The sequence below is a fragment of the Heterodontus francisci genome, chromosome 28, assembly GCF_036365525.1.
Source record: "Heterodontus francisci isolate sHetFra1 chromosome 28, sHetFra1.hap1, whole genome shotgun sequence".
In the NCBI taxonomy this organism is placed as follows: Eukaryota; Metazoa; Chordata; class Chondrichthyes; order Heterodontiformes; family Heterodontidae; genus Heterodontus; species Heterodontus francisci.
This window is the reverse complement of record NC_090398.1, coordinates 24,741,223-25,004,966: the sequence shown is the minus strand read 5'-3', so window position 1 is coordinate 25,004,966 and position 263,744 is coordinate 24,741,223. Positions and strand designations below refer to the sequence as shown.

Below are 263,744 nucleotides of genomic sequence, written 5' to 3'. Positions count from 1 at the left end.
AGGAAGAATGTGCAGGGTTACAGGGAGATGACACGGGGGTAGTATTAGGTGAATTGTTCATTCAGAGAGCTGGTGGAGACATGATGGGCCGAATGGCCTCCTTCAGCGCTGTAATGATTCTATGGTTCAGAAGACCCCACAGAAAAAGGGTGTTTCCGATTTCATTGTTCACCACAAAGCCTGCTTTTTATCGGACTGTAAAAAGACACAGATAGCAAGGAATAAAGATCACGATTCTTAGAATCAAACACCAGAATAAAACGCACAGCCAACCAATCATTGTAATTTATTTAACAATAGATGAATGATTATAAAATTCAGCAGACAGTCTTCAGTTTATTGATCAGCCTTGATCAGGATGTTCACACCCATGTGTATTATACTCCAAGTCTCACTGGAACTGAATCAGCAAATGTGTGTCATAAATAAGTGAAACAACTGTAACATTGAATAATTCCCTATTATTGGTGTGACTGTAAATTTATACTTTAATTTCATTTTTAAAAATTCTGACAGATGATTCAATTCATTGAGTTTCAAGGAATTTGAAAATTAATTTCTTACTTAAAATTATATTTCTCCTGACTCCCCCATGTCTAATTCCCTTTCCTCTGTCTCTGTGTTACTCCTTCCAGGTTTGTCTACCTATTATGGTCCTAACTTCTGAAGTTTTCATTCCTCCCTCACCTCTTACAGTCCTAATTCTCCCATAAAACCATAGAACCAGAGAAAAGTTAAGACACAGAGAAAGGCCATTCAGCCCATCGTGTCTGCACTGGCTGAAAAGAAACCTAGTTTCCCAAATCTAATCCCACCTTCCAGCACCTGCTCCGTAGTCTTGCTGGTTGCAGCACTTCAGGTGCAGGTCCAGGTACCTTTTAAATTAGTTGGGAGTTTCTGCCTCCACCACTGATCAGGGCAGTGAATACCCACCACCCTCTGGGTGAAAAGGTTTATCCTCAAGTCACCTCTAATCCTTCTACCAATCATCTTAAATCTGTGCCCCCTGGTAATTGACCTCTCCACTAAGAGAAGCAGGTCCTTCGTGATAACTCTGTCTAGGCCCCTCATAATTTTGTACACTTCAATTAAGTCATCCCTCAGCCTCCTCTGTTCTGAGGAAAACAACCCTACCCTATCCAATCTTTCCTGTTAGCTGCAACTTTCAAGCCCTGGCAACATTCTTGTAAATATCCTCTGTATTCTCTCTTGAACAATTATGTCCTTTCTGTAATGTAGTGACCAGAACTGTACACAATACTCCAACTGTGGCCTTACCAATGTTTTATACAGTTCCAGCATTACATCCCTGCTTTTGTATTCTATACCTCGGCCAATAAAGGAAAGCATTTCATATGCCTTCTTCACCAATCTATCTCCCTGTCCTTCCACCTTCAGGGGCCTGCAGACATGCACTCCAAGGTCTCTCACTTCTTCTACCCCTCACGATATCCTCCTGTTGATTGTGTATTTTCTTGCTTTGTTTGTCTTCCCCAAATGCATTACCCCACACTTCTCCAGATTGAATTCCATTTGCCACCTTTCCGCCCACTCAACCAAACCATTGATATAATTCTGGAGTCTACGGCTATCCTCTTCACTATCAACTACACGACCAATTTTTGTGTCACCTGTGAATTTCCCAATCATGCCTCCCACATATAAGTCCAAATCATTAATATATACCAGAAACAGCAAGGGGCCAACACTGAGCCTTGTGGAACGCCACTGGAAACTGCCTTCCATTCCAAAAACATCCATCGACCATTACCCTTTGTGTCCTGTCACTGAGCCAATTTCGGAAACGATTCTCAGTGTCACATTGTAATGGTTGACCTGGATAAAGTTCCACACGCCTGTTCACTGCCTTTGTGCCAAGTTCCACTGGCTCCCAGTCCACCAGTAAATTGGTTTGAAGATTTTTGCCTGCTTATTACAAACCCTTCTTGCCTGATTCCCTCCCTCTTTCATTAATCCCTTCCAGCCATACATCACTGTACATACTCTCCGTTCTTCCGGATGTTCCCGTGGAACAAAATTATTCCTCATTCACCACAATCTCTGCTCCAAACTCAGCAAATATTAGTCAAGAAACTATAGCCGGGACATCTGGAGCTCTTAGGAACATCGGGACAACAGTAGAGTCATAGAATCATCGATTTATCCAGCACAGAAACAGGCCCTTCGGCCCATCATAACCGTGCAACCATCAAGCCTATCTATTCTAATTCCATTTTCCAGCACTTGGCCCATAGCGTTATATGCCATGACATTTCAAGTGCTCATCTAAATACTTCTTAAATGTTGTGAGGGTTCCTGCCTCTACCACCTCTTCAGGCAATGCGTTCCACATTCCAACCACCCTCTGGGTGAATTTTCTTCCCTCAAATCCCCTCTAAACCTCCTGCCCCTTACCTTAAATCTACATTCCCTGGTTGTTGACCTCTCCGGTAAGGGAAAAAGTTTCTTCCTATTTACCCTATCAATGCCCCTCATAATTTCGTATACCTCCATAAGGTCCCCCCTCAGCCTTCTATGCTCTAAGGAAAATAACCCTAGTCTATCCAGTCTCTCTTCATATCTGAAATGCTCCAGCCCAGGCAACATCCTGGTGAATCTCCTCTGTACACTCTCCAGTGCAATCACATCCTTAATATAATGTGGTGACCAGAACTGTACACAGTACTCCAGCTGTGGCCTAACTTGCGTTTTATACAGCTCCATCATAACCTCCCTGCTCTTATATTCTATGCCTTGGCTAATAATGACAAGTATCCCATAAGCCTTCCTAACCACCTTATTTACCTGTGCTGCTGCCTTCAGTGATCTATGGACACGTACACCAAGGTCCTTCTGACCTCTGTACTTCCTAGGGTTCTACCATCCATTGTATATTCCCTTGCCTTGTTAGTCCTCCCAAAATGCATCACCTCACATTTATCAGGATTAAATTCCATTTGCCACTGCTCTGTCCATCTTACCAGCCCATCTATATCATCCTGTATTCTAAAGCTTTCCTCCTCACTATTTACGACACCACCAATTTTCATATCATCTGCAAACTTACTGATCATACCTCCTATATTCATGTCTAAATCATTAATGTACACTACAAACAGCAAGGGTCCCAGCACTTCTTCTTTCTTCTTTTCTTTCTTTCTTTCTTTTGGGCCTCCTTATCTCGAGAGACAATGGATACGCGCCTGGAGGTGGTCAGTGGTTTGTGAAGCAGCGCCTGGAGTGGCTATAAAGGCCAATTCTGGAGTGACAGGCTCTTCCACAGGTGCTGCAGAGAAATTTGTTTGTCGGGGCTGTCTGCAAACTTACTGATCATACCTCCTATATTCATGTCTAAATCATTAATGTACAGTACAAACAGCAAGGGTCCCAGCACTGATCCCTACGATACACCACTGGTCACAGGTTTCCAACTGCAAAAACAACCCTCAACCATCACCCTCTGCCTCCTGCCACTAAGCCAATTTTGGATCCAATTTTCCAAATTGCCCTGGATCCCATGGGCTCTTACCTTCTTAACCAATCTCCCATGTGGGACCTTATCAAAAGCCTTATTGAAGTCCATATAGACATCAACTGCTTTACCCTCATCTAAACACCTAGTCACCTCCTTGAAAAATTCATTCCAGTTAGTTAGACATGATCTCCCCCTGGCAAAGCCATGCTGACTATCCCTGATTAATCCCTGCCTCTCCAAGTGGAGATTAATCCTGTCTCTCAGAATTTTTTCCAATAGTGTCCCTACCACGGATGTTAGACTCACTCGCCTGTAATTACCTGGTGTATCCCTGCTACCCTTCTTGAATAATGGTACCACATTTGCAGTCCTCCAGTCCTCTGGCACGTCTCCTGTGGCCAGAGAGGATTTGAAAATTTGTATCCGAAACCCCTGCAATCTCCTCTCTTTCCACACATAGCAGCCTTGGATACATTTCATCTGGGCCTGGGGATTTATCCAATTTTAAGCCCGCTAAAACCTCTAATACTCCTCCCTTCCGATGCTAATTTGTTCAGGTATATCACAATCCCCCTCACTGATCTCTACACCTACAGTAGGTCATTCAGGCCCTAGAGCCCTTTCTGCCATTCAACGTGATCATGGCTGATCACTCTATATAACTGCCTTTGCCCAATAACCACAGAATTGTTACAGCACAGCAGGAGACCATTCAACCAATAATGTTTGCACTGGCTCTCCGAGTGAACAATTCATTTAGTGCCATTCCCCCACCTTCTCCCCATAACCCTGTATATTCCTCCTTTTCAGATAACTATATAATTCCCTATTGAATGTCTTGATTGAACCTGCCTCCACCGCACTCTCTGGCAGTGCATTTCAGATCATAACCACTCGCTGCATGAAAAAATTTTCCCTCGTGTCACCATTGTTTATTTTTGCCACCTACCTGATGTCTGTGCCCTCTCATTCTTGATTCTTTCAGGAGTGGGAACAGTTTTTCCCCATCTACTCTGTCCAGAAGACTCATAATTCTGAATATTTCTATCAAATCTCCTTTCGGCCTTCTGTTCTCCAAAGAAAACAGTCCCACCTTCCCAATCTCTCTTTGTAGGAAGAAAGTAAAGCTGGTAGCAGGAGGCAGAAAAGTAGCAAGTGACATTAGAAGGCAGGAAAAACAAAGGTAAGCATCAACTTGGCTTAAAATGCAGAATAATGTCAAGAAGCACACAGCATTTGCAACAAGGTAGAGAATTTAAAGGCGCAAATAGAGGTATAATTGCCATAACGGAAACGTGGCTACAGGGTGACCAAGACTGGGAACTGAATATTCAGGGATATTCAACATGTAAGAAGAAAAGGCAAAAAGAACACGGAGGTGGTATTGCACTGAAAATAAGGGATGGATTCAGTACATTAGTAAGGGAGGATCTCAGATCAGAAGAACAAAATGTGGAATCTGTTTGGGTGGAGCTAAGAAACAGCAAGAGGCAACAGACATTGATAGGAGTTGATTATAGGCCACCAAACAGTAGTGGTAGTGTGGGGCATGATATTAATCAGGAGATTAAATAAGCATGTGGCATAGTAATATAGTAATCATGGGTGACTTCAATCTGCATATGAAACATAATGAGCACTACTGCTGTGGAGGAAGAGTTTCTGGAGTGTATTAAGGATAGTTTGCTAGAGCAGTATGTTGAGGAACCAACAAGAGGACAGGCTATTTTAGATCTGGTTTTATGTAATGAGACAAGGATAATTGATCTTGTTATAAAAGAAACTTTAGGGATGAAGACCATAATATGATCGAATTTTACATTATGTTTGAAAGTTATGTAGTTTAATACGAAGCCAGGGTGTTAAATTTGAACAGAGGAAATTATGAAAGTACGAGGGCAAATTGACTGAGGTGGATTGGAAAAATACATTAAAAGGTATGACAGTACATGGGCAATGGATAGTCTTTAAAGAAATATTGCATAATTTAATGCAACTATGAATTCCTTCAAGGTATAAAAACACAAAAATAAATGCAGTCAGTGGTGGATACGGAAGTAAGTTAAGGATTGAATAAGATTAAAAGAAAAGGCCGCACCTGAAGTACTGTGTGCATGTTTGGTCCCCTTACCTGAGGAAGGATATTACTGCCATAGAGGGAGTGCAACGAAGGTTCACCAGACTTGTTCCCAGGATGGCGGACTGTCCTATGAAGAAAGATTGGGGAAACTGGGCCTGTATTCTCTAGAGGTTCGAAGAATGAAAGGTAATCTCATTGAAACCTACAAAATACTTAAAGGGATAGACAGGGTAGATGCAGCTCAGATATTTCCCCAAGTTAGGGAGTCTTGAACCAGGGGACATATTTTAAAATAAGGGGGAAGCCACTTAGGACAGAGATGAGGAGAAATTTCTTTACTCAGAGGGTTGTGAATCTTTGGAATTCTCTACCCCAGAGAGATGTAAATGCTCCGTCGTTGAGAATGTTTAAAGCAGAGATTGACAGATTCCTAAATAACAAAGGGATAGGAGGATAGTGTGGGAAAAGGGATTGAGGTGGAAGAGCAGTCATGATCGTACTGAAAGGCGGGGCAGGCTTGATGGGCTAAATGGCCTACTGCTACTCCTATGTTCCCATGTAAATGAAGTTCTTCATCCCTGAAAACATTCTTGTGAATCTTTTCTGCACTTTCTCCAATGTATTCACATCTTTCCTTATATATTGCGCCCAGAACCTGATGCAATAAACCATCTGAGGCCAAACTAGTGGATTATGACAAGTTCGATATAACCTCTTTGCTCTTCTACTCCATGCCCCTATTAATAGAGGCCAGCATTCTGTATGTTTTAACTGCTCTCAACCTGTCCTACCACCTTTAATGACATATGCATATATACAACCAGGTCCCTCTCTTTCTGCACCCCCTTTAGAGTCCTTCCCTTTACTTTATATTGTCTTACCATTTTCTTCCTACCAAAATTAATCACTTCACTTTTCTCCATGTTGAACTTCATCTGCCATGTGTGTGGCCATTCCACCAGCTTTTCCATGCCGTTTTGAAGTTCTACACTATCCTCACATTTCACAATGCTTCCAAGTTTTGTTTCAGCTGCAATTTTGAAATTGTGCCTGTTCACCAAGATCCAAGTCATTAATATATCAGGAATAGCAAGGGTCCCAACATTGACCCCTGGGGAGCTGGACGACAAACCTTCATCCAGACAAAAAACATTCATTAACCACAACTCTTTGTTTCCTGTCCCTCAGCCAATTTCCTCTCCATGTTGCTACTGTCCCTTTTATTCCATGAGCTACAAGTTTGCTCACAAGTCTGCTGTTTGGCACGATATCAAACGCCCTTTGAAAGTCCATGTGTACCACATCAACAGCATTGCCCTCAACAACCCTCTCCGTTACATCCTCAAAATACCCCTGCAGGTTCGTTAAATATGAATCTCCCTGAAGAAATCCATGCTGCCTTTCCTTAATTAACTCACAGTTGTCGATATGATAACAGATTTTGTGCTGAATTACGTATAAAAAGGTTTTCCCACCATCGATGTTAAAATAACAGGTCTGTAGTTGCTGGGCTTATCTTTACACTTTTTTTGAACAAGGGTGTAACATTTGCAATTCTCGAGTCCTCTGGCACCAAGCCTGAGTCAAAGGAAGACTGGAAAATTATGGCCAGGGCCTCTACGATTTCCAACCACATTTTCCTCAGTATTCTTGGATGCATCTCAACTGGTCCTGGTGCCTTATTGAGTTTATGTACAGGCAACCTATCTAATAGTTTCTCTTTATCAATGTAAAAAACCTCGACTGCCTGACATACCTCTTCTTTCAACATTGGCTTGGTTGCATTTTCTTCCTTGGTAAAGAGAGATGCAAAGAGTTCACTTAAAATCTCAGCTATGCCCTCAACCTCTATGTTTAAATCCCTTTTCTGATCTCAATGAGTCCATCCTCCCCGGGTTACACACCGTCTGATCACACTGGGTCCATCCTCCCCGGGTTACACACCGTCTGATCACACTGGGTCCATCCTCCCGGGTTACACACTGTCTGATCACACTGGGTCCATCCTCCCCGGGTTACACACTGTCTGATCACACTGGGTCCATCCTCCCCGGGTTACACACTGTCTGATCTCACTGGGTCCATCCTCCCAGGTTACACACTGTCTGATCACACTGGGTCCATCCTCCCGGGTTACACACTGTCTGATCACACTGGGTCCATCCTCCCCGGGTTACACACTGTCTGATCACACTGGGTCCATCCTCCCCGGGTTACACACTGTCTGATCTCACTTGGTCCATCCTCCCTGGGTTACACACTGTCTGATCTCACTGGGTCCATCCTCCCCGGGTTACACACCGTCTGACCTCACTGGGTCCATCCTCCCTGGGTTACACACTGTCTGATCTCACTGGGTCCATCCTCCCCGGGTTAGTCACCGTCTGATCTCACTGGGTCCATCCTCCGCGGGTTACACACTGTCTGATCTCACTGGGTCCATCCTCCCCGGGTTAGTCACTGTCTGATCTCACTGGGTCCATCCTCCCTGGGTTACACACTGTCTGATCTCACTGGGTCCATCCTCCCCGGGTTACACACTGTCTGATTTCACTGGGTCCATCCTCCCCGGGATACACACTGTCTGATCACACTGGGTCCATCCTCCCCGGATTACACACTGTCTGATCTCACTGTGTTCATCCTCCCTGGGTTACTCACTGTCTGATCTCACTGGGTCCATCCTCCCCGGGTTACTCACCGTCTGATCTCACTGGGTCCATCCTCCTCGGGTTACACACTGTCTGATCTCACTGGGTCCATCCTCCCGGGTTACACACTGTCTGATCTCACTTGGTCCATCCTCCCTGGGTTACACACTGTCTGATCTCACTGGGTCCATCCTCCCTGGGTTACACACTGTCTGATCTTACTGGGTCCATCCTCCCGGGTTACACACTGTCTGATCTCACTGGGTCCATCCTCCCTGGTTTACACACTGTCTGATCTTACTGGGTCCATCCTCCCGGGTTACACACCGTCTGACCTCACTGGGTCCATCCTCCCTGGGTTACACACTGTCTGATCTCACTGGGTCCATCCTCCCCGGGTTAGTCACCGTCTGATCTCACTGGGTCCATCCTCCGCGGGTTACACACTGTCTGATCTCACTGGGTCCATCCTCCCCGGGTTAGTCACTGTCTGATCTCACTGGGTCCATCCTCCCTGGGTTACACACTGTCTGATCTCACTGGGTCCATCCTCCCTGGGTTACACACTGTCTGATCTCACTGGGTCCATCCTCCCCGGGTTACACACTGTCTGATTTCACTGGGTCCATCCTCCCCGGGATACACACTGTCTGATCACACTGGGTCCATCCTCCCCGGATTACACACTGTCTGATCTCACTGTGTTCATCCTCTCTGGGTTACTCACTGTCTGATCTCACTGGGTCCATCCTCCCCGGGTTACTCACCGTCTGATCTCACTGGGTCCATCCTCCTCGGGTTAGTCACCGTCTGATCTCACTGGGTCCATCCTCCCCGGGTTACACACTGTCTGTTCTTACTGGGTCCATCCTCCCCAGGTTACACACTATCTGATCTCACTGGGTCCATCCTCCCTGGGTTACACACTATCTGATCTCACTGGGTCCATCCTCCCCGGGTTACACACTGTCTGATCTCACTGGGTGCATCCTCCTCGGGTTAGTCACCGTCTGATCTCACTGGGTCCATCCTCCCTGGGTTACACACTGTCTGTTCTTACTGGGTCCATCCTCCCCAGGTTACACACTATCTGATCTCACTGGGTCCATCCTCCCTGGGTTACACACTATCTGATCTCACTGGGTCCATCCTCCCCGGGTTACACACTGTCTGATCTCACTGGGTGCATCCTCACCGGGTTACACACTATCTGATCTTACTGGGTCCATCCTCCCCAGGTTACACACTATCTGATCTCACTGGGTCCATCCTCCCCGGGTTACACACTGTCTGATCTCACTGGGTGCATCCTCACCGGGTTACACACTGTCTGATCACACTGGGTCCATCCTCCCCGGGTTACTCACTGTCTGATCTCACTGGGTCCATCCTCCCTGGGTTACACACTGTCTGATCTCACTGGGTCCATTCTCCCAGGGTTACACACTGTCTGATCTCACTGGGTCCATCCTCCCCGGGTTACTCACCGTCTGATCTCACTGGGTCCATCCTCCTCGGGTTAGTCACTGTCTGATCTCACTGGGTCCATCCTCCCTGGGTTACACACTGTCTGATCTCACTGGGTCCATTCTCCCAGGGTTACTCACTGTCTGATCTCACTGGATCCATCCTTCCCGGGTTACACTCTGTATGATCTCACTGGGACCATTCTCCCAGGGTTACACACTGTCTGATCTCACTGGGTCCATCCTCCCCGGGTTGCACACTGCCTGATCACACTGGGTCCATCCTCCCTGGGTTACACACTGCCTGATCACACTGGGTCCATCCTCCCTGGGTTACACACTGCCTGATCACACTGGGTCCATCCTCCCCGGGTTACTCACTGTCTGATCACACTGGGTCCATCCTCCCCAGGTTACACACTCTCTGATCTCACCGGGTCCATCCTCCCCGGGTTACTCACTGTCTGATCTCACTGGGTCCATCCACTCCGGGTTACACACTGTCTGATCTCACTGGGTCCATACTCCCTGGGTTACACACTGTCTGATCTCACTGGGTCCATACTCCCTGGGTTACACACTGTCTGATCTCACTGGGTCCATCCTCCCCGGGTTAGTCACTGTCTGATCTCACTGGGACCATCCTCCCCGGGTTAGTCACTGTCTGATCTCACTGGGTCCATACTCCCCGGGTTACACACTGTCTGATCTCACTGGATCCATCCTCCCTGGTTTACACACTGTCTGATCTCACTGGGTCCATCCTCCCTGGGTTACACACTGTGTGATCTCACTGGGTCCATCCTCCCCGGGTTATTCACTGTCTGATAACACTGGGTCCATCCTCCCTGGTTTACACACTGTCTGATCTCACTGGATCCAGCCTCCCCCCATTACGTCAATGACCTTTCCTCATTTCTATTGCATCCGTCTCTCTCAACACCAAATTCACTTTGTTCATTGTACTTTGTTCATTTCGAACTGTTACTCTAATCTCGTCCCTTTCATTTGCTTTTGAACTATTATTGAAAATTAATTATTGTGTGACTACCTTTTCCACCTGAATCTTTCCCTCCATTTACTAGTTTAAAGTCCTTGTTACTGCCTTGGTTACAGGTGAGGTTTCAGCTGGAGTATTCTGTACAATTCTGGGCACCACATTTCAGGAAGTCCTTGGAGGGGGCACAGAGGAGATTTACCAGGATGATACCAGGGATGAGGGATTGAAGTTACATGGTGAGATTGGAGAAGCTGGAATTGTTCTCTTTAGAGCAGGGAAGCAGACTGAATAGAGATATTAAACATTGAGAGATTGTGTTTGAGTGAGTCTGGAGAATCTGTTTCCTCTGGCAAGTGTCAGCAACCAGAGATCACAGTTTTAAAATAATTGGTAAATTAGATTAGATTAGAGATACAGCACTGAAACAGGCCCTTCGGCCCACCGAGTCTGTGCCGAACATCAACCACCCATTTATACTAATCCTATATTCCTACCAAACATCCCCACCTGTCCCTATGTTTCCCTACCACCTACCTATACTAGTGACAATTTATTATTCCCAATTTACCTGTCAACCTGCAAGTCTTTTGGCTTGTGGGAGGAAACCGGAGCACCCGGAGAAAACCCACGCAGACACAGGGAGAACTTGCAAACTCCACACAGGCAGTACCCGGAATCGAACCCGGGTCCCTGGAGCTGTGAGGCTGTGAGGCTGCAGTGCTAACCACTGCGCCACTGTGAAGAGAGGGAATGGAACAAAAAGGGTTGTTAAAATCTCGAATGTATGGCATGAAATATTGGTGGAAGCAGATTCCAAAGGAATTTTTTAATGTCTGTGTCAGTGGATGTGGGGTTGGGAGAGTGGGTGTGGTTGCAGCGGCTGGGCCAGTGGGTGTGGGGCTGGGTCAGTGGGTGCGAGTCAGTGGGACGGGGAAAGAACAACATGTGAACTGTGCAGGCTCGATGTGAAGGCAAGGCCTAGTGTGCAGATGCTCACTGCAAAGAAAAGATTAACTTCAGGAAGTTAGATGAACACATGAGGGAAAGGAATTAGAAGGTTATGCTGATCGGGTTTGATGAAAAGGGGTGGGAGGAAGATCGTGTGCAGCATAAACAAGGAGCAGTTGGATCGAATGATCTGTTTCTGTGCTGTTTGTTCTGTGTGAAAAGAGAAGTGACAATGACAGATTTTCTGCAGCAGCTTTGTGCAGAGATTATTGGAAACTTTGCTGTAATTCTGTAGTTTCCAACAAGCAAACTTCTCCATTGGAACCGAGATTCTAGTCTCCCTGCCAGAGCACGTGGAATATTCTGTAAAGTGACCTGAGTTTAACTGTTTCTATAACATTAAACCATTAATGAGACTTGTGTTGTTTCAGAGGAGTGGGTTTGATCAGAGACTCGCCCAGTTTCAGCCATTGGTGAACAGTTAGACATGTGCATCTCCAGACTCACTTTCCTCCCATCATTTTGTCACCTCCCGAATCTCTGTCCATCTCTCTCACAACTCCATGTTTAAATTAGATTAGATTAGATTAGAGATACAGCACTGAAACAGGCCATTCGGCCCACCGAGTCTGTGCCGAACATCAACCACCCATTTATACTAATCCTACATTAATCCCATATTCCTACCAAACATCCCCACCTGTCCTTATATTTACCTACCACCTACCTTTACTAGTGACAATTTATAATGGCCAATTTACCTATCAACCTGCAAGTCTTTTGGCTTGTGGGAGGAAACCGGAGCACCCGGAGAAAACCCACGCAGACACAGGGAGAACTTGCAAACTCCACACAGGCAGTACCCGGAATCGAACCCGGGTCCCTGGAGCTGTGAGGCTGCGGTGCTAACCACTGCGCCACTGTGCCGCCCTGTCCCAATCTCTCCAATCAGGTTTCCACTCCCGCCACAGCTCTGTACTGACAGTAATCACGGACACAAATAACACCTTCTCTGACTGTGACTGTGTTAAATTATCCCTCTTCATTCTTCTCGACCTCTGCAGTCAGTGACTCCATTGATCACAACATCCTCCTTTAACACCTCTCCTCCATTGTCCAGCTCAGAGGGACTGTCTTCACTTGGGTTGACTTTTACCCATCCAATGACAGCCATTGGCTTCTCCTCTCAATCCTGCACTGTGACCTCTGGAGACTCCCATGGATCGATCTTCACCCCCTCCTACTTCCCATCTACATGCAGACATTATCCGAGGACAAGTGATCAGTTTTCACATATACACTGAAAACACTCTGCTCCACCTCTCCACCACCTCTCTCAACACCTCCAATGCCTTTGCTTTCTCGTGCTGCTTGTCCAACATCCAGTCTCAAATGTATTACAAATTTCTCCAATGAGACATTGGGAAGACTGAAGACAATGTGGAGAATTCTGTTTGTAATACAGCAGTAAAATCTATCACTTATACATTTATGGCATTTCCTGAGATTATAAAATCCCTAATGATATTTCACAGATCAATGCTGTGTATCACCTCACTGTTTATAGTTTCATAATTTATAACATTCCACATTAATGTTAATATTAGTAGAACAGTGGTAAATGTCCTCACCTCCAACAGTGTTCATTAGTCAGCTGCTGACACCCTGTGAGATATGGTAAATATATTCAAACAGAAACACCAACCAGCACACATCTACATGAATACACGGACAATGTCACTGCTCAGAGACCGGAGGAATCACACCCATCTATATATTGTGTTTGTAAGTAGATATTCGTCAGATACAGGAGAAATGCCGCGAACAACAGACGCCCCTCTACATTGCTTTCATTGATCTCACCAAAGCCTTTGACCTCATCAGCAGACATGGTCTTTTCAGACTACTAGAAAAGATTGGATGCCCACCAAAGCTACTAAGTATCATCACCTCATTCCATGACAATATGAAAGGCACAATTCAACATGGTGGCTCCTCATCAGACCCCTTTCCTATCCTGAGTGGCGTGAAACAGGGCGGCTGTGTTCTCGCACCCACACTTTTTGGAATTTTCTTCTCCCTACTGCTTTCACATGCGTTCAAGTCCTTGGAAGAAGGAATTTTCCGCCACACAAGATCAGGGGGCAGGTTGTTCAACCTTGCCCTTCGAAGAGCGAAGTCCAAAGTACGGAAAGTCCTCATCAGGGAACTCCTCTTTGCTGACGATGCTGCTTTAACATCTCACACTGAAGAGTGCCTGCAGAATCTCATCGACAGGTTTGCGGCTGCCTGCAATGAATTTGGCCGAACCATCAGCCTCAAGAAAACGAACATCATGGGGCAGGACATCAGAAATGCTTCATCCATCAATATTGGCGACTACGCTCTGGAAGTGGTTCAAGAGTTCACCTACCTAGGCTCAACTATCACCAGTAACCTGTCTCTAGTTGCAGAAATCATCAAGCGCATGGGAAAGGCTTCCACTGCTATGTCCAGACTGGCCAAGAGAGTGTGGGAAAATGGCGCACTGACACGGAACACAAAAGTCCGAGTGTATCAAGCCTGTGTCCTCAGTACCTTGCTCTCTGGCAGCGAGGCCTGGACAACGTATGTCAGCCAAGAGCGACGTCTCAATTCGTTCCATCTTCGCTGCCTCCGGAGAATACTTGGCATCAGGTGGCAGGACCGTATCTCCAACACAGAAGTCCTCGAGGCGGCCAACATCCCCAGCTTATACACACTACTGAGTCAGCGGCGCTTGAGATGGCTTGGCCATGTGAGCCGCATGGAAGATGGCAGGATCCCCAAAGACACATTGTACAGCGAGCTCGCCACTGGTATCAGACCCATCGGCTGTCCATGTCTCCGCTTTAAAGACGTCCACAAACGCGACATGAAATCCTGTGACATTGATCACAAGTCGTGGGAGTCAGTTGCCAGTGTTCGCCAGAGCTGGCGGACAGCCATAAAGGCGGGGCTAAAGTGTGGCGAGTCGAAGAGACTTAGCAATTGGCAGGAAAAAAGACAGAGGTGCAAGGGAAGAGCCAACTGTGTAACAGCCCCGACAATCAAATTTTTCTGCAGCACCTGTGGAAGAGCCTGTCACTCTAGAATTGGCCTTTATAGCCACTCCAGGTGCTGCTCCACACACCACTGACTACATCCAGGCGCTTACCCATAGTCTCTCGAGGTAAGGAGGCCAAAGAAGAAGTAGATATTATATTCATAAAACACCATAATTTAATATTGAAACTCAATAAATCAAAATATTAAACACAAATCTATGAATAAAATACTACAATATCACCAGACTGTATAAAACCGAGTGAAGGATCATTTCATTAATTAAATATCAGTTGCACCATATTTCCCTGTAGAATATTCACTAACTCAGACTGTGTACCACACCTTAGAATGGGTTTACATTTTATCATTTATTTATAAAATTTAGAAGGTTAAGGGGTGATTTGATTGAGGCTTTTAGGATTTTGAAAGGAATTGATGGAGTAAATAGAGAAACATTTTCAGCTAGAGGGAGCGTGTAGGACAAGGGAACATAACCTGAAAATCAGAGTCAGGCCATTCAGGAGTGAAGTTCAGAAACACTTTTTCACTCACAGGCTGGTGGAATGTGGAACTCCCTCCCAGTAAAAACAGGATATCCGAGCTCAATGAATCATTTTAGATTAAGATCATAGATTTTTGTGAAGCAAGTGTATTCAGAGATGTGGAGCTAAGACGGGTGGATGGAATGAGGATACTGGCCAGCCGTGATCTCTCTGACTGACAGAACAGGCTCGAGGGGCTGAATGGCCTACTCCTGTTCCTGTGTTCCAGTGAGGCTGGTTTTGCCCCACATTGTGTGAGTAAATATTACCAATGGGTGTTCCAGTGCAGAGTCTCAGATGACGAGACCCCATCTGGAACTGGGTGGTACAGATCAAAATTATGAGGGGCCAAGCTGGGGTAGATAGGAAGAAACTTCCCGAAACCTTTTCTCTTAGCGGAGGTGTCAATAACCAAGGGGCATAGATTTAAGGTAAGGGGCAGGAGGTTTAAAAGAGATTTGAGGAAAAATATTTTCACCCAGAGGGTGGTTGGAATCTGGAACACCCTGCCTGAAGAGGTGAGAGAGGCAGGAACCCTCACAACATTTAAGTATTTAGATGAGCACTTGAAACATCATAATATACAAAGCTACGGGCCAAGTGCTGGAAAATGGGTTTCGATTAGATAGGCTTGATGGCTGGCACGGACACGGTGGGCTGAAGTGCCTGTTTCTGTGCTGTGTAACTCTATGAATCTATGACTCTATCAGCAGCACTCACTGGGCTGCTGTCCCTGTCACACCTGATGTGGAGAGTTTATTGTAACCCTCGGGAAATGCTCAATCCCACAACTAACAGCTGTTGCACTGATGGGGGCAGGCGGGGAGGGAACTGATATCATGTTTAACAAGGCAATGTTCTCCTTCCCATTTTAATATTTTTGTTTGATCCTCCTATTAATCTTACATTTATTACAAGCATCAGAATCTGGGAACGCCTTCACCAAACAGGGAGAAGATCCAGCATCTTCAACACGAATGAGAATGGGCACAGGTAGGTTCACAAAATACTTCAGATATAATGTCTGTCCTGACAAAGGTCCAGATCTCATAGAAGAATCTGCAGCTCACACAGGAAGATGGACCAGGGCATGGGCTGAGTAGAAAGAGGGAAGTGAGTGACCATCTAGAGGGCACTGCAATCACAGGTGGAGAAATTCCCTGAATACTGGTATTGGGGTCTGTAAGGTGGATAGAGACAGTGACTCAGTGGAAGGTCTCCCTGAGAAACAGTGTGACACCAGGAAGCAGGAGGCCACCCCGAGTGGGGTGGGGGTGAGAGACAGGTGGGGCACAGGAATAGGAGAATGATAGTGGTGGGAGACTCTATAGTCAGGGGAATAGACAGACTCTTCTACCGCCCTGAGCAGGTCCTGAATGGTAAGTTACGACCCTGGTGCCAGAAGGAAGAACATCTTGGAGCAGTAGGATCATCGCTGGGAAAGATAGGAGAGCAGAGAATATCCAGGGTTAGAACCAGTAACACAGATAGAAATAGGGTTATAGAGGGAATATTAAAATTTTGACTCTAGGCTGGTAAACAGGGCTTCAGGGTGGTGATTCTGGATTGTTTTGCACTGGCTGTTTATGGAGGTAAATATAAGACAGGTCAAGGTGCAGTTGTAGGGCTGGAGCAGGACGGAAGGGTTCACATTCTTGGGTCACGAGAGTGGGTTCAGGGAGAAGGGAAGGAATGGTGACAATCTGAACTGATCAACTTCAATTACATTACAGTAAAGCTGAATGGAGCAATGGGAAGGATATCAGCTGATGTGACAGGAGAGTGGGAAATATCCGGATCTGAGACTAGAGAGTGGAAAATGGGAAGGATATCAGCTGATGTGACAGGAGAGTGGGAAATATCCGGATCTGAGACTCGAGACTGGAAAATGGGAAGGGTATCGGCTGATGTGACAGGAGAGTGGGAAATATCCGGATCTGAGACTAGAGAGTGGAAAATGGGAAGGATATCGGCTGATGTGACAGGAGAGTGGGAAATATCCGGATCTGAGACCAGAGAGTGGAATTAATAAAACTTGAAGAAAGAACAGAAGATTTATGAAATAGTGAAAAGTTCTTAGCAGGAATGAAAGGAAAGATGTTTTGGAGTGGTGAAGATAAAGTCACGGGGTGGAAGAAAAAAACAGAAAAATCATTATAACAGACAACTGGAGCTGCTATTGAGGGTTGTGTCTGTGAATATGCAAATCATTCCAAACACATTCTGCTAGTCAGAAGGGTGAGAGTTGTGATCTGGTATCTACAAGACAGAGCCTGTGTTTTCACAGCATTCGGAGGGAAATGTTCTTGGTTATAATGCAGTCGATGTAATTTATCTGGATTTTCAAAAGGCTTTCGATAAGGTGCTTCAGAAAAATGAATGAATCAGGTCAGAGAATGTGCAGTCAGGGAACAAGTAGCAGAATGAATTTCTAACTGACTTCAAGACAGAAAGCAGAGAGTGGGAGTAAAAGGTAGTTAGACAAAGAGGCAGAAGATGGGAAGTGGTGCTCCACGGGGATCAGTGCTGTGACCACTGCTGTTCCCAACTTACCTTCACAATTTGGACTTTGGAATCAAAAACACAATTTCTAAATTTGCTGATGAAACCAAATAGTGGCGGATGGTCAATACTGAGGAGGACAATAACAAATTACAGAAGGACATTAATAAACTTACAGAATGGGCAAATCATTGGCAAACAAAGTTAATCACGGATAAATGTGAGGTAGTACATTTTGAGAGGAAGAATAGGGAGGTCACTTATTACTTGGAAGGTGCGAGTCTAGCTGAGGTAGAGGAACAAAGGGATCTTGGAGTTCAAACACACCAACCACTAAAAGTTGCACCACAGGTTAGCAAGGCCATTAAAAAAGGAGAGTAAACACTAGGCTTTAGATCTAGAGAGATAGAATTGAGAAGTAGGCAAGTTATGTTGAACCTATATCGAACCTTGTTTAGATGACACTTAAAATACTACGTGCAGTTCTGGTCGCCATATTATTAAAAGGATATAAAGGCACTGGAGAGGATGCAGAAGCAATTTATAAGGATGATATCAGAAATGCTTAGGTATCAGGAAAGGATTGACAGCCTGGCAGGGGAGAGACCATGATCAGTGGCCTTTGATCCTGTTCCAGGAAAACTTTGAGCAAAAACACTGGAGCTTCAGGCCATTAGGGTGGTGGTGAAGGATAATAAAGAGGATGTGTCTGTCGACCATACCTTCTTTATTAAGAAAATCCTGACTGAATGATGTGGATTCCAAGCTGTGGACATCTTCTGTCTACAGGACTTCCTCAGCAGTGGATATTTCAATGTGACATTCAAGAACATGACGGGATGCATCACGTTCCTGAAGGTCTTCAAGGAGAGAGGAAACCAGGCACCGCTGTCGATCCTCACGGCGGAGTCACTCTTCACGTGCCGTCGCAACACAACCAGGTGGTGGTGATCCACCTCTACAACCCCCCATGTTCCTGTCATGCATGTGCTCACTTTTCCTCACCAGGTACATCAAGGCGGCCGGCTGCAGTACTGAGGTCAAGGACCCATTTAGGATTTGGACCAGCAAACGACAGGTCAAGGTGACCTTGAAGGTCGATGCCAACAGAGATATCATCCATCCTACCTCCAGCTTCGCTATCGAGAGAAGTCGAGGCTCCTTGGTCGACGCAGGGCAGCCCAGTGTTCGTCAGACCTGTGGCAAATCTGGTCATGTGGCGGCCAACTGCATCACTGTCGTCTGCAAGAACTGCAAGCAGGAAGGCCATCACACAAAGGACTGTAAGTAGAGTAAGAGCTGCAACCTGTGTGGTGGGGCAGGCCACCTCTCCAAAACCTGCCCCAGTTACGCACAGGCGACAAGACCACAGGAAAGGCTGGACGAAGGAACGGTGAACATGACTCGTGCTGCAAAGGAGCCCAGCAACCCTACCGCAGCGAGGGAAATCCATCTGAGAAGGAGAGGAAAGGGGACCCTTGCTTTTCCTGATATATATTAATGACCTAGACCTTGGTGTACAGGGCACAATTTCAAAGTTTGCAGATGATACGAAATTTGGAAGCATTGTGAAATGTGAGAATGATAGTGTAGAACTTCAAAAGGAAATAGACAAGTTGGTGGAATGGGCAGATAGGTGGCAGATGCAGAGAAATGTAAGGTGATTCATTTTGGTAAGAAGAACATGGAGAGACAATACAAAATTAAAGGAATAATTCTAAAGTGAGTGTTGGAGCAGAGGGACTGAGGTGTATATGTGCATAAGTCATTGAAGATGGCAGGACAGGTTGCAAGAGCGGTTAATAAAGCATACAGTATCCTGGGCTTTATTAATAGGAGCATTCAGCACAAGTGCAAGGAGGTTACGTTGAACTTGTATAAGACACTAGTTCAGCCTCAGCTGGAGTACTGCGTTCAATTCTGGGTGCTGCACTTGGGGAAAGACGTGCGGGCATTGGAGAGAATACAGAAGAGATTCACAAGAATGTTCCAGGGATGAGGAATTTCATGAAGATAGATTGGAGAAGTTAGGACTGTTTTCCTTGGAGAAGAGAAGGCTGTGAGGTGATTTGATCGAGGTATTCAAAATCATGAGGGGTCTGGACAGAGTAGGTAGAGAGAAACTGTTCCCACTTGTGAAAGAATCAAGAATGAGAGGACATCGATTTCAAATATTTGGTAAGAGAAGCAAAAGTGACATGAGGAAAAATGTTTTCATGCAGCGAGTGGTCAAGGTCTGGAATATGCTGCCTGAGAACATGGTGGAGGCAGGTTCAACTGAAGCATTCAAAAGGGAATAGACAGTGATTTTTTTTTAATTCTTTCATGGGATGTGGGCGTCGCAGGCTAGGTCAGCATTTATTGCCCTTGAAATGAGTGGCTTGCTAGGCCATTTCGAGGGCATGTAAGAGTCAACCACATTGCTGTGGATCTGGAGTCACATGCAGGCCCGACCAGGTAAGGACAACAGATTTCCTTCCCTAAAGGGCATTAGTGAACCAGATGGGTTTTTACAACAATCGACAATGGTTTCAGAGCCATCATTAGACGAGCTTTAAATTCCAGATTTTTAATTAATTGAATTCAAATTCCACCTTCTGCTGTGGTGGGATTTGAACCCATTTCCCCAAAGCAATATCTGGGGCTCTGGGTTGCTAGTTCAATGACAATACCAGTACGCCACCGCCTCCCTATATGCAAAGGAAGAATGTGCAGGGTTATGGGGAGAAGGCGGGGGGATGAATCTGAGGGAGTTGCTCTTTCAGAGGGCTGGTGCGGACATGAGGGGCCGAATGGCCTCCTTCTGCACTGTAACGATTGTGATTCTGGGAGGCAGCTGCAACCAGTGACCCAGCACCTACCCTGTGCCTGGAAACTCTTCCTCAACAGACAGAATCCATGGAGGTGGAGGCAGCAGAGGGAGAAACGGATGACTGGCAAGTGGTCAAAAAGAAAACCATAAAGAAGCCCCAAAAAAAGGAACAGGTCACCACCCAAACCAGTGGCACGAGGAGGCTGCCGTCTGAGACGGACTACGGCAGCTGCTCCCCATCGGATGAGGAAGGTCCGGAAAGATGGCACATGCAAACGAAGTGGCAGAATGCAAAGGCGCTGGAAGAGAAAGCCCCACCAGCTCCGTGGCACTGGAAGCAGCAATGGGCCCAGTGTGCCCCAACCTCAAAGCGCTGAACTCAGTGAGATGCCCAGCGCACCCCAGTTCCGGGAGACCGAGAGCAGCGAAGCGTCCAGTGCACTACAGCTCCAGGAAGCCGGGAGCAGTAATGTTCTCAAGGAGGAACAGAGGGGAAAGGCACCAGCAGCAGAGGACAGTCCAAACCTCGCTGCCTGCCAGAGCAACCACCCCCCCCCCCCCGCCCCCCGATGTCACCCCAGCAGAACAAACCCCCCGTGAGTGACCAGAAGGGTTTTCTGAGCCCAATGCATCTGCAACGGCTTCTGCACACCATGGCTATGCAGGAACATACCCAAGGACTGGGACTAGTAAGGATACTTGGTAAGGTAAACAACATCCCGTTTTAAATGGGTATAAAGATTGTTTCCATTAACGTGCGCAGCGTTAAATCCACTACGCAATGTGTTTTGACCTTGGGTTACCTTGCCAAGATCAAAGCCAACCTACTGTTTCTGCAGAAGTATGGAATTCCACACCTCGGCACCTACAGGCAATGGTCACGATGGTGATCCCACGGGCCATCGATCCGGTCAGAGGGAAATGATTACCATTTCTCTATCCTGGGTATTCAGCTGCGGGGAGGCACTTCACCATCTCCGAAGTTAAGGAGGTGGTGGGTGGTCACCTCCTCGTAGCAGACGTAATATACAACAATGCTCCACTCCGGTTAATTAACGTGTACGCCCCGGTTCAATGCAGCGAGTGGCTGACCGTCCTCCAGCAGCTCCCACTGCTGCTTGCGACATCCTGGCCGGTCATTCTAGGTGGTGACTTCAACTGCATCATTAACGCAGCTGGACGATCCGGCAGTGACGATAGCAAACTGGACACTACAGAAGCAACGGTTTACCGGTTGTGTTGTGTTCAGCTCTGTGGGACTAGATCGGCCCAGACCTGCTGGAAGTGTACAAGAGTATGCTTCTGGCCAGCAGCATGTTAGAATCCATGAGGAAAGGCATCATCACCCTCATCTATAAGCGGAAGGGGGAGAGAGCAGAAATCAGAAATTGGCAGCCCATCTTACTGCTTAATGTCGACTCAAGATTCTGTCCAAAGTCGTCGTCAGTCGGGTCAGGAGTTGGTGATTCACCCTGACCAGACCTGTACTGTACCCGGCAGGAAGATCTCTGATAGCCTCAGGGATATGATCGCCTATGTACAGGACAGTGGGGTGGACAGCTGCCTCATCAGCTTAGACCAGGAGAAGGCTTTTGACAAGATATCACACACATACATGATGGACGTGCTCTCCAAAATGGGGTTTGGGGAGGGAATCCGCAATTGGATCAAACTGCTCTCCACAAATATAAGTAGCACAGTCTCAATCAATGGGTGGGAATCAGAAAGTTTCCTGATCCAATCTGGATTCAGATAGGGCTGTCCTCTCTCCCCTGTCTTGTTTGTTTGCTGTATCAAACCTTCTGCTGAGTCCATTAGGAAGGATGATCTGCGACCAGTTTGAACTGGCCTCGGGAGACAAGGTAAATCACGGCAAGAGCGAAGCCGTGTTCTTTGGGATCTAGGCTGACCGATCCTTTGTCTGCGTCACCATCAGGTCAGACTACCTGAAGATGCTGGGGATATGGTTCGGTGGGGCTGGGGCGTGCACCAAAACCTGGGAGGAGCGAGTAGCCAGGGTAAACCATAAATTGAGCATATGGGAGCAGCGTTGTCTCACCATTGTGGGTAAGAACCCTGTCATCAGGTGCGAGGCGCTCACGTTGTTGCTGTATGTGGCCCAGGTCTGGCTCATACCCAACTCCTGCGTCGTGGCGGTCACCCGAGCCATCTGCCACTTTATCTGGCAATCCAAACTGGACCATGTCTGGAGGGACACGATATTCAAACGTCTGGATAAAGGGGAAAAAAATCTACCCAATGTCGCCCTCATCCTGATGGCCACCTTTGTGTGCGGCTGCATCAAGCTGTCTGTGGAGCCCCAGTACGTAAACACCAAGTGTCACTACGTGCTAAGGTTCTATCTGCCCCCGGTGTTGCGAAGGATGGATCTGGCCACATTGCCGCAGAACGTTCCATCCAGTTGGACCATGCCGTTCCACCTATCCTTCGTGGGAAAGTTTGTGCAGAAAAGCACCTTTGACCACCAATTCATCAGGCAGTGGTCTGCATGGAATGTCCTCAAGGCCCTATGGGAAAAGGAGATGGTGGATCCTGTCGGATGGTTCCTCGAGCAGACTGCCAAAGTCATTTGGCAGAACGCCTCATCACCAGAACTTTCAAACAAGCACCAAGACATAGCCTGTGGTGGGGAAGAGTCTGTTGCGAACCTCCTTTTGGAATGTGCCTTTGCAAAGCAGGTGTGGAAAGAGATGCAGTGGTTTTTGTCGAGGTTCATCCCGAGCAGCTCTGTAACACAGGAGTCTGTGCTCTACGGGCTGTTCCCGGGGACGCAAACCGAGGTAAACATCAACTGCTGCTGGAGGACCATCAATTCAGTCTGCCTGAAACCTGCTGGTCTTCCAGTGCAAAGAGATGTCCACGAACAAGTGTTGCAGACCAAGGTCCAGGACTAAGTGCTGAGGGATGCACTAAAGCTTGGGGCAGCCGCCACAAAGGCTCAGTGGGGAAAGACCACTGAGTAAGGTCCTCCCGCCATAGTGAACTGAGGGGATGGAACCATGGAAAACCCCTCGGGCTGTATACACCAAAATGTTTTTTACTATGTAATACATTGCATTTAAAATGGAATGGCAAGGATTGCGAGGCATTTCATGTTTTACAATATCGAAGAAATCTGATCTCTGAAATTACCTGAAATGTGAAATTTGAACTTTTTTAAAATGTATTTTATCAAATTTTTATGAATAAAGTATATTTTAGGAAAAAAATGATAAACAGGTCAACCTCCATCATCCCTTTTCCCATTGGCTCTTCCCCCAGCTCTGCATCCCTTTTCCCATTGGCTCTACCCCAGCTCCGCAGCCCTTTTCCCATTGACTCTACCCCGGCTCCATCATTCCTTTTCCCATTGGCTCTCCCCCGGCTCCATCATCCCTTTTCCCATTGGCTCTCCCCCGGCTCCATCATCCCTTTTGCCATTGAATCTATCCCCCCCGTGCCCCACCCCCCAACTTCTTGTCAGTTATTCTCTGTGACCTTGTCCGATCAGCACCGTCCCTTTTGTTACCTCTTGCCCAACCCCCGCTTTATTTGCTTAAAAGCTATTACATTTCTAACCTTTGCTAATTCTGATGAAACGTCACAGGCCTGAAATTTTAACTTTGCTTCTCTCTCCATAGATGCTGCCAGACCTGCTGAGTATTTCCAACAGTTTTTTGTATTATTCTCAGTGGTCAGTGGCGCTCACTTGTCTCTGAGTGACGGTGAGGGACAGTTGCAGCTCCAACAGTGTAAAGTATTAATATCGTGAAAAATAGCATCAACATAGAGTGATATAGTATTAATATAGAGTGTTAACACAGGGTTTGGTCTGGTTTGATTAATCCGCAGTTCGTAGAGAAGATGGAGAATTTCCGGCTCCACTGATGGGATCAGACAGTGTGTAACCCGGGGAGGATGGACCCAGTGTGATCAGACTGTGTGTAACCTGGGGAGGATGGACCCAGTGTGATCAGTGTGTAACCTGGGGAGGATGGACCCAGTGTGATCAGACTGTGTGTAACCTGGGGAGGATGGACCCAGTGAGATCAGTGTGTAACCCGGGGAGGATGGACCCAGGGAGATCAGACAGTGTGTAACCTGGGGAGGATGGACCCAGGGAGATCAGACAGTGTGTAAACCGGGGAGGATGGACCCAGTGAGATCAGACAGTGTGTAACCCGGGGAGGATGGACCCAGTGTGATCAGACAGTGTGTAACGCGGGGAGGATGGACCCAGTGTGATCAGACTGTGTGTAACCTGGGGAGGATGGACCCAGTGTGATCAGTGTGTAACCTGGGGAGGATGGACCCAGTGAGATCAGACAGTGTGTAACCCGGGGAGGATGGACCCAGTGAGATCAGACAGTGTGTAACCCGGGAAGGATGGACCCAGTGAGATCAGACAGTGTGTAACCCGGGGAGGATGGACCCAGTGAGATCAGACAGTGTGTAACTCGGGGAGGATGGACCCAGTCAGATCAGACTGTGTAACTCGGGGTGGATGGACCCAGTCAGATCAGACTGTGTAACTCGGGGTGGATGGACCCAGTGAGATCAGACTGTGTAACTCGGGGTGGATGGACCCAGTGAAATCAGACAGTGAATAACCCGGGGAGGATGGACCCAGTGAGATCAGACAGTGTGTAACCCGGGGAGGATGGACCCAGTGTGATCAGACTGTGTGTAAGCCAACGAGGGTTGTTTAAAATGCAGAGTGATACAGCACATTTCTGCCCCCAAACTCTGACGATTTGCTGAAAGTTCACGAGACGGTGATTGGAATTGAACAAATTGACTTTCTCCTTCAGACCCTCAATATTGATCTCATTCTGTTTTGTTATAATTCGATCTCCTGGTAAATGATGAAGTGATGAGCAAGTTCTGCAGCTGACAGTAAACAGGGATTGTAGACCGAGGAACAACAGCAGGTGAACCAGCACAGGATTGTGAGAGCACCAACCAGAGAGAACCCTTCCCATTCAAAGAGCTGTCATAGATCAACTGGGGAGAAAGGTAAGGGAAAGTCCCATTTACTGTGAGAAACACTGGTCCTGTAGACAGTACACAAAGATTACATAGGGTGAGACAGGAAATGGTGAGAATGAGACTGGGAGAATCTGTCTAATACTCCGAAAACATCAGTTCAAACATTGCCATGGAAGCCGGTGGAATTTAAATTAAATAATTAATAAACCTGGAATAAAAAGGCGGTATTATTATTAACAAAGCTGCACATTACAGAGCAGATTCCCTCCTGCAGACTAATCACCTGAAACTCAGCTCCACCTATCCGCTCCTCCCGCTGGTCACGGGTGTGCAGATTGACAACCTCCTCCACCAATAGGACAGGCCGGCGACAATCCCAGCTCCGCCCCATTCCGGCAGCATGGCCGCTCACGGCTCGGCCGTTAAACGGACGCTGCGCGAGTCGGGCAGCGATGGTCAACGTCCTCCCCCCACTGCGCATGACCGGTTTTTGATTGATGCGCGCGAGGCGGAACAATCGGAGTGGGCCGGGCTGTGTGTATTGCGCCTGCGCCGGACTCTCCAATGATCGGCGGGATTTGCTGCTGAGACTCAGTTGAAGAGCGAGTTTAAGAGGAACGGTCACCGGCCTGAGATAACAAGGTAAGAGAGTAAATAGTGAGAATGAGACTGGGAGAGTCTGATCACCCAGTACAATTATCCAGCATGAAGACCTGCAATGGAAGGGCAAGTGGCAGCAATTTCTCTCTCATGACAGGATGGGGAACAAGAGGGCGCAGATTTAAAATAATTGACCAAAGAAGCAGAAGCGACTTTGAGGAAAATCATCTTCAGAGAGCGAGTGGTTCAGGTCTGGAATGTAATATCTGAGAGTTTAGTGGAGGCAGGTTCAATGGAGACATTCAAAAGGGAATTGGACTCTGATCTGAAAAGGAAGAATGTGCAGGATTTGCGGGCGGGAGATTGGCACCAGGTGAATTGCTCATTCGGAGAGCTGGTACAGACAGGACGGGCCGAATGGCCTCCTTCTGCTCTGTAACAATTCTGTGATTGTGATTCTGTGAAAAGACACAGTCACAAGTGAATCTTCTGTGTATTTTAGATTAAAGGGATTTGATCTCTGAGGTAGTCTGCCCGGCAGGTGTACACTAACTCCCAGCCCCCAATACCAATGGGGAAAGAACTGACCTTTGTGGTCCCCATAATGTTATACTGTGTGTTAATGTAGTACTAGACAGTGTTACTGAATTCAGATATATTTCATATCCAACTATCAGAATAAATGATTTTACAATGCTGAACTGGATGCTGCATTGTACTTCAGTTATTTCCCCTCAGCAAATCTATTTCTGGATTTCAAATTTGCAGTTAACTGACTGTCATTCAGATATACGCAAGATATGGAAAGCTTATTTTTAATAAAATGTGTAAAGATTAACAAAATAATCACTTGGAATTATTTTCAGAATAAAGTTTCTCGGTCACCTAGTTCAGCTTGGCTGAGGGTTTTAAAAAATTAAACTGAGAACAGTGTTTGCCCGGATACATTCTCTATTCATTTCCGTGCTCGTTCAACACAATCACCTGATTATTGTGGGGACCTACTTTTAGCAGAACTTAAAAACGCACCATGTTTCAGCCCTTTAAACACTTCCTGGAGTTTCACAAAATGTTCATCCCAATTTGGTATCATTTCATATGTAAAACGAAGCTGATTATATTTTGCAATCAAATTAGTATTTTAGCAGTAATTTAAATGGTCACTGATGTTAGGACCAGGTGAGAAAGGTGTTTAGAGGTCTTTTACTGTCTTCACCTGGTCTTATTGTAACAGGGATTACTTTTCAACACACTTTGTTTTGTGCTTCCCCCTTTGGTGAATCCTTGTTCACAGCTTTCCAATTATAATCTTCTTTGGCCTCCTTGTCTCGAGAGACAATGGGTAAGCGCCTGGAGGTGGTCAGTGGTTTGTGGAGCAGCGCCTGGAGTGGCTATAAAGGCCACTTCTAGAGTGACAGACTCTTCCACAGGTGCTGCAGATAAAATTGGTTGTTGGGGCTGTTGCACAGTTGGCTCTCCCCTTACGCTTCTGTCTTTTTTTTTTCCTGCCAACTGCTAAGTCTCTTCGACTCGCCACGCTTTAGCCCTAAGTTTATGGCTGCCTGCCAGCTCTGGTGATCACTGGCAACTGACTCCCACGACCTGTGATCAATGTCATAGGACTTCATGTCGCGTTTGCAGACATCTTTAAAGCGGAGACATGGACGGCCGGTGGGTCTGATACCAGTGACGAGCTTGCTGTACAATGTGTCCTTGGGGATCCTGCCATCTTCGATGTGACTCACATGGCCAAGCCATCTCAGGCGCCACTGGCTTAGTAGGGTGTATATGCTGGGGATGTTGGCCGCCTCGAGACTTCTGTGTTGGAGATACGGTCCTGCCACCTGATGCCAAGGATTCTCCGGAGGCAGCGAAGATGGAATGAATTGAGACGTCGCTCTTGGCTGACGTACGTTGTCCAAGCCTCACTGCCGTAGAGCAAGGTACTGAGGACACAGGCTTGATACACCTGGACCTTTGTGTTCTGTGTCAGTGCGCCATTTTCCTACACTCTCTTGGCCAGTCTGGACATAGCAGAGGAAGTCTTTCCCATGCTCTTGTTGAATTCTGCATCGAGAGACAGATTACTGGTGATAGTTGAGCCTAGGTAGATGAACTGTTGAACCATTTCCAGAGTGTGGTCACCGATATTTATGGATGGGGCATTTCTTACGTCCTGTCCCATGTTCGTTTTCTTGAGGCTGATGGTTAGGCCAAATTCATTGCAGGCAGCTGCAAATCTGTCGATGAGTCTCTTCAGACACTCTTCAAGGTGAGATGTTCATGCAGCTTCATCAGCAAAGAGGAGTTCCCTGATGAGGACTTTCCGTACTTTGGTCTTCACCTTTAGACGGGCAAGGTTGAACAACCTGCCCCCTGATCTTGTGTGGAGGAAAATTCCTTCTTAAGACTTGAATGCATGTGAGAGCAGCAGGGAGAAGAAGATCCCAAACAGTGTGGGTGCGAGAACACAGCCCTGTTTCATGCCACTCAGGATTGGAAAGGGGGTCTGATGAGGCGCTGCTATGCTGAATTGTGCCTTTCATATTGTCATGGAATGAGGTGATACTTAGTAGCTTTGGTGGGCATCCAATCTTTTCAAGAAGTCTGAAGAGACCACATCTGCTGACAAGGTCAAAGGCTTTGGTGAGATCAATGAAAGCAACGTAGAGGGGCATCTGTTGTTCACGGCATTTGTCCTGTAGCTGGCGAAGGGAGAACAGCATGTCAATGGTGGATCTCTTTGCTCGAAAGCCACACTGTGCCTCAGGATAGACATGCTCAGCCAGCTTCTGGAGCCTGTTTAAGGCGACACGAGCGAAGACTTTCCCCACTATGCTGAGCAGGGAGATTCCATGGTAGTTGTTACAGTCACCGCGGTCGCCCTTGTTCTTATAGAGGGTGATGATATTGGCATCGCGCATGTCCTGTGGTACTGCTCCCTCGTCCCAGCACAGGCAAAGCAGTTCGTGCAGTGCTGAAAGTATGGCAGGCTTAGCACTCTTGATTTCTCACAGGGTAGCAGGTTTAACTGCAATCATAGTATGCAGCTGAAAATTCATCAGTTACATTGTTATTTCAGTCATTTCAGTCCATATTTACAGTACACACGGTACCTTACTGTTGTAATAAAGTCATATAGTATCTATTCATCCCACTGGGGCAAAATTTCACTTGCTCAACATTCTCACTAAACACTGAAGTATTCCAGAAAGCGAGGCTCACAAATTCAACACAAGTTTCCTTTTTTTGAATCTTGGGCTTCATAAATAGAAGTATTGAGTACAAAAGCAGGGAAGTTATGTAGAACCTTTATAAAGCTCTGGTTAGGCCACAATTGGAGTATTATGCCCAGTTTTGGTCACCACAGATTAGGAAGGATGTGAGGGTCCCAGAGAGGGTGCAGTAAAGATTTAACAGAACAGTTCCAGGGATGGGGGATTTTAGCGACAAGGTTAGATTGGAAAATCTGGGGTTGTTCTCCTTACATATGAAGCAGGAGCAGGAGTAGGCCACTCAGCCCCTCGAGTCTGCTCTGCCATTCAGTAGGATCATGGATGATCCCCTGCCTATCCTCAATAACCTTTCGCCCCCTGCGTATCAAGAATATATCTACCTCTGCCTTAAAAACATTCAAAGACTCTGCTTCCACTGCCTTTTGAGGAAGGAAGTTCCAAAGACTCTCAACCCTGAGAGAAAAAAAATTCTCATCTCTGTCTTAAATGGGCGACCCCTTATTTTTAAACCGTGACCTGGAGTTCTAGATTCTCCCACAAAAGGAAACATCCTTTCCACATTCACCTTGTCAGGACCCATCAGATTCTTTTATGTTTCAATCAAGTTGCCTCTTACTCTCCAAAACTTCCAGCGATTACAAATCTAGCCTGTCCAACCTTTCCTCATAGGGCAACCCATCCATTCCAGGTATTAGGTGAGGCAAATCTTTTTACCGAGTTACAGATTTGTTACAGTGCAGAAGGAGGCCATTCAGCCCATCGTGTCTGTACCAGCCCTCTGAATGAGCAATTCACCTCATGCCATCCCCCCGCAAATCTTTCCTTTCAAGTATTCCCTTTTGAAAGTTATGATTAAATCTGTTTCACTGTCATTTCAGATCCAGATCACAGCAAATGACTGTGTAAGACTTGTATAAGACACTGCTTCAGCCTCAGCTGGAGTATTGTGTCCAATTCTAGGCACCACATTTGAGGGAAGACGCGAGGGCTTTGGAGAAAGTACAGAAAAATTAACAAGAACTTCAATTATGAAGATAGACTGGGAAGTTAGGACTGTTTTCCTCAAAGAGAAGGCTGAGAGGTGATTTGATAGAGGTATTCAAAATCATGAGGGATCGAGACTGTGTCGATAGAGAAAAACTGTTCTCATTTGTGAAAGGATCTAGAATGAAAGGGCACAGATTTAAAGTGTTTAGTAAGAGAAGCAAAAGTGACATGAGGAAAAACTTTCTCACACAGCGAGTGGTTAAGGTCTGGAATGCGCTGCTTGAGAATGTGGTTACAGCAGGTTCAATTGAAGCATTCAAAAAGGAAATTAGAGAGTTGTATGAAAAGGAAGAATGGGCTATGTTATGGGGAGAAGGCAGGGGAATGGAATTGAGGGAGTTTCTCTTTCAGGAAGCCAGTGAAGACATGATGGGCCGCATGGCCTCAGTCTGCACTGTAACAATTCTGTGACTCGGTAAAAAGATTTGCCTCACCTTCTCCCTGATTCTGTTGCTAATTATCTTAAATCTGTGTTTTCTGGTTATTGCCCCTCCCGCCAGTGGAAACAGTTTCTCCCGATCTACTCGATCAAAACCCTTCATGTTTGTAAGACTAAAAAAATGGAACATTTTATCAAGAGAACTTGACCTTAAGCTCATTGGGCTAGTGCTTGTAAAATCCAGTCCTACAGCAGTTCTTAAAGGGCTGTAGCATTTTACAAAGGGGAAGTTTTCATTGTACATAATGACACAGTGGAGACATGTGGGCAGCACTATGTCCTTTGATAAAGAGTTGGAATTCATGCAGGAAATGCACTAAAGGAGGGTGGTTCTACTTGAGATTGAGTGTCACCCTTCAGTAAAAGCACAGTCGGCAGCTGCATGAAGGGAGGTTGTCAATTGAGCCAAAGTAGTTCCCCAGGTGTCTGGAACATGGCTGCAAATGAGGACGAGGTAGGTTGGTGTCAAGAGAAGGTGAAAGTAAATATCCTTCACCAGGGCCGGATGGATTGCATCCCAGGTTGTTAAAGGAAGACAGGTAGGAAATAGCTGATGCACTGAGGATCATCTTCAAATCCTCACTGGATACGGGTGAGGTGCCAGACGACTGGAGGTCTGTGAACGTTACACCATTGTTTAAAAAGGGTGCGAAGGGGAGGCCAGATAATTATAGGCCACTCAGTCTGACCTCGGTGGTGGGTAAATTATTAGAATCAATTCGGAAGGACAGGATAAACTGCCACTTAGATCAGGGATAGTCAGCATGGATTTGTTAAGGGAAGGTCATGTCTCACTAACTTAATTGAATTCTTTGAGGAAGTAACAAGGAGGTTTATATGGATTTTAGTACGACATTTGATAAGGTCCTGCATGGCAGACTGGTCAGTAAAATGAAAGCCCATGGGATACAGGGGAATGTGGCAGGTTGGCTCCAAAATTGGCTCAGTGACAGGAAGCAAAGTGTAGTAGTCGACGGATGCTTTTGTGAATGGTAAGCTTTTGCCAGTGGTGTTCCACAGGGCTCAGTGTTGGTCGCTTGCTGTTTGTGGTATATATTCATGATTTGGACTTAAATGTGGGAGGCATGATTGGGAAATTTGCCAATGACACAAAAATTGGTCGTGTAGTTGATAGTGAAGAGGATAGCTGTAGACTCCAGAATGATATCAATGGTTTGGTTCAATGGGTGGAAAAGTGACAAATGGAATTCAATCCGGAGAAGCGTGAGGTAATGCACGTGGGGAGGGCAAATAAAGCGAGGGAATACACAATAAACGGGAGGATATTGAGAGGGGTACAAGAAGTGAGAGACCCTGGCGTGCATGTCCACAGGTCCCTGAAGGTGGCAGGACAGGTAGATCGAGTGGTGAAGAAGGCATATCGAATGCTTTCCTTTATTGGGCAAGGTATACAATTCAACAGCAGGAAAGTAATGCTGGAACTGCACAAAATGCTGTTTCAGCCACAGTTGGAGTATTGCATACAGTTCTGGTCATTACATTACAGGAAGGGCATAATTGCTGTGGAGAGAGAACAGATGAGATTTACTAGAATGTTGCCATGGCTTGAAAGTTACAGCTATGAGGAAAGATTGGATAGGCTCGGGTTGTTTTCCTTAGAACAGAGAAGGCTGAGGGGTGACTTAATTGAGGTGTACAAAATTATGAGGGGCCTAGATAGAGTAGACAGGAAGGACCTGTTTCCACTAGCGCAGAGGTCAATTACCAGGGGGCACAGATTTAAGTGATTGGTGGAAGGATTAGAGGGACATGAGGAAAACTGTTTTCACCCAGAGGGTGGTGGGTGTCTGGAATTCACTGCCAGGAATGGTGGTGGAGGCAGAAACTCTCAATTCTTTTAAAACATACCTGGACATGTACCTGAAGTGCTGTAACCTGCGGGGCTATGGACCAGTTGCTGAAAGGTGAAATTAAATTGGGAGGACAGTTTTTGGCCGACAGGGACATGACGGGTTTAATGGCCTCCTTCTGTGCTGTAATTTTTCTGTGGTTCTATGATCACATACATTCCTGGTCTGGTCCACCAATCACTGCACAAACCTCAGCTGGGAACCAAACACCTGAAGGATTTTGGATTTTTCGATGCCAGTTTTAAGGATTAATTACCTGCTGAAGGATCTGAGTTTGTTTCAGGTATTAATTTAACAAAGGAACTGTTAAATGGACTGATCAACAGCATGACGGTAAGGGTGACTACATTCGAAATGTCTTATTCAGCAGACTGTCTAGAAAGTTCAAGATAAGACAGTTGCAAGGTTTTGAAAATCTGTGAGAAGCTGTTGTAAGCATCAGATGTTGTGGTAACAATCTGTTTGAAACTATGAGAAAGAGGGAGAGTGTGTGGAAAAGTATAAACTGTATTTTTCCAGCAAGATAATAAAACCAGGATTTTAGCAAGTTCGAGTAGACAGTCCATGAGGAGATCACAAAAACAATCCAACAGAAAACCACACGGGATGTCGATGGAGCATTAGGATTGAATCTGCCGCCAAGACCAAAAGTGTGACCTCACTCCGTGACAGTAGATGGTGGGACCTGACCCGTGCCGGTGGGTGGCAGGACCTGACCCGTGCCGGTGGGTGGCAGGACCTGACCCGTGCCGGTGGGTGGCAGGACCTGACCCTGGGTCGGTTGCTGACAGGATCTGACCCTGTGCCGGTTGCTGACGGGACCTGACCCCGTGCCGGTGGGTGGTGGGACCTGACCCCGTGCCGGTGGGTGGTGGGACCTGACCCCGTGCCGGTGGGTGGTGGGACCTGCCCCCGTGCCAGCGGGCGATCTGGACCCCGAGGCAGCATTTTAACAGCAGCAGCCAATTCAAATTCTGCCTAAGCCAGGCAGGCAAACCTCAGCGATCGGGAGGAGAGGAAAATTCCTTTTCCATCGTTGATGCTGTAGCCACGAGGGTGACCATTGTGAGCAGCCATAAAAGAGGATTTACCTGGCACACTCCCCATATCAGTGAGGGTGTGAGTTGCCTCTTCATTGGGCACTTAAATGCCTCAATTGGCTGCCCGGTGGGTGACAGTGCCACTGAGGTTCCCACTGATGGTAAAATGCCCTGGAGAAAAGAAGGTTGAGAGGGGATCTGATGGAGATGTACAAGATTACGACAGGTTTAGATAAGGGAGACAAAGAAAATTTGTTCCCATTAGCTGATGGTTCAAGGATTGGATAAAGTTTAAGTTTTTGAGCAAAACATACATGAGGAGTAACTTTTGTTTTACAGTGAGAAACATAGAAACATAGAAAATAGGAGGAGTCCGCCATTCGGCCATTCAGCCCTGCTCCACCATTCAGAAAAGATCATGGCTGATCGTCTAATTCAGTACTCTGTTCCCACTTTCTCCCCGTATTCCTTGATCCCTTTGGCACTAATATATCTATCTCCTTCTTGAATATATTTAATGACTTGACCTCCACTGCCTTCTGGGGTAGAGAATTCCACAGGTTCACCACCCTTTGCGTGAAGATATTTCTCCTCATCTCAGTTCTAAATGTCATACCCCGTATCCTGAGACTGTGACCCCTGGTTCTGGACTCCCCAGTCATCGGGAACATCCTCCCTGCATCTAGCCTGTCTAGTCCTGTTAGAATTTTATAGGTTTCTATGAGATCCCCTCTCATTCTTCTGAACTCTAGTGAATATAAGCCTAGTCGGCCCAATCTCTCCTCATACGTCAATCCTACCATCCCAGGAATCAGCCTAGTAAATCTTCTTTGCACTGCCTCCATGGCAAGAACATCCATCCTCAAATAAGGAGGTCAAAATTGCACACAATACTCCAGATGTGGTCTCACCAAGGTCCTGTATAACTGCAGTAAGACATCCTTGCTCATGTACTCAAATCCTCTTGCAATGAAAGCCAACATACCATTCGCCTTCCTAACTACTTGCTTTCAGCAACTGGTTTACAAGCACACCCAATTCTTGTTGCACCTCCCCCTTCCCGAATCTATCATCATTCAAATAATCTGCCTTTCTGTTTTTACAACCAAAGTGGATAACCTCACATTTATCCACCTTATACTGCATCTGCCTTGCATTTGCCCGCTCGCCCAACTGTCCAAATTACATTGGAGCCTCTTTGGATCGTCCTCACAGCTCACATTCACACCACCTCCCCTCCCCCCCCCCACCCCCCAGCATTGTGTCGTCTGCGAACTTGGAAATGTTACATTTAGTTTCCTCAAACAAGTCATTAATATATATTGTGAATAGCTGGGGCCCAAGCACTGATCCCTGCGGTACCCCACGAGTCACTGCCTGCAACCCGGAATAATTAGAACATGAGAACATCACAGCGCAGTACAGGCCCTTCGGCCCTCGATGTTGCGCTGACCTGTGAAACCATCTGACCTACACTATTCCATTTTCATCCATATGTCTATCCAATGACAACTTAAATGCCCTTAAAGTTGGCGAGTCCCGTTTAATCCTACTCTCTGTTTCCTGTCTGTCAACCAATTCTCAATCCATGCCAGTATATTATCCCCAATCCCATGTGCTTTAATTTCGCACACTAACCTCTTATGTGGGACCTTATCAAAAGCCTTCTGAAAATCCAAATACACCACATCCACTGTTTCTGCCTCATCTATTCTACCAGTTACATCCTGTGGGCCATCAGCAGCAGCAGAATCGTACTCAACCACAATCTGTAACCTCATGGCCTGGCATATCCCCCACTCTACCATTACCATCAAGCCAGGAGACCAACCCTGGTTCAATGAAGAGTGCAGGAGGGCATGCCAGGAGCAGCACCAGGCATACCTCAAAATGAGGTGTCAACCTGGTGAAGCTACAACCCAGGACTACTTGCATGCCAAACTGCGTAAGCAGCATGCGATAGACAGAGCTAAGCGATCCCAAAACCAACGGATCAGATCAGATCTAAGCTCTGCAGTCCTGCCACATCCAGCCGTGAATGGTGGTGGACAATTAAACAACTAACTGGAGGAGGTGGCTCCACAAATATCCCCATCCTCAATGATGGGGGAGCCCAGCACATCAGTGCGAAAGATAAGGCTGAAGCATTTGCAACAATCTTCAGCCAGAAGTGCCGAGTTGATGATCCATCTCGGCCTCCTGAAGTCCCCAGCATCACAGATGCCAGACTTCAGCCAATTCGATTCACTCCATGTGATATCAAGAAACGACTGAAGGCACTGGATACTGCAAAAGCTACGGGCCCTGACAATATTCCGGCAATAGTACTGAAGACCTGTGCTCCAGAACTTGCTGCGCCCCTAGCCTAGCTGTTCCAGTACAGCTACAACACTGGCATCTACCCTGCAATGTGGAAAATTGTCCAGGTATGTCTGGTACACAAAAAGCAGGACAAATCCAACCCAGCCAATTACCACCCCATCAGCCTACTCTCAATCATCAGTAAAGTGATGGAAGGTGTCATCAACAGTGCCATCAAGCGGCACTTGCTTAGCAACAACCTTATCAGTGACCCTCAGTTTGGGTTCCGCCAGGGCCACTCAGCTCCTGACCTCATTACAGCCTTGGTTCAAACATGGACGAAAGAGCTGAACTCGAAGTGAGGTGAGAGTGACTGCCCTTGACATCAAGGCAGCATTTGACCGAGTATGGCATCAAGGACCCCTCACAAAACTGAGGTCAATGGGAATCAGGGGGAAAACCCTCTGCTGGCTGGAGTCATACCGAGCACAAAGGAAGATGGTTGTGGTTGTTGGAGGTCAATCATCTGAGCTCCAGGACATCATTGCAGGAGTTCCTCAGGGTAGTGTCCTGGGCCCAACCATCTTCAGCTGCTTCATCAATGACCTTCCTTCAATCATAAGGTCAGAAGTGGGGATGTTCGCTGATGATTGCACAATGTTCAGCACCATTCGTGACTCCTCAGATACTAAAGCAATCCGTGGAGAAATGCTGCAAGACCTGGACAATATCCAGGCTTGGGCTGATAAGAGGCAAGTAACATTCGCACCACACAAGTGCCAGGCAATGACCATCTTCAACAAGAGAGAATCTAAACATCTCCCCTTGACATTCAACGGCATTACCATCGCTGAATCGCCCACTATCAACATCCTAGGGGCTACCATTGACCAGAAACTGAACTGGAGTAGCTATATAAATACCGTGGCTACAAGAGCAGGTCAGAGGCAATGAATCCTGAGGCGAGTAACTCAACTCCTGACTCCCCAAAGCCTGTCCACCATCGACAAGGCACAAGTCAGGAGTGTGATGGAATACTCTCCACTTGCCTGGATGGGTGCAGCTCCAACAACACTCAAGAAGCTCGACTCCACCCAGGACAAAGCAGCCCGCTTGATTGGCACCCCATCTACAATCATTTACTCCCTCCACCACCGATGCACAGTGGCAGCAGTGTGTACCATCTACAAGATGCACTGCAGCAATGCACCAAGGCTCCTCAGACAGCACCTTCCAAACCCACGACCTCTACCAACTAGAAGGACAAGGGCAGCACATACATGGGAACACCACCACCTGCAAGTTCCCCTCCAAGTCACACACCATCCAGACTTGGAACTATATCGCCGTTCCTTCACTGTCGCTGGGTCAAAATCCTGGAACTCCCTTCCTAACAGCACTGTGGGTGTACCTACCCCCCCCCACCCCATGGACTGCAGCGGTTCAAGAAGGCAGCTCACCACCACCTTCTCAAGGGCAATTAGGGATGGGCAATAAATGCTGGCCTGGCCAGTGACACCCCCATCCCATGAATGAATTAAAAAAAAAAAAATCCTCAAAAAACTCCAGTAAATTTGTTAAGCATGATTTCCCTTTTGTCAACCAATGCTGACTTTGTCCAATCCCGTTTATGCTTTCCAGGTGTTCTGCTATCACATCTTTTATTATAGACTCTAGCATTTTTCCCACTACTGATGTAAGGCTAACTGGTCTGTAATTCCCTGTTTTTTCTCTCCTTTTTTAAATAGTAGGGTTACATTTGCCACCTTCCAATCTGGAGGAACTGCTCCAGAGTCTATAGAATGTTGGAAAATGGCCACCAATGCACCCACTATTTCCAGGGCCATTAATGAGTAGTAATGATTTGGAAGTCACTGCCTATGGGGGTGGTGGAAGTGGAGATGATCAATGATTTCAAAAGGGAATTGGATCGGCACTTCAGGGAAAAAAAACTTGCAGGGCTATGGGGATGGTGCAGGGGACTGAGTGAACTACAATTCAGAGAGCTGGCATGGACTCAATAGGTCAGATGGCCTCCTTCTGTGGAATAAAGACTCTATAATGAAGATGTGGAACCTGCTACCACAGTAGGTGTTTGTGGTGAATAGTTTATATACATTGAAGGAGAGTCTGGATAATCAGATGAGAGAGAAGACAACAGAGAGTTATGCTGATAGAATTAGATGAGGAAAGACGGGAGGAGACTCGAGTGCAGCATAAATGCCTGCATGGACTGGTTGGGCCGAATGGCCTGTTTCTGTGCTGTATATCCTATGTAATACAGTACTGTCTGTGTGAAGTCTTTAACTGTCCCTCAGTCTGGTCTCATTACCTGATGATCAGAATTACCCTCCTGGAGATTAGTGACCAGCCTCATCATGTTCGGGGAAAATGGTCTCATTTCTGTCACTTCTTAAATCCTGGATTTTATGGGAATGGGGTGATTTCCCCGGAATTAAATGATAAAATGGTGATTTCCTGTACTTTTTACTCTGTACAGTATATCAATCTGTATAATACCTGGGGTGAGTTATATTGTGAAATGGTGCTAACTGCTGCTGTAAAATCCATTCCCCAGGATTTTATATAACAAGGAGAATTGATTCTGTCCCATTGCAAGTTTTAAATGTGCCTGTGCTCCTATTTTACAGCGGAGGAAAGTCTCTCACTTTATTCCCCATTAAGCTGGCGCTGCATTTATTTCAAGTGTAACTGGTCCGACAGTTTTGGGGAATTTTTGGGAGCACCCTTCCCGATTACGGCCTCATGCACGGGGGATGGATTATTGGACATTCCCGGGTTCAGGCCCCAGGTTTTTCCCAGAAGCTGCTGCTGTGAGGTCCCACCACTGGCCGGTGTGTGTCTGTACTTCGGGGTTAATATCCCATAACATGTTTGATTGGAGCCTTTTTATCAGCAAGTTGAACCTCCCAAATGTCACTCTTTACTTAATGTTCAGGACTGTGAATAATTCTAAACATTTACAGTTAAAATAATTCCTGTTTCCCCAATACTCCCAGTCCAGGAAACGTCTCCCTCGACATACACATCCTGCATGGGATTGAATTAAATGTCTAATATTAATTATTTAAACTGGGGTTTCTGTCCTGTTTCTAGTTAAAATGGTGGATGTGGAAAATATTTGACATTAATTTTCTGTTCTGCTGGTTTATATTTTATATTTACATTCTGCTGTCCAACCTTATTAATGATTTATTGTAATTAAATTATCAGACCCTTTCAGTGACCTGTATTTACTGATTCCATACAGATTGTAAAATCCCTGAAGGTTCACAAGGATCCATTTTAGATTTTCCAGTCCTGATGGTAAAACTAAACAATCCTCTTATTATTTGTCATTGTTGTGTTGAATCTGTTTCTCTCTGGTTTCACTGAACTGCAGCCGAAGGTTAACAGCTAAAACTGTGCAAGGCTTGAACGGAAAAGTTGCCAGCTTTACACAAGGAGAAGGAGCTGTGAAGCAGCTGAAGTCATTATTTTCCAGCCTGCTCGGCAGTGGGTGATAAAACATTCGATGAGACTGTGGGATGCTGTGAGGCAAGGTTACAGATAAGAAGGAAGGCCAGCAGATGTATTTTGATTTTAAAACTAAGCAGACAGACGACTCCAGGTCCTGAGTGTACGTGACAAAGAACATTCACGATGCTGGGAGAAACTGGATAAGAAGGGGAGGCTCGGAGCCCCGAAAGGAGAAGACCTGCAGGACCAACACGGAAAGGGAACCCTGAGTCCACTTCAGTGAAGAGAACCCATCAGAGGGAGACTGATCACCTTGCCTCGCAACTGGTTGTATTGAAGTCCAAGCTGTGAGTCTTGTGATTTATTCTAACAAATAACAAGTAGTTTAACAAGTGAAATAATGAGTAGCTAAGTGATTTAAGTATCAATACAAGTGTTTATATGAAGTATCTCATGCAGGTGTCTTTTGTCCGCCACGTCAGTTGAGTTTGAGGGTCAACAGAACGGTTTCTTTCACTTCATTACGGAGCAACAGCACAATCTGTGACTGTTCAACACTTCAACAGTTAGAGACAAATAAACAGTTACCTCAACTCCTGGAATTTGTGCAGTACGGGTTCCAGTTGCTGGAGTTCTTCACACTGAATGTTGCAGTCATATAGATCGAGGTTTTTTATGGTATCACAGAGACCAATAACGTGAGACAGGACCGCACAGTCAATTGGGGTCAGTCGCAATTCACTAAATGTAAGTGTGTCCACAGATCTCACTGTTTCCCGAATCAGTTCTTTATTCTGAGACTCAAACAGGTAGTGCAATGTGTTCAGGAGCTTTCTTTTACCAGTTTCACTCCCTGTGTTTCGAATCTCTCCCTGAACCTTCTCCTTCACCCAGTCAATCACTCGGCAGGTTGTTTGATGAGGAAATAGACCCAGAAACTCCTCCAGGGGTCGAGCTGCCTGTGGGGAGGAGAGACCAGCAACAAAATGCAGAAATATCTCAAATCTCCCATCCTTCTTCCTGTGAGCGTCATTGAGGAGATTCTGGATGTCCCTGGGATCTGCAGTCAGGAATTGTGTAAGTGCAGCTACAAACTCTTGGATGGTGAGGTGCGGGAATGTGTAAACCACACTCTGGACAGAATCATCTCTCTCCAAAAGTTCCATCAGGAATCCAGACAGAAACTGGGAAGGTTGCAGATTGGACTCGATCAAATCTCCATCTCTAAACACAATCTTCTTCTCGGAGACTCCTGTGAAGGCCATCTCACCGATCTTCAGTAACACATCACGGGGGTTTTCAATCTCTCGGCCATGGTTTTTCAGAATGTTGTAAATATAGTAGGAATATAGCTGGGTGATGGTCTTGGGAACTTGCTGCTGTTTTCTGTCTCTTTGTGTAAAGAAGGGACCCAGTGACAGACAGAGGATCCAGCAGTAGGAAGGGTTGTAGCACATGGTGTACAGGATCTCATTCTCCTCCACGTGTTTGAAAACAGCTGCTGCCACCGTCTGATCTTCGAAAAACTTGTTGAAATATTCCTTCCGATCATCACCAACAAATCCCAGGATTTCAGCCCAGACACTGATCTCAGCCTTTTCCAATAAATGTAATGCAGTGGGGCGACTGGTCACTAACACTGAACATCCTGGGAGCAGCTTGTGCTGTATTAAACTGTACACAATGTCAGACACTTCACACCAGCATTCGGGATCTGTGCACATGTACTGAGGTTCTGTATTTCTCCGATTGTCAGTAAAATCGATCGTGTCCTTGAATTCATCCAAACCATCAAATATAAACAGCAATCCCTCTGGATTCTTCCAGAGCTCTCCCAGAACATTCCCAAAGTAAGGATACTGATCCAGTATCAGATTCCTCAGGTTTATTCTACAGGTAATAGTATTCAAATCCCAGAATTTAAAACTGAAAACAAATTGAAGGTTTGGGTATATTTTCCCAGTGGCCCAGTCATAAACAATCTTTTGTACCATTGTTGTTTTTCCAATCCCCGGGATTCCACTCAATGCTGCTGAACTCCCAGATTTGGATTTTCTCTGGGAAAAACTACTCTGGAATAATTGATCAGCTTGAATTTTTTCCATTTCTTTCCAGAGATGTTTCTCTCTCCACTCTTCATGGTCTCGGCCTCTTGCCAGCAGTTCATGTCCTACAAGTGTCCAACCTCGAACAGTAGAAATGACCGTTAGCTCAGCGTATCGATCAACCAGCTGGAAAATCTTAACCTTCTCCTTTATTAGGATAGTGTTCACTCTCGGTGTTTCAGTTTGTACCCGGAGTGTTTCCTTGTGTTTCTGTTGAATATCTTCAATTAGAACAGACAGAAGGTGGTTTTCAATGTTAGTTGTACTAACACAACAATTTCTCAAAAAGTAAATAGTCTGTAAAGTTAAGGTATTGTAGGGCTGCTCTGCCGAGTGGAATGTACAGCTTGTGGCATGTGGGAAGTCATGGACGCACCACGTGTCCTGGACAAACATCTGCAAGAAGTGTCACCAGCTCCAGAAGCTTGAGCTCCAGGTTTCAGAACTCAAACAGCAGCTGGAGTCACTGTTGTGCATCCGCGAGGCAGGGGACTATGTGGATAGCACGTTTAGTGAGGTGGTGACACCGCAGGTTAGAGCAATGCAGGCAGGTAGGGAATGGAGTCCCCTCGTATGATCTCACTCGTTAATTGGTTTTCCATTTTGGATACTGGTGAGGGTAATGGTTCCTCAGAGGTGTGCAGTCAGAGCCAAATTTGTGGCACCACAGGTAGCTCAGCTGCACAGGAGGGGAGAAAGAGGAGTGGAGAGCAGTCATAGAGGATTCGTTAGTTAGGGGAACAGATAGTCATTTCTGCAGCACTAAACTTGACTCCAGGATGGTGTGTTGCCTTCCTGGTGCCAGGGTCAAGGATGTCACAGAGCGGCTGCAGGACATTCTTCGGGGGGAGGATGAACAGCTAGAGGTCTTTGTCCACATTGGTACCAACGACATCGGTAAGAAGGGGATGAGGTCCTGAAAGCAGATTTCGGGAGCTAGGAAGGAGATTAAAAAGCAGGACCTGAAAAGCAGTAACCTCAGGATTACTCCCAGTCCCATGTGCAAGTGAGCATAGGAGCAGGCGAATTGAGTGATTTAACATGTGGCTGTAAAACAGGTGTAGGAGGGAGGGCGTCTGATTTCTGAGACATTGGGGCAGGTGGGACCTGTACAAGATGGACAGGTTACATCTTAGGACTGGGATGAATATCCTAGCAGGCAGATTTGCTAATGCTGTTGGGGAGGGTGTAAACTAAATTGTCGGGGGAATGGGAACCTGAGACAGAGCTCAGATTGGAGGGAAGCAATGCTGGTAACTTGTCTGGGGTGTCGGAACCAGGAGCAAGTATTAGAGAGGAATACCAAGGTGCACAAAATACTGAGCGGGGGGAGGGGGAGGGGGATAGATAGCACAAGAGTAGGGAATAGTATGTTATTCGGTGCGGTCAGAGTAAAGGAGAAAGTAATAAAGTTTGAATCACGGATAAGTAAATGTATGTGAATGCACAGAATGTGGTTAATGAGACTGGTGAGGTACAGGTGCAGATTGCCATGTGGAAATATGATGTTGGGGCTATAACAGAGACCTGGCTCAAAGAAGGGCAGGACTGGATGTTAAATATTCCTCGATACAAGTTGTTCAGGAAAGAGTGGAAAGGGGAAAATGGTGGCGATGTGCCAGTATTGATTAAGAAGGGCATTGCAATGCTGGAGAAAAAGGATGTCCCAGAGGGGTCAAGGACAGATCAATTTGGGTAGAGCTAAGGAACAAAAAGGGTGCAGTTACATCGCTCAGTGTTGCCTTGAAACCACCAGCTAGTGGGAAGGACGTGGAGCAACAAATTTGCAAGGAAATTACAGAAAGGTGCAAAAATTATAGGGTAATTATAATGGGAGACTTCAATTATCCAAACATAGACTGGGATAATAGTGTAAAGGGCAGTGAGGGACAAGAGTTCCCAGAGTGCGTTGTAGAAAGTTTTCTACAACAGTATGTTGCTAGTCCAAAGAGAAAGGAGGCACTGTTAAACCTGCTTCTTGGGAATGAGGTGTGCCAAGTGGATCAAGTATCAGTAGGAGAGCATTTAGGGGATAGTTAGCTATGAGGAGAGGTTGGATAAACTCGGATTGTTTTCACTGGAATGACGGAGGTGGAGGGGCGACATGATAGAGGTTTACAAAGTTATAAGTGGCATGGACAGAGTGGATAGTCAGAAGCTTTTTCCCAGGGTGGAAGAGTCAGTTACTAAGGGACATAGGTTTAAGGTGAGAGGGGCAAAGTTTAGAGGGGATGTGCGAGGCAAGTTCATTACACAGAGGTTGGTGAGTGTCTGGAACTTGTTGCCGGGGGAGGTGGTGGAAGCAGGTGCCATAGAGACGTTTAAGAGGCATCTTGACAAATACATGAATAGGATGGGAATAGAGGGATATGGACCCCGGAAGTGCAGAAGGTTTTAGTTTAGGCAGGCATCAAGATCGGCGCAGGCTTGGAGGGCCGAATGGCCAGTTCCTGTGCTGTACTGTTCTTTGTTCTTTGTTCATAAAGTGCTGCAATGCGATGTATTCATGTGCACGATATTTAAAATGCAATTCCACCCCGCCAACCTCCCATTGAATTCTGCTTTCATTTCCTGAGATGGGTTGTATTGTGGCATCTTTCCATAAAAATGTTGTTGAACTAATGCCTGATCTTAAATGTGTGAGCTTTCCAAACTAGAAAGTCTAACTTTGATCAAATGCGCTTTATTGTTTTATAATTCTAACCGGAGCAGCAAAGAAGGTGACACAAAGTTTAAAAAAAAAAGCACAAGTAAAGACCACATCACAGATAACAGGAGCAGGAGAGAAGACAACTCCAAAGTTGAAAAGTGCAAGAGCTAAGTCAACAGTGATAAAATGAACAGGAAAGGTGACAGCATCATGGACACAAAGAGCATTAAAGAAGCTAACACATCAGAGAAAAAGAGCAGAAGAAAATCAAACAGCAACAAAGATCACACTGAGGTGTTGCTGGATGACGAAGAGCCAATGTAAGTCTGTAAGCTCAGGGACGTTGGGTGAACAGAATTTGGTGCGAAGTATGATAGGGCAGCAGATCTTTGGATGACCAAAAGGTTATAGAGAGTAGAATGTGGGAGACTGGCCAGGTGTGCATTAAAATAGCCACGTCTCGCAGTAACAAAGGCATGGATGAAAGTTTCAGCATCAGATGAGCTGATCTGTGTCTCTTACTCCGTCTCTGTTTCTCTCTCTGTTTCCCTCACTCTCCCTGTCCCACTCTGCACATCTCTGTTTTCACATCCATATCTCTGTTACTCTGCTCTCACACTATCTCTCACTCTTTCTCCACTTTTTTTGTTCTCCCCATTCTCTGGATACTTCTATTTCCCATATCTCTGTTTTTCTCTATCCCTCTCTTTCTGTGTTGATCTCACTTACTGCTTCGCTCTTTTTCACCCTCTCCTACTCTGACTCTCTAATTCCATGCTTTCTTCCTCTCTATCGCTCTCTCTCTCTGTCTCTCGCTCTGACCGTCTTTCTACCTATTTCTTTCTTTCTCTCTCACTGTCTGCCTCTCTGTCTCTGAATCTGCAATGCTCTCTTTCCCTCTCTCTGTCTGATTCTCTCTATCTCTGTATCTCTGCCCCTTTCTCCCTCCCTGTCTCTCTATTTCTGTATCCCTATCTCTCATAATATCATAGAAAGTTTACGGCACAGCAAGAGGCCACTTGGCCCATCGTGTCTATTCCAGCCGAAAAACGATGCACCTATTCTAATCCAACCTTCCAGAATTTGGTCCGTAGCCCTGCAGATTATGGCACTTGTAGTGTGCATTCAGACTCCTTTAGAATGAGTGGAGGGTTTCTGCCCCAACTATCCATTCAGGCAGTGAGTTCCAGACCCCACATGAAAAAGAAATCGTCAACTCCCCTCTAATTATTCTAGAAATCTCTTTAAATCTATGCCCATGGTCGCTGAGCTCTCTGCCAAGGTAAATAGGCCCTTCATCTCCATTCTATCCAGGTCCCCTCTGTTCCGTGGAGAACAACCTCAGCCTATCTAAACTTTCTTCATTGATGCATTTATCGAGTGCTGGCCGCATCCTCGTGTACCCCCTCGAGGGCAATTACGACCTTTAAGTAATGAGGTGACCAGAACTGCACACAGTACTCAAATTGTGGCATAACCTATGAGTTATACAGTTCCAGCTCAACCTCGCTGCTCTTATATTCTACACCTAGGCTAATAAAGGAAGGATTCCATGTACCGTCTTAACCACCTTATCAACCTGTCCTGCTACCTTCAGGGATCTGTGGACATTCACTCCAAGGTCCCTCACTTTCTCTACACTTCTCAGTATTTTCCCATTAATCGTGCATTCCTTTACCTTGTTTGACCATCCTAAATGCATCAATTCACACTTTTCGGGTAAAATTCTGTTTGGCACTTTTTTGGCCATCTGACCAATCCATCAATATCTTTCTGCAGCCTGCAGCTATCCTCCTCGCTAACTACAGCACGACCAATCTTTGTGTTGTCTACAAACTTTTTGATCAATCCCCCTACATTTACGTCCAAATCTTTAATATACACCACAAAAATACCGGGGACCCAGTACTGAGCCCTGCGGAATGCCACTGGAAACAGCCCTCCAGTCGCAAAACACCTGTCATCAATTACACTTTGTTTCCTGCCACTGAGCCACTTTTGTATCCACCTTGCTGCATTTCCCTGGATCTTATGGGATTTTATGTTTTGACCAATCTGCCATGTGGGACCTTGTCAAAAGTCTTGCTATAATCCATGTGGACTGCATCAACTGCAATACCCTCGTCTATCTTCCTTGTTACTTCTTCAAAAACCTCGATCAAGTTGATCAGACAAGATCTTCCCTTAAGAAATCCTTTCTGATTTTCCTTCAGTAACCTATGCCTTTATAAGTGACAATTTATCCTGTCTCTTAGAATATATTCCAATAAGTTTCACGCTACAGCGGTTAGACTGACTGGCCTGTAATTATCCATAATTCCCTTTTTAAACAGAGGTATAACGTTAGCAGATCTCCCATCCTGCAGCACAACACCTATATCCAGTGAGGACTGGGAAATGAGGGTCATACCTAACGGTATTTTACTCTCTTGCTTCTTTAACAGCCCGGGATGCATTTCATCCAGCCCTGGTGATTTATCAACTTTCGAAGATGCTAATCCCATTAATACATCCTTTCCCCTATGTTTGTCACATCCAATGCTTCACACCACTCTTCCTTAACTACAATATCTGCATTGCCCACCTCTTTTGTGAAGATAATTACAGAGTATTCATTCAGATCAATGCCAACACCTTTCGCCCCTGCAAATAGGTTACCTTTCTGTTCTTTTATGGGCCCTACTCTCTCCCTAGTTATCCTCTTACTTTTAATATATTGCTAAAAATCTTTGGGTTCACCTTGATTTTGCTTGCCAATTATGCTTTATGCCCTCTCTTTATTTTCCTAATTTCCTTTTTGATTTTACCGCTCCACTTTCGATACTCCTCTCGGCTTTCTGTGGTATTGAGTGTCGGACATAAGCTTCCCTTTTTGCCTTATTTTGCTCTGCAAACTCCTTGACATCGATGGGGCTCTCGATTTGGCCGGCTCACTCTCTTTCTTGGTGGGAACATGTTTACTTTGAATCTCCCCTTTGAATGCCACCCACTGTTCTGACACTGATTTACCTTCAGTAGCTGTTGCAAGTCCACTTTGTTAAATTAATCCTCAGTTTAGTAAAATTGGCCTTGCCCCAATTGAGAACTCTAACTCCTGTTCCATCTCTGTCCTTTTCTATAATTATGTTAAAACTAAATGAGTAGTGATATCAACCACAAAAACGCTCCTCCACTGCCACCCTTTCCACCTTTTCATCCTCATTTCCAAAAACTAAGTCGAAAACTGCGCCAATTTTGTGAGAGGCAGAGAAGGCAAAACAAAAGAAAAAAAGATCCAGGACAGAAGATAAAAGAAATTATAAAAAAGAGCAGGCGAGTAGACAACATGAACGACAAAAGGACTATGAGACAAAAGAACAGCAAGTGTAACAGGGAGCATGACAGAAGACAACATACATTCAAAGGACAAACGAGAGAAACGAACACCAAAGATAAAAGCAGCAGGAACAGAAGACAACAACAAAATCAACGGAGCAAGAGAGAAGTCAGCACCATAGTTAGGAGGAGGCAAGAATGCAACACAAGAAGTAAAGAAGCATGAGTGCAATAGAAGAACACAGGGAAAGGAGTAGGCTCTTTAAACCATGTTCTGCCCTTCAGTCTGATCATGGCTGATATACAATCTAACCCCATAATCTAACTCTTGCCTTTAACCATCTCTCTTAATAACTTTGATCAATCACAATCCATCAGTATGAGTAGTAAAATTGTTTTTCCTTTCTGGCATCAGTTGCTGTTGTGGGAGAGGGTTCCAAAATCTACTAACCCTTGCTCATAGAATGTTTTCCTAATTTGAATGCTGAAAGGCATAACTCTATTTGTTAGCCAATGCCGATTATTCCCAGTCACACCAACCAGAGGAAATACTTCCTCCAAATCCACCTTATTGGTTCCCCTCAATATTTTATAAATATCGTTTAAAATCATGTTTTAACCTTCTAAATACAAGGGAATACAACCCTAGTTTGGTGATTATATGCTAATAATTTAAGCCTTCAAGTCCAGGTATCATTCAAGTAAATCTATGCTGCACTCCCTCCAATGCCAATATATCGTTCTTAAGCTTTGGTGCTCAGATCAGCTCACAGTACTCCAAGTGTGGTCTAACGAGCAATTTGTATAGCTGAAGTATGACTTCTACCAGTTCTATGTCGTCCTTTAGATATAAAGGCCAGCATTACCTAAGCTTCTTTGATTATTTTCTGCACCTGTTGAGGATATGTTAATGATCTATGTACCTGAACCCACACGTCTCCTTGTACTGGCACTGTTTATGAGTTTTCATCATTTAGAAAGAACCCTGTTCTATCATTTTTAGGACAAAACGGATAACCTACAGGCGACGGGGTTGCACATTGGCACAGTGGTGAGTACCGCAGCCTCACAGCTCCAGCGTCACGTGTTTGGGGCTCTGGTTTTCTCCAACAGCCGAAAACTTGCAAGTTGATAGGTAAATTGGCCATTGTAAATTGCTCCTAGTGCAGGTAGGTGGCAGGAGAATTGTGGGGATGTGGTAGGGGGTATGGGATTAATGGAATATAGGATTAGTATAAATGGGTGGTTGATGGTCAGCACGGACTCGGTGGGCCGAAGGGCCTGTTTCAGGGCTCTATGACTCTACTTTGAAATCCATTTGCCACCGTTTTTCATATTCACCTTAATCTATCAATATCTCTTGGAAATGTAATGCTTGCATCAGCAGTGCTTATAATGCTGGAGCTGGGCCAGAAGGGCGGCATTCACCGAATAAGCGTTGGAATGTGTTAATAAGTTTATAAGAATCACTGCAGTTGTGAGAGGCCCGTTGAATGATGGGATGCCTGATCACTCTTTGGATTGTACAACTCAGTACCTAATTACCTCCACATCTGTGTAAACACGCTGCTTCACTAATCGAAGAAATAAGGGTGAGATGGGAGACGACACAGCATGCCATAAACTACGGGAGCTAGCAGCTTCAAGGTTTAGGAAGAGATAGCAGGAAAATGCTTGTGGGGCAATACAATCCAAGTTATTTATCAAGCTGCAGACCTGGAATGTGGCGGGGTGGTGTGAACAATGAGTAATGGAAATTGTATTCTCTAAAGGTGTCCTACAGATTCTGTTTCACTGAGAATATCTTTGGGTGAACCATAGACTTCTCCCTTGTATCTGCTGGTGAAATAAACTCTGTATTTGCTTTAATCCCATGGACTCGAGAGTGGTAATATTTTCTCTACAACAGTGCTATTAGCAAATGTGGATATGAGGTTTTCTTTTCCATTATCAAAATCGTTATGTCATACGATAAATAATTGAGGCCCTAATAAAGATCCTTGAGGGACGTCATATTGTGGCATTAGAGTACCTACACATTATCCCCACTCTCTGTCCGCTTGTCAATTTCCTAACCAGGTCAATAATTTGTATTCAGTTTCATGCGTTTCACCATTAGCTAACAGTCTTTTATGCGAGACTATATCAAATACCTTCTGGGAGTTCATTTGAATAACGTAGCATATCATTCCCCTGCCCATGACTTTAGACACCTCTGCAAAACATTCAATCAGGTTCAAGAAGAATGACCGACAATACAAATCCATGCTGGTTAGCTGAAAAGTGTCAAGGTATTCATTCACACTATCCTCAATTACAGACTATACCACTTTCCCCCAAACAACAGATATTTTAACTGGTCTATCATTCTCGAACAGAGGGAGCTCTGTTACCCTTCGTAAAGAATGGGAAGCAATGCACAACTTTGCAATCTAATGGAACTGTTCCTTGATTAATATGACTTTGGAAAATTATAATCAAACATTTCTGTGTTCTCAGCAACATCCTGCACTGCCCGAGAATGGAAACCATTTGATCCTCGGGATTTGACACATTTTAATGCCAGTATTTTTTTCTGTACTGTTGTTTTTGGCGAGACTCTGTGCTTAATTCAGATTTAGCTTCCTTGCTATTTCTGGCATGCTAACTTCTTTCTCTTCCCTAAATACAGACGTAAGTAAGAATTCAGCATGTCTGCCATTTCCATATTTTCATTTACAGTATCACCATTATCAGTTTTCACAGGGCAACACAGCTCCCAAGCACCCTCCTTTTACCGACATAATGGCACATTTCTGTTTGGCAAGATTGATACACCTAGCAATTTTCTTTTCAGACTCGCTTTTTGTAAATCTTGCTTTCTTTTTCCACCATTTGGTTTTCTTCGCATCTTTACAATTCTGCACCATCTGTTCTTCTTGTTTTGCATTTTTTGTCCTTTTTTCTTTTAATACTATGTCGTCTCTTAAATCTTCAGTTGTCCATGACTGTCTATTTAGCAATTTTAGCTCTTGCCCGTTGGGGGGTATAAACATGTTCTTGTATGATTTTTTAAACATGTCCCACTGATTATCTAGTTTGCCCAGTTTATGTGAACACTCTCTGTCTCAAGCCATTAAAGCCAAGGAAGAGAGAAGACAGAACAAGTATCAAATGGATAAGGAGAGAAGAGAACACCAACTATGAAATATGCAGGAGAGAAGGATAAAAAGGCATCAGGCGAGAAAACACCATCAAACAGAAAAGGGAGGGGCAGAGAATACATCAGCAAGTATCAAAGGGAGCAGGAGAGAAGACAACAATAAGGATATATTGAGTAGGACTGAGGGCAACACCAAGGACAAAAGGAGCAATGGAGAGGACAACACCACTCATCAAAGGAAGAAAGAGAAGAGACGACACCAAGGATAACAAGGGCAGTAAAGACAAATACACCAAGTAGAAAAGAAAGGTGAAGGAAGACAATACCAAGGATACCACAAGCAGCGGATAATACAGCTTAAAGGTTGAAAGCCATCAGAGGAGAAGACACCATATATAAAAGGTGCAGGAGGGATAACAACACCAAGGGGCAAACGAACAAGGGAAAAAAAACATCAAATGAAATAGAATATGAGAGAAGACAACACCAGGGGTTAAAACAGCAGGAATGCTGATACGTAAGGGATCTTAAAGAAGCAGGAGATAAAACAGAAGCAAGACTAAACGTGAGCTGCACACAAGGGATAAACAGGAGCAAGAGAAAAAACTGCAGGGCAAAACATTTCCAGATCAAGTTACGACATTTAGCAGGGAGACAGTGTGAAGATTGAATGATTGTATCCTGTGCTATATAAACATTGCGTTCTGAAAATACCTTACCAGGTACTCCAATTGCTGCAAGAACCGGGTAAAATATGACCTTTATCAGAGTCGGTTCTAAAGCAAACACTATCTGTATGAAGAGAATTTCTTCAGATGGTTGAGATGATCAATACAACTGCAATATTGCAAAGGCAAATAAAACGGTGGTTTACGTAGGCTGTAATGATCTCTGGTGACCCTATTAATTTGCATGCCTAGTTTTATTAGTTGCAGGCTGTTGAACAAACACGCTCTACATTTTCATCACCAAACCCACTAGGTAATTACAGAAATAGCAGATGGGGACACCTTTGGGAGCAAGATCTGCAAGTGCTCAGCGTGACATATTCTGACTGTAATCCAGATATACAATGCGGGACATTTCGAAAGCAAGCCCATCGTTGTGCCTTTTGTATTTGAAATTTGGATTGAGTTCTTCCATTTTCTCTTCTTCTAAAGTTCTAACTCTCCCAATTCCCCTTTTGCAGTCTCTCTTAATCCCTTGCTCTGTCCCTTTCAGTCTGAAAATTCCTATCATCGGTCCTCTTCATCTACATCTCTAACATTCTCCACATCTCCCATTTACTTTCTACTTAATTCTTCTCTCATTGTCCTTCCCATTGTCCCTGAGTGGTTCTGTCCTCTTTATGAATACCTAGTCGGGGCATTTCTTCCACTTTCTGTCTCTAGTATCTCATTTTTTCCCCTTTGGTTCTGTTTGCTTCATTCCTTCTTTCGTCACTTGTCTTCTTTTGACTCCTGTTTTGCATAGTCCTGATCATGAGCAATTTCTCGTTGTTGCTTTTTCTCTCAGTGCCTTAGACACATTATTTCTAATGCCCTCTCTAGCTGTCTCTGCTGTTTCCCGTACCAATGGTCCATCAGCTCTTTCATATGTCCACCTTCACCATTTTGTGAAAACTCAGACGATATAGCTTTGCGTGCGCAATCCTGTTTGAAAGGTCGATAATCCGAGGGCACAGATTTAAGACTATTGGCATACGATCCAGAGGCAATATGAAGAAAGTTATTTTTTATGCAAGAAATAGTTAGGATTTGGGATTCAGTGTATCATAGAGTGGTGGATACAAATTCAGGTGCAGCCTTCAAAAGAGAATGGGCTAATTACTTTAAAGACCAAAATGCATGGATATGGCAAAAGAGCGGGTGAAATTAACTGCAATGCCTTTTTGAAAGAGCCAGAAAACACTCGATGGGCTGAATGGCCTCCTTCTTTGCTGTATGAATGTATTGTTATTTGGGTAGGATAGATAGATAGATAGATAGATGACAGACATTACGAATTGCATGATAACTATCAGATGCAACAGAGATGGGTCTCATGGATTCAAAGGAGCAGTCTACCCACTGTATATGGCACGAAATTACAATCACACAGTTATTCGAAACTCTGAATTTCTGCAGGTGAGTTTTCAGCTCCTGTCTGCAAGGATTTAGCCACTGTTCTTCTCCAACAGCAGTTCCCTCTCAATCCGAACTCCACGTGTGCGGACTTCATCACAAGGTATACGTCTCCAGAAGCACCTCAGATTTATTTAAGTTGCCTTGCTGGCGTGGATTTACCAGCCTTTGCTTTATCTGAGTTCTTCAGTGACAACCTGTGCACTGTGACCGGGTTTGGTTAGCTGGGTCTTTTAGTTAATAGAAACAACTTTTGGATTCAGCCATCATTTTCTTATGCTTGCCTGCGCTCTAGTCCTTCCTGTTCTGCCTGATCTGGGTAAGACTCTGCTTCTGTTTATCTGGTTGCAACCAGTGTTCATTTACTTGGAAAGTGGGAGTTTATTTTTCAGTTCTGTTTCAGTTTTTAGGTTCCATCCCTGCTGCATTCTTAGCTATCCTTTTGATTAGGCTCTACCTTAAAAAAGAACAGCTTTGCAATCACGGAACCCAGCACACATCCCTTTTGGGAAAAAAAGATCTTTACCATGATAAGGCTTTATTTGCAATACTTCAGAAATACAGCAAGTTTTCTACATCATAAACATTTCACTGGGGAGGTTCCTACATACAGTCAGCATTTTCATATTCTACAATCACATTTTTCGAATTTACAAAATCATAAGAGCTTAACCAATAAGAAAACCAAGTGAATGTGACAATAAGGATTATCAGAATTCAAACATCATCGAATAGATTTAACATAACTCAGAACCTTCCTTCAGTCTTGCACCCTTCTTTTGCACTCTGCACAGAGCATCAGCAATTACATTGCTTTTTCATGTAACATGGAACATGTTTGACGTAAATCGCTTTAACATTAACCACTAATGAAATAACCTGAACCTCTTTGTTGAGAACCTTTCTAGAAACACAAGTCAGTTGAGGTCGACATAAAAATATTGAAGAGCCAGTACAGGACATAAAAAAACACTCTTCCTCAATGGTCGAATACTTTCTTTGATGCTTATTAATCTTCCTTGAGAAGTAAATGAAGAGCCGTTTCATACCAGCATTATCATCACAGAGCAGCATCTCTCCTACCCCTATATCACCATCCCTTGACTGTCGCTGGGTCAAAATCCTGGAACTCCCTTCCTAACAGCATTGTTAGTGTACCTACCTGACATGGACTGCAGCGGTTCAAGAAGGCAGCTCACCGCCACCTTCTCAACGGCAATTAGTGTTGGAAAATAATGCTGGCCTGGCCAGCGACTCCCATATCCCATGAATGAATAAGAATAATTTTTAAAATGCGATATCCAGAGAACCTCACTTCGCTTGTTACTAGGGCTGTCGATTGTTCAGGTATTTTGACTATGGGGCCAGTTCAATCTCTGTAAATTGCAATTCTGGGCCTGGAAATGTTCCATGCTCCCTGTAATGGGTGGTGTACTGGAATGTTCAACCATCAGCGTACTCTGAGCTACCGGGTATGCAGAGTAACATAAAAAACTGGGTTATTGAGCCTTTGAAGCTTTAGAATATCTTGGGACTTACAAATGGTCTGCATACCTGTGGATATGCAGAGGGGCTGAACACTAGAGGCTATTGGGCGTATGGAAGGTCAGTATACCTTTAAAGAACACTGATGCTAATGGATCGATAGAGCGTCATAGTACTCGTGGTTATTGGACCCGCACAGGCTGCGAAGACTGCATTTAGCAAATTGTCATAGTATCCTGAGCTGCTGGGTTTAGAGACGTTGACGTGTATAGACGTCTCCCTCGGTCACAACATGTATTTAAAATGTCCCACTGACCGATATACTGTTTTTCTCCCAGAGTAAACACTCCAACCCGGTTTCTTTGATCAAGAACAAAATTATTAGTTTATTATAAATGAATTCTTACCCAAAAACGAAGTGAAACATGCACACACATGAAAATATTAAAGCCCTTATTTCTCCTAGCCCTTACAGACAAACAGACACACCGGTTAACTGGAAAAAGAATATAAAGCATTATTGTTGATAGCTGTTACAGAGAAATAGAAGGACTTAAAAAAACACAGGCTGAAAAGAGGTATGGAAAGATGTCCTTTGTTTTGTTTAGGCGACCCAATTGCGTCTAGATGGCTGTCAATGGGATCTTCCTGGAACCGTTCTTCCCAGGTGATGTTGATGATCAGTTTAGGTTGGCTTTCCAAGAGATGCAGCTACAGAAGGCTCTAATAGGTTTTACAGCAGGAATGCAGCAACAAGATTTTCGTCCCCACACATTCGATGCAGGGTTTCTTCAAATGCAAGGGGATATTGGAAACACACTTGATGCAGGATTGCTTCTCAAGGGGAAGAGGTGAGCTGTCTTCTCCTGGCAGGTAAAGAAGCAACTGTATTTTCTAACTGTTCAAATTAAAATAAAGCTTTTTTCCAGAAAGCAAGCCTCCTGACAACCAGAAGCTTGGCTTCTCAATGTTTTGTAAACAGCTGTCCAAGTCCAGAGCGACTCCTTCTGTTTTACTTTATTTGAAAACAGGTGCCTTCCAGTTACTGGTTACCACTCAAACTCAGTCCAAACCTTCTGATGAAATCCTTTAAAAAGGTAACGCCCAAAGTCCCAGCATCTACGGAACACTTTTCAGTTTTACAACACAAATTCTTAAAATTTAACAAATGTAAATGAGAAAAAAACGTTTTAACACCTGTAATATTCAGAATCCCTGCAGAAGTGAAATTAGTGGACACATTCATTTCAGTCTCCATTGAAATCATCGTCCTTTTTAATATTATGTTAAATAATTCTTAACTGGGATGATTTTATAATATATTGGAAGTCTTATATATGTCCCATCTACATTGTAATTGTTGATCTCCACATTTTGAACTTAGTTATGCCCTTTGAATAATGCCGGTGAAGCAGAGCTTCAAGTTTAATTAACCAGCTCCTTCAGAGAAATCCCATGGCACCAGTGAAGCCAACATCTCTACAAGCCAAATTATCAATAACTTTGTTACTGTGTACCAAAGTAATAGCAAATCACAAGATTATTGAAATAATAAACATTGAAAGCATACCTTTATGATTGGAACTGAATTAGATCGGGGAACTCCTGGGAATATTTCCGTATTAGAATAATGTAATCATAGAATGGTTACAGAATTGAAGGAGGGAGCGCGACCCGTTCAGTCCATGCCAGTTGTCTGTAACAGCAACGCAGATACCACCACCAGCCCGCTCCACCACCCCCACCCCCCCCCCACCCTGCTGCGATAAATTATCCCCATAGCCCTCTGTTCAGGTACATATCCAATTCCCTTTTGAAAACCACAATTGAATATGTCTCCACCACACTCTAAGCAAGTGAATTCCAGAGCCTGGCCATTCCCTGCACAAAAAAGGTTTTACCTCATGTTGCTGTTGGTTAAGTTGCTGATGGCCTTAAATCGCCTCAATCATGGGAATAGTTTCTCTCTACTCCAAGACACCCCATGGTTGTGAACACTTCTATTAAATCATCTCAAGCTTCTTTTCTTCTTTAATCACTTGTTCTAAAATAGAGGGAATTCACTTCCTTCCGAAAGTGAGGTGTCAAGTTTTGGGTATAATGCTCCCAATTAGGTCGAAAGGAATTTTATGAAGGTTTATCATAACTTCCTTGTTTTGTGTTCTATACCTCAATTCATAATTGTTCATGCAAGTAATTTTAACCACCTTCTCAAACTGCTTTCCCAACTTTAACGATTTGTACACCTCTGCCAACAGGTGTCATTGATTCTGCACCCACTTTATAATTGTTACCTTTATTTTACATTTCCTGACCTCGATCATCATTCCAAAATGTACCAATTCACACTTCTGTGCATATTTTTCATTTGTCACATGTCCATCAATTCCACCAGCCTTTCTATGTCCTCCTGAAGCCGATCATCATCCTTACCACTGTTCATAACACTTCTGAGCTGTGTGTCATCCACAAATTCTGAAATTGTGCCCTTCATTTTGAGGTCATTACTGTGTATCAAAAAAGGCAGTTACCTCAGTACTGACACCTGGAAAACAACAGTACATGCACACCTACCGTCCGAAAATGAAACCTTCACTATTATTCTATTTCTAGTCACTCAGCAAATTTCATATCTAAGCTGCCACTTTCCATTTTATTCCATGGACTTCGAATTTGCTGCCATGTCTATTATGCAACACTTTATCAAACGACTTTTGGAAGTCAATATACGCCAGATCAGCAGCAGTGCCCCTCACCAACCCATGTTGTTACCACATCAAACAAAAAACTCAATCAAGTTAGTTAAATTAGATTTTTGTATCACGTACCTATGCTGGCTTTCATCAATTAATTGTCCAAATAACGTTAATTTAGTCCTGATTAACGTTTCAAAAAGCATTCACACCACCACGTTTAACTTGAGTGACCTGAAGTTCCCGTGTTTATCCTTACACTTATTTTTGATCAATAGTGTATCAGTTGCGATTACCCTGTGCTCTCGACCAACCTCAATATCAACGGAGGATTACAAAATTATGGCCATTAACTCTCCCAGTTTCCATCCTTACTTCCCATAGCATCCTCGAATGCATCTCATACTGTCCTGGTGATTTATCATCTTCATCTTCAGCCAGGTTTTCAAACACATCCTGTTTATTAATTTTCACCCATCCACATCTCGACTACTGAATATTTTACTGTGACATTCGCAGAATCTACCTTGGTAAAGGCAGAAAAAGATTGCAGGAGGTCATGTCAGGAGCAACACCAGGCAGACCTAAAGATGATATGCCATCCTGTTGAAGTTCCAACACAGGAGGATTGCATGCTAAACAGCAGAAGCAGCATGCAATAGGCAGGGCTGACAATCCCACAACCAACGGATCAGATCTTAGTTCTGCATTCCTGCCACATCCAGCTGTCAATGTTGGTGGACAATTAAACAACTGATAGCATGAGGCGGCTCCACAAATATCGCAATCCTCAAAGACAGAGGGGGAGCTCAGCCCAACAGTGTAAAAGACAAAGCTGAAGTATTTACATAAATCTCCAACCAGACAGGGCGATGGATGATGCATCTCCGCCTCCTCCTGAGTCCCCAGCATCACAGATGCCTGTCTTCAGCCAATCCTATTCACTCCACGTGATATCAAGAAACGGCTGAAGGCATTGGATACTGCAAGGTCTATAGGCCCTGACAACATCCCGACAATAATAATGAATACTTGTGCTCCAGGACTACCCACACCAAAAATCAAGCTCTTCCAGTGCAGCGACAACACTGGCATCGACCTGGCAGTGTGCAAAATTTCGCAGGCATTTCCTGTGCAAAAAAAGTTCTAACCAGGCCAAATACTGCCCAAATGGTCTACTCCCAATCATCAGCAAAGGAATGGAAGGTGTCGTTGACAGTGCTATCAGGGGGCACTTGCTCAGCAATAACCTGCTCATGCTCAGTTTGTATTCCGTCAATACTACTCTGTTCCCGACGTCTTTACAGCCTTGGTCCAAACACGGTCAAAAGAGCTGAACTCCAGAGGTGAGATGAGAGTGATTGTGCTTGACATCAAGGCAGCACTTGACTGAGTATGGTATCAAAGAACGCTAGCAAAACTGGAGTCAGTGGGAATCGGGCGGACGGGGTGGGGGTTGCTGTCCGCTGGTTTGAGTCATGCCTGGCACAAAGGAAGATGGTTGTGGTTGCTTGAGGTGAATTATCTCAATCCCAGGAAATCACTGCAGCAGTGGCTCAGGGTGGTGTCCTCGGTCCAACCTTCTTCATCTGCTTCATCAATGATCTTCCCTTCATCAGAAGATCGGAAGTGGGGATGTTCGCTGATGATTGCGCAATGTTCAGTACCATTCGCAACTCCGAAGATACTAAATCAGCCCGTGTTGATATGCAGAAAGACCTGGACAATATCCAGGCTTCGGCTGATAAGTGGCAAGCCGCACTGGCGCCACACAGATGCCAGTCAATAACCCATCTGAAATAAACGAGCGTCTAACCATCTCCCCTTAATATTCAATTGCATTTCCATCGCTGAAACTCCACTATCAGCATCCTGGGGTCACTATTGACAAGAAACTGAACTGGACCATCCACATAAATTCTGTGCCTGCAAGAGCAGACCAGAGGCTGGGAATCTTGCGGTGACTAACTCACCTAATGTCTGCCCAATGCCTGCCACAAGGCACAAGTCAGAACTTTGATGGAATGCTCTCCTCATGCCTGGATGGGTGCATCTCCAACAACACTAAAGAAATGCAACATAACCCCGGACAAAGTACCCGCTTGATTGGCAACCCATTCATCTCCTTCAAAATGTACTCCCTCCATCACTGACGCACAGTGGCAGCAGTGTGTATTATCTACAAGATGCACTGCAGAAACTCATGGAGGTTCCTTTGCCAGCGCCATCCAAACCCGTGACCTCTAAAACCGAGAAGGACAAGGGCAGCAGATGGATGGGAACATCATCACCTGTAAGTTCCCCTCCAAGCCACACACTGTCCTGACTTGGAACTATATCGCCATTCCTTCTTTGTCACTGGGTCAAAATCATGGAACTGCCTTCCTCACAGCACTGTTGGGATACCTACACCCCCAAGAATGCAGCAGTTCAAGAGGCAGCTCACCACCACCTTCTCCAAGGCAAGTTCGATGGGAAAAAAATGCGGACCTAGCCAACAGCGCCCACAACCCCGAACAAATAAAACAAATAAAAAGATATACTCATTTAGTACCTCAAAAGTGGCCTCTACCACCAAGCGTAAATCCATCTTTTATATCCCTAATCGACTCCACCTCTCCTCTTAGCATCTTTTTGCTACTTATGTGGTTGCAGAAAACTTTTGGATTCCCTTTTCTACTCGCAGCCAATCTGTGCTCATGCTCTCTCCTCGCCTCTCTGATATCTTTATTCAATTCTCCTCTGACCTTTGTACATTCAGCCTGGTTCCCACTTGTATTATCAACCTGACGTGTCACTCACATTTTTTCTCTGCTTCACCACGATTTCTATCTCCTGTGTCATACAGGGAACTCTGGCGTTGTTTGCCCTACCGTCCACCTCGTGGGAATGTACCTCCACTTTCCCAAACCATCTCCTCTTCAAATGTTTGTCATTGTTCTGTGACAATATTGTTTGCCAGTTTTTGATTCTGATTAACCTTGTGCAGTTCCATTCTCACCCCATTGAAATTGGCTCTCCTCCAATTAAGAACTTATACTCCAGATTTCTCCTTGTCCTTTTCCATGGCTAACCTAAACCTTTTGCTACGATAAAAGCTGCTTCTTTAATGTTGCTCTATTGACACTTGATTCTCTTGACCCACCTCATTCCACACAATCAGATCAGGCACTGACACCTTCCTCACTGAGCCGGAAGCATACTGATCAAGAAAATGTCCCTTGGCACATTTCAAAAACAGCTTTGTCCTTTACACTATTACTATCTCTGTCTGTGTTAGGATAATTAAATGCCTATATTATCATGAGTCTATAGTTTTTACACATCTATGTCATTTCCCTGAAAATGTGACTTCCTCATTAGTTCGTGGTCTATACAATACATGTGTCGTGCAATGGATCCTCTATTGTTTTTAAATCTAGCAAAATAGTTTCTGTCTTTGACCGTTTCAAAGCATCCTCTCTCTCCAGCACTGCAATATTCTCCTTAATCATTACAACCCGCCATCCTTCATTCGGTCCTTCCATATCTTTCCTGAACAGCTTGTATGTAGGAATTATTAGTACACATTCATGCCATATTTTGCGCCATTACACTACCATCACCACACCATCTTATTTGCATGTGGCTGTTTGTGTCTGCAGCTCAACAACCTTATTTACCATATTCCATGTGTTTACGTACATGCACTGTAAATCTAAATTAGACATAATTGCAAAACATCTTTGTCTGACCCCACTAACAGCTTATTATTTCTTAGTCCTCGCTTCAGGACTTCAAATTCTTGGTAAGGTTTTAGCCTCTGAGTCACAAGGTGCAGGCTTCGAACACTGATCACTGAGCTTCAGCTCTGACTCCTGTCATAATATCCAGTGGGATACTCCTCATGGAGATAACAGAATCATTACCAGCACATGCTGCTGTAAGCAAAGGCAGCAGTGTTTATGATCTGAAATTGTGGAACTCTATGTTGTTTGCCTAAATTTGCAAAATTCTTAATGGAAAGATAAGGTGGTGTTCCTTGAGATTAGCTGGATCATGATTGGCTTCAGTTATCAAGGAGAGAAAAGCCAGAGTGGGATTAGAATGGAGAGTTAAACTAGCAAGTGACTAGAAGCTCCGGTTCATGCTTGCAGACTGGAGAGAGGTGCTCAGAAAAAAAATTATCACTCATTCTGCAGTTGATTTCCCTCATGTAGCAGAAGCTGTATTGTGAACAGTGAATATAGCACAATACATCGAAAGAAGTACGTGTAACTCACTATTTCATCTGAACGGCGTGTTTGAGACAGCACAGTGGGAATTGAAACTCCTGCACTCGTTTACCTATGTGCTTATTAATAGTCATTTTGTAGTACTGAAGCTGAGAATTGCTGAAAATCGAGACATGTTGTCAAAGCTTTTCGTCTTGCACTCATCAGGACAATACCTGAGAATAACAAATGCAAGGGAAATCAATAACTTATACTGCATGAGAAGTGAGTGTTGATTGCTTGGCAAATGAACTCTGAGTGGTAGAGGCGTTGCCATGGAGAATGCAACAGTTTACAGTGACTGACAGTTGACTGCCAAGCTTTGTTTAAAATTTAAACCAGGCAGCTTGACTCTGATTGGTCAAGGCATTGCTCCGAGGAATGAACCAACGAATGGCTGTCCCTTATTTTGTTCAGCTGAAACAGGCGCAATGTGTGTACATGTTCTTTCTGTCTGGAAAGAAGAGGGCCCTGTATATTAATATCTGTAGCTTCCAGTACACACAAATGCGCCATTCTGCGAGCCCTACTGACTATCATAAATTGTTTGTCAGCAGAATTCCTAGCCCACTACGGCTTATTTAGCAAATGTTGACCAACTGTGGAATCGCACTTAATGTTGGAAACTGCATTTTATGTTTTGCAAGCATGGGCTGGTTGGGTACAGCTTGCAGCTTTCCCCTCGTGAACAGTAGAAGGGACATATTGTTTGATACAATGTACCAGTCTTTGGAGCGTAAGGCCCACATACCTAGCATCACACTGGCATTGAAATTCATATATGTCATGACTCATTTGTGTGATAGGCAGGATGTATTTTTAGCTTGACTGAAGCATCTTGTTAGTGGCGGACACCTCACATGTTGCTGCTGCATTGTAGAAGTGTGAAACAGCTAACTTTACCTGTCACTCAAATTTGTGAGATACAATACCCTTCCAAGGTAATTTGAGGTAGAATGGGCACTTTTCAGGGACGAAAATGGGGGTCTGAAGACGAAAAGCTTCAACAACATGTCTCTATATGCTTATTCATCGCACTCGGGATCGGCACAGTGGCGCAGTGGTTGACACCTCAGCCTCACAGCTCCAGCGACCTGGGTTCAATTTTGGGTATTGCCTGTATGGGGTTTGCAGGTTCTCTCTGTGACTGTGTGGGTTTCTGCTGGGTTCTCTGGTTTCCTCCCACAGCCAACGACTTGCAGGTTGATAGGTAAATTGGCCATTGTAAATTGCCCCTAATGGAGGTTGGTGGTAGGAGAATGGTGGGGATGTGGTAGGGAATATGGGATTAATGTCGGATTAGTATAAATGGGTGGTTGATGGTCAGCACAGACTCAGTGGACCAAAGGCCCTGTTTCAGTACTGCATCTCTCTCTGACTCTGGGGTAACGCCCCGACAACTTGTTCAAACATTACTCTTACTTTTACGTAAAACAAATCATGGTCGGTAATCCTTCATTCTGTAATTATAGTCAAATGACTAGATGCAGTTCGTGACTTCAAAATGTGACGTCTGTTTGCAGAGAATTGATTGTTTTGCAACCTGAAAAAAAAATAAACAAGTTACCAAAATTGAGTGAACTGTTCCATTTACTGCGAATAGCGACATTGTTAAATTCATTCAATGTAAATATGTTTAAGAATCTTGAAATGTGAAAGAAACAAATCTTCCACAACTAAAGACTTTTCCTATAACACATCTATGAAAACTAAGATAGGAAAATATGTTACTCTTAATTAATATATTTTAACAAAGAAACTCACCTAATTTCCTTCAGATTCGTACTAGTCTGGTAGAGCTGGAGAAATGTGGGAACGGATTTGTCAGTCAGTCTGTTGGACTGTTCACTGCGCTGATTATCGTTACTCAGGTCCAGCTCCATCAGTGAACCATTTTTACTGATGGCGGAGACCAATTTTGCTGCACAATCATCTGTGAGAGCATTTGACTTTAACCTAGAGTGATTAAAAAAACAGATTTTATAAAACATCAATGCACGTGCTTAAATATACACCAATTGCAAATAACTATACTGGAATTCCAAAATCGTGGGGCAAAAACTGCTCAAGAAAATTGCATGTTCTCTGTTTCTAAATTATTTTCGTCCTAATACAAATTGACAAATGAGATTGGTCAATCATCATTACCAGGGTAATGAGAATTCTTGATGATAAAGAACTCTGGTTGTTCCGTCGATATTTAAACAGAAATTACTCACTCAAGTGTCTGTACTTTGCAATCATTTTTCTCCAGAACTTTAAAGAGGCATTTCACTCCTGAATCTTGAAGATTATTCTCGTTGAGTCTAAACTCAAATAAGAAAGTCAATAATAAATATAGAATAATGAAACAGACATGAAATATTCATAATTAAATCTATTTTACATGGAATACATTGCCCTTCCAAAACGCCAATATCAGACCCAGAATCCAAATGCCTATTTGATTTGCACTAAGGGTTTTCATTATAGCGCCTGTGTTATAATCAGTTACCATCACCCAGTACATTTGTTTAACTCGAAATTTACTCCATTGCTTGGGGTAAAGATTTACCCACACATTATCAAACGAATACGTGTAAAATGGGCTTAAACCAGAAAATGATGGAAATGCTCAGCAGGTCAGACAGTAACGATGCTGAGGAATCAAAATTTACCTTCCAGCTGCTGATCCTAAACTTCTGATCCGTTGTCATGTTAACTTTCCTGCCCATTCCCATTCTGAACTCTCTGTACTTTTATTCCACAATATTGGAAGGAAACTCACGGGAAACTTAAGAAACTTATTAGATTAGGCATTTTTCCGCCTTCCAGACACAACATGGAATTCAACAATTACAGATCATAACCACTATTCCTATTTTTTCAGACAGCATGTGATGGTAGTGACTCTGTTGCTCGTATTTACAACTCCTGTTGAATATCTTCTATTTCGTTACGTTCTATTAAGGCACTCCCCCAGCTTTTTGACTAGTCTATTGATCCCTTTCTGTCATTCCCTCACTCCTGCCTACTCAATAACCTTAACCCTAACCCTTTGATAGCACCTTACAAACCCAGGACCTCTACAACCTAGAAGGACAAGGGCAGAAGATGCATGGGAATACCCCCACCTGCAAGTTCTCCTGCAAGACACACATCGCCTTGACTTGGAACGATATTGCCGTTCCTCCACTGTCGCAAGGTCAAAATCCGGGAACACCCTTCCTGCAGCACTGTTGGTATAACTACATCACTTATTTCTAACCTTTGCCATTTCAGACGAAATGCCAATAACCTGAATTGTTTGCTCTGTTTCTCTCGACAAAGTCGTTACATGACCTACTGAGTAAGTGCAGAATTTTCGGTTTACATTTCATATTTCCTGTGCAGTATTTTCCTTTTGTCCATGTAAAATAGTGGCTGGCAGCAGGAATTCTGTAAACTTGTGGTCTGCCATGAACAGGAATACAATGGATGCTTTCCGCAGCAGATGCTCGTCATCAAAAGAAAACAAAGGGTAAAACCAAAGACCTTACCTCTGACATTATTATTTTAAAGAAATTTAGCTATATGATACACAAAGGTTCACAAATATAAGTGAATGATAAGCAAAACATGCCACATTTTTCTGCGCAGTCTATTGGCGAATCTAATTAAGTTATTGTAATGGATCCCTGGATTGTGCATAAAGACTGATGGAGTTTCACTCAGCCTCACTTTCCTTCCCTTCCGGCCTCTGATGATGCGTTAATCCAGTGGCATCACTGGAAATAATTACATATAGGTGGAAGAATCGCAGCTGTGAACCCATTTAACTAGCTTTTTGGCACAATTGAGATTAACAACAGCATTATTGATTTGGAAAATGCAATCCTATCGAGGAATGAGAAATGAGAGTACATATATACCTCACTTGTAATATAATCAAACGGCACAATAAAACAAATTTTTTTCCTGTTTTAAACAACTAAGTATTTGCTTACCAACAATAGGCAGTGACAGAACAGTCTGTTAACACAGATTTAAGGTATTTGCTTAAAATATAGATGTAGGATGATGAGTTGTTTTAACTCAGTGAGTTTTTATAATATCGAATGCACTGCGTGAAAGACTGGCGAAATCACATTCAATAGTAACTTTCAAAAGGAAACATGATAAATATTTGAAGAGTTGAAGATTGCATGGCTATGGCGAAGAGCAGGGGAATGTGTCTAATTGGATACTATCGAAGAGACATCACAGGCACCACAGGCAATCGAGAGCACCACATTGTGAAAGGTGTGCGTTGGATTCGGAAGTTAGATGGCCAACTTCATATCTGATTGAGTAAAATGAACACCACTGCACTCTCAAGTATTACCAGAACAGCCAATCTGACTACGTCTCTCATCATTCCATTTAGAACAACGGAGAACTGAATGAAAGAATGTGTTCAATAATTGATCGAATTCAGTTAATTTTCTTTGCTTATCATTCATAACATACCACGTTTAAATAAAACAAATATTGTTTATAATTATATTTATCGATTTGTTTAAATACCTGAGTTTTTTACATTTGTGCAGTATGGACTGCAGTTGATGGATGCCTGCATCTTGTACACCACAAGTACTGAGATCCATCTCTTCAATTATTTCAAGGTTCATTAATACAGGAGACAGAACCGCACAGTCATAAGGTTTCAGAGGACACTTTGTAAACTTAATTTTCTTTATCGGTGCTAATGCGGCTTCCATCAGATTTCTGTCTTCAAATTCAGCAAAGGAATGACACATATTTAAGAATTTCCGTTGGCTTTGCCCGTCATCCAAGTTCTGAGCGCACGTTTTGACATTCCGTGTGAGCCACTCCGACACAGGCTGTGTTACTTCAGCAGGAAATTTACCCAATTTCGACTCAAGCTGATCAGTTGACTTTCGTGAGGAAAGACCAACAAGAAAACGTGAAAATGAATTGAATCTGTCATCACCGCATCTGTATCCTTCATCAAGCAGTTGTTTTAGTTCATTTGGTTTTGTGCTTAGACTTTTCATAAGTGCAGCAACAAAGTCCTGCATCATGGTGTCACGGAATTTGTAGGCAACACTGCCTAGATCATTGTCTCGAATCTTCACTATAAACGCAGTGATAAAATTGGAATGTTCGAGTTCGAGCTCATTGAATTTGTCTGCTTCAAAAACAGCTGATTTTTTCCCAATTCCATGGTAGGCCAACTCGCCCAGTTTCAGCAGGTTATTGAGAGTGTTTTCTGCATCATAGCCACATCTATTTAAAAGATTTTCAAAGTAAACAGTGTACAAACGTGTGCTGGTTATGGGTTGCCTTTCTCGCTCTTCTGCTGTCTTATGCGACTCCGCTAAGGAGCAGCAGACTAAGCAATACAGAGGGTTATAGTACAGGGTGTCCAGTGTGTCGTTCCACTTAATTGTTTCGATTGTCTCTCTTTCCAGGTTTGGATCTCTCAAGTAACGTTGGAAATATTGCTTGACTTTCTCAGGGCTGAAACCCAGAATTTTGAACCTTCGATGTATGTTTGCATTTCCCAGAGATTCCAGTTTCCACGGCCGGCTCGTGATCAGCACTGAACAGCCTTTCAGCAACTGCCCTTGTATGAGGCAGCGGACAATGTCTGAAACCAAGCAGCAACACTCGGGATCGGGACATTGATTTTGAGGTGCGTTGTTTCTCTCAACATCTGTGAAATCCACGGTTTGCTCAAATTCATCCAAATCATCAAATATAAACAATATTTTTCTGGGTTCTTTCCACAGCTTCTCCAGATGATTTCGCAAATAGGGGTATGAATTCAGGATCAACCTTGATAGGGTTGTTCGGACTTTTATTAAAGTTAATTGGCTAAACTTGAAATGAAAGACAAATTTAAATTGACGGTATATTTTCCCTGTGGCCCAGTCACGGATTATCTTCTGTATTATGGTGCTTTTCCCGATCCCTGCATCACCAAATACTATAGTTGTCCGAGTTCTGTCTATTGTAGCGTCTTTGCTTCCCAACAATTGATCGAGCTGAACGTTTTCGGGTACATTCCCGATATTTGGCCCCTGTTTCTCTTCAAGCTTTCTCCCTTGCGCCTTCAGTTCAGTTTCAACCATTTGCGGCTCTCCAAGAGAAGGAACAATCATTACTTCAGTGTAATGCTCATCAAGTAAACATGTCTTGGACATTTGATTTTCTCCAGTAACTTCCAATATTGTCGTTTGTTCTTGAAGAAATGTTTTGTGCTGGCGCTCTATGCCTGAAATATGAAAACGTTAAGAATTTTGTTAGTACAGTAATTGTAATTGAGGAGAAAAAATAAGTAATCTAGTAAAACAGTGAAAGAAAGTTAATGTCATGGAAACAAGAAACCATGTTAAGTGGAGCAAAATAAGAATGTAAGTACATGAGAAATAGGAACTGCAGTAGGCGATTTGGCTCTTTGAACATTCTCAGCCATTCAACAAGTTCATGGCTCATTTTCTCCACCTTGCTGCACTCTCCCAATTTCCTTCAAACACAACATTCTAGCGATTTTTGTCTTGAATATGATCAACGATTGGGATTCTTCAGCTCCCTGGAGTGGACAATTTCTACGACTCATCAAGCATTAAAGTAAACATTCCTCCTGATCTCAGCCCTAAATGTCCAACCCCTTGTTCTGAGATTGTCACTCCTTTTTGTAGATTCCCCAGCCAGAAGAATATTTTTCCTGCATTTATCCTGCCAAGCCACTTACGGATTGCATATGTGTCGATTCGTTCGCCTCTCATTGTTCGAGAATCCAAAAATATAGGTCCAGTCTACTCAATCTCTCCTCATGGGAGAATTTACTCATCCAAGGAACCACTCTTCTGAACCTTCTGCACACCCCCATGATGCCAAAATTTCACATGGTACTACAAGAATTACCTCACCAATGCCTGGTATAATTGTAGTAAGACAGCTTTACTCTTATACACAGTTCCCTTTTCACAAAAGCGAAAAAAAAGATGCATTTCCTAAATGCATGTTCTACCTGTATGTTATCTTTTTGTGATTGAAGCTTAATGGCACCCATGTGTTTCTGAATGCAAACATCTGCCAATATGTCACCATTCAAACAAAAAGGTGTTTTAAAAAAAATATTTTTTCTGACCAAAGTGGATAAATTAACACTTTGGCACGTTGTATCTCACATGACATCCATTTGCCCATTCACCTAGCCTGCTCTAAGGGACGACAGTATTAGTGTGATCGAAGCTTATAGTTGGAATTTGCGAGGCTATCAAATCTAGGATCACCGGTGGTTTAAATGAAATACATAAAGTTATGATATTTGCAGATGCACAGGAAAATGACTGAATCAATACAGCATGCATTGTGAAGACTCAAATTTGTTTTTCCAGCTAAATTAAACTGTTAACAACTGCAAGCTTCTTTCATTATAGATGGACAGATTGACTGGCGAAAAACAATTTATGCTATGGAATGTTTAGCAAGAAACAAAAATCAGAAAAGTAGCACAATCGTCTGGACCCAATAACCAGGCATGCTTCAGAGATTTCTTTCGTGCTGATGAGAAGTGAGAATTTTGGAGAAGTTTCATGTGCATGAAGCATGGAGTCATGGAGTCTGGAAAAGCGAAGGTGACATGACTTACCTTCCGATGGTTGAGCGGAGAGCATTTCAGGCGCTTCCGGGTCTGAAAAAAAGTAAACAGTGACATCACTGGAACGCTGCAGGTGATTGGTTGATGAGTAACAGCTCTAAGTGCCTGGAAATTGTTCATAAATCAGGGGAATCCAAGTTAAGGGGAATCAAATAAAATGTAAGAACATGATATGTACGAGCTGCAGTATGCGATTGGCCCTTTGAACATTCTCAGCCATTCAGCAAGTTCATGGCTGATGCTCTCCACCTTGCTGCACTCTCCCTGTCTCCGTTAATTTCCTTCGAACACAAAATTCTGGCGACTTTTGTCTTGAATATGATGAACGATTGGGATTCCTCAGTTCTCTGGACAATTTCAACGACTCATCAACCATTAAATTCAATATTCCCCCTGATCTCAGTCCAAAACGTACCACCCCTTTTTCAGCGATTGTCACTCCGTTTTGCAGATTTCCCAGCCAGAAGAAATATTTTTCCTGCATTTATCCTGTCAAGCCCCTTACGAATTGTACGTGTTTCGTTCGCCTCTCATTGTTCTAGAATCCAAGAATATAGATCCAGTCTACTCAATCTCTCCTCATGGGAGAATTTACTCATCCAAGGAACCACTCTTCTGAACCTTCTGTGCACACCCATGATGCCAAAATTGCACATGGTACAACAAGAATTACCTGACCAATGCCTGGCATAATTGTAGTAAGACAGCTTTCCTCTTATATACAGTTCCCTTTGTCACAAAAACTAAAAAAACTATGTGTTTACTAATTGCTTGTTTTTCCTGAATGTTTTCTTTTTCATGATTGAAGTACAATGGCACCCATGTGTTTCTGAATACAAACATCTGCCAATCTAAAACCATTCAAAAAAATTATGTTTTCCCTCCAAAGTGGATAAATTAACACTTTGGGAATTTGTATCTCACATGAGGTGCATTTGCCCATTCACCTAACCTGCTCTAAGGGATGATGGTATTTGTGTAATCGAAGCTTATGGTTGTAATTTTCGAGGCTATCAAACCTAGGATCATCGGTGGTTTAAATGAAATACAGAAAGTTATAATATATGCAGATGCACAGGAAAATGACTGAATCAAACCAGCATGCATTGTGAAGACTCAAAGTTTTTTTTCAGCTAAATTAATCTGTTAACAACTGCAAACTGCTTTCATTATAGTTGGACAGATAGACTGGCGAAAACAAAATGTTACGAAATGTTTATCAAAGATCAAAAATCAGAAAAGTAGCACAATTGTCTGGAAACCAATAACCAGGCATGAATCAAAGATTTGTTTTGCGCTGATGAGAAGTGAGAATTTTGGAGAAGCTTCATGTGCATGAAGCATGGAGTCACTGTGTCTGGAAAAGCGAAGGTAACATGACTTACGTTCCAGGAGCGGAGCGGAGAGCGGATCAGGCGATTCAGCATCTGAAAAAAAGTAAACAGTGACATCACTGGAACGCTGCAGGTGATTGGTTGGTGAGTAACAGCTGTAAGTTCCCGGAAATAGCTTAAAAATCAGGGGAAACCAAGTTAAGAGGAATCAAATAAAATGTAACATGATAAATAGGAGCTGCAGTAGGCGATTTGACCCTTTGAACATTCTCAGCCATCCAACAAGTTCATGACAGATCCTCCCACCTTGCTGCACTCTCCGTGTCTCCATTAATTTCCTTCGATCCCAACATTCTAGCGACTTTTGTTTGAATATGATCCAACGATTGGATTTCCTCAGTTCTCTGGAGTGGACAATTTCAACGACTCATCACCATTAAAGTAAATATTCCTCCTGATCTCAGTCCAAAACGTACGACCCCTTGTTCTGGATTGTCACTCCTTTTTGTAGATTTCCCAGTCAGAAGATTTTTTCCCCCTGTATTTATCCTGTCAAGCCCCTTACGGATTGTATTATGTATCAATTCGTTCGCCACTCATTGTTCTAGAATCCAAGAATATAGGCCCAGTCTACTCAATTTCTCCTCATGGAAGAATTTACTCATCCTTTTGAGGGTGGCACAGTGGCGCAGTGGTTAGCACCACAGCCTCACAGCTCCAGCGACCCGGGTTCAATTCTGGGTACTGCCTGTGTGGAGTTTGCAAGTTCTCCCTGTGTCTGCGTGGGTTTCCTCCGGGTGCTCCAGTTTCCTCCCACATGCCAAAGACTTGCAGGTTGATAGGTAAATTGGTCATTAGCAATTGCCCCTAGTATAGGTAGATGGCAGGGAAATATAGGGACAGGTGGGGATGTGGTAGGAATATGGAATTAGTGTAGGATTAGTATAAATGGGTGGTTGATGGTCGGCACAGACTCGGTGGGCCGAAGGGCCTGTTTCAGTGCTGTATCTCTAAAACTAAAACTAAAAACTAAAACAAGGACCCACTCTTTTGAAATTTCTGTGCACTCCCATGATGCCACAATTGCACATGGTACCACAAGAATTACCTCACCAATGCCTGATATAATTGTAGTAAGACAGCTTTACTCTGATATACAGTTCCCTTGGTCACAAAAGCTAAAAAAATCGATGTATTTACTAATTGCCTGTTCTTCCTGAAAGTTATCTTTTTGTGGTTGAAGTACAATGGTGCTTCTGAATGCCAACACTAATTCCATATTCCTACCATATTCATGGCTGCGGTTGCAAGGTGACCAAGGATGGGAACTGAACATCCAAGTTTATTCAATATTTAGGAAGGACAAGCAAAAAGGGAATGGAGATGGAATAGCGTTGTTAGTAAAAGAGGAAATCAATACAATGGTGTGGAAGGATATTAGAAACACGAAGGGGCAGAACACGTTGGTGGGGGTTCTATATAGACCATCAAACAGCAGTGGTGATGTAGAGGATGGCATTAAATAGCACAGTAGAGGCGCATGCAATAAGGGGTCAACTGCAATTATGGGTGAGTTTAATCTACGTGTAGATTGGGCAAACCAAATTCGCAATAACACTGTAGAGGAGGAATTCCTGGAGTGCGTTCGTGATGGTTTTGGGACCAAAATGTTGAGGAACCAACTAGACAACTGGTCATCCTAGACTGTACATTGTGTAATGAGAAAAGATTAGTTTACAATCTTGTTGTGCGAGGTCCCTTGGGGATGAGCGACCATAACATGATAGAATTATTCAGTAAGATGAAGAGTGCGAGAGTTGATTCCGAGACAAGGGCCCTGAATCTAATTAAAGGAAACTATGAAGATATGAGGTTCGAGTTGGCTGTGATAGATTGGTGAACGCTACTTAAAGGATTGACAGTGGATAGGCAATGGCTAGCATTTCAAGAGCGCATGGATGAATTACAACAATTGTTCATTCCTGTCTGATGCAAAAAATAAACAGGAAGGGTGGCTCAATCGTGGCTTACAAAAGAAATTAGGGATAGTATTAGATGCAAGGAAGAGAAATATAAAATGGCCAGAGTAAGCAGCAAACCTGAGGATTGGGAGTAGTTTAGAATTCAGCAAAGGAGGACAAAGGGATTGATTAAAAGGGGAAAATAGAGTATGACAGTAAGCTTGCAGAGAATATAAAAACTGACTGTAAAAGCTTCTATAGCTATGTGAAGAAAAAAAAAGATAAGTGAAGAAAATGTGGGTCCCTTACAGTGAGAAATGGGGGAATTTATAATGGGGAAGAAAGAAATGGCAGACCAATTAAACATATATTTTGATTCTATCTTCACAAAGGAGGACACAAATTACCTCCCAGAAATGTTGGGGAACATAGGGTCCAGAGTGAAGGAGGAACTGCATGAAATCAATATTAGTGGGGAAATGATGTTCGGGAAGTTGATGTGGTCGAAGGCCGATAAATCCCCAGGTCCTGATAATCTACATCCTAGAGTACTTAAGAAAGTGGCTGTAGAAATAGTAATGCATTTCTGGCCTTTTTTTCAAAATTCTACGGACTCTGGGACAGTTCCAAAGGATTGGAGGGTAGCCAATATAACCCCACTATTTAAAGAAAAGGAGGTAGAGAGAAAACAGGGGATTATGGACCAGTTAGCCTGACATCAGTAGTGGATAAAATGCTAGAGTCCATTAGAAAAGATGTAATAGCAATGCACTTGGAAAACAATGACAGGACTGGACAAAGTCAACATTGGATTTACGAAAGGGAAATCATGCTTGACAAATCTACAGTAATTTTTTTGAAGATGTGACCAGTCGAATAGACAAGGGAGAACCACTGGATGTGGTGTATATGGACTTTCAGAAGGCTTTCGATAAGGTCCCACATTAGAGATTAGCGTGCAAAATTAAAGCACATGGGATTGGGAGTAAGGTACTGAGATGGATAGCGAACTGGTTGGCAGACAGGAAACAAAGAGGAGGAATAAATGGGTCGTTTTCTGAGTGGCAGGCAGCGACTAGTGGGGTACCGCAGGAATCAGTGCTAGGACCCCAGCTATTCACAATATATATTAATGATATAGAGGAGGGAATTAAATGTAATATAGCCAAGTTTGCAGACGATACAAAGCCGGGTGGGAGTTAGAGCTGCGAGGAGGATGCAGAGAAGCTCCAGTGTGATTTGGACAGGTTGAATGAGTGGGCAAAAACATGGCAGATGCAGTATAATGTGGGTAAATGTGAGGTTATCCACTTCGGTGGCAAAAACAGAAAGGCAGATTGTTATCTGAATAACGGTAGATTGGGAAAAGGGGAGGTGCAGGAGACCCGGGTGCCCTTGTTCACTAGTCGCTGAAAGTAAGCATGCAGGTGCAGAAGGCAGTTTAGAAGTCAAATGGCATGTTCGCCTTCATAGCGAGAGGATTCGAGTTCAGGAGCAAGCATGTCTTGCTGCAATTATACAAGGCCTTGGTGAAACCACATCTGGAGTATTGTGTGCATTTTTGGTCTCCCTATCTGAGGAAGGTTGTTCTTGCTATGGAGGAATTGCAGCGAAGGTTCAGCAGACTGATTCCTGACATATGAAGAGAGATTGGGTCAATTAGGCTTGTATTCGCTAGAGAGTGGAAGAATGAGAGTGGATCTCATAGAAACCTATAAAATTCTAACAGGACTGGAGAGACTAGATGCAGGAATGATGTTTCCAATGGCGGAGGAGTCCAGGAACAGGGGTCACAATCTCAGGGTAAGGGGTAAGCCATTTAGGATTGAGATGAGGAGAGATTTCTTCACCCAGAGAGTGGTGAACCTGTGGAATTGTCTGCCACGGAAAGCAGTTGAGGTTACATCAGTAAGTATATTCATGAAAGAGTTAGGTGTAGTTCTTAGGGCTAAAGGGATATGGGGGGAAAGTGGGAACAGGTTACAGATTTTGGGTGATCAGCCATGATCGTACTGAATGGCGGAGTAGGGTCGAAGGGCCGAATGACCTACTCCTGCTCCTACTTTTCTATGTTTCTTAACATGTTTGGAAAAAAAATACTAATTCAGGTGGACTAAATGGTCGAACGAGTTTTGAAAAGCTGCGAGAGAGCTGCGCAAACTGACGTTGATCAATTATGTCAGAGTATGCCTGCATTTGAAATGCAGAGTAACTAGGAATTCTCCAAGCAACAGTTCGCAAACGTCAGCAATTTAAGGGACTTGGATTGATTAATTGTCCTGTGATTTAATTTGTGTATGCGTGTGACCAGGGAAGGAAGCGACTGTTAGATTAACTAAGAAACGTCTTGAAAGCATCTGTGGCAATCAGAGTGGTGATGAAATTATTGAAGGAAATTGAAACATATCCTCATCGTCAAGGCAGTCTCTAATATTGCAGTATGAACAAAGAGTTATATACCTCATTCGACAATTTTAGCTTAGGGTCGATTTGTTCGGTCATCTTGTCAGAGTGGCCTGTCCACCTTCGAAAGAAAGGTATTATCTCGTTGCAATGAGTGATTCGGTGTTTAATTCGGGTAGCTTGGTCAGCTACTGAAGAGAACAACTAACAGAGAGATAGCAGCAGTGATCGTGTATGTCTGATTCCTTGGAACTTATTGGTGAATAAAGGTGTATTGTGTTGATAATTAGAATTCATACCTAACCAAGAAAAGTCGTTAGTGTTCAACCTGAATATTAAGTTTTGTCTCCTTATTTCTCGGAATTCTAGTGATCAAACCGTACAGTAACCATCGAGATAAAATGCTATGGTTTACACTGTCTATTCCCTTCTGGAGCCTTTCCCGTCCTCCTCACCAGTAACTTGCCCACCTGAAGTTTTTATGGTCAGCAAACTTGGATATCTTAAACATAATCCTCTCGTCTAAGTCATTAATATAGATTATACACAGTTGACGCTCTTGCACTGATTCTTGTGGTGCTCTAGTTCCTGCCTGCCAGTCCAAAGATGTCTCATTTATTCCGACTACCTGTTTATTGTCCACGAACCAATCCTCAATCCATACTATTACCTCCAAGCTCCTTGGTTCCTGCATATTTCTGGAATAGTTTGTGTATCTTCTAGTGTAAGAACAAATACAAAGTATTTGTTAATGCTTCTTCTATTTCCTTATTCCCACAATAATTTCACTTGTCTCTGCCTCCAATAGTCGCACGTTTACTTCCACGCATCTATTCCTATTTGCGCACCTATAAAACGTCTACAATCTTTTTTTATAAATGTTTTTTGCTCGTTTATTCTCATACTACCTTTGCGTTTTCCTCATCAATTTCTTAATGTTCCGCTGCTGAATTTTAAAATCCTCGCAATCCTCGGGCTTACTATTCTTTTGTTGGCACTATTATAACCTGAAGCCTGGCTCCGATATAAAATTAAAACCCGACCCGAGCCCGACTGGACAGCAGCCAATCCGAACCCGATCTGGGCCCGAGCCCTTTAATTTCTTTTCATGACCGAACCGACCCGGAATATATCATTGAAACAGAAAAAAAGGTTGTAAATTAAAAAGAAAACAATACCATCAGCTAATAGGAACGGCAATTAGTAGTGCAATTGGGGAATCCACATCAGTAGTACTGTGTCAGAGAGTTCCCAAACTCTGCCAGGGTGCCTAAATGTTCTTACACTGGAAGATACAAAAACTATTCCAGATATATGCAGGAACCAAGGAGCTTGGAGGTAATAGTAGTCAAAATAAGTCAACAAGTGTGAGGATGAGCCATCCCCCTTACTCTTACATTCGCAGACAGTTCAGGAACACAGACATGGTGCTTTCAGAGAGCATAACCAACTTTTGTCTGTTTTAGATCCTCTGCTACTTACTTCTTTGTCTACAATATTGAGGAAGGAGGTACTTGTAGCATTTGTTGCAGTCAGGTCTCTATACAATTTGAGTTGACATAGAGGGAAATTTCCAGCTGACAAACGTATGGAAATTATGCTGGAAGACTCGCTAGCCCATCAAGACTGTCCCACACCAAGATAGCTTTACCATCATGGCTAAACACTTCTTCCCTCTCACTAAATCACATCTAAATCTACTAGGAGTAGCAAAAAATGTAAAAACCCTGGGCCAATGTGGGGAAAAAACTCAGTACATTTCCTCTTCAATGCCCTGCTGCCCTGGCAGTGGAAAACCTGTCCAGGAGATTACATGGACCACCTGTTACCGATAAAGAAACTTACCTTCTATATGACGTAATCTTTCTCACACTCAGGAAGTTATCGAGCTCCCTCTTGAAGCCGCTGAGAAAGTCAACACCCACCATACCAGCTGACCATATATTCCGGAGGCGCTACAGTCTCTGGGTACAGAACCACCTACCATTCCGTCTGTCTGTCTATCTATCTATCTATTAAGTTTATAGATGGTTTTCTCTGCTACTGTGAAACAATCAGTTGGAAAGTAATGGGGAAAAGGCTTGCTTTTGAAAATCAATCAACATTGCTTCTCCAGCCATTATAGCTTGTTGGAAATTATCTACGTTGGATGGCAAAATATTGCATTAATAATGCTACACTGTTTGATGTCTTGAAATGGTGTTGGCATGAATCGAAGTTTCTAGAGATAACCAACTCTCTATTCACTCCCATGGAACAGAACACCACCCTTTTGGGACCAGAGGAATACTTAATTCAAGGAACGAAAGCTATTCGGTTGACTAATATGGACTGTAATGGCAGTTCTATATGCCCAGGTGTTTTAATTCCTTACTGTGGAAGATTAACAATTTATACTTGGATGGCCCGTGGTGAGTATTCAACCACACCCCCGACCCCATATATACGAAAAACAGTGTGCACAATGCCATATTGGTTCTATGCATTTTAATTTTTAATGTTTGCATTTGAAAAACTGAAATCTCAAAACTAAGATAATTTGAGTATAAGTTAGACTTCACTAATTCAGTCATGGGAAGTAAGTACGTTGGATCCTGTGTTGTGGCTTAACATAATTGCTGGTAGATTTTGTCTACAAGATCCATTGATGTGGTCAATGGCACTCGTTTTCAATCATAATAAGGCAGCTTTCCAGATGTACATCACACAACAGCTACAACATGACTTTCTACATAAATAATCCCATCATGGAATTCAGTGGTAGACTTTTTTTTGTTCTCTTTCCATAACCGAGTGGATCTAATTCTTGAAAATATTTGTTTTTTTAAAAATTCTGACAATTCATCAACATGCTTAGAACTAGGATGGTCTGGGCAGGGCACTACAGCTATTTTTTCAAGTCTGTACTTCTTTCTTTTGGGCCTCCTTATCTCGAGAGACAATGGATACGCGCCTGGAGGTGGTCAGTGGTTTGTGAAGCAGCGCCTGGAGTGGCTATAAAGGGCAATTCTAGAGCGACAGGCTCTTCCACAGGTGCTGCAGAGAAATTTGTTTGTCGGGGCTGTTGCACAGTTGGCTCTCCCCTTGCGCCTCTGTCTTTTTTCCTGCCAACTACTAAGTCTCTTCGACTCGCCACATTTTAGCCCTGTCTTTATGGCTGCCCGCCAGCTCTGGTGAACGCTGGCAACTGACTCCCACGACTTGTGATCAATGTCACAGGATTTCATGTCGCGTTTGCAGACGTCTTTAAAGCGGCGACATGGACGGCCGGTGGGTCTGATACCAGTGGCGAGCTCACTGTACAATGTGTCTTTGGGGATCCTGGCATCTTCCATGCGGCTCACATGGCCAAGCCATCTCAAGCGCCGCTGACTCAGTAGTGTGTACAAGCTGGGGATGTTGGCCGCCTCGAGGACTTCTGTGTTGGAGATACGGTCCTGCCACCTGATGCCAAGTATTCTCCGGAGGCAGCGAAGATGAAATGAATTGAGATGTCGCTCTTGGCTGACATACGTTGTCCAGGCCTCGCTGCCAGAGAGCAAGGTACTGAGGACACAGGCCTGATACACTCGGACTTTTGTGTTCCGTGTCAGTGCGCCATTTTCCCACACTCTCTTGGCCAGTCTGGACATAGCAGTGGAAGCCTTACCCATGCGCTTGTTGATTTCTGCATCTAGAGACAGGTTACTGGTGATAGTTGAGCCTAGGTAGGTGAACTCTTGAACCACTTCCAGAGCATGGTCGCCAATATTGATGGAGGAAGCATTTCTGACGTCCTGCCCCATGATGTTCATTTTCTTGAGGCTGATGGTTAGGCCAAATTCATTGCAGGCAGCCGCAAACCTGTCGATGAGACTCTGCAGGCACTCTTCAGTGTGAGATGTTAAAGCAGCATCGTCAGCAAAGAGGAGTTCCCTGATGAGGACTTTCCGCACTTTGGACTTCGCTCTAAGACGGGCAAGGTTGAACAACCTGCCCCCTGATCTTGTGTGGAGGAAAATTCCTTCTTCAGAGGACTTGAACGCATGTGAAAGCAGCAGGGAGAAGAAAATCCCAAAAAGTGTGGGTGCGAGAACACAGCCCTGTTTCACGCCATTCAGGATAGGAAAGGGCTCTGTTGAGGAGCCACCACGTTGAATTGTGCCTTTCATATTGTCATGGAATGAGGTGATGATACTTAGTAGCTTTGGTGGGCATCCGATCTTTTCTAGTAGTCTGAAGAGACCACGTCTTTTTGCAGCGGCGACAGGGAGAGCGAGGTGGCAGCTGGGTAAGTGAGTTTACAACTTATATAAACTTACCTTGTTGTTTTGGCGGTTTCTTTTTGCAGCTGCGAGAGGGAGAGCGAGGTGGCAGCTGGGTAAGTGAGTCCTATATATTTGGGCAGCGGCTGAACCCGAGACACTACACCTGTAGTGTCTCCCACCCGCCCTCCTCCTCGAACCAAAAAAAAAGGACTCGGTGGTGTGCAGATAAGGTAAGGCTTTTTCTATTTTTTTTTCCTGTGATTGGTGAAAACTTTTCGTTCCTTTTTCGTTTATCTAAGTTAAGACTAACTTAAGCTTAAGATTGAAAATGGCAGGAGATCTCAGACCCGTGACATGCTCCTCTTGCTCAATGTGGGAGCTCAGGGACACGGCTGATGTCCCTGACTCCTTCACGTGCTGGAAGTGTGTCCAGCTGCAGCTCTTGTTAGACCGCATGACGGCTCTGGAGCTGCGGATGGACTCACTTTGGAGCATCCGCGATGCTGAGGAGGTCGTGGATAGCACGTTTAGCGAATTGGTCACACCGCAGATAAAGATTGCTGAGGGTGAAAGGGAATGGGTGACCAAAAGGCAGAGAAAGAGCAGGAAGGCAGCGCAGGTGTCCCCTGCGGTCATCTCCCTCCAAAACAGGTATACCGTTTTGGATACTGTTGAGGGAGATGGCTCACCAGGGGAAGGCAGCAGTAGCCAGGTTCATGGCACCGTGGCTGGCTCTGCTGTTCGGAAGGGCGGGAAAAAGAGTGGAAGGGCTATAGTTATCGGGGATTCGATTGTAAGGGGAGTAGATAGGCGGTTCTGTGGTCGAAAACGAGACTCCCGAATGGTATGTTGCCTCCCAGGTGCACGGATCAGGGATGTCTCAGATCGGCTGCAGGACATTCTGAAAGGGGAGGGTGAACAGACAGTTGTCGTTGTGCACATAGGTACCAATGATATAGGTAAAAAAACGGGATGAGGTCCTACAACAGAATTTAGGGAGTTAGGAGCCAAGTTAAAAAGTAGGACCTCAGAGGTAATAATCTCAGGATTGCTACCAGTGCCACGTGATAGTCAGAGTAGAAATGAAAGAATAGTCAGGATAAATGCGTGGCTTGAGAGATGGTGCAGGAGGAAGGGGTTCAGATTTTTGGGACATTGGGACCGGTTCTGGGGGAGGTGGGACTATTACAAATTGGACGGCCTACACCTGGGCCGCACTGGAACCAATGTCCTTGGGGGTGCTTTTGCTAACGCTGTTGGGGAGGGTTTAAACTAATGTGGCAGGGGGATGGGAACCAAATGAGGAGGTCAGTGGACAGTAAGGAGGTAGTAACTAAAGCCTGTAAGGAACTAGATAATGAAGTCAGCGTGACTAAGGAAAAGAGTAGACAGGGAGCAGATGATGAACGCAAAGGAACTGGTGGTCTGAGGTGCATTTGTTTTAATGCAAGAAGTGTAGTAGGTAAGGCAGATGAACTTAGGGCCTGGATTAGTACCTGGGAGTATGATGTTATTGCTAGTACTGAGACTTGGTTGAGGGAAGGGCATGATTGGCAACTAAATATTCCAGGATATTGATGCTTCCGGCGGGATAGAGAGGGAGGTAAAAGGGGTGGAGGAGTTGCAGTACTGGTCAAAGAGGATATCACAGCTGTGCTGAAGGAAGGCACTATGGAGGATTCGAGCAGTGAGGCAATATGGGCAGAACTCAGAAATAGGAAGGGTGCGGTAACAATGTTGGGGCTGTACTACAGGCCTCCCAACAGCGAGCGTGAGATAGAGGTACAAATATGTAAACAGATTATGGAAAGATGTAGGAGCAACAGGGTGGTGGTGATAGGAGATTTTAATTTTCCCAACATTGACTGGGATTCACTTAGTGTTAGAGGTCCAGATGGAGCAGAATTTGTAAGGAGCATCCAGGAGGGTTTTCTAGAGCAGTATGTAAATAGTCCAACTCGGGAAGGGGCCATACTGGACCTGGTGTTGGAGAATGAGCCCGGCCAGGTGGTTGAAGTTTCAGTCGGGGACTACTTTGGGAATAGGGATCACAATTCCATAAGTTTTAGAATACTCATGGACAAAGACGAGAGTGGTCCCGAAGGAAGAGTGCTAAATTGGGGGAAGGCCAACTATACCAAAATTCGGCAGGAGTTGGGGAATGTAGATTGGGAGCAGCTGTTTGAAGGTAAATCCACATTTGATATGTGGGAGGCTTTTAAAGAGAGGTTGATTAGCGTGCAGGAGAGACATGTTCCTGTGAAAATGAGGGATAGAAATGGCAAGATTAGGGAACCATGGATGACAGGTGAAATTGTGAGACTAGCTAAGAGGAAAAAGGAAGCACACATAAGGTCTAGGAGGCTGAAGAAAGACGAAGCTTTGAAAGAATATCGGGAATGTAGGACCAATCTGAAATGAGGAATTAAGAGGGCTAAAAGGGGTCATGAAATATCTTTAGCAAACAGGGTTAAGGAAAATCCCAAAGCCTTTTATTCATATATAAGGAGCAAGAGGGTAACTAGAAAAAGCATTGGTCCACTCAAGGACAAAGGAGGAAAGTTATGCGTGGAGTCAGAGAAAATGGGTGAGATTCTAAACGAGTACTTTGCATCGGTATTCACCGAGGAGAGGGACATGACGGATGTTGAGGTTAGGAACAGATGTTTGATTACTCTAGGTCAAGTCGGCATAAGGAGGGAGGAAGTGTTGGGTATTCTAAAAGGCATTAAGGTGGACAAGCCCCCAGGTCCGGATGGGATCTATCCCAGGTTACTGTGGGAAGCGAGAGAGGAAATAGCTGGGGCCTTAACAGATATCTTTGCAGCATCCTTAAACACGGGTGAGGTCCCGGAGGACTGGAGAATTGCTAATGTTGTCCCCTTGTTTAAGAAGGGTAGCAGGGAAAATCCAGGTAATTATCGACCAGTGAGCCTGACGTCAGTGGTAGGGAAGCTGCTGGAGAAGATACTGAGGGATAGGATCTATTCCCATTTGGAAGAAAATGGGCTTATCAGTGATAGGCAACATGGTTTTGTGCAGGGAAGGTCATGTCTTACCAACTTAATAGAATTCTTTGAGGAAGTGACAAAGTTGATTGATGAGGGAAGGGCTGTAGATGTCATATACATGGACTTCAGTAAGGCATTTGATAAGGTTCCCCATGGTAGGCTGATGGAGAAAGTGAAGTCGCATGGGGTCCAGGGTGTACTTGCTAGATGGATAAAGAATTGGCTGGGCAACAGGAGACAGAGAGTAGCAGTGGAAGGGAGTTTCTCAAAATGGAGACGTGTGACCAGTGGTGTTCCACAGGGATCCGTGCTGGGACCACTGTTGTTTGTGATATACATAAATGATTTGGAGGAAAGTATAGGTGGTCTGATTAGCAAGTTTGCAGACGACACTAAGATTGGTGGAGTAGCAGATAGTGAAGGGGACTGACAGAGAATACAGCAGAATATAAATAGATTGGAGAGTTGGGCAGAGAAATGGCAGATGGAGTTCAATCAGGGCAAATGCGAGGTGATGCATTTTGGAAGATCCAATTCAAGATTGAATTATACAGTAAATGGAAAAGTCCTGGGGAAAATTGATGTACAGAGAGACTTGGGTGTTCAGGTCCATTGTTCCCTGAAGGTGGCAACGCAGGTCAATAGAGTGGTCAAGAAGGCATACGGCATGCTTTCCTTCATCGGACGGGGTATTGAGTACAAGGGTTGGCAGGTCATGTTACAGTTGTATAAGACTTTGGTTCGGCCACATTTGGAATACTGCGTGCAGTTCTGGTCGCCACATTACCAAAAGGATGTAGATGCTTTGGAGAGGGTGCAGAGGAGGTTCACCAGGATGTTGCCTGGTATGGTGGGCGCTAGCTATGAAGAGAGGTTGAGCAGATTAGGATTATTTTCATTAGAAAGACGGAGGTTGAGGGGGGACCTGATTGAGGTGTACAAAATCATGAGAGGTATAGACAGGGTGGATAGCAAGAAGCGTTTTCCCAGAGTGGGGGATTCAATTACGAGGGGTCACGAGTTCAAAGTGAGAGGGGAAAAGTTTAGGGGGGATATGCGTGGAAAGTTCTTTACGCAGAGGGTGGTGGGTGCCTGGAATAATTTGCCAGCGGAGGTGGTAGACGCGGGCACGATAGCGTCTTTTAAGATGTATCTAGACAGATACATGAATGGGCAGGAAGCAAAGAGATACAGACCCTAATAAAATAGGCGACATGTTTAGATAGAGGATCTGGATCGGCGCAGGCTTGGAGGGCCTAAGGGCCTGTTCCTGTGCTGTAATTTTCTTTGTTCTTTCTTTGAGGTCAAAGGCTTTGGTGAGATCAATGAAAGCAATGTAGAGGGGCATCTGTTGTTCACGGCATTTCTCCTGTATCTGACGAAGGGAGAACAGCATGTCAACGGTCGATCTCTCTGCACGAAAGCCACACTGTGCCTCAGGGTAGACGCGCTCGGCCAGCTTCTGGAGCCTGTTCAGAGCGACTCGAGCAAAGACTTTCCCCACTATGCTGAGCAGGGAGATTCCACGGTAGTTATTGCAGTCACCGCGGTCACCTTTGTTTTTATAGAGGGTGATGATATAGGCGTTGCGCATGTCCTGTGGTACTGCTCCCTCGTCCCAGCACAGGCATAGCAGTTCATGTAGTGCTGAGAGTATAGCAGGCTTGGCACTCTTGATTATTTCAGGGGTAATGCTGTCCTTCCCAGGTGCTTTTCCGCTGGCTAGAGAATCAATGGCATCACTGAGTTCCTATTTGGTTGGCTGTATGTCCAGCTCATCCATGACTGGTAGAGGCTGGGCTGCATTGAGGGCAGTCTCAGCGACAGCATTCTCCCTGGAGTACAGTTCCAGGTAGTGCTCAACCCAGCATATTTTTTCAAGTCTGTACTTGCAATGTTAAAATAACCAAGTTCATAAGTTATATTTTAAGTATGTGTTATGGATAAAATTAGACATTAGTATTCCTTTGGAGGCTAATTTTAACTGACATGACTGTTACTCAAATTATTCAACAAATTTCAAACCAATTTGGTAGCCACTATAACTGAAATATGAATGGACCTTACAATCTACTTATGGGTTTCTTTTGGGCAGAGAAGGCAGCCTCTAATTTGTGTTATTGAATTTTATACTCTAAAGTCATTTTAAATACAATTATTGTTCGCCACGATTGGACAACTTGTTCCGTGGGGATTTTGGGTACTAAATGAATACATGTTTGTGGAAATTTTTGTAAATATTGCTTTAGTGCTTCCATTACTTATCTATCGTCATAACTGTTAATTCTGTTTCCCAATCGATCTGAGCCAATTCGCCCCCTACCCGTCTTCACGCCCCATTCATACGTGGTTTATTTTGTTTAGATTTAAGACTCCAGTTTCAGACTTAACTAAATCGCTTTCACATCCAGTATAAAATTCTTTGGCCAGTCTTCCCTTTTATTACATCGTTATGAATTAACCCTTTCTTATTGCACAATACTATATCATAAATATATCCTGTTCCCCAGTTGTTTCCTCGACGTGCTGATGTATAAATCTATGTTGTATACATTCCATGAACCCGTCCTCCGCACTACTGCTGCAAACTTGATTTGTCCAGTCTATATGAAGATCTAAGTCCCCCATTATTGCTATATTATCCGTATTATGTGCCCCTCTAATTTTCCGATTTATAATCTGTCACACACAGCAAACTCTTGTCAGCTGGTGATAAACAAATCCCAGTAGTACTTTATGCCCCTTTCTGTTTCTTAGCTCCACATAGACTGAGACTACCCCTGATTTTGTGAATTAAGGTTCTTTCTCTCTGCTGTCTTTATCCCATCCTTTATTCTCAGAGCTACTTTCCTCATTTTTTTCTGTTTTGCCCACCCTTCTAAAAGTTAGGAGCCCTGGAATATTTAGTTTCCAACCTTGGTCACTTCGGACCCACATCTGCGTAATGGTTATTCAATAAACATACCAATTGCTATTTTTACTATTATAGCCTTTAAAAGTCGCTGGCAATGAGTCAACTTTACACTTTGGTACCCCAGCACCGTACGAAATACACATGAGACTAATGTATCATACAATCATGATGTACATAAGTGAAATCAAGAAGCAGTATTAATGCTTTTGGACCGTTTGCGCTGGAACCACAAGCTTCAGATGTCGATTACTCAATTAAAATGGGCATGCATAACGCGAAATTTGCCAATATAAATAATTGCAACGCTAATCGTGCCTTTGAAAGAATTACTAGATTTCTACCTATAACTGTACATAAGAAGTTAGAATCAGAATATAGGTGCTGCCACTATTTTTTTGCATCGAAAAATGCCGGTAATTTGCGCCTTGAAGTCATCTATCCACGCTTCTAAGCACTTTATTAAAGAACAAAGGAGGACAGAATCAGTGAGCTTAACTTAATGAAAAATCTGAGGTCAAGACAGGGTGACAGGTTTTAAAAGGATTTTTAAATGGGAAGAAGCATTTATCATGACAAAGGAATTAATAATGAACGATGCAAGGGCAAGAACGTTGTTATGGATTTGTTCCTTGTAATAGGGCGGCACAGTGGCGCAGTGGTTAGCACCGCAGCCTCACAGTTCCAGCGACCCGGGTTCAATTCTGGGTACTGCCTGTGTGGAGTTTGCAAGTTCTCCCTGTGTCTGCGTGGGTTTCCTCCGGGTGCTCCGGTTTCCTCCCACATGCCAAAGACTTGCAGGTTGATAGGTTAATTGGCCATTATAAATTGCCCCTAGTATAGGTAGGTGGTAGGGAAATATAGGGACAGGTGGGGATGTGGTAGGAATATGGGATTAGTGTAGGATTAGTATAAAATGGGTGGTTGATGGTCGGCACAGACTCGGTGGGCCGAAGGGCCTGTTTCAGTGCTGTATCTCTAAACTAAACTAAATAATGGAGCAATTTTGTTTCGGTAATATTGAGGGACAGAAGCAGAGTTCGCAAACTCTGTCCCAAGAAAAATAGAATGAGTCCATGGACAGGTGCTTAGAAAAGGATAGAGCTCCTTAATTTTAAATTCACTTGGAATCAATGCGGCTCAATGTTTGAGAAATAAGAAAAAAACACAATTGTTATAAATAGAAAATTCCAGCTACACATTCTTGAAACAATTGGATTTATGAAGGAATGGAACATCAGAAGCTGTTGATCCAAGGGGGAATTTTATAAAGTATGTTTTTCAACAACAAGACGTTCTTTTCACAAGAATGAACAAAAAGAGGTAGGATTCGGGTCACACAACAGACGATATTCTACTCCATGATAGATCCATGAGGTAGTGACAGATAGAGATTTTTGATAAATGTAGTTACCAGGATGAAAATGAAATAACGTCATTGTTCTGGCAGTGCAGCAGGTTAAGGCATGTACTTCTGACGGGTAAATAAAAACAAAATACGGCAGATACTGGAAATCTGAAATAAAGACAGAAGATTTTGGAAATACTCAGCAAGTCAACTCTGCTTCTCTCTCCACAGATGCTGCTTGACCTGCTGAGCATTTCCAGCATTTTGTGTTTTTGCTTCCAACGGGTGCCAGGATTGCTGAAGGGGGAAATTCTGTTACAGTTCTTTTAAAAGAGATATCGTGAATTTTGGAATTGTTCGAATGTGAGCAGGAACATGAGCTCTTAATTTGATCTTATGATTGGAGCGACGTGGGAACTAATCAGGGACATCCATTTGGAACAGGTCGCACGAGTTTTGTCAGCGAACAGAAATAATACTTCTGATGTTGCATCAACTTGATCTGAGCTAAATTTGATTTCGAAGCCGATATGCAACATGGAGGATAACATCCTGGGAATTAATTTCTCAAGATACAATAGTTACAATATATCATTGAAGCTTTGTTTTCGATGGATTCCGGATAAGTTAAATCCATCTCTATAATACAGAATGTTGGAAAGTAGCTATGCTGCATTAAGGCATCAAAATCGCGAAACCCTCTGACACTGCTTTGTTGCAATTACACTCCAAGTGGAACCATGAAGAAAGGTCACTAAGCCAAGCAATGATACTCTATTTGGGTTCCAAGAAATGTTCAATTTCTACAGTTGTGCTACAAATATGCTATCCACAATTAATTACAGTATTCCAATACAAATACTTAAAACATGTAAACAAATGTGGTGTCTCAATAAGTTTTCTGTAATATTTCTGGTTAATAGTATTTTTCACTCCTCCCCATTCTGCCACATGACTGTACTATAGATTCTGAAATATCAAGTATTCCATACCCGGCACAATGTGGCTGACTCATAAATGCCCTCTGAAATGGCAAGACACTCAGTGCAAGGGCAGTTAAGAATGGGCAATAAATGCTACCCTCACCAGCGAAGTCCATATCCCACCAAAAAAACGAAAAGAAAGTGCATGCATAAAGGTGAATTTCAAGCTGACACTTCAGGAATGAAAGGGCCAGAGGAGTTTAGGAAGATATTACCACCACCCCCCCCCCCCCACCACTCCCACACCCACCCCTCAAAAAAATCAACTCTTTCTTCACTATTTCTACCTCATGCATACTTATTTTGCGGTTAAAAAAAAAGTTTGTTGCGCTTCCCACAGAAGAGTGGAGGTTACCTGTTCTGGGAACATATTTTTTCTTCATCCAACAGTAAGTTGCCGTACTTCCAACTCCGAATCCCCCCAGAAATGCAACGCATACTGCACACGCGAGGACGATTGCGTCTTGTGTGTCCTTTGCTGCATTATCTGCAGACGCTGTTAATCAGAGAAAATGTTTTGATCAGTGATCATGCAAGTATTAATTACCACGTTAAAATAAGCTAAATGAATTTTAAACGAGCACTGATACATAATCTTCAGTTTATATTATTTGTATCTCATTTTAAGCCTATATTTTGATACCCTCTGTTGTCTTCATCGTTTTCTTTCATAAACTGATTGTAAACCTTTTGCGTTCAGTTAGCCTGAATAACGCATTCATAAAGCGATGGCATGAAATTTATCTGAGGACAATATGAGCTGTGAGTGTGCTTACTGTAGAGAAAAATTTGTGCTATTAGCTATACAAGTGTCCATATCACGCACCACTGAACAATCAGTGATATGTTCGAGTCAATACTTATTCGTACATTGTTGGATAGCTGTGTTACAAAGTTTTGCCACACTAAGATTTTTCTAGTGGAAAGTACACTGGTACAGCATTTCGTTTCTTTCACCAGTCGGTGCAGCGTAACTCCAGAAGCTGTATATTTCCCCATGTATAGTTCTACAGCAGTTGCTCCGAAGCATTTTCATTTACTTCTGATTTCACAAACGAGACCCACTAATCCTAAAGAAAATTTTCTGTATCTAATTACTGGTTGAAATATAATGACCTTTTAAACCAATACCTGAAATTACCCGAAGTGGCACTGATGTCGCCAATTCTAATGAAGTAACCTCAGTGTCGTATTGCATTTACTATCTTTTAAGCGTGTAGTTCGCAATCACCTGGGCCGTTAGATATTTTACGTTTACTTTACATGTGATGTATGATTAAGTGGGGCATGCTTTAAAATACTTGATTTTAACCCGCACTTTAATGATCTGATTAAAGGGCTATTTGAGAATTCAAAGCCCAATTACTCAGAAATCAATATTCGTGTTACAAATAAACCGACTGAAAATGAATCACAACCAATAATGCAAATCCTATCAACACTGGAATCAAGTTAACCATAATGTAATAGGATTTGAATGTGACAGGCAATGAGATAGTTTGACATGGATTCGCTGGAGCATGAAGAATATTTTTAAAAGCTGTTGATATGATCTCCACAATAAAGATCAGTATTCCGCATATCAAACAATTTTCCAAACTCTATCCCATCTGGTAATTCTTGGCATTTCTCATTGTTTTAACGTGCATGTAATACTTTTGCATTTCAGAACTTAGCCCGAATAACGGATTCATAGAGTGTGGGCATGAAGTTTATCTTGGATAATGTGATATCTGATTGTGCTGACTGTACTAAAAGCAATATACAGAAAGCAAATCCATCGCAATTAGTGGCAGCATGGGGACATTAACATTGGAGAGGTTATTGAACTCCTTGTTCACTTTCTGGCAGGTTTCTTTTCCAGGTCTCAGACATTCAGCAATAAATCACACTGTCCATCATTCCATTTCTCTTTTGGAACAGATGCTGAACCGGGCAACGCAATTCTCATTCAGAATTCGTTCTCCATGTCTCCACCATCGAACTCTACTTCCACCAGGCTACTGCTCACATCATTTTATGTCCATTCCGGTATTCCATGTTTCCTTTCCTGCTGCACTCTCCCAATTTCCTTTGAATACAATATTCTAGCGATTTTTGTCTTGAATATGATCAACGATTGGGATTCTTCAGCTCCCTGGAGTGGACAATTTCAACGACTCATCAAGCATTAAATTAAACATTCCTCCTGATCTCAGCCCTAAATGTCCAATCCCTTGTTCTGAGATTGTCACTCCATTTTGCAGATTCCCCAGCCAGAAGAATTTTTTTTCTGCATTTATCCTGCCAAGCCACTTACGGATTGTATATGTGTAATTCGCTCGCCTCTCATTGTTCTAGAATCCAAAAATATAGGTCCAGTCTACTCAATCTCTCCTCATGGGAGAATTTACTCATCAAAGGAAACAGTCTTCTGAACCTTCTGTACACCCCCATGATGCCAAAATTTCACATGGTACTACAAGAATTACCTCACCAATGCCTGGTATAATTGTAGTAAGACAGCTTTACTCTTATACACAGTTCCCTTTTCACAAAAGCGAAAAAAAAGATGCATTTCCTAAATGCATGTTCTACCTGTATGTTATCTTTTTGTGATTGAAGCTTAATGGCACCCATGTGTTTCTGAATGCAAACATCTGCCAATCTGTCACCATTCAAACAAAAAGGTGTTTTTTTAAAAAATATTTTTTCTGACCTAAGTGGATAAATTAACACTTTGGCACGTTGTATCTCACATGACATACATTTGCCCATTCACCTAGCCTGCTCTAAGGGACGACAGTATGAGTGTGATCGAAGCTTATAGTTGGAATTTGCGAGGCTATCAAATCTAGGATCACCGGTGGTTTAAATGAAATACATAAAGTTATGATATTTGCAGATGCACAGGAAAATGACTGAATCAAACCAGCATGCATTGTGAAGACTCAAATTTGTTTTTCCAGCTAAATTAATCTGTTAACAACTGCAAGCTTCTTTCATTATAGATAGACAGATTGACTGGCGAAAAACAATTTATGCTATGGAATGTTTAGCAAGAAACAAAAATCAGAAAAGTAGCACAATCGTCTGGACCCAATAACCAGGCATGCTTCAGAGATTTGTTTCGTGCTGATGAGAAGTGAGAATTTTGGTGAAGTTTCATGTGCATGAAGCATGGAGTCATGGAGTCTGGAAAAGCGAAGGTAACATGACTTACCTTCCGATGGTGGAGCGGAGAGCGGTTCAGGCGCTTCCGAGTCTGAAAAAAAGTAAACAGTGATATCACTGGAACGCTGCAGGTGATTGGTTGGTGAGTAACAGCTGTAAGTTGCCGGAAATAGCTTAAAAATCAGGGGAAACCAAGTTAAGAGGAATCAAATAAAATGTAACATGATAAATAGGAGCTGCAGTAGGCGATTTGACCCTTTGAACATTCTCAGCCATTCAACAAGTTCATGACAGATCCTCCCACCTTGCTGCACTCTCCCTGTCTCCATTAATTTCCTTCGATCACAACATTCTAGCGACTTTTGTCTTGAATACGTTTTTGTCCACGAACCAATCCTCAATCCATTCTATCTCCGATCTCCTTGATTCCTGCATATATCTGGAATAGTTTTTGTATCTTATAGTGTAAAGACAAATACAAAGTATTTGTTAATGCCTTTTCTATTTCCCTATACCCCACTATAATTTCACTTGCTTCTGCCTCCAATCGTCGGACATTTACTTCCACAGATCTATTCCTATTTGATCAACTATAAAAACGTTTACAATCTTTTGTTAATATATATGTTTCTCGCTCGTTTACTCTCATATTCTCTTTGCGTTTTCCTTATAAATGTCTTGATGTTCCGTTGCTGAATTGCAAAAATCTGCGCAATCCTCAGGCTTGCTATTCATTTTTTGGCACCATTATAACCTCGTTCTTTGACATAATCATTTTAACTGTTATTAGCCACGATTGGACCACTTTTTCCGTGGGGATTTTGGGTGATAAATAATACATATTTGTCGAAAATTATATATTAATTGCTTTAATGCTACCATTACTTATTATCGTCATAATTGTTAATGCTGTTTCCCAGTCTATCTGAGCTAATTCGCCCCCTGCCCATCTCCACGCCGCATTCATACGTTGTTTGTTTTGTTTAGATATAAGACCCTAATTTCAGACTTAACTAAATTGCTTGCGCACTCAGTAGAAAATTCTTTGGCCAGTCTTCCCTTTTATTACCTTGTTATGAATCAAACCTTTCTTCTTGCACAATACTATATCATAAATATCCTGTTCCCTAGTTGGTTCCTCGAAGTACTGATGTAGAAATCTATGTTGTATACATTCCATGAACTCATCCTGCGCACGCCTGCTGCAAACTTGATTTGTCCAGTCGATATTAAGATCCAAGTCCCCCATTATTGCTATATTACCCTTATTACATGCCCCGCTAATTTTCCAAATTATAATCTGCCATACACAGCAAACTCTGCAACTGGACGATAAACAAATCCCAGTAATATTTTCTGCCCCTTTCTGTTTCTTTGCTCCACAGAGACTAAGACTGCCACTTGATTTTCTGAGCTATGATTCTTTCACTTTGCTGTCTTTACCCCATCTTTTATTCTCAGAGCTGCTCTCCTCCTTTATTCCGTTTTGCCTATCCTTTCTAAAAGTTAAGACTCCTGGAATATTTAGTTTGCAACCTTGGTCACTTCAGAGCCACATCTCCATTATGGTTATTCAATAAAATGTATTAATTTCTATTTGTACTATTAGAGCCTTTAAAAGTTGATAGCAACGAGTCAACCTTCCACTCTGGTCCCCAGGCACGGTAAGAAATATACAGTTGACGCATGGATCATACATTCATGATGTACACAACTGAAATTAAGAAGCTGTTTTAATGCTTTTCGACCGTTTGCGCTGGAACCACGAGCTTCCAGTGGTAAATTACACAATTGAAATGGGCATTCATAGCGCGAAATTTATCAAAATAAATAATTGCAATGCCCATCGTAACTTTGAAAGAATTACCAGATTTCTATCGATAACTGTACACAAGAAGTTACAATCATAATATAGGTCACTGTCACTACTTTTTGCATCGAGGAATACCGGTCATGTTCCCCATGGAGTCTCCTTTCTACCTTTCTCAGCGCTTTATAAACAAAGAAATCAGGGCAGCATCAGCGCGTTTAACTTAATGGAAAATCTGAGGCAGAGACAGGGTGACAGGTTTTAAGAGGATTTGTAAATGGAAGGAAGCATTTATCATGACAAAGGAATTAATATTGAATGGTCCAAAGAGCAAGAACGTTGTTACGGATTTGAGGAATAAAAATAAACGAAACCACACGTAATTGTTATAAATAGAAAATTCCAGATACACATTTTTGAAACAACTGGATTTGTGAATGAATGGAGTCGGGGTGGCAGAACCTGAGAGAACCAGAATCTAAGAGGGAATTTCATAAAGCATGTTTATCAACAACAAGACATTCTTTTATTGAGCATGAACAGAGAGAGGTAGGATTGTGGTCAGACAATGGAAGATATTCTACTCCATGTTATACCCATGAGGTAGCGACATATAAAGATTTTTGATAAATGAATTTACCAGGATGAAAATGAAATAACTTCAATGTATTGGCACTGCAGCAGGTTAAGGCATGTACCTCCGATGGGTAAATAAAAGCAAAATATAGCAGATGCTGAAAATCGGCAATAAAAAGTGAATATTATGGAAATATTCAGCAGGTCAAGTAGCATCTGCGGAGAGAGAAGCAGAATTAACGTTTCCTACCTGCTCGACGCTGTTTAACCTGCTGAGTATTTTCAGCATTTTCTGTTTTGCTTCTGACGGGTGCCGGGTCTGCTGAAAAGGAAAATTCTGTTATTGTTCTCGATAAAGGAGATATTGTGAACTTTGGGATTGTTCTAACGTGAGCAAGAAGATGAGCTCTTGATTTGATCATATGATTGGAGCTACGTGGGAACTAGTCGGGAAGATCCATTTGGAGCAGGTTGTCAGCCAACAGAAATTATAGCGAGGCGATCAAATCTAGCTTAGAAATAGCTTAAAATCAGTGGAAAGTTCTTTTTAATAATCTATGGTATGAGTGGTAAGGTTAGTACAACGAAAGTGTATTTTTTAAAATTAGTGCGATTTATTCAGGACTTTTGATTGCACTGGGTAGTGCTTGGCCCACACCCGTGATATGCTCCTTCTGCGCTGTGTGGGAAATCAGGGACTCTTCCAGTGTCCTTGACGACCATGTGTGCAGGACGAGTATCCAATTACAACTACTGGCTACCTACATTACGATACTGGAGCTGCGGGTGGATTCACTGTGGAGCACCCACGATGCTGAGGACGTCGTGGATAGCACGTTTCGCGAGCTGGTCACTCCGCATGTAATGACTGCACAGGCAGAAGAGGGATGGACTTGCATCAGGCAAACTAGTAGGCGCAGGCAGGTAGTGCAGGAGTCCCCTGTGGCCACACCCTCTCAAACTTTGAATACTGTTGGGGAGTGTAAGGCCTCCCAGGGGAAAGCAGCAACAGCCAAGTTCGTATCACCACAGATGGGTCTGCTTCACAGCAGAGGAGTGGGGTGGGGGTGGGGGGTGGGGTGGGTGTGGAGGGGTGGGGAATTCGGGAAGAGCCATAGTGATAGGAGATTCAATTGTAAGTGGAACAGACAGGCGTTTCTGTGGCCGCAAACGAGACTCCAGGATGGTATGTTGCCTCCCTGGTGCAAGTATCAAGGATGTCTCTGAGCAGATGCAGGATATTCCTAAGGGGGAGGGAGAACATCCAGTGGTCGTGGTACATGTCGGTACCAATGACATCAGTAGAAAAAGGGCTGAGGTCCTGCAAGACGAATTTAAGGAGTTAGGAGCTAAATTTAAAAGCAGGACCTCAAAGGTGGTAATCTCAGGATTACTTCCTGTGCCACGTGTTAGTGAGTATAGGAACAGGAGAATAAACCAGATGAATGTGACTGGAGAAATGGTACAGGAGGAAGGGATTTACTTTCCTGGGATATCGGGACCAGTTCTGAGGAAGGTGGAACCTGTACAAGCGGGACAAATTACACCCAGGCAATACTGGGACTGATGTTCTCGCAGGGGTGTTTGCTCGTGCCGTTGGGGAGGATTTAAACTAGAATGGCTGGGGGATGAGAACCTGAGTGGGGAGATTAGGCAGGAGGAAACAAGGATAGAAACGAAAGACAGGAAACAAAAAGGCAAAGGTGGAAGGCATAGAAATCAGGGGCAAGAAATAAATAGGGCAATAGTGTGAAATAATGATAAGGTGATTAAGAATGTTTAAAATACAAGCCTAAAGACATTGTGTCTCAAAGCACAGAGTATTCACAATCAGGTAAGCAAATTAAATGTGCAAATAGATGTAAATGGATACGATATTGTTGCAATTATGGAGACATGGCTGCGGTTGCAATGTGACCAAGGATGCCAACTGAACATTCAAGTGTAGTCAATATTTAGGAAGGACAGGCCAAAAGGGAATGGAGGTGAAGTAGCATTGTTAGCAAAAGAGGAAATAAATACAGTAGTGAGGAAGGATAATAGCTCAGAGAATCCTGATGTGGTATCTGTATGGGTGGAGCTAAGAAACACGAAGATGCAGAACACGTTGGTGTGGGTTGTAAATAGACCCCCAAACAGCAGTGGTGATGTAGAGGATAGCATTAAACAGGAACTTAAGAGGCGTACATAATAAGGGTACAACTGTAATTATGGGTGACTTTGATCTACATATAGATTGGGCAGACCAAATTAGCAATAATACTGTAGAGGAGGAATTCCTTGAGTACGCTCGTGATGGTTTTTTGGACCAATCCATTGAGGAACCAACTAGGAACTGGCCATCCTGGACTGAGTATTGTGTAATGCGAAAGGATTAGTTAACAATCTTGTTATGCGGGGTCACTTGGGGAAGAGCGACCATAACGTGATAGAATTCTTCATTATGATGAAGAGTGCAAGAGTTGATTCCGAGACTAGGTCCTGAATCTAAATAAAGGAAACTATGAAGGTATGAGGCACGAGTTGGCTATAATGGATTGGGGAACTTTACTTAAAGGGTTGACTTGGCTAGCATTTAAAGAGTGCATGGATGAATTACAACAATTGTTCATCCTGTCTAACATAAAAAAATGAACAGGACGCTGGCTCAACCGTGGCTTACAAAAGAAATTAGGGATAGTATTAGATCCAAGGAAGAGAAATGTAAAATGGCCAGAACAAGCAGCAAACCTGAGGATTGGGAGCCGTCTATAATTCAACAAAAAAACTGACTGTAAAAGCTTCTTTTGATATGTGAAGAGAAAAAAGATTCGTGAAGACAGATGTGGGTCCCTTACAGTCAGAAACGGGGGAATTTATAATGGGGAGCAAAGAAATGGCAGACCAATTAAATAAATACTTTGGTTCTGTCTTCACAAAGGAGCACACAAATTCCCTCCTAGAAATGTTGGGAAACACAGGGTCGAGTGAGAAGGAGGAACTGCATGTAATCAGTTATAGTAGGAAAATGGTGTTAGGGAAATTATTTGGATCGAAGGCTGATAAATCCCAAGGGCTTGATAATCTACATCCTAGAGTACTTAAGAAAGTGGCCCTAGAAATAGTAGATACATTGCTGGCCATTTTTCAGAAATCTATGGATTCTGGAACAGTTCCAACGGATTGGAGGATAGCTAATGTAACCCCACTATTTAAAAAAAAAGTAGAGAGACAACAGGGATTATAGACCGCTTAGCCTGACATCAGTCGTGGGGAAAATGTTAAGAGTCCATTATCAAAGATGTAATAGCAGAGCACCCTGGAAAACAATGACAGGATTGGACAAAGTCAACATGGATTTACGAAAGGGAAATGATGCTTGACAAATATGCTGTAATTTTTTGAAGATGTAACTTGTAGAATAGATAAGGGAGAACCAGTGGATGTGGTGTATTTGGACTTTCGGAAGGCTTTCGATAAAGTCCCACATAAGAAATTAGCGTGTAAATTTATAGCACATGGGATTGGGGGTTAGGATAGAAAACTGGTTGGCAGACAGGAAACAAAGATTAGGAATAAACGGGTCTTATTCCAAGTGGCAGACAGTGAGTAGTGTGGTACAGCAGGGATTAGTGCAAGGACCCCAGCTGTTCACAATATATATCAATGATGTCGATGAGGGAATTAAATGTAATATATCGAGGTTTGCAGACAACACAAAGCTGGGTGGGAGTATGAGCTGTGAGGAGGATGCAGAGAAGTTCCAGTGTGATTTGGACAGGTTGAGTGAGTGGGAAAATACATGGAAGATGCAGTATAATGTAGGTAAATGTGAGGTTATCCACTTTGTGGCAAAAACAGGAAGGCAGATTATTAGCCGAACTGCGATAGATTGGGAAAGGGGGAGGTGCAGTGAGACCTGGGTGTCCTTGTGCACACAGTCACTGAAAGTATGCATGCAGGTGCAGAAGGCAGTTATGAGGGCAAATGGCATGTTGGCCTTTATAGCGCGAGGATTCGAGTACAGGAGCAAGGATGTCTTGCTGAAATTATACAAGGCCTTGGTGAGACAACATCTGGAGTATTGTGTGCAGTTTTGGCCTCCTTATCTGAGGAAGGATGTTCTTTCTATGGAGAAAGTGTAGCAAAGGTTGACCAGACTAATTCCTGGGATGGCAGCACTGACGTATGAAGAGCGATTAGGTCGATTTGGCTTGTATTCGCTAGAGTTTAGAAGAGTGAGTTTGGATCTCATAGAAACCTACAAAAGTCTAACAGGACTGGACAGATTGGATGCAGGAAGGATATTCTCGATGGCGGGGGAGTCCAGGACCAGGGGTCACAGTCTAAGGATATGGGGTAAGCCATTTAGGACTAAGATGAGGAGAGATTTCTTCACCCAGAGAGAGGCGAACCAGTGGAAGTCTCTACCACGGAAAGCAGCTGAGGCCATCTCGTTAATTACATTGAAGAAAGAGTTCGATATATTTCCGAGGGCTAAAGGGATCTAGGGATATGGGGAGGAAGCAGGAACAGGTTACTGATTTTGTATGATAAGCCGTGATCGTATTAAATGGTGGAGCAGGCTCGCCGGGCCGAATAGCCAACTCCTGCTCCTATTTTTCTATGTTTCTTTGTTTCTTAACATGTTTGGGAAAAAAATGTTAATTCAACTGGACTAAGTGGTCGAACGAGTTTTGAAAATCTGCGCGAGAGTTACGCAAAGTGACATTTATCAATGGTATCAGGGTATGCCTTCATTTGAAATGCAAAGTAACTAGGAATTCTGCAAGCAACAGCTTGCAAAAGTCAGCAATTTAAGGGACTTAGATTGTTTATTTTTCCTGTGGTTTAATTTGTGTATGCGTGTGATCAGGGAAGGAAGCCACTGCTACATTAATTAAGAAGCGTCTTGAAGACATCTGTAACAACCAGAATGGCGATGAAATTACTGAAGGAAATTGAAACATATCCTCATCTTCAATGCAGCCTCTAATATTGTGGTATGAACTAAGAGTTAGACGCCTCATTGGGCAATTTTAGCTTCGTGTGGACTTTGATCGGACATCTTGTGAATGAGCGTCCTTCCCACCTTAGAAAGAAAGATATTATCTCGTTGCAATGAGTGATTCGGTGTTTAATTCGGGTAGCTTGGTCAGCTACTGAAGAGTACAGCTAACAGAGAGATAGCAGCAGTGATCGTGTATGTCTGATTCCTTGGAACATATTGGTGAATAAAGGTGTATTGTGTTGTTAATTAGAATTCATACCTCACCAAGTAAAGTTGTTGGTGTTCAACGTGAACATTGAGTTTTGTCTCTTTATTTCTCGTAATTCTCGTGTTCAAACCGTAGAATAACCATCGAGATAAAATGTTATGTTTTACACTGTCTATTTCCCTCTGCAGACTTTTCGCGTCCTCCTCACCAATAACTTGCCCACCTGGAGGTTTTATCGTCAACAAACTTGGATACCTTAAGCACAGTCCTCTCATTTGAGTCATTAATATGGATTATAAATAGCTGACGTCCTTGCGGTGCTCCAGTTACTGCCTGTCAATGCAACGATGTCTCCTTTATTCCTTCTATCTGTTTTTGTCCTCAATCCATTCTAATATATTACCTCCGATCTCCTTCATTCCCGCATATATCTGAAATAGTTTTTGTATCTTCCAGTGTAAAGACAAATACAAAGTATTTGTTAATGCCTCCTCTATTTCCCTATTCCATACTATAATTTCACTTGCTTCTGCCTCCAATAGTCGTACATTTACTTCCACACATCTATTCCTATTTGTGCAACTATAAAAAAATTTACAATCTTTTTTTAATATATATGTTTCTCGCTCGTTTACTCTCATATTCTCTTTGCGTTTTCCTTATAAATGTCTTGATGTTCCGTTGCTGAATTGTAAAAATCCGCGCAATCCTCAGGCTTGCTATTCTTTTTTTGGCACCATTATAACCTCGTTCTTTGACATAATCATTTTAACTGTTATTAGCCACGATTGGACCACTTTTTCCGTGGGGATTTAGGGTGCTAAATAATCCATATTTGTCGAAAATTATATATTAATTGCTTTGATGTTACCATTAATATTATCGTCATAATTGTTAATGCTGTTTCCCAGTCTATCTGAGCTAATTCGCCCCTGCCCGTCTCCACGCCCCATTCATACGTTGTTTGTTTTGTTTAGATTTAAGACCCTAATTTCAGACTGAACTAAACTGCTGCGCACTCAGTAGAAAATTCTTTGGCCAGCCTTCCCTTTTATTACCTTGTTATGAATCAAACCTTTCTTCTTGCACAATACTATATCATAAATATCCTGTTCCCTAGTTGGTTCCTCGAAGTACTGATGTAGAAATCTATGTTGTATACATTCCATGAACTCATCTTGCGCACGCCTGCTGCAAACCTGATTTGTCCAGTCGATATTAAGATCCAAGTCCCCCATTATTGCTGTATTAACCTTATTACATGCCCCGCTAATTTTCCAAATTATAATCTGCCATACACAGCAAACTCTGCAAGTGGACGATAAACAAATCCCAGTAATATTTTCTGCCCATTTCTGTTTCTTCGCTCCACAGAGACTGACAGTACCCCTTGATTTTCTGAGCTATGATTCTTTCTCTCTGCTGTCTTTATCCCATCCTTTATTCTCAGAGCTACTCTCCTCCTTTATTCCGTTTTGCCTATCCTTTCTAAAATTTAAGACTCCTGGAATATTTAGTTTGCAACCTTGGTCACTTCGGAGCCACCTCTCTGTAATGGTTATTCAATAAAAAGTATTAATTTCTATTTGTACTATTAGAGCCTTTAAAAGTTGTTAGCAACGAGTCAGCCTTACACTTTGGTACCCAGGCACGGTAAGAAATATACAGTAGACGCATGGATCATACATTCATGACGTGCACAACTGAAATTAAGAATCTGTGTTAATGCTTTTCGACCATTTGCGCTGGAACCACGAGCTTCCAGTGGTAAATTACACAATTAAAATGGGCATTCATAGCGCGAAATTTATCAATATAAATGATTGCAATGCCCATCGCAACTTTGAAAGAATTACCAGATTTCTATCGATAACTGTACATAAGAAGTTAGAATCACAATATAGGTCACTGCCACTATTTTTTACATCAACGAATACCGGTAATGTTCCCCATGAAGTCTCCTTTCTAACTTTCTCAGTGCTTTATGAACGAAGAAATAAGGGCAGAATCAGTGCGTTTAACTTCATGGAAAATCTGAGGCCGAGATAGGGTGACAGGTTTTAAGAGGAATTTTAAATGGAAGGATACATTTATCATGACAAAGGAATTAATAATGAACGGTCCAAATGGCAAGAACGTTGTTATGGATTTGTTCCTTTTAGTAGTGGAGCAATTTCGTTTCAGTAATATTGAGGGACAGAAGCAGAGTTCACAAACTATGTCTAATGAAAATGGAATGAGACCATGGATGAGGGCTTAAAAGAGTATCGAGCTCCTTAATTTTAAATGCATTGGGAATCAATGAGGCATTGCGTCTTTGAGGAATAAAAATGTAAAAAAATACACACGTAATTGTTATAAATAGAAAATTCCAGATACACATTTTTGAAACAATTGGATTTGTGAAGGAATGGAGTCGGGGTGGCAGAACCTGAGAAGGTGTTAATCGAAGAGGGAATTTTATAAAGTATGTTTATTAACAACAAGACATTCTCATATCGAGCATGAACAAAGGGAGGTAAGATTGCGGTCACACAACAGAAGATATTCTACTCCATGTTATACCCATGAGGTAGCGACAGATAAAGATTTTTTGATAAATGCATTTACCAGTTTGAAAATGAAATAACTTCAATGTATTGACAGTGCAGCAGGTGAAGGCATGTACCTCCAATGGGTAAATGTATCTGTTTTATTTATTTAGAGATACAGCACAGAAACAGGCCCTTCGGCCCACCGAGTCTGTGCCGACCATCAACCACCTATTTATGCTAATCCTACACTAATCCCATATTCCTACCACAGCCCCACCTGTCCCTATATTTCCCTACCACCTACCTATACTAGGAGCAATTTATAATGGCCAATTTACCTATCAACCTGCAAGTCTTTTGGTGGTGGGAGGAAACCGGAGTACCCCACGAAAACCCACGCAGACACAGGGAGAACTTGCAAACTCCACACAGGCAGTACCCAGAACTGAACGCGGGTCGCTGGAGCTGTGAGGCTGCGGTGCTAACCACTGCGCCTCTGTGCTGCCCGTAAATAAAAGCAAAATATGACAGATGCTGGAAATCTGCAATAAAAAGTGAATATTCTGGAAATATTCAGCAGGTCAAGTAGCATCTGTAGAGAGAGAAGCAGCGTTAACATTTCCGACCTACTTGACGCTGCTTAACCTGCTGAGTATTTTTTAGCATTTTCTGCTTTTGCTTCTGACGGGTGCCGGGACTGCTGAAAGGGAAAATTCGGTTATTGTTTTCGTTAAAGGAGATATTGTGAATTTTGGGATTGTTCTAACGTGAGCAAGAAGATGAGCTCTTGATTTGATCACATGATTGGAGCTACGTGGGAACTAGTCGGGTAGATCCATTTGGAGCAGGCTGTCAGCGAACAGAAATTATACTTCAGACGCTGCATCAAATTGATCTCAGGTAAATTTGCTTTCCAAGCCGATATGCAACATTTAGTATAACATCCTGGGCATCAATTGTTCCTTTTTATCCTTTATTCAATTGAATTGAGAGCGTTGATTAACACAAGGGATGATGATATTATTGCTATCACTGAGACATGGCTGAGAGAAGCGCGGGACTGGCAGCTTAATATCCCAGGGTATAGAATCTTCAGGCGTGATAGGGGAGGGGTAAAAGAGGAGGTGACATTGCACTGTTGATTAAGGAGTCAATTACTGCGGTAAGGAGGGATGGTATCTTAGCAGGCTCTTCTAATGAGGCCATATGCTTAGAACTTAAAAACAAAAAGGGGGCAATCACTTGGTGTACCTCCAAACAGTCAGGGAGAGATAGAGGAGCAGATATGTAGGAAAATCGAAGAGAGGTGCAAAAGTAACAGGGTTATAATAGTAGGGGATTTCAACTTCTCCTCCATTAGAGGGGATAGTATTAGTGCAAAAAAGCTTAAAGGGTGCAGCATTCTTCAAATGCATTCAGGCGTGCTTTTTGAGCCAGCACGCAGGGAGTCCGACAAGAGGAGGAGCAGCACTGGACTTAATCGTAGGGAATGAAGCCGGACAAGTGGTCGAAGTGGTAGTGGGGGAGCATTTCGGGGATAGTGACCACAACTCTGTAAGATTTAAGGTAGTTATGGAAAAGACATAGAGGGACCGGAAATAAAGGTACCGAATTGGGGGAAGGCAGCTTTCAATATGATAAAACAGGATCTGGCCAAACTGGACTGGGAGCAGCTGCTTATAGGAAAGTCCATATCAGACCAGTGGGAGTCATTCAGAAAAGAAATAGTGAGGGTTCAGGTCCAACTTGTTCCAGTAAAGGTGTAGGGTAGGACCAACAAGTCAAGGGAACCCTGGATGTCAAAGGAGATAGAGGATTGGACAAGGAAAAAAATAGGCTTCGAGCAGATTCAGAGCGCTGAAAACAGCGGAGGCCCTAGAGGAGTATAGAAAGTGCAGGGGAGTACTTTTAAAAAAAAGTAATTAGGAGAGCGAAGAGGGGACATGAAAAATCACTGGCAGACAAGATAAATGAAAATCCCAAGGTGTTTTATAAGCAAGTTAAGGAGAAGAGGTTAACCAGGGAAAACGTGGGGCCCAATGGGGATCGAAGAGGCAATCTGTGTGTGGAGCCGGAGGATATAGGTGAGGTTTTGAATTATTATTTTTCATCTCTGTTCATTATGGAGAGGGTCGATGTTGGTGTAGGGATCAGGGAGGGGGATTGTGAGATAACTGATCAAATTAGCATTGAAAAGGAGGAAGTATTATCTGTATTAGCGGGCTTAAAGGTGGGTAAATCCACAGGCCCAGATGAGATGTATCCCAGACTGCAGTGTGAGGCAAGGGAGGAGATAGCAGGGGCTCTGAAACAAATTTTCAAATCCCCTCAGCCCACAGGAGAAGTACCAGAGGACTGGAGGACAGCGTATGTGGCACCATTATTCAAGAAGGGCAGCAGGGATGAAGCAGGTAATTATAGGCCTGTGAGTCCAACATCAGTGGTAAGGGAATTTTGAGTCACAGAGTGATACAGCACTGAAACAGGCCCTTCGGCCCACAGACTCGGTGGGCTGAAGGGCCTGTTTCAGTGCTGTATCACTCTGTGAATCAAAATTTCCATTTATACTAACCCTACATTAACCCCATATTCCCTACCACATCCTTACCATTCTCCTACCACCTATCTACACTAGGGGCAATTTACAATGGCCAATTTACCTATCAACCTGTCTTTGGCTGTGGGAGGAAACCAGAGCACCCGGCAGAAACCCACGCAGTCACAGGAAGAACTTGCAAACTCCGCACAGGCAGTCCCCAGAACAGAACGAGGGTTGCTGGAGCTGTAAGGCTGCGGTGCCGCCCAAATTGCCGGAAACAATTCTGAGAGATAAGATTAATCTCCACTTGGAGAGGCAACGATTAGTCAAGGATAGTCAGCATGGTTTTGTCGGGAGACAACTCGTCTAACAAATTTGATTGAGTATTTCGAGGGGGTGACCAGATGAATAGATGAGGGTAAAGCAGTTGATGATGTTTACATGGACTTCAGTAAGGCTTTTGATAAGGTCGCGCATGGGAGCTTTGTTAAGAAGTTAAGAGCCCATGGGATCCAGGGTAATTTGGCAAATTGGATCCAAAATTGGCTTAGTGGCAGGAGGCAGAGGGTGATGGTCGAAGGTTGTTTTTGCTATGGAGGACTGTGACCTGTGGGGTACCACAAGGATCGGTGCTGGGACCCTTGCTGTTTGTAGTGTAGATTGATGATTTAGACGTGAATAAAGTAGGTATGATCATTAAGTTCTCAGACAACACAAAAATTGATGTTGTCGTAAATAGAGAGGAGGAAAGCCTTAAATTGCAAAACAATGTAGATGGGCTGGTAAGGTGGGCGGAGCAGTGGCAGATGGAATTTAATCCTGAGAAATGTGAGGTGATGCACTTTGGTAGGACTAACAAGGCAAGGGACTATACAATGGATGCAGGACCCTAGGAAGTGCAAAGGGTCAGGGGGACCTTGGTGCACTTGTCCATAGATCACTGAAGGCAGCAGCACAGCTAGATAAGGTGGCTAGGAAGGCACATGGGATACTTGCATTTATTAGCTAAGTCATAGAATATAAGAGCAGGGAGCTTATGATTGAGCTGTATAAAGCACTGGTTAGGCTACAGCTGGAGTACTGTGTGCAGTTCTGGTCACCACACAAGAGGAAGGATGTCATTGCACTGGAGAGAGTGCAGAGGAGTTTCACCAGGATGTTGCCTGGGCTGGAGCATTTTAGTTATGAAGGGAGACTGGATAGGCTGGGGTTGTTTTCCTTGAAGTGGAGAAGGCTGTGGGGGGACCTGATTGAGGTATGCAAAATTATGAGGGGCATCGATAGGATAGATTGGAAGGAACTTTTTCCCTTAGCAGAGGGGTCAAAAACCAGGGGGCACAGATTTAAGGTCAAGAGCAGAAGGTTTGGAAGGGAGTTGAGGAAAATAACTTCATTCAGAGGGTGGCTGGAATCTGGAACGCACTGCCTGAAGAGCCGGCAGAAGCAGGAACCCTCACAACATTTAAGAAATATTTAGATGAGCACCTGAAGCGCCATAGCATGCAAGGCTACGGCCAAGCATTGGAAAATGAGATTCGTTTGTATGGGTGCTTGATGGTCAGAACAGGCGCATTAGGCCAAAGGGCCTGCTTCTGTGCTGTAAATATCTCTGACTCTATGATTCGATAATTCTGGGATACAAAAGTTCCAAAATTTGCAATTGAAAGCCATGTTATCAATGGATTCTGGAGAGGTTAAATCAGAATGTTGGGATAGTAGTTATGCTGCATTAAGGAATTGAACTCGCCAATCCCTCTGACACTGCTTTGTTGCACTTACTGTCCAGGTGGGACCATGAAGAAAGATGACTAAGCCAAACAATAATACTTAGTTTAGTTTAGAGATACAGCACTGAAACAGGCCCTTCGGCCCAGCGAGTCTGTGCCGACCATCAACCACCCATTTATACTAATCCTACACTAATCCCATATCCCTACCACATCCCCACGTGTTCTTATATTTCCCTACCACCTACCTATACTCGGGGCAATTTATAATGGCCAATTTACCTACCAACCTGCAAGTCTTTTGGCTTATGAGAGGAAACCGGAGCACCCGGAGAAAACCCACGCAGACACAGGGAAAACTTGCAAACTCCACACAGGCAGTACCCAGAATTGAACACAGGTCGCTGGAGCTGTGAGGCTGTGGTGCTAACCACTGCGCCACTGTGCCGCCCTAAACACTCTATCAGGTTCCAAGAAATGGTCAATTCATGCAGTTGTGCGACAAATATGTTATCCACCATTAACTATACAATTGCAATAATATTACTTAAAACGTGTAAACAAATTTGTCATCTGAATAACTTTTCTGAAATATTTCTGACTCATCGTGTTTTTTGTACTCCTTCCCATTCTGCTACTTGTACTGTACTATGAATTGTGAAATATCAAGTACTCCTGAGCCAGAGCAATGTGCATGACTCATAAATAGAGTCATAGAGTCGTACTGCATGGAAACAGGCCATTCGGCCCACCGCATCCATGCCGACCATAGTGCCTATCTATATTAATCCCACCTGCCTGCATTAATTCCATATCCCTCCATGCCTTGCTCATTAAAGTACCTGTCCAGATGCCTCTTAAATGTTGCTGCTGTTCCTGCCTCCACCACCTCCTCTGGCAGCTCATTCCAGATACTTACATTTCTTTGTGTGAAAAATTTACCCCTTTGATCCCCTTTCAACCTCCTCCCTCTCACCTTAAATCTATGCCCTCTATTTTTACTCACCCCTACCATGGGAAATAGACTCTAACCTATCTATGCCTCTCAAAATTTTATATACCTCTATCATGTCCCCTCTCAACCTCCTTCACTCCAGGGAAAGCAGACACAGCCTATCCAATCTCTCTTTATAACTCAAGCCCTCCAAACCAGGCAACATCCTTGTGAATCTTTTCTGCACACTCTCCCGCTTAATCACATCTTTCCTGTAGTGGAGTGACCAGAACTGCACAGAGTACTCCAAATGCCGCCTAACCAACGTTATGTACAACTGTAACATGACATACCAAATCTTGTACTCAATACCTCTTCCGATGAAGGCAAGCATGCCATATGCCTTCTTCACCACCCTATCTACCTGTGTTGCCACTTTCAGGGAACAATGTACTTGCACCCCAAGGTGCCTCTGCTCCACAACACCTCCCAGGGCCCTGCCATTCACTGTATATGTGCTGCGCTGGTTGAACTTTCCAAAATGCATGACTTCGCACTTGCTTGCGTTAAATTCCATTTGCCAATCCCTTGCTCACTTTCCCAGTTTATCAATATCCTGTTGCAAACTGAGACATCCTTCCTCACTGTCCACTATACCACCAATTTTGGTTTCAACTGCAAACTTACTAATCATACCCCTTACTTTCACATCCAAGTCATTAATATATATGAAAAACAACAGTGGGCCCAGCACCGATCCCTGCAGCACACCACTGGTCACCGGCCTCCAATCTGATAAACAACGCTCCACGACCACCCTCTGCCTCCTGTCATCAAGCCAACTTTGTATTCAATTGGCTAGCTCACCCTGGATCCCATGTGTTCGTACCTTCCAGACCAGCCTACCATGTGGGACCTTGTCAAAGGTCTTGCCAAAGTCCATTTAGACAACGTCCACCGCCCTGCCCTCGTCAATCCTCTTGGTCACCTCCTCAAAAAACTCAATCAAATTCGTGAGACATGATCTCCCACGCACAAGGCTACGCTGACTATTGCGAATCAGACCTTGCTTTTCCGAATGCATGTAAATCCTGTCTCTCAGAATCCCTTCCAATAACTTTCCCTCCACTGATGTAAGGCTCACCGACCTGTAGTTCCTTGGCTTATCCCTGCTGCCCTTCTTTAATAAAGGCACAACATTAGCTATTCTCCAGTCTTACGGTACCTCACCCGTGGCTAACGATGATACAAAATCTCTGCCAGGGCCCCAGCAATCTCCTCCCTTGCTTCCCATAGCATCCTCGGATACACCTGTTCAGGCCCTGGGGATTTATCCACCTGAATGCGCTTCACAACCTCCAACACCTCCTCCTTTGTAATGTTGATATGCTCCAGGATATTGCTGTTCCCTCCCTTGAACTCATGAGCTTCCATGACATTCTCCACGGTAAGTACAGACGAGAAGTATTCATTTAAGACCTAGCCCATTTCCTGTGGCTCCACACATAGATTACCACACTGATCCTCATGGGGACCGACTCTCTCCTGAGCTACCTTTTTACTCTTAATATACTTATGGAATACTTTAGGATTCTCCTTTCTCTTATCTGATGGGAAAATCTCATGGCCACTTTTCGCCCTCCTGATTTCCTTCTTAAGTGTACTCCTACATCCCCATACTCCTCGTGGGATTCGCTCGATCCAAGCTGCCTATACCTGACATATGCCTCCTTCTTTGTCCTGACCTGGCCCTCAATATACCTCGTCCGCCAAGGTTTCCATAAACTTGCCAATCTTGCCCTTCCATCTAACAGGAACATGCTGGCCCTGAACTCTTCCTATCTCACTTTTAAAAGCCTCCCATTTTCCAGGCATCCCTTTACCTTTAAACAGCCTCTTCCATTCAACTTTTGAGAGTTCCTGTCTGATGCCATCGAAATTAGCCTTCCCCCAATTTAGGGCTTCAACTTGAAGACCAGTCCTTCCTTTTCCATAACCATCTTGAAGCTAATTGAGTTATGGTCGCTGGTTCCAAAGTGCTCCCCCACTGAGACATCAGCCACCTGCCCATCCTCATTTACTAAGAGGAGGTCGAGTGTAGCCCCTTCTCCAGTTGGGCCATCCACATACTGCTTCAGAAAACTATCCTGGACACTCTTAACAAATTCTACCCCATCTGATCCCTTAGCACTAAGGCAGTCCCAGTCAATATTAGGGAATGACCTACTATTCCAACCCTATAATTCCTACACCTATCTGTGATTTCCCTACATATATAATCCTCCAATTCCCTCTGACTATTGGGGGGCCTATAGTATAATCCCATCAAAGTGATCACCCCTTTCTTATTTCTAAGTTCTACCCATATGGCCTCGCTGGACTTTCCCCCCTGGGATATCCTCTCTAAGTGCTGCCGTGATGTTCTTTTAATCAATAGTCCAACTCCCCTTCGTCTCTTACCTCCACCTCTGTCACGCCAGAAGGATTGGTACTCTGGAACATTGAGCTGCCAGTCCTGCCCATCTCTCAACCACGTTTCCATAATAGCTGTAATATCACAATCCCATGTACTGATCCATGCTCTGAGTTCATCTGCCTTACCTGTATGGCTTCTTGCATTAAAGTAAATGCAGTTTCGCCTACCAGACCTTCCACGCTCCCTGTCCTGTCCCTGCCCGGCCTGCCCGCTGGACTTGCTTGCTTTAACCTCTACATTTGCCTCAACTATCTCATCGGAGAGACTACTACTTTGTGTCCCCCCCCCCCACCCCCCCCCCCTCCCGCCAGACTAGTTTAAACCCTCCCAAGTGCTAGAAGAATGGACGTTACCTGTTGTCTTCTGACTAAAGAAATTCGTCATATTCCAATTAGTAATACAACCAGAAATGCCACGACTTGGAGGGCGATTTTGTCTTGGATGTCTTTTGCTGCAGTATCAGCAGGTGCTGTTAATTAGAAAACATATTTTGATCAGTGGTCATTCAAGTAATAATTACTATGTTAAAACAAGCTAAATGAATTTTAAACGAGCACAGATATAATACTTCAGTTTATATTATTTGTATCTCATTTTAAGTCTACATTTTGATCCCCTCTGTTGTCATCATCATTTTCATTCATAAGGTGATTGTGAACTTTTGCATTTAGCTGGTCTGAATACCGGATTAATAAGGCCGTGGCATGAAGTTTATCTTCGGAGAATGCGAGATGTGAGTGTGCTGACTGCAGTGCAAAATTTGTGGTATCAACAATACAAGTGTCCATACCACGCGCTATTGAAACATCTGTGGTATGTTCGAGCCAATACTTATTCGCACATTGCTATTTAGCCATATTTCAAAAATTTGCCTCACTAAGGTTTTCCTATTGAAAAGTGAATCAACACATATTCATTCAGACAGCTTTTCATTTCTTTCACCAGCCGACACAGCATAGCTCCAGAAGCTGTGTATTTTCCCATTTATATTTCTACAGCAGAAGGGATGAGCCCCGAGGCATATTCACTTCCTTCTGAATATGAATATGGGCATAAGGTTTATATTGGATAATGCGGGCTTAGATTGTGCTGCCCGTACTAGAAACTGGACACGGGAAGTAAATCCTTGCAATTAGTGGCTGCATGGGGACATTAGCAGGGAGCAGTCCCATTGCGATGGACTGAACCTGAAAAGGGTTGGGAGGAGATTCCAAATGGAGCGATTAATGTGCAGATCAAAAAGGACTACAAACTCATACCTGAATGGATGTTTAGGATTCAGTTGGACATAGTAGTAAATATATATATCTTAATCAGCTTCACACCTGTGAAATTCCAAGGAGCAAGGGAACTATGTCAGCGATTACACCCGCTATTGTCTGCAAAAAAAGTAAGAGAACCTAAAAAGGTGCAATGAATTGTGTAGCCGCAGGGGACTGCAATAAATATAAACAACAAAAAAGATCGAGAGAAAATGGCAAGAGGTGTAAGAAGGGAATGTCAAAAGAAACTTGTGAGGGATGCCAACATTAAGACGAAAAGAGCAGTTCGGGTTAAGTGGACTATTACGAAGCAGATGCAGGTTATATTTGCATCTTCCTTTGTATTAGCTAATTTCTGTGGATAGCTCACATTCATGTGTGATGAGCTGTTTATGAATTCAATGTCGACGGGGTGAACAAGTTTTAGTTATAGCAGACGTGATTCTGTGCAAGAGAAAGTGTATGTCATATAACTTTATCCTCCATCTTCTTGAAGTGCACCATTCTTTTCAAATTGTTGTAAAAGCAAAATACTGCGGATGCTGGAAAGCTGAAACAAAAACAAGAAATGCTGGATTCACTCAGCAGGTCTGGCAGCATCTGTGGAAAGAGAAGCAGAGTTAACGTTTCGGGTCAGTGACCCTTCTTCGGAACTGACAAATATTAGAAAAGTCACAGATTATAAACAAGTGAGGTGGGGGTTGGGCAAGAGATAACAAAGGAGAAGGTGCAGATTGGACCAGGCCACATAGCTGACCAAAAGGTCACGGAGCAAAGGCAAACAATATGTTAATGGTGTTTTGAAAGACAAAGCATTAGTACAGATTAAGTGTGAATATACTGAATATAGAACATCAGCAAGTGCAAACATCAGGTTTGGGGTTTCAGTGCATAAAGTTCCTGCTATAAGTGTAGATATATTTGGGGCAGAGTGGCAGAGCGGCAAGAGCGTATAAAGAATGAATTCTGAAGAGTTATTCGAGTTGGAGCAGCAGAACATCGGGAGAGGATAAGCAGTGTGAAGCCGACAGACTTCTGGGTGAAGCCACAGAGCAGCCAGAGAGGATAAAGACTGCAAACGTGGGCATGACAGCAGCAAAGCGGGAGTCCAGGGGGAATGCAAGCACCAGGGATTATTTTTATAAAGTTACATCAGCATAAGAGGATCTGCTGATTTTTGATCAGCAGTCGTGCTTTTAAAAGTACATTTTGAGTTTATTTCTGTCAAAGATTTTCAGTCTAATAAGTCGTGGCAGGCAGGGCACGTTAGACCTTTGCAATGCACATCAGGGGCCATATGGGAGCACGAGGTTGCTCACGTGTGCAGGAAATGCTGTCAGGTGGAGCAGATCGAGCTCCGGTTTGTCACAGCAGTAAAACCACCAGGATGAAAGGTACGTAGATAACCCGTTTCTAAGGTTGTCATCTCCCAGTTTAGGCTTGAGCTGATAGAGCTTGAATGTGTCCGCAACTGACAGACAAGGAGGACCAGACAAAAAGTGCAGCAGACTCCTGAGTACATCTCGTGCTCTAACCATGGTGAGGGTGATGGCTCCACTTGGGAGCGCAGCTGGAGCCACGGGTGACTCAAAAGATAAAGCTGAGTGGGGAGGGGTAGTTTTCAAAAGCAATAGCGATAGGGAATTATATGTTAGGAAATACATGGATGTTTCTGCTGTTACGCGCAGATTTTAACATGATATGGTGCTTCACTGTTGCCAGAGTCCAAAATGTCACTGAGCAGCTGCTCAACATTTTGAGTGAAGAAGGTGAACAGCCAGAGGACGTGATCCATAAGGGTACCGATCACAAAGGAGGAATGAAGAATGAGGTTCTGCAGGAAGAGTTTAGGAAGCTATAAAATGGATGATGAAGCTGGACGTCAAAGGTTGTAATCTCTGGATTATTCCAGGTGACATGTACTTGTGGGTATAGAAGTAAGAGAACAGTGTGCCAGATGGAGGGAATTATTTTTCTCGGACTTTGGGAATAGTTCTGGGGGAGGAGGGACCTACATAAACTGTAAGCATCTTAACTGGGTAAGTAGAAATATCCTTGAGGGGATGCCTGCCACTGGTGTTGCAAAGTGCTGAAACATATTTGGGAGGGATATCAGAGCCATAATCTACCAGAATGCAGAATCAAGGCACATAAAGAATTGGAAGTAACAGAATCCACTCAAGTATGGCTTAGTAAGATATTACGTACGGTCAGACTAAGAAGAAATACAATAATTTATAATTCAGGTTTACAATGCAGGCACGTAAACAAAAAACATGACAAAAAGAGTTGATAAACTGCAGAGAGCCACCTGAAAATATGACGTCGAAGTGGTAATTGAGATCTGGCTCTAAAAAGGGCAGGACTGTGCACTAAATGTTCCTTGGTATCAGGTTTTCAGGAAAGATAGGGAAAGAAAACAAGATGAAGGACTTGTAGTATTGACTGAGCAGAAACTAACAGCGCAGAAGAGAGAAATAGAGAGAGAGAAGGAGAGGGAGCGAGAGAGAGAGAGGAGTCAACGACAGAATGCATTTGGTTCGAGTTACGAAACAGTAGAGGTACGATGACACTGCAGGATTTATTCCAGATGCTACTAACTAGTGGGAAAGGTGTGAAGCAGAATATTTTCAGGGAAATTACAGAGAGGTGGAAGAACTGTGTAGCAGTGGAAATGTATTTTTTATATTATATAATATATGTTGGGTAGTAATAGTGTAACCAGTAAAGAGGGCAGACCATTTCTGAAGAGTGTAGAGGGCAATGTCCCTGATCAGCATATTTCTGGTCTAATGGGGAAGGAGCCGTTGATGAATCTGTTTCTGAGGAATGAGATGGATCAAGTGGATCATGTGTCAGTCGGGAAACATTTGAGGAGCAATGATTATAGTATAATAAGATTTAAGTTTGGTTGGCTGAAGGTGAATGAGCAACCTGGAATAGAAGCAATTCGATGGAAAAGGGCCATTTTCAGAGGATTCAGAGCAGATTTGCGGGCTGCCTTTCAAGAGATGGTTAAGGTACAGTTGAGTTACATTCCCGTCTGGGGAAAATGTAGTGCAACTTTAGCCAGTCTCCTGGATAGTGAAAGAGATAGACAGTAAGATGAAGCAGAAAGAAAGGGGCTTTGAACAGATGTCTGGTTGTTACTAATACCAAGGAGCAGGATGTTCAGAGGCGAACTAAAGAAGAAATACACAGTGGCAGAGATAGAATATGAGAAGAGATTGGAAGCTAACGTAAGGGGAATCCATAAGGCGTCTCTCGGCGTATAACTAGAAAATAAATTGGAAATGGGGCCGATTATGAGCCAAAAAGGAGACCCACGTGTGCAAGCAGAAGGCATGGATGAGTTACGAAATGTGTACATTAAACCTGTCTTTACCAAGAACAATGATGCTGCCAAAATCATAGTGAAAGAGGCGGGAGTTGATTCAAGATGGGATAAATACTGATAAAGCGGAGGTTTTAGAATGGTTGGCTGTAATTAAAGTTGATACATCACTAGAGCCAGATATATTTGCATTCAGGATGCTGAATGAAACAAGGGGAGGGGGGGGGGGGGGTGAATGCGGATGTACTGACCATAACCTTCCAAACATCCTTCGATACTGACATTGTTCCAGAGGACTGGAGAACTGAAAATGCCGCACACTTGTTGAAAAAAAGGTTCAAGCATAAACCCAGCAACTATTAACCTAATCCAGGACGTGAGAAAACATTTCGAAACGATAATCCAAGCCAAAATTTACAGTCACTGTCGTGGATTGTTTAAAATACGTCAGCACGGTTTTGTTAAAGGCAAAATTTATTTAACCAACTTCTTGAGCTTTTGCTGATGCAACGGATGGGGATAAACTGAAGGCAGTGATGTGGTATATACTGATTTCCAAAATGCGTTTTTTAAATAGTCCCACAACAGGCTTGTCAGCAAAGTTGAAGGCGGTGGTATCAGATGGAATCGGCAGCATGGAAACAAACTTGGCTCTGTGACAGCAAACAAAGAACAGTGGAGATCTGTTGATTTTCGGATTGAAGCAAGGTATGCATCAGTGTTCCCATGGACCACTAAGACCACTGCATCTTCCGATCTATATGACCGACTTAGATTTGTATGTACAGGGAAATATGTCGAACTTTACAAATGATAGTAAATTTGGAAGTGTAGTGAATTGTGAAAAGGATGGGGATAGAGTTCCAGAGGACATAGGCAAGCTATTGGTATGGGCAAGCATATGGCAGATGACATTTAATGCAGAGAAGTGTGAAGTGATACAGTTTGGTAGGAAAAACGAAGAGAGGCAATATAAAATAACTGATACAATTGTAAGCGGGGTGCAGGAACAGAGGTACCTGTGGACATACGTGTCCAAATTGTTGATGATGGCAGGGCAGTTCAGGAAGAAGATTAAAAAGGCCTACAGAATCTTGAACTTTATAAATAGGGATACAGAGTGCAAAAGGAAGTATCAAAGGGAAGTTATGATGAACCTTTATAAAGCAATGGTTTGTCCTCAACTGCAGCATTGTGTCCAATTCAAGGCACTGCAATTTAGGAATGATGTGAATGTTTTGGAGAAGATGCAGAAACTATTTACAAGAATGGTTCCATCGATGAGGAACCTCAGTTATGTGGACAGATTGTTGAAGCTGGATCATTATATTTGGAGAAGAAAAGTTGAGAGGAGATTTGATAGATGGGTTCAACTTCTTGAGGGGTGTAGGCAATGTAGATAGAGAGAAATTATTCAGATTGGCTAAAAAGTCAAGAATCAGAAGACAGAATTAAAATTATTGACAAATGAACCAAAGGCAAGATGAGGAAAACACGCATTTTTTTACACAGCGAGAAATTACAATCTGGAAAACACTTCCTGAAAAGGCCGTGGAGGTAGATTCAAATTGCCTTTCAACAGGGAATTGACTAAGCACCTAAATGGGGGTGGGGTATAGGGAGAATGCAGTGCTGGGAGAAGCACTGGTGAGTGGGAACAGCTGACTTGCTCTAGCAGAGTGCTGGCAATCATTTGACGGGACGAATGGCCTACTTCTGTGGTGTATCTATTTTATGATTCTATGATTTTATGTATGTTGCTTCACACTGTATTGTGATTCTACCTGTTGTGTTTGGCTTTCATAGATCACGAGGATCAGTGCAACGGTGAATCACAAGTTTACCTCTTTTTTATTGGGATCCACGGTAATTCAGGATCCAGCCAGTAGTGTATAGGGTTTCCATACGCACCAAGTTGCTGTAAGCAGTGTATGGAGTTTCACAGTATGCCAGGATACTGCAGCTGTGTACGGGTTTCAATGCAGCAGGATCCTGCAAGGTGTGCATTGTAATTTGCATTGCATTGGGATCACGACAGATGTACATGGAGATCCAGCCCGTTGGGTTTCTTGGGTTGACAGCCTATCACGTTCCTGCCAGATATGTGTGAGGATTCATTGTGTGTCAGTATGTTGTCAGGTGTGCCTGAGTTTTCTCAATTTGTCAGGTCACTGCCTGGTACCTAATGGGGTTCACATGTTATCAGTTTTCTGCCTGGTGTCATAGAGTCATAGAGTTATACAGCACAGAAACAGGCCTACGGCCCATCTTCTCCGTGCCGACCAACAAGCACTAATCTATTCTAATCCCACTTCCAGAACTTGGCCTGTAGCCTTCTATGCGATGGCTTTTCTAGTGCTCATATAAATATGTCTTAAATGTTGTGATGGTTCCTGCCTCTACCACCCCTTCAGGCAGTGTGTTCCAGATTCCAACCATCCTCTGGGTGAATTTTTTTTCCTGAAACCCCCTCTAAACCGCTTGCCCATTACGTCAAATCTATGCCCCCTGGTTATTGACATCTCCGTTAAGGGAAATGTTTCTTCCTATCCATCCTAATTATGCCCTGAATAATTTTGTATGCCTCAATCATGTCCCCCCTTAGCCTTCTCTGTTCTAAGGAAAACAACCCTAGCCTATCCAGTCTCTTTTCATAGATGGAATGCTCAAGCCCAGGCAATATCCCGGTGAATCTCCCCTGCACCCTCTCCAGTGCAATCACATCCTTCCGAAATGTGGTGCTCAGAACTGTACACAGTACTCCAGCTGTGTCCTCAGTAGCGTTTTATGCAGCACCATCATAACCTCCCTGTTCTTATATTCTATGCCTCGGCTAATAAAGGCAAGTATCCCATATGTTTTCCTAACCACCTTATCTGGCTGTGCTGCTGCCTTCAGTGATCTATGGACAAGTACACCAAGGTCCCTTTGACCTTTTGTACTTCCTAGGGTCCTACATCCATTGTATATTCCCTTGCCTTTTAGTCCTCCCAAAATGTATCACCTCACACTTCTCCATTTGCCACTACTCTGCCCATCTTACCAGCACATCTATATCGTCCTGTAATCTAAGGCTTTCCTCCTCACTATTTACAACACCACCAATTCTTGTGTCATCTGAGAACTTACTGATCCTACATCCTATATTCACATCCAAATCATTAATGTACAGTATAAACAGCAAGGGTCCCAGCACGGATCCCTGTGGTACACCACAGGTCACAGGCTTCCAATCGCAAAAACAACCCTCGGCCATCACTCTCTGCCTCCTGCCATGGAGCAAATTTTGGATCCAATTTGCCAAATTGCCCTGTATCCCATGGGCTCTTATATCCTTAACCAATCTCCCCTGGGTGACCTTATCAAAAGCATTACTGAAGTCCATGTAGTCGCCATCAACTGGTTTACCGTCATCTGCACACCTAGTCACCTCCTCGAAAAATTCAATCATGTTTGTAAGGCATGATCTCCCGCTGACAAAGCCATGCTGACTTTCCCTGATTAATTCCTGACTCTCCAAGTGGAGATTAATCCTGTCGCTCAGCATTTTTTCCAACAATTTCCCAACCATTGATGTTACACTTATTGACCTGTAATTACCTGGTTTATCCCTGCTACCTTTCTTGAACACTGGTGTGCATGTGGTATCACATTGCATCAGGGTTCTTGCAGGTTTGTATGGGGTTTAACATTCCATCAGGATCCTTTCAGGTGGTTTCCCAGTGTATCGGGAACCTGCCAGATGTGTTTGGGATTCAGTATAGCAGGTGTGAAAATGTTTCACAGTTATCACAATTGTGTTAGGTCTGTGTGAAATTTTGCAGTGCATTAACATGTGTGTAAAGCCTATCAAAGTATATCAATATTCTAGCTGCTGTGTATGGGATGGAACAACATATCGGCCTCCAATGTATATATATACATATGGTTATTGTTTATTTGAAAAAACGGATTTTCTTGGGATATGCAATAAAGATATAAAATGAAATAAAAGCAAAATACTGCGGAGTTTGGAAATCTGATATAAAAACAGAAAGTGCTGGAAATACACAACAGGTCTGGCAGCATCTGTGGAGAGAGAGGCAGAGGTAACGTTTCAGGTCGGTAACCTTTCATCAGAACTGGAAAAGGTTAGAAATGGTAAAGGGTTTAAGCATGTATAGCAGGGGTGGGGGAGAAAGGAGAACCAAATGGAAGGTGTGTGTTGGGACAGATGGCCGGAGAGATGAACTGACAAGGTGGTCATGGGGCAAAGGCAAAGACAGTGTGATAATGATGTGATGAAAGGCAAGGCATTAGTGCAGAGAGAGTGTTAATGACAGAATAATGAGCAGCCCTAGCCAAAAGCAGAAACAGGAAAAGAAAAATAGGAAGGTATATGGTAAAAAAGATGGAACAAAATAAAATTAAACTAAACAGGGCCTGTCATGCTCTGAAATTAATGAACTCAATGTTCAGTCAGGTAGGCTATAGCGTGCATAATTGGAAAATGAGATGCTGTTTCTCGAGCTTGCCTTGATGTTAACTGGATCACTGCAGCAGACCGAGGACAGGGAGGTGGGCATGAGAGCAGGGCTGTGTGTTGAACTGGCAAACGACCAGAAGCTCGGTGTCATGTTTTCAGACTGAACAGAGGGGTTCCGCAAAGCAGTCACCCGATCTGCGTTGGTCTCCCCAATGTGGAGCAAACCGCATTGTGAGCTGTGAATACAGTATATTAAATTGAAAGACGTTCAAATAAATCATTGCTTGGATAGTGAGGAGAGAAGAGGTAGAAGGATGGATATTACACCTCCTGCGATTGCGTGGGAAGGGGATGAGGTATTGGGAGTAATGGAGGAGTGGACCAGGGTGTCGTGGAGGGAACATTCCCTTCGGAATGCCGACAGCGGAGGGGAGGTGAAGATACTTTACCTGCTGCATAAATTTTTAAACAAAATAGGGAGGAGAAATTAATACAAGGTTCAATTGCAACATGGGAACTCGGGATTCATATAAAGCATGAATCAGTCTATTAATTAATATTAATATCCCCTTTAAACATCCTCCCTCTCACCTTGGCGGTGAGGTAAGAGTATTGGATCACCTAAGAAACAATATCAATTGTAAGTGGAAATTTGTCAGGCAATAAAATGAACATTTTACAAAGAATAAAACTTATTTCAGCTTGTCTTATAAATTAATGCTGATGTATTGGCATGGAATGGTATGATAAAACCATCTGATGTAATTAGGAAGTTGCCAAATATGAGAACATTGCCATGCAGGGTATACGTGTAGTCGAGAATGAAATGGATGAGGCAGAATCTAGAATTGTTTGACGTGCATAGAAAATGACAAAATGAGATGTTAAAATAGGATTGTGGAGTTAATTATATAAAACGAATCGAGGAAGCATAGGTGATTGAACGCTGAAGCGGAATGGTGGACCATTTATCCATGACAGATAATAAAGTTCGAGATAACAAACATATTTCATATACACTTCACAGAAAAGATTGTTAACATACAGTGATGTTCTTGTAGCAAATAGTTCTTATTGAGGATGACAGACTGATTACTTTTTGTTATGGTTTAGATAAATGAAGGAGATACTTTCTCCAACTTAACAGCAAATGGTTTTACAGTATTTGTACCTTTTTGTTCATCGGTATGCAGAAAGGGGTCAGTCGTTTTTTCCAAAAGGTCTTCTTGTGCGCCCAGTCATAATATAGCTCCAGTTATAAGCATTAAGAGGCCTTTGCATTGCCTTCAATCATTGTGGTATCAACAATCGCTGCAAATTAGAAAAAAAACACGATAAATGTTCCTCTTATTCAAATATGATTAGCGAAAGTCTGAAACAACCCTGAATGCTACTGATGGATTATCTTCAGTATTTCTGCTTGTCTTTCTTTGCCAGATGGTCTTAATCATCGTCATTTTAGACTTTTCCACCTAAATAACAGATTCATAACTAGTCGCCTCAAATGTTCTTCAGAGACAAATGAAATCTGTGGTTGAACTGACTGTGCACTTCGGTTATACCATTAGTTCAGCATGTGGCTGTGTGGAATTACAATACTTATCTCCAATATACAAATTGAAACATGATAACAACACGACGTGTGAGGCATTCAAAAGCAGAGTCGGCTTTAGGTTCATGGAATAAGATTGGAATATGTGATGGCCAGGGAACGATCTTTGTTTCGAAAACTCTGGATTATGAAGCGATCAAATCTTTTTGAATAATATACCATTCACGCACAGCCTCGATTACTCAACAGCTTCTGCTTTTGGGGCTCACTAACATTCTTTTCTTTCTGGCATCGTAAAAGGAATCACTATAACCGAGGGAACAACAACACTTTCTGATTACTGGGCATTGGAAAAAATAACGTGAGAGAATCATTCAAAAACTGACACAGCCACGATGTACAGGAAGATCGTCCGTTATCTGGTAAGATTTTAAGATTCTATCCATCTATTTATCGACAGTCTATGTGTTTTTTTTACATGGCAATCCAATTTCTGACCGTTCTAGCAATGCATTTTTGGAACTATAAGATAAACACGATAGAAAAGGAAACATTACAGTCAACCGTGCTGCTCTTCATTTCTTTTCTCACTTTCCAGCAATACTTCTTCGTGTGCTGATGGGTGTCAGGTTAAATATAATTGTATCATTCAATGGATAAATCATGGTATCTCATAGAGTCATAACGTATACAGCACAGAAACAGGCTCTTTGGTCCATTGTATCCGTGCCAGCCGTCAAGCACCTATCTACTCTAATCCCATTTTCTAGTACTTGGCCCGTAGCCTTGTATGCTATGGCGTTTCAATTGCTTGTCTAAATACTACTTAAATGTTGTGAGAGTTCCTGCCTCTAGCACCTCTTCAGGCAGTGTGTTCCAGATTCCAACAACCCTCTGGATGATTTTCTCCCCCCGAAAACCTCGTGCCCCTTACCTTAAATCTAAACCCCTGATTATTGACACCTTCACTGAGAGAAAAAGTTTCTTCCTATCGACCCAATCTATCCCCTCATAACTTGGTACACCTCAATCAGGTCCCCCTCAGCCTTCTCTGCTCTAAGGAAAACAATCCTACCTGTCCAATCACTCTTCATAGCTGAAATGCTCCAGCCCAGGCAAAATCCTGGTGAATCTCCTCTACACCTTCTCCAGTGCAATCAGATCCTTCCTATAGTGTGGCCACCAGAACTGTAAACAGTATTCCAGCTGTATCTGCTCCGGTTTACTTGTGCTTGGCACTAAATCATTGTGTAACGGTCATCAATTGTGCAAAACTGGCAATATTGAATAATCTGCCCAACATACACCAGGCAAGATTGAAGTCATTGGAAGGGAAAAGTGGGCGGGTCTGTATTGGGCAGCTGAATTTCATTTACTCCTGTGTGAGTGATTCTTTGCTGATGATTACATTAGGTTTGGGCGTTCTGCAATTTTTAAAATTACACTGGTTTCCGATTGGTATTAATTGATGTGGCTGTCAACTGCAGCTAAATTCTCTGGTATCTTGTAATACTAGTGGGGCATCGAAATAAAAATGGATTAGGTTGGAACAGGAACATTTTGCCAATTACCGGACACTTTTGTCAACGACAAAGGAGAAATACTTCGATCTGTTATCTTTCTAAACTGAAGCAAACCATGTAATTGCCGTATATATATGGTATTCGAAGTACTTTCACATGAATTAAAGCACACAATATACATACACACAATGTAGAAGTACAAATTGTGCATCTACACAATGTAGAAACATATGAGGTACATACGAAAACGTAAAAGAACACGATGCACGTGCATAACGCATAAAGGTATAATTTTAAGAGTGCAAAACGTGCAAACACGCAATGAATCGGTGCAGATACATATATTGTCACAAGAGTTTTTTTTAATGAAAGCTAACAATTCTGTGTACTTTTAAAAACTGACAAAAAGGGTTTTTCTCTGTGAACATGGAATGCAGAACCTTGGTGTTTGAATTGAGTGAAGTGTGCAGACTGCAAAATTTCCAAGCAACTCACCAGGGAAATGACAAGAACGATTTATGACTGTCACAAGACTTGATTGTAGGTTTTAGTTCCACTTTGCACTGTGAACTGAAAAGCATTGCAGTGAGCTGGCTGGGACCTGTGTTTGTACACCAGAGAAAAAAGGGGTAGTCTTTGAAAAAGAACATTTGCCTCTCTTGGGAAAAAGTATTTATACATTTGAGATGTGGCTGTGGTCTATTTGGAGACCGAAAAAGACCCATGCAGAGCAAAAAACCCGAGGAAAAGAGGAGTTCCTACACCCTGTCGAGGAACATTGCTTTTCAGAGCGGAAGCCCTGCAATTTTAAAGGTAGTAGATACCGATTGCCTCCAGTCTCTGAAAAACCCCTGCCTCAAGAATGATTTCCTGTTGCCTCTTGCGTTTTGGGAGATCCTGAAAATCAAGAAAGCTTCTATTGCTAGACTGCTGCTTCAAAGTCCAAGTAGAGTTGTTGCTGCACCCTTTGCTGAAATATCTGTTTGACGCCTGCTGCAGACGAATTGCCTTCAACGCCTACCCATCACAGACTGTTCATCAACTAGGCGAACTGGACTGTTCCCCTGGAGAGTCTTCAAATGGCATCCGACAATTTGACTCTGGAACATCTCACCAACTCAGAAATATCCTATCACACCGTGAAATCGCAATTATTTTATTATTCCTAAGGAGCAGTTGAACGCCAAAAAGCCTTTCCACCGGTTAACCATTTTTGATACTATCTGTGTGCACGTGAGGGTTAGGAAGAATAAGGTGCAAAAAATTTTTTTTCATGGGTAGATTTATATCACTATTGTTTAAGATTTAGTTGATTAATAAATAGTTTATTTTGTTGTTGTGTAAACAAACCTGGCTTGCTGTGATTTATTCTGGTGGATACAAAATGTGTTTAAATTGTTTATTGTTCCAGGAGGTGCGAAACAATATTAGAAATGCTATGAACTGTGCAGTAGAGGGACTGAATTAACAGTGCATTACAACCGCCTGGGTCGTAACAATATGAACACATTTAGACAAAGAGTAAAACAAAATGAAGCAAATCATACTTTTGCTTAATTTCAGCCATGTTTATTGACCCTCTGAGATGCAGAATTTCCGCAGATATCTCATAATGGTAGATATTATTGTCACTTCTGGCAAATAACAACGAATAAATGGAATTAAATATAATATAAAGCACCAAAGCAGTCCATTCAATCCAACATGACTATGCCAGTGTCTATGCACCGGACGACCTTCCTTCCAATATTCTTCATCTAGATAGAGACACAAAGAGACGGAGAGACACAGACAGGCAGACACAGAGAGGCGGAGTGAGAGAGACAGACGCGGGGTGGTGGCGGGGAGAGTGAGAGAGGGAGAAACAGAGAGACAGACAGACACAGGAAATGGGAGAGGGTGATCACGATCACTCTTGACAGTTGTACATCTACCTGGAATACTCTGCATCACCACATCAAGTGTGCAGGCAGACATTGACTCCTTTTGCAAGCAAAAACAATGGCAGGCATCTCACTAAATCAGTGTTCAACATAGTAAATTAATAAATTAGTCTTCAAATGTAAAGTTTGTTCAACAAAATGCACATCTTTTGTTGTTTGAACTAAGAGCAAAATACATTTATAATGCCTTTATCATTCCAAACTTTGCTCACCACCCCCATAAGTAGGACAACATTTGTAATGTAGTCCCTCACGCAGAAAGGCTGCCCACCCCTGATCTATGAGCAGACTTTTTCTGTTCCTTCCTTCCTCACGCATTTCTCGAGCATCCTCTTGAAAGCATCCATACTATTTACCGCAATTTTCCTGTGGTAGTGAGTTCGAGTTCCAGTTGTAACCACGTTCCAGGTTTAAAAATGTTTTACCCTCAATTCTTTGTCAACTATTTTCATAAAAATCTCGCATTTATGGGTTTTTCCTCCTACGTCTACCTTATCAAACATCTTCGTAATTTTACCTATTCATCGTGTCATCGCTTTGTCTTATTTCATTCAGAGAAAAGAGCCCCAGCCTGTCAAGACTTCCCTGATAAGCAAGATCTCAGCTGTAGATTCATCTTTGTAATTTTTTTATTGCCACATCGCCAATGTTTCGATACACTTTTTGTATAATATGCAGATTAGAATTGTGCATACCACTGTGTGGTGCAATCAGGTTCCATAAAAGACGACGTTAATAATGGGTTTGTCCAGAAATGCTTAACTGAACACTTCTCTGCAAAACACATGCCACTGAAACCAGCTGTAGGTCTTACGTACTAACAAAACACCGTGGGTTGTAGTTTGTGCTCCTGCTGACAATGTGTTTATCATAAAGGGCACGTTAACTCCACATGCTCCATCGTCCAATATAACAGCATTGGAAGTAAAATCCATGCTGTCCATGCAAAGTGCAATTTAACAGATTAGAATGGAAACAAGAGAAGCTGTTTTATTCTAGTTATTCAGCGCATCTGACGCATCGATAACAGTTTTAGGTGATGGGCGATGCAGGTCAAACAGAGAAATGTTGTATGCCAATTGAGAAGTTGGAAATCATTTCACAGATGAAGAAACCTTCATTTTTTAAATTAAATATAGGCTTGTGACAAAGTTCCTGAAGTGCCATTCGCCAAGTTGCTTTTGAAAATATCGAATTAGATTATCGAATCTTACATCACACAAGGAGGCCATTCAGGACGTTGTGCCTGTGTACTATAATTGTATATTACTGCAAACAGCAATAAAAATAGCAATCAATATAGTAAAGAAATCCAAAGGCTTAAAAGGATAAATTCTACAGTACACATAACAATGGGGGAGTGAGAATGGATGCATAGATTTGCAAAAAAAAGAAACGGGTAAATAAAGATAAATAATTATCATGGGCCATTTCAACTAGCACCAGATATATTCGCAAGAAAAGGTAGTACAAGGGGAAAAGGCAATTGATTGATACGGTGTGCAGAGGACGCCTTCCTAGCCATTATGTTTGAAATATAACAAAAGAGGAATCACTGATATATCTATAACTAGAAGGTAACAGGTAAAAGTGAACTGCTTGGAGACATTGAAATACTCCAAAGCCAAAGGAGGGAGACGACTCTCTGGGCTGTTTGCTGCAGATCTGAGTCACACCTAGCAGAAGAGCAGAATCGGATTTGTATGACAGAATGTGTACAGTGTAAGCTGAAGCTGCATGACATAGAAACCGAGGTTTCAAAGGAACTGATCCTATCCACAAGTGCAATGTAGTTATTACCTGTGCCTATTAGGATAAGGACTGTCAAAGTGAAGTCAGACTGCTGATCATGGCATCTTAGAACAGGGTCGATCCAAAGGGGAAGGGGCAGGGGGTGGGAGGAACCGAATTGTGATATGGTAGCCATTGGCGATTCAATAATTCGGGGGTTGCGCGGGGGTGGGGGAGGGGTTCGGGGGTAGGATGGGTGTCGTGGTGGCTGTTAGTATCCTCATTACTAGATCGAAAATCTTGTGTTCTCTATATGGAGCCAGGCTGAGGAACATCTCAAACGCAAACTAGAAATGATGGAAATACACAGCAGGTCTGGCACTGTCTGTGGATAGAGAAGCAGAGTTAACGTTGCAGGTAAGTGACCCTTCTGCAGAACTGGCATATATCAGAAATATAAAAGGTTTTAAGCAAGTAAAGCGGGTGTGGGGCAAGATTGAACAAAAAAGGTGTTGATAGGACAAGGTCACAGAGAGTAACTGACCAGAAGGTCATGATGACGGAGATGTCAACGAAGCCTCGGCAAGCTGCTGCGCTGCATCTACTATACAGTACACACTACTGCTACTGCATGTCGGTGGTGAAGGGAGTGCTGATGAATCTGGCTGCTTTGTCCTGTAAGGTGTCGAGTTTCTTGGGTGTTGTTGGAGCTGCACTCCGTTTAGCTTAAAATCTGCCATAGGGAAAAAGTTTGATGCTATTACCAAAAATGTTATAGCAGGGCACTTAGAAAGATTTGCGGTAATTAGGCAGAGTCAACTTGAATTTGTGAAAGGGAAATCATGTTTAACCAATTTACTGGAGTTCTTTGAAGAAGTAACATGTTGTGGATAAAGGGGAAATCGGTGAAGGTACTGTACTTTGATTTCCAGAAGGCATTTGATAAGGTGCTACGTCAAAGGTTATTACAGCAAATAAAATCCAATGGTGTAGAGGGGGTGGGGGGGGGGGGGGTGGTGTTATATATTGGCCTGGATAGAAGATTGACTAGCTAACAGGAAACAGAGAGGAGGCAAAAACTGGTGATTTTCTGGTTGGAAAGATGTAATGAGTGGTGTGCCACAGGGATCAGTGCTGCGGCCTCAACTTTTTGCAATTTATATAAATGACTTGGATGAAGGGACCGAAGGTATGGTTACCAAATTTGCTGATGACACGAATATATGTAGGAAAATAAGTTGTGAAGTAGACATCAGGAGGCTACAAAGGGATAGAGATTGGTTGCGTGAGTGGCTAAAGGTCTGACAGATGGAGTATAATGTGGAAAAATGTGCAATATGCCCATTTTGGCAGGAAGAATAAAAAAGAAGCATATTATCTAGATGGTGAGAGATTGCAGAGCTGTGAGATGCAGTGGAATCTGGGTGTCCTAGCGCATGAATCGCAAGCAAGAACCTGGTTTAAAGTGTGTCTATTTCAACGCCAGGAGCATCCGGAATAAGGTGGGTGAGCTTGCAGCATGGGTTGGTACCTGGGATCTCGATGTAGTGGCCATTTCGGAGACATGGGTAGAGCAGGGGCAGGAATGGATGTTGCAGATTCCGGGATTTAGATGTTTCAGTAAGAACAGAGAAGATGGTAAAAGCGGGGGCGGGGGGGGGTGTGGCATTGTTAATCAAGGAGAGTATTACAGCGACAGAAAGGACGTTTGAGGACTCGTCTACTGAGGTAGTATGGGCTGAGGTTAGAAACAGGAGAGGTGAGGTTACCCTGTTGGGAGTCTTTTATAGACCTCCGAATAGTTCCAGAGATGTAGAGGAAAGGATAGCGAAGATGATTCTCGACAGGGGTGAGAGTAACAGGGTAGTTGTTTTGGGGGACTTTAACTTTCCAAATATCGACTGGAAATACTATAGTTCGAGTACTTTAGATGGGTCAGTTTTTGTCCAGTGTGTGCAGGAGGGTTTTCTGACACAGTATGTAGACAGGCCAACCAGGGGCGATGCCACATTGGATTTGGTACTGGGAAATGAACCCGGCCAGGTGTTAGATTTAGATGTAGGTGAGCACTTTGGTGATAGTGATCACAATTCGGTTAGGTTTACCTTAGCGATGGGCAGGGACAGGTATATACCGCAGGGCAAGAATTATAACTGGGGGAAAGGAAATTATGATGCGATTAGGCAAGATTTAGGATGCGTAGGATGGGGAAGGAAACTGCAGGGGATGGGAACAATCGAAATGTGGAGCTTATTCAAGGGGCAGCTACTGCGTGTCCCAGATAAGTATGTACCTGTGAGGCAGGGAGGAAGTTGTCGTGTGAGGGAGCCGTGGTTTACTAAAGAAGTTGAAGCGCTTGTCAAGAGGAAGAAGAAGGCTTATGTTAGGATGAGACGTGAAGGCTCAGTTAGGGCGCTTGAGAGCTACAAGCTAGCCAGGAAGGATCTAAAGGGAGAGCTCAGAAGAGCAAGGAGAGGACACGAGAAGTCATTGGTGGATCGGATCAGGGAAAACCCTAAGGCTTTCTATAGGTATATCAGGAATAAAAGAATGACTAGAGTTAGATTAGGGCCAATCAAGGATAGTAGTGGGAAGTTGTGTGTGGAATCAGAGGAGATAGGGGAAGTGTTAAATGAATATTTTGCGTCAGTATTTACAGTAGAGAAAGAAAATGTTGTTGAGAATACTGAGATTCAGGCTACGAGGCTAGATGGGATTGAGGTTCACAAGGAGGAGGTGTTAGCAATTTTGGAAAGTGTGAAAATAGATAAGTCCCCTGGGCCAGATGGGATTTATCCTAGGATTCTCTGGGAAGCTAGGGAGGAGATTGCAGAGCCTTTGTCCTTGATCTTTATGTCGTCATTGTCGACAGGAATAGTGCCGGAAGACTGGAGGATTGCAAATGTTGTCCCCTTGTTCAAGAAGGGGAGTAGAGACAGCCCTGGTAATTATAGACCTGTGAGCCTTACTTCGGTTGTGGGTAAAATGTTGGAAAAGGTTATAAGAGACAGGATTTATAATCATCTTGAAAAGAATAAGTACATTAGAGATAGTCAGCACGGTTTTGTGACGGGTAGGTCGTGCCTCACAAACCTTATTGAGTTTTTCGAGAAGGTGACCAAACAGGTGGATGAGGGTAAAGCAGTGGATGTGGTGTATATGGATTTCAGTAAGGCGTTTGATAAGGTTCCCCACGGTAGGCTATTGCAGAAAATACGGAAGTATGGGGTTGAAGGTGATTTAGAGCTTTGGATCAGAAATTGGCGAGCTGAAAGAAGACAGAGGGTGGTGGTTGATGGCAAATGTTCATCCTGGAGTTTAGTTACTAGTGGTGTACCGCAAGGATCTGTTTTGGGGCCACTGCTGTTTGTCATTTTTATAAATGACCTGGAAGAGGGTGTAGAAGGGTGGGTTAGTAAATTTGCAGATGACACTAAGGTCGGTGGAGTTGTGGATAGTGCCGAAGGATGTTGTAGGGTACAGAGAGACATAGATAGGCTGCAGAGCTGGGCTGAGAGATGGCAAATGGAGTTTAATGCGGAAAAGTGTGAGGTGATTCACTTTGGAAGGAGTAACAGGAATGCAGAGTGCTGGGCTAATGGGAAGATTCTTGGTAGTGTAGATGAGCAGAGAGATCTTGGTGTCCAGGTACATAAATCCCTGAAGGTTGCGAACCAGGTTAATAGGGCTGTTAAGAAGGCATATGGTGCGTTAGCTTTTATTAGTAGGGGGGTCGAGTTTCGGAGCCACGAGGTCATGCTGCAGCTGTACAAAACTCTGGTGAGACCGCACCTGGAGTATTGCGTGCAGTTCTGGTCACCGCATTATAGGAAGGATGTGGAAGCTATGGAAAGGGTGCAGAGGAGATTTAATAGGATGTTGCCTGGTATGGAGGGAAGGTCTTACGAGGAAAGGCTGAGGGACTTGAGGTTGTTTTCGTTGGAGAGAAGGAGGAGGAGAGGTGACTTAATAGAGACATATAAGATAATCAGAGGGTTAGATAGGGTGGATAGTGAGCGTCTTTTTCCTCAGATGGTGATGGCAAACACGAGGGGACATAGCTTCAAGTTGAGGGGTGATAGATATAGGACAGATGTGAGAGGTAGTTTCTTTACTCAGAGAGTAGTAAGGGCGTGGAACGCCCTGCCTGCAGCAGCAGTAGATTCGCCAACTTTAAGGGCATTTAAGTGGACATTGGATAGACACATGGATGAAAATGGAATAGTGTAGGTCAGCTGGTTTCACAGGTCGGCGCAACATCGAGGGCCGAAGGGCCTGTACTGCGCTGTAATGTTCTAATTCTAATTCTAAAAGGTTAGTATGCAGGTACAGAATGTAACGAGGAAAGCTAATAGAATGTTATCATTTCTTGCTGGGGGAATTGAATACAAAAGTAGGGAGGTTATGCTTCGGTTATACAAGGCATTGTTGAGACCACATCTGGAGTACTGTGTATAGTATTGGGCTCCTTATTTAGCGAAGGATGTAAATGCATTGGAAGCATTTAACAGAAGGTTTACTGGACTAATACCTGGAACTGGCAGGTTGTCTTATGAGAAAAGTGTGAACAGGCTAGGTTGGAGTTTGGATGAGTAAACGGCGACTTGATTTAACTATATAAGATTCTGAGGGGTCTTAACAGGGTGGATGTAGGAAGGCCGTTTCCTCTTGTGGAAGAATCTAGAACTAAGGGTCATGTTTAAAAATAAGTGATCACCCATTTCAGACAGAGATGAGGAGGGGGTTGTAAAATTTTGGAACTCTCTTCCTCAAAAGACGGTGGAAGCACTGTATTTGAATATTTTTAAGACAGAGGTAGATAGATTCTTAATAAGCAAGGGAGTGAAAGGTTATCAGTGGGAGAGGGAATGTGGAGTTGAGGTTACAGTCAGATCAGCCATGATCTTGTTGAATGGTAGGTTCAAGGGGCCGAGTGACCTACTCCTGCTCTTATTTGCTATGTTCTTATGTTTATCCCGGTGGGGGATGCAGCAATGGTAATGCCATTAAATGTCAAGGGAGATGGTAAGTTTCTCTCTTCCTGGAGATGCTCTTTGCCTGGCACTTGTGTGGCACGAATGTTACTTGCCACGAGAGCATGGCTACCCGACCGAACCCGACTGCACCCGACATGTGTTGGATTCGGGTTGGGTCGGGTTGCTCTTCCGGGTCCAGCATTTGGGCTCGGGTCGGGTTGGGCCAGCTCGCACACGCTCAAACAGACTTGCATTATAATTGTGTTAGTGAAACACTGGAAACCGCAGATCTTTTGAAGTGTGCTTCCTACAGTGCTTGGTATTTCAACTTACTGTGTACTAATCAATAAACGGTTCTTGCATACATTGTAGCAGAACTAAGCCCCAGGCTCATAATTATCCGGTTAGCCCTTTCTTGCCCATCCCTGATTCTAGGGGTGTTGAAGATCTTTGTCGTTTTAATCTGAATGAAATATTTAGAATGTAATCAGTTGCTGCACTGTTATGTAATTAGATGTTTTTAATGAGTTCTATTTCTCATTGTGTTTTGTTTTATCTCTTGGTTTTCCTTCACGCTATGTATTCTTGGCGACAAAAGCGGTTGAACAGCTTCAATCTGCATTAATTGGAACGTGACCATTTTCATTAATTGCAGTTTTCAAATGAATTCACTGCTTCCCATTCGGGGTTGGTAAGACTTCTCTGCCTGCCTCAAAACATATTGTATTGAATAAAGAAAGTAAAGGATGCTTGTGAGGTAAATTAAGAGATTTAAAAGGGAAAGACAACGAATTATGCTCTAAACTTTGAATATATTTATTTAATTAATTGTCAGACCTGATAAATCGCTGTTTTATTAGTTTAATATGGTCTCAGTGTTTATGGATAATTAATGAAATTAAGAAGCATTTTTCCTTTACAAAGCTGGCCATTAGTAAGTAACAACAGTTATATAATTTTTAATACCTTTTAATTTCTTAATTCATATGACACCGCTCAATACAAAGCAGTCATAAATCAGTTTCTTTTTTTGTAAAATCTGACCTACCGGATTAAAATATTAAATCAAGGAGAGACATTTCAAAGATTACTGGACTAGTAATCCAGAGTTAAAACAAGAAATGCTGGAACCACTCAGCAGGTCTGGCAGCATCTGTGGAAAGAGAAGCAGAGTTACGTTTCGGGTCAGTGACCCTTCTTCTATTTCCACAGATGCTGCCAGACCTGCTGAGTGGTTCCAGCATTTCTTGTTTTTATTTCAGATTTCCAGCATCTGCAGTATTTTGATTTTATTATAGTAATCCAGAGGCCTGGACTCACGATCCAGTGACAACCAGGACGTCAAGGTGGGAAACACTAAGCACTAGTCTGCAATGAGCTGTTCCATCTAAGGTAGAGCACAACCTCTTTAATATAGGAATGTATATTTTATAGCAATTAATCACTCAGGACCTTCCTGGTCTCTGCATCTCACCTGCTCACTGGATAAACTTGCAGCAGGTATTTCACCCTGTAAAGCAGGAGACTAGGTAATGTATAATATTTTCTGACCCATTGGGCAATGCTGTGTTATTTTGAGCAATACAGATATTGGTACTATGTGAGACACCCTACCTGGTGACAATTCCATGGGTTTCTGTTTTACTGGTGACCAAACAATCACTAACTTCTATGGTAACAATCTTTGGCTCACTACATCCGGTATGTGGCTCCAATCTTAAAGTACTTTTTAAACAACCTTTCAGGCACAGTTACATTGTTTTTTTTTGCTTATCTGCATAGGCTTAGAAACTGAAAAGTGGAAGCAATGTTAACTGAACATTCTGGTGGTCGGGTCGGGCGTGGGAAAGAATTAAAGGACTTGGGCCGGGTTGGGTTTCATTTGCAGACCCGATCAGGCCTTTAATTGCCACTTACCAGCCCAAGCCTGAATGTTGTGCATGTCTTTCTGCCGTGGAGAGAGATGTGGCTGCTTACAGAACATCTGCGCAGGTTCAACCATGATCGTCCACAGTTGAACTCGAGGGTTACATTTCTGAGCCTGTAACTCTGTTTCTCCGTCCATAGATGCTACAAGACCTGCTGAATCTTTTCAACATTTTCTGATCATTATTTTGTTCAAGTAATCACTAGCAGAGCGGCCAGACTCAAACACAGTCTGGCTTCCTTGAACACCCTGGATTTCCTGCACACGCTCACTGTTCCTCCCTGCTGATAATCCAGGCATTTAAAGTGACATAAACAAAAGCAGAAAATATTGGAAATTCTCAGCAGGACAGACAGCATCTGTGGAGAGAACAGCAGAATTAACGTTTCAGGTCGATGACCTTTCCTCAGGATCCAATTTGCAGGAAGTATTACTAAACGAAATCTCACAACGTCTTGGTAAAAAATGTAGGTGTTAAGGCCGGTCCAAAGAGAGAAGAGAGGTGGACAGAAGAAAAGATTTAGGGAGGGAATTCCAGCGTTTAGGACCTAGGCAGCTGAAAACACTGCCCCAGTGGTGAAAATCTGATATGCAACATAATTTGAGGAGTGCAGGCATCTCAGAGGATTGTAGTGCTGGAGGAGATTACAGAGATAGAGAGGGGTGAGACCACGGAGGGATTTGAATGAACAAGATGATTTTTAAATCGCAGCTTTGCTGGACAGGGAGCCACTGTCGGTCAGAGAGCACAGGGTTGATTGGTGAACGGGACATGCTGTGCATTAAAATACAGACAGCACAGTTTTGGATGAGCAGAAGACTATGGAGGACGAAGCTGGGATTCTGGCCAAGAGACCACTGAAATACTTGAGTTGAGACATAACAACAATAAGGATGAATGTTTCAGCACCAGATGAGCTAAAGCAGGAGCAGAGGTAGCTGATGTTAAGGAGGTGAAAATAAGCTGTCATGGTGATGTAGAACATGTGTGGTCAGAAACTCAATTCAGTGTCAAAATGGACACCGAGGATGGAAACAGTTCGACTCTGCCTCAGACAGTTGCCACGGAGAGGGATGTTGCCAGTGGCTGGAGAACAGAATTTGAATCAGTGGCCGAAGACAGCGTTTTAGGTCTCCCCAATATTTATTTAATTCAAGTAAATGTATGCTCAAATACTGGATGTCGGACGAGCCACATGAAAAATTTGTGGCGGAAGTGAGAAGAGAAGCCTTTGACGGTGAGTGAAGATGATTCTCTGGCTTCTATTGTTTTGAGAGCACTGGAACCAGGAGAGGATCATCCCACCCAGTTAGACAACAGAGGAGAGGCGTTGTATGTGTTGAAGGGTATTCCCAAGCGCAGAGGCACCTGCAGTAAATATCATACTGTTTAAATGTTATTTGAGTAACTGGGAACATATAATCTCAGTGAACAATGAAGAGGCATCATGGGGCTTAGTAGCTTGACCACATTCAACACAGGAGCTGAGTAACCTAAATTCAAACAAAGACTTATTTAATGAAAAGCAGATGTCCTTGTAGAATGCTGACAAAGATACCAGCCTGTAACAAGGTTAAGATAAGGTGGTGTGCATACATGAGAACCAAGGATGGGGGATTAGAAAGGAATGGAAAGCATAATGAGTAATCCCCTATCTGTCCGTGGAGTGGTCATGCAGCCCCTTCCACGCCTGGTCACCGCTTCCATTGGTCTTTAATAATCAATGTATATAATCTGTAATCATTATGATTGGACCATGTCCAGCCAGGATGGGCTGAGTAACTGTTTAAAAATGTATAAGTATCAATGATTTTTCTTTGTTCGGTGGAGAGGCATCTGGACAGCCCAGTGACCTGCTACCCACCAGCGTAACTTAAGTAAACTGTTTGGCATTGGAGCAGACCTGAGTGTCGAGTGATTCTTCTAGATACATTCCCGCTAACATATGTGTAGTCAACCTTGTCAAAATCTGCAGACTGGTTGTGAAGGAACGTTGAACAGTCACAGTCATATAGGATATAATTTGTAACTTTGATAAGGGCCTGCATCAGTGCTGTGGTTTGGGCAGAAACCTGATTGGTGGTTGCTCAAACATGGCTGTCCTGGAAAGATGGGCATTCATTGTGGATGCGACAACACATTCATGAGCTTGACAGGAAGAGAGTTTGGAGATAGGATGGTGGTTTGCAACGACAGATGGATCGAGGGTGTTTCTGTTGAGGAGAGGGTAATGACAACAAAAGTGGAGGAGGACAGTTCTTGAAGAGAGGAAGCCATTAACAATATCAAGTAACATGGGGACGATGAAGGGAAGGAGGTGGTAATTTAAATATAATGGTGGAATTATTTAGATAATTCCAGAAATAGCTGCAGCTCGTGGACTCATCTGAATCCCAGATGGAAAATATGAAGGGAAAACTGCATAAAAACTGATGTGTCCGTTTCTCGACAATGATTTTTCTCAGCATATTGCTGGTCTGGTCACTATCCTGATTCTAGCACAAGAGTCGCCGGTTAAGTCAGTCTTGTGGGTTCTGCAGGCAATGAACACACCCTGGGTAAAGATCAGTTGCACAATCCAGTCATAAACACAACCTTCAGCCTGATCAGTTCAATCCTCCCCCACCCTATTCTCTGGCACAGGGCTGAATCTGAATCACACACCGTCTCATTCAGAATGGATTGTCCTGATCCTTTAACCAAGGTCAAGAAAAGTAATTGTGGCAACAATGACGAAACTTCCCCCAAATTGTTCAGAAGAGCCCACACTGAAACCAGGTTCTATAGCCAGAATCAAATCTTTATCCTGAATTCAGTTTCATTGTTCACCATTAATTGTCTGTTATCAAACTATAAACGGGCAGAGAGAGCAAGGGACGAAGATTGTGGTTAGTTTATTGGGATCACACTTCTTAGAGAAGGGCAAAGTGAACCATCTGATTTAACACTGTTTTTATTTAGAATTACCTTTCCTTTAGATCATGAGCTGTTTCTTGGAGCCGATTTTAATTCACCATAAATGCAAGTCTTTAGAATTCCAGCTGTATTAATCTCAGCATCAGGCTTTTTACAATGTTCCCCTGATCTGGATTGTCACGGAGTACTCCAATCCCCTTCTCCATGTTTACAGTTAGTTTATAGTGAAGAGACCAATGATCATAAAATCAGAGAGACAATCTCCAGTTCATAAGTAATAGTCTCGGCTTTGATCAGGATGTTCACATCCACGATTATCAGGTTCCATGTTTCACGAACTGGAAATTAATCTGCAAATGTATGTAGTAAACAAGCAAAACCTTTGTATCATTGGCTGGCTAACTTTTATTGGTGGTATTGCAAATTTACCTTTCATTTCATTGAAATAAAGATTTGGCAGCAGATTCAATTAACGATGAGACTGATAAACTTTAGATTTCTAATTTACATTTATCATTGCTGAAAATAGAGATATGTTGTGGAAGCTTTTCGTCTTGTGCTCATCAGGACAATCTGAAAGAATACCACTGTCAGGGGAAGCAACAACGTTTTACTGTATGAGAAGAGAGTGCTGATTGTTTGGCAAGTGAACTCTGATTGGTTGAGGCATTGCCATGGAGAAAGCACCAGTTTATGGTGACTGGCAGTTAACTAACAAGCTTTGATTGAATTTTAAGACAGGCAGCTTGACTCTGATTGTCAAGGCTTTGCCCTGATGGATGAACGAGCAAATGGCTGTCGCTAATTTTGTTTAGCTGAAACAGGCACAATGTCTGCACATGTTCTTTCTGCCTGCAAGGAACAGGGCCCTGTGTATTAAAATAAAAGCAAAATACTGCAGATGCTGGGAATCTGAAATAAAAAACAAGAAATGCTGAAAATACTCAGCAGGTCTGTCAGCATCTGTGGAAAGAGAAGCAGAGTTAACGTTTCAGATCAGTGACCCTGCATCAGAATTAGAAAGTAGGTATTAGAAATGTAAAAGGTTTTAAGCAAGTAAAGCGGGGGTGGGGCAAAAAATAACAAAGAAGAAGGTGTTGATAGGACAGGGTCACAGAGAATAACTGACCAGAAGGTCATGGAACAAAGTCGAACGGTATGTTAATGGTCCCGAATGACAAAGCATTAGTACAGAGAGGGAGTGAATTAACTGCAAAGCACAATGCACTCCATTCACAAACATTAAAAAACAAAACAAAACAAAACAATGGATAGGCACAGTAGAAACAAACTAAAAACACTGATAAACCTAAAATTAAATGACCAAATCAAAAAGGAAAAAGAAAAAATAGAAAAAAAGGGGAAAAAAAACTAAACATAAAAAGGGGGACTCGGCATGCTCTGAAATTATTGAACTCAATGTTCAGTCCAGCAGGCTGTAGCATGCCTAATCGGTAAATCAGGTTCTGTTCCTCGAACTTGCGTTGATGTTCGCTGGAACAGTGCAGCAAACACAGGACAGAGATGTGAGCATGAGAGCGGGGGTGGGGGGCGGTGGGGGTTGAAATGGCCAGCAACTGGAAGCTTACAGACTGAGTGGAGGTGGTCCACAGAGGAGACCACATTGTGAGCAGCGAATACAGTATACTAAATTGAAAGAAGTACAAGTAAATCGCTGCTTCACCTGAAAGGAGTGTTTGGAGCCTTGGACAATGAGGATTAGCCCTGTATATTAATATTTGTAGCTTCCAGTATGCGCAAATGCGCTGCACTGCAAGCCCGACCAATGATCTAAAATAGGTTTTCAGCGTAATTCTTAGCACACTGAGAATTATTTACCACTTGACTTTAAAAAAGAGGGGTTATCTGCCAAGTGAGTAATCCTCTTTGGACTACTTGAGCGATTACCAGCCTCATAGAGTCACTGTCCGCTAATTCAGTTCACTGCACTTGGTATTAAGATGACGGAATGGTGGGACAAAGTGAATACACTGGGTTGTGACTGCATTCCACCAGTATCAGCTGAAGAGCTGAGCACCATAACAAGCTGTCCAAGCCACCTAACTCCAAAGCATCTGACACTGGCGTATTGGATAATATAAAAAATTGACCAGCTGTAACTTATCCCAAAGTCAAAACATATCACCCTATCAGCCACCTCACAATGATCAGCAAAGTGGTAGATGAACTCATCAATAGTGCCTTCAAATGTCAGCATTGCCCCAACAATAACCTGTTTATGGGTGCTCAATTCTATTGCACCTGAAATCCTGACTTATTCACAAATGCAAGAGTTAAATTCCACAGAAGTGGTGATCGCAACTCCCCTTAACAAGGCAGCATTTGACTCACTTTGATACCGAAGATCTGGTGCACTGGCATCAGTACTCAAGGAAGAGGGAGCTATTCCGTTGGGATGGGCTTCACTTGAACCCGGCTGGAACCAGTGTCCTGGCTAATTGCATAACTAGGGATGTAGACAGGGCTTTACACTAATGGGGGGGGGGGGGGGGGGATGTTTGGGTAAAGGAACATTTAGAAATCCAAACAGAGAGGTCAAGGCATCAGAGCAGGATGTGGGTAACTCCCAACAGAATGGGACAGGAAGGGGCAGAGAGTTTAATAAAAATTATATATTGGCAAATAAGGTAATTGCAGGGAATAGAAGTGAAACAATGCAGTTAACAGATTATATGGAACTCCATGGAGATTTTGAGATACTACGAAACATATTGGAGGGGGACTACTCTCTGGAACGTTTGCTGCCGATCTTGGTCTCACTTGGTCACACAGAGGAGCAGAATCAGGTTGGTGCGACTGAATGTGTACAGATTAAGCTGAACTTGGATGAGATAGAAAACGAAGTTGCACAGAAACTGATCCTATCCAACAAGTGCAATGCAGCTAGTACCTGTATCGAGTAGGATAAGGACTGTCAAAGAGCAGCGAGACTGCTGACCATGGCACCTTGGAGCAGGGGGCCTAACAAAAAGGGCTGGAGGAGGCGCAGGAGGGGAAGCCAAATTGTGATTATGGTAGTTGATGGTGGGCGGAGGGTGGGGGCGTTCAATAATCCGGGGGAGCGGGACGGGCTGGTAGCATCCTTTTAATCTAGATGGAGAGTCGGATGTATTGTGTTGGCTATCTGGTGCCAGACTAAGCAACATTTCAAATCGGCTTGAAAGGTTTTTGGAGAGAGAATAGGGGAACCTAGTCCCTGTAATCCGTGTTGTGAAAAACATAAGCATTCAGCGAGTATCAGGAGCTAGGAGCTAACATTAAAAGAAAAAAAGAACGTTTGCAATACCTGGATTAATACCCATGCGACTTGCAAATTGGCAAGTAGATTAGGGAGGTGAACACGTGGCTGAAAGAGGGGTTCCATTTCAGGTGAGACGAGCATAAGTCTTGGCACAGGAAGGAATTGTAACTTCGGACGGACATTGCCTGGACAGGAGGGAGGGGAGCTGACAGTTCTCAATATTTGCTCCAGACTCCATCAAGGCTCATGACATCAGATCGAATATCGACAAGGAAACTACCTGATTATCAACTACTGTCCTCCTTCAGCTGAGGAATACATGCTCTCGAAGGTTGAGCACCGCTCGGAAGAAGGATGGAGGGTAGCAGAAACACAGTGTGTGCTCTGGAAGCTCATCACTGAGAGTCTCTTGGAAGCACCACTACTCATTGAGTTGGTCGAGTCCTGGAGTCAGTCTGTCAGCCCTGTCAGTCTGGGAATGTGGCAGGCGGTGAGAGAGCCAACTCGAGAGAAAACCTATTTGACCTGATCCTCATGAATCTAGCTAACAGAGGCATCTGTTCACGAGCGTATTTTTGGGAATGTTAACCGCACAGTCCTTGTGGAGACGTTGAAGACCGTCTTCACGCAGACGACACTTTCCATCATGCTGTGTGACATTACTACCATGATAAATGATAGTTATATTCAAAAGAGGTCTCACAGATCAGAACTGGGGATCGATGAGAAGCTGTGGGCCATCAGAAACTGCTGAATTATATTCCACTGAAAGGTGCAACCTCATTGCCCGGTATAACACTCACTTTGCCATTAGAATCGATCCAATGAACCATCCATGATTCAATGAGGTATCTAAATGAGTATGCCACGAGCAGTACCAGGCGTTACTGAGTTGCCAACCTGCGAATTGGCAAGACAGGACTTCATGCATGCTAAACAGTGGAAATAGCATGCTTTGGATGAAGCTAAGTGAACCGACAACCAACGCTCTGTACTCCTGCCACATCCAGTCATGAATGATGTACGACTTTTTGAACAACTAATGCTAGGAGGAGGCTCAATGGACATCCGAATCCTCAATAATTGCGGATACAAGTTTGTGAGGGAAAACGTCAAGTTCGAAGCGTTTGCAAAACCTTCAGCCAGAAATGCCAAGTGGATGATATTGGTCTCCTGCTGAGCTCCCCACAATCACCGTCTTCAGTCAAGTCGGTTATTCCCACGTGCTATCAAGCGTCAGCTTTGTCAACTGGATAAAACAAAATCTACTGGCCCCGACAACCTTACGGTTGTAATGTAGGAGACAAGCTACAGAAATAGTCCCACACTTAGTCAAGGTTTACAACAACACAGATATCTAAACGGCAAACTGGAAAATGCTCAGTTACATCCTATCCACAAAACACATGACAAGTCCAATACAGCCACTTACACACAGCCTCCTCCCCCCGCCTCACCCCCATTAGCCTTATCTCGATCGTCAGAAAAGTTATCGAAGATATCTTCAAAAATATATCAAATCGCATTTATACATATACGTAATATATTTGTATTATACTTTATCAGTGATAGAAGAGACATTGAAATTTTCACTGAAATGTTTGAGAGAAAGAAATCCCGAAAACTAAAATAGAGGAAAGGGTTGTCAGCACAGAATTAAAAAGAGACAGTCATGCTTGAACAATATTACTGAATTTTTCGAAGAAGTAGCAGATCACGTAAATATGGAAAATGTGGCGGATGTAAAATACATGCAATTTCAATAAGCCTTCAATTCAGTACGATATTGTCAAATCAAGACGAATGCTATGGGATGCACAGCTTCGGGATAAGCAGCAGGTTGGATAGCAAACCAGTTGCAAAATAGTCAACAGAATATTGGGTGGAACGGTTATTGCTCAGTCTGGCGAAATGTAGGATGTCTTATGCCACATGTAGAGCTGGAAGTACTGTTGGTTCAATATTCATATAAATGGTTTAAACTTGCGAATTATGTAAATTTGCTGTTGAGTCCAAATTGTGGGGATAGTTGTTACTGTGGAAGAAATAATGGCATGCACCTGTTGGGGTTTAAATAGCAAATTCTTCGTGTCGTAAAAATCGCTGTGAGAGTGTACTTTATTACTACTTTATTATTATTACTCGGAAATGCATTACTTTGATTGTATTGATTCCTTTCCCCTTTTTACGTTTGAATTTATATTTTACGTATTCTCTGCTGTGTTGAAGATTGACTGTTTCTGACTTTGTCACGTGACATTGCATTTTGCTAAATTTCAGTAAATAAAGTATTTGGAAAATTTTTATTTTAACAACATTTGGACAAAGATGGATGTTCGGTGTGTTTCTTTTCCCTGTTGTATATAATTGCCTGTGTGGTGGGGTTTTCACTGGATTAGTAATCCAGAACACAGCCTAATGCTCTCGGGACATGCTTTGAATCCCGGCATGGCAGATGGTGAAATTTAAATTCAGTTAATAAATATGGAACTAAAAGCTAGTCTAATGATGACCACGAAACTAATGCCAAATGTTGTAAAAACCCATCTGGTTCAATAATTTCCTTTCGAGAAGGAAATCTGCCGTCCTTACCGGGTCTGGCTGACAGGGCACTCCAGACCCACAGCAATGTGGTTGACTCTTAAATACCCTCTAGAATGGCCTAGTAAGATATTCAGTTCAAGGGCAATTGGAGATGGGCAATACATGGCCATTGAAACCAACTTCCCACAGCGAATGATGAAAGTATTCAGCATCCTAGAGCCAATCTATTTTAAAAAAGTAAGAAATACATTGTGAAAACCTGCACAGACATCTAGTGCTATTGAATGAAAATTTAACATTATGAAGCACTGAGCACGCTGTGACGTATTGTTTACTCCCTGTTCGAGTTTCATGACATCTTCTAACTATGCAACCACTGCCTACGTACCCACAACTCTGTCATTCATATATATCGAAATGTTCAGTGGTACTAATATTGAGCCATTCTGAATATCGCTATGTACTTACATCCAGTCTGAAAGGAACCGTTCACCACCACTCTGTTTTCTGTCCCTTAGCCAATGTTGAATGCAAGCTGCCAGTGTCCTATGAATCCGATAGGATTGCATTTATCTAACAATTTTATGAGCTCCTACATTATCAAATAGTTTTTGGAGGTGCAACATACACAACAGCGACCGTACTGCCATCATCAACCCTTACAGTTACTTCATCCAGGAGCTCAGTCAGTTAAGTAAAGAATGATGTTCCCTTAACAAATTGGTTCCGACCATCATTTATTGGTCTTTACTTTCCCAAGAGTCAATTATTTTTCCTGATTTCCTCTCTGCAAATGTTTCTGTTACAGTGACTTTACACCAACTAGCCTTACTTTCCTCAGGTTTTCTCTCTACCCTTCTTTGAACAGGATGCAACATCTGCAATTATCCAGACCTATCGAACAACTCCCATATCGAAGGAGGATGGGAGGAGAATAGCAGTAGCACTGTTAGTTTCTACACTTACTGCCCTCAGAAAGCTAGTTACATCCCATCTTATTCAGTTTGTGTACTGCCAACTTTCTCAGCTTCATCGCTTTATCTTTTATGCTCTCATTCAATATCACTTATACCTCTTTCTGCACTACCACATGGATAGCATCATCTACTCTGATGAAGAATACTGCAAAGTATTCATTTATTAGTTAAACCATACGTGGTGCCAAGTACATAGATGTCAAATAGGGCTAAATAAACATTCTACTGGTGACCATGAATTTCAAGCATACAACCTAGAAAATCCTTCATAACCCGTCACTCTCAAGCCAGTAATAAACCGTGTACAACTGGAAATGTACTGGAGCCACAGGTAATCTTTAGAAATGTACACCTGCTCAATATCAAAGAGCTACTGGCAAGCTAAAGATCAAACATGCATTTCGGACTAATTCACAATTATCATAATCTAAATGTGCCTTTGAGGCGATGCAGCAGGCAATTGCAGGTTTGCATTCAAGCGCTGATTATACACAATTTTCCGGAGATGTAGCTTTCACTCATCCACTTCCACTGAGGTGGTGGATTGTGCTGGCTGGGAGGGAAGCCAACTTGAAAGGATGTCTGCACGGCCTAGAAAGCGTGCATTCAGGTTCTCGGATGCGGCATTGGAAGTCCCAATGGAGGAGTACAGATGAGAAGGCGTGTCCACTACTCGCAGGGGAGAAAGAGGCCACAAAGATAACTAATGCATTGCATGTGGGAGGAGATCTCCCGGGAGGTGACCACCAGAAGTTCTTCCCCGGTTCGTAGTTCCAAAGAAACAAAGAAACTTCAGGCCACAAGACGAGGTCATTCCACCCATCTTGTCCGTGCCGTCTAGAAAGAGTTCACCAGTCAAATCACAATTTCCAGCTTTTGTTCCGTGCATACCGAAATTGTTTTTGTTTTGATGCAATGAGTGTTGCCATGTCAACTCCCGTTTCAATCAGTGAGTTGCAGGCCCCACTAACCTTTGGGTGAACAAACCCTTCAAAGCTCCCCTCAGTTTTTTCTACATTTTTTTTTACACCTGTGCCCACTTATTCACCGCTACGCTAAAAGGCATAATTCACTTAACCTCATTCGATCTCGGTCCTTTATAAATTTATACACCACAATTATTCTCCCAATCAGTCTCCTCTGTTCCAAACAAAGAAAGCACAACTTATCCAATCTTTCTTTATCGCTACATTTCCCCATTGCTGGCAACATCCTCGTAAATCTCCACTGCATCATATCTGGTATGAACACAAAATATTTGATTACTACACATGAGTTGTTAAATTAAGATGCAATCATGCAATCATACTTTTCAATAAATGTATCGTCATCGCCATCAGCACAAATTCAATACGCTAATCCACCATCTACTATACAGTGACATTCACACACTGCACATAAGTTGGGTGTCTAGCTAAGCATTGAGGTATATAACTCCCCAGGGCCTGATGGGATCTACCCCAGAATACTGAGGGAGGCAAGGGAAGAAATTGCTGGGGTCTTGACAGAAATCTTTGCATCCTCATTGGCTACAGGTGAGGCCCCAGAGGACTGGAGAATTGCCAATGTTGTTCCTTTGTTTAAGAAGGGTAGCAATGATAATCCAGGAAATTATAGGCTCATCATTACGTCAGTGGTAGGGAAATTATTAGAGAGGATTCTTCGGGGCAGGATTTACTCCCATTTGGAAACAAACAAACTTATTAGCGAGAGGCAGCATGGTTTTGTGAAGGGGAGGTCGTGTCTCTCTAATTTGGTTGAGTTTTTTGAGGAAGTGACAAAGATGATTGATGAAGGAAGGGCAGTGGATGATATCTATATGGACTTCACTAAAGTCTTTGACAAGGTCCCTCATGGCAGACTGGTACAAAAGGTGAAGTCACACGTGATCAGAGGTGAGCTGGCAAAATGGATACAGAACTGGCTCAGTCATAGAAGACAGAGGGTAGCAGTGGAAGGATACTTTTCTGAACGGAGGGATGTGACTAGTGGTGTTCCGCAGGGATCAGTGCTGGGACCTTTGCTCTTTGTAGTATATATAAATGATTTGGAGGAAAATGTAGCTGGTCTGATCTGTAAGTTTGCGGATGACACAAAAGTTGGTGGAGTTGCGGATAGTGATGAGGATTGTCAGAGGATACAGCAGGATATCGATCGGTTGGAGACTTGGGTGGAGAAATGGCAGATGGAGTTTAATCTGGACAAATGTGAGGTAATGTATTTTGGAAGGTCTAATGCAGGTGGAAAGGATACAGTAAATGGCAGAACCCTTAGGAGTATTGACAGGCAGGGAGATCTGGGCGTACAGGTCCACAGGTCATTGAAAGTGGCAATGCAGGTGGATAAGGTAGTCAGGAAGGCATACGGCATGCTTGCCTTCATCGGTCGGGGCACAGAATATAAAAATTGGCAAGTCATGCTGCAGCTGTACAGAACTTTAGTTAGGCCACACTTAGAATATTGCGTGCAATTCTGGTCGCCACACTACCAGAAGGACGTGGAGGCTTTGGAGAGGGTACAGAACAGGTTTACTAGGATGTTGCCTGGTCTGGAGGGCATTAGCTATGAGGAGAGGTTGGATAAACTCGGATTGTTTTCACTGGAACGACGGAGGTGGAGGGGCGACATGATAGAGGTTACAAAGTTATGAGCGGCATGGACAAAGTGGATAGTCAGAGGCTTTTTCCCAGAGTGGAAGAGTCAGTTACTAGGGGACATAGGTTTAAGGTGAGAGGGGCAAAATTTAGTGGGGATGTGCGAGGCAAGTTCTTTACACAGAGGGTGGTGAGTGCCTTGAACTTGCTGCCGGGGGAGGTGATGGAAGCAGGTACAATAGCGACGTTTAAAAGACATCTTGACAAATACATGAATAGGATGGGAATAGAGGGATACGGTGCCCGGAAGTGCAGAAGGTTTTAGTTTAGGCAGGCATCAAGATCGGCGCAGGCTTGGAGAGCCGAATGGCCTGTTCCTGTGCTGTACTGTTCTTTGTTCTTTGTTCCATAACAGCCCCGACTTTCACAATTTCTATTCACACCTCAGACACGTCTCGCTGCTCTTCATGCATGTGAGGCATCACACATGAAATGAAACTTGGCAATCCACTCATTCACAATCAACATTCTTTCCCTTAAAAAATAACATAATGAACAGCAGCAGGACATGACCAGGGTAAGACAACCATGCCTGCATGATATCACTCTCATTGAGGAAGCATTTCGTGGCATGATCAGGAGGTGGCAGCAGAGGTAGAGCAATGGGCATATCACCTATATGTAGGTGTTCACTCCAGTTACTGATTGAAGCTATCTATTTCTGATCTTTGATATCCTTAAGCTATACTTACTCCCAGGCTCCACATGGTCTCATCGCACACATCATCTTACAGTGGCCACAGACACGGGGTCCCAACCCCGCGTTATCCATGCAGGCTCCAGAGCAGAAAAACTATCCCACTCATCAGAGCAAGTGCCAAATGAGAAAAGAAAAAGAAAACATCTCTACACGTCACCACGCTCCATGGGGGAAGAGGATGCGAATGAGGAGGAGCAGAAGGGAGGGCGGGGGGGGTAAGATGTGGAGAACGAGGCAGAATGCATTGTGTGAATGCCGGAAACTGTCTGAGGCAACAGCCCAGAGAAAGGCAGCATCTTTAACGGACATGCCATGTTAGAGGAGAGATCCTTATAGTGGGATGCATCGGGCGTTGATGTGCATCAGCCATACAAAACAGATAGGACAACATAAGTGCCACCATTCCAGGGGGCAAGGGTACATGTTTGTTCCACTGTAGATGATTCAGATGAGATTTTCACAGGGCCAAGTTTTATAAAAAGGCTGCTGTGTGCAGCAAAACAAAACGAGGTGAAATGGAGATCCAGCAGGAAACCATATGTCATGTACATGGGTGGATAGACAAGTCGGCCTCCACTTTGGGCCATCGCTTGATGCAAAGCTTGTAACACCTGCTCTCCAGTGTTGTGCTGCTAATCAGTGCCAGCCACTGACCTGTGAAGCTTAACATCATGCAGCTTCTGATGCCTAAAGGGGCAGCTGCCAATTCATGCATTGCAGCATCTATGGAATGACACAGATCCATACAATTTTTGCAACTTCCATGGATGAGTGACGCAATTTCATGCAGCGTCCAGTTTATATCTAGGCTGTATGTTGAAAGGGACTTGCAGTGTTTCCAAAAGCCATAGAGCTGTCCTTCACCAGACTATTAGGCACATGAAGAAAGCACCAGTGATAAAGGCACAGGAAACATGGTGCAAGAACATATTGGTTTTCCCAGCCTATCAAAATATACGTTCCCTTCCCTGCTCCTGCACCATTGCCAGTCAGTCAGGTAGCCCAGGCTGCTGAAGCCCTTTGCCAAGTGTATCACAGCCCATAACTTCACGAAGGTTTCCCAGGAAGAAATATGATCTATCTCCTTCAAATTCTCAGCAGCCTGCTACTGGCACTGTGTTCGTACTTCGTAGAAACACCTGGTTTCACAAGAACATATATAGATAGCCATTAAGGTAAGTATGGGGGTGAACAGCATAATAATATTGTGGATATTGTGTTATGTTTACATGGTTATGTATGTACAGAACTATGATGGTGATTGGTTCATGGTGGAGTCGGTTGACTTTTTTTAAATTGTGATCGTCATTCTTCATGGAAAAGAGTTAAAACGGATTGAGAGCAGATGATGGAGTGCCTGTTAAATCCCAGTACTTGGAAAGTGTGGCACGTGACCACAGTACTCTGTCATCTGCTCGTGGAGCCCGCATCCAAAAAGCACTTTTCAATAAGGTGGTGATGAGTGTTCCTTCCAGAGGAAGCCAAGAACCCAGAAGATTCTGCTGCTCCTTCTGGACCACCTCCTCTTCCTCTTGTACTTCAGCAGTCCTCTCTTCTGGCTCCTCATCTGGATCCTCTACCACAATTGTTGTTTGTAATTCATGCACTCCAATGATTTCCAGAATATCAACATGAGTTTGGGTACTTCGACAGAGCACTCTAGGGCACTTGCTGTCTTGCTAAGCCATCTGAACGTCTTCCTCAGGACTCCAGTGACCTACTTAATGATATTCCTTGTGGGTAATTGCTCTTATTCTATGAATACTTAGCTGATGTCTAGGGGTTTCTCAGGACAGTCATGAGCCCTGGAAATAGATGGTATACATACACATTGTGTTGGAGCTCAAAGAGCTTTGAGAGTCATCATAAACGCAATGTGGCAGCTCCCTGGATAGCAGACTTTCAACTGTCTGGGGCCCTTACAGTGGTTCCAGAAAAGCTCCATATTTAGATCTGGAATCCCTCTCTTAAACAAACCCTAGTTTAAACGAGCGGCTCGCGTGGCAACATGTGTGAAGTCATTTGCTTCCTGGGACATTGCAAATCGTGTAATCCTATTGGGTCCTGGAGCACTCAGTGTCTGGTCTTCTTGGGCATTTGGAAATAGCATGTAATCATTCCTCAGTCTTTGTAGAGTCACAGAGACCTCTGTTACCAACGAGACTGGAGAAGTGCACTGTATTTCTCTAGTTCCATTTCTCCATGGGTCACAACATATATTTAAGTGTTTGCCCAGTCATCGCTCAGACTAATTATGTAGTCCGTTTTTTATTTCAGAATAAAATCCACTGATCAGGATTCTTGAAGAAACAACAAAATAATTAATTTATTATAAAACTAGGATGCAAAGCATTCACATACAGATTAAAATATGAATGATCCCTTCTAGATAAGCCCACCACACACAAACACTTACACATACACACCGATTAAAGAAACATTGAAGAAGTTTTCTCTGCAGAGATCTCTTCACGAGGAAAAAAGACAAAAATACTTTTACCAAATACTTGTTAGGTGTGAAAAAGAAGAGGAAAAGATATGTTATGATATCGTTTTCCCTTTATTCTGGCATCCCAAATATGCATACACGGCAGTACTGGGATCTCTTTGGAACAGTTCTCTTCATGTGATTTCGGGGAATAGTCTAGCAGGCTGTCCAGGAGAAATGTGGCATCAGGGATTTCAGCTATCACACTGTATTCTCAGCGTTCCACAGAGAGATGGAAATGGAAGAGCTGGTAGCTTCTCTCTTGGCAGGCTGGCTTGCAAATGAATCAAAACAATATTCAAAATGAAACAATTCGTGACATGTTATTTCTCTGTGAACAACTCCCTATAGACAGAAGGCTCCTGCTGGTCGCTTAGCTGAAGATTTGTGACTTCCGTAAGTTTGATTTGAAACAAAGTCCTTCCCGTGACCCTTCAAAAACAAGGCAAGAAGCTCCTCAAGTATTCCCACGGAATTTTACCAACAAGTCCTCAAAATATTAAACCATGGAAGCACTTTCTTAACACCTTCCTTCCGCAGAGGTGCAGGGAGAATTGTTAAAAGTTATAAACTTGACAGATTCCTGCGATGCCCACCTTTGTAACGCTGCACCTATTCAAAGTACTCGTCTTGTGTCATCTGAATGTGTCATTAGTGTTCTCTGAAAACCTTAGGTGGAGAGGGATTACCGCTGACCGGCCTACCGCCCTTCTGGCCCTTCTCCTGCAGTAGCCATGCAGTTCTACCTTGCGTTATCTCCTCCTCCAATTCCTCATGTTGCCACCCCTAGAAATGCTCACCATTTCTACTGTTCACTGTGGCATGGATAACGAAGTGGAGCACAGAATTTACTCATTATCTGTGAAGACCTGAGAGAATTTCAGAGAAAATGTTGATAGTGTTGATCCAATCTTGACAAAGTGTTGTTTAATGTTTTATGATGAGTCTCAAAAATCCTCTCACTACGCAAAGTAGTCGGTCGATCTCACATTTTATTTGAATGCTGAGCATTGCCTTAAGTAGAGCTCGCAATCCTCAACCACGGTTTCTTTACAGTGTAGATATAGTTGGTGTTCGTCGCAAAATGATGCCATACCCACGTCAATGGCGTGAAGTTTCTTTAATGAGCATTAGCAGGAAATTTCATTGTGAGGCAGGTCCTTAATGATCTTCCAGGTACTGCTCCTAGCGGTGCTTCAACTTGTTTATCAAAATACTACCAAGTGCTAAACGCAGACGGAACCAGCATTATAGCTTAAGTCCCAGGTTGACCAACACGAAGACCACGCAGAAGTATGAAATGATAGACAGATGGACCAGAGCTCACATTCGTAATCAAGTGCACCCAGACCAGTGTGGCGCTGAACAATCAGACGATAATAGGACGATGAGACAGCATTAACATTCCTATTCGCAATAAGTGTGATAACAGTACTTGGGTTCCAATGAGAAAGCACTGTGCGTGGAAGTGTCTTAAGCCAAAAGTTGAAAGTGAATGGTCATATTTGGAATCATCGTGATTTCGTCACCGCTATTGAATTAGTTTCCCACAAAGTCAGGACACTGCATTTGGCATTAAGAAGCCACTGAATGCGTAGAACAATGTGAATATCACAGGTCTTGCCTACATTCCACCATTAACTGCATAAGAGCTGAACTTCAGAACTTGCTGCTGCCACCTGTTTCCAACCTGTTCCCTCTGATATCCGTACCTTGTGGACATTAGGGAAACTTTTATCATCTATATCGTACCCACAAATTCAAGAGCTGGCTGGATGTAGCCAATTACAACCCATTGGCCATGTCACAAGATCAGAAAAGTGATAAGCAATCGAATAAGAAATCGTCATCAATAACTTCATCACCGAAGCTCAATTCGGGTGGTGCATGAAATACACCGACTCAGACTTGCTTATAGATGCCAGTGTTTAATGCCAGAGATGAGATGACTGTCACCTCCCATCAAAACAAGGCAACGTTTGACTTAGTTTGACAATATGGATCCTAGCATGCTAAATTCAATGTGAATGTCACGGTCATCAGAAGTATAATGATAAATATACAGAAACATACTGAAAATGTATGAAAAATGAACAATCTTAAAAGACTGGAACGTTGGCTCTCAACAAAATAGAGGAGAAATCACATGACTCATACCACCTCCTGCATTGTAATCCACATTCATTGTCTGATAAGACAGAAAGCCTAATAAACACGGTCTGCATGGAAATAATACAAACAATCACATATGGATGTGAGCTTTCATCAAACAATCTAAGACAATGGCCATACACAGATCTTACGTCTCCAACTAACCTTCGTTACATTGCAGTGGAAACAGCTCTCATATCCTCAAAATGTGCTGTAATTTTCTTTGTTCTTTGTCACATGGGCGAAAATAATACTTGTATGTTCACCTTAAAAAAATCATTTTAAGGAACAAAGGGAGTCTTTCCACTACAGAACTTCAGACATCAATATCATTCTGGTCACTCCTCAGTTGCACGACAAACATCTAAGGGTATCTTGAATTATAGCAAGGCTGATAGAGAGAGAAGGAGAGAGATCAGTTCCAGCCACCATAGCTGAAGCCTGCTGAGGCTGAGCAGGGACAAGATACTTGCTGAATACAAACAATTATTTTACCTGTGAGAATTGAACAAAGATATCAGCACCGCCTTCAACGCGATGTTGACTGCTAGAAGGCTGCAAAATCCCAACACTTACAAGCAAACCAACAACAGGGCCTTCAAATTAAAAATTCAACTTCAACTGCGTGTGCGGCGTTGCGAACATTTCGGAGAATGAGCAATGCTTAATAAATAGTCAATCTCTGCTTTAAACCAGCCAGGCCATCTGCCCATAAGAAGAGGTAAGTTCCCTGTGTGAATAAATTGGATTTAGTAATATAGGTATATATGAAATGAAGTAAGCCATTTAGCACGTCAAGGTCGTTCTTTCATTCAGTGAGATCATTGCCGATTCTCTTTCTAATTCAATGCAGCCACCTTTGTCCCATATCCCTAAATAGCTGTGTTAACAACAGTCTCTCAATCTCACTTCTAAAAGTAACAATTGATCTGGTATTAATTGCCATTTCTGGAAGAGAGTTCCAAACTTCTATCAGACTTTGCATGTGGAGGTGTTTCCGAATTTTAAACTTAGAAGCTTTTTCTAAGGCTATTTTAGCCTACAGTAGACTATAATTCCATCTTGGCAGTAGTTAGTCACTGCTTGGGTTTCTTAAAAATTCTAGACCTCCAGCTGTTTATTCATAGCAGTGTCATTAACCAGAAACATAATTAACTACGAGTTCCAGCAGTAAAAAAGTGAGAAGTTTATAAATGGAAATCTTATTCTGTTAAATGCCAGTGACTCCCGTGTTAATTTATTTCAAAAACAATCGTTTCGCACCTGCTCCAATATGAATAATACGACACTTCAAAACCATTGAACTGCTTCACAAATAAACGACAAAATGTTCAGTCGGCAACATTAAATAACAGTAATTGCGCTCATTACATTCTGTGTCCTTACCTTGTGCCACAGGTGGTTCTGGGAGTAACTTAGCTTTGTGGGTCCTTCAGTTCAATGGACAAAGTTAAGTTACACATCACAGTCATACACAACCCTTCGATCTGATCAGTCCGAACCCTCCACGCCCTATTCTCTTGTGCAAGTATTGGTGTGAATCACGTATGGTCTCATTCGAATTGAAATCATATGATGGGGTTACAGATTGTTGAAGCAAAGACATTGATTTTATATGTGGAATAAATGAGGAAAATTTCCCCAGCTAGCGGTTTTCTATCTGAAAACCTTTCAGAGATCGTGGGCATTGTAGCCGTTATCAGTTTTGTGTCCTCAATTTGATTTTGTTTACCATAAAAACACTGTGCTCGGACTGCAAACGGGCAGAGACAACAAAGGACTATTATCGCTGTCATTTTCCAGCAATAAAACACCAAATGAAAAGGCACAATGCGCTGTGAGTTGAAACGTTCTGCTTGGGAAAATCTTCCTTTTCGATCATGGCTTTCTTCTTTGTCCAAAATCCACCTCTGAATAAACGAAGTACAGGTAATGTGCACATAAGAATTGGAAAGACAGAAAATTAGAATAAATGATGCTTCAGAAACAGGCGGGGTCAGACAAATGGAAATGCAAGGAAGGTGAAGTTGGAAAATTCTTGCAGCGTGGTAAATAAGGCGATTAAGCTGCAGGCGCTCATGCCCAGGATTGGATTTTACCTGTACTCTGGGATAGTCTGGGAGGTGCGGTTACCGTAAAATGACGAGATAAGTGATGTTGTCTTCCTGTCGGCACGCCATTTTACCAACAGCAGGGAAGGTGGAGGACAGCCTTCCTGGCCACTAAGCAATTGAGTAAACCAAGTGGCAAATGAAGGACAACGTCCTGCTGCTGCTGACATTTTGCCAGCAGCGTGTGGGTCCTCTGCTGCATGGGAATGATGGCAGCGCACAGCGGGGAGATGGTGGTTTCCCTCCTATTCTTTGCACCATGGAGGGCCTGCTGGGGGCAATTGCCACCCCCGCAGCAATGGCACCACCTTCCCTCAGCAGCCCCCTCCTCCCACTCTCGCCGATGCCTGACTGACTGGATCCCGCACCCCAAGAACGCACTTGCCTAGATTGGAGTGGGACGTCCTGCCAGGGCGTCCTCTCCAGCCAAGTGCACTTCCAGCAGTGGCAACAGTTGAACGTGGATCTGCTGAGACTGCTGAGCTGCCGACCCTCTGATTGGCTGGCAAGTCTTGGTAGCCGGCAGGAGATCTTTAAAGGATCCTCCAGTGTGTTTCTGAGTGTGATTAGCCTCTGGCAGATCTGACTGATGTACCCAAACCTCAGGCTGCTGATCTCGCAGCTGGCACCTTGCGGATGACTCCAGAGGCTCAACATCACCTTTCCATGTCCTCTGAATGTTGGTGTCTGATGCTGTCCCAGACTCTGTCAGCTGCTATGGCGCAAGTGTGCTGTGATCAATAGTTTTGACCATATATGCACATTCCCACCAAGAGTAGAGCAGTTGCGCTGGTGGAGGGGGCAGGGGAATGGTGTGACAGTGCACCCTTTAATGTCACCGCCTCCTGCCCAGAGTTGGACTGCTATCCCCTGGTCTTGGCTGGTGGCTGCTCCTAACTTGAACCTGCATGGGAATTAAAAGGAAATAGCAGGTTACAACAATGCCAATATCCCTTGAGACCGCTCCTGCTGTGGTGCACGGTGCCATTTGTAGTGGACAAAGGAGCATCATTTGTCGCCTATTTCAGAGATGATATCCAGGCCCCACTATGTTCTGGGTGCAAAAAATAAACCTCTGCATCTCCCCTCGAACTGCTGTCCAAATGTATTTTTTTTTTTAACCAGTGTCCCTCTATGGACCTCTCTGTTAAGGGGAATAGTTTTTTGCTCCCCACTCTACCTCGGTCCCTTATAATTTTATAAACCTCAATTAAGTGTCTTCATCAGTTTCCTCTATTCCAAGCAAAGCAAGCACAGCGTATCCAATCTTTCCACATAGTTAAAGTTCTCCATTGCTGGCAGCATCCTCATAAATCTCCATTGTATCTTTTCCACACAGAACACAAGATATTTAATTGCTTGACACAAGCCATCACGCAAACTTATTTTCAATAATTGTCACCACCAGCATCACAAATTCAACACGTTTCATCCGCCATCTACTGTATACTGACATTCGCACAACACACATAATTGAATCATTGACCATTTCTTTTCACACCACAGACACGATTCGCAGCTCTTCAACCATGTGAGGCATCACACATAAAACGAAACGGTCAATCCACAACTCACAATTGCCGTTCTTTCTCTTCAGAAAAGAATGTAACAAATAGCAGCAGGACATGAATGTGGTAAGGCAACGATGCCTGCATGACATACTGTCATTGAGGAGGCAGTCTTGGACACGATCAGGAGGCGACGACAGAGGCAGAGCAGTGGGCATATCGTCTGGACGTATGTGAGCACTCCAGCTTTCTTTTTGAAGCAAACTACGCCAAATGCTTGATCCCCTAAATCTACTGTTACTACCAAACTCCACATGGTCTCACGACACACATCATTCTGCAGTGGTTGAAGGCACTGGGGCCCAAACTCGCATTATTCTTGCAGGATCCGGGGCATAATATCTATCTCAATTCTCAGAGAAAGTACCGGATGAGAAATAGAAATCTCTCCCTGTCACAACGCTCGTTGTGCAAAGTGGATGAAATTGGAGCAGGCGAGTAGGAAGAGGAAGTGGAGATCGAGGGTGATTGCATTGTGTGACTGGCGGCAACTGCCTTCAGTACCAGCCTAGAGAAAAGCACAATGTGTAACTTAAGGACCGCGCGAGATAGTGGGGGATTCGGCGATGGTAATGCCGTTGAATTTCATGGGGAGATGGTTAGATTATTTCTTGTTGGAGATGTTCATTGCCTGACACTTGCATCACGTGAACGTTACTTGCTACTTCTCAGTCCAAGTCTGGATATTGTCCAGGTCTTGTTGCATTTCTACACGGACTGCTTCAGTATCACAGGAGTCGTGAAGGGTGCTGAACATTGTGCAATCATCAGTGAACATCCCCGCTTCTGATCTTATGATTGTAGGAAGCAGCTGAAGGTGGTTCGGCCAAGGGCACTATCCTGAAGAATTCCCGAAGAGATGTCCTGAAGCTGAGATGAATCACCTCCAACAACCACACGATCTTCCTTTGCACTAGGTACGATTCCAATCAGAGGAGAATTTTCTCCCTGATTCCCATTGACTCCAGTTTTGCTCAGGCTCCTTGAGTCAAATGCTGCCTTGATGTCAGGGGCAGTCACTCTCACCTCACCACTTGAATTCAGCTCTCTTGTTCATATTTAAACCAAAGCTGTAATGAGGTCAGGATCAAACCCGACAGTTTCTAGTAACATATAAATTACGTGCTATTGGAAACCGCCGCAGACAATGCAGTCTTGGCTGCCCTGCAATGTCTGAGCCTTCCTTTCACGAGCACACAGATCTCTGTGATGCCCACCGTGGTAAAGCAACAGCTTATCAATAATTAGGATTTGGCCATATTAATGGTATGATTAGTGATATATGAAGACCCTAAGTTGAGCTGGGCTCCTGCTGAGATACCTGCTTGTCCTCCTGGCCTTTCACGTGCAGTAGCTGGTGCGGTTCCACCTACTTTAGTTCCTTCTCCATTTCTTCATGCTGTAACCCGTAGAATGGTGCTCATGACCATCAAACTTTATTTTTTTCCTGATGGCATGTGTCAGATAGAGAATAACATCATTCATGCATTGTCCGTGAAGTTCTAAGGGAATTCCGAGGAAGTTGTGGAGAATGTTGGTGAAGCCTTGACAAAGGGTCCCAGAATGTTTTCTGATGTGTCTAGAAATCCTCCAAATGTGCAGCTTAGTCACTCAATCTCACATTTTACATTGAATGTTGAACATTGCTTTAAGTAGAGCTCACAATCCTCAGTTACGATTTGTTTTTTAGTGTATAGGTGAATGATGCTAGTTCTTTTTTTTCTTTTTCTTTTGGGCCTCCTTATCTCGAGAGACAATGGATACGCGCCTGGAGGTGGTCAGTGGTTTGTGAAGCAGCGCCTGGAGTGGCTATAAAGGCCAATTCTGGAGTGACAGGCTCTTCCACAGGTGCTGCAGAGAAATTTGTTTGTTGGGGCTGTTGCACAGTTGGCTCTCCCCTTGCGCCTCTGTCTTTTTTCCTGCCAACTACTAAGTCTCTTCGACTCGCCACAATTTAGCCCTGTCTTTATGGCTGCCCGCCAGCTCTGGCGAATGCTGGCAACTGACTCCCACGACTTGTGATCAATGTCACACGATTTCATGTCGCGTTTGCAGACGTCTTTATAACGGAGACATGGACGGCCGGTGGGTCTGATACCAGTGGCGAGCTCGCTGTACAATGTGTCTTTGGGGATCCTGCCATCTTCCATGCGGCTCACATGGCCAAGCCATCTCAAGCGCCGCTGACTCAGTAGTGTGTATAAGCTGGGGATGTTGGCCGCTTCAAGGACTTCTGTGTTGGAGATATAGTCCTGCCACCTGATGCCAAGTATTCTCCGAAGGCAGCGAAGATGGAATGAATTGAGACGTCGCTCTTGGCTGGCATACGTTGTCCAGGCCTCGCTGCCGTAGAGCAAGGTACTGAGGACACAGGCCTGATACACTCGGACTTTTGTGTTCCGTGTCAGTGCGCCATTTTCCCACACTCTCTTGGCCAGTCTGAACATAGCAGTGGAAGCCTTACCCATGCGCTTGTTGATTTCTGCATCTAGAGACAGGTTACTGGTGATAGTTGAGCCTAGGTAGGTGAACTCTTGAACCACTTCCAGAGCGTGGTCGCCAATATTGATGGATGGAGCATTTCTGACATCCTGCCCCATGATGTTCGTTTTCTTGAGGCTGATGGTTAGGCCAAATTCATTGCAGGCAGACGCAAACCTGTCGATGAGACTCTGCAGGCATTCTTCAGTGTGAGATGTTAAAGCAGCATCGTCAGCAAAGAGGAGTTCTCTGATGAGGACTTTCCGTACTTTGGACTTCGCTCTTAGACGGGCAAGGTTGAACAACCTGCCCCCTGATCTTGTGTGGAGGAAAATTCCTTCTTCTAAGTTCTAAGGGAATTCCGAGGAAGTTGTGGAGAATGTTGGTGAAGCCTTGACAAAGGGTCCCAGAATGTTTTCTGATGTGTCTAGAAATCCTCCAAATGTGCAGCTTAGTCACTCAATCTCACATTTTACATTGAATGTTGAACATTGCTTTAAGTAGAGCTCACAATCCTCAGTTACGATTTGTTTTTTAGTGTATAGGTGAATGATGCTAGTAGAGGTCGCTAAGTGAAGCCATGCCCACAAAAATGGCGTGCAGTTTATTTAATGAGCACAAGCATTGTCAGTCAGCTCCATAATGATCTTCCAGGTTTCCGCTCTTATGCGTGCTTCAACTTCTTTATTAAAATACTGCCTTGTGCTAAGTACAGACTGAACGGGCACGCAGAAGTATGAAATGATAGAACGAGTGAAACTGATTACTGAACAGATGGATAGGAGCTCACCTTCGTAACTAAGTGCATCCAGATCAGTGTGGCGTTGTGATATCAAACAGTAACAGGAGGATGAGACTGAATTATAATTCCTATTAACAAATAAATGTGGCTACAGTACTTGGGTTCAAGAGAGAAGTGCGTAGAAGTGTTTAAAACCAAAAGAACAAAATGAATAATCTTATTAGGACTCAGTGAGATTTGGTCACCCTCATAGAATAAGTGTCCCACAAATTCAGTCCACTTAATCTGACATTAAGTAGCCACTGAATGCATCGAACAAAGTGAAGACTCTTGGTCTTGGCTACATGCCACTATGAACTGCATAGGATCTGATATTCAGAACTTGCTGCCACCACCCGTATTCAAGCTGTTACCTCTGATATTTGTGTATTATGGACATTCGAGAAACGTTTATCATCTGTGTCCTACCAACAAATTCAACAACAGGCTATAGCTAACCAATTACCACCCATCAGCACGTCACAATATCAGAAAAGTAATTCGTAGGCTAATAGAAAAAATAACATTTAATCATCAATAATTTGCTTACCGACGCTCAATTCGGATAATGCTTGAAATCCTCCGATACAGACTTATTTATAGATGAAGATGCTGAATGCCTGATAAGAGGTAATCGTGACTCCCTGGAAAACAAGGCAACAGTTGACTTAATTTGGTACTAAGGGATCCTAGCATGCTAAACTCAATGCAAATATCATGCTCCTGAGAAATGCAGTGATGAAATGTTATAAAAATTAGAACAATTTTAAAAGATTGGTACATTGGTGTCAACAAAATGGAGGACAAGGCACATAACTCATACCACTTCCTGCATTGTAATCCACCGCTATTGGCTACTAAAATAGAAAACGCAATCAATCTCGTCTACGTGCAAATAAGACGAATAGTCACACATGGGTGTGAGCTTTACTCAAACAAACTAAGATGAAAGCCTTACCGAAACCTTTGGTCTCCAAATAATCTGCATTACAATGCAATACGAACAACCCTTATATCCTCAAAATGGGGCCATCAAAAGGCCAATATGCAGCCCAGTAAGAACTGAAACCTCCAGTCACATGGACCAAAGTAACACTCGCAAGTTCACCTTAAAAATTAATCATTGTGAGGAACAAAGGGTGGAGCCGGCCGGGCCAGCACAGAACCTCGAATATCAAGTTCAAATTTTTCTCTCCTTAGCCACACAGTAAACTTCGAAAGCAATTTTGAATTCTAGCAAGGCAGAGATAGAGAGAGGGGTTGGGGTTGGCGGGGGGGAGAGAGAGAGATAAGGAGAGAGATAGAGAGATTAGCTACAGCCAACACAGGTCAACCCTGCTGAGACGAGTTGGAAGCCAGCTACAGCAGAGACAAAAGAGTTCCTTCGTAAAAACGACTCTCCATCCTATGCGAATTGAATTAAGACGTCAGCAGCATCTTCACTCCGAAGTCGACTGCCAGAAGTCAGCAATAGCCCAGGAATTACAAGACAACTAGTAACCAGGGTGGCAACTTTTAAATTAACATTCTGACAGGACAGCGCAAGTTTCCCCTGAAACAACAGACTTTCACACAATGAACTCTTGCCATTTACCTTCTATTTCTCTTCTCTTGAGAGTGTATGTGAGAGTGAATGCATGTGTGAATGCTGTTGCAATCATGTGCAAAAGTGAGTATTGTTTAATAAGAGGTAATCTTCTCTTTTAAACCTGCCAGAAAACTTGTCATTGCCTGCTTATTTGGCAAGTAAAATGCCGTGGCAGAGACACCAGTAATGCAAAAACACTGCCTGTGCTCAGTTGGAATGCGAACAGTGAAAACCAGCCACATCACAACCCACTCGGCCATATCAGAGAACAAAAGGAAAAACCTCCTCTGCCTGAAAACTTTGGATTTAGCGAGATAAGAACATAACAAAAAAAAATAGATCATTCAGTGAAATCATGGCTGATTCTCCACCTAATTTCATATATGGTCCATCCTCCCCAGGTTACACACTGTCTGATCACACTGGGTCCATCCTCCCCGGGTTACACACCGTCTGATCACACTGTGTCCATCCTCCCTGGGTTCCACACTGTCTGATAACACTGGGTCCATCCTCCCCAGGTTACACACTGTCTGATCTCACTGGGTCCATCCTCCCCGGGTTACACACTGTCTGATCACACTGTGTCCATCCTCCCCGGGTTACACACTGTCTGATCTCACTGGGTCCATCCTCCCCGGGTTATACACTGTCTGATCACACTGGGTCCATCCTCCCCGGGTTACACACTGTCTGATCTCACTGGGTCCATCCTCCCCAGGTTACACACTGTCTGATAACACTGGGTCCATCCTCCCCGGGTTACACACTGTATGACAACACTGGGTCCATCCTCCCCGGGTTACACACTGTCTGATCTCACTGGGTCCATCCTCCCCGGGTTACACACTGTCTGATAACACTGGGTCCATCCTCCCTGGGTTACACACTGTCTGATAACACTGGGTCCATCCTCCCCGGGTTACACACTGTCTGATAACACTGGGTCCATCCTCCCTGGGTTACACACTGTCTGATAACACTGTGTCCATCCTCCCCGGGTTACACACTGTCTGATCTCACTGGGTCCATCCTCCCCGGGTTACACACTGTCTGATAACACTGGGTCCATCCTCCCCGGGTTACACACTGTCTGATAACACTGGGTCCATCCTCCCCGGGTTACACACTGTCTGATAACACTGGGTCCATCCTCCCCGGGTTACACACTGTCTGATCTCACTGTGTCCATCCTCCCCGGGTTACACACGGTCTGATCACACTGTGTCCATCCTCCCCGGATTACACACTGTCTGATAACACTGGGTCCATCCTCCCCGGGTTACACACTGTCTGATCACACTGTGTCCATCCTCCCCGGATTACACACTGTCTGATCACACTGTGTCCATCCTCCCCGGGTTACACACTGTCTGATCTCACTGGGTCCATCCTCCCCGGGTTACACACTGTCTGATCACACTGTGTCCATCCTCCCCGGATTACACACTGTCTGATCACACTGTGTCCATCCTCCCCGGGTTACACACTGTCTGATAACACTGGGTCCATCCTCCCCGGTTTACACACTGTCTGATCTCACTGTGTCCATCCTCCCCGGGTTACACACTGTCTGATCTCACTGGGTCCATCCTCCCCGGGTTACACACTGTCTGATCACACTGTGTCCATCCTCCCCGGATTACACACTGTCTGATAACACTGGGTCCATCCTCCCCGGGTTACACACTGTCTGATCACACTGTGTCCATCCTCCCCGGATTACACACTGTCTGATCACACTGTGTCCATCCTCCCCGGGTTACACACTGTCTGATCTCACTGGGTCCATCCTCCCCGGGTTACACACTGTCTGATCACACTGTGTCCATCCTCCCCGGGTTACACACTGTCTGATAACACTGGGTCCATCCTCCCCGGATTACACACTGTCTGATAACACTGGGTCCATCCTCCCCGGATTACACACTGTCTGATAACACTGGGTCCATCCTCCCCGGATTACACACTGTCTGATAACACTGTGTCCATCCTCCCCGGATTACACACTGTCTGATCACACTGTGTCCATCCTCCCCGGGTTACACACTGTCTGATAACACTGGGTCCATCCTCCCCGGGTTACACACTGTCTGATAACACTGGGTCCATCCTCCCCGGATTACACACTGTCTGATCACACTGGGTCCATCCTCCCCGGGTTACACACTGTCTGATAACACTGGGTCCATCCTCCCCGGGTTACACACTGTCTGATCACACTGGGTCCATCCTCCCCGGGTTACACACTGTCTGATAACACTGGGTCCATCCTCCCCGGGTTACACACTGTCTGATCACACTGGGTCCATCCTCCCCGGGTTACACACTGTCTGATAACACTGGGTCCATCCTCCCCGGGTTACACACTGTCTGATCACACTGGGTCCATCCTCCCTGGATTACACACTGTCTGATAACACTGGGTCCATCCTCCCCGGGTTACACACTGTCTGATCACACTGGGTCCATCCTCCCCGGGTTACACACTGTCTGATCACACTGGGTCCATCCTCCCTGGATTACACACTGTCTGATAACACTGTGTCCATCCTCCCCGGGTTACACACTGTCTGATCACACTGGGTCCATCCTCCCCGGGTTACACACTGTCTGATCACACTGGGTCCATCCTCCCCGGGTTACACACTGTCTGATAACACTGGGTCCATCCTCCCCGGGTTACACACTGTCTGATAACACTGGGTCCATCCTCCCCGGGTTACACACTGTCTGATCACACTGGGTCCATCCTCCCCGGGTTACACACTGTCTGATAACACTGGGTCCATCCTCCCCGGATTACACACTGTCTGATAACACTGGGTCCATCCTCCCCGGGTTACACACTGTCTGATCACACTGGGTCCATCCTCCCCGGGTTACACACTGTCTGATCACACTGGGTCCATCCTCCCTGGATTACACACTGTCTGATCACACTGGGTCCATCCTCCCTGGATTACACACTGTCTGATAACACTGGGTCCATCCTCCCCTTTTCCGCCTTTTCATCGGAGGATCCTAAAATTCTCCATTTTGTCTACGAATTGCAGATTAACCCAACCAGGTCAAGTTCTGTACAAACACTCGACATTAATGTTAAAACTCTTTATGAATAGTATATCATTCTTTCTGCCTGATATTTTACTCGATATTAATACTATTCCTTGCCGCAGCTGTAACTCACCGTCACTCAAACTCCAGTCCGCGCTTCACAACACTGGAATTCCCCGGAACGGGACTCGCTGTAACCGCGCATGCGCGGCAGTGGAGCCGTTCAACGACTGACAAAATAAAATAAACACAAACAGTTCAATAATTTCAGAGCATGATGGGGCTCCTCATTTTACTTTTATTTTTAGTTATTTTTTTCTTTTTTGTTTGTTTATTTTATTTCATCTTGGTTTGTTCACTTTGTTTACCCACTGTTTTATTTTGATGTTTGTACTTGTTGTCACTGAGACCGCCCTCAATGCAGCCCAGCCTCTACCAGTCATGGATCAGCTGGACATACAGACAACAAAATCAGAACTCAGTGATGCCATTGATTCTCGAGCCAGCGGAAAAGCCCCTGGGAAGGTTGGCATTACCCCTGAAATAATCAAGAATGCCAAGCCTGCTACACTCTCAACACCACATGAACTGCTTTGCCTGTGCTGGGACGAGGGAGCAGTACCACAGGACATGCGCGATGCCAATATCATCACCCTCTATAAAAACAAGGTGACCGCGGTGACTGCAACAACTACCGTGGAATCTCCCTACTCAGCATAGTGGGGAAAGTCTTTACTTGAGTCGCTTTAAACAGGCTCCAGAAGTTGGCCGAGCGCATCTACCCTGAGGCACAGTGTGGCTTTCGAGCAGAGAGATCGACCATTGACATGCTGTTCTCCCTTCGTCAGATACAGGAGAAATGCCGCGAACAACAGATGCCCCTCTACATTGCTTTCATTGATCTCACCAAAGCCTTTGACCTAGTCAGCAGACGTGGTCTCTTCAGACTACTAGAAAAGATTGGATGTTCACCAAAGCTACTAAGTATCATCACCTCATTCCATGACAATATGAAAGGCACAATTCAACATAGCAGCACCTCATCAGACCCCTTTCCTATGCTGAGTGGCGTGAAACAGGGATGTGTTCTCGCACCCACACTGTTTGGGATTTTTTTCTCCCTGCTGCTCTCACATGCGTTCAAATCCTCAGAAGAAGGAATTTTCCTCCACACAAGATCAGGGGGCAGGTTGTTCAACCCTGCCCATCTAAGAGTGAAGTCCAAAGTACGGAAAGTCCTCATCAGGGAACTCCTCTTTGCTGACGATGCTGCTTTAACATCTCACACTGAAGAGTGTCTGCAGAGTTTCATCGACAGGTTTGCGGATGCCTGCAACGAATTTGGCCTAACCATCGGCCTCAAGAAAACAAACATCATGGGGCAGGACGTCAGAAATGCTCCATCCATCAATATTGGCGACCACACTCTGGAAGTGGTTCAAGAGTTCACCTCCCTAGGCTCAACTATCACCAGTAACCTGTCTCTAGATGCAGAAATCAACAAGCGCATGGGAAAGGCTTCCACTGCTATGTCCAGACTGGCCAAGAGAGTGTGGGAAAATGGCACACTGACACGGAACACAAAAGTCTGAGTGTATCAAGCCTGTGTCCTCAGTACCTTACTCTATGGCACGAGGCCTGGACAACTTATGTCAGCCAAGAGCGACGTCTCAATTCATTCCATCTTCACTGCCTCTGGAGAATACTTGGCATCGGGTGGCAGGACCGTATCTCCAACACAGAAGTCCTCGAGACGGCCAACATCCCCAGCTTATACACATTCCTGAGTCAGCGGCGCTTGAGATGGCTTGGCCATGTGAGCCACATGGAAGATGGCAGGATTTCCAAAGACACATTGTACAGCGAGCTCGCCACTGGTATCAGACCCACCGGCCGTCCATGTCTCCGCTTTAAAGACGTCTGCAAACGCGACATGAAGTCCTGTGACATTGGTCACAAGTCATGGGAGTCAGTTGCCAGCGTTCGCCAGAGCTGGCGGGCAGCCATAAAGGCGGGGCTAAAGTGTGGCGAGTCGAAGAGACTTAGCAGTTGGCAGGAAAAAAGACAGAAGCGCAAGGGGAGAGCCAATTGTGTAACAGCCCTGTCAAACAAATTTTTCTGCAGCACCTCTGGAAGAGCCTGTCACTTTAGAATTGGCCTTTCTAGCCACTCCAGGCGCTGCTCCACAAACCACTGACCACCTCCAGGCGCTTACCCATTGTCTCTCGAGATAAGGAGTCCAAAGAAGACTTGCGGCTGTTCAATTTTCAGTCCATTAACACCCTATCTGTACTAATGCTTTGTCTTTCAACACATCATCAACATATTGTTTGCCTTTGCTCCATGACCTTCTGGTCAGTTAATCTGTGACCTTGTCCTATCCACACCTTCTCCTTTGTTATCTCTTGCCCCACACCCACTTTACTTGCTTATAACCTTTTACATTTCCAATATTTGCCAGTTCTGAAGAAGGGTCATTAACCTGAAACGTTAACTCTGCTTCTCTCTCCAGATCTGCTGCCAGACCTGCTAAGTATTTCCAGCATTTCTTGTTTTTATTTCAGATATTCCAGCATCTGCAGTATTTTGCTTTCAGTGAAATATTCAGCAGGTTTGGCAGTAACTGTGCAGATAGAAAGAAAAATAATGTTTCAGTTCAATGAAGGTTCATCATTTCTGTTTGATCCGTCTGCATCAATTGTTTCCACATTCTCATTGATGGAGGGGGAAATTCGCCATTTACAGGAACAGCAGATTAATTAACCGGACTGGCCCTGTACTGTCAGCCGATATTAATATTATATCACTTTATATTTCTATCACTTGATATTTATATTGTACAGTGTTGGAGCCGGAACTGTTCATCAGCGTCACTCCGATCAGCCCCTGCTGCCCATCACTAGGAAACCCCAGAGTCACGGCACCGAAATGGGAAAAGGGACAATGGATCTGGGGGAGAGTCAATGGAAAAAGGGTCGATGAAGCCAAGGGGAGAGTCAATGGGAAAAGTGAGGATGGAGCCGGGGGAGAGTCAACGAGAAAAGGGACGATGGAGCCGGGGGAGAGTCAATAAGAAAAGGGACGATGGAACCGGGGGAGAGTCAATGGGAAAAGGGAGGACGGAGCAGGGGGAGAGTCAACAAGAAAAGGGACGATGGAGCCGGGGGAGAGTCAATGGGAAAAAGGACGATGGAGCCGGAGGAGAGTCAATGGGAAAAGGGAGGATGGAGCCGGGGGAGAGTCAATGGGAAAAGGGAGGATGGAAATAGGGGAGAGTCAGTGGGAAAAGGGAGGATGAGCTGGAGGAGAGTCAATGGGAAAATGGAGGATGGAGCCGGGGGAGAGTCAATGGGAAAAGGGACGATGGAGCCGGGGGAGAGTCAGTGGGAAAAGGGAGGATGGAATCGGGGGAGAATCAATGGGAAAAGGGACGATGGAGCCGGGGGAGAGTCAACGGGAAAAGGGAGGATGGAGCCGGGGCAGAGTCAGTGGGAAAAGGGACAAAGGAGCCGGGGGAGAGTCAACGGGAAAAGGGAGGATGGAGCCGGGGGAGAGTCAACGGGAAAAGGGATGATAGAGCAGGGTGAGAGTCAATGGGAAAAGGGACGATGGAAACGGGGGAGAGTCAGTGGGAAAAGCGACGATGTAGCCGGGGGAGAATCAATGGGAAAAGGGAGGATGGAGCCAGGGGGAGAGTTAATGGGAAACGGGAGGATAGAGCAGGGGGAGAGTCAATGGGAAAATGGATGATGGAGCCAGGGGGAGAGTCAATGGGAAAAGGGGGGATGGAGTCGGGGGAGAGTCAATGGGAAAAGGGAGGATGGAAACGGGGGAGAGTCAGTGGGAAAAGGGAGAATGGAGCCGGGGGGAGAGTCAATGGGAAAAGGGACGAGGGAGTCGGGGGAGAGTCAATGGGAAAAGGGAGGATGGAGCCGGGGGAGAATCCCTGTCAATGGGAACATGGAGAGTCAACACCAGGAGCTGCCGGACAAAAACAAACAAAATAAATTTAAAATAGACCCGAGGCAGAGATTCTGCCCTGATCGGGGCTGAATCTGGAGGCTGTAAAGAGCTGAACTGAAAGATGAGCCATTGTTCCTGGACCTTAGGCTGAGTTTCATTGAAACAGGGCTGGAGGCCAAGGCCAGAGCGAACAGAGTGGGAATGGAGACCAGAATTAAAATGACAGGGATCTGGGAGTCAGTGTCAGGGGTTAGTTATCTGTATGGAGGAAGGTGAGCACTCAAACATGTTTAGTCTCCTCAATGTAGAGGAGATGGCATCATAATCAGTAAATACAGTTACTAAACTGAAAAGAGTAAAAGTAAATTACTATTTCATCTGGAAGAGGTGTTTGGGGCCCTGGAAGATGATAAAGGAGGATGTAATAGGGCAGGGATCGCACCTCCTGTTTACATTTCATTCACCCATTCCTTCTCAAAGACCTTATAATATAACAGTAATAACAATATAATCTAATTTAATTTAGTTCCTGGACCTGACCATCTTGGAGCCATGTCTCAGTCAGGGCTACAATATAATATCCTCCAAGCTGACTCTGCACCGAATCCAATTTATCCTTTACACTCTGTGTGTTTGTATTAAGAACGCTTATTTTGGACTTTGGTCACAACCCCTAACCTGTGCTTCTGCTCTAATATTTTAATCACTTTTATTCCTTTCTGCCCATTAAATTTCTTTACATTTTTTAGTTTTCCCTTTACCTATAGTGCATAAAACAAAGTTTAGAGTTATAGATAGAGAGATACAGCACTGAAACAGGCCCTTCGGCCCACCAAGTCTGTGCCGACCATCAACCACCCATTTATACTAATCCTACATTAATCTCATATTCCCTACCACATCCCCACAAGTCTCGTACCACCTACACTAGCGGCAATTTACAATGGCCAACTTACCTATCAAGCTGCAAGTCTTTGGCTGTGGGAGGAAACTGGAGAACCCGTCGGAAACCCGCATGGTCACAGGGAGAATTTGCAAACTCCACACAGGCAGTACCCAGAATTGAACCCAGGTCGCTGGGGCAGTGAGGCTGCGGTGCTAACCAATGAGCCACTGTGCCATCCCAAAACAGTTTCTAACTGCTACTCTAATCTCTTTCCTTTCATTTGCTTTTGAACTATTATTTATAATTAATTATTGTATTACTATTTTTTCCACCTGATCCCTTCCCTCCATTTACTCGTTTAAAGTCCTTGTTACTGCCTTGGTTACTGGTGAGGTTTCAGCTGGAGTATTCTGTACAATTCTGGGCACCACATTTCAGGAAGTCCTTGCAGGGGGTACAGAGGAGATTTACCAGGATGATACCAGGGATGAGGGATTTCAGTTACATGGTGAGATTGGAGAAGCTGAATTGTTCGTTTTAGAGCAGGGAAGGATAAGAGCAGACTGAATATAGATATTAAAAATAGAGAGATTGTGTTTGAGCGAGTCTGGAGAATCTGTTTCCTCTGTCAAGTGTCAGCAACCAGAAATCATAGTTTTAAAATAAATGGCAAATGAAGAGAGGGAATGGAACAAAAAGGGCTGTTAAAATATGGAATGCATGACATGAAATATTGGTGGAAGAAAATTCCAAAGGAATTTTTAAATGGTTGGGTCAGCGGGTGTGGGTGCGGGGCTGGGTCGGGGGTTGCGGGTCTGGAGCTGGTCAGTGGTTGTGGGGCTGGGTCAGTGTGTGTGGGGCAGGGTCAGTGGGTGCGGGGCAGGGTCAGTGGGTGCGGGTGTGGGGCTGGGTCGGCGGGAACAACAGATGAACTGTACAGGGTCGATGTGAAGGGAAGCTCAGGTTACTGATGTTCACTGCAAAGAAAATATCCATTTCAGGGGAAGTTGGATAAACACACGAGTGAGAAAGAATTAGAAGGATACACTGATAGGGCTTGAGAAAAGGATGGGTGGAGTCTCATGTGCAGCAGTTGGGTCGAATAACCTGTTTCTGATCTGTTAATTCCATTTAAAAATTCTATTTAAAAAGGGAAGTGACAATTTCACATATTCTGAAGCTTTGCTCTAATTCTGGAGACTGCAACAAGCAAACTGCTCTGGTGGAACTGAGAGATTCCAGTCTCCCATCCACAGCGTGTGGAATATTCAGTCAAAGTGACCTGAGTTTAACTGCTTCTATAACTTCAAGCACAAAGGTGAACTGGGTTTTTCAGCGGGGAGGATTTGATCAGAGACTTGCCCAGTTTGACCTGTGGGTCGAGGGTTAGACATGTATATCTCCATCTCCAGCCTCTCTTTCCTCTCAATGTTTTGTCACCTCCCGAATCTTCCTCACAACTCTGTATTTAAATCTCTCCAATCAGGTTTCCGCTCCTGTCACAGCAGTGAACTGATAATAATCAAATCACAAATAACACCTTCTCTGACTGTGATAAACTATCCCTCCTCATTCTTCTTGACCTCTGCAGTCATTGACACAGTCGAGCACTACATCCTCTTTCACTGCCTCTCTTTCATTTGTTAAGGGCAAATTGTTTTTCACTGACCTGCTCGAGTTTTTTGATGAGCTAACAGAGAGGGTTGATGATGGTAATGTGGTTAATGTGGTGCTCATGGACTTCCAAATGGCATTTGATAAAGAGCCACAAAACAGGCTTGTCAGCAAAATTAAATCCAATGCAATAAAAGGGACAGCAGCAGCATGGATACAAAATTGGCTGAGTAACAGGAAATAGAGTTTTTGTAACTGAAGGAAGATATATTGTGGGGTCACCAGGGGTTGGTGTTGGGATCCCTGCTTTTCTCGAAATATATTAATGACTGAGTCTTCGATGTATAGGGTACAATTTCAAAATTTGCAGATGACACAAAACTAGGAAATATGGTCAACTGTGAGGATAGTGATAAACTTCAACAGGACATAGACAGACTGGTGGAATGGATGTGCAGAGGGTCCTGGGGGTATATGTGCACAAATCATTGAAGGTGGCAGGATGATAAAGCAGATGGGATCTGGGGCTTTATAAATGGGGGTATAGAGTACAGAACACAGAAGTTATGTTAAACCTGTCCAAAAGACTGGTTTGACCTCAACTGGAGTATTGTGTCCAGTTCTGGGCACCACATTTCAGGAAGGATGTGAAGGCATTCAAGAGGATGCAGAAAATATTCAAGAGAATAATTCCAAGGATGAGGGAGTTCAATTACATGGAGAGATTGGAGAAGCTGGGGCTGTTCTTGGAGAAGAGAATGTTGAGGGGAGATTTGATAGAGGTGTTCAAAATGATGAGGTGTCTGGCCAGAGCTGATAGGGAGAAACTGTTCCCATTGGTGAAGGGTCGAAAAGCTGAGGACACCGATTTAAGGTGATTGGCTAAAGAAGCAAGGAAAAACTTTTTTATCTAGTGAGTGGTTAGAATCTGGAATACACTGCCTGAGAGTGTGGTGGAGGCAGATTCAATTGTAGCTTTCAAAGGAGAATTGGATTTTTGTCCAAAGAAAAAACATTTGCAGCACTCCAGGGAAAAGGTGGGAGAGCAGGACTGGGGGAGTTTTCTCACAGAGAGCTGGCCAATGGTTATAGCACAGAAGGAGACCATTCTATGATCCTATGATTGTCCAGCTCAGTGGGACTGACCTCACTTGCTTTCACTTGTACCCATCCAATGATAGCCAGAGGACCTTCATCAATGGCTTCTTTTCCCTCTCGCACACTTTTACCTCTGGAGTCCCCCATGGATCTATCTTCAAACTCTCCTATTTCTCTGCTTCATGCTGCTCCTTGAAGACATTATCTAAAGACAAGTGATTAGCTTTCACATGTACACTGACAACACTCTGCTCTAACTCTCCACCACCTCTCTCGGCCCCTCTACTACCTCTGCGTTATCAAGCTGCTTGTCCAACATCCAGTTTTAAATGTACTGCACATTTCTCCAATGAAACATTGGGAAGACTGAAGACATTGTGGAGAATTATCATTGTAATTCAGCAGTCAAATCTACCACTTACACATTTATGGCATTTTCTGAGATTGTAAGATCCCTTCAATCATAAGGTCAGAAGTGGGGATGTTCGCTAATGATTGCACAATGTTCAGCACCATTCACGACTCCTCAGATACTGAAGCGGTCCGTGTAGAAATGCAGCAAGACCTGGACGTGATCCATACTTGGGCTGAAAAGTGGCAAGTAACATCCGCGCCACACAAGTGCCAGGCAATGACCATCTCAAACAATAGAGAATCTAACCATCTCCCCTTGACATTCAATGGCATTACCATCACTGAATCCCCCACTATCAACATCCTGGGGGTTACCAGAAACTGAACTGGAGTAGCCATATAAATACCATGGCTACAAGAGAAGGTCAGAGGCTAGGAATCCTGTGGTGAGTAACTCACCTCCTGACTCCCCAAAGCCTGTCCACCATCTACAAGACAAGTCAGGAGTGTGATGAAATACTCTCCACTTGCCTGGATGGGTGCAGCTTCAACAACACTCAAGAAGCTTGACACCATCCAGGACAAAGCAGCTCGCTTGACTGTTTGTGAATGGAATGCCATTCACTCCCTCCACCACTGACACACAGTGGCAGCACTGTGTACCATCTACAAGATGCAATGCACCGAGGCTCCTTAGACAGCACCTTCCAAACCCGCGGCTTCTACCACCTAGAAGGACATGAGCAGCAGATGCATGGGAATACCACCACCTGCAAGTTCCCCTCCAAGCCACACACAATCCTGACTTGGAACTATATCATCGTTCCTTCACTGTCGCTGGCTCAAACTCCTGGAACTCCCTCCCTAACAGCACTGTGGGTGTACCTACCTCACATGGACTGCAGCAGTTCAAGAAGGCAGCTCACCATCACCTTCTCCAGGGCAATTAAGGATGGGCAATAAATGCTGGCCTAGCCAGCAACACCCACATCCCTTAAAAACAAATTTTAAAAGATATTTTGCAGATCAATGCTGCACAACACCTCACTGTTTAAAGTTTTATAATTTATAACGTAAATATTATCATTAATATATAGTGGAACGGTGGGAAATGTCCTCACCTACTACGGTGCTCATTAGTCAGCTGCTGACACTCTGCAAGATATGGTAAATATATTCAAATAGAAACACATCTCCATGAACACACAATGTCACTGCCCATAAAGACTAGAGGACTCATACCCAGTTATACATTGTGTATGTGAGTAGATAAATTATATTCATAAAACACCATAATTTAACATCAAAACTCAATAAATCAAAATATTAAACACAAGTCTGTGAATAAAATAATACATTGCTGTACAACTGTGTAAAAATGGCCCCCATGTATGGAAATTGGCTCTGAGGTGAGCAGCCTGTTCACTTCCAGACCTGCTGTCGATAAAATGCCCCGAAGCCAGGACCGTGGCAGGGAGCTGATCCAGCGCAGCTCCCTGTGATTGTAGTGACATCCTCCTGCTTCCCAACCCCTCTCCCGGGGCCAGAAAATATCAGCCCGTGACTCAGAGGACGGTTTTCCTGAGCAACAATGTAACATCAGGGAGCAGGAGGCCACACTGAGTGGGGTAGGGGTGAGAGGAATAGAAAAGCAATAGTGATGGGAGATGTCTGATGTTTAACTGGAAGTGAATGTAACAGGAGCCGAGTTGGACCAGCAGCAATGTGGAAAATTACAGGAAGTGTCTGTTATAAACAAGGCTTTAATTCATTCCAATTAAATCTCACTGGCCTTGCTCATACTTAGACAAATGAACTGGAATGTCTTTCCACTGCTTCTGTAGGTTTTTACACCACGAGACCTGACATGCCAGAATGGCAAGTGAACCTGTCTGAATGTTCACTGCACTGCCCCAGTTCTGCAAGGCCTATGAAATAATATTCTCCAATAAACAAGCATTGAAAAAGGCATCATCAACCCAGGAAAGTATTAAACAACAGCAAGTGGAAATCTTACTAATTATAATTATCCAGATAACCTACCGCTCAGAAACAACAGCTGTATAACCTCATTTTACTATTACAGACAATGTGTAAAAATTATTCCAGGAATCCAGAAGATGTTCTTACTCCTGGACTGACGAATACATAGAGAGAATTTTTTACTGAATGTTTCAACTTCCTTTGGATATAAAATGGAACCAACGTCTCTTGTACTGAGATCTGACAGACTGTTACCGGGGCAATAGAGGAAATCACTCAGCAAAAATAACTGAAAAGGAACATCACGTGTTGAGTTCAGTTAAGAGGAAGATTTAACCCTGAACATTCAGCCAGGTTTTCTAACCATGAAGCTGCAATTCCAAGAACGATTTTTTACACCACTAGACCTGACATTGCGGATTGACTGTCAGTCCCGTCGCGCCACAGATCGCATAACATATCATTTAAAACTTTCCAAATTAAAACAAGACCCAGCCAAATTATACCATCTATTAACCCCCGAATGCGGCTAACCAAACCAGGTGTTTTTAAATCAACAAATTAACTCTTTAATTAGAAGAACTAAATTCTTAAACACGATGAAGATATAAACAACTTTTAAAATCGGAAAATATTTGAGTCCTTGCAAATTTACAGTCCAGTGTTGCTTGAAGTCCTCACAGCTGTCCGATGGGGGAAAAAGGTTCTTGCAAAGTAGAACAGTCCGTAGTCTAACTTCAGTAAGTGATGCTTTCCTTCTCCAGTGAATTTCAACAATTAACAACTTGCAAACACTTTCAATAGAATCAATCTGACTTTAGAGATTTTGAGGGATAACAGTCTAACTTCCCTTCCTTCATTTCAAATTATCAGAGATCTCCGTTTTGGCTTGACTTTTTTTTTAGAACTTGGAGAGATAATAATTAAACAGACTAAAATCCTATTCCTTCAGTTTAAATGGTTGAGAGCTCTTTTTCAGATGCTAAACACCACAGCTGTCTGTTTGTGTGTTCTCTGTGTCTGTGTTCTGTTCAAACAAATTGTCTTCAACTAAAATGCCAGTTCAAAATTGAATTGTTACAAATGTATCACTTGATACTCACTCTCAGTGGCTGTATCCATGGTAACAAGAATGCACCCTTTGAATTGCAGTCTCCAAATGGCTGTTTCTAAGGCAATGAAAATGCACCTTCCTATAACTCCTGTGGGTTGCTGGTTCTTAAAGCAATACTGATCCTTTGCAAGCCTTAAAGGCAAACCACATATTCCTGGAAAAAAAAAACTACTGGACCATGACAGGATAGTGTGGGAAAAAGGCATTGAAGTGGATGATCAGCCATGATCATGAATGGTGCAGCAGGCTCGATGGGCTGAATGGCCTACTCCTGTTCTATGTTCCAAAACATCTGATATTTGAGAAGTGCAAGGAATGTGACTATTACAAAATATTATATTTCACAAAACCCCAGTTAGTGTTCAAAGGGCTGAAACATGGTTGTTTCATTTCCTGCTGAAAGCAGGTCCCAACAATAACCAGGCGATTTGTGCTGAACGAGTACAGCAATGAATCTACAATGTAGCAGGACAAAGACTGTTCTCAGTTTAATAAAAACCTTCAGTCGAGGCTGGGAGCTGGATCAGGTGACCACTGAGAACCCTGTATTCTGACAGAACACAAAGTAATTACATTTAATCAATCGTTAAATCCAATAGTAAGCATTAAATCGAAAAATAGATGTAACAATGGGAAATAAGTGAATAGCAAAACCCAGTTTTTGGTTGAGACCTGTCCGTTTATTTTGATGGTTGGATATGAAATGCATATTAATCCAGTAACAATAGCTGGCACTACCGGAACATGCAGCATAATATCAATATAGGGATAGGCAATAAACGCTGTCCTAGCCATTGACACCCATATCCCATGAATGGGGAAAAAAGACAGGGACCATAAAGGTTGTTTATTTCCGAGTTGGTGCTGTCGGCTTGGACACTGTACACTGGAGAATGGCGGATTCTCTGCCCAGGGTTTTCTGTCCATTAACCAATGGCAGCGCACCCAGAATTTACTGATGTGTGTCATCAGTGCACAAGACTCACCGGCATCGGCATAAGTCAAATAATCCACCTCAGTGTACAGGGGAGGGGTGGCTCTGTGGTCCCAGCTGTGCAGTGCCCTAACTCGGCACATCTGTAGCTGGTCCAGCCCACAAGATACAACCAGAGATCAGTTTATTAAGATCCATTCCCTGCTCCATTGGTCAGTGTATGGCTACCTGGGAGCTGCTGGGAACATTAAAATAATACTTTAAGAAAACCAGAGAGGATGATCTGGTTTTACTTTGAAGATTTCTGAATGTGGGACATGACTCTGGGAGTAGTGCCTTGATCTTCCTCTAATGGTGCTGTGCTATCTTTCACTTCCATCTGTACAAACAGGGCGGGACTTGACTTGAATTGCACAACCATCTTCAGCTGCTTCACTGACCTTCCCTCCATCATATGATCAGAAGTGGGGATGTTCACTGATGGTTGTACATTGTTCAGTACCATTCCTAACTCCTCAGATACTGAAGCTGCTGCAGCAAGACCTGCACAACATCGAGGCTTAGGTTCATAATGCCAAGTAACATTTGTGCCACACAAGTGCCAGGCAATGACCATCACCAACAAGAGAGAATCTAACCATCTCCCCTTGACATTCAACAGCATTACTATCAGGAGTGTGGTGGAATATTCTCCACTTGCCTGGATGAGAGCAGCTCCAAAAAACACAAAAAACTTAACACCATCCCGGACAAAGCAGCCCGCTTGATTGACACCTAATCCACCACCTTCAACATTCACTCCCTCCACAACCAATGCACAGTGGCTGCAGTGTGTCCCATATGCAAGATGCACTGCAGAAACTCACCAAGCCTTCTTTGACAACACCTTTCAAGCCTACGACCTCTACTACCTACAAGGACGAGGACAGCAAACACATTGTGACACGACCATCTGCAAGCTCCCCTACAAGTCACACACTATACTGACTTGGAAATATATTGCCATTCCTTCTCTGCAGCCGGATCAAAATCCTGGAACTCCCTCCCTGACAGCACTGTGGGTGCAGCTGCACCAGATGGATTGCAGCTGTTCAAGAAGGCAGCATCCCAACAGAAATTAGGGATGGGCAATAAATGCCGGCCTTGCCAGTGATGCTCACCTTCCAAGAACAAATAAAAAATACTAACACAATGATCCAGCATGAGGTGACGCAATAAAATATGAAGCGAGATCAGTTTTTGTCTTAAAACAGTCACAAGTGAATCTTGAACGTATTTAGGGTAATGGATTTGATCTAAGAGGTTACTCCAGCTGAAGCAGAGCCCAGCAGACGGACACAAATTGCTTCACCTTGGATGATGTCGAGATTTTGAGCGTTGTTGGAACCACTCTTATTCAAGCAAGTGTGAGTATTCCATCACACTCCTGACGTGTGGCTTCTAGATGGTGGACAGGTTTTGGGGCATTAGGAAGGGAGCTACTCACTACAGGTAAGGTACCTACTGTAGGTAAAATTGGGTGGCTAGATCTTGGCTTAAGTTGACCATTTTCACACAGTTTTCTCTTTAATAACCAATAAGATCAAGGAAGCCATTTTGTATCTTGTATTAACTACTGTATTCATCAAATTAATGTATTAAGTAGTAACCCGTCATGAAGCAGATGATTGTAAAGCAACGAACCTTGATTAAGTTGTAACTAATGAATTAGTAATCATGCTACAAAAAGCAGACTTTTAAATAAGTTGAAAACTAAGTTTCTCAGCTTGTGACAAAGTTCAGTCAGTTGAATCTCTTCTGTAACTCACCGCAAGACAAAGTCAGCAGAAAAGCATTGTGAACCCTGATAACACTCAATAGCTGGGCTAACAAAGAATCGATTTTTGTACAAATTTCATATTTTCAATATCAGTATAAGGAGATAATAACTGTGATGGCGGGAAGGTCACTGATGAAGCAGCTGAAGATGGTTGGGCCTACGACACGATCCTGAGGAACTCCAGCAACAATGTCTCAGGTATGGGAAGACTGACCTCCAACAGCCACAACCGTTTTCCTCTGTGCTAGGTATGATACTAGCCAGTGGAAAGATTTCCCCCGATTCCCATTGACTTCACTTTTTCTCGGGCTCCTTGATGCCACACTTGGTCAAATGCTGTCTTGATGCCAAGGGCAGTCACTCTCACCTCACCTCTGGAATTCAGCTCTGTTGTCTGTGTTTGAACCAAGGTTGGAATGAGATTTGCAAATGATTGTTGCTGGCGAAATGCAAATTAAGCAGGTTATTGGTGAGTAAGTGCTGCTTGATCGCACGGTTGACATCGCCTTCCATCACTTTGATGATGATTGAGATAGGCCGGCGGGGCGGTGATTGGCCAGATTGGATTTGTCCTGCTTTTTATGCATAGCACATTCTTGGGCAATTTTCCACATTGTCAGCTGGAAAACTTTGTTGTAGCTGTAATCGAGCAGCTTCGCTAGGATCACGGATAGTTCTCATTTAGTTCTCAGTACTACAGCCAGAATGTTGTCAGGGCCCAAAACCTTTGCTGTATCCAGCTCCTTCAGTTATTCCTGGTATCACGTGGAGTGAATCGAATTGGCTGAAGACTAGCATCTGTGATGCTGCAGACCTAGGGAGGAGGCAGAGATGGATCATCTACTCGGCACTTCCGGCTGAAGATGGTTGTAAATACTTCAGCTTTGCCTTCTGCATTGAGGTGTTGAGATGGGATGGTTTCATGATCATTATTAATTATTTATTTTCTTTAGCAAATGCAAATTCCTGGAGCCAAGCGATAGCCTCCTCATTTGCTGAGTTTAAGGCGATTAGTCCGCCACTCAGTCTGTAGGAGGGAATCCCCTCGGGAAATATGCAGCATTGTTATTAATAATATGGCCTTTTTATTCCAGGTTTATTAATTAATGAATTTAAATTCCACAGGCTTCCATGGTATTGTTTGAACAGATGTCTTCAGAGCATTAGACAGACTCTTCCAGTCTCATTCTCACCATTTCCTGCCTCACCTTGTAACCTTTGTGTACTGTCTACAGGACCAGTGTTTCTCAGAGCAAATGGGACTTTCTCTTACCTTTCTCCCCAGTTGATCTATGGAAGCTCTTTGAATGGGAAGGGTTCTCTCTGGTTGGTGCTCTCACAATCCTGTGCTGGTTCACCTGCTGTTGTTCTTCAGTCTACAATCCCTGTTTACTGTCAGCTGCCGAATTTGCTCATCACTCTGTCATTCACCAGGAGATCTAATTATAACAAAACAGAATGAGAACAATATTGAGGGTCTGAAGTAAAAAAACAATTTGATGAGTTCCAGAAAGTCTCTCCCTGACCAACAAATCACCATAGTTTGGGGCAGAAATGTGCCATTTCACTCTGCAATTTCAACAACTCTCACCGGGCTACACACTGTCTGATCTCACTGGCTCCATCCTCCCCGGGTTACACACTGTCTGATCTCACTGGCTCCATCCTCCCCGGGTTATACACTGTCTGATCACACTGGGTCCATCCTCCCCGGGTTATACACTGTCTGATCACACTGGGTCCATCCTCCCTGGGTTACACACTGTCTGATCTCTCTGGGTCCATCCTCCCTGGGTTACACACTGTCTGATCACACTGGGTCCATCCTCCCTGGGTTACACACTGTCTGATCACACTGGGTCTATCCTCCCTGGGTTACACACTGTCTGATCTCACCGGGTCCATCCTTCCCGGGTACACACTGTCTGATCTCACTGGGTCTATCCTCCCTGGGTTAACACACTGTCTGATCTCACTGGGTCCATCCTCCCTGGGTTACACACTGTCTGATCACACTGGGTCTATCCTCCCTGGGTTACACACTGTCTGATCTCACCGGGTCCATCCTTCCCGGGTACACACTGTCTGATCTCACTGGGTCTATCCTCCCTGGGTTAACACACTGTCTGATCTCACTGGGTCCATCCTCCCTGGGTTACACACTGTCTGATCACACTGGGTCTATCCTCCCTGGGTTACACACTGTCTGATCTCACCGGGTCCATCCTTCCCGGGTACACACTGTCTGATCTCACTGGGTCTATCCTCCCTGGGTTACACACTGTCTGATCTCACTGGCTCCATCCTCCCCGGGTTATACACTGTCTGATCACACTGGGTCCATCCTCCCCGGGTTACACACTGTCTGATCTCATTGGGTCCATCCTCCCCGGGTTACACACTGTCTGATCACAGTGGGTCCATCTAACCCTGGAATTGTTAGCAGTCACCATTTAAATTGCTGCAAACATACTGAATTCAATGCAAAAACACCTGACATTTCAGAAGTCAAGGAATGTGACTATTACAATATACATTTCAGGAGTCCAGCTGTAGGAACATCTGGATTCCTGGAATAAAACTCCAGTTAGAGTTTAAAGGGCTGACGATTGAGAAACCTTTATTCTGACAAAGGAAAATAATTACTTTTAATCATCTTGTTATAATTTTATCACCAGTTTACATTTGATCAAATATTAAAACCAATAGTAAGTGTTAAACTGAGAAACAAATGTAACAATGGGAAATAAGTGTGATTAGTTAAACCCAGCTTTTGGTTGAGATCTGTCCGTTTCTTTATTTTGTTATTTCCACGTTTTCATGAGTGGAGCCAGAAATTCTCCATCTTCTCTACCAACTGCAGATTAACCCAACCAGATCAAACCCTGTATTAACACTGTATATTAAACCCTGTATTAACACTGTACATTAACACTATAACTATATTCATACTGTATCACTCTATATCGATGTTATTTTACTCTATACATAGATACATAGAGATACACAGCACTGAAACAGGCCCTTCGGCCCACTGAGTCTGTGCTGACCAACAACCACCCATTTATACTAATCCTACATTAATCCTATATTCTCTACCACATCCCCACAATTCACCTACCACCTACCTACTCTAGGGGCAATTTACCTATCAATCTGTATGAACACTATAACTATATTCATACTATATCACTCTATATCGATGCTATTTTACTCTATATTATTATAATTTCATTAATTCTATATCGATGCTATTTTACTCTATATTAATATTATAACTACATTAATACTATATCTCTCTATATCGATGCTATTTTACTCTATATTAATATTATAACTACATTAATACTATATCACTCTATATCGATGCTATTTTACTCAACATTAACACCATAACTGCATTAATACTATATCTCTCTATATCGATGCTATTTTACTTGTTATTAATATTATAACTACATTAATACTACATCATTCTATATCGATGCTATTTTACTCTATATTAATACTATAATTGTATTAATACTATATCTCTCTATATCGATGCTATTGTACTCTAGATTTATATGATAACGACATTAATACTATATAACTCTAGATCGATGCTATTTTACTCTATATTAATACTATAACTATATTAATACTATATCTCTCTATATCGATGCTATTTTACTCTATATTAATATTATAACTACATTAATACTATATCACTCTATATCGATGCTATTTTACTTGTTATTAATATTATAACTACATTAATACTGCATCATTCTATATCGATGCTATTTTACTTGATATTAATATTATAACTACATTAATTCAATTCACAATTCAACATGGTGGCTCCTCATCAGAGCCCTTTCCTATCCTGAGTGGCGTGAAACAGGGCTGTGTTCTCGCACCCACACTTTTTGGGATTTTCTTCTCCCTGCTGCTTTCACATGCGTTCAAGTCCTCTGAAGAAGGAATTTTCCTCCACACAAGATCAGGGGGCAGGTTGTTCAACCTTGCCCGTCGAAGAGCGAAGTCCAAAGTACGGAAAGTCCTCATCGGGGAACTCCTCTTTGCTGACGATGCTGCTTTAACATCTCACACTGAAGAGTGCCTGCAGAGTCTCATCGACAGGTTTGCGGCTGCCTGCAATGAATTTGGCCTAACCATCAGCCTCAAGAAAACAAACATCATGGGGCAGGACGTCAGAAATGCTCCATCCATCAATATTGGCGACCACGCTCTGGAAGTGGTTCAAGAGTTCACCTACCTAGGCTCAACTATCACCAGTAACCTGTCTCTAAATGCAGAAATCAACAAGTGCATGGGAAAGGCTTCCACTGCTATGCCCAGACTGGCCAAGAGAGTGTGGGAAAATGGCGCACTGACACGGAACACAAAAGTCCGTGTGTATCAGGCCTGTGTCCTCAGTACCTTGCTCTATGGCAGTGAGGCCTGGACAATGTATGTCAGCCAAGAGCGACGTCTCAATTCATTCCATCTTCGCTGCCTCTGGAGAATACTTGGCATCAGGTGGCAGGACCGTATCTCCAACACAGAAGTCCTCGAGGCGGCCAACATCCCCAGCTTATACACACTACTGAGTCAGCGACGCTTGAGCTGGCTTGGCCATGTGAGCCGCATGGAAGATGGCAGGATCCCCAAAGACACATCGTACAGCGAGCTCGCCACTGGTATCAGACCCACCGGCCGTCCATGTCTCCGCTTTAAAGACGTCTGCAAACGCGACATGAAATCCTGTGACATTGATCACAAGTCGTGGGAGTCAGTTGCCAGTGTTCGCCAGAGCTGGCGGGCAGCCATAAAGACGGGGCTAAAGTGTGGCGAGTCGAAAAGACTTAGGAGTTGGCAGGAAAATAGACAGAGGCGCAAGGGGAGAGCCAACTGTGTAACAGACCCGACAAACAAATTTCACTGCAGCACCTGTGGAAGAGCCTGTCACTCTAGAATTGGCCTTGATAGCCACTCCAGGCGCTGCTTCACAAACCACTGACCACCTCCAGGCGCTTATCCAATGTCTCTCGAAATAAGGAAGCCAAAGAAGAACGAACTACATTAATACTATATCTCTCTATCTCGATGCTATTTTACTCGATATTAATATTATAACTACATTAATACTATATAACTCTATATCGATGCAATTTTACTCGATATTAATACTATAACTATATTAATACTATATCACTGCTAGTTTACTCGATATTAATATTATAACTACATAAATACTATAACACTCTAAATCAATGCGATTTTACTCGACATCAACACCATAACTACATCAATACTATAGCTCTCTATCTCAATGATATTTTATTCTATATTAATATTATAACTACATTAATACGATATAAATCTATATCGATGCTATTTTACTCTATATTAATACTATAACTATATTAATACTATATCTCTCTATATCGATGCAATTTTACTCGATATTAATACTATAACTATATTAATACCATATCTCTCCATATTGATGCTATTTTACTCCATATTAATACTATAACTATATTAATATTGTATCACTCTATATCGATGCAATTTTACTCTATATTAATGCTATAACTGTATTAATATTGTATCACATCATATCGATGCAATTTTACTCTATATTAATACTATAACTATATTAATATTGTATCACTCTATATCGATGCAATTTTACTCTATATTAATGCTATAACTGTATTAATATTGTATCACTCTATATCGATGCAATTTTACTCTATATTAATATTGTATCACTCTATATCGATGCAATTTTACTCTATATTAATACGATAACTATATTAATATTGTATCACTCTATATCGATGCAATTTTACTCTATATTAATACGATAACTATCTTAATATTGTATCACTCTATATCGATGCAATTTTACTCTATATTAATACTATAACTATATTAATATTGTATCACTCTATATTGATGCTATTTTACTCTATATTAATGCGATAACTATATTAATATTGTATCACTCTATATCGATGCAATTTTACTCTATATTAATACGATAACTATATTAATATTGTATCACTCTATATCGATGCAATTTTACTCTATATTAATACTATAACTATATTAATATTGTATCACTCTATATCGATGCAATTTTACTCTATATTAATACTATAACTATATTAATATTGTATCACTCTATATCAATGCAATTTTACTCTATATTAATACTATAACTATATTAATATTGTATCACTATATCGATGCAATTTTACTCTATATTAATACTATAACTATATTAATATTGTATTACTATATCGATGCAATTTTACTCTATATTAATACTATAACTATATCAATATTGTATCACTCTATATCGATGCTATTTTACTCTATATTAATACTATAACTATATTAATATTGTATCACTCTTTATCGATGCAATTTTACTCTATATTAATACTATAACTATATTAATATTGTATCACTCTATATCGATGCAATTTTACTCTATATTAATACTATAACTATATTAATATTGTATCACTCTATATCGATGCAATTTTACTCTATATTAATACTATAACTATATTAATATTGTATCACTCTATATCGATGCAATTTTACTCTATATTAATACTATAACTATATTAATATTGTATCACTCTATATCGATGTTATTTTACTCTATATTAATACTATAACTATATTAATATTGTATCACTCTATATCGATGCAATTTTACTCTATATTAATACAATAACTATATTAATAATGTATCACTCTATATCGATGCAAATTTACTCTATATTAATGCTATAACTGTATTAATATTGTATCACTATATCGATGCAATTTTACTCTATATTAATGCTATAACTGTATTAATATTGTATCACTCTATATCGATGCAATTTTACTCTATATTAATATTGTATCACTCTATATCGATGCTATTTTACTCTATATTAATACTATAACTATATTAATATTGTATCACTCTATATCGATGCTATTTTACTCTATATTAATACTATAACTATATTAATATTGTATCACTCTATATCGATGCAATTTTACTCCATATTAATACTATAACTATATTAATATTGTATCACTCTATATCGATGCAATTTTACTCTATATTAATACTATAACTATATTAATATTGTATCACTCTATATCGATGCTATTTTACTCTATATTAATACTATAACTATATTAATATTGTATCACTCTATATCGATGTTATTTTACTCTATATTAATACTATAACTATATTAATATTGTATCACTCTATATCGATGCAATTTTACTCTATATTAATACAATAACTATATTAATAATGTATCACTCTATATCGATGCAATTTTACTCTATATTAATACTATAACTATATTAATATTGTATCACTCTATATCGATGCAATTTTACTCTATATTAATACAATAACTATATTAATAATGTATCACTCTATATCGATGCAATTTTACTCTATATTAATACTATAACTGTATTAATATTGTATCACTCTATATCGATGCAAATTTACTCTATATTAATGCTATAACTGTATTAATATTGTATCACTATATCGATGCAATTTTACTCTATATTAATGCTATAACTGTATTAATATTGTATCACTCTATATCAATGCAATTTTACTCTATATTAATATTGTATCACTCTATATCGATGCTATTTTACTCTATATTAATACTATAACTATATTAATATTGTATCACTCTATATCGATGCTATTTTACTCTATATTAATACTATAACTATATTAATATTGTATCACTCTATATCGATGCAATTTTACTCTATATTAATACGATAACTATATTAATATTGTATCACTCTATATCGATGCAATTGTACTCTATATTAATACTATAACTATATTAATATTGTATCACTCTATATCGATGCTATTTTACTCTATATTAATACTATAACTATATTAATATTGTATCACTCTATATCGATGCAATTTTACTCTATATTAATACTATAACTATATTAATATTGTATCACTCTATATCGATGCAATTTTACTCTATATTAATACTATAACTATATTAATATTGTATCACTCTATATCGATGCTATTTTACTCTATATTAATACTATAACTATATAAATACTATTTCTCTCTGTATCGATGCAATTTTACTCTATATTAATGCTGTAACTATTAATACTGTATCACTCTATATCGATGCAATTTTACTCTATATTAATACTAACTATATTAATACTATATATCTCTGTATCGATGCTATTTTACTCTATATTAATACTATAACCTGTATTAATACTATATCACTCTATATCGATGCTATTTTACAGTATATTAATACGGTATATCTCTGTATCGATGCTATTTTACTCTATATTAATTATTCTTTGGCCTCCTTATCACGAGAGACAATGGGTAAGCGCCTGGAGGTGGTCAGTGGTTCGTGAAGCAGCGCCTGGAGTGGCTATAAAGGCCAATTCTAGAGTGACAGGCTCTTCCACAGGTGCTGCAGAGAAATTTGTTTGTCGGGGCTGTTACACAGTTGGCTCTCCCCTTGCGCCTCTGCCTTTTTTCCTGCCAACCACTAAGTCTCTTCGACTCGCCACACTTTAGCCCCGCCTTTATGGCTGCCCGCCAGCTCTGGCAGACGCTGGCAACTGACTCCCACGACTTGTGACCAATGTCACAGGATTTCATGTCGCATTTGCAGACGCCTTTAAAGCGGAGACATGGACGGGTCTGATGGGTCTGATACCAGTGGCGAGCTCGCTGTACAATGTGTCTTTGGGGATCCTGCCATCTTCCATGCGGCTCACATGGCTATAACTATATTAATACTATATCACTCTATATCGATGCTATTTTACTCTATATTGTGCTAGTGAGGCCAGAAACAGGGAGTGAGTGCAGCTGAACACGTGGCTACAGAACTGGTGCAGGAGGGAGGGATTCAGATATCTAGATCATTGGGATATCTTCTGGGGAAGGTGGGACCTGTACAAGAAGGACGGGTTGCATATGAACTGGAGGGGCACCAATATCCTGGGCGGGAGGTTTGCTCGAACTCATCGGGAGGGTTTAGACTAGTTTGGCAGGGGGATGGGAATCGGAGCTACGGATCAGTGGATGGGGTAGCTGTTGAACAGGCAAATACAGAGTGCAGAGAGTCTGTGAGGAAGGTTAGACAGTTGACAGGGCAAAGTTGCAGCCAGTATAATGTGTTGAAGTGTGTCTATTTTAACGCAAGAAGTGTCAGGAATAAGGGTGATGAACTTAGAACATGGATCAGTACTTGGAGCTACGATGTTGTGGCCATTACGGAGACGTGGATATCACTGGGGCAGGAATGGATGTTGGATGTTCCGGGGTTTAGATGTTTCAAAAGGAATAGGGAGGGAGGTAAAAGAGGTGGGGGAGTGGCATTGTTAGTCAGGGATAGTATCACAGCTGCAGAAAGGGAGGTCGTCGAGGAGGGTTTGTCTACTGAGTCATTATGGGTGGAAGTCAGAAACAGGAAAGGAGCAGTCACTTTGTTGGGAGTTTTCTATAGACCCCCCAATAGCAACAGACGCATGGAGGAACAGATTGGGAGGCAGATTTTGGAAAGGTGCAGAGGGAACAGGGTTGTTGTCATGGGTGACTTCAACTTCCCTAATATTGATTGGAATCTTCTTAGTGCAAATACTTTGGATGGAGCAGTTTTTGTCAGGTGTGTCCAGGAAGGTTTCCTGACTCAATTTGTAGATAGGCCGACTAGAGGGGAGACTATGTCGGACTTGGTGCTTGGCAACGAACCAGGCCAGGTGGCAGATCTCTCGGTGGGAGAGCATTTCGGTGATAGTGATCACAACTCCCTGACCTTTACTATAGTCATGGAGAGGGACAGGAGCAGACAGGATGGGAAAATGTTTAATTGGGGGAGGGGGAATTACAATGCTACTAGGCAGGAACTGGAGAGCATAAATTGGGAACTTGCTGCGACTGCTGGATAGGTTTGTCCCGATGAGGCAGGGAAGGGATGGTAGGGTGAAGGAACCTTGATTGACAAGAGATGTGGAACAGCTAGTCAAGAGGAAGAAGGAAGCTTACTTAAGGGTGAGGAAGCAAGGATCAGACAGGGCTCTAGAGGGTTACAAGGGAGCCAGGAAGGAACTGAAGAATGGACTTAGGAGAGCTAGAAGCGGATATGAAAAAGGCTTGGCGGGTAGGATTAAGGAAAATCCCAAGGCGTTCTACACTTATGTGAGGAACAAGAGGATGGCCAGAGTGAGGGTAGGACCGATCAGGGATAGTGGAGGGAACTTGTGCCTGGAGTCAGAGGAGGTAGGGGAGGTCCTAAATGAATACTTTGCTTCAGTATTCACTAGTGAGAGGGACCTGATCGTTTGTGAGGACAGCATGGAACAGGCTGATATGCTCGAACAGGCTGAGGTTAAGAGGGAGGATGTGCTGGAAATTTTGAATGATATGAGGACAGATAAGTCCCCGGGGCCAGACGGGATATACCCAAGGATATTACGGGAAGCGAGGGAAGAGATTGCTGCGCCTTTGGCGATGATCTTTGCGTCTTCACTGTCCACTGGAGTAGTACCGGATGATTGGAACGTGGCAAATGTTGTTCCCTTGTTCAAGAAAGGGAATAGGGATAACCCTGGGAATTATAGACCAGTCAGTCTTACGTCGGTTTTGGGCAAATTATTGGAGAGGATTCTGAGAGATAGGATTTATGATTATTTGGAAAAGCATGGTTTGATTAGAGACAGTCAGCATGGCTTTGTCAGGGGCAGGTCATGCCTCACAAGCCTTATTGAATTCTTTGAAGATGTGACAAAACACATTGATGAAGGAAGAGCAGTGGATGTGGTGTATATGGATTTTTCAAGGCGTTTGATAAGGTTCCCCATGGTAGGCTCATTCAGAAAGTAAGGAGGCATGGGATTCATGGAAAGTTGGCTGTCTGGATACAAAATTGGCTGGCCCATAGAAGTCAGAGGGTGGTAGTAGATGGAAAGTATTCAGCATGGAGCTCGGTGACCAGTGGTGTTCCACAAGGATCTGTTCTGGGACATCTGCTCTTTGTGATTTTTATAAATGACTTGGATGAGGAAGTGGAAGGCTGGGTTAGCAAGTTTGCCAATGACACGAATGTTGCTGGAGTTGTGGATAGTGTGGAAGGCTGTTGTAGGTTGCAACGGGACATTGACAGGATGCAGAGCTGGGCTGAGAAGTGGCAGATGGAGTTCAACCTGGAAAAGTGTGAAGTGATTCATTTTGGAAGGTCGAACTTGAATGCGGAATACAGGATTAAAGACAGGATTCTTGGTAGTGTGGAGGAACAGAGGGATCTTGGGGTCCATGTCCATAGATCGCTCAAAGTTGCCACCCAAGTTGATAGGGTTGTTAAGAAGGCGTATGGTGTGTTGGCTTTCATTAACGGGGGGAATGAGTTTAAGAGCCGCGAGGTTATGCTGCAGCTCTATAAGGCCCTGGTTCGACCACACTTGGAATATTGTGTTCAGTTCTGGTCGCCTCATTATATGAAGGATGTGGAAGCTTTAGAGAGGGTGCAGAAGAGATTTACCAGGATGCTGCCTGGACTGGAGGGAATGTCCTACGAAGAAAGATTGAGGGAGCTAGGGCTTTTCTCATTGGAGCGAAGAAGGATGAGAGGTGAAATAAAAACAAGAAATGCTGGAACCACTCAGCAGGTCTGGCAGCATCTGTGGAAAGAGAAGCAGAGTTAACGTTTCGGGTCAGTGACCCTTCATCGGAACTGAGAAATATTAGAAAAGTCACAGGTTATAAGCAAGTGAGGTGGGGGTGGGGCAAGAGATAACAAAGGAGGTCTAGATTGGACCAGGCGACATAGCTGACCAAAGGGTCACGGAGCAAAGGCAAACAATATGTTAATGGTGTGTTGAAAGACAAAGCATTACTACGGATTAGCTGTAAATACACTGAATATTGAACAGCAGCAAGTGCAAACCTGAAAAAAAACCAGTGGGGAAGCAAACTGAACAAACTAAGATGAAATGAAATAAATGCAAAAAAATGATTGTAAAAAATGTAAAAAAGAATGTAAAAAAAAAGGAAGAAAAAATAACTAAAAATGAAAGTAAAATGGGGGGCTGTCATGCTCTGAAATTATTGAACTCAATGTTCAGTCCGGCAGGCTGTAGTGTGCCTAATCGGTAAATGAGATGCTGTTCCTTGAGCTTGCGTTGATGTTCACTGGAACACTGCAGCAATCCCAGGACAGAGATGTGAGCATGAGAGCAGGGGGGGAGTGTTGAAATGGCAAGCAACCGGAAGCTCAGGGTCCTGCTTGCGGACTGAGCGGAGATGTTCCGCAAAGCGGTCACCCAGTCTGCACTTGGTCTCCCCAATTTAGAGGAGACCACACTGTGAGCAGCGAAGACAGCATACTACATTGAAAGAAGTACAAGTAAATCACTGCTTCACCTGAAAGGAATGTTTGGGGCCTGGGATAGTGAGGAGAGAGGAGGTAAATGGGCAAGTATTACACCTCCTGTGATTGCAGGGGAAGGATCCCTGGGACGGGGACGAGGTGGTGGGGGTAATGGAGGAGTGGACCAGGGTGTCATGGAGGGAATGATCCCTTCGGAATGCTGACAGGGGAAGATGCGACTGGTAGTGGCATCACGCTGGAGGTGGCGGAAATGGCGGAGGATGATCCTTTGGATATGGAGGCTGGTGGGGTGAAAAGTGAGGACAAGGGGAACCCTGTCACGGTTCTGGGAGGGAGGGGAAGGGGTGAGGGTAGAGGTGCGGGGAATGGGTCGGACACGGTTGAGGGCCCTGTCAACCACAGTGGGGGGAAATCCTCGGTTTAGGAAAAAGGAGGTCATATCAGAAGCACCGTCATGAAAGGTAGCATCATCAGAGCAGATACGTCAGAGACGGAGAAACTGGGAGAATTGGAATGGAGTCCTTACAGGAGGTAGGGTGTGAAGAAGTGTAATCGAGGTAGCTGTGGGAGTCGGTGGGCTTCTAATGGATATTAGTAGACAACCTATCCCCAGAGATGGAGACAGAGAAGTTGAGGAAGGGAAGGGAACTGTCAGAGATGGACCATGTAAAGGTGAGAGAAGGGTGGAAATTGGAAGCAAAGTTGATAAAGTTTTCCAGTTCGGGGCGGGAGCAGGAAACGGCACCGATACAGTCATCAATGTACCGGAAAAAGAGTTGGGGGAGGGGGCCCGAGTTTCCTGGTCCCAACCGCCTCCTCTTCACTATGGACGTCCAATCGCACTACACCTCCATCCCCCACCAGGATGGTTTGAGGGCTCTCCGCTTCTTCCTGGAACAGAGGCCCAACCAGTCCCCATCCACCACCACCCTCCTCCGCCTGGCTGAACTTGTTCTCACATTGAACAACTTCTCCTTCAACTCCACGCACTTCCTTCAAGTAAAAGGTGTCGCTTTCGGTACCCGCATGGGTCCCAGTTATGCCTGTATTTTTGTGGGATATGTCGAGCATTCTTTGTTCCAGTCCTACTCAGGCCCTCTCCCCCAACTCTTTTTCCGGTACATTGATGACTGTATCGGTGACGTTTCCTGCTCCCGCCCCGAACTGGAAAACTTTATCAACTTTGCTTCCAATTTCCACCCTTCTCTCACCTTTACATGGTCCATCTCTGACACTTCCCTTCCCTTCCTCGACTTCTCTGTCTCCATCTCTGGGGATAGGTTGTCTACTAATATCCATTATAAGCCCACCGATTCCCACAGCTACCTCGACTACACTTCTCCACACCCTACCTCCTGTAAGGACTCCATTCCATTCTCCCAGTTTCTCTGTCTCCGACGCATCTGCTCTGATGATGCTACCTTTCATGACGCTGCTTCTGATATGACCTCCTTTTTCCTCAACCAAGGATTTCCCCCCACTGTGGTTGACAGGGCCCTCAACCGTGTCCGACCCATTCCCCGACCTCTACCCTCACCCCTTCCCCTCCCTCCCAGAACCGTGACAGGGTTCCCCTTGTCCTCACTTTTCACCCCACCAGCCTCCATATCCAAAGGATCATCCTCCGCCATTTCCGCCACCTCCAGCGTGATGCCACTACCAATCGCATCTTCCCCTCCCTTCCCCTGTCAGCATTCCGAAGGGATCGTTCCCTCCATGACACCCTGGTCCACTCCTCCATTACCCCCACCACCTCGTCCCCGACCCAGGGCACCTTCCCTTGCAATCGCAGGAGGTGTAATACCTGCCCATTTACCTCCTGTCTCCTCACTATCCCAGGCCCCAAACACTCCTTTCAGGTGAAGCAGTGATTTACTTGTACTTCTTTCAATGTAGTATACTGTATTCGCTGCTCACAGTGTGGTCTCCTCTACATTGGGGAGACCAAGCACAGACTGGGTGACCGCTTTGCGGAACATCTCCGCTCAGTCCGCAAGCAGGACCCTGAGCTTCCGGTTGCTTGCCATTTCAACACTCCCCCCTGCTCTCATGCTCACATCTCTGTCCTGGGTTTGCTGCAGTGTTCCAGTGAACATCAACGCAAGCTCGAGGAACAGCATCTCATTTACCGATTAGGCACACTACAGCCTGCCGGACTGAACATTGAGTTCAATAATTTCAGAGCATGACAGCCCCCCATTTTACTGTCATTTTTAGTTATTTTTTCTTCCTTTTTTTTTACATTCTTTTTTACATTTTTTTTTTGCATTTATTTCATTTCATCTTAGTTTGTTCAGTTTGCTTACCCACTGGTTTTTTTTCAGGTTTGCACTTGCTGCTGTTCAATATTCAGTGTATTTACACCTAATCTGTACTAATGCTTTGTCTTTCAACACACCATTAACATATTGTTTGCCTTTGCTCCGTGACCTTTTGGTCAGCTATGTGGCCTGGTCCAATCTGGACCTCCTTTGTTATCTCTTGCCCCACCCCCACCTCACTTGCTTATAACCTGTGATTTTTCTAATATTTGTCAGTTCCGATGAATGGTCACTGACCCGAAACGTTAACTCTGCTTCTCTTTCCACAGATGCTGCCAGACTTGCTGAGTGGTTCCAGCATTTCTTGTTTTTATTTCAGATTTCCAGCAGCCGCAGTATTTTGCTTTTATTTTAAGGATGAGAGGTGACTTGATAGAGGGGTACAAGATGATGAGAGGCATAGATAGAGTGGATCGCCAGAGACTTTGTCCAAGGGTGGAAAGGGCTATCACCAGGGGGCATAATTTTAAGGTGAATGGAGGAAGGTTTCGGGGAGATGTCAGAGGTAGGTTCTTTACACAGAGAGTGGTGGGTGCGTGGAATGCGCTGCCAGCGGTGGTAGTAGAAGCAGATACATTAGGGGCATTTAAACGATTCTTGGATAGGTACATGGATGATAGTAGAATGAAGGGTAGGTAGTTAGGTTGATCTTAGAGTAGGTTAAAGGTTCGGCACAACATCGTGGGCCGAAGGGCCTGTACTGTGCTGTACTGTTCCATGTTCTATGTTCTATGTAATACTATATCACTCTATATCGATGCTATTTTACTCTATATTAATACTATATATCTCTGTATCGATGCTATTTTACTCGATATTAATACTATAACTATATTAATACTATATCACTCTATATCGATGCTATTTTACTCTGTATTAATACTATAACTATTAATACTGTATCACTCTATATCGATGCTATTTTACTCTATATTAATACTATAACTATATTAATACTATATCACTCTATATCGATGCTATTTTACTCTATATTAGTACTATAATTGTATTAATACTATATCACTCTATATCGATGCTATTTTACTCTATATTAATACTATAATTGTATTAATACTTTATCTCTCTATTACGATGCTATTTTACTCTATATTAATACTATAACTATTAATACGGTATCACTCTATATCGATGCTATTTTACTCGATATTAATACTATAACTATTAATACTGTATCACTCTATATCGATGCTATTTTACTCTATATTAATACTATAACTATATTAATACTGTATCACTCTATATCGATGCTATTTTACTCTATATTAATACTATAACTATATTAATACTGTATCACTCTATATCGATGCTATTTTACTCTATATTAATACTATAACTATATTAATACTGTATCACTCTATATCGATGCTATTTTACTCTATATTAATACTATAACTATATTAATACTGTATCACTCTATATCGATGCTATTTTACTCTATATTAATACTATATTTCTCTGTATTGATGCTATTTTACTCTATATTAATACTATAACTATATTAATACTTTATCTCTCTATTATGATGCTATTTTACTCTATATTAATACTATAACTATATTAATACTGTATCACTCTATATCGATGCTATTTTACTCTATATTAATACTATATTTCTCTGTATTGATGCTATTTTACTCTATATTAATAATATAACAATATTAATAATGTATCACTCTATAATCGATGCTATTTTACTCTATATTGATACTATATTTCTCTGTATTGATGCTATTTTACTCTATATTAATACTATAACTATATTAATACTATGCTCTGTTGTAACTGTTACTGACCGTTACTCAGACCAGCTCGCATCGCCCGTCATGGAGAATACCCGGATTCCCGGAAGCTAGTAACAACGCGTTTGCGCGGGGAAAGGCTGTAACTGTGCCTGCGCGGCACAGGAAGGCCGGAAACGTCTCGAAGCCTCCTTGATCTGGGCTGAGTTCAACGCAGGAAATAGTCAGCAGGTCTGGCAGTGTCTGTGGGGAGAGAAACAACATCAATGTTTCAGCTTAATGACCTTTCCTTATTTCAACTGGATCTGTCTCAGCATCGAATTTATTGTGTTCTTTATACTCGGTGTGTTTCTATTAACAACATTTATTTTCGATTTTGGACACACCCTGTGATTCTGCTCTAATATTTTAATCACATGTTTATTCCTTTCTCCGCATTTAATTTCTTTACATCTTTTCGTTTTCCTTTTACCTATAGTGCATAAATCACAGTTTCTAACTGTTACTCTAATCTCTTCCCTTTCATTTGCTTTTGAACTATTATTTATAATTATTGTATTCCTACCTTTCCCACCTGATCCCTTCCCTCCATTTACGAGTTTAAAGTCCTTGTTACTGCCTTGGTTACAGGTGAGGTATCAGCTGGAGTACTGTGTACAATTCTGGGCACCACATTTCAGGAAATCTTTGGAGGGGATAGAGAGGAGATTTACCAGTATGATACCAGGGGTGAGGGATTGCAGTTACATGGTGAGATTGGAGAAGCTGGAATTGTTCTTTTTAGAGCAGGGAAGGTTAACAGCAGACTGAATAGAGATATTAAAAATAGAGAGATTGTGTTTGAGTGAGTCTGGAGAATCTGTTTCCTCTGGCAAGTGTCAGCAACCAGAAATCACAGTTTTAAAATAATTGGTAAATGAAGAGAGGGAATGGAACAAAAAGGGTTGTTAAAATCTGGAATGTATGACATGAAATATTGGTGGAAGCAGATTCCAAAGGAATTTTTAAATATCTGGGTCAGTGGGTATGGGTGTGGGACTGGGTCAGTGGGTGTGGGACTGGGTGGGCGGGTGTGGGTGTGGGACTGGGTCAGTGGGTATGGGTGTGGGACTGGGTCAGTGGGTGTGGGACTGGGTGGGCGGGTGTGGGTGTGGGACTGGGTCAGTGGGTGTGGGTGTGGGACTGGGTGTGTGGGTGTGGGACTGGGTCAGTGGGTGTGGGACTGGGTCAGTGGGTGTGGGACTGGGTGAGCGGGTGCGAGGCTGGGTCAGTGGAATGGGGGAACATGCGAACTGTTCAGATTTGATGTGACGGCCGGCTCCAGGTTACAGATTCTCACTGCAATGAAAACATACATTTCAGGGGAAGTTAGGTGAACACACTTGAGGGAGAAAGGATTCGAAGATTATGCTCATCGGGTTTGTGAAAAGGGGTGGAAGGAGGCTTGTGTAGAGCATAAACGTGGAAGAATCGGGCCGAATTGCCTGGTTCGGTGCTGTTAATTCTGTGTAAAAAGGGAAGTGACGATGACACATTTTCTGAAGCAGTTTTGTACAAAGAGAATCCGAAGCTTTGATCTAATTCTGGAGTCTGCAACAAGCAAACTCCAGTGGTGGAACGGAGAGATTCCAGTCTTCCAGCCAGAGTGGAATATTCTGTAACAGTGAACTGAGTTTAACATTAAACCACAAATGAGAAGACTGTATTTCAGAGGAGATAGTTTGATCAGAGACTCGCTCAGTTCGACCTGTAGGTGAAGAGTTAGACATGTGTATCTCCATCTCCAGCCTCAATTTGCTCTCAATGTTTTCTCACCTCACGAAGCTCTGTCCATCTTTCTCACAACTTCATATTTAAATCTCTCCAATGGGGTTTCTGCTCCTGCACAGTACTGAACTGGAATAATACCTTCTCTGACTGTGACTCTGAAAAACTGTCCATCCTCATTCTTCTTGACCTCTGCAGTCACTGACACCATCGAGCACAACATCCTCCTTCACTGCCTCTCATCCATTATCCAGCTCAGAGGGACTGACCTCACTTTGTTTCCACACTTACATCCAATGACAGCCAGAGAATCTTTTTTAATGACTTCTCTACCTGCCCCCTCACCATTACCTCTGGATCTTTCCTCATCCCCTCCTATTTCTCATCTACATGCTGCGCTTTTAGACATTATCAAAGACGAGTTATCAGTTTTCACATGTTCGCTGACAACACAATCCTCTGCTCTACCTCTCCACCAATATCAAAATGCAACAAATCAAAACATGAAATATAAATCTGTGAATAAAATAATACTTTCCTAGCACACTGTGTAAAACCGAGTGAAGGATCATTTAATTCTGTTTCATATTTCCCTGCAGAATATTCACAAGCTCAGAACGGTGTACTGCACCTTAGACAGGTTATATCTTTTTATCCATTTATTTATAACATTTAGAAGGTTGTGGGGTGATTTGATTGAGGCTTTTAGGATTTTGAAATGGATTGAGAGAGTAGACAGAAACTTTTTCTGCTCGTTGGGAGTCTAGGACAAGGGAACATAACCTGAAAATCAAAGTCAGGCCATTCAAGAATGAACTAAGGTAAAACATTGTCTCTCAAAGGGTGGTGGAAATGTACAACTCCCTCCCACAAAAGGCAGAACATCCTAGCTCAATTAATCATTGTAGATCGTGATCAATAGATTTTTGCTGGGAAAGTTTATTAAGTGACTATGAAGCCATGATGGGTGGATGGAGTTAGGATACAGGTCAGACATGATCTTATTGAATGACAGAATAGGGTCGAGGGGCTGAATAGCCTACTCCTGTTCCTGTGTTCCCAATGAGGCTGGTATTTCACTGTACTGTGAGAGTAAATCTTACCAAAGGGCTCTCCCAGTGCAGAGTGTGGGCCAATGGGAGCCTGTCTGGAACTGGATTGTGGAGATCAGCAGGACTCACTGGATTTCACTGGGAATCTGTCTGTGTCACACGTGATGTGGAGAGTTTATAGTAACACTCGGGAAATGCTCGATCCCAGAGCTAACAACTATTGTACTGATGGTGGAGGAGGGACTGATATCATGTTTAACAAGGCAACGTTCTCATTCTCATTTTAATATTTCCATCTAACCCGCCTATTAACATTATATTTTTCACAGAGCATCAGAATCTGGAAGTCGGTGACCAACATGACTGAAGGATCATTGAGGAAAGAAGATCCAACATCTTCAACAAGAATGAGAATGGACACAGGTTCAGAAAATACTTGAAAATATAATTTCTGTCCTGACAGAAGGTCCAGATCTTGAGCAAGAACCTGCAGCTCACACAGGAAGAGGGAACAGGACAGGGACTGAGTAGAAAGAGGGAAGTCAGTGACCATCTAGACAGGCATCGCAATCACAGGTGGAGAGAGCCCCTGAGTACTGAAACTGTCCAATAGATACCTTGTATTGGGGACTGGATAGAGACAGTGACTCAGAGGATGGTCTTCCTGAACAATAATATGACACTACAGAGCAGGATACCAGCCCGTGTGGGGCGGTGGAGAGAGACAGGTGGGACACAGGAATAGGAGAGTAATAGTGGTGGGACATTCTATAACCAGGGGAATAGACAGACTCTTCTACAGCCCTGAGCAGGTCCCGAATGGTAAGTTACCTCCCTGGTTAGAGTGCAGAACGTCCTGAAACAGTGGGACAATCTCTGGGAATGAAAAGAGAGTGGAAAATATCCACAGTCAGAACCAGTAGCACAGATAGAACTATGCTTATCGAGGGAATATTAAGATTAAGGCTCTAGACAGGAAAAGAAGGCCTCGAGCTGGCGATCTCCAGATTGTTTTGTACTCAGTCACTTTAGGAGGTAAATATGAGGCAGGTCAATGTGCAGCTGCAGAGCTGGAGCAGGATGGAACATTCTTGGGACATGAGAGTGAGTTCAGGGGGAAGGGAAGGGATGGCTGCAATCTGAATCCACCAACAAATGGAGCTGTGGGAAGGGCAGCAGCTGATGTGACTGGAAAATGGGAAATATCCAGATCTGAGACTAGAGAGCAGAATTAATAAAACTCATGGAGCAAGAACAGAAGATTTATGAAATAGTGAAATGTTCTTATCTGGAGGAAAGGAAGGATGTTTTGGAATAGTGAGAGTCACTGGGCAGGAAAAACTATCGGAGAAAAATTAACATTTCAAAAAACTGGAGCAGGAATTGAGTGTTGTGTCTGTGAATTTACAAATCATTCCAAACACCTTTGGAAAGACAGAAGCTGGTGAGAAGTGATCTAGTATCTGAAAGACCGGGACTGGGTTGTCACAGGACTCAGAGCAAAACGTTCCTAGTTATGACATTTTCAGGGGAGAACAAAATATGTGTGGACACCACTGTTAATAAATGGTTCCAGGACAACAGCAGAAGAACAACAAACTTGCATTTATGGTAGTGTCTTTAATGTAGTAAAACATCCCAGGGCACTTCACATAAACGTTATCAAACATAATTTAACACCAAGCTACATTAGGAGATATTAAGTTAGGTGACCAAAAGCTTGGTGAAAGAGGTAGGTTTTACAGAGTATCTGAAAGGAAGAGAGAGAGCTGGAGAGGTTTATAAATTAAAGATGTTCCAGGGAGTAATAATAAGAAAGAAAACATATACACAGTTCAGCAAAAGGAAGGGAAATGGCACAATTCTCAGTGAGCTTTGCACGTCAGCAAGCAGTGGAGGTGAGAGTGGTGGAACTGGGGGAAAATAGTTACAGAGGAAGAAGTTTTGGGGAGATATAAAATATTTCCTTTAGTTTCAAAAAATCATGATGGAAGTAAAAACGTTGGTGTACCAGAGGAGGATGTGGGTCTGTAGTTAAATATAACTGTAGAGAGGATTTAAAATGGAGTTTAATTGCTGAGATCAGTCACTGGGTCCAGAGATAATGTGCCTGTGGTTGCAATGAGAAATCAGAGAGTGGGGACTCCGACTACAATTCATCAATCCTTGTTTAATATCAAATACACAGATGGACTGAAGGAGCCCAATTAATGTCTCTGTTCAAATAGGGATAGAGTCTGAAGAGGGTAACAATGGACCAGTAATCTATAGTTAGTTGTGACAATCTCCTTGCATCTGTAATGGCAGATGGAATTAGAAACAATTTAGACATAAAGGGGATGATGAGTTGAGGCTGGAATGGATTCGCTGTAAACAGGTTGTATTTGAGAAATGTGATACAGCTTCGATGAGATCTGACTATGTGTAGTACATGCGGTTTTTCTGGGTTATCAGAATGGATTTGATAATGTGGCTTTGAGAAGGCTTCAGCCATTTGATATAATAGGAAAAGTAGCGTCAAGTAGGAAGTGGATAGAGTGTGTAATTTTGTCCATTTTTGTTCACAGGTCCGATCTCCAGAACCATTGAGCTCTTGACAAAGTGGGACAATTACTGTCTGTTCCCGTGAACAAATTCTATCAGTATAGAAGGGATGAGCAGAATTGTTAACATGCGGAAGGCAATTTCATTGTACAAGAATATCAGGTAAACGAGAGGGACACAGAATGACTTTGGAAATAGCAGGATATGAGATCTTAGAATGATAAATGTTACAGAAGAGAAACAGACCAAACTAGAAAGACATGGATAAAGCTGAGAATGTTGTGAATCTGAGACAATGATACAAAGAGGTGAAAATACCCAGCAGATGTGTCAGTACGTGTACAAAGGACAGAGGTTTGGGTATAACTCTTGTGTGGACTGAAAACAAAAGGAGAATGTTTTAGTGGGACTAGGAAAAGGGAAGGACCAGAGGAGTGGTCTTGTGTTGACCGACCTCAAAACTACTTGAAGTTAGGGAACTGAAAGGCAACAAAAATCCTCAGCAGAGGAAATAAGAGGAATTTCTAGAACATAAAGATATTCAAATGGTTAAAATCTGAGACTCAACAGGGAAACTGTGGGGATTGAAAACATGATTCTTCCCCTACACATCACCAGGGGTCAATTCCAACTTGGCTGGGGGCACAATCCGGGCGGTCAAACTTGCCGTGCAGCATCCCTCCCTGGGAGAGCACTTTCGGAAGTTCCATGCAAGTAGCCTGTAATATTCTGTTAGTTCCCTTTAATTTTTTATTTTTATTTTATTTAGAGATACAGCACTGAAACAGGCCCTTCGACCCACCGAGTCTGTGCCGACCAACAACCACCCATTTATACTAACCCTACAGTAATCCCATATGCCCTACCACCTACCTACACTAGGGGCAATTTATAACAGCCAATTTACCTATTACCTGCAAGTCTTTGGCGGTGGGAGGAAACCAGAGCACCCGGAGGAAACCCACGCAGACACAGGGAGAACTTGCAAACTCCACACAGACAGTACCCAGAATTGAACCCGGGTCCCTGGAGCTGTGAGGCTGCAGTTCCAACCACTGCGTCACTGTGCTATCCAGAAGAGAAGTAAATGGAAATAATAATTGAGAAGGGTGTGTAATGGATGGCGGCACAGCACCACCTGCACAAGTTGAAATATCGGCAAATTAGTCTAATCCCAACCTCCTGTTGTCAACTCCGTCCATTATTTTACTGATGTTTGACAGTCGGCTGATAGGACAGTAATTGACCAGTTTGGGTTTTCCTGCTTTCTGTGGACAGGACATACCTGGACATTTCACTATGTTGTCAGATGTCGGTGTTACAGCTGTGCTGGAACAAATTGGCTTGAACCACAACAGTTCTAGAGCACAGCTCTTCAAAACTACAGCCAGTATTTTGATGGGACTAGTAGCCATTGCTGTGTCTAGTGCACTCAGCATTTCTTGATCATGTGAAATAAATTGAATCGGTGGAAAAACTGGACATGAATTCTCCCATCCAGACAATCCTCTGTACCCTTGATACCCTCAGTGCTTCTTCCAAGGGGTTTTGAACATGGAGGAGTACTGATTCATCAGTCGAGGGAATTTCTTTGCCCCCTTTGACCTGAAGCCATGAGAGTTCAAGGAATCTGAAATAAATGTAGAGGACTCCCAGGGCCACACACATATCATGACTGTATTTCACTTTGTCTCACCTCTTGTAGGTTTGGACATACCCGGAGATGGTGATGGAGGATAGATCTGATTCTCTGAGTCTGACTATGTCAGGTTATTGCCTGACCAGTGTTTAGGGCAGCTCTCCTATCCTTGTCCCCAATCCCTGGATGTTTGTAATGAGGACGGATTTATAATATCATCAGGTTCACAATATTCCTGGAAAAGGACAAGGCACAATGAAGCACAATGATACTTAACTGGAGGAAGGCTAACCTCAGTGAGTTAAAAAGGATCCATCCTGGGTCGATTGCAATCACATATTGGTAGATAATTGAACAATGAGCGGCCTCCAAAGAGAAGGTGGTTCAGGTAGAGATTGGACACATTCCTATGTGACGGAAAGGAAGGGCATTCAAGGCTAGGCCTCCCTGGACGCCTAAAGATACAGAGGTGAAAATAAAATAGTGAAAGGGGACTTATGAAAAATGTAAAGTTCTTAATACAGTGGAGTGCAAAGCTGAACATAAAATTACAGAGCAGATCTGAAAAAGGGAAACGAGGTGCAAAGAGAAAGTATGAGAATAGAGCAGTGGGAACATAAAAGCCTTTTATTAAAAAAAGCACATAAATGGTAAAAGAGTAGTAAAAGGAAAGATTGGGTAAATTAGGGACCAAAATGGAGATCTTCTTGTGAGGGTAGAGAGCATAGCTGAAGTAGTAAATGAGTGTTATCTTCACTGCCAATGTAGCAGGAGAGGAGGAAGCAGTAGTGATATCAGATAAGGTAAAAATAGACACAGGGGATGAACGTCAAAGATAGGCAATTCTCAAAGTAGAAATTGTGGATGCTCCGGCCACAATCTTCCAAACCTCCTCGGATATGAGGCGGAGCCAGATGACTGGAAGATTGCAATTGTGACAACCCTCTTTAAAACAAGACAAGGATGAGGGATAAATCCAACAACTACAAGCCAGTCAGCCGAACACTGGTGGTGAGGAAATGTTTAGAGAAAATAACCTTGCATAAAATTAATTGGTATTGATAAAGTACAGGCTTAAAAATGAAAGTCAGCACAGATTTGCTGAAGGCAAATTGTGTTTGACAAACTTTATGGAGCTCTTTGTTGAATAACGGAGTGGGTTGATGAGGGTAGTGCTTAATATTGTGTATATGCTCTTTCAAAAGGTGTTTGACAAAGTAGCACATAATAGACTTGTTAGCAAGATTAAAGTCCATGGGATTAAAGGGACAGTGGCAGCAAGGATACAGAATTGGCTAAGAGACAGAAAGCAGAAAGTATTGGTGAGCTGTTGTTTTTCAGACTGGAGGGAAGTAAAGAGTGGTATTCCCCAGGGTCAGTATTAGGACCACTGCTCTTTTTTAATGCATATTAATGATCTAGACTTGGGTATACAGGCAATAACTTCAAAGTTTGCAGATGATAGGAAACTGGAAAATGTAGTAAACAAGGAGGAGGAGAGCAACAGACGTCAGGAGGATTCAGACAGGCTGGTAAAATGGACAGACACAGGGCAGATGAATTTTAATGCAGAGAAGTGTGCAGTGATACATTTTTGGAGGAAGAATGAGGAGAGACAATAAAAAATAAATGGTACAGTTTTAAAGAGGTTGTAGGAACAGAGTTGCCAAGTTAGATTTTTTAAAAAGTGGCATTATTAATACTGGAATAGAGTGCAGAAACAAGGATGTTATGCTGAACCATCGTGAAACACTATTTCGTTCTCAGCTGGAGTATTTTGTTGGGAAGCACTGATCGTGATGATCTTGGGACAGACCAAGAAGAATCACCCATTCGGCCCTCCTAGCTGAAGATGGTTGCAGACACTGCAGCCTTGCCATTTTCACTCATACTCTGGGCTCCACCATCATTGAAGATGAGGATTTTCATGGAGACTTCTTCTCCTGTTAGTTAATTAATTGTACAGCAACATTTGCCATGAGATATGACAGGACTGCAAAGCTTTGATTTGCTCTGTTTGTTGTGGGATCATGTCACATTGTCAATGACCTGCTGCTTCCACTGTTTCTCGTGTGCTGTAGCTTCACCAGGTTAGAACCTCTATTTTAAGCTACTCCTGGCTGGCTGTTCTACCCTCCTCATTGAGCCACGGTTGGTCATCTGGCTTGATGCTGATGGAGGAGTGAGAGATAAACCACGCCATGAGGTTACAGGTTTTAAGAATCCAATTCTGCTCGTGCTAATGGCTCACATGGAGATCTTCTTTTGAGCTACTTGATCTGTTCCTAATCTACCCGCTTAGCACCATGTTCTTGCCATCCGATACAACGGAATGTGCTTCAGTGTGGAGATGAACTTTATCTCCACATGGACTGTTCCATGATGTGAAAAATTTATAGTCCTTTTTGACTCTTTCCAAAAGTTCAAAGCTGAATCCTTATTAGTGGCAGTTATGATTTTTATTTTAAATCGAAGCTTAAGTGCGGCTTCATATACCAGTATTTGAGCAGTGGTTTATAGGGAACAATTAAGAATTACATTATTCTGTTGACCCTTGGGTAGGAGGTGTGGCCCATTCCCTGTAGCTCCAACTCACATACGCTTGTGCACCTATCTAATGTCCCCCTTGGCCCTTCTACACTGAGAAAGACCCAAAGCCCACAGGATATACTGCAATAACCAGAACTGTGGAAACAGTCCAGGCACAAGCCTTGTGCCTCTCTTATCTGTCCCTTAAGCTTAGCACAACTTTTTCTGTGCTTGTTCTCTGTTTCTCCATCTGATGATGCACCCTGTAAACCTTAAAGACCAAACGGCCCAGATCTTGCAGTCCCATTCGTGCCGAACACTGAGAGGCTTAATGCTGTTGAGGGTCACAATGGCATGGCAAATTCCAGCAACCTGAGTTACACCAAAACCTGGAAGTTGTGGTGTGCCTCGATAGGCTCCACTGATAATCCTGCCGTTCCTATTCTTACAGCAGTAGGGACCATTAGTGCAAAAACTTTACTTTTCTGCCCACAACTTGCACGGACTTCTGAGTGCAGGAAGTTAGGGCTGATAAGCACAGGCACAAGTCAGCAAACAGAGAGGGTGGATGAAGGCTGTAAATTGTTATAATTAAAAATGTTCCTCATGATTCCCACCCCTCACCCCAGCTCCTCTCCCTGGCTCCACCAGCTCTCCTGGCTCCTCTCCCTGGCTCCACCAGCTCTCCTGGCTCCACCCCCTGGCTCCACCAGCTCTCCTGGCTCCTCCCCCTGGCTCCACCAGCTCTCCTGGCTCCACCAGCTCCTCTGCTCCCTAATCTCAATTGGGCAGGCAGTGGCATAGTGGTAATGTCACTAAACTAGTGATCCAGAGCCTGGGGTAGTGCACTGGTGACATGAGTTCAAATCCCACCATGGCAGAATGTGAATTCAACTAATGGTGACCATAAAACCGTTACCGATTGTTATAAAAAACCATCTTGTTCACTAATGTCCTTTAGGGAAGGAAATCTGCTGTCCTTATCTGGTCTGGCCTCTATGTGACTCCTGATCCACATGGAACACCACCACCGATAAGCTCCTTTTGAAATCACACATCATCCTGACTTGGACCAATATCACTATTCCTTCACTGTCACAGGATTAATAACCTAACAGCACTTTGGGTCTATCGATACCAGATGGACTGCAGTGGTTCAAAAAGGCATCTCACCACTACCATCTCAAGGGCAATTAGGGATGGGCAACAAATGATGGCCTTGCCAGTAATGCTCACATCCCATGAAGGTATAAAACAATTAAAATCCCCCATTATCACTACTCTATAGATTTTGCACGTCTCTGTAACTTCCTTACCACTTTGCTCCTCTATATCTTTCCCAGTATTTGATGGCCTATAGAATACACCTAGTGTGTGATGGCACCTCTGTTGTTTCGTAGATCTAACCAAATAGATTCTGTCCATGACCTGTCCAGAACAACCTCTATCTCCAGAACTGTAATATTCCCCTTAATCAATACTGTCACCCCTTCTCCTTTCTTTTCTTCCCTATCTTTCCTGAATACCTTGTATCCAGGAATATTCAATGCCTAGTTCCACCCTTTTTTGAGCCAGGTCTCAGGTATCACCATATTATATTCCCACATGTCTAATCTGCACCTGCAGATCACAAAATTTATTTACCAAACTTCACACGTTCACACACATGCACTGCACAACTAATTTAGACTTTATTGCATTGCCACTAAGTCTGATCCCACCTAATACTTTACACTTTCTTACTCTCGTGCTATCTGTCTCTCCCGATCCTTAATGCATTTTATTTCTCTTTTGTAATCCCACATGACCATCACCCTGCCCAGTTAGTTTAAATTCCTGACTGCACTACTAAACCACCACTCTGTTTAGGTGCAACCCCTCCTGTCTGTAAGGTCCCACCTCCCCCAGAACCGGTCCTAATATCCCAGTTCCTGGATTTTGCAGTCCGGGTTCCTCAGAGCTGCAGATAACAGTTTCACTCCTGAATCTCCCAGTTTATTGATCCCCAGTCTATAAAGACAAATAAAGAATGAGACACAAACTGAATCAAATCCTGAATCTAAGACAACGTTTCTCTGTTGGATATATAAAAAAACACAGAAAAACCTCAGGAAAATTAATCGCCTGATTTTCCTGACACTGGCAATGAATCTCACTTTGTCTAACTCCCCATATATTCAGGAACTGTCAGTAATGTACTTATTAAATGTACTTATTAAATAAAGTACTGTCTACATGAAGCCTTTAAATGTCACTCAGTCTGGTTCCATTCCCTGAGCAGAATTACCTTCCTGGAGCTCAGTGACAGCCTGGTCATGTTTAGGGAAAAATGTCTTATATCTGCAGGTCCTTTCCCGGATATTATGGAATGGAGCAATTTTTACCCAATTAAATTAGGGGTGACTTCCTGCAGTATATATTCTGAGCATCATAATAATCTGTATAATATTGCGGAATGAGTTACATGTAGAAACGGTGCTAGCTGCTGCTGTAAAATGCATCTTCCAGGATTTTATGTAGCAGGAAGAGTTTATTCTGTCCGTTGCAAGTTTTAAATGTTTCTGTACTCTAAGGTACAGGGGAGGGGAGTCTTACTTTATTCCCCATTAAACTAGCGCTGCATTTATTTCTGGTGTAACTAGTCCAATAGTTTTTGTGGCATTTTTGGAAGATCCCTCCCCACATGGGGCCTCACACACATGGTGGGGGGGTGGGGGAGGTTATGGGAAATTCCTGGGTTCACTTGCTCCGGTTTTCAAAAGGGAATTGAACAATTATCTGTAGAGAAAAACTAAATGCAGGGCTGTATGGAAAGGGAGGGGGAGTGAAAGTAACTGAGTTGCTCTTGCAGAGAGCCCGCACAGAGGCAAAATGCCAAATGATCTCCTTCTGTGCTGTAACTATTCTATGATTCCTACACCCGGTGAAGAGAGTGGGATGCTCGGACACATGGACTGCTGAAGTTATTTCAGTCTATGTGGTAATAACAGTAAGGAGCAACTTCTTCAATGGGCATATCTTAGTCAATATGAAAAACAGTTAATTAAATGATCAGACTCTCACTGACCTGTATTAACCGATAAAGACTGTAACATCCCTACTTGTTCACAAGGATCCATTTTACATATTCCAATTCTTAGGGAATTACTAAATGATCCTCTTATTAATTGTCATATTTGTATTGAATTTACTACTCTCCGGTTTAACTGAACTGTTCATTTCTCTTCATTATGGAGCAACAACACAATCCATGACTGCTCCACAATTCACCCAACAGTTAGAGAAAAATTAACAGTTACCTCAACTCCTGGCATTTATGCAGTACGGGTCCCAGACACTGGAGTCCTTCAAACTGAATGTAGCAATTCTCCAGATCGAGTTCTTTCAATGTTTCACAGAGTCCAATGGTCTGAGACAGGACTGCACAGTCAATCAGCATCAGCCGCAATCCACTAAATGTAAGTGTTTCCACAGATCCCACTGTAGTGCGAGCCAGTATTGTACTCTGAGACTCAAACAGGTAATGCAATGTATTCAGGATATTCCTTTTACCTGTTGCACTCTTTCCAATCTCTCCTTCACCCAGTCAATCACTCGGCAAGTAGTTTGATGAACAAATGGACCCAGAAACTCCTGCAGGGGTCGAGCTGCCTGTGGGGAGGAGAGACCAGCAACAAAACGCAGAAATATCTCAAATCTCCCATCTTCCTCACTGTGAGCTTCACTGAGGAGATGCCGGATGTCCCTGGGATCTGGAGTCAGGAATTGTGTAAGTGCGGCAACAAACTCTTGGATGGTGAGGTGCGGGAATGTGTAAACCACACTCTGGACAGAATCATCTCTCTCCAAAAGTTCCATCAGGAATCCAGACAGGAACTGGGAAGGTTGCAGACTGTACTCGATCAAATCTCCATCTCTAAACACAATCTTCTTCTCGGAGACTCCTGTCAAGGCCATCTCACCGATCTTCAGGAACACATCACGGGGGTTTTCAATCTCTCGGCCATGGTTATTCAGAATGTTGTAAATATAGTAGGAATATAGCTGGGTGATGGTCTTGGGAATTTGTTGCTGTTTCCTGTCTCTTTGTGTAAAGAAGGGACCCAGTGACAGACAGAGGATCCAGCAGTAGGAAGGGTTGTAGCACATGGTGTACAGGATCTCGTTCTCCTCCACGTGTTTGAAAACAGCTGCTGCCACCGTCTGATCTTCAAAAAACTTGTTGAAATATTCCTTCCGTTCATCACCAACAAATCCCAGGATTTCAGCCCAGACACTGATCTCAGCCTTTTCCAATAAATGTAATGCAGTGGGGCGACTAGTCACTAGCACTGAACATCCTGGGAGCAGCTTGTGCTGTATTAAACTGTACACAATGTCAGACACTTCACACCAGCATTCAGGATCTGTGCACATGTACTGAGCTTCTGTATTTCTCCGATTGTCAGTAAAATCGATCCTGTCCTTGAATTCATCCAAACCATCAAAATATAAACAGCAATCCCTCTGGGCTGTTGCAAAGTTCTTCCAAAATATTCTGCATGTATGGATAGAAAAGCAATATTATGTTCCACAGGCTTATTTTGCAGTTGATAGTGTTCAAATCCCGGAATTTAAAACTGAAAACAAATTGAAAGTTTGGGTATATTTTCCCAGTGGCCCAGTCATAAACAATGTTTTGTACCATTGTTGTTTTTCCAATCCCCGGGACTCCACTCACTGCTGCTGAACTCCCAGATTTGGATTTTCTCCAGGAAAAACTGCTCTGGAATAATTGATCAGTTCGGATTTTTTCCAGTTCTTTCAGGAGATGTTTCTCTCTCCACTCTTCATGGTCTCGGCCTCTTGCCAGCAGTTCATGTCCTACAAGTGTCCGATCTCGAACAGTAGAAATGACCGTTCGCTCAGCGTATCGATCAACCAGCTGGAAAATCTTAACCTTCTCCTTTATTATGATAGTGTTCGCTCTCAGTGTTTCAGTTTTTCCCCGGAATGTTTTCTTGCATTTCTGTTGAACATCTTCAATTAGAACAGACAGAACATGTTAATGTTAGTTGTATTGATATAAAAACAACTTCGGGATATCATTTCACTATTCTGTAAAGCATTACAAGATTTAATTCACAGCTTCAGTATAGGTGAATTTAAAACTCAGTTCTAGATACCTCACATTGAAGAAAAGTTTTAAATCCTCACTTGATTCTAATATTTACTGAACCTGGTCATTTCTACAAAGGTGGCATTTTCCCTCTGATGGCTAATACTATTTGATCTCCTATGCATTATAGATATCCAATTACAAATCCAAACATGACCCTGGTTATGAGAGAGAAGCTGTTCTAAGTGATGGATATTTGAAATGGTCAGTGTTGCTTGCCTTCAGAAGACATAGGAATAAGTCATTGGATATCAGTGAAAATGGGATATAGTGTGAATAATCAAGAGACCCACTGAGATTATATCAGACATTGGGCAGATTATTTTGGGTATTTTGTGCACTGGGAGAGGTACAGACTGTGGATGGCCACTCATACTGTATCAGGCCATACAGGTTATATAGGTATTTTGTGTACTAGAAGGATAACAGACTGTTAACACATCGAGGTTCCACTCAGTTTCTCAGTTGACCCTTAACTGAGCTCTCAATCTCACATCCTCTCCACACGTAGACTGCCTTCTTCCACCTCTGTAATATCACCCATCTCCGCCCTGACCTCAGCTCATCTGCAGCAGCAGTCATCTGTGGCCTTTGCTACCTCCAGATTTATTTATTCCTAAACTCTCCTGGTCAACCTCCCACCTTGCAGCATCCTAAACTAGAGGTGGCCTACTGTTCTGCTGCCAGTATCCTAATTTGCACCAAGTTCCATTCAACCATCAACCCTGTGCTCCCTTCATTACCTTGACTCCTGGTCAATCAACTTCTCAACTTAAAAATGTGAATACTTCTTCACAAAACTTCCACCATCTCATTGCCCCCCTCCATCCATGCAACCTTCAGATCTATCTGTGCTCCTCTCATTCTGGCCTCCTGTGCATCCTCCATCTCCACTGCTCCTGATTGGCAGCTGCACCTTCACTTTCTGAGGACTTATCTCTGGATTTAGCCGCCTCCCACCATGCCCAAACTTAATGGATGTGGCACTGTTATTGTATCAGTAACTGACACGTTATCTGGGTTTTGTGTGCATGAACAGAGGGACAGACTGTGCATTGTGAAATTGCTCCTGTTTCAGGGCCCGTATAGTTTATCTGGTGTATTACCTGCTCCTCAATAGACATCTGATAACAGGTAAAGGTTACTGCCAGTACAAAGATACATAGGGAATTCCAAAAATGATTCAATTCATGAAAACTTGATCAGGTAAGGGTGGGAACATTTGACACATTTTGTTTGGGTAAGAGACTTGAGTATTGAAATGTTGTAATTAAATTCATTACATTAGAGAAGGAAACAAGCTCACAATTCCCAAAATAATTAATAGGTGAAAAATGAAAGTCTGAATCAGAATGGACATCAAGGTAATTTTATACCCAATGGATAGTACAGCAGGTATACTGGGGAAAGACACTAAAGGGGCAGTGTAAGTGGTGTTTAATGACAATAGAAATAAAACCAGAAAATGCTGGAGAAACACAGCAGGTCTGACGGCACTTGTTGAGGAAGCAGCAGAGTTAATGTTTCGGTTCAATGACCTTTCATCAGAACCAAAGTGACAGTGGAACGTTTTTCTGTGGATGCACTGAGTGGAAGAACAGGGGTTCATCTCTGACAGGGACAGGCTTTTTGTGCGGAATGAACTTTTCCTGTCCCTAATCATTTTTGTATTGTGTTTCAGAAATTGTGAAGTTTTTCAGCAGTTTTACACATACATTCATTGAATATGTTTTAATAACAGCCCATCATATCACCGATTCGAAATTGCATTTGAACTCCAACCCTCTTCACTCTAATGTTAAAGCAGAACATATTTGCAGTTCATTTCAGTTGTTTTACCAATAATTATACTCTGTTGTTTCATTTTGGTCTTAGTTTCCTATACTGCAGGTTTGAAAATTAAAAATATGCCTTTGTTAGTCATTACATTGGGTCTAAAAGAGTCCTGAATTAAAAGGGTACTTTTTTGCGTGGAATAAGGTTTTCCCTTGCCCTGTAATTGGGAAAGCAGCCAATATCTTTCTCATCATCCTGGACTTTGCCTTTTTCTCATATTTCTTGATGGATTAATGTTCTATTGTGTGGACATCTGTAAATCTCAGATCAGGGCGGCACAGTGGCGCACTGGTTAGCACCGCAGCCTCACAGCTCCAGCGACCCGGGTTCAATTCTGGGTACTGCCTGTGTGGAGTTTGCAAGTTCTCCCTGTGTCTACGCGGGTTTTTGCCAGGTGCTCCGGTTTCCTCCCACAGCCAAAGACTTGCAGGTTGATAGGTAAATTGGCCATTATAAATTACCCCTAGTATAGGTAGGTGGCAGGGGAATATAGAGACAGGTGGGGATGTGGTAGGAATATGGGATTAGTGTAGGATTAGTATAAATGGGTGGCTGATAGTCGTCACAGACTCGGTGGGCCGAAGGGCCTGTTTCAGTGCTGTATCTCTAAATAAAATAAAAATAAATAAAAAGATCATATATTTCCTGATGCCTTATGCTGTTCTGTGAAATTATAACATTTTAAAGTTTCACATTTCTGCAGCTCGTTCCCGACAGGTTGTGTTGGTATCTCTTTACTTGTGAGCCCCAAGTGCATTTGCATCACATAGGAGAATTCTAGCAAAAGTAATTGAATATCCTACCACATTTCCATGGGATTTCACAGTGTATCAGGATCCTGCCAGGTGTGTAAGGGGTTTAACAGTGTATCAGGATCCTGCCAGGTGTGTATGGGGTTTCACAGTATATCAAGATCCTGCCAGGTGTGTATGGGGTTTCACAGTGTATCTGGATCCTGCCAGGTGTGTATGGGGTTTCACAGTGTATCAAGATCCTGCCAGGTGTGTATGGGGTTTCACAGTGTATCTGGATCCTGCCAGGTGTGCATGTGGTTTCACAGTGTATCTGGATCCTGCCAGGTGTGCATGTGGTTTCACAGTGTATCAGGATCCTGCCAGGTGTGTATGGGGTTTCACAGTGTATCAGGATCCTTCCAGGTGTGTATGGGTTTTCACAGTGTATCAGGATCCTGCCAGGTGTGTATGGGTTTTCACAGTGTATCAGGATCCTGCCACGTGAGTATATGGTTTTGCAAGATCTAATGAAGAACATCTCGATTAAGGGAAATAGTTCAAGGTCCACATACCTACAGGGTATTTTGTAAGTCCTATAAATTATAATTGAACCTCTGCTGAATAGTTAAGAACGGAGTACAAATCCAAATGACATCCAAACCTATTTCCCCAGCCTTTGAGCTTCTGATTTCCAGATTCCGACAGCTTCTAAACAAACAGTTAGATTCCAGTATTTCTGATTCTCCAAAGTGTTATAACAGAGTTGAGCTTGCGACTACACATCCACTTCATCACTAACACCACTTCTAACTCCATAACATTGCCAAACTCTGCACCTGCCAGAGCTTATCTACTGCTGAAACCCTCATCCATACTTTTTCTGCCCTTAGACTTGACTAGTTGAAAACTCTCCTGTCCGTTCTCCCATCTTCCACCCTCCCTAGAGTTAAGGTCATCCAAAACTATGTTTATGGCGTCCGAACACAAACCAAGTCCCATTGACCTATCACAACCCTGCTCGCTGATCGACATTGGCGCTCAGTTGAGCAACTCCTCAATTTTAAAATTCTCATACTTGTTTCCAAGTCCTTCCAGAGCCTCTCCCCTCCCAATCTCTATAAACCCCTCCAGCTCCACACCATCTGAAATATCTGTGCTCTTCTAGTTATGGCCTCTTCATCCTCAATTTTAGTCGCTCCTCTATTATTGCCCATGCCTTCAGCTGTCTCATCCTTAAGTTCTGAAATTCCCTCCCTTTGCCTCGCTACCCTCTTTCCTCCTTTAAGATAGTCCTAAAAACCTACTTTTTTACCGAGCTGTTGATCATCTGCCCCAATAGCTCTTTCTGTGCCACCATGTCACATTTGTTTGAGAATGCTCCTGCAAAGCGCTTTGAAATATTTTACTACATTAAAGATGTTGTGTAAATTCAGTTGTTGTTTGAAATTTCCATTTCTTCACTTACCTTTCAGGTGCTTGGGTACATCAGATAAAGCTCGAGTGATAATCATGTAATCAAATAGCTCAGAACCTGTTTAAATTAATTACATTTCATGAAATCAGATTTGTGTAATATTATAGTAAATTCTGCAGTGTTTGAATCTGAAGTTGAATTCAGTGTGTGATTTTACCGTACCAAGTTCCTGTATTTCTTTCAGTATTTTCTCCAACTTTGGTAACCTGTGGCGTATTTTCACAAAGGCTTCCCACATCACCCTTCGTGCCCGAGAGCCTTTCTCCATCACCAGATTGAGGAGAAGTTTGGAACTGTCCGCCCTGTTTCCCTTCTCCGTGAGCTCAGTGACTTTCTGCAAGGAATAATAATGCATAGATTGAGGAGTGGAGTGAAAGATAAACACTGGGAATAAGTAAAGGATCTGCTCAGTGACTGTAAAACAATCACTGGGCCATGTATTGATTTATTTTGAACATGGTCTGAACATTCTGTAAACATCTTGATTTAGTCATTAACAATAATTCAATCAGATGAAACTAAAATAGAGATCATAGGTAAAAACAGACAATGTTGGAAATAGGTCATCAGCATTGTTGAGAGAGAAAGGAAGCTAATGTTTTCGGTTCAATGACTTTTCGTTGGAACTAGAAACGTACGGAAGAAACAGGTTTTAAGTATGTACAGAGACAGCAAAAGGACGGGGCAGAGGAGGAAAGTACACAAGGGAATGTGTGTGATAAGGTGGAAGACAGATAGAAATCAGATATGTAGTTCTAGGAGAGGGAGGAATCACAAACAAATTGGAGTAATTTTAATGTGATTCATTTTATCTGTCCTTCAGTATCCAACACTTGTGGCAGAACCTGTATCTCAAGGATTGGCCTTCACAGCCATCAGCAAAGGTGCACGAAGAGCAGACATCCCACCTAAATGGATTGTTTGATGCGTATCCAACATCTTTAGTAGATGGAAGGATGTCAACCAATATCCAACATGACAGCAGATTACTGATTGACAATATGATCCATTTATTTCTCACATGTACTTCCTTCTTTCACACTTTGTGATTTACTTAGAAATAAAACAGCAGGGAATCAGAATTCCAATACCCAGGAAGGGACATTTCTGAACTGAGGGAAGCAGCTGGAAAAGTGTCTGAAAAATTTCCAACTAATCGAAATAACCACTGTTGATTTATCGGTCAGGAAAATTGATCAATAATAATCATGATGAAAAATGCGATCACTCCAATCAATTTTCCCTCAGTATTTGAACTATCTGACACCCATTATTTTACAGTCACTGCCAGTTTGAAACCTCAGTAACTGGGAATACTCAGGATATTATTCAGCAAATCTTACATTTATAAAGAGGCTTCAATGTAAAAGAACATCGATTACGGTGGTGTGCTGGTTATGTTACTGGACGTGTAATCAGAGAAGTGAGTTTTTGGTGGTTTGTGAATTCAAATTCAAATTTCAAATCGAAATATTTAGAAATAAAAGGCTGAGATCAGTAAAGAACATTGTTATAATACCGGATATCCTTTAGGTCTGATCTCTACATGACTGCAGTTCTACACCAATGTGGTCATCTCTGAAATGGACTAGCAAGCTGCAACAATGGAGAAGAATCTAAACAGATGGAACACTTGGCTGTGACCTCGGTGATGGATTTGGACGTGATAAAAGAACACCCAGCCAAGTCGACCCTGAAAATTCCTCCTCTTTGATATCTGGTTTAGTTTAGTTTAGTTTAGAGATACAGCACTGAAACAGGCCCTTCGGCCCACCGAGTCAGTGCCGACCATCAACCACCCATTTATACTAATCCTACACTAATCCCATATTCCTACCACATCCCCACCTGTCCCTATATTTACCTACCACCTACCTATACTAGGGGCAATTTATAATGGCCAATTAACCTATCAACCTGCAAGTCTTTGGCATGTGGGAGGAACCCGGAGCACCCGGAGGAAACCCACGCAGACACAGGGAGAACTTGCAAACTCCACACAGGCAGTACCCAGAATTGAACCCGGGTCGCTGGAGCTGTGAGGCTGCGGTGCTAACCACTGTGCCGCCCTACTTGTACCAAAATGGGGAGAGGTGGACCATATCATATTTATTAGTCAACGTCCCAGACTCCTCCATCAGCAGCAGAAGCAGCATGTGATAGACAGAGCTAAGTGATCACACAACCAATGGATCCAGTTAATTCTCATCAGTCCTGTTACATCCAGTTCCAGATGCTGTTGAAAAATTAACCAAACATGGGAATGGAAATCTCCGATTGATGATCAGCCATCACCTTTTCTAAGCTGATGAATCAATAATTCCCCATATTGAACTCAACTTGAAGGAACGACTGAGAGCAGCAAGTGTAATGAATGTAGTCCAGGTTGCACAATTTAATGGCCAGTTTCTGGACAAAACAAATGCTAGGGGTCCCGACAGTATTCTGGCAGTAGCTTTGAAGATTTGTGCTCTGGAACTAGCCCTGGCTCAATCCAAGTTGTTTCAGTACAGCCATAACATTGACATCTACCTGACAATATGGAGAATTGCTCAGTTATGCTCTGTACACACAGAGCAGGATAAACCTAAGGTGGCCAAGTACCGTCCCAGCAGCCTACTCTGAATCATCATCAAAGTCATCAATAGTGTTATCAAGCAGCACCTATTTAACAATAACCAGCACCAATCATTTGCAGACCTTATTACAGCCTTGGTCCAAACAAGGACAAAAGAGCTGAATTTCAGACATGAGGTGAAAGTGATTGCCCTTGAAATCAAGTCAGTATTCCACTGACTGGAACATCAAGGAGCCCGAGTATATCTGAATTCAATGGAGATAATGGGGGAAAGCTCGCCAGTGGATTGAATCTAATCTTCTACAAATAAAGATCGTTTTGGTTCTTCAAAGACATTCATCTCAGCACTGCTGGAGTTCAATGGGGCAGCGCCCTTGGCCCAACCATCTGCAACCACATGCAGAAAGAACTGAGCATGACCCAGGCTTCGGCTGACAAGTGGCAGGTAGCAATTGCAACACACAAGTGCAGGCAATTACCACCTCAAACACAAGAAAGTAGAACCACCTTCCTCCTTCATTCATATTGTTATCCACATCACACCTAGTCTAATCCAACCTCAGCTACCACTGGGTGGGATGGGGATGGGGGTGGAGGGGTCGTGATCGGGAGGCACAAAAGGCCAGAGTCAGAGGAAACTGTGATTTGCAATTGCACCACAGAGGTTATAGGGCTGGAGACATCGGAATTTGAGGACAGGACTAATAGCTGAGTGGGACAGGGAGCAAGCAGGAGTTTTGAATGGGCTGAACTTAATGGAGGAGGGGAGGCTGGTCAGGGAATAATATAAGTAATTAAGTCTAAAGGTAACAAAGATAAGGATGAGGGTTTCAAAAGCTGAGTGGAGAAGGCAATGTTATGGAGGTGGACATATGATCTATTTATGATAAAGCAAATATGGGATCAAAAGCTAAGCAGGTGAGCAAATAGGAGGTTCAGGTTGTAAACAGACTGGTTCAGTTTCAGAGAGTGGGCAGGAAGTGGGAAGAAACAAAATGACGTGGAGACAGAGTTTGTGTTGGCAGCAGAAGACGATGACTTCAGGCATCCCAATATTTAACTTCAGGACATTTCAAGCTCAATAAACGACAGGAGCTAAAAATATATATATATAGATGATAAATAGAGAAAGAAAAATGGGCCTCATTTTGCAACGAACGCCAGTCATTTAGTGCCTTGTCCATAGACTTTTGGTTTCTGTAATAGGAGTTCTTCTCAGTCAATTCTGGAAAAAGCACAGCACCCTCTTCATTGAGAATCTGGGAACAGTATCAATCTGACCAGCAAGTGTGCATCTTCTCAAACAATCAGATTGAAGAATCATTAATGAGCAGGGGAGAGTCTGAACCAGCAAGTGTCAGTCGGAATATTCAATTCAGCATCAAATCAGACACAGATAGCGGAATAAAGAGAGGGAATGAAAGATTAGCTTCAGAGAGAGAGAGAGAGAAAAGGGACAGAAAGAAAATATTAAAACTTATTTGTTATTATTTTCTTAAATCACCAACAATAACTTAAATCTGAAGGAATGAGACTTCACACTTGTTCAAGTTCATTTTTGGTGCTGAGGTTGTTTGACAGTAATTAAGGTTTTTCAAACTGTTAGAAAAATACTTACACTGGAACGGACAAGCCTGAACTTTTTCTGGCGAGTTTAATGTGTCTATCTCAGACAACACCAGGCAGTTCAATGTATTTCACTGGGGAGTACCTTGGTGACAGACCGTTCTCCCTCAGCTTTTGGAGAAGCAGGACATCTCTGAGAGTAACTTCTTGATCTTCGCATTGAACTGGGCATGTGCTGTCGCCAGAAGTTAGTGTCTAATTTAATACCAGTGAGCGCATTTAGCCCAACCATTATTTCTACCGCAAACTGCAGCCGATTAAAAAAAACACGAAGCTACCAATATGTCATTTTCCAGGCACTCACTCCTTAAGCAAAACAAATCAGAAATCAATCTATTCAGGTGAACTGACAGAAAGTTACAGAGTTACAGATTGAGCTCAATATCCTGTTTGTCCTGTGTGAAAGACCATCTACAAGAAGAGCACAGAGACAGGTCATTGCAGACTGGATGATCTTGATTTCCGGATATAAACCTCCGGGATGTGATGGTCCTTTACAAAAACACAGGTTCCGGAAATGTGCTCTGTTGTGTACAGAAGCAATGGGAAAATCGCTGCACAAATTCACGAGCTTGTGATCAGAACTATTGGAGTTACTGTTGTAGAGAGGGATTTGAGAACTTTGGGCTCATTCCAATATAGATGAGCAGATTCAATGAAAAATTCATGCACATCTTCAGATTCTGAAGAGTTATGATCAAATAAATAAATGGTAGCGGATGCCCGTCCATTATACACTCTGCTCGGTGATCAAATCCATTTACTTCTCTTCTGTTAAAGGGAACTGGGAGAACATTACTGGCTGCTTGCTCGGAATTTCCTAAAGTGCTGTCTCGGGGAGTGACGCTCCACTACAAGTTCTACCGCCCAGATTGAGCCTCCACCAGAGTTGGAATTGACCCCGGTAATCTGTAGGGGAAAATAAACCCAACACAGCATCAGGCTTTCAATCCCCACAGTTTGTTTCTGGTTAGTTTCTCTGTTTGAGGTTCATACATTTTATCTTATTTAACATTTTTGTTTTTGTTCTTGAAATGCCCCAAAATAACTCCGCAGATAATTTTTGTCATCTGCCTGTTCCTTAATTCCCTTGAAGTATTTTCCATATCAATTAACTGATGACCTTTCCTCCACCTCTCATCTGTTTCCTCTGGTCTCTGCACTTCCTAGTTCCACTGAAACTGTCACCCTTTGCTTTCATTCCACAGAAGAGTTATACCCGAACCGTTACCAGCCCTATGGACAGATACTGATGGATCTTCACCTCTTCATATTGTTTCAGATTCAGGGTGTTAACAATTTCTCGTCTGCAACATTCTATGATTTGCAGATCTGATATCCTGTCAGTTCTGTGATGTTTACACAGAATGTGATGTTTCTGTGATGCCTGGATGGGTGCAGCTCCAACAACACTCAGGAAACTCGACACCATCCAGGACAAAGCAGCCCACTTGATTGGCACCCCATCTACAAACATTCACTCCCTCCACCACCGATGCACAGTGGCAGCAGTGTGTACCATCTACAAGATGCACTGCAGAAATGCACCAAGGTTCCTTAGACAGCGCCTTCCAAACCCGCGACCTCTACCAACTAGAAGGACAAGGGCAGCAAATACATGGGAACACCACCCCCTGCAAGTTCTCCTCCAAGTCACCCACCATCCTGACTTGGAACTGTATCGCCGTTCCTTCACTGTCGTTGGGTCAAAATCCTGGAACTCCCTTCCCAACAGCACTGTGGGTCTACCTACCCCAAATGGACTGCTTCCTGCTACAGCCATGCAGGAGCTCATTAATGTGTCTCATATTTCCTTCCTTTAGTGGCCCAGTGAAAACAATCAGACATCTCCATCTTAAATCTTAATTGGAGTTTTCTGTAGCGGTTTGAGACAACTGAGTCACTTATAGGCCATTTCAGAGGGCAGTTAAGAGTCAACCACATTACTGTGAGTCAGGAGTCACAGGGAAACTGGACTGGGTAAGGACGGCAGATTTCATCCCTTAAAGGACATGAGGCAGCCAGATGGGGTTTTACAGCAATCCAGTAGTTTCATGATCATCATTACTGAGACTAGTTTTTTATTCCAGGTTTATTAATTAATGGAGTTTAAATTTCCCCAGCTGCTATGGTGGGATTGGAGTTTGTGACTCCAGAGCATCAGTCTGAACTCTGGATCACTTGTCCAGTAATATTACCATTATGCTACTGTCCCTAGTATGTGCTAGCGACAAGATGCACTGCAGCAACTCACCAAGGCTCCTTTGACAGCACCTTCCAAACCTGCAACCTCTAACACCTAGAAGGACAAGGGCAGCAGATGCATGGGTCTGCCACCACCTGCAAGTTCCCCTCCAGATCACACACAATCCTGATTGGGACTATACTGCCATTCCCTCACTGTCATTGGGTCAAAATCCTGGAACTCCCTCCCTAACAGCACTGTGGGTGTACCTACCTCACATGGACTGCAGCGGTTCAAGAAGGCAGCTCACCACCACCTTCTCAATGGCAATTAGGGATGGGCAATAAATGCTGGCCTGGCCAACTATGCCTAAATCCCAAAAACAAATTTTAAAAAAAAGTTTCAAGACGATGGCTCACCACCATCTTCTCAAGGATTATTAGAGATGGGGAATAAATGCTGACCTTGCCAGCCATGCTCACATTCCAAGAATGAATATAAAAAAAAGTCTTAAGAATTCCTCTATAATCTTACCTCTCTGAGTGACATCGCTTCCAACCTTTGGCTATTTTCCAATCTCCAACCACTTGTTCCAGAAAGTTCTTCCCTCTAGTACCAAGGAGGTAACTATCAGGACCTGCTCAGGGCTGCAGAAGAGTCTGTGTGTTCCCCTGGCTATAGAAACTCCCATTACTGTCACTCTCCTATTTCAATTCCATGCCTGCCTCTCAACCCATCCCACTGGAGGTGGTCTCCTCTTCCCTTTTGTCATACTGCTCCTTAGGAAATCCCTGTTCCCAGTTACTGTCTCTATCCACAGTACAGTCATCAATACCGGGTACCTATTGGACGGTTCCAGTACTCAGGCTGTACCTACACTTGTGACTGCGATACCCATCTGGATGGTCGGTCACTCACTTCCCTCTTTCTGCTCAGCTCCTGCCCGGATGTCTCTACTTGTGTGGGCTGTACATTCTCACAGGTGACCTGGACAATTTGTCTGGACAGAACTTATATTTTAAAGAATTTTGTGAACCTACCTGTGTCCATTCTCAGTGAAGACACTGGATCTCCTTCCCTGTTTAAAACTTCAGCCACAGTGGTGACAGGGATTCCCAGATCATGATGCTCTGTAATAGACACAATATTAATAGGAGGGACAGACACAAATATTAAAATGAGAACTAGCATGTTGACTCCTTAGACATGCTATGAAATCCCTCCTTCCCCATCTGTACAACAGCTGTTAGCTCTGGGATCAGGCATTTTGTAAGTGTTACGCTCAACACTTCACACCAGATGTGACACAGACAGCTGCCCAGTGAAATCCAGCGAGTCCTGTTGATCTCTACAATTGAGTGCCCGCCGGCCGAGACTCTACACTGGGAGTGTTCCTTGGCAAAATTTACTCGGACAATGCTGGCCAACACCAACCTTTGTTGCTGATGTCGGGAATATTCTACAGGAAAATACGTAGTGAGGTAATCATTGATTTATTCCTTAATCCTTCATTGAGTTTTACGCAATGAACTATTTGAGCATTAAATTTTGTTACATTCTGAATGTCATATTACTGTAGGGTTAGTATAAATGGGTGGTCTGTGCCAACCAACAACCACCCATTTATACTAACCCTGCAGTAATCCCATATTCCCAACCACCTACTTACACTAGGAGCAATTTACAATGATCAATTTACCTATCACCTACAAGTCTTTGGCTGTGGAAGGAAACCGGAGCACCCGGCGAAAACCCACGTGGTCACAGGGAGAACTTGCAAACTGCGCACAGGCAGCACCCAGAATCGAACCCGGGTCCCTGCAGCTGTGAGGCTGCGGTGCTAACCACTGCGCCACTGTGCCACCCCCAAGATGGGAAACATTTTGACTCTAAAATACACACAACATTCACTCAATCCTGTGTGTTTTGAGACAGAAACTGATCTCATTCACAATCCATTGCTTGGCCTCATGCTGGAGAATTGTTCCCCGTGGTCAGACTCTGTCAGTCTCAGTCTCACCACTTCCTGCCTCACTTGTAACCTTTGTGGACTGTCTAAAGGACCAGTGTTTCTCACAGTAAATGGGACTTTCTCTTGCCTTTCTCCCCAGTTGATCTATGACAGCTCTTTGAATGGGAAGGGTTCTCTCTGGTTGGTGCTCTCACAATCCTCTGCTGGTTCTCCTGCTGTTGTTCCTCAGTCTACAATCCCTGTTTACTTCCCGCTGTGGCCCTTTCTCATCACTCCATCATTCACCAGGAGATCTAATTATAGCAGGGCAGAAAATGAGAATAACATTGTTTCCTTCAAGATAAATGCAATGTTCATTTGTTCTCTAAGGATTAATAAAAAAGATGACAAAACTAAATACAAAAAATATTTCATTTAATAAACAGCCTCAAGTAGCTGTGCTCCAACATTCCAAGTCCCTTTAAAGCCGCAGCCACAGCATGTGAGAAATTAATTCTTCAGTCCCTTGTTCAAGGAGATCATGAATTCCACGTCTCCCGATAGTCAGTCGCTGGGTATAGCCAGCTCATTTCCCATGTCTCAATCTTCAGTCCATGGTTAGTAACAGTTCATTCCCCATGTCTCAAGGTTCAGTCCCCAGTTAGTAACAGTTCATTCCCCATGTCTCAAGGTTCAGTCCCCAGTTAGTAACAGTTCATTCCCCATGTCTCAAGGTTCAGTCCCCAGTTAGTAACAGTTCATTCCCCATGTCTCAAGGTTCAGTCCCCAGTTAGTAACAGTTCATTCCCCATGACTCAAGGTTCAGTCCCCAGTTAGTAACAGTTCATTCCCCATGTCTCAAGGTTCATTCCCTGATTAGATGCAGTTCATTCCACATGTCTCTTCAGTTCCCAATTAGAGACAGTGCATGCAGTGAATGAGTAAAATTGGAAGCCATCAGCAATGAACTTGCTTTTCTTTTTTTGTGAATGGCAATTTACATGCACAACTGGACAATATACATTTACATGTCTATAGCAAAATAGCTATGAGTGAAAATTAGAATCAGTAACTGAATGATTTAAAGTAGACTGTGTAATTAAATGCAGCCTACTCTTAATCTGAAGAGAAATCAAATCACTATCTTTAGAAATATGAACAGTACTTGGGGAATTGGAGCCTGTGGATTTATTGGGATCATTCTCCAGATACAATAGATGTGATTGGGAATTGGAGTTTGAGGATTTATCGGCATACTCTCGAGATACAATAGATGTTGTTGGGGAATTGGAGTTTGAGGATTTATCGTGATCACTCTCAAGATACAATAGATGTGATTGGGAATTGGAGTTTGAAGATTCAATAGTGTAATAAATTCTTTATGAAGGATAGAACCCCTTCAATCTTTGGGTGTTTGTATAAATGGGTCAGTATAGATAAATAAGTTACTGACCGATTTCATCGACAGAAACCTTCTTTACTGATCCATGATGAATTATTTGGAGATAAATTCCGGGACACTTCATTTACCTTAACAGATATTTAAGTGAAGCTGTGTACAACTGGTAGCTGAGTGCAGCATGCTCACTGACACTACTGAGCCAGAGCTCTGCATCAATTAATGACCCTCAGTTAGTCCACTCCTCCTATTGCCTACGATCAGGAGATTGACAGCTCCTCCCAATCGGCCAACACGGAGCCCATAGCCCCGCTCACACCTTTGATCAGCACTGTGTTATGTAGCTCTTATTTTATCCTTTCATGGGATGTGGTCATGGCCAGCATTTATTTCACATCCCGAATTGCCCTCGAGTATGTGGTGGTGAGCCGTCTTCATAAACTGCTGCAGTCCATGTCGTGCAGGGATACCCACAGTGCTGTGAGGCAGGGTGTTCCAGGATGTTGACCCAGTGACAGTGAAGGAATGGCGATAGAATTTCAAGTCATATTGGTGTGTGGAGGGACACTTGCAGATCGTGGTGTCATCATGCATCTGCTGCCCTAGGCCTTGTAGGTGGAAGAGGTAATGGGTCTGGAAGGTACTGTCAAAGGAGCCTTTGCAAGTTGCTGCACTGCATCTTGCAGATGGTACACACTGCTACTATTGTGTGCCAGTGGTGGAGGGAGTGAATGCTTAAGGTGGTGGATGGGGTGCTGATGAATCAGGCTGCTTTGTCCTGTATGGTGTTGAGCTTCTTGGGTGTTGTTGGGAGCTTCACTCAGCTGAGAATAACATCTGTCATAGGGCAAATGTTTGAAGCTATTGTTAAAAAAGTTACAGCAGGGCATTTCAAAAAATTCAACGTAATCAGGCAGAGTCAACATGGTTTTGTGAAAGGGAAATCATGTTTAACCAATTTATTGGAGTTCTTTGAAGAAGTAACATGTGTTGTGGATAAAGGGGAACCGGTGGATATACTGTACTTAGATTTCCAGAAGGCATTTAATAAGGTGTTACATCAAAGGTTATTGTGGAAAATAAAAGTTCACGGTGTGGAGGGTGGGGGGGGGGGGGGGGGGGAGGGGTGCAGGGGGTAACATATTGGCATGGATAGAAGATTGGCTTGCTAACAGGAAACAGAGAGTAGGCAGAAATTGGTCATTTTCTGGTTGGCAAGATGTAATGAGTGCTATGCCGCAGGGATTGGTGCTGGGGCCTCAACTTTTTGCAATTTATATAAATGACTTGGCTGAATGGACCGAAGGTACGGTTATCAAATTTGCTGTTGACATAAAGATAGGTAGGAAAATAAGTTGTGAAGAGAACATAAGGAGGCTACAAAGGGGTATAGATCGGTTACGTGACTGGCTAAAGTTCTGACAAATGGAGTATAATGTGGAAAAATGTGAAATTGCCATTTTGACAGGAAGAATAAAAAAAGAAGCATATTATCTAGATGGTGAGAGATTGCAGAGCTCTGCGGTGCAGTGGGATCTGGGTGTCCTAGTGCATAATCACTAAAGGGTAGTATGAGGGAAAACACGTAATTAGGAAAGCTAATAGAATGTTATCATTTATTGTGAGGCGAATTGAATACATAAGTTGGGAGGTTATGCTTCAGTTATACAGAGCATTGTTGAGACCACATCTGGAGTACTGTGTACAGTATTGGTCTCCTTATTTAAGGAAGGATGGAAATGCATTGGAAGCAGTTCAGAGAAGGTTTACGAGACTAATACCTGGAATGAGCGGGTTGTCTTATGAGAAAAGGGTGAACAGACTAGGCTGGAGTTTAGAAGAATAAAGGGCGACTTGATTGAAACATATAAGATTCTAAGGGGTCTTGACAGGGTGGATGTAGGAAGGATGTTTCCTCTTGTGGAAGAATCTCAAACTAATGGTCACTGTTTAGAAATAAGAGGTCGCCCATTTAAGACAGAGATGAGGAGAGGGTTGTGAAATTTTGGAACTCTCTTCCTCAAAAGGCGGTGGAAGCAGTGTCTTTGAACATTTTTAAGACAGAGGTAGATAGATTCTTGATAAGCAAGGGAGTGAAAGGTTATCGGGGGTAGACGGGAATGTGGAGTTCAGGTTACAATCAGATCAGCAATGATCTTTTTGAATGGCAGGGCAGGTTCGAAGGGCCAAGTGACCTACTCCTGCTCTTATTTCATATGTTTGTATGTTTATCCCGGTGGGGGATGCAGCAATGGTAATGCCATTTAATGCCAAGGGGAGATGGTTAGTTTCTCTCTTCCTGGAGATGCTCTTTGCCTGGCACTTGTGTGGCATGAATGTTACTTGCCACTAGAGCATGGCTACCCAACCCAAACCAGACAGGACCCGATGACGTGTCGGGGTCGGGTCGGGTTGCTCTTCCGGGTCTGGCATTTGGGCTCGGGTCGGGTCGCACCGGGTCGGACACACTCTAACACTGTCACAGCCTTGCGTAACAATTGTTTGTGAAACACTAGAAACCGCAGATCTTTTGAAGTGTGCTTCCTACTCTGCTTGGTATTTCAACTTACTGTGTACTAATCAATAAACGGTTTGTGCATACATTGTAGTAGAACTCAGTCCCAGGCTCATAATTATCCGGTTAGCCCTTTCTTACCCTTTCCTGATTCTAGGGGTGTTGAAAGTCTTTGCCATTTTAATCTGAATGAAATATTTACAATGTAATCAGTTGCTGCACTGTTATGTAATAAGATGTTTTTAATGAGTTCTATTTTTCATTGATACAAATGTAACTTTTTGTGTTTTGGTTTATCTCTTGGTTTTCCTCCGTGCTTTGAATACTTGGTGACAAAAGCAGTTTAACAGCTTCAATCTGCATGAATAGGAACTTGGCCCTTTTCTTTAATTGCACAGTTTTCAAATGAATTGACTGCGTCCCGTTAGGGGTTGGAAAGACTTCTCGTGCCTGCCTCAAAACATATTGTATTGAATAAAGAAAGTAAATGAGGCTTGTGAAGTAAATTAAGAGAGTTAAAGGGGAAAGACAACGAATTAGGCTTTGAATTTGGAATATATTTAATTAATTGTCAGACCTGATAAATCGCTGTTTTTAGTTTAATGTGGCCTCAGTGTTTATGGATAATTAATGAAATTAAGATGCATTTTTCATATACAAATCTGGGCATTGGTACTTAACAGTTGATATATAATTTTGAACATATTTTAATTTCTTAATTCATTAGATGCCGCTAAATACGAAGCAGTCTTAAATCAGTTAATTTTATTTTTGCAAAACCTGACCTACTGGATTAAAATATTAAATCAAGGAGAGACATTTCAAAGATTACTGAACTAATAATCCAGAGGCCTGGACTCGATCCAGTGACAGGCAGGACGTCAAGGCGGGAAACACTCCGCACTAGTCTGCAGTGAGTGATTCCATCGAAGGTAGAGCACAACCTCTTTAATATAGGAATGTATCTTTTAGAATAATTAATCTCTCAGGACATTCCCCGTCTCTGTATCTCAGCTGCTCACTGGATAAACTTGCAGCAACTATTTCAACCTGTAAAGCAGGAGTCTAGGTAATGTATAATGATATTTTCTGAGCCTTCGGGTAATGCTATGTTTATTTTAAGCAATACAGATACTGGTACAGTGTGGGACAACCTGTCTGGACACAACTCCATGGGTTTCTGTTTAACTAGTGACCAAACAATCACTAACTTCTATGGTAACAATCTTCGGCTCACCTCCTCCAGCACGTGGCTCCATTCTTAATGTACTTTTTAAACAACCTTTCAAGTCCAGTTACAGATTTTGTTGCTTATCTGCACAAGGTTTTTGGAGCAATATGTTGTGGAACCAACCAGAGAGCAAGCTATTCTAGATTTGTTGTTGTGTAATGAGGTGGGATTAATTAATGATCTCATTGTTATGGATCCTCCACGGAAAAGTGATCATAGCATGCTAGAATTTCAAATTCAGTTTGAGGGCGAGAAGCTGGAGTCTCACACGAGCGTTCTGGAGTTAAACAAAGGTAAGTATATAGGCATGAGGACAGATTTGGCCCTAGTGGACTGGGCAGGAAGACTACAAGGTAGGACAGTTGACGAGCAGTGGCAGATGTTTAAGGAGATATTCAATTTATCCCAAGTAAAATATATTCCAGAGAGGAAGTAAGATTCTAAGAGGGGGAAAAACATCCATGGCTAAGCAAGAAAGTTAAGGATAACATAAAGACAAAAACTAAGGCATACCATATTGCAAAGACCAATGGCAGGCTGGAAGATTGGGAAATTTTTAAAGATCAACAAAGGGTTCCTAAAAATGTAATTAAAAAGAGCAAAGGTAAATTATGAAAGAAAACTAGCGCAAAATATAAAAACGGAAAGCAAAAGCTTCTATAATCATATAAAAGGAAAGAGAGTAGCTAAAGTGAATGTTGGTCCTTTGGAGGATGAGACTGGGGAGTTAATAGAAGGGAACACAGAAATGGCAGAGACACTAAATCAATATTTTGCTTCAGTTTTCACGGTGGATGACACTAGTACCATCCCAATGGCACCAGGTAATGCAGAGGTTATGGAAAGGGAGGAACTTCGAACAATCATCATCACTAGGGAAAAAGTACTGAGCAAACTATTGGGATTGAAGGCAGACAAGTCCCCAGGGCCTGATGGCCTACATCGTAGGGTCTTAAAGGAAGTGGCAATGGAGATCGTGGATCCATTGGTTATAATATTCCAAAATTCTCTGGATACGGGAAAGGTTCCAGTGGATTGGAAAAAAGCTAATGTAACGCCTTTATTCAAAAAGGGAGGGAGGCAGAAAGTAGGAAACTATAGACCAGTTAAACATCTTTCGTTGGGAAATTGTTAGAATCCATTATGAAGGAAGTAATAACAGGATATTTAGAAAGTCAAAACGCAATCCATCAGAGTCAGCATGGTTTTATGAAGGGTAAATCGTGTTTGACGAATTTGCTAGAGTTCTTCAAAGCTGTAACAAGCAAAGTGGATAATGGGGATCCTGTAGATGTAGTTTATCTGGACTTCCAGAAGGCATTTGATAAGGTGCCGCACAAAAGGTTAATGCACAAGCTAAGTTCACATGGGGTTAGGGGCAATTTATTAGCTTGGATAGAGGATTGGCTAACCCACAGAAAACAGAAGTCAGGATAAATGGGTCTTTTTCTGGTTGGCAAGATGCAACTAGTGGGGTGCCACAGGGTTCGGTCCTTAGGCCCCAACTATTTACAATCTATATAAATGACTTGGATGCAGGGAGAGAAGGTACTATAGCCAAAGTTGCAGATGACACTAAAATAGGTGGGTCAGTAAGTTGCAATAAAGAAATAAGAAATCTACAAATGGATCAAGATAGATTAGATAAATGGGCCAAAGTTTGGCAGATGGATTTTAACGTGGATAAGTGTGAGGTTATCCATTTTGGTCAGAAGAATAGAAAGGCAAATTATTATCTAAATGGAGAGAAACTTCAACGTGCTTTGGTGCAGAGGGATCTGGGTGCCCTCATGCATGAATCACAGAAAACTAGTTTGCAGGTACAGCAGGCGATAAGGAAGGCAAATGGAACTTTAGCATTTATTGCTAAAGGAATAGAGTATAAAAGTAGCAAAGTGTTGCTCCAACGGTACAAGGCATTGGTGAGACCGCACCTGGAGTATTGCGTACAGTTTTGGTCCCCTTACTTGAGAAAGGATGTAGTTGCATTGGAGGCAGTTCAGAGGAGGTTCACTAGATTGATTCCAGAGATGGGGATTTGTCATATGAAGAGAGATTGAGCAGTTTAAACCTTTACTCTCTGGAGTTTAGAAGAATGAGAGGAGATCTAATTGAGGTATTTAGGATGATTAAGGGGATTGACAAAGCAGACGTAGAGAGGATGTTTCCTCTGGTGGGGCAATCTAGAACGAGAGGTCATAGTTTTAGGATAAGGAGTAACAGATTTAGAACAGAGATGAGGAGAAATTACTTCTCCCAATGGGTCGTGAGTCTGTGGAATTCACTATCCCAGAGTGCGGTGGATGCTGGGGCATTGGATAAATTTAAGGAGGAGATAGACAGATTTTTAATTAGTAAAGGGTTGAAGGGTTATGGAGAACGGGCAGGAAAGTGGAGTTGAGGCCGAGATCAGATCAGCCATGATCGTATTGAATGGCAGAGCAGGCTCAAGGGGCTGAATTGCCTACTCCTGCTCCTAGTTCTTATGTTCTTAAAAAGTGTAAAACGGAAGCTAGGTTAACTGAACATTCCGGTGGTCGGGTCGGGTCCATCGCGGGAAAGAATGAAAGGATTCAGGCCGGGTCGGGCTCGAGTCGGATGTGGTTCTGTCGGGTTCGGGTCGGGTTTCAACTAGATAATGAACTCAGCGTGACTAAGGGAAAGAGTAGGCAGGGGTTAATGGAAGAAGTGTAGTAGGTAAGGCAGATGAACTTCGGGCTTGGATTAGTACCTGGGAGTATGATGTTATTGCTATTACTGAGACTCGGTTAAGGGAAGGGCATGATTGGCAACTAAATATCCCAGGATACCGATGCTTCAGGCGCGATAGAGAGGGAGGTAAAAGGGGTGGAGGAGTTGCATTACTGGTCAAAGAGGATATCACAGCTGTGCTGAAGGAAGGCACTATGGAGGACTCGAGCTGTGAGGCAATATGGGCAGAACTCAGAAATAGGAAGGGTGCGGTAACAATGTTGGGGCTGTACTACAGGCCTCCCAACAGCGAGCGTGAGATAGAGGTACAAATATGTAAACAGATTATGGAAAGATGTAGGAGCAACAGGGTTGTGGTGATAGGAGATTTTAATTTTCCCAACATTGACTGGGATTCACTTAGTGTTAGAGGTCTAGATGGGGCAGTATTTGTCAGGAGCATCCAGGAGGGTTTTCTAGAGCAGTATGTAAATAGTCCAACTCGGGAAGGGGCCATACTGGACCTGGTGTTGGGGAATGAGCCCGGCCAGGTGGTTGAAGTTTCAGTAGGGGACTACTTTGGGAATAGTGATCACAATTCCGTAAGTTTTAGAATACTCATGGACAAAGACGCGAGTGGTCCTAAAGGAAGAGTGCAAAATTGGGGGAAGGCCAACTATACCAAAATTCGGCAGGAGCTGGGGAATGTAGATTGGGAGCAGCTGTTTGAAGGTAAATCCACATTTGATATGTGGGAGGCTTTTAAAGAAAGGTTGATTAGCGTGCAGGAGAGACATGTTCCTGTGAAAATGAGGGATAGAAATGGCAAGATTAGGGAACCATGGATGACAGGTGAAATTGTGAGACTAGCTAAGAGGAAAAAGGAAGCATACATAAGGTGTAGGCGGCTGAAGAAAAACGAAGCTTTGGAAGAATATCGGGAATGTAGGACCAATCTGAAACGAGGAATTAAGAGGGCTAAAAGGGGTCATGAAATATCTTTAGCAAACAGGGTTAAGGAAAATCCCAAAGCCTTTTATTCATATATAAGGAGCAAGAGGGTAACCAGAGAAAGGATTGGCCCACTCAAGGACAAAGGAGGAAAGTTATGCGTGGAGTCAGAGAAAATGGGTGAGATTCTAAACGAGTACTTTGCATCGGTATTCACCGAGGAGAGGGACATGACGGATGTTGAGGTTAGGGACAGATGTTTGATTACTCCAGGTCAAGTCGGCATAAGGAGGGAGGAAGTGTTGGGTATTCTAAAAGGCATTAAGGTGGACAAGTCCCCAGGTCCGGATGGGATCTATCCCAGGTTACTGAGCGAAGCGAGAGAGGAAATAGCTGGGGCCTTAACAGATATCTTTGCAGCATCCTTAAACACGGGTGAGGTCCCGGAGGACTGGAGAATTGCTAATGTTGTCCCCTTGTTTAAGAAGGGTAGCAGGGATAATCCAGGTAATTATCGACCGGTGAGCCTGACGTCAGTGGTAGGGAAGCTGCTGGAGAAGATACTGAGGGATAGGATCTATTCCCATTTGGAAGAAAATGGGCTTATCAGTGATAGGCAACATGGTTTTGTGCAGGGAAGGTCATGTCTTACCAACTTAATAGAATTCTTTGAGGAAGTGACAAAGTTGATTGATGAGGGAAGGGCTGTAGATGTCATATACATGGACTTCAGTAAGGCATTTGATAAGGTTCCCCATGGTAGGCTGATGGAGAAAGTGAAGTCGCATGGGGTCCAGGGTGTACTTGCTAGATGGATAAAGAATTGGCTGGGCAACAGGAGACAGAGAGTAGCAGTGGAAGGGAGTTTCTCAAAATGCAGACGTGTGACCAGTGGTGTTCCACAGGGATCCGTGCTGGGACCACTGTTGTTCGTGATATACATAAATGATTTGGAGGAAAGTATAGGTGGTCTGATTAGCAAGTTTGCAGACGACACTAAGATTGGTGGAGTAGCAGATAGTGAAGGGGACCGTCAGAGAATACAGCAGAATATAGATAGATTGGAGAGTTGGGCAGAGAAATGGCAGATTGAGTTCAATCCGGGCAAATGCGAGGTGATGCATTTTGGAAGATCCAATTCAAGAGTGAACTATACAGTATATGAAAAAGTCCTGGGGAAAATTGATGTACAGAGAGATTTGGGTGTTCAGGTCCATTGTTCCCTGAAGGTGGCAACGCAGGTAAATAGAGTGGTCTAGAAGGCATACGGCATGCTTTCCTTCATTGGACGGGGTATTGAGTACAAGAGTCGGCAGGTCATGTTACAGTTGTATAGGACTTTGGTTCGGCCACATTTGGAATACTGCGTGCAGTTCTGGTCGCCACATTACCAAAAGGATGTGGATGCTTTGGAGAGGGTGCAGAGGAGGTTCACCAGGATGTTGCCTGGTATGGAGGGCGCTAGCTATGAAGAGAGGTTGAGTAGATTAGGATTATTTTCATTAGAAAGGCGGAGGTTGAGGGGGGACCTGATTGAGGTGTACAAAATCATGAGAGGTATAGACAGGGTGGATAGCAAGAAGCTTTTTCCCAGAATGGGGGATTCAATTACTAGGGGTCACGAGTTCAAAGTGAGAGGGGAAAAGTTTCGGGGGGATATGCGTGGAAAGTTCTTTACGCAGAGGGTGGTGGGTGCCTGGAACGCGTTGCCAGCGGAGGTGATAGATGCGAACACGATAGCGTCTTTTAAGATGTATCTAGACAGATACATGAATGGGCAGGAAGCAAAGAGATACAGACCCTCAGAAAATAGGCGACATGTTTAGGTGGAGGATCTGGATCGGCGTAGGCTTGGAGGGCCGAAGGGCCTGTTCCTGTGCTGTAATTTTCTTTGTTCTTTCTTTGTTCTTGGTTCATTTGCAGACCCGAGCAGGCCTTTACTTTCTACTTACCAGCGCAAGCCTGAATGATGTCCAGGTCTTTCTGCAGTGGAGAGAGATGCGACTGCTTACAGAACACCTGCGCAGGTTAAACCATGATCGCCCACAGTGCAACTCGAGGCTCACAATACTGAGCTGTTAACTCTGTTTCACTCTCTATAGACGCTGCCAGACCTATTGAGTCTTTCCAACATTTTCTGATTATTATTTTGTTTAAATAATCACTATCAGAGCAGCCAGGCTCAAACACAGTCTGGCTTCCTTGAACACCCTGGATTTCCTGCACACACGCACTGTTCCTCCCTGCTGGTAATCCAGGCATTTCAAGTGACATAAACAAAAAGAGAAAATGTTGGAAATTCTCAGCAGGTCAGACAACATCTGTGGAGAGAACAGCAGTGTTAGTGTTCCAGGTCAATGACCTTCCATCAGAATCCAATTCACAGGAAATATTAATGAACTAAATCTCACAAAATCTTGGTAAAAGATGTAGGTGTTAAGGAGTGTCCACGGGCAGGAGAGGTAGAGGGGAGGAAAGCTTTAGGGAGGTAATTCCAAGGTTTAGGACCTAGGCAGCTGAAGACACTGCCCCAATGGTGAAAATCTGGAATCTAACATAATTTGAGGAGTGCAGGCATCTCAGAGGATTGTCGGGCTGGAGGAGATTACAGAGATAGAGAGAGATGAGACCACGGAGGGATCTGAATGATAAAGATAAATTTTAAATTAGAGCTTTGCTGGACAGGGAGCCACTGTCGGTCAGTGAGCATAGGGTTGATTGGTGAACGGGACATGCTGTGCATTAAAATACAGACAGCAGAGGTTTGGATGAGCTGAAGATTATGGAGGGTCAAACTGGGATTCTGGCCAGGAGACCACTGAAATACTTGAGTCGAGAGGGAACAACGATAAGGATGAATGTTTCAGCAGCAGATGTGCGAAAGCAGGAGCAGAGGTCGCCGATGTTAAGGAAGTGAAAATAATCTGTCATGGTGATGCAGAGGATGTGTGCTCAGAAACTCAATTCAGGGTCAAAGTGGATATTGAGGTAGGAAACAGTTCGACCCGGCCTCAGAAGTTGTCGGGGAGAGGGATGTTGCCAGTGACCAGAGAACAGAATTTACATCATGGCCGAAGACAATGGTTTAGGTTTCCGCAATATTTATTTAATTCAAGTAAATTTATGCTCATTAAATACTGGATGTCAGACAAGCCATGTGAAAAATCTGTGACTGGAGTAAGAAGAGAAACCTTTGATGGTGAGTGAAGATGATTATCTGGCTACTATTGTTCCAAGAGCATTGGAACCAGGAGAGGATCATCCCACCAAGTTAGACAACAGAGGAGAGGCATTGTAGGAAGATGGTGTAGTTAACCATGTCAAAATCTGCAAACTGGTCATGAAGGAACTTCAAACAAACACAGTCACAGAGGATATCATTTGTAACTTTAATAAGGGACTGCATCAGTGTTGTGGTTTGGGCAGAAACCTGATTGGCAGTCACTCAAACATGGCACTCCTGGAAAGATGGGCATGCATTGTGGATGTGACAACACGTTCATGAGTTTGACAGGAAAGAGAGTTTGGAGATAGGATGGTAGTTTGCAATGACAGAGGGATCAAGGGTGTTTCGGTTGAGGAGAGGGTAATGACAACAGAAACAGAGGAGGACAGTTCCTGAAGAGAGGAAGCCATTAACAATATCAACTAACATGGGGACTAGGAAGGGAAGGGGGTGGTAATTTCAATATAATGGTGGAAGTACTTAAGTAATTACAGAAGTAGTTGCAGGCACGTAGACCCATCTGAATCCCAGATGGAAAATATGAGGGGAAAACTGTATAAAAAGTGATGTGTCCATTTCTCTACAGTAAAGCACAATGATTGTTCTCAGCTTATTGCTGGTCTGGTCACTATCCTGATTCCAGCCCCAGAGTCACCGGGTAAGTCAGTGTTGTGGGTTCTGCAGGTAATGAACACATCCTGGGTAAAGATCAGTTGCACAATGCAGTCATAAACACAACCTTCAGCCTGATCAGGTCAACCCTTCCCCGCCCTATTCTCTGGCACAGGGCTGAATCTGAATCGCACATCATCTCATTCAGATTGGATTACCCTGATCCTTTAACCAGTTATTAAAATTACTTGCATAGACAATGACTAAACTGCCCCCAAACTGTCCCGAAGACCGCACAATGAAACCAGGTTCTGTAGCTGGAATCAAATCTTTATCCTGAATTCGGTTTCATTGTTTAGCATAAACCCTCTATTATCAAACTATAAACGGGCAGAGATAGCAAGGGACAAAGACTGTGGTTAGTTTATTGGGATCACACTTCATAGAAAAGGGCAAAGTGAACCATCTGATTTAACACGGTATTTATTTGGAATTACCTTTCCTTTAGATCATGAGCTGTTTCTTGGAGCCGATTCTAACTTACCAATAATGCGATATGGAATCCCAGCTCTATTAATCTCAGTATCAGGCTTTTTACAATGTTCCCCTGATCTGGATTCCCATGGAGTACTTCAATCCCCTTCTCCATCATTACAGTTAGTTTATAAAGCCGGTCAGTTATTAGCAAGAGAGCAATGATCATAAAATCAGAGAGACAATCTCCAGTCAATAAGTAATAGTCTCGGCCCTGATCAGGATGTTCACACCCACGATTATCAGGTTCCAGGTTTCCATTACTGGAAATTAATCGGCAAATGTGTGTGGTAAACGAACAAATCCTTTGTATCATTGGCTAGCTAACTTTTCTTGGTGGTATTTCAAATTTACCTTTCATTTCATTTAAATAAAGATTTGGCAGTAGATTCAATTAATTGTGGGACTGAAAAACTGAAATGTTCATGAATTTCAGAATTATAATTTGCATTTAGTATTGCTGAAAATAGAGACATGTTGTCGAAGCCTTGCATCTTGCACTCATCAGGACAACAGGTTCAAAATCCTGGAACTCCCTTCCTAACAGCACTGTGGATGTACCTACCCCACATGGACTGCAGTGGTTCAAGAAGGCAGCTCACCACCACCTTCTCAAGGGCAATTAGGGATGGGTAATAAATGCTGGCCTGGCCAGTGATGCCTACAACCCATGAATGAATAAAAAAAATTCTAAAGAATACCAATGCAAGGGAAAGAAGCAACATTACACTGTATGGCAAGACAGTGCTGATTGATTGGTAGTGGCGTTGCCGCGGAGAATGCAACAGTTTATGGTGACTGACAGTTAACTGATAAGCTTTGATTGAAATTTAAACCAGGTAGCTTGACTCTGATTGGTCAATGCATTCCCCTGATGGATGAACCAGCGAATGGCTGTCGCTTATTTTGTTTAGCTGAAACAGGATCAATGTGTGTATGTGTTCTTTCTGTCTGCAAAGAATAGGCCCCTGTGCATTGATATGCGTTTTCATCCAGTGCATGCAAATGTCCCACACTGCAAGCACGACTTACAATCTTAATTTCGTTGTCATAGAGTTTCACAGCACAGAACCAGGCCCTTTGGCCCAACGAGCCTATGCCGACCATCAAGCACCTGTCCTAGCTAATCCCATTTCCCCGCACTTGGCCCGTAGCCTTGTATGTTCTGGCGTTTCAAGTGCTCATCTAAATATTTCTTGAATGTCGTAAGTGTTCCTGCCTCTACCACTCCTTCAGGCAGTGTTCCAGATTCCAATCACCCTCTGGGTGAAAAAAATCCTCAACTCCCCTCTAAACCTCCTGCCCCTTACCTTAAATCTATGCCCCCTGGTATGTCAGCATAAGTCTTAGCACACTTCCCTACAATACTGGGCGAGCAGTTGGCTAATATTCCTCTTCAATATTACTTTATTTTTTGCTTACACATCTTTTTTTACTTATCACTCGACTCCTCCGTTTGGATCTATCTTCTCTGTCCTCCCCGCCCTGTACAACATGGTTCTAATAATATTGCCTCCGTGTGATTATTTGAGCAGCGCCATATTTAGTCCTGGCAGCTGCCTTAAGTCGCTGTCTGACGTTTTAGTGGCACATGCTGCATTTGCGCATGTGCCACAACAGCGCCCCCTAGTGGTAGTGTTGTCAACAAACACAGTCCACCATGAAACCTGCTGCTGTTCATAATCTTTCCCACATAAGCTGTCGTCTTACTGCCCAGTTCTTCAATTCCTTCAAGCCAAGGAACTAACCCTGATTCTGTGGATCCATGAACATGATTATCCTGAAATAAAGGGGCAACAACACGTGTGTTTAAAAGAGAAGTGCAAACTGCCAAGTTGGTAATGCTTGTGTGGAGTTTGCAAGTTCTCCCTGTGTCTGCGTGGGTTTCCTCCGGGTGCTGCGGTTTCCTCCCACATGCCAAAGACTTGCAGGTTGATAGGTAAATTGGCCATTATAAATTGCCCCTAGTATAGGTAGGTGGTAGGGAAATATAGGGACAGGTGGGGATGTGGTAGGAATATGGAATTAGTGTAGGATTAGTATAAATGGGTGGTTGCTGGTCGGCACAGACTCGGTGGGCCGAAGGGCCTGTTTCAGTGCTGTATCTCTAAACTAAGTAATCCTCTTTTAACTCCTTGAGAGATTGCTACCCTCACTGACTCACTGTCCCGCCAATTCAGTTCACTGTACTTGGTATTAAGATGATGCTGAAATGGTGGAACACAGTGAATACTCTGGGTTGTGATTACATTCCACCAGTAGCAGCTGAAGAGCTGAGCACCATAATAAGCTGTCCGAGCAAAGCAATTCCAAAGCAACTGACACTGGCATATTGGACAATATAAAACATTAACCGGCTGTATCTTATCCACAAAGTCAAAACTTATCACCCAATCAGCCACCTCACAATGATCAGCAAAGTGATAGATGGACTCATCAATAGTGCCTTTAAATGTCAGCATTGACCCAACAATAACCTAACCAGGGTGTTCAGTTCGTATTGCACCTGAAATCTTCAGACTCGGACTTATTCACAAACGCAAGAGTTAAATTCCAGAGAAATGGTGATTTCAACTCCCCTTAAGAAGGCAGTATTTGACTCACTTTGGTACTGAAGAACCCGAACATCCTGAACTCTAAATGGATTAAAGAGTGCCCCCACCCGCAATCCTGTAACCACCCGCATCTCCACTCCCCAAACTCAGGGCTGGAAACTTTGAATTTCGGTGATAGTTAGGGGTTATGTTGAAGAATCCTGGACTCTAACTTTATCGCCATTACCATTTCATACAGTAGAAATACATTTAAACGTTATTTACAACAATACAATGTTAGCTGGCGAGATTATATTTGGAAGTTTTTTATTAAACAGTGCTGCTTCCAGTAAGTTAATTTCTGAATAAAACAATTCTTTCCAACTCGATCCATTGTGGATATTACAACTAATCAATAACTTTGAACAACTATGCAGAGAAAAGGTGACGAGTACATAAAAAGTCTATAATTGTGTTCAGTAAACTCAGGGTCCTTACCTTGTGCTGTGTCTCCTGATTGCAGTTCCAGTGTGTCTGGTGGGTTAGAGTTGGGTGTTCTGCACACACCCTAGTTAAAGATTAATTCCACATTCCAGTCAGAAAGATGACCTTCAGACTTTTCATTACAATACAACACGCCCTGTTCTTTGGAGCAAGGAAAATCTGAATGCCACACGGTCTCATTCAAATTCGAACTGAATCATTGATCTTTTATCCAATGTCATGGATTCTGTGTATGGTAACAATGACTAAATTCCACCGCATCTGTGAGTGTGGTGGGAGAAGATTTGATCAAGGTTTTCACAAGGGAATTAGATTGTTATCTGAACAGGAAGAATGTGCAGGGTTACAGGGAGATGACACGGGGGTAGTATTAGGTGAATTGTTCATTCAGAGAGCTGGTGGAGACATGATGGGCCGAATGGCCTCCTTCAGCGCTGTAATGATTCTATGGTTCAGAAGACCCCACAGAAAAAGGGTGTTTCCGATTTCATTGTTCACCACAAAGCCTGCTTTTTATCGGACTGTAAAAAGACACAGATAGCAAGGAATAAAGATCACGATTCTTAGAATCAAACACCAGAATAAAACGCACAGCCAACCAATCATTGTAATTTATTTAACAATAGATGAATGATTATAAAATTCAGCAGACAGTCTTCAGTTTATTGATCAGCCTTGATCAGGATGTTCACACCCATGTGTATTATACTCCAAGTCTCACTGGAACTGAATCAGCAAATGTGTGTCATAAATAAGTGAAACAATTGTAACATGAATAATTTCCTATTATTGGTGTGACTGTAAATTTATACTTTAATTTCATTTTTTAAAATTCTGACAGATGATTCAATTCATTGAGTTTCAAGGAATTTGAAAATTAATTTCTTACTTAAAATTATATTTCTCCTGACTCCCCCATGTCTAATTCCCTTTCCTCTGTCTCTGTGTTACTCCTTCCAGGTTTGTCTACCTATTATGGTCCTAACTTCTGAAGTTTTCATTCCTCCCTCACCTCTTACAGTCCTAATTCTCCCATAAAACCATAGAACCAGAGAAAAGTTAAGACACAGAGAAAGGCCATTCAGCCCATCGTGTCTGCACTGGCTGAAAAGAAATCTAGTTTCCCAAATCTAATCCCACCTTCCAGCACCTGCTCCGTAGTCTTGCTGGTTGCAGCACTTCAGGTGCAGGTCCTGGTACCTTTTAAATTAGTTGGGAGTTTCTGCCTCCACCACTGATCAGGGCAGTGAATACCCACCACCCTCTGGGTGAAAAGGTTTATCCTCAAGTCACCTCTAATCCTTCTACCAATCATCTTAAATCTGTGCCCCCTGGTAATTGACCTCTCCACTAAGAGAAGCAGGTCCTTCGTGATAACTCTGTCTAGGCCCCTCATAATTTTGTACACTTCAATTAAGTCATCCCTCAGCCTCCTCTGTTCTGAGGAAAACAACCCTACCCTATCCAATCTTTCCTGTTAGCTGCAACTTTCAAGCCCTGGCAACATTCTTGTAAATATCCTCTGTATTCTCTCTTGAACAATTATGTCCTTTCTGTAATGTAGTGACCAGAACTGTACACAATACTCCAACTGTGGCCTTACCAATGTTTTATACAGTTCCAGCATTACATCCCTGCTTTTGTATTCTATACCTCGGCCAATAAAGGAAAGCATTTCATATGCCTTCTTCACCAATCTATCTCCCTGTCCTTCCACCTTCAGGGGCCTGCAGACATGCACTCCAAGGTCTCTCACTTCTTCTACCCCTCACGATATCCTGTGTATTTTCTTGCTTTGTTTGTCTTCCCCAAATGCATTACCCCACACTTCTCCAGATTGAATTCCATTTGCCACCTTTCCGCCCACTCAACCAAACCATTGATATAATTCTGGAGTCTACGGCTATCCTCTTCACTATCAACTACACGACCAATTTTTGTGTCACCTGTGAATTTCCCAATCATGCCTCCCACATATAAGTCCAAATCATTAATATATACCAGAAACAGCAAGGGGCCAACACTGAGCCTTGTGGAACGCCACTGGAAACTGCCTTCCATTCCAAAAACATCCATCGACCATTACCCTTTGTGTCCTGTCACTGAGCCAATTTCGGAAACGATTCTCAGTGTCACATTGTAATGGTTGACCTGGATAAAGTTCCACACGCCTGTTCACTGCCTTTGTGCCAAGTTCCACTGGCTCCCAGTCCACCAGTAAATTGGTTTGAAGATTTTTGCCTGCTTATTACAAACCCTTCTTGCCTGATTCCCTCCCTCTTTCATTAATCCCTTCCAGCCATACATCACTGTACATACTCTCCGTTCTTCCGGATGTTCCCGTGGAACAAAATTATTCCTCATTCACCACAATCTCTGCTCCAAACTCAGCAAATATTAGTCAAGAAACTATAGCCGGGACATCTGGAGCTCTTAGGAACATCGGGACAACAGTAGAGTCATAGAATCATCGATTTATCCAGCACAGAAACAGGCCCTTCGGCCCATCATAACCGTGCAACCATCAAGCCTATCTATTCTAATCCCATTTTCCAGCACTTGGCCCATAGCGTTATATGCCATGACATTTCAAGTGCTCATCTAAATACTTCTTAAATGTTGTGAGGGTTCCTGCCTCTACCACCTCTTCAGGCAATGTGTTCCACATTCCAACCACCCTCTGGGTGAATTTTCTTCCCTCAAATCCCCTCTAAACCTCCTGCCCCTTACCTTAAATCTACATTCCCTGGTTGTTGACCTCTCCGGTAAGGGAAAAAGTTTCTTCCTATTTACCCTATCAATGCCCCTCATAATTTCGTATACCTCCATAAGGTCCCCCCTCAGCCTTCTATGCTCTAAGGAAAATAACCCTAGTCTATCCAGTCTCTCTTCATATTTGAAATGCTCCAGCCCAGGCAACATCCTGGTGAATCTCCTCTGTACACTCTCCAGTGCAATCACATCCTTAATATAATGTGGTGACCAGAACTGTACACAGTACTCCAGCTGTGGCCTAACTTGCGTTTTATACAGCTCCATCATAACCTCCCTGCTCTTATATTCTATGCCTTGGCTAATAATGACAAGTATCCCATATGCCTTCCTAACCACCTTATTTACCTGTGCTGCTGCCTTCAGTGATCTATGGACACGTACACCAAGGTCCTTCTGACCTCTGTACTTCCTAGGGTTCTACCATCCATTGTATATTCCCTTGCCTTGTTAGTCCTCCCAAAATGCATCACCTCACACTTATCAGGATTAAATTCCATTTGCCACTGCTCTGTCCATCTTACCAGCCCATCTATATCATCCTGTATTCTAAAGCTTTCCTCCTCACTATTTACGACACCACCAATTTTCATATCATCTGCAAACTTACTGATCATACCTCCTATATTCATGTCTAAATCATTAATGTACACTACAAACAGCAAGGGCCCCAGCACTTCTTCTTTCTTCTTTTCTTTCTTTCTTTCTTTTGGGCCTCCTTATCTCGAGAGACAATGGATACGTGCCTGGAGGTGGTCAGTGGTTTGTGAAGCAGCGCCTGGAGTGGCTATAAAGGCCAATTCTGGAGTGACAGGCTCTTCCACAGGTGCTGCAGAGAAATTTGTTTGTTGGGGCTGTCTGCAAACTTACTGATCATACCTCCTATATTCATGTCTAAATCATTAATGTACACAACAAACAGCAAGGGTCCCAGCACTGATCCCTATGATACACCACTGGTCACAGGTTTCCAACTGCAAAAACAACCCTCAACCATCACCCTCTGCCTCCTGCCACTAAGCCAATTTTGGATCCAATTTTCCAAATTGCCCTGGATCCCATGGGCAATCTCCCATGTGGGACCTTATCAAAAGCCTTATTGAAGTCCATATAGACATCAACTGCTTTACCCTCATCTAAACACCTAGTCACTACCTTGAAAAATTCATTCCAGTTAGTTAGACATGATCTCCCCCTGGCAAAGCCATGCTGACTATCCCTGATTAATCCCTGCCTCTCCAAGTGGAGATTAATCCTGTCTCTCAGAATTTTTTCCAATAGTGTCCCTACCACGGATGTTAGACTCACTAGCCTGTAATTACCTGGTGTATCCCTGCTACCCTTCTTGAATAATGGTCCCACATTTGCAGTCCTCCAGTCCTCTGGCACGTCTCCTGTGGCCAGAGAGGATTTGAAAATTTGTATCCGAGCCCCTGCAATCTCCTCTCTTTCCACACATAGCAGCCTTGGATACATTTCATCTGGGCCTGGGGATTTATCCAATTTTAAGCCCGCTAAAACCTCTAATACTCCTCCCTTCCGATGCTAATTTGTTCAGGTATATCACAATCCCCCTCACTGATCTCTACACCTACAGTAGGTCATTCAGGCCCTAGAGCCCTTTCTGCCATTCAACGTGATCATGGCTGATCACTCTATATAACTGCCTTTGCCCAATAACCACAGAATTGTTACAGCACAGCAGGAGACCATTCCACCAATAATGTTTGCACTGGCTCTCCGAGTGAACAATTCATTTAGTGCCATTCCCCCACCTTCTCCCCATAACCCTGTATATTCCTCCTTTTCAGATAACTATATAATTCCCTATTGAATGTCTTGATTGAACCTGCCTCCACCGCACTCTCTGGCAGTGCATTTCAGATCATAACCACTCGCTGCATGAAAAAATTTTCCCTCGTGTTACCATTGTTTATTTTTGCCACCTACCTGATGTCTGTGCCCTCTCATTCTTGATTCTTTCAGGAGTGGGAACAGTTTTTCCCCATCTACTCTGTCCAGAAGACTCATAATTCTGAATATTTCTATCAAATCTCCTTTCGGCCTTCTGTTCTCCAAAGAAAACAGTCCCACCTTCCCAATCTCTCTTTGTAGGAAGAAAGTAAAGCTGGTAGCAGGAGGCAGAAAAGTAGCAAGTGACATTAGAAGGCAGGAAAAACAAAGGTAAGCATCAACTTGGCTTAAAATGCAGAATAATGTCAAGAAGCACACAGCATTTGCAACAAGGTAGAGAATTTAAAGGCGCAAATAGAGGTATAATTGCCATAACGGAAACGTGGCTACAGGGTGACCAAGACTGGGAACTGAATATTCAGGGATATTCAACATGTAAGAAGAAAAGGCAAAAAGAACACGGAGGTGGTATTACACTGAAAATAAGGGATGGATTCAGTACATTAGTAAGGGAGGATCTCAGATCAGAAGAACAAAATGTGGGATCTGTTTGGGTGGAGCTAAGAAACAGCAAGAGGCAACAGACATTGATAGGAGTTGATTATAGGCCACCAAACAGTAGTGGTAGTGTGGGGCATGATATTAATCAGGAGATTAAATAAGCATGTGGCATCGTAATATAGTAATCATGGGTGACTTCAATCTGCATATGAAACATAATGAGCACTACTGCTGTGGAGGAAGAGTTTCTGGAGTGTATTAAGGATAGTTTGCTAGAGCAGTATGTTGAGGAACCGACAAGAGGACAGGCTATTTTAGATCTGGTTTTATGTAATGAGACAAGGATAATTGATCTTGTTTTAAAAGAAACTTTAGGGATGAAGACCATAATATGATAGAATTTTACATTATGTTTGAAAGTTATGTAGTTTAATACGAAGACAGGGTGTTAAATTTGAACAGAGGAAATTATGAAAGTACGAGGGCAAATTGACTGAGGTGGATTGGGAAAATACATTAAAAGGTATGACAGTACATGGGCAATGGATAGTCTTTAAAGAAATATTGCATAATTTAATGCAACTATGAATTCCTTCAAGGTATAAAAACACAAAAATAAATGCAGTCAGTGGTGGATACGGAAGTAAGTTAAGGATTGAATAAGATTAAAAGAAAAGGCCGCACCTGAAGTACTGTGTGCATGTTTGGTCCCCTTACCTGAGGAAGGATATTACTGCCATAGAGGGAGTGCAACGAAGGTTCACCAGACTTGTTCCCAGGATGGCGGACTGTCCTATGAAGAAAGATTGGAGAAACTGGGCCTGTATTCTCTAGAGGTTCGAAGAATGAAAGGTAATCTCATTGAAACCTACAAAATACTTAAAGGGATAGACAGGGTAGATGCAGCTCAGATATTTCCCCAAGTTAAGGAGTCTTGAACCAGGGGACATATTTTAAAATAAGGGGGAAGCCACTTAGGACAGAGATGAGGAGAAATTTCTTTACTCAGAGGGTTGTGAATCTTTGGAATTCTCTACCCCAGAGAGATGTAAATGCTCCGTCGTTGAGAATGTTTAAAGCAGAGATTGACAGATTCCTAAATAACAATGATGTAAAGGGATAGGCGCTGCTTCACAAACCACTGACCACCTCCAGGCGCGTATCCATTGTCTCTCGAGATAAGGAGGCCCAAAAGAAAGAAAGGGATAGGAGGATAGTGTGGGAAAAGGGATTGAGGTGGAAGAGCAGTCATGATCGTACTGAAAGGCGGGGCAGGCTTGATGGGCTAAATGGCCTACTGCTACTCCTATGTTCCTATGTAAATGAAGTTCTTCATCCCTGAAAACATTCTTGTGAATCTTTTCTGCACTTTCTCCAATGTATTCACATCTTTCCTTATATATTGCGCCCAGAACCTGATGCAATAAACCATCTGAGGCCAAACTAGTGTATTATGACAAGTTCGATATAACCTCTTTGCTCTTCTACTCCATGCCCCTATTAATAGAGGCCAGCATTCTGTATGTTTTAACTGCTCTCAACCTGTCCTGCCACCTTTAATGACATATGCAAATATACAACCATGTCCCTCTCTTTCTGCACCCCCTTTAGAGTCCTTCCCTTTACTTTATATTGTCTTACCATTTTCTTCCTACCAAAATTAGTCACTTCACTTTTCTCCATGTTGAACTTCATCTGCCATGTGTGTGGCCATTCCACCAGCTTTTCCATGCCGTTTTGAAGTTCTACACTATCCTCCTCACATTTCACAATGCTTCCAAGTTTTGTTTCAGCTGCAATTTTGAAATTGTGCCTGTTCACCAAGATCCAAGTCATTAATATATCAGGAATAGCAAGGGTCCCAACATTGACCCCTGGGGAGCTGGACTACAAACCTTCATCCAGACAAAAAACATTCATTAACCACAACTCTTTGTTTCCTGTCCCTCAGCCAATTTCCTATCCATGTTGCTACTGTACCTTTTATTCCATGAGCTACAAGTTTGCTCACAAGTCTGCTGTTTGGCACGATATCAAACGCCCTTTGAAAGTCCATGTGTACCACATCAACAGCATTGCCCTCAACAACCCTCTCCGTTACATCCTCAAAATACCCCTGCAGGTTAGTTAAATATGAATTTCCCTGAAGAAATCCATGCTGCCTTTCCTTAAGTAACTCACAGTTGTCGATATGATAACAGATTTTGTGCTGAATTACGTATAAAAAGGTTTTCCCACCACCGATGTTAAAATAACAGGTCTGTAGTTGCTGGGCTTATCTTTACACTTTTTTTGAACAAGGGTGTAACATTTGCAATTCTCGAGTCCTCTGGCACCAAGCCTGAGTCAAAGGAAGACTGGAAAATTATGGCCAGGGCCTCTACGATTTCCAACCACATTTTCCTCAGTATTCTTGGATGCATCTCAACTGGTCCTGGTGCCTTATTGAGTTTATGTACAGGCAACCTATCTAATAGTTTCTCTTTATCAATGTAAAAAACCTCTACTGCCTGACATACCTCTTCTTTCAACATTGGCTGGGTTGCATTTTCTTCCTTGGTAAAGAGAGATGCAAAGAGTTCACTTAAAATATCAGCTATGCCCTCAACCTCTATGTTTAAATCCCTTTTCTGATCTCAATGAGTCCATCCTCTCCGGGTTACACACCGTCTGATCACACTGGGTCCATCCTCCCGGGTTACACACTGTCTGATCACACTGGGTCCATCCTCCCCGGGTTACACACTGTCTGATCTCACTGGGTCCATCCTCCCAGGTTACACACTGTCACATCACACTGGGTCCATCCTCCCCGGGTTACACACTGTCTGATCACACTGGGTCCATCCTCCCGGGTTACACACTGTCTGATCTCACTGGGTCCATCCTCCCCGGGTTACACACTGTCTGATCACACTGGGTCCATCCTCCCAGGGTTACACACTGTCTGATCTCACTGGGTCCATCCTCCCGGGTTACACACGGTCTGATCAAACTGGGTCCATCCTCCCCGGTTTACACACTGTCTGATCTCACAGGGTTCATCCTCCCTGGGTTACTCACTGTCTGATCTCACTTGGTCCATCCTCCCTGGGTTACACACTGTCTGATCTCACTGGGTCCATCCTCCCTGGGTTACACACTGTCTGATCTTACTGGGTCCATCCTCCCCGGGTTACACACTGTCTGATCTCACTGGGTCCATCCTCCCCGGGTTACACACTGTCTGATCACACTGGGTCCATCCTCCCCGGGTTACACACTGTCTGATCTCACTGGGTCCATCCTCTCCGGGTTACTCACCGTCTGACCTCACTGGGTCCATCCTCCCTGGGTTACACACTGTCTGATCTCACTGGGTCCATCCTCCCCGGGTTAGTCACTGTCTGATCACACTGGGTCCATCCTCCCTGGGTTACACACTGTCTGATCTTACTGGGTCCATCCTCCCCAGGTTACACACTATCTGATCTCACTGGGTCCATCCTCCCTGGGTTACACACTATCTGATCTCACTGGGTCCATCCTCCCCGGGTTACACACTGTCTGATCTCACTGGGTGCATCCTCACCGGGTTACACACTGTCTGATCTCACTGGGTTCATCCTCCCTGGGTTACTCACTGTCTGATCTCACTGGGTCAATCCTCCCCGGGTTACTCACCGTCTGATCTCACTGGGTTCATCCTCCCTGGGTTCCTCACTGTCTGATCTCACTGGGTCCATCCTCCCCGGGTTACTCACCGTCTGATATCACTGGGTCCATCCTCCTCGGGTTAGTCACTGTCTGATCTCACTGGGTCCATCCTCCCTGGGTTACACACTGTCTGATCTCACTGGGTCCATTCTCCCAGGGTCACACACTGTCTGATCTCACTGGGTCCATTCTCCCAGGGTTACTCACTGTCTGATCTCACTGGATCCATCCTTCCCGGGTTACACTCTGTATGATCTCACTGGGTCCATTCTCCCAGGGTTACACACTGTCTGATCTCACTGGGTCCATCCTCCCCGGGTTGCACACTGCCTGATCACACTGGGTCCATCCTCCCTGGGTTACACACTGCCTGATCACACTGGGTCCATCCTCCCCGGGTTACTCACTGTCTGATCACACTGGGTCCATCCTCCCCAGGTTACACACTCTCTGATCTCACCGGGTCCATCCTCCCCGGGTTACACACTGTCTGATCACACTGGGTCCATCCACTCCGGGTTACACACTGTCTGATCTCACTGGGTCCATACTCCCTTGGTTACACACTGTCTGATCACACTGGGTCCATCCACTCCGGGTTACTCACTGTCTGATCTCACTGGGTCCATCCACTCCGGGTTACACACTGTCTGATCTCACTGGGTCCATACTCCCTTGGTTACACACTGTCTGATCACACTGGGTCCATCCACTCCGGGTTACTCACTGTCTGATCTCACTGGGTCCATCCACTCCGGGTTACACACTGTCTGATCTCACTGGGTTCATCCTCCCTGGGTTCCTCACTGTCTGATCTCACTGGGTCCATCCTCCCCGGGTTACTCACCGTCTGATATCACTGGGTCCATCCTCCTCGGGTTAGTCACTGTCTGATCTCACTGGGTCCATCCTCCCCGGGTTACACACTGTCTGATCACACTGGGTCCATCCACTCCGGGTTACTCACTGTCTGATCTCACTGGGTCCATCCTCCTCGGGTTAGTCACTGTCTGATCTCACTGGGTCCATCCTCCCCGGGTTACACACTGTCTGATCACACTGGGTCCATCCACTCCGGGTTACACACTGTCTGATCTCACTGGGTCCATACTCCCTTGGTTACACTCTGTCTGATCTCACTGGGTTCATACTCCCTGGGTTACACACTGTCTGATCTCACTGGGTCCATACTCCCTGGGTTACACACTGTCTGATCTCACTGGGTCCATCCTCCCCGGGTTAGTCACTGTCTGATCTCACTGGGTCCATCCTCCCCGGGTTACACACTGCCTGATCTCACTGGATCCATCCTCCCTGGTTTACACACTGTCTAACCTCACTGGGTCCATCCTCCTCGGGTTAGTCACTGTCTGATCTCACTGGGTCCATCCTCCCTGGGTTACACACTGTCTGATCGCACTGGGTCCATTCTCCCAGGGTCACACACTGTCTGATCTCACTGAGTCCATTCTCCCAGGGTTACTCACTGTCTGATCTCACTGGATCCATCCTTCCCGGGTTACACTCTGTATGATCTCACTGGGTCCATTCTCCCAGGGTTACACACTGTCTGATCTCACTGGGTCCATCCTCCCCGGGTTGCACACTGCCTGATCACACTGGGTCCATCCTCCCTGGGTTACACACTGCCTGATCACACTGGGTCCATCCTCCCCGGGTTACTCACTGTCTGATCACACTGGGTCCATCCTCCCCAGGTTACACACTCTCTGATCTCACCGGGTCCATCCTCCCCGGGTTACTCACTGTCTGATCTCACTGGGTCCATCCACTCCGGGTTACACACTGTCTGATCTCACTGGGTCCATACTCCCTTGGTTACACTCTGTCTGATCTCACTGGGTTCATACTCCCTGGGTTACACACTGTCTGATCTCACTGGGTCCATACTCCCTGGGTTACACACTGTCTGATCTCACTGGGTCCATCCTCCCCGGGTTAGTCACTGTCTGATCTCAGTGGGTCCATCCTCCCCGGGTTACACACTGTCTGATCTCACTGGATCCATCCTCCCTGGTTTACACACTGTCTAACCTCACTGGGTCCATCCTCCCTGGGTTACACACTGTCTGATCTCACTGGGTCCATCCTCCCCAGGTTATTCACTGTCTGATCTCACTGGATCCATCCTCCCCCCATTACGTCAATGACCTTTCCTCATTTCTATTGCATCCGTCTCTCTCAACACCAAATTCACTTTCCGAGTTCCGAAGAAGGGTCACTGACCCGAAACGTTAACTCTGCTTCTCTTTCCACAGATGCTGCCAGACCTGCTGAGTGAATCCAGCATTTCTTGTTTTTGTACCAAATTCACTTTGTTCATTGTACTTTGTTCATTTCGAACTGTTACTCTAATCTCGTCCCTTTCATTTGCTTTTGAACTATTATTGAAAATTAATTATTGTGTGACTACCTTTTCCACCTGAATCTTTCCCTCCATTTACTAGTTTAAAGTCCTTGTTACTGCCTTGGTTACAGGTGAGGTTTCAGCTGGAGTATTCTGTACAATTCTGGGCACCACATTTCAGGAAGTCCTTGGAGGGGGTACAGAGGAGATTTACCAGGATGATACCAGGGATGAGGGATTGAAGTTACATGGTGAGATTGGAGAAGCTGGAATTGTTCTCTTTAGAGCAGGGAAGCAGACTGAATAGAGATATTAAACATTGAGAGATTGTGTTTGAGTGAGTCTGGAGAATCTGTTTCCTCTGGCAAGTGTCAGCAACCAGAGATCACAGTTTTAAAATAATTGGTAAATGAAGAGAGGGAATGGAACAAAAAGGGTTGTTAAAATCTCGAATGTATGGCATGAAATATTGGTGGAAGCAGATTCCAAAGGAATTTTTAAATGTCTGTGTCAGTGGATGTGGGGTTGGGAGAGTGGGTGTGGTTGCAGGGGCTGGGCCAGTGGGTGTGGGGCTGGGTCAGTGGGTGCGAGTCAATGGGACGGGGAAAGAACAACATGTGAACTGTACAGGCTCGATGTGAAGGCAAGGCCTAGTGTGCAGATGCTCACTGCAAAGAAAAGATTAACTTCAGGAAGTTAGATGAACACATGAGGGAAAGGAATTAGAAGGTTATGCTGATCGGGTTTGATGAAAAGGGGTGGGAGGAAGATCGTGTGCAGCATAAACAAGGAGCAGTTGGATCGAATGATCTGTTTCTGTGCTGTTTGTTCTGTGTGAAAAGGGAAGTGACAATGACAGATTTTCTGCAGCAGTTTTGTACAGAGATTATTGGAAACTTTGCTGTAATTCTGTAGTTTCCAACAAGCAAACTTCTCCATTGGAACCGAGATTCTAGTCTCCCTGCCAGAGCACGTGGAATATTCTGTAAAGTGACCTGAGTTTAACTGTTTCTATAACATTAAACCATTAATGAGACTTGTGTTGTTTCAGAGGAGTGGGTTTGATCAGAGACTCGCCCAGTTTCAGCCATTGGTGAACAGTTAGACATGTGCATCTCCAGACTCACTTTCCTCCCATCATTTTGTCACCTCCCGAATCTCTGTCCATCTCTCTCACAACTCCATGTTTAAATCTCTCCAATCAGGTTTCCACTCCCGCCACAGCTCTGTACTGACAGTAATCACGGACACAAATAACACCTTCTCTGACTGTGACTGTGTTAAATTATCCCTCTTCATTCTTCTCGACCTCTGCAGTCAGTGACTCCATTGATCACAACATCCTCCTTTAACACCTCTCCTCCATTGTCCAGCTCAGAGGGACTGTCTTCACTTGGGTTGACTTTTACCCATCCAATGACAGCCAGAGAATCTTGTTCATTGGCCTCTCCTCTCAATCCTGCACTGTGACCTCTGGAGACTCCCATGGATCGATCTTCACCCCCTCCTACTTCCCATCTGCATGCAGACATTATTCGAGGACAAGTGATCAGTTTTCACATATACACTGAAAACACTCTGCTCCACCTCTCCACCACCTCTCTCAACACCTCCAATGCCTTTGCTTTCTCGTGCTGCTTGTCCAACATCCAGTCTCAAATGTATTACAAATTTCTCCAATGAGACATTGGGAAGACTGAAGACAATGTGGAGAATTCTGTTTGTAATACAGCAGTAAAATCTATCACTTATACATTTATGGCATTTCCTGAGATTATAAAATCCCTCATGATATTTCACAGATCAATGCTGTGTATCACCTCACTGTTTATAGTTTCATAATTTATAACATTCTACATTAATGTTAATATTAGTAGAACAGTGGTAAATGTCCTCACCTCCAACAGTGTTCATTAGTCAGCTGCTGACACCCTGTGAGATATGGTAAATATATTCAAACAGAAACACCAACCAGCACACATCTACATGAACACACGGACAATGTCACTGCTCAGAGACCGGAGGAATCACACCCAGCTATATATTGTGTTTGTAAGTAGATATTCGTCAGATACAGGAGAAATGCCGCGAACAACAGACGCCCCTCTACATTGCTTTCATTGATCTCACCAAAGCCTTTGACCTCGTCAGCAGACATGGTCTTTTCAGACTACTAGAAAAGATTGGATGCCCACCAAAGCTACTAAGTATCATCACCTCATTCCATGACAATATGAAAGGCACAATTCAACATGGTGGCTCCTCATCAGACCCCTTTCCTATCCTGAGTGGCGTGAAACAGGGCGGCTGTGTTCTCGCACCCACACTTTTTGGAATTTTCTTCTCCTTACTGCTTTCACATGCGTTCAAGTCCTTGGAAGAAGGAATTTTCCGCCACACAAGATCAGGGGGCAGGTTGTTCAACCTTGCCCTTCTAAGAGCGAAGTCCAAAGTACGGAAAGTCCTCATCAGGGAACTCCTCTTTGCTGACGATGCTGCTTTAACATCTCACACAGAAGAGTGCCTGCAGAGTCTCATCGACAGGTTTGCAGCTGCCTGCAATGAATTTGGCCGAACCATCAGCCTCAAGAAAACGAACATCATGGGGCAGGACGTCAGAAATGCTTCATCCATCAATATTGGCGACTACGCTCTGGAAGTGGTTCAAGAGTTCACCGACCTAGGCTCAACTATCACCAGTAACCTGTCTCTAGTTGCAGAAATCAACAAAGGCTTCCACTGCTATGTCCAGACTGGCCAAGAGAGTGTGGGAAAATGGCGCACTGACACGGAACACAAAAGTCCGAGTGTATCAAGCCTGTGTCCTCAGTACCTTGCTCTATGGCAGCGAGGCCTGGACAACGTATGTCAGCCAAGAGCGACGTCTCAATTCGTTCCATCTTCGCTGCCTCCGGAGAATACTTGGCATCAGGTGGCAGGACCGTATCTCCAACACAGAAGTCCTCGAGGCGGCCAACATCCCCAGCTTATACACACTACTGAGTCAGCGGCGCTTGAGATGGCTTGGCCATGTGAGCCGCATGGAAGATGGCAGGATCCCCAAAGACACATTGTACAGCGAGCTCGCCACTGGTATCAGACCCATCGGCTGTCCATGTCTCCGCTTTAAAGACGTCCACAAACGCGACATGAAATCCTGTGACATTGATCACAAGTCGTGGGAGTCAGTTGCCAGTGTTCGCCAGAGCTGGCGGGCAGCCATAAAGGCGGGGCTAAAGTGTGGCGAGTCGAAGAGACTTAGCAATTGGCAGGAAAAAAGACAGAGGTGCAAGGGAAGAGCCAACTGTGTAACAGCCCCGACAATCAAATTTTTCTGCAGCACCTGTGGAAGAGCCTGTCACTCTAGAATTGGCCTTTATAGCCACTCCAGGTGCTGCTCCACACACCACTGATCACATCCAGGCGCTTCCCCATCGTCTCTCGAGATAAGGAGGCCAAAGAAGAAGTAGATATTATATTCATAAAACGCCATAATTTAATATTGAAACTCAATAAATCAAAATATTAAACACAAATCTATGAATAAAATACTACAATATCACCAGACTGTATAAAACCGAGTGAAGGATCATTTCATTAATTAAATATCAGTTGCACCATATTTCCCTGTAGAATATTCACTAACTCAGACTGTGTACCACACCTTAGAATGGGTTTACATTTTATCATTTATTTATAAAATTTAGAAGGTTAAGGGGTGATTTGATTGAGGCTTTTAGGATTTTGAAAGGAATTGATGGAGTAAATAGAGAAACATTTTCAGCTAGAGGGAGCGTGTAGGACAAGGGAACATAACCTGAAAATCAGAGTCAGGCCATTCAGGAGTGAAGTTCAGAAACACTTTTTCACTCACAGGCTGGTGGAATGTGGAACTCCCTCCCAGTAAAAACAGGATATCCGAGCTCAATGAATCATTTTAGATTAAGATCATAGATTTTTGTGAAGCAAGTGTATTCAGAGATGTGGAGCTAAGACGGGTGGATGGAATGAGGATACTGGCCAGCCGTGATCTCTCTGACTGACAGAACAGGCTCGAGGGGCTGAATGGCCTACTCCTGTTCCTGTGTTCCAGTGAGGCTGGTTTTGCCCCACATTGTGTGAGTAAATATTACCAATGGGTGTTCCAGTGCAGAGTCTCAGATGACGAGACCCCATCTGGAACTGGGTGGTACAGATCAAAATTATGAGGGGCCAAGCTGGGGTAGATAGGAAGAAACTTCCAGAAACCTTTTCTCTTAGCGGAGGTGTCAATAACCAAGGGGCATAGATTTAAGGTAAGGGGCAGGAGGTTTAGAAGAGATTTGAGGAAAAATATTTTCACCCAGAGGGTGGTTGGAATCTGGAACACCCTGCCTGAAGAGGTGAGAGAGGCAGGAACCCTCACAACATTTAAGTATTTAGATGAGCACTTGAAACATCATAATATACAAAGCTACGGGCCAAGTGCTGGAAAATGGGTTTAGATTAGATAGGCTTGATGGCTGGCACGGACACGGTGGGCTGAAGTGCCTGTTTCTGTGCTGTGTAACTCTATGAATCTATGACTCTATCAGCAGCACTCACTGGGCTGCTGTCCCTGTCACACCTGATGTGGAGAGTTTATTGTAACCCTCGGGAAATGCTCAATCCCACAACTAACAGCTGTTGCACTGATGGGGGCGGGCGGGGGGGGGGGGGGAACTGATATCATGTTTAACAAGGCAATGTTCTCCTTCCCATTTTAATATTTTTGTTTGATCCTCCTATTAATCTTACATTTATTACAAGCATCAGAATCTGGGAACGCCTTCACCAAACAGGGAGAAGATCCAGCATCTTCAACACGAATGAGAATGGGCACAGGTAGGTTCACAAAATACTTCAGATATAATGTCTCTCCTGACAAAGGTCCAGATCTCATAGAAGAATCTGCAGCTCACACAGGAAGATGGACCAGGGCAGGGGCTGAGTAGAAAGAGGGAAGTGAGTGACCATCCAGAGGGCACTGCAATCACAGGTGGAGAAATTCCCTGAATACTGGTATTGGGGTCTGTAAGGTGGATAGAGACAGTGACTCAGTGGAAGGTCTCCCTGAGAAACAGTGTGACACCAGGAAGCAGGAGGCCACCCCGAGTGGGGTGGGGGTGAGAGACAGGTGGGGCACAGGAATAGGAGAATGATAGTGGTGGGAGACTCTATAGTCAGGGGAATAGACAGACTCTTCTACCGCCCTGAGCAGGTCCTGAATGGTAAGTTAAGACCCTGGTGCCAGAAGGAAGAACATCTTGGAGCAGTAGGATCATCGCTGGGAAAGATAGGAGAGCAGAGAATATCCAGGGTTAGAACCAGTCACACAGATAGAAAGAGGGTTATAGAGGGAATATTAAAATTTTGACTCTAGGCTGGTAAACAGGGCTTCAGGGTGGTGATTCTGGATTGTTTTGCACTGGCTGTTTATGGAGGTAAATATAAGACAGGTCAAGGTGCAGTTGTAGCGCTGGAGCAGGACGGAAGGGTTCACATTCTTGGGTCACGAGAGTGGGTTCAGGGAGAAGGGAAGGAATGGTGACAATCTGAACTGATCAACTTCAATTACATTACAGTAAAGCTGAATGGAGCAATGGGAAGGATATCAGCTGATGTGACAGCAGAGTGGGAAATATCCGGATCTGAGACTCGAGACTGGAAAATGGGAAGGGTATCGGCTGATGTGACAGGAGAGTGGGAAATATCCGGATCTGAGACTAGAGAGTGGAAAATGGGAAGGATATCGGCTGATGTGACAGGAGAGTGGGAAATATCCGGATCTGAGACCAGAGAGTGGAAAATGGGAAGGATATCAGCTGATATGACAGGAGAGTGGGAAATATCCGGATCTGAGACCAGAGAGTGGAAAATGGGAAGGATATCGGCTGATGTGACAGGAGAGTGGGAAATATCTGGATCTGAGACTAGAGAGTGGAAAATGGGAAGGATATCAGCTGATGTGACAGGAGAGTGGGAAATATCCGGATCTGAGACCAGAGAGTGGAATTAATAAAACTTGAAGAAAGAACAGAAGATTTATGAAATAGTGAAAAGTTCTTAGCAGGAATGAAAGGAAAGATGTTTTGGAGTGGTGAAGATAAAGTCACGGGGTGGAAGAAAAAAACAGAAAAATCATTATAACAGACAACTGGAGCTGCTATTGAGGGTTGTGTCTGTGAATATGCAAATCATTCCAAACACATTCTGCTAGTCAGAAGGGTGAGAGATGTGATCTGGTATCTACAAGACAGAGCCTGTGTTTTCACAGCATTCGGAGGGAAATGTTCTTGGTTATAATGCAGTCGATGTAATTTATCTGGATTTTCAAAAGGCTTTCGATAAGGTGCTTCAGAAAAATGAATGAATCAGGTCAGAGAATGTGCAGTCAGGGAACAAGTAGCAGAATGAATTTCTAACTGACTTCAAGACAGAAAGCAGAGAGTGGGAGTAAAAGGTAGTTAGACAAAGAGGCAGAAGATGGGAAGTGGTGCTCCACGGGGATCAGTGCTGTGACCACTGCTGTTCCCAACTTACCTTCACAATTTGGACTTTGGAATCAAAAACACAATTTCTAAATTTGCTGATGAAACCAAATAGTGGGGGATGGTCAATACTGAGGAGGACAATAACAAATTACAGAAGGACATTAATAAACTTACAGAATGGGCAAATCATTGGCAAACAAAGTTAATCACGGATAAATGTGAGGTAGTACATTTTGAGAGGAAGAATAGGGAGGTCACTTATTACTTGGAAGGTGCGAGTCTAGCTGAGGTAGAGGAACAAAGGGATCTTGGAGTTCAAACACACCAACCACTAAAAGTTGCACCACAGGTTAGCAAGGCCATTAAAAAAGGAGAGTAAACACTGGGCTTTAGATCTAGAGAGATAGAATTGAGAAGTAGGCAAGTTATGTTGAACCTATATCGAACCTTGTTTAGATGACACTTAAAATACTACGTGCAGTTCTGGTCGCCATATTATTAAAAGGATATAAAGGCACTGGAGAGGATGCAGAAGCAATTTATAAGGATGATATCAGAAATGCTTAGGTATCATGAAAGGATTTACAGCCTGGCAGGGGAGAGACCATGATCAGTGGCCTTTGACCCTGTTCCAGGAAAACTTTGAGCAAAAACACTGGAGCTTCAGGCCATTAGGGTGGTGGTGAAGGATAATAAAGAGGATGTGTCTGTCGACCATACCTTCTTCATTAAGAAAATCCTGACTGAATGATGTGGATTCCAAGCTGTGGACATCTTCTGTCTACAGGACTTCCTCAGCAGTGGATATTTCAATGTGACATTCAAGAACATGACGGGATGCATCACGTTCCTGAAGGTCTTCAAGGAGAGAGGAAACCAGGCACCGCTGTCGATCCTCACGGCGGAGCCACTCTTCACGTGCCGTCGCAACACAACCAGGTGGTGGTGATCCACCTCTACAACCCCCCATGTTCCTGTCATGCATGTGCTCACTTTTCCTCACCAGGTACATCAAGGCGGCCGGCTGCAGTACTGAGGTCAAGGACCCATTTAGGATTTGGACCAGCAAACGACAGGTCAAGGTGACCTTGAAGGTCGATGCCAACAGAGATATCATCCATCCTCCCTCCAGCTTCGCTATCGAGAGAAGTCGAGGCTCCTTGGTCGACGCAGGGCAGCCCAGTGTTCGTCAGACCTGTGGCAAATCTGGTCATGTGGCGGCCAACTGCATCACTGTCGTCTGCAAGAACTGCAAGCAGGAAGGCCATCACACAAAGGACTGTAAGTAGAGTAAAAGCTGCAACCTGTGTGGTGGGGCAGGCCACCTCTCCAAAACCTGCCCCAGTTACGCACAGGCGACAAGACCACAGGAAAGGCTGGACGAAGGAACGGTGAACATGACTCGTGCTGCAAAGGAGCCCAGCAACCCTACCGCAGCGAGGGAAATCCATCTGAGAAGGAGAGGAAAGGGGACCCTTGCTTTTCCTGATATATATTAATGACCTAGACCTTGGTATACAGGGCACAATTTCAAAGTTTGCAGATGATACGAAATTTGGAAGCATTGTGAAATGTGAGAATGATAGTGTAGAACTTCAAAAGGAAATAGACAAGTTGGTGGAATGGGCAGATAGGTGGCAGATGCAGAGAAATGTAAGGTGATTCATTTTGGTAAGAAGAACATGGAGAGACAATACAAAATTAAAGGAATAATTCTAAAGTGAGTGTTGGAGCAGAGGGACTGAGGTGTATATGTGCATAAGTCATTGAAGATGGCAGGACAGGTTGCAAGAGCGGTGAATAAAGCATACAGTATCCTGGGCTTTATTAATAGGAGCATACAGCACAAGTGCAAGGAGGTTATGTTGAACTTGTATAAGACACTAGTTCAGCCTCAGCTGGAGTACTGCGTTCAATTCTGGGTGCTGCACTTGGGGAAAGACGTGCGGGCATTGGAGAGAATACAGAAGAGATTCACAAGAATGTTCCAGGGATGAGGAATTTCATGAAGATAGATTGGAGAAGTTAGGACTGTTTTCCTTGGAGAAGAGAAGGCTGTGAGGTGATTTGATAGAGGTATTCAAAATCATGAGGGGCCTGGACAGAGTAGGTAGAGAGAAACTGTTCCCACTTGTGAAAGAATCAAGAATGAGAGGACATCGATTTCAAATATTTGGTAAGAGAAGCAAAAGTGACATGAGGAAAAATGTTTTCATGCAGCGAGTGGTCAAGGTCTGGAATATGCTGCCTGAGAACATGGTGGAGGCAGGTTCAACTGGAGCATTCAAAAGGGAATAGACAGTGATTTTTTTTTTTATTCTTTCATGGGATGTGGGCGTCGCAGGCTAGGTCAGCATTTATTGCCCTTGAAATGAGTGGCTTGCTAGGCCATTTCGAGGGCATGTAAGAGTCAACCACATTGCTGTGGATCTGGAGTCACATGCAGGCCCGACCAGGTAAGGACAACAGATTTCCTTCCCTAAAGGGCATTAGTGAACCAGATGGGTTTTTACAACAATCGACAATGGTTTCAGAGCCATCATTAGACGAGCTTTAAATTCCAGATTTTTAATTAATTGAATTCAAATTCCACCTTCTGCTGTGGTGGGATTTGAACCCATTTCCCCAAAGCAATATCTGGGGCTCTGGGTTGCTAGTTCAATGACAATACCAGTACGCCACCGCCTCCCTATATGCAAAGGAAGAATGTGCAGGGTTATGGGGAGAAGGCGGGGGGATGAATCTGAGGGAGTTGCTCTTTCAGAGGGCTGGTGCGGACATGAGGGGCCGAATGGCCTCCTTCTGCACTGTAACGATTGTGATTCTGGGAGGCAGCTGCAACCAGTGACCCAGCACCTACCCTGTGCCTGGAAACTCTTCCTCAACAGACAGAATCCATGGAGGTGGAGGCAGCAGAGGGAGAAACGGATGACTGGCAAGTGGTCAAAAAGAAAACCATAAAGAAGCCCCAAAAAAAGGAACAGGTCACCACCCAAACCAGTGGCACGAGGAGGCTGCCGTCTGAGACGGACTACAGCAGCTGCTCCCCATCGGATGAGGAAGGTCCGGAAAGATGGCACATGCAAACGAAGTGGCAGAATGCAAAGGCGCTGGAAGAGAAAGCCCCACCAGCTCCGTGGCACTGGAAGCAGCAATGGGCCCAGTGTGCCCCAACCTCAAAGCGCTGAACTCAGTGAGATGCCCAGCGCACCCCAGTTCCGGGAGACCGAGAGCAGCGAAGCGTCCAGTGCACTACAGCTCCAGGAAGCCGGGAGCAGTAATGTTCTCAAGGAGGAACAGAGGGGAAAGGCACCAGCAGCAGAGGACAGTCCAAACCTCGCTGCCTGCCAGAGCAACCACCCCCCCCCCGCCCCCCGATGTCACCCCAGCAGAACAAACCCCCCGTGAGTGACCAGAAGGGTTTTCTGAGCCCAATGCATCTGCAACGGCTTCTGCACACCATGGCTATGCAGGAACATACCCAAGGACTGGGACTAGTAAGGATACTTGGTATGGTAAACAACATCCCGTTTTAAATGGGTATAAAGATTGTTTCCATTAACGTGCGCAGCGTTAAATCCACTACGCAATGTGTTTTGACCTTGGGTTACCTTGCCAAGATCAAAGCCAACCTACTGTTTCTGCAGAAGTATGGAATTCCACACCTCGGCACCTACAGGCAATGGTCACGATGGTGATCCCACGGGCCATCGATCCGGTCAGAGGGAAATGATTACCATTTCTCTATCCTGGGTATTCAGCTGCGGGGAGGCACTTCACCATCTCCGAAGTTAAGGAGGTGGTGGGTGGTCACCTCCTCGTAGCAGACGTAATATACAACAATGCTCCACTCCGGTTAATTAACGTGTACGCCCCGGTTCAATGCAGCGAGTGGCTGACCGTCCTCCAGCAGCTCCCACTGCTGCTTGCGACATCCTGGCCGGTCATTCTAGGTGGTGACTTCAACTGCATCATTAACGCAGCTGGACGATCCGGCAGTGACGATAGCAAACTGGACACTACAGAAGCAACGGTTTACCGGTTGTGTTGTGTTCAGCTCTGTGGGACTAGATCGGCCCAGACCTGCTGGAAGTGTACAAGAGTATGCTTCTGGCCAGCAGCATGTTAGAATCCATGAGGAAAGGCATCATCACCCTCATCTATAAGCGGAAGGGGGAGAGAGCAGAAATCAGAAATTGGCAGCCCATCTTACTGCTTAATGTCGACTCAAGATTCTGTCCAAAGTCGTCGTCAGTCGGGTCAGGAGTTGGTGATTCACCCTGACCAGACCTGTACTGTACCCGGCAGGAAGATCTCTGATAGCCTCAGGGATATGATCGCCTATGTACAGGACAGTGGGGTGGACAGCTGCCTCATCAGCTTAGACCAGGAGAAGGCTTTTGACAAGATATCACACACATACATGATGGACGTGCTCTCCAAAATGGGGTTTGGGGAGGGAATCCGCAATTGGATCAAACTGCTCTCCACAAATATAAGTAGCACAGTCTCAATCAATGGGTGGGAATCAGAAAGTTTCCTGATCCAATCTGGATTCAGATAGGGCTGTCCTCTCTCCCCTGTCTTGTTTGTTTGCTGTATCAAACCTTCTGCTGAGTCCATTAGGAAGGATGATCTGCGACCAGTTTGAACTGGCCTCGGGAGACAAGGTAAATCACGGCAAGAGCGAAGCCGTGTTCTTTGGGATCTAGGCTGACCGATCCTTTGTCTGCGTCACCATCAGGTCAGACTACCTGAAGATGCTGGGGATATGGTTCGGTGGGGCTGGGGCGTGCACCAAAACCTGGGAGGAGCGAGTAGCCAGGGTAAACCATAAATTGAGCATATGGGAGCAGCGTTGTCTCACCATTGTGGGTAAGAACCCTGTCATCAGGTGCGAGGCGCTCACGTTGTTGCTGTATGTGGCCCAGGTCTGGCTCATACCCAACTCCTGCGTCGTGGCGGTCACCCGAGCCATCTGCCACTTTATCTGGCAATCCAAACTGGACCATGTCTGGAGGGACACGATATTCAAACGTCTGGATAAAGGGGAAAAAAATCTACCCAATGTCGCCCTCATCCTGATGGCCACCTTTGTGTGCGGCTGCATCAAGCTGTCTGTGGAGCCCCAGTACGTAAACACCAAGTGTCACTACGTGCTAAGGTTCTATCTGCCCCCGGTGTTGCGAAGGATGGATCTGGCCACATTGCCGCAGAACGTTCCATCCAGTTGGACCATGCCGTTCCACCTATCCTTCGTGGGAAAGTTTGTGCAGAAAAGCACCTTTGACCACCAATTCATCAGGCAGTGGTCTGCATGGAATGTCCTCAAGGCCCTATGGGAAAAGGAGATGGTGGATCCTGTCGGATGGTTCCTCGAGCAGACTGCCAAAGTCATTTGGCAGAACGCCTCATCACCAGAACTTTCAAACAAGCACCAAGACATAGCCTGTGGTGGGGAAGAGTCTGTTGCGAACCTCCTTTTGGAATGTGCCTTTGCAAAGCAGGTGTGGAAAGAGATGCAGTGGTTTTTGTCGAGGTTCATCCCGAGCAGCTCTGTAACACAGGAGTCTGTGCTCTACGGGCTGTTCCCGGGGACGCAAACCGAGGTAAACATCAACTGCTGCTGGAGGACCATCAATTCAGTCTGCCTGAAACCTGCTGGTCTTCCAGTGCAAAGAGATGTCCACGAACAAGTGTTGCAGACCAAGGTCCAGGACTAAGTGCTGAGGGATGCACTAAAGCTTGGGGCAGCCGCCACAAAGGCTCAGTGGGGAAAGACCACTGAGTAAGGTCCTCCCGCCATAGTGAACTGAGGGGATGGAACCATGGAAAACCCCTCGGGCTGTATACACCAAAATGTTTTTTACTATGTAATACATTGCATTTAAAATGGAATGGCAAGGATTGCGAGGCATTTCATGTTTTACAATATCGAAGAAATCTGATCTCTGAAATTACCTGAAATGTGAAATTTGAACTTTTTTAAAATGTATTTTATCAAATTTTTATGAATAAAGTATATTTTAGGAAAAAAATGATAAACAGGTCAACCTCCATCATCCCTTTTCCCATTGGCTCTTCCCCCAGCTCTGCATCCCTTTTCCCATTGGCTCTACCCCAGCTCCGCAGCCCTTTTCCCATTGACTCTACCCCGGCTCCATCATTCCTTTTCCCATTGGCTCTCCCCCGGCTCCATCATCCCTTTTCCCATTGGCTCTCCCCCGGCTCCATCATCCCTTTTGCCATTGAATCTATCCCCCCCGTGCCCCACCCCCCAACTTCTTGTCAGTTATTCTCTGTGACCTTGTCCGATCAGCACCGTCCCTTTTGTTACCTCTTGCCCAACCCCCGCTTTATTTGCTTAAAAGCTATTACATTTCTAACCTTTGCTAATTCTGATGAAACGTCACAGGCCTGAAATTTTAACTTTGCTTCTCTCTCCATAGATGCTGCCAGACCTGCTGAGTATTTCCAACAGTTTTTTGTATTATTCTCAGTGGTCAGTGGCGCTCACTTGTCTCTGAGTGACGGTGAGGGACAGTTGCAGCTCCAACAGTGTAAAGTATTAATATCGTGAAAAATAGCATCAACATAGAGTGATATAGTATTAATATAGAGTGTTAACACAGGGTTTGGTCTGGTTTGATTAATCCGCAGTTCGTAGAGAAGATGGAGAATTTCCGGCTCCACTGATGGGATCAGACAGTGTGTAACCCGGGGAGGATGGACCCAGTGTGATCAGACTGTGTGTAACCTGGGGAGGATGGACCCAGTGTGATCAGTGTGTAACCTGGGGAGGATGGACCCAGTGTGATCAGACTGTGTGTAACCTGGGGAGGATGGACCCAGTGAGATCAGTGTGTAACCCGGGGAGGATGGACCCAGGGAGATCAGACAGTGTGTAACCTGGGGAGGATGGACCCAGGGAGATCAGACAGTGTGTAAACCGGGGAGGATGGACCCAGTGAGATCAGACAGTGTGTAACCCGGGGAGGATGGACCCAGTGTGATCAGACAGTGTGTAACGCGGGGAGGATGGACCCAGTGTGATCAGACTGTGTGTAACCTGGGGAGGATGGACCCAGTGTGATCAGTGTGTAACCTGGGGAGGATGGACCCAGTGAGATCAGACAGTGTGTAACCCGGGGAGGATGGACCCAGTGAGATCAGACAGTGTGTAACCCGGGAAGGATGGACCCAGTGAGATCAGACAGTGTGTAACCCGGGGAGGATGGACCCAGTGAGATCAGACAGTGTGTAACTCGGGGAGGATGGACCCAGTCAGATCAGACTGTGTAACTCGGGGTGGATGGACCCAGTCAGATCAGACTGTGTAACTCGGGGTGGATGGACCCAGTGAGATCAGACTGTGTAACTCGGGGTGGATGGACCCAGTGAAATCAGACAGTGAATAACCCGGGGAGGATGGACCCAGTGAGATCAGACAGTGTGTAACCCGGGGAGGATGGACCCAGTGTGATCAGACTGTGTGTAAGCCAACGAGGGTTGTTTAAAATGCAGAGTGATACAGCACATTTCTGCCCCCAAACTCTGACGATTTGCTGAAAGTTCACGAGACGGTGATTGGAATTGAACAAATTGACTTTCTCCTTCAGACCCTCAATATTGATCTCATTCTGTTTTGTTATAATTCGATCTCCTGGTAAATGATGAAGTGATGAGCAAGTTCTGCAGCTGACAGTAAACAGGGATTGTAGACCGAGGAACAACAGCAGGTGAACCAGCACAGGATTGTGAGAGCACCAACCAGAGAGAACCCTTCCCATTCAAAGAGCTGTCATAGATCAACTGGGGAGAAAGGTAAGGGAAAGTCCCATTTACTGTGAGAAACACTGGTCCTGTAGACAGTACACAAAGATTACATAGGGTGAGACAGGAAATGGTGAGAATGAGACTGGGAGAATCTGTCTAATACTCCGAAAACATCAGTTCAAACATTGCCATGGAAGCCGGTGGAATTTAAATTAAATAATTAATAAACCTGGAATAAAAAGGCGGTATTATTATTAACAAAGCTGCACATTACAGAGCAGATTCCCTCCTGCAGACTAATCACCTGAAACTCAGCTCCACCTATCCGCTCCTCCCGCTGGTCACGGGTGTGCAGATTGACAACCTCCTCCACCAATAGGACAGGCCGGCGACAATCCCAGCTCCGCCCCATTCCGGCAGCATGGCCGCTCACGGCTCGGCCGTTAAACGGACGCTGCGCGAGTCGGGCAGCGATGGTCAACGTCCTCCCCCCACTGCGCATGACCGGTTTTTGATTGATGCGCGCGAGGCGGAACAATCGGAGTGGGCCGGGCTGTGTGTATTGCGCCTGCGCCGGACTCTCCAATGATCGGCGGGATTTGCTGCTGAGACTCAGTTGAAGAGCGAGTTTAAGAGGAACGGTCACCGGCCTGAGATAACAAGGTAAGAGAGTAAATAGTGAGAATGAGACTGGGAGAGTCTGATCACCCAGTACAATTATCCAGCATGAAGACCTGCAATGGAAGGGCAAGTGGCAGCAATTTCTCTCTCATGACAGGATGGGGAACAAGAGGGCGCAGATTTAAAATAATTGACCAAAGAAGCAGAAGCGACTTTGAGGAAAATCATCTTCAGAGAGCGAGTGGTTCAGGTCTGGAATGTAATATCTGAGAGTTTAGTGGAGGCAGGTTCAATGGAGACATTCAAAAGGGAATTGGACTCTGATCTGAAAAGGAAGAATGTGCAGGATTTGCGGGCGGGAGATTGGCACCAGGTGAATTGCTCATTCGGAGAGCTGGTACAGACAGGACGGGCCGAATGGCCTCCTTCTGCTCTGTAACAATTCTGTGATTGTGATTCTGTGAAAAGACACAGTCACAAGTGAATCTTCTGTGTATTTTAGATTAAAGGGATTTGATCTCTGAGGTAGTCTGCCCGGCAGGTGTACACTAACTCCCAGCCCCCAATACCAATGGGGAAAGAACTGACCTTTGTGGTCCCCATAATGTTATACTGTGTGTTAATGTAGTACTAGACAGTGTTACTGAATTCAGATATATTTCATATCCAACTATCAGAATAAATGATTTTACAATGCTGAACTGGATGCTGCATTGTACTTCAGTTATTTCCCCTCAGCAAATCTATTTCTGGATTTCAAATTTGCAGTTAACTGACTGTCATTCAGATATACGCAAGATATGGAAAGCTTATTTTTAATAAAATGTGTAAAGATTAACAAAATAATCACTTGGAATTATTTTCAGAATAAAGTTTCTCGGTCACCTAGTTCAGCTTGGCTGAGGGTTTTAAAAAATTAAACTGAGAACAGTGTTTGCCCGGATACATTCTCTATTCATTTCCGTGCTCGTTCAACACAATCACCTGATTATTGTGGGGACCTACTTTTAGCAGAACTTAAAAACGCACCATGTTTCAGCCCTTTAAACACTTCCTGGAGTTTCACAAAATGTTCATCCCAATTTGGTATCATTTCATATGTAAAACGAAGCTGATTATATTTTGCAATCAAATTAGTATTTTAGCAGTAATTTAAATGGTCACTGATGTTAGGACCAGGTGAGAAAGGTGTTTAGAGGTCTTTTACTGTCTTCACCTGGTCTTATTGTAACAGGGATTACTTTTCAACACACTTTGTTTTGTGCTTCCCCCTTTGGTGAATCCTTGTTCACAGCTTTCCAATTATAATCTTCTTTGGCCTCCTTGTCTCGAGAGACAATGGGTAAGCGCCTGGAGGTGGTCAGTGGTTTGTGGAGCAGCGCCTGGAGTGGCTATAAAGGCCACTTCTAGAGTGACAGACTCTTCCACAGGTGCTGCAGATAAAATTGGTTGTTGGGGCTGTTGCACAGTTGGCTCTCCCCTTACGCTTCTGTCTTTTTTTTTTCCTGCCAACTGCTAAGTCTCTTCGACTCGCCACGCTTTAGCCCTAAGTTTATGGCTGCCTGCCAGCTCTGGTGATCACTGGCAACTGACTCCCACGACCTGTGATCAATGTCATAGGACTTCATGTCGCGTTTGCAGACATCTTTAAAGCGGAGACATGGACGGCCGGTGGGTCTGATACCAGTGACGAGCTTGCTGTACAATGTGTCCTTGGGGATCCTGCCATCTTCGATGTGACTCACATGGCCAAGCCATCTCAGGCGCCACTGGCTTAGTAGGGTGTATATGCTGGGGATGTTGGCCGCCTCGAGACTTCTGTGTTGGAGATACGGTCCTGCCACCTGATGCCAAGGATTCTCCGGAGGCAGCGAAGATGGAATGAATTGAGACGTCGCTCTTGGCTGACGTACGTTGTCCAAGCCTCACTGCCGTAGAGCAAGGTACTGAGGACACAGGCTTGATACACCTGGACCTTTGTGTTCTGTGTCAGTGCGCCATTTTCCTACACTCTCTTGGCCAGTCTGGACATAGCAGAGGAAGTCTTTCCCATGCTCTTGTTGAATTCTGCATCGAGAGACAGATTACTGGTGATAGTTGAGCCTAGGTAGATGAACTGTTGAACCATTTCCAGAGTGTGGTCACCGATATTTATGGATGGGGCATTTCTTACGTCCTGTCCCATGTTCGTTTTCTTGAGGCTGATGGTTAGGCCAAATTCATTGCAGGCAGCTGCAAATCTGTCGATGAGTCTCTTCAGACACTCTTCAAGGTGAGATGTTCATGCAGCTTCATCAGCAAAGAGGAGTTCCCTGATGAGGACTTTCCGTACTTTGGTCTTCACCTTTAGACGGGCAAGGTTGAACAACCTGCCCCCTGATCTTGTGTGGAGGAAAATTCCTTCTTAAGACTTGAATGCATGTGAGAGCAGCAGGGAGAAGAAGATCCCAAACAGTGTGGGTGCGAGAACACAGCCCTGTTTCATGCCACTCAGGATTGGAAAGGGGGTCTGATGAGGCGCTGCTATGCTGAATTGTGCCTTTCATATTGTCATGGAATGAGGTGATACTTAGTAGCTTTGGTGGGCATCCAATCTTTTCAAGAAGTCTGAAGAGACCACATCTGCTGACAAGGTCAAAGGCTTTGGTGAGATCAATGAAAGCAACGTAGAGGGGCATCTGTTGTTCACGGCATTTGTCCTGTAGCTGGCGAAGGGAGAACAGCATGTCAATGGTGGATCTCTTTGCTCGAAAGCCACACTGTGCCTCAGGATAGACATGCTCAGCCAGCTTCTGGAGCCTGTTTAAGGCGACACGAGCGAAGACTTTCCCCACTATGCTGAGCAGGGAGATTCCATGGTAGTTGTTACAGTCACCGCGGTCGCCCTTGTTCTTATAGAGGGTGATGATATTGGCATCGCGCATGTCCTGTGGTACTGCTCCCTCGTCCCAGCACAGGCAAAGCAGTTCGTGCAGTGCTGAAAGTATGGCAGGCTTAGCACTCTTGATTTCTCACAGGGTAGCAGGTTTAACTGCAATCATAGTATGCAGCTGAAAATTCATCAGTTACATTGTTATTTCAGTCATTTCAGTCCATATTTACAGTACACACGGTACCTTACTGTTGTAATAAAGTCATATAGTATCTATTCATCCCACTGGGGCAAAATTTCACTTGCTCAACATTCTCACTAAACACTGAAGTATTCCAGAAAGCGAGGCTCACAAATTCAACACAAGTTTCCTTTTTTTGAATCTTGGGCTTCATAAATAGAAGTATTGAGTACAAAAGCAGGGAAGTTATGTAGAACCTTTATAAAGCTCTGGTTAGGCCACAATTGGAGTATTATGCCCAGTTTTGGTCACCACAGATTAGGAAGGATGTGAGGGTCCCAGAGAGGGTGCAGTAAAGATTTAACAGAACAGTTCCAGGGATGGGGGATTTTAGCGACAAGGTTAGATTGGAAAATCTGGGGTTGTTCTCCTTACATATGAAGCAGGAGCAGGAGTAGGCCACTCAGCCCCTCGAGTCTGCTCTGCCATTCAGTAGGATCATGGATGATCCCCTGCCTATCCTCAATAACCTTTCGCCCCCTGCGTATCAAGAATATATCTACCTCTGCCTTAAAAACATTCAAAGACTCTGCTTCCACTGCCTTTTGAGGAAGGAAGTTCCAAAGACTCTCAACCCTGAGAGAAAAAAAATTCTCATCTCTGTCTTAAATGGGCGACCCCTTATTTTTAAACCGTGACCTGGAGTTCTAGATTCTCCCACAAAAGGAAACATCCTTTCCACATTCACCTTGTCAGGACCCATCAGATTCTTTTATGTTTCAATCAAGTTGCCTCTTACTCTCCAAAACTTCCAGCGATTACAAATCTAGCCTGTCCAACCTTTCCTCATAGGGCAACCCATCCATTCCAGGTATTAGGTGAGGCAAATCTTTTTACCGA

General features: G+C 43.6%; 1 protein-coding gene across 19 annotated transcripts; it reads right to left on the bottom strand.

Moving 5' to 3' along the window:
- Window positions 1-53,407: 53,407 nt before the first annotated feature.
- Window positions 53,408-259,492, bottom strand: LOC137385142 (NACHT, LRR and PYD domains-containing protein 3-like). 19 transcript variants are annotated; one of them, XM_068060017.1, is made up of 26 exons: window positions 233,626-233,790; window positions 217,583-217,748; window positions 216,524-216,613; window positions 213,291-214,207; window positions 209,257-209,428; window positions 209,086-209,151; window positions 203,192-204,911; window positions 190,416-190,604; window positions 175,117-175,282; window positions 160,212-160,308; window positions 155,984-156,077; window positions 148,988-149,222; window positions 148,658-148,883; window positions 118,319-118,458; window positions 109,346-109,465; window positions 108,440-108,555; window positions 92,929-93,000; window positions 90,342-90,383; window positions 87,495-87,635; window positions 86,223-86,324; window positions 70,327-70,368; window positions 68,933-68,974; window positions 65,836-67,549; window positions 63,531-63,617; window positions 63,076-63,267; window positions 56,106-62,854 (listed from the first exon to the last, which is right to left on the bottom strand). In XM_068060017.1, the coding sequence occupies exons 16-26, from the start codon at window positions 108,468-108,470 to the stop codon at window positions 62,767-62,769; spliced, it is 2,553 nt and encodes an 850-aa protein (XP_067916118.1). In that variant the 5' UTR covers window positions 108,471-108,555; window positions 109,346-109,465; window positions 118,319-118,458; window positions 148,658-148,883; window positions 148,988-149,222; window positions 155,984-156,077; window positions 160,212-160,308; window positions 175,117-175,282; window positions 190,416-190,604; window positions 203,192-204,911; window positions 209,086-209,151; window positions 209,257-209,428; window positions 213,291-214,207; window positions 216,524-216,613; window positions 217,583-217,748; window positions 233,626-233,790; the 3' UTR covers window positions 56,106-62,766. The 19 variants fall into 19 exon arrangements, with proteins under 19 accessions (XP_067916121.1, XP_067916118.1, XP_067916110.1 ...); XM_068060020.1 differs by lacking the exons at window positions 148,658-148,883; window positions 148,988-149,222 and adding an exon at window positions 53,408-55,231 and having other exon boundaries at window positions 62,734-62,854; window positions 233,626-233,791; XM_068060009.1 differs by lacking the exons at window positions 148,658-148,883; window positions 148,988-149,222 and adding an exon at window positions 259,475-259,492 and having other exon boundaries at window positions 233,626-233,772.
- Between the last annotated feature and the right edge of the window lie 4,252 nt (window positions 259,493-263,744).

What these genes read in the sequence shown, in the direction of transcription:
- LOC137385142 (XM_068060009.1), bottom strand. Translation starts at nt 108,470, where the DNA reads ATGACGAATTTCTTTAGTCAGAAGACAACAG. An exon ending in CTCCGCTCCACCATCGGAAG is followed by an intron (nt 87,636 to 90,341) that starts GTAAGTCATGTT and finishes TCTGATTAACAG; the next exon opens with CGTCTGCAGATAATGCAGCA. An exon ending in CTCCGCTCCGCTCCTGGAAC is followed by an intron (nt 68,975 to 70,326) that starts GTAAGTCATGTT and finishes ACTTTTTTTCAG; the next exon opens with ACCCGGAAGCGCCTGAAATG.